This window comes from Heterocephalus glaber, unplaced genomic scaffold (assembly GCF_053883595.1).
Source record: "Heterocephalus glaber isolate CG9 unplaced genomic scaffold, H.glaber_assembly_v1.0 deba00001461, whole genome shotgun sequence".
Classification (NCBI taxonomy): Eukaryota; Metazoa; Chordata; class Mammalia; order Rodentia; family Bathyergidae; genus Heterocephalus; species Heterocephalus glaber.
The window spans coordinates 12,217,400-12,505,757 of NW_028258308.1; positions in this window are offsets into that span (position 1 = coordinate 12,217,400).

Consider the following 288,358-nt stretch of genomic DNA (forward strand, 5'->3'; position numbering starts at 1 on the left):
AATTGAAAGGGAAGCAATACTCCCAAATTCATTCCTGGAAGCAAGAATCACCTTGATACCCAAAGCAGAGAAAGACCCAACCAAAAAGGAGAACTATAGGCCAATCTCACTAATGAACATAGATGCAATAATCCTTAATAAGATACTGGCAAAGAGAATGCAGAAGATCATCAAGAAGATCATACACCCTGATCAAGTGGGATTCATCCCAAGGATGCAGGGATGGTTCTTCAACATATGCAAATCAATCAATGTAATACACTATATCAATAGAGCCAAGGAAAAAAACCAGATGATTACCTCCATAGATGCAGAAAAAGCATTTGACAAAATTCAACATGCATTTATGATAACAACCCTACAAAAAATTGGAATAGATGGTTTCTACCTCAAACTGATAAAAGCCATTTATGAATAACCAACAGCCAATATCATACTAAATGGTCAAAAACTGAAATCCTTCACACTAAAATCAGGAACAAGACAAGGATGTCCACTATCACCACTCTTGTTCAATATAGTTCTGGAAACATTAGCCATGGCAATGAGACAAGAGAAAGAAATAAAAGGAATAAAGATAGGAAATGAAGAAGTCAAATTGTCATTATTTGAAGATGACATGATACTCTATAGAGAAGACCCCAGGAACTCCACCAAAAGTCTTCTAGACTTAATAATCAAATTCAGTCAAGTAGCTGTTTACAAGGTCAGCACACAAAAATCAATAGCTTTCCTCTACACAAACAATGGACTCACTGAGAGAGAAATAGGGCAAATAATTCCTTTCACAATAGCATCTAAGAACTAAAATACCTAGGAATCATCCTAACGAAAGAAATCAAAGACCTCTTCTCTGAAAACTATAGCACTCTGAAAAGAGAGATTGAAGATGATATCAGAAAATGGTCAGACATCCCCTGCTCCTGGGTAGGAAGGATTAATATAGTGAAAATGGCCGTACTTGCAAAACTGCTATATAGATTCAATGCAATTCCAATTGAGATCCCAGCAGCATACTTCATGGACCTTGAGAAAACAATCCAAAAATTCATTTGGAACAAGAAGAGGCCCAGAATAGCAAAAGCAATCTAAATAACAGAGACATGGCAGGGGGTATCACAATCCCCAACCTGCAACTCTACTACAAAACTGCTGTGATAAAAACAGCATGGTACTGGCAAAGAAATAGACCTGAGGAACAGTGGAACAGATTTGAGGATGCAAAAACAACGCCAGACACTCCGCCATCTCATCTTTGATAAAGACGCCAAACACTCTCACTGGATTAAAGATAGCTTCTTTAATAAATGGTGCTGGAATAATTGGGTTTCAACTTGCCAAAGATTAAAACTAGACCTATATCTCTCACCACGCACTAAACTAAAATGGAAATGGATTAAAGATCTAAATATTAAAATAGAAATGCTGAAGCAGTTGGAACAGAGGTTAGGTAGAACCCTTGAAGACATCTGTGTAGGAAAAGATTTTATGAACCAAACCTCAGTTGCCCGTGAACTAACACAAACAATCAACAAGTGGGATCTCTTCTCATTAAAAGGCTTCTGCACAGCAAGAGAAACCACCAACAGTGTGAAGAGACAACCCACAATGTGGGAAAAAATCTTCACCTGCTCTTCCTCAGACAAAGGTCTCCTATCTCAAACCTATAAAGAACTGAAAAAAATCAGACCTCCCAAATTTAAAGACCCAATCCAAAAATGGGCATCTGAAATGAACAGACATTTCTCAGACAAAGAAGTAGAAATAGCAAATAAATACATGAATAAATGTTCAACATCACTAGTCGAGAGATGCAAATGAAAACAATGCTGAGATTCCACTTCACTCCAGAAAGAATGGCTGCTATCATGAAATCAACCAATAACAAATGCTGGAGGGGCTCTGCGGAAAGAGGAACCCTGCTCCACTGCTGGTGGGAATGTAGACTGGTGCAACCATTATGGAAATCAGTATGGAGATACCTCAAAGAACTAATACTGGAAGTTCCATTTGACCCCGCTATTCCACTGCTGGGGATCTTCCCCAAAGAATTAAAAGAATCATACCACAGTGATATATGTGCGCCCATGTTCATAGCAGCACAATTTGTGATAGCTAAAACTTAGAAACAGCCGAAATGCCCATCAACTTGAGACTGGATCAAGAAAGTGTGTTGTTTTTTATAAAATGGAGTAGTACTCAGCCATAAAAAATGAGAAATTAGAGACATTTATAGCTAAGTGGATGCACATTGAGGTGATACTCTTAAGTGAAATAAAAAGGACACACATGAATAAATTCCGAATAGTTTTTCTGGTGTGAGGAACTGAAAGCGTAAATAAGGACTAAAATGTATAATAGGCAATGTGAAATAGGAAGAAAAGGGGCAAAGGGGAAGGAAGTGGGAGGGCTAGGGGAAGGGATAGAAGGGAATGGGATTAATATGAGAAAGTGGAAAAATAGGAAGAAAATCTTTGTAAATAGGGAGGAATGGAGGGGTTGAAGGGAGGACTAGGCAAAGGTGAAAAATAAGAACCAAGAGAGACTATGTAAAGGTGCAAATTTCCAATGATGAATGTCATTATATTGTATACCTAAAATGTACCAATGATTAGAATGAATAATCGATAATGCAAAATAGGAAGACAAGGTCCAAAGTGGTAGGGGTATTGGGAGCGGCAGGAGAAAGGAAAGAAGGGAAAGGAAAAATGCTGAGAAATGTAAAAAATGGAAATAAAGTCTTTGTAAATAGGGAAGGGTGAAAGGGATGAATGGAGGGCTAGGAATGGGGAAAAAATAAGAACCAAGATGCATTATGTAAAGGTACAATTCCCAATGAGAAATGTAATCGTGTTGTATACCTACAATATATCAATAAAAGAATTTAGTAAAGTGCAAAAAAAAAAAGAAAATGTGTTGTTTTTAATAAAATGGAGTAGTGCTCAGCCATAAAAAATGAGAAATTGGAGACATTTATAGCTAAGTGGATGCACATTGAGGTGATACTCTTAAGTGAAATAAATAGGACACACATGCTTAAATATCAAATAATTTCTCTAGTGTGAGAAACTGAAAGTGTAAATAAGGACTTAAATGTATAATAGGTAATGTGAAATAGGAAGAAAAGGGGCAAAGGGGAAGGAAGTGGGAGGGCTAGGGGAAAGGATAGAAGGGAATGGGATTAATATGAGAAAATGGAAAAATAGGAACAAAATCTTTGTAGATAGGGAGGAATGGAGGGGTTGAAGGGAGGGCTAGGCAAGGGTGAAAAATAAGAGCCAAGAGAGACTATGTAAAGGTGCAAATTTCCAATGATGAATGTCATTATATTGTATACCTAAAATGTACCAATAATTAGAATGAATAATCAATAATGCAAAATAGGAAGACAAGGTCCAAAGTGGTAGGGGTATTGGGAGGGGCAGGGGAAAGGAAAGAAAGGGAAAGGAAAAATGCTGAGAAATGTAAAATATGGAAATATAGTCTTTGTAAATAGTGAAGGGTGGAGGGGGTGAAGGGAGGGCTAGGAATGGGGAAAAAATAAGAACCAAGATGCATTATGTAAAGGTACAACTCCCAATGAGAAATGTAATTGTGCTGTATACTTAAAATGTACTAATAAAAGAATATAACAACAACAAAATAAATAAATAAATAAATAGATAGATAAAAGGGCAAATATCAGTAAAATATTAGGGATCTACTTGAATGGGACTGGAAGACATCAGTGGTCTCATAAAGAAAATGAACTGGATTTGAGGGCATTGAATTGCTTTTCAATAATTCAGGAGGAAAAAATTCTGTGAAGATGCATAGCAAGATCTACAGAATTGGAAACTTACTATTAATGTGTAACAAATTTCCCAAAGCTCGTTCAGATATTACTTCATGAATACAAATTAATTGAAAACAAAATTACATAATTGCATGTAATAAATCTAAAATTTTAAGAGAATAAACTTTCACTACTTATGCAGTCTCATTTGTTACTTCGATCTGTTCAAGAAAAGTAACAAAAAGCACTGAAAAGATCCTCTCCATCATTCTAAAGTGAGTTTTACCCTTTGTACTAAGAAAACATAGAGCTTGGAAAAATCAGTTTTTAATATTTTTTTTCTTGATTTGCAAGAAGTAGCAAGATTAGATAACTGGTAACTCTAAAAATTTTGTTAGATATGTACATGTATATTATATGTTTTGTATGTAATATCTATACTACCAAGCATAGTGTGTGACTTAAAATATTTCTAAGCTATTTTTCTATGAATCATTGATTTTTATATCTGTACTATGGGTTAGTGTTCAGCAGTAGAGCACTAGGAAATATAACCTTGAACTACTGATCTGGAAAGTGAGCTTGTGAAATTAACAACAGCAAGAAGAATTAACACTGTGAGAACATGGCCATCTTGACAAATCTATGGTTACAGAGACATATCAATAGTTTGCCAAGGTTTAAGGGAATGGGAGGAGGAAAATACACAGAGAATAAAGATTTTAGTGCAGTGAAGGATAGATACATGTCATATAATTTGCCCATGCCAGTGGGTTGAAGGACACAGAGAATGAATAAGGAAAACCATGAATTTTGAGTAACTATGATAGGTCAATGTAGATTCATCAATTGTGATAAAGATGTAAATTTAATGTGAGATGTTGATAATTTGGGTGGCTAGTTAGGTTTTTCCTCATCAATATGATGTTGGCTATAAGTTTGTCATAAATGAGTTTTATCAGTTTGAGATCTTGTCCATATATGCCTATTTTCTTCAATGTTTTATCATGAAATAAAGTTGGATTCTGCCAGTCTTTTTCTACATCTGTTGAGAAGATCATGTGATATTTGTTCTTTTTTATGTCTATTTGATATATTGAATTCATTGATTTGCATATGTTGAATCATCCTTGCATCCATGGGATGAAGCCTACTTGGTAAAGATTCATGACCTTTTGAAGACTTATGGAATTCTGCTAGTGTGTTTTTGGACGCTATTGCATATATATTAGTTAAATAAATTGGCCTATATTTCTCTTTTTGGTTGGATCCTTGTCTAATTTTGGATAGGGCAGGATAGGATAGGAAAGGAAAGGCTAGGCTAGGCTAGGATAGGATAATGGTAACTTCCAGGGATGACTTTTGGAATACACCTTCCCTTTCAATTTCATCAAAAACTTGAGTAGTATTAGCATTAGTACTTCCCTGAAGTTCTTGTTGAATTAAGCAGTGAATCTGTTTGGACTTGGACTTTTCTTAGTTTGATGGATTTTATTACTGCTTCAATTTATTTATGGGAGTATTCAGGCTTTTAAAATCTTCACGTTTCCATTTTAGTAATTGATCTGTATCTAAAATTCTGTCCATTTCTTTCGAATTTTCCAATTTATTGCCATACAGGTTTGCAAAGTAGTTGTAAATAATGTTTTTATTTCATTAGTTTCCATTGTGATTTCACCTTTTTTATTTCTAATTTCATTAACTTTGGTCTTTTCCCCCACCTCCCACCTGACTCTGTCTCTCTTTCTCTCTGTTACATTGCTGAAGGTTTTATCTAGTTTGTTTCTTGAATCAACACTTTAAGCAACTATTTTTTTAAAATTGTTATTTTTGGTCCAATTTTCATTCATTTCTGTTCTGATCTTTATTATTTTCTTTCTTGTGCCAGCTATGTATTTGGACTGTTATTATTTTTCTAGGATATTGAGGTCCATTGTTATGTTATTTACTTGGTCTAACTCTGTTTTTGTGATGTAGTCATTCCTGGGTATAAACATCTCTCCTAGGACTGCTTTCATTGTGTCCTGTACACTCTGGTTTATTTTACTGGGATTATCATCTAGTTCGAGAAACTGTCTTATTTCTATTGATTTTTTTACTGATCCATTTTTTATTTAAAAGAGTATAGTTTAATTTTCACACATTTGCAAATTTTGTTTTTTTCTTTTTGATTTCTAATTGTATTGCACTATTATCTGCTAAACTGCACGGTATAATTTCAATTATTTTACATTTTTGTAACCTTGCTTTATTGGCTAATATCTAGTCTATTTGGGAGAAGGTTATGTGTGCTACTGAAAAGATTGTGTATTATGTTGTTGTTAGGTGGAATACTCGGTAAATATCTATCAAGTTCATTTGTTTGAAGGCTTTGTTCAACTCTGCTGTCTGGTGAAAGCTTACATCTAGATTATCATTTTACTGTTTTCTTTCATGGCAGAAGTGGTAAGGGATTTTTCTATGGTCACTTATAATAATATTAATCCCATTCATACAGCCTCTGTCTTCATGACTTTATCACCTCCAAAAGATACCTTCTTCATAAACCATCACATTGGAATTTGGTCTCAGCACATAAATTTGGGGGATACAAATATTCAGTCTATAACAATCTAAAGTTTTATTTGTGGGTTTATAAGATACTGAAATATATCTGGAAATAGGAGCACAACAGTATTAAGTTGGAGTCAAGCTGTGTTTGAATAAGGAAGCAATGCTATGTTGAATTTGAATCTGCAGGAAAGGTATGAACTATAACAGTAATCATTACAAAGTTGCTGAATGTTTGTCCTCTTCTCAAAAGCACATGTTGAAGCCTAGAATTCCATGTGATAGGATTTGGAAGTGTGACATTAGGAGGTTTTTGGCTCATGAATGAGGTGTTGTCATGAATGAGATCAGTGCCTTACTGAAAGAGACCTTAGAGAGTGCCTTTGTTCTTTCTGTTTGTGAGGATAGCAAGAAGTGACCATCTATGAAGCAGAAAGCAAGTCTTCATTAAACACTGAATTTTCCAAAGGCCTTGATCCTGGAATTCCAACTCTCCAGAACTGTGAAAAATAAATATGACCACTCAAACTACTCAGTCTGTAGAATTTTGGTTCTAGAAACCCATATTGACAGACATAAACATTAATGTAAGAGCCTTCCACATACTCCTTCTCCCTTTTCACTTACCTTTTTAAAAATATACAAGAAAAAATAAAATAAGACATATAATGGCATAATAATGAGTATAAAAATTTATTTATGGTAAATAAAATAATGATTTACTAGCGTGAAAGCCCAGCATATGAAGGTATAATATGCATCACAATAATACCACAAGAAAGATAGGGAAGGAATGTACAGGAGAAAAATATCTATACAGTGTATATCACTAGAATTAACTTTTTATAAATCTGAGGCTCTATATCATAAGCCATAGAGAAAAGCAGAAAAATATTCAAAAATATAATCTTAATTAAAAATATATATATATTACTGTGGAAATCACTTATTTAGTAAATAAAATACACTAAAAGAGGGACAGAGAAACAAAAATAGAAGTACTTAGTAAACAAAGTAATTCAATCATGTTAATAATAATAAGGGAAAATGTTATCTATTAGAAAATTTACATCAAAATATACTCTCAGAATTAATAAATTGAAAGTGAATGAATGAAAAAATGTAAATGTACTTAATGTTATCAAATTGTACCTTAAAAAGCTTTAGATAACTAATTTTACTTCATGTATATTTAATCAAAATAAAAATGGTATTCTAGAAATATAAGCACTAATCTAAAATGAAATAAACTACAATATAATAAAATATTCCAGCAGATTGTCTGTGATTTTAATTTCTGGATTATAGCAGAGGCCATTTTCTCTAAATCTGTGTTTCTTACTCATAGAGATTTAACTACAATTTTTGTACATATAACATTTCATTAAAATATGATTTCTTTTGAATAAGTACACATTATTTTATTTTAAGAATGAATTCTATGACTGACCATGTTTAGCTAGCCTCCTTTGATGAACTGGAAATTGTCAATCACGAATCAGTTTTAATACATTTTAATTATATGCATTTCTTTCACTAAAATTTCTTTTGTTTTCATTTTACAATTCAACTAAATATTCTCATACATTCTTTCAGAAAAATGTTTTCTTTATTTAATTTATACATTATTAAAAATATTTCTTTATAGTCTATCCCAAGACCTTGTACAGTTCATTTCACTAGTGCAGAATAAAATTCACAGTATTTTTCCATGTTTTTTTCTTATGCTTTCTAAGGTGCTTTGTACCTAGGATGGAGGAAGCGGTCATATTTTTGAGGATTACAATAAAGAAGCTGATTAGTCAGAAATATAATAAAATTGAGTGGGTACAATTTCCTAACACCATTGTTCACTAATAATAGTGCTACAAAAATGACAGTTGACAATTCAGTTATTTGTTTTTCTTCCCAAACAATTCAAAACATTACACTTCTAAAGGAAAAGTTTGTTAACTATTTTCTAAATAGTAAAGTTAATGTTATTGTATCAATAATCATATTTAGGACTTTTGGAACAATAATGATGCAAAAATTTTAGATTTATTTGATTAATTTTTAGACAATATCACAATAGGGTAAAACCTAATAAGGCCTCCTTTGTGGCTTCTTCATTTTAAAATTTAAAAAATATATAAGGAATATAATCATTCTCAGTTCTTCAGAAATTTATGTAAGACTTTCTCAATGCCAAGAAAGTTAATGAAATATTGGACAGATAGATTAAAGCAATGACATGCCCAATCAAAATTACCCTTTCAATGATAAATTCCTTCATCACTGAATTATACTTCATGTGGCATAATTCTGAGTATCTTAAGGAGACATTCATTTTAAACTTAATTATTTGATAAGATTAGAAATAAAATATTAATATGTATCTGAAAAATAATTCTATTTTATTATACATTTTAAATGTTCTCTTTAGTATATACTTGTAGGAAAAAATATTGAAAGCAAACTTTTAGAACACAATACTTTAAAGCATGGTAACAATTGTTAAACCTGGATGGCTTTTTGTATTTCGCAGTAATTATTCAATACTTTTCCACTCTAGGAAATGTCTGAAATAATTATTCTCCTAAAAAAAACCCCATATGACTCACTTTGAAATGTTCAGTTCTGATGTCTTGCTAAACTATAGTTTGTGAAACCTTAGGCATGTCTCAATTAGTGAAATTGGGGAAAAAAGTGTATCTTTGAATCCTTAGACTCAGATATGTAAAAAATATCACATAATGGTAATACCAATCAGTCATATTTTTATAATAATATCATCATATTGATTTAGTTGTTATCCTTACAGTTTTCAAAATCCAATATACAAATGATACAAATATATGTTACTATATGAACAAATCCTAACATCAAATATTCGTGTGTCCCAATTTAAGGATTCATCTAAGCAGTGAAGAAGGAGCTTTAATTCCACATTGGCAAGTTCAGTAATTTTCAAATCTTTAGCTTTTAAACCATTTACCCCACATTTATCCCACTTCAAATCATTAGAACATTTAAATTAAAATTTAAAGAGAAAAGAACTAGAGCAGAGATGAACGCTTAGTTGCACTACTGGAATAAAAAAGAATTATTTAAGAAGAAGTCAAGTACTAAAAAGTTATAAATTGTTCATCAATGTTAGCACTTTTTCAAAAAGAAGGAATTCAAAATAACAAATCTTTAATTTTGCTTCTGTGGGCATTGGAAGTAATTCCACTAACAAAGAGCTCCTGCTTTAAGGAGGGCAGTTATACTCACAAGAATCATTGTTGTCACTGTTACTGTTACTACATATGATGATGTAAACTGTACATGTGGTAGTAATGTGAAAGAGTAAAAAGAAATGAGCTTTGAAGAAACATAGACATGGTTTAAACATCTACTTGCTATACTCTATCAATTGGATAGTTTTTGACACATCCTTAGTATTGGTGTGACTCAGATTCCATCATGGGGCATGGTGTGATTATACTTTTCTTTCAGGGTAAAAATTTTTGGGAAGATTAGATATAATTTAATGTCCTTGAGAACTGTACTTTAGAAGTGTGAGCCAAATGTTTCACATAGGCTGAGAGTTTAGGAGGATTCAAGCAATTATTTTTGTAGAAATGAATGCTTTTTAGAAGGATTAATTGATAGTTTTGTTAAAAAGACAGTTCAACAATACTCCTGCCTCTGCAAAAATCATGCGAAAAGGCAAAACCAATGATGCCCAATAGTCCGAATAGGTGGAGTTTGTAGTATAAATAGGGAATGTGGAAAAATGCACGTGAGCGAGCAGGTGCAAAAGGGAAGTAAAATGAAGATTATTCTTTATCACAGAAGGCAAGGCAATGACAATTTTAAATATTTCAGTTTTATAATGAAAAATTTTAGGCAAAGCATGGAAATGAAGTGCAAGGCATTGAGTTTTGTGTTCTAAAGATTGTTGATACTTCCCAGAGTAGTGAGAAAAAAGAAATTGATCAAGGTAATAATAAATGAAGAGCAATTGAAAGCAGTGTAAATGCAGTATATGTTAATACTTTGGGGTCTGGATCCTTCTCACTAACTTTACGAAAAGTTAGTAAAAGTTCTCACTAACTGCTTCCAAAAGATTAGTATTAACCATTTAATTGTTTTGTTTCCAACCCTGTCTGCTTCTTTTCACTGTATTGTCATCACAAAATTAGATTGATCTTGTTAAATTTCAAGAAGATCGGGCCACTGGACTATTTATGTTACTCTAGCATTTTCTCCTCATATTCATAGTAAAGCCTAAATGCTTATAATGACCTCAAAGGCTTCACAACATGTGGTACAGTACAGTGTTATTTATTTGACTTAATTCCTACTTCCTAAGTTGATCTGATGACAAGATCTCCTCAAATGTTCTGAACTTGCTGAGCAAGCTTCTTTCCCAGTGATACAACCCCTGTCACTACATCTGCCAGGAATACAGAGACACATGGCTCCTTCCTTCACTTCCTTTCAGTTGTCATTTAAATGACAGTGGGAAAAAAAGTTTGGACACTATAATTCTCTTCCTTTACAGTAATTTCCCAGAATTTATTTTTGTCTTTAGTACTTATCTCATTCTAATATACTCTTAATTTTATATTATTTCATTTATTATCTTTCTTTCATACAAAATATGAGGTTTATGATAGCAGAGAATTGACTGTTGTATTCACTGGTATATCTAAAATATCTGGCATGTTGTAATACTCAATAAATAAATATTTGCCAAATGACTAAATGAATAAGAGAGGAAAGGGAAAGCTTTTGAAGAATACAAGAAAAGTAAAAGCAAAAGTTACATTCTCTCTGCAAAAGTAAATGGTCACATGAATGAATTCAAAATTCTAGAAAAATAAATTCTTATGAAACATTCATGCTTTTACAAAATATTTATTATTTGACATGAAGTATCTGAAATTGTGCTGTTTCCTAGAAAATCAAAATTCTCTTCTTTATTCAGTTATTTTATACACAAGAAATAAGTGTATCCACTTATGTATATTTCTAGTTTGGAGATATAGAACTTTGAAAAATAAAATATAATCATTAAGTGAATCATATTTTAAAACATTTTATGAAATTAGGGAGCTAAATGAGTGGTAAGATAGTATGTTCTGATTTCCAAAATGTAAGTGAGTATCAATTAATTATTGATTAATCATTTTTCTGTCTACTTTTATGATAAATATCATATACTGTTCTAGTTAGCATAAAGTTGTGATAATCATGGCCTTTAAAATGTAAAGAAATCCATTACATAATAAGAAAATTACATCTGGTTTAGTGAACAAAAATCATGGTAATTGGTCAACTAATTTAATCTCAAATCCAACTAAATGTTTGAAGTGTCACACAGTTAAATTTAAAAAACACCTTTAATTATAGAAGATAAACAGGGTTGAAAATGAGTAGCATTCTAATTTACATCAAAAATACAGATAAGCATTTAGTGTACTCAACCTCTGATTCATATCTGCAAATTTAAATTATACATAGAACATGATAAGCTGTAGAAACACATTTATTTATCTTTAGAAAGTTTAGAACCAAGCAACAAGAAAGCCAGTTCAAAAGTGCCCCAGCAGTATTTTTTTATTCTATTGGAGTGCAGGGAATGGAGAGAGGAAACTCAGCTGCCTAAAAGGGTGAGCATCTGAATGGAACTGATTCAGAATGTGAAACATGGAGTATAAAAACATTGATTTATTTTTTGTTTCACATATTAAAAAGAAGTTTTTTTCACTGTCATGAAATATACATTGATGAATGGAAATCAAAATATATTCACATTTTAAATATATTAATTTCATAAGAAATGTATTTAATACATTAAATGTATTAATTTTGTAGGAAATTTCCAAATTTAATAAAGCTGAATGGAATACAAGAGATTGTTTGCCCTCCTTTGAAGTTAAAAGCACAGCATTGGAAATATTTTAGAGACAGTTTTCAAAGAAATTGAGATATGAATACTTTTTAAAAATCAGCATGAATAAATTGGGACAATATTCATAATAAGCAGTGGTTTAAGTGGAACAATATATCCTACCTCACAGGTTTAAATCAAGACAGGAATGTAATGATGAAAGTAGCCCAGGTAGTAAGTATAGTGGCACATGCCTGTAATTCCAGTACCCTGGGAGGCTGAACAGGATGATAGCAAGTTCAAGCACAGCCTGAATAAATCAGCAATTCAGCAGGACTTTCTCTCAAAAGCAAACACATGAACAACAACAGAAACAAACAAAAAACATCACCACCACAACAATTGCCTGCAACTGCAAGTGTAGCTCAGAGTGAAGGCCCTATGTCCAATCCCCTGTGGGAAAAAAAGTAGCCCACTGAGAACTCAGTGAGTGAAAGGCCTTGAGTATATACATATATGAGTCATCTTTTTAAAATTTTTCTTCTACCATGTACCATGACCACAAATGATTCAGATCAACTGAAGCCATATTTAACAAATATTGTGGTATATGTCATCCATGATTTGCTCACATGACTTTGAGAGTTACTGTTGCATTGGGGAATTTTGGTGAGAATTCATTTGGAATATGCTTGTGTGTTACTATGCTGTAAGATTCAGCTGTAGTACTGCAAAAGTTTAATGTTGTTTATGTATTGTACATCCCTCTCTGTAAAATAAGCACATTTTGACAATTATTTATAAATGTATTAGTTATATGTAACTCCTCATAGATTAATATTAGATCTGTAGAAAATGTTTTCACAAACCACTTCCTTCTATTTTCAAGTGATGATGGCTATTAAACTCAGTTTATGATGGATACAAATGGCACCTAGTGTTGAAAGACAAGGATTCTAGTTTGTAAGTCAGAGATAAATCAGTTTTACTTTTTCAAATAAGAATAAGTTTGTTCTAAAACCTTAGTAGTTTTCAGATTGCCACAGTTTGAAAATATGTTCACCTCCAAGTGAAGGAAACACCAAATAATAAAGCTCACAATGATTACAGACACAAAATTTACTCTAGAAATGGTAAATTACCTTATTTCAACCCTATTACATTTTAACAAAAGAAGTGATAAAAAATAAAAAATCAATTTTGGAAGGACTGGAGGACTGATAGGGACACATGGAAGCAGGACACACACAAAGAAGGCCAAACAATAGATTTCAATATTTAACATGATTTTTATGGATTTGTAAATTGTAACTATGTGAATTACTTGAAAAGAATCTTAGAAGGTTAAAAATATTGAAGATATAAAAATTTGGCTTGTCAAATGCTAGGTTTTCCTGGGATAATTAAAAGTTCTGGGCTAAGAGTAAGACCAAATTGTACATAAGAAAGGTTTTTAAAAGAAGAAAACCCAACGTGAAATAAGCACTAAATACTATTGAATTAGGACAACTATTCCAGGCAGAAGTTGTGGCACATGCCTTTAATCCTAGCATTTAGGGAGGCCAAGGCAGGAGGGTTACAAATTAGAGCCTGGGGAATTTAGCAGCTTAGTGAGACTGTGTCTCCAGAAACCACTTAATTAATTAACTAATTAATTAATTAAATAGAAAGGGCTGGAGATATAGACCATTGTGAAGGCTCTGAGATCAATCTCAGTGCCACAGAGAGAGAGAGAGAGAGAGAGAGAGAGAGAGAGAGAGAGAGAGAGAGAGAGAGAGAGAGCCATCTCTTGCAAAACTGCTAGCCAAAGGCAAAAAATCTTCCTTCACAATGTAATGTGATATCAACGACTTTCAGTTACTAGACTATTTTATATATGCAGAATATCATGTAACTACAAAATGTAGTTAAATACAAGTAATACATAGAAATTGTAAGAAAACCAAAAGACAAATTAACTAGGGAGAACATCCCAAAGTAGTGCTCATTGTATTTATAAATGTATATAAATAACCCAAAATGGTATTTTAAAAAAAATAGTGTTACTTCTCATGCACCCTATCATAACCCTTATTTCACGCTATTTCCCATAAAGTTATCTCAGATTGAAAATTAAAATGTGAAAGTTAAAAATAACAAATTTTGGAGTTTATAAACATTTGCATCATATAATTTTTAAAAATTTAAAAACACTATCCATTAAGGAAGATATCAGTAATTTGAGGTACATTAAAAGAAAGGATTAAAAAATCTACAAATCAATAAAAAAATAAGATAATTCAAAAAATGGGAAAACATGTTAAGAAGGATTTCACTAAAAAGACAATATATTTATATAAATAGCCTCTATTTCACATAAATATAACATGTAGCATATCCTATCACAATAGTTTCTCTTAATTATATATATTTAAATATATTTCAGTCAGTTAAGTGTATACACACACACACACACACACACACAAACACCAAAAGTGAATTCAAGAACCTTAATCACAACATTAACTTCAAAGTGGAAATGAATCAAATTTTCATCTGTATTATAATGTCTCAACAAATTGTGATGAAATTACATGGTCGGGTAGATTATCAATAATAAAAATTAGCAAAATAGTGTTATAGTCTGAAAAAATATATAAATCAAGCACACATATTGTCCATATTTTCCAGCAGAAGAAACTAGATTTAAAATAATAAGCACTCCATACCTCCCTCTATTAAACCTCAAAATAGCCTAAATAAGAGGATGATGTGAATTTATTCCTCCACATATACATTGGTATTCATTGCCTTAGAGAAAAAGAATTGTCTATTGTATTTGCTTCCACATGCATGTGCTCCATTGATGAAGTCATCTTCAAGATAAAAAATGGTTCGGCCAACTAAAAAAATACCAGATTCAGTCACCATGAAGACATAGTGAAGCTGCAGTGACCTCTTACCTCTATTTTGGGCATTTCCCAGAATTTATACAATTTTCATTCATAATTTACCACTAGCAAAATTAAGCTGAAAGAGAGCTTAGAAATGTAGTTTTCATTTTATGTGATAATGTGCTGATTTAACCACTGACACAATTCCAATTCTAAAGAAAGTTACCGATAGATAAAGACTCTAGATGACTATTTTAGCACTATCAATCTCTGACACAGTGTGCCACTGTCATAATCAAATATCTATATATGTCTTTCTCATACAATCTCTTGTTCCCCAAGGGAAGTGTTCCCAAATCCTCAGCAGCTATTTATTTCATGAATCTTAAAGTTTAAGAAATTGAATGATGATTAATTCCTTTTATCAGCTATGGGAATAGTTTCTCATTTAAAAATTCACACTGTGAAAAAATAATGAAGAAAAAAGAGAAAATACATAAAAACTAAAATAGATTCAAAAAGAGAAATTACCCTTGAAATGATATGAATTTTAGAAAACCTATGATACACTTTTGCAAGTAAATAAAAAACTCAAGGAACTGAATCTTAGGGCAACTTAGTTTTTCTAAAATTAACTTAATTACATATAGAAAGATTCAACTCACCCATTTTCCTCTGAAATACTTATAACTGGTAAAAAATAATACTACAGAAAAAAGAGCAATGTTATATTACAGAGAAATCTACTTCAAAGGCCAGTCATTTTCTATGTATCATAAAATTTTTAATAAATATGAATTTTTGTGTCCATAGTAAGTTGTAGACACAAAGTCTCTATCAACAAAATGTCCTATATATCCATTCAGTTCTAACAACTACTCAGAGTTTATCCAGATCTCACAAAGTATTACTTCAATCCCAAGACTATTCTCATTTCAGACGGCAACAGCAAATTCTAGATTGTCCAAGTACACCTACAATTCTTCTTGTCTACCTACAAATTAGGGGGTCTCCAGGACCCTTCATCACAGGTTTGATGATTCTTTAAAATGACTCACAAACTCAGGAAATGACTAAACAATTAACAAATTAACATGTTATTTAGAAAATACAAATGAACATCCAGATCAAGAACTAAATAGACACAGGTGCAGGTCTCCTTGTCTCTGTCATTTTGTGGAGTCCAGTAGGTTCCCACCCAGGATCAAGTGTATTTACCAGCCCCAGGGATATCTCAATTTCATTTTCTGGGGTTTTATATTGAATTTTATTATTTGGGCATGACGGATAGATGACTTTAATATGCAGTGTTTCTTCTCTCTCCAAAGATGGAAAATGGAGTGGAGCTATTCTTTGGATATGTGTCTGGGTCCTTTAAAGAACAGCCCACATATTGAAGCTATTTAGGGAACCCCACCTCTTCTTTCCTAACCTTCCATAAGTTATCTTATTAGCATAAATTCAGATATGAGGAAAGCAGTATGTTACAGGTGAGAGAGTACATTTCTATTACTCAGGAAATTACAAGGATTCCAGGAGTTCTATGTCAGGAACCAATTACAAAGATCTACCTATCTGGGGCTGGGGATTTAGCTCAGTGGCACTGAGCATGCCTCGCTAGTGCAAGGTCCTGAGTTTGATCCCTGGTACTGTAAAAAAAAAAAAATCTACCTAAGTAATGGTAATCCACTGGTGCACTGATTCTTTGTGGCGTCTTCAGCATCATTTCTATGGAACTTGACATATAAGGGAACCCATAGAAATACATTCCTCAACGTACTTCCTGTGCCATGAGCAATAAAACACTTTACCTCTACAGCATGATTTTCTGTCTCCTGTGCCCATCCACAAAACATTAACAGGATAATTTGTCAGGCAAATACAATAAAAACAAGGTTTTAAAATATAAAATGTTATGTGCTTTACTAATAGATAATATGTGTAACACATTTGTAAAATATTACTTTCAGATAAAAAACATACCTGATGAATAACAAAATATACAAAACCTGATAAAAATCTTCAGATTATACAATAAAAAATTCACAAAAATATGAAAAATTTCCTTACATAAAAAGAAATGTTCAAATTCACTCATATTAGGTAAGAAAAAAATTTTAAAAGTCTTTACTTAAATAAAATATTTCACTTGTCCAACTGGGCATTTTTAAACATGTAAAGCATACTGTGGATAAAAAGGCAATTTTATAAAGTTGTGGTTAGAAGGCAAACTGGTACAACACTCATAGTTGGGCTAGACATTTTGCCAAATCTAACAGAACTACAGATATTTGACTTTAGTTCCTTTTTTTCTTCCATAAATACTGATAGAGAGTGTAGGAGAGGGAAGACTTTTTCTTCTTCCTTCTTGGGTTCTGAGGTTGGGATTAGAGACTGAACCGGAAAAAGACAGACTGACCGGATAAGAGCAAACAAGTCGTACTTGGTGCTCATATTTTTACATAAATGGTGATTCCTTTACATAATAGAAATTCGGTTTTAAAGTAAATATATCAAGAACTTATGGTGATATGACAACATAAGTATATAAGGGGTTTGGGCTTGGGTTGATATATTGTAGAGAAGTGACTACAGAGTTATCTTAGTAGGTTTGTTTTTGTAGATCTCTCCTACTGTTAATCACCCATCTCAAGGAATGAGCATATTCTCGGATGAAACTAATAACATATTTTTCGGATTGTGTTTCCATCTCGTGTCATATGACTGTATTGAAATTTAAATTAGGGAGAAACTTGGCTTATGTGGAGGCTGCCAGCTAACTGGAGTTTTTTCTTTTCCAGACCACTATTTGTTCAATGTTGATTTTGGGGATCTTTCTGAAACAAATCACATTGTCTGGTGTCTTGTTGGTGCTTGAGATGTTTTTTTAAGTTATATGGAAAAATGTTTAAGTGCTTTTCAGTTTTGTTTTGGTTGAGTTCTACTGTATTTGAATATTATTGTAGTTTTTTTTTCCCTTGCATTGTTCTTCTTTGAATGGTTTTAATTTCTGTATGTGGGTGTGTTTGATAATAAAGTTATTTTATTTAGAAAAAAGCATTATTACTTATACCAGGACAATAACATGGACCAAGAATATCACAAGCAAATCCAGAAAAAAGTCAATCTACCCATTCCCACAAATACCTTCAATTAAAGTAAGGATGAAGAGTTACACCGAGGAAGGATTGGGGGAGTGCTGAGGGAAGTGACAGGGAGAAGAGGACAGGTTCTGAGTGTAGGAAGGGTATAAGTTGCATAGATAATTCTATCTGTAATCATTACATTGTGAATGACATTATATAACACAGTGGAAATAAAATTAGGAGTCATTCAGTAGGTGAAGATTTATAATTGCTTCAGGGTGGGCTTAAGAGAAATATGTAGCACTTGTGCAGAAATATATCTTTACAACTTTCTTGCCAATCATCACTACATCTTTGCAATACTTAACTTAAATGCACACTTATACCACAACCAATATTTGTGGAATTTAATTTTACTGATCCTCTTATAAGCTTCTTACAAGACTGAATTTACCATTTTCAATTAATCCTAGTAGGTTCTACCTTTGTCTCCTTTATCCTTTTCTCTAATTTAAGATTGAATGAATCATGCCAAATAAAAAGAAAATTTTAAGGCAGTGATTTATAAATTATCTGTGAAATGAACATCCATAGGAAAGAAAAATAAGTTTTTATCAGAGTCAGGGTAGGTTTTTCTATATTGATGAATGTATTAATTTATTTGGTTTCTAAAAATATATGGAAATTCTAAATATTTTAAAGAAGTAAAAAGTATCCATTTGAAATGATCTGATTAGCTCACAAGAATAATAAAACACAAGATCAAGTCCAAGAGAAAGCTAAAGTAAACTCAAGTAACTGCAAGATTTAAAAACAAAATAACAAAAAGTAAAGCAAAACGAAACAACTCTCTTATTAAGGTTTGCCAAGAGATGACTGAACTCAAAATGACTTTCTGGATTCTTATATTCATGGGATCTAGGGCTTAACTGATCTACTATTGATCTTATGTCAATGCTTTTCATAATGTTTTATTTTGTTGTATCTGGTGGCCCATTGAGAAGCATACCCATAGGAATGAGAGCATTAATTACTTAAGGTAAGTGAGGTAAGTGTGCATTTGTTAACTAAACAATGAAAGCATTGAGATCAGACAAGATATAACATTTTTATACTACACTATGAAGCTAATTCGATATGCTCATGAGAGAAAACAGGTGAAAACCACAAACAACATTAGTTGGGTAAAACAAGTGATTTAACAAGAAAATGTGTCAAATTATTATTCATGGATCTCTTTTTAAAATTCAAATCAATTCTCTCTTCAATATTACATATGACTAGGAATGGACATGTGATTCAACAGACTTCAAAGTATAACTGACTATAAAGTTACTTTTATTTAGAAGGTTGTAGTATCTGAATTGATATTCTTGCTAAGTACTGTTTTTCACAGGATTAGATTTATAGATTATTTTTTAAAATAATCAGATATCTTCTGGAGAATTTCAAATTTAAAAGGAAAATATTTTAAATTTTGTGTTAATTTTAGTTTATGCTAAATAGTGGAGTAATTAATAATTCATTTTCAGTTTCAAATATTTTTCTCTTTCTTGCTAACACTTTAAATACAAATGTTGTTCAATAAAACTTAAAATATTTCAGGAAAAATTAAACTGCACATGAACAATTTTTCATATAACAATAACAACTTTCAAATTCTAGTTGGAGATTTTATGAAGTAGATGAGACATCTGTGATTTATTAATTATTCTCAAAATATTATGTAACTTTTCATATAATCATTTATATATGAAGACATGGAATAATTATAAATTTCTGTCTTTTATTTGAGCATTATTTTAACAATGCTATTTACTTTATTATTGGATATATTTGGACAGAAGATAACATTTTCTACATAAGAATAAATGAGTAGATCTATGTTGTTTACTTGACTAGAGCCTTTGGAAATATCTAGGAATATAAACACTCCTGGAGAAGACCTTTTGAAAAAATACTTTGTAGAATACCTAAACAGTCAGTCATTTTTATTATTCATTAAGTTTTTTTGTACCTTTTAGGTATACATTATGATCACATTCATCATTGGGAATTTGTACCTGGACCTGATATATCTTGGTTCTTCTTTATTCACCACCCCCTTTACCTCCCTTCCCCTTCTCCACTCCTCTCTATTTACAAATGCTTTGTTCCATTTTTTTCCTTCTTTTCTCACATTTTTTCTTTCCTTTTCCCTATCCCACCTCCCTACTTTCCCTTCCCCTTAGGATCATTTCTTTGTATTTCACATTATCTATTACATATTTTGATCCTCATTTACACTTTCAGTTTTTCACACCAGAGAAACTATTCAATATTTACATGTGAGTCCTATTTATTTCACTTAAGAGTATCACCTCAGTGTGCATCTATTTAGCTATAAATGTCTCTAATTTCTCATTCTTTGTGGCTGAATAGTACTCCATTTTATCAAAAAACCATATCTTCTTTAGCCAGTCACCAATTATAGGCATTTGGGCTGTTTCTAAGCCTTAGCTATTACAAACTGTGTCGCTATAAACATGGGTGTGCATATATTGCTGTGGTATGATGCTTTTAATTATTTTGGGAAGATACCCACCATGACAATAGCTGGGTGAAATGGGACATCTAATCCTAGTTTTTTGAAGAATCTCCATACTTATTTCCACAGTGGTTGCACCAGTCAACCCTCCCACCAACAGTGGAGCAGGGTTCCTTTTTCCCCACACCCCTGCCAGCATTTGTTATTGGTTGATTTCTTCATAGCAGCCATTCTTTCTGGGGTGAGGTGGAATCTCAGCATTGTTTTCATTTGCATCTCTCGAGTGACTAGTGATATTGAACATTTTTTGATATGGTGTTTCTATATGTTTCAAATGGTGTTTCTACTTCTTCATCTGAGAAATGCCTGTTCATTTCAGGTGCCCATTTTTGAATTGGATATTCAAGTTTGGGAGGTCTGATTTTTTTAAGTTCCTTATATATTCTAGATAGCAGACTTTTGAGGAGCAGCTGGTAAAAGCTTTTTCCCACTTTTGTGTTATCTCTTCACTTTGTTGCTGCTAAATGGTCACTTTTAGCTTATAGATTGTGGTTGTTCCAGTTGTTAAAACAGATTTCATACATCAACTGCATTTTCCTTTGCTTTGGCTATGTCTATTATTTCTTCAAATGATTAAATGTGAAAGATCCTGACATAAGAACAGGTACATTAATAAACTTATGAAAATTAAGTCAGGTCAAACAAATGATAAGGATTTCTTCTTGGAGAAAACTTATTAATAATTTTTGCTTTAATATCTTTATATGCACAATTGTTAATATAAATTTGAAAAACTCTGAATTACATTATCTATAGTAACTATTAGAAGGCTACCTATTACTGAATAAAAACACATGATAAAATGTCAAACATTTTACTTTTATCTTCAAATACATCCTGATTGTTTATCTGTATAAGAAATAAATGCAAATTTCAGGCATTTTTATACATTAATTTTTATATATTAATTTTTTATATATTAATGTATCAAAATACTTCAAATTTAACATACCATGTTACTAAGAATTTAGGAAGAATAAAAATTAGAGATTATTAGACAAACCTGAATTCTCATAAGTAAATAAAAAATATTGATTCACCTTAAGTCCATTAATAACTTCATAGAACATTTATTGCACATTACATAATTATCATCTAAGTTGAATGAAGTTTGTCTTATCATGTTCTACTGTATGGATAGTGATAATATTATTAAAAGTATGTTAAGCAGTCAGAAAGCAGTGATTTATGCAATTATTTTCTTTCAAAAAAGGAAGCAAGATATAGAAGGAAGATAATACCACCACAGGAAAATACGATGAGCATAACGTACAAATATATTTCTCAATTTATCTAAATTTAAAATATTTGATATTAGTCTTTTTAAAGGGCTTTGATTTTCCAATTTATATAAATCTAAATAGTTTTTTTCTCCGGTTCATGATTTCACTTTTGGTAGTTTCAGATGATATGATGACCCACATTCTGAAAAAAATATTAAGTAAAAATTACTGATATAAACAATTCATACCTGCTAAACGCATGCCATTCTAAGTAATGTGAGGAAATCTCAGAAAATCCTGGTGTGTGCCATTGGGAAATCTTTCCTGAGTCCAGTGTACTATTCAAGCTACATACGCTACCCACCCTTAGTCATTTATTGGCCTTCTTGATTTTCAAATGGTCTGATTATCAGACATAATTATCATATCCCATGTCAGTGTTTATGTCCAAATAACAATTATTTTGTTTCCTTATAACATTGTGATAAAATTATTCTGTTATGTAATTAGTTATTATTGTTAATCTCTTGCTATGCTTGATTTAGAAACTAAACATAGTTTATGAAGTATACACAGGTATGAATATATTACAAAACTAGTAAATGTAGAGCTTGGTTCTATCTGCAGTATCAGACAGTCACTGGGAGGGTCTTAGGTACATGGCAGATATGGGATATTACTTGTATTTAATCTTTTATGAAACTATTGCATGAAAGTTATAATTTTAATACACAGGTTATCAAAGTTATGATTATGGATGTACTTAATCATTTTACTCAGGCATGTGTCTCCATTTCTTTGTCTATAAAACAAAATTTTAATTCACAATGAAAATGTCCACTCTAAGTTCAGAGGACTATATGTGAAAATTCATGTCAAGCCCTATATCCAGAGACATGCAGAGTAATCCTTTTGTATTTCAGAATTGTTATTACTGTTAATGTATGTTAAAATTACGTTCTGAATACCAAGTAAATATAAATGAGTCAGAACAGTGATTTTTTTTAAAATTGGGCAATAGGCTTATCTCGATGTATCACTTTCCTATCAAGGAGTTTTATTTTATTATAGATATGTAACCTAAACTATAAATTGTTCCTAAAAGTTATCTATGAAGGGAACATCTTTATTTTTCATAAATATTGCAATGTCTTTTTTTGATGAAGTAAAATATCTGGCATTAAACCTCAACATAGGAGAATCTCAGATTTATGTCTTCAACATCAAGAAAAAAAATTACCTCCTCATTACTAGGATTACATGAAGTACTTTCAGCACCTGGACTGATGCCTGTTTCAAAGATTATATAACAAGAACATATTGTATTCACATAATAGTGCCTACATGGCAACATATGTAACTCACCTTGTAAATACTGAAAAAAAAACTTGCATTTCCAAACAGTGCACTCTCTCTTCCTGAGTGTGATGGGGAAGGCAACTGGTAAAAGAACAGTGTGCACTTATGATTATGAGAACAATATTTCTTCTTTGCATTTCCAAGTGGCACTTTTCAGAAAATGACTGAAGAACTTTGAGAAAAAAGACTTTTGAAGTGCTATTTTTAAAGGAATATTCAGTTTTTGTAAGCTTTTTTTAATCTTTCCTTTTCAGTTACATTATGGGAAGAAATTAACATCAGAAATCTTTGCTGGGAATTGAGTGAATGGGTTTGACTGGAATATCTCATGATTTTACTATCTCAAGAAAGTGTTGGGTGACCCCACCGGAGACCCCAGTGGCATCTGAATCTGGATAGCAGAGGCACCAGGGGGAACATAAAGGTTTGTTTATGAGCCCCAGAAGATAGAGAAGAAGTGAAGAACAGAGAGGGCCTTCTGACCCTCTTCAATGAAAAGTGAAGCCCACTGGGAAAGTGAAGAAAAATTCTTCAATAAAAGCACACTAGAACAGCGTGGTTGGTAAGTTGGTGGGATTGGTACCTCCCATAGAAACCCAGACTGGCATAGGGGGGAGGACAGCTGGAACCTGCAGTAGAACCTTGCAGAGTTTAATCCTGCAGGAGGTCAGGGACCTCAACTTGGACCTTCCAGCCAGAAATCAGACTGAATCTCAGAAGAATACAGCTGGGTTGCTGAGACTAATGGACTTAGACCCACAAACTGCTGCCCACATTGCCTACCAGGACAGCAGAGACATGTCCTGAGGGAGACCTTTTTTTGTTTGTTTGTTTTGTTTTATATATATATATTTTTTTTTCTTTTCTTTTCTTTTTCTCTCTCTCTATCCTTTCTGGCTTTATATTTCTCTCTCTCTCTTTGTTCCTATTCCTATTCCATTCTGAATTTTTTCTTTCTCTCTGTCCTCTTGACTGTCACTATTATAGGAAGATGAATACAATTTCTAGCTACCCTATTGTTGTCAGTTTGTTCTGTACTTGGCTCTGTTCTTTTGTTCTGTCTTCTTCTCCTGTCTTCATCAGATCCCCACAATTTGCGTGATCTTCCCATGTCCTCTAGCCTCACCTCTAACCTTTCCCTCACCCTCTATCTCTCTACCACCCCCTCCCCAACCCCTGATAAATCCTTATCCCAAAGGGTTAATTTGCCATACTGAAGGTTTTACATACTACAAACATATTTTGGGCTGACCCTAGATTTTGATCTAGCTCACATGCAGTTGAAGGTGACAGATTAACTGCTGCCACAAACTGTCATTTTCTAAGCTGTGTTTGATGCTGATTGTGTTAATTGGGCTAAGGTGTTGTGATTGATTTAATCAGTTGTCCTCCCTGGTATACTGAAAATGAGATTGCCTAAGAGTCATTAGAGACTCAAAGCCTAAAAAGTCCAGCTATACTTGGAAGATATCTCTGAGAAGCAATCACTCCACAGGGGCTCTAAACACCAGTAATAAAGATACTCAGAATAAGAAATATTGGAGTATCAGCCCAGGAATTAAAGCATAAAACAGCACCACCAACAGAATTAAAAATGAGAAGACACCTTGGCAGGACACAAACACAGGCGTTCAGATCACTGAAGGCAAATTCAGGGGGAAATGAGCTGGAAAAATGATAATCAACCACCTGGACACCCTGAATTGATAGCACAGGAAGTAACAAAACAGATGAATGAGGCTCTAGAAAAATTCAAAACACAAATAATTTCCCAGATAATTACAGAGATGGTGAGCAGAGGGAAAGACATGATTAGAGGCTCTAGAACAGAAATAGATAAAAAAAATAAATAAATGAACTCAAAACCATGGTAGAAGCCATGAATACACAGCATAAGAAAGAAATGGAAACCACGATCACCGAACGTAGGAAATAAATGGAATCCATCAAACAGATGCAAACAGATGTCCAGGAGATTAAAAATTCCATTGAAAGTATTCATAGCAGAATGTGAAGATAGAATATCAGATATAGAAGGCAGGATTCCAGTTAAGGACCATGAAAACAGGGATTTCTTAAAAATAGTAAGGGACCATGAGAAATCAATCCAGCAGCTGCTACATGATGCAAAGATGAATAACAAAAGACTGATAGGAATCCACAAAAAAACAAGAGAAAGTACAAATGACATAAAAATGTGTTCACAGAAGTAATAATAGAAAATTTCCCAGACAGAGGTAGAGAATTAGACACACAGGTAAGTGAGGCATATAGAACTCCCACTAGCCACAATCAAAAAAAGCTACACCAAGACATATAATAGTCAAGATCCAAGAAATGCAACAGAAGAACAAAATCCTACAAGCAGTAAGAGAAAAGAAACAAATCATGCACAAATAAAGCCCATCAGAACCACAGAAAATTTCTCTAAACAAACCCTCAAGTTAAAGAGAGCCTGGAGTGAAGTATTTCAAGCCCTAAAAGAAAACAACTTCCAACCTAGACTGTTGTATCCTGCAAAATTATCTTTCAAAATTGATGGGGAAATTAGATTCTTCCACAACAAAGAACACCTGAGAAATTTGATGAACACCAAACCAGCACTCCAAACAATTCTAAACAATAACCTAAAAAAAGACAATGAAGGTCACAACTCCATGAGGCCCAACAGAGGGAAGCCACCAGGCAAGGCAAGAAACTAAAGGGAAAGGGGAAAAAATAAAAAAAGAGCCAACAACAGTAAAACATCATAACAAGGATGAGTCAGTATTTATCAGCTATAACCATCAATGGTAATGGCCTCAATTCACAAATCAAAAGAAATAGACTGGCAGAAGGGATTAAGAAGAGAAATCCAATAATATGCTGTATACGAAAAACACACCTCACTAAAAAAGACATTCATAGACTGAAAGTAAAAGGATGGAAAACAGTTCTCCATGTGACAGGAACCTGGAAAAAAGCATGAGTGGCAATCTTATTTGCAGACAAAATAGATTTCAAACTAAAACTAATTAAGAGAGACACAGGTGGTCACTATATCCTTGTAAAGGGAACAATCCAAGAGGAAGAGATGACAATCCTAAATATATATGCACCAAATATGAATGCCCCCAACTACACAAAACAAATATTAATTAATGGACAGGAGAATCCAATAACACTAATACAGTTGTAGTCAGGGACATCAATACCCCACTGTCAGAAATACACAGATCATCTAGACAAAAAATCAACAATGAAATTATAGAACTGAACCAAGCTTCTGAACAAATGGATTTAATAGATGTTTATAGAATGCTCCACCCCACAAAATCAGAATATACTTTCTTTTTGGCTGCACACGGGTCATTCTCCAAAATAGATTACAGGCTGCCTCATAGGACATGTTTAAGTAAATGCAAAAGAATTGAAGCTACCTCCTGTATATTATCAGACCATAGTGCAATAAAATTGGAGTTCAATAGCATAAGAAACCACAAAACCTCTACAAACACATGGAAATTGAATAACACTCTCCTGAACAACCAACGGGTCACAGAGGAAATTAAAGAAGAAATTATGCAGTTTCTACAAGTAAATGATAATGCCAGTACAATGTACAGGAATCTTTGGGACACAGTGAAAGCAGTTCTATGAGGGAAATTCATAGCAGTGAATGCCCATATTAGGAAAACAGAGAGCTCAAATAAATAACCTAATGCTGCACTTCAAGGTCTTAGAAAAAGAAGAGCATAACAAATCCAAAGCTTGTACAAGAGAGAAAATTATAAAGATCAGAGCAGAAATCAATTGAAAGGAAAGCAGTACTTCCAAATTCATTTCTGGAAGCAAGTGTTTCTTTGATTCCAAAACCAGGAAAAGATCTAACCAAAAAAGAGAACTACAGACCAATCTCCCTAATGAACATAGATGCAAAAGTCCTCAACAAGGTACTGGCAAACAGAATACAGAGGGTTGTCAAGAAGATCATACACCCTGACCTATTCAGATTTATCCCAGGGATGCAAGAATGGTCCAACATATATATATATATATCAGTAAATGTAATACACTATATTAATAGAGTCAAGGACAAAAACCATGTGATCATCTAAATAGATGCAGAGAAAGCATTCAAAAAAATCAAACATCCATTCATGATAAAAAAAGAAACATACAGAAAATTGGAATAGAAGGTCTGTATCTCAACCTGATTAAGGCTACATATGAAAAACAAACAGCCAACATCATACTAAAGGTCATAAACTGAAAACCTTCATGCTAAAATTAGGAACAAGACAAAGATGTCCACTATCACCACTCCTGCTCAATAAAGTTCAGGAAACTTTATACATGGCAATTAGAAAAGAGAAAGAAATAAAAGGAGTAAAGATAGGAAAGGAAGAAGTTAAACTGGACCGAAAAAACTCTGCCAAAAGACTTCTAGACTTAATTGACAGATTCAGTAGAGTAGCTGGATACAAGGTCCACACTCAAAAAACAATAGCCTTCTTGTACACAAATAACAAACACTGAGAGAGAAATTAGGGAAACAATTCCTTTTACAATAGCATCCACACAAATGAAATACCTAGGAATCAATCTAACAAAGGAAGCAAAAGACCTCTTCACTGAAAACTACAGCACTCTGAAAAAAGAGAATGAAGGATATAAGAAAATGGAAAGATATCCCTTGCTTCTGGATAGGAAGAACCAATATGGTGAAAATGGCCATACTTCCAAAACTGCTATATAGATTTAATACAATGCCAACTGAAAATCCAACAATGTATTTCACAGAACTGGAGAAACAATCCAAAAGAGACCTAGACTAGCAAAAGCAATTGTAGGCAACAGAGACATGGCAGGGAGTATCACAATCACCATCTTGAAACTATACTACAAAGCTATTCTGATAAAACAGCATGATACTGGCAGAGAAACAGACCTGAGGATCAATGGGATAGATGAGAAGATGCAGAAACAACTCCAGACATACTCAGCCACCTCATCTTTGACAAAGGAACCAGCCACCCTCACTGGAGGAAAGATAGCCTATTTAATAAATGGTGTTAGAAAAACTGGATTTCAACCTGGCAAACACTAAATCTAGACCCATATCTATCACCATGCACTAAACTAAGATTGAAATGGGTTAAAGCTCTAAATATTAAAACAGAACTCTAAACTTGCTGGAAGATAAGCTAGGTAGAACTCTTGAAGACATTGGCATAGGAAAAGACTTTATGAACAAAACCTCAGTAGCACGACAACTAGCACAAAGAATCAACAACTGGGATCTCATCTTGTTAAAAAGCTTCTGCACTGCAAAAGAAACCACCAACAGAGCTAAGAGACAACCTACAATGTGGGAAAAATTTTTAGCAGATGCACCTCAGACAAAGGACTACTATCTAAAATATATAAAGAACTGAAAAAAATCAGGGCCCCCCAAATTTAAAGACCCTATTCAAAAATGGGCATCTGAAATGAACAGACATTTATCAGACGAAGAAATAAAAGCAGCAAATAAATATATGAAAAAATGTTCAACATCACTGGTCATTTGAGAGATGCAGAAGAAAACAACACTGAGATTCCACCTCACCCCAGAAAGAATGGCTGCTATCAAGTAATCAAATAATAACAAATGCTGGCAGGGGTGTGGGGAAAAAGAAACCCTTCTCCGTTGTTGGTAGGAGTGCAGACTGGTGCAACCATTGTCGAAATCAGTATGGAGATACCTCAGAGAACTAGTACTAGAGGTCCCATTTGACCCACCTATTCCTCTCCTGGGTATCTTCCCCAATGAATTAAAAGAATCATACCACAGTGATATATGCTTACCCATGTTTATAGTGGCACAGTTTGTAATCACATAAGCTTGGAAACAGCCCAAGTGCCCATCAATTAGTAACTGGAAAAAGAAGATGTGGGTTTTTTGTTTTTTGTTTTTTATAAAATGGAGTACTACTCAGCTGTAAAGAATGAGAAACTATAGAGACATTTATAGCTAAATAGATGCATATTGAGGACATACTATTAAATGAAATAAATAGAACACACATGTGTAAATACCAAATAGTTTCTCTGGTGTGAGAAACTGAAAGTGTAAATAATGATTAAAATGAATAATTGATAATATGAAATACGAAGAAAGGGTCCAAAAGCATAGAGGAATTGGGAGGGGGAGGGGAAAGAAAGGAAGGGAAAGGAAAAATTATGAGAAAAGGAAAAAATGGAAACAAAGTCTTTGTAAATAGGGAAAGATGGAGGGGGTGAAGGGAGGACAGGAAATGAGGAAAAATAAGAACCAAGATACATCATGTAAAGGTACAAGTATCCCATGATAAATGTAAATGTATTTTATATCTAAAATGTACCATTAAAAGAATCTATGAAAAAAAGAAAGAAATTGTTGGGTGAGTGTGGTAAGAGTACAGGAATCCTATACAGCTCAGAACAAAGACCATTGTCTGTGGAAGTAAAATAGTTTCTTTAATTTCTATAAATAAATGAAAGTATATAATCATATTATTCAATTTATATGAATAAAGTATAAATTAATGTTTGCTATTAATATATTGTATAATTAATTCATTGACGGTCAAATAAGGGAAAACTAGGAGCAGATAAAATGATCAAAATGAGTATGTTCTGTCTGTAAAATTGGAGATCACTTTAGTAGCCTTGGCTTAAGTTTTAAGACAGAACAGAGCAGCATCTCTTGGCAATTATCTCATGTTAATTGTTTTTCTAACTTTAAAATCTTAGTTTTGTTGCTTCAGTACTACTTACCTCACATTGCAGCAAAATAAAGATAATTTCTCCACAGGGTTGAAATGAATATGGAGTGAGAAAAATATTTGTGAAGACACAATTGAGTTTTCAATATGGGACTGAATTTCCTATACTCTCATTTTCTTCTCAAAGCAGAAATAGCATATCTCACATGGCCAAAAATTTTTTTCATGTGGTTATGAATATTTATATTCTTCTTTATTAACATTTTGTTAGAAAGTAATTACTGAGTATCTTGCACATGAGCACTTAGGGATGTGTTGGTGAATAATACCTACAAGGCTCTGTCATCAAGGAGATAACATATGAAACACTTTGCAAACATTATTGTTTTATTCTTTTATCTTTATAACTGATATCATTTGGATTTTTTGCTTTTGAATAAAACATTGCTAATCCCAAATAGGGTATATATCATAAGACTAAACTCAGATGGGGTTTTGCACATTTTGATCCTTTAAACCATTTGTGAATTAATATCATTTGTTTTTATCACTAGTATCAAATACAGACCTGGAACATATAAAGATTACAGACCTAAATGCTAAATTTTGATAGCTAATTTAAGATGAAAGATACATTAAACATAAAGTAGTGTTTTGGAATATAATTTTATGGAGATTCAAAGGCTTAGTTCATGTTCCTGAGGTTAACTGCATATTTAACTCAGCAAATTATCTTAATTTTTCATTTTCATATAAAATTCTTGATAAATTTGATTACCTAAGTATGTTTGATGCTAGTTAAATATTCCAGGGCAACTAAACAAGTAAGACAACACCTTCTTGCTTTGTAATTCAATTCAATATGAAAATAGAGCATTAGTATAACCCAGTATGGTCTGCTTATTTTATATTTATTCATGTACATTGGGATTTTCCTGTTAAAACTTGTCAGCTTTTAAATGCTTAAGATGCAACATGATTGGCAAAGTTATACTCTACCAGTCAGCAAATAACGGATCATCTAGAATGGTACTTGCTTCAAAAACATTTCCTAATTATATATGTAGCACAGGAACAAATGAATTGGTCTTAGAAACTAAATGGAATATAAATTATAAAATCTACAGTTCAAGCATCAGTGTCCATAAAATTATATGACTATTATCAATAATAAAGCTCTTTTTTAATAATAATGAAATCAATACAGTGTTCAAGTGTTTGATACATATTTTATTTTCTTGTGTTCCAAGAACAATCTGGGAAGAACTGTTTAGGGATGGGTAAAAACTCATGTCTGTGGCTAGTAGGGATTCTAAATTGTTTTACCAACTAACTTTCAGCTTTTACCAATATAGTAAAATCTTACACTGAATTCTTTTTACCATTGGGTATCTCTTCCTTATATTAACTGTCACTATTATGCCCAAGCTCTCAGCCCATTACTTTAAAATGGCCTGCCCTATGCTATTTATTGGTCTTGTGTGTGATTTCAACTTTTTGATGGGCTCAAGAAAAGTTTCGTGTATTCTGTTTTTGTTAATACAACTTTTTGTTCTTGATAGTTTGGATCTTTATATATGTCCTACATTTCTATATAAGAAAAACACTCTGTGCTACTATAAGCTGGCTTTTTTGCTAATCGGTTTTACCCAAAAATAGTATCAGGACTAAGCTAAAAAAAAAATGAACATCTCTCAGAAAAGAGACCAATTATTGGACATTGATCATTTCCCTTTGAGAAGAAAAGGAGTAAAAGTTTGTATTTAACAGGATTGTTTTGTATCATTTTTCATGAGTACATTATTTTTGTGTTGTTTTGAGTGGAAAGATTGCTTAGACTCATTAACACAGAGAGAGTAGATGATGGTGTAAGAGGTCAGTTGACAATAAGTCCATAATTACATTTGTTTTGTGTTCATATGTGAATGCAAAAACTAGTGAGATACAGATGAAAATTTCATAAATCTCTTGCAGCTGTGGTTTTGTAAAATGAGTTGTTTCAATTGGAAATACTTGGTGAGATACGAATGTAAGACTATAGAAGTGTTTTCTGAGTTATGTGAGATATGAGAGGTTTGAAGCTGGCCTGTCTCACTATTACAATTGAGAGTTGCCAACTTTTTGGATAAAGAAAGCAGTTACAGTGACCAAAGAGAGGGAGATGGGAAAATAATGTTAATTTGCTATAGATACATCTTTTAAATATCATTAATCTAGATGTGATACACTAACTCTATTTCATTCAAAAAAGTGATTACAAAATCCAGTGATTTGTAACCTCCTAATTCCAAGGACTTTCTTTATGAAAACATAGAATGAGTTCTGGATTTTCCTGTTTGTTTGTTTGTTTTGTAGAATATAATGTAAAAGAAGTAGAACTCAGATTTGACTTCTCAGTGGAGGAGAATAGTTTTTCTAGAGGTGAGAATGAAATGGTATTTGAATTAGCAAATCACTATCTATCTTATCTAGATGCATTAGTGTCCTACAAATGCTACATTGAATTTTAAATGTATGTAGAAAATTTGCAGATAAAATAATATTTTTTTGCGATCCTTGCTTAATTGTGAAAATTAAGACTGGTTCTTCCTATTATAAAACAGAGGAGATTTTAAGTTTTTCATCTTTACAGATTAACAGTGAATTTGTGCCCTCATAATTGTTCTAGATTTTATTTGAAGTTTTAACTAATATGTTGTATTACCCTTAAATAATACACTTTTAAGGTATTGTTTTTAAATAGCTTGTAATTTTTAAAAATTTCATTTCAGAGCATATAAAAATATTTGGCTTTAATACTGATGAAGAAAAGAAGAACCATTTTTTTCTTATTTATTTTCATAAATACATTAGTTGATAAATTTGTTGTTCATGGTTCAATGCCTTTCTTTAAATTTTCTCAGCTGTTAAATTTTTTAATCTCTAAATCAGTAACTATATTCATTTGCCTTTATTGCCCATCTATTGTCCAAATATAAGCTTCAAATAGCATCAGTTGTTAAAAAAGTGATAATCTCTGTTAAGTTAGATTATCATGGAACCAAACACAATTGGATTTTTGTCATTGTGACATTTTCTAAATAAAAGAGGATTGATTTTAATTTTCATTGCTGTATCTTCTGGGCTTTACTTATTTACATATTTCTCCTCTCTTCTTTCTTTTCCTAAATAGTCAGAATACTATGACCAGGAGTTATTCCAAGATTATTCTTGTGGAAAATAAACAATCTGCACTTTAGCTGGAATGTAAGCTGCAAATACAGAATTTAGCAATAATTCAGTAAAATAATAAGTCACCTAGGGGAACATAAAGGAAATCGGTAATGGAATATTGTCACTGTGATTATTACTGGCAGATTGTCAGTTCTGTCTCTGTAGTTAAAAAAGAAAAATAAAGCTGGACTTCACCACACAACTGTAATCTACAAACTGAAATATCCATATGTCTCATTACCATTTCAATTCTTCTTTGAGGATCAGTGAGTCCCAGTTTTTCTTGATAACTTAAAAATTAGAAGTTTATTTCACAAAAGCATTTGTGAGCTATTCAAGCCACAATAAAAAACAGTAACAACAAAGTATGCTTTATTCAATTTAATTTGAACTCCTACCAGTTGACTATTCACATATGTTGTCATACCATGTACATGAGTTTTTAAATTGGTTCTATTAATTATAAACATACAATTTACTGTACATATTAAAGTGAATAGCTTGATAAATTTTGATATATCTATGCACTTAAAAATCATCACCACAATAGAGACAATGATCACTTTCACTACTTTCAAAGTTTCCAGGTATCCTTTTTAAATTCCACTTGCTAGGCAATCATTTATTCACTTTATCTTGCTAAAAATAAGTTTGAATATTTGAGTCATAATGAAATTATATACTCCTTTTTAGAGAAGCTTCTCAAAAACTAATTATTTTGATGCATGACAATAAAGCCCAGTGAATACAACAAGCTGATAAATTAAACTTTATCACAGTTAAAAATTTTTGTTCAGCAAAATCATGATAACAGAATACAAACTGTAGACTGGGAGAAAACATTTATAAATTACATATCAAATAAGAGATATGATTTGTAACCAAAATATATAGAGAACTCTTAAAATTCAGTAGCACTAAAACAACCAATATAATTTTTAAGTGGGGAAAATATTAATGGTTCAAATCTAATTTAAAAATGTGCTTGAGCTTTGCCTCCTTCTGCCTCAGCCTCCCAGAGTGCTGTGTTTGCAGGTATGCATCACCAACCTTGCTTGCATAGGCTTTTCACAGCCAAAAATCAATTATTTAGCTAAAACGTGAAACACATGTAAGTGAAAATTAAGTAAAAATATTTCCATAAAAGTCCAAATTCTACACTTCAATAGCCATCTAAATATACTTCCAATATGTATATTGAAATATGATGTTTCAATGTGTTCATTGAAGTATGATTGTTTTAAAATCATAAAAATTAAACTGAAATTCTCTTTTCAGTGCATCATTTTATGCTCTGAAACAATCTGTTAATATTTTGCAATTCAAATTCCAAATAGTTAAAGTTGGTATTTTTGTATTTATCTTTGTGTCTCATCATTATTCTGCTTAACTTGTAAACAAAAACAAAAACAAAAGTCATACTTTCATTATTGTGCAAGTCAAATATGGTAACTAGGAAGTGTCATTTAGGTGATCTTTTAGACATCTTCAAAATGATCATTTATTCTAAAACTAGTGCACAAAAAAGAAGAGGAAAAGTAATGTTCATTGTAAACCTAAAAGGCAAAAAAACATGTGGTCTTACGGGTTTGAATTTATTTGATATTCAATAGACTATAGTAAGAATGCTATAACAAGATACATAATTCAGCTACATTAAATTAAAGAGAAAATATGTTGGGATGCATTCTTGATAAACCATATGAAGAGCTTATTTTGGATAAAACTGGACTCTAATTGGCCTGGTGTGACCCCATCCCTAGGTTAATCATTTAGTTCAGTGATATACTAAGTACTTCATTGAACCTGTTTGGTTAATCTGACACACTTGAAGTCATTAAGAAGGCACATTCCCTCTGAAATGAAATAAAAATCAAAGGGCTGTTTCAAAGATGAAAAAGAAATGGCTGATGGCCAAAGAAAGTAGCTGACCACTAACAGAAATATTATTTACACCATAGGAGTAGGTCTTAATCTAAACTATAACTGTACAGTATTCATCTAAAATATCAAATGAATTGCACTTGTCATTGAAATCTAGTCGGGAAATAGTTTTGAGTTGTTTAAATTATTTTCCTGAATATGCAGATAATAGTTATTTCTCTGCTCTGGTGAGTAGAATTTAGGAAGAAATAAATAGGGAGCAAAATCCTAATTTTTGATAGCAGTAGCACAAAGAAACAGGCAAAAGAAGTTTTGCTTGGGATAGGCAGAAAGAATGAGAGATGCGGTAGCTAAAGTAAATCAATTCTCATTTTGTCAAAAATTCCTAACAGGCCTATTAATTCCATAGCTATTTAAAGATGGGCCTTTGGGTAATTGCAGTTCAAGAAATGAGGACAATTTTTAAAGTGAAAGAAATAAAATTTGAAACTAATTTATTATATGGAAAAGCACCCTAGATAAAGCAACCTAAGATCACTGGATAGCTATAAACCTCTTAAAATGCTTACAGGTTCTGAGAAAAGTGACTACATGACTTGTATGCATAGGTCTGCATTCTGCAAATCAGGTGACACATTTCATTGTGACTTGGCTGGAAAAAGCATGGAGACAGTGTGTGTAAAAGCACTCCAACCTCTTTTCTCAGTGAAGTATAGTCCTGGATAGGCACTTTAAATCTTCCCGGATCATTGAGCTAAGCAAGGACACAAAGCACTAGTCAGGCTTCAAAGATTAGCATGGATTTCACCCCAACATGATTGCAGGTTGCTTTCACTTTTTATTAATATTAAACAAAGAGAGCAAAGGCTCTGTTAGGCAAGTGTATTAGAGGGGGATAGCTGCAGTCCTGAATGTCTTAGTTGCTCACAGGAAACTGAGATTCAGAGAACCAGGGGTAGAGAAACAATGTGAGGAAGTCCCCTTCCCCTGACCTGTCATGTTTCAAAAAAATTTTTGGTTTTAGGTGGTCTGTGCCAGCACCAGAATTAAAATACTCATTGTTTTTGAGGTCATAGATAAGCACAAATGTGTTCCATTTCTTTGATGTAGTTCATATTGAATTTTTCACCATTACTACAAGAGGGACACAGGAGACTATGTCCTGCTGTAATCACCTAATAAAGTCATGTACCACTGAGGTAGGATAAAAGAAATAAAGATAGAAAGGTGACAAGGGGACTGACATTTTTCTTTCTAATTACATTTAAATGCTGGCTCAGATCCCTGCTCAGCTCTTTATGTAGGAAGATTAATCATTTAAATAAAGTTAGTAAAACAAGGTTTGTTAGGCCTAAGTCTACTAGTCCATCTCATTCCTTTCCAAGACTGAAAAAACCAAGAGAAAAGTAACTAAAGAAAAGTTTACGTTTTATAGGGATATGAAATTGTCCCCTTTTACAAAGTCCCAGTCCAGACACCTCTGAAATGATACCTAGAAAAATGAAGCCATTCTCCTAAACCTGTAATTGCCCCAGTTTCCAGGAAAAGCAGCGCCTTGCAGGGACCACCTATGATAAGATCATCTCTCTCAAAACAAGAGCAATTCATGGTGGGAATTAAGGGAGCCCCTCTGCCAAGCAAGGACCATAGCTCATAGGAACCAAATTACCTTACAAGCCACAGAAGAATTCTTCTAGGGCTACAGAAACTAGAACTGAATAATGATCAACCTGATCCTGGCCAACCTTAGCTAATCGTTAAAAGCTGGCCTCATGCATTTGTGAGTAGGGCAATCTGAAACTCTGTACCAGTGTGAGGCCCCTCCAGTTTCTAGAGTCAAGCTGGTATCTTTTTCTATTCTCCTTTCTAACTCTGCCAAGTAAAGCTGCGTATACCTCCCATGAAGGGATACTGAAGATTTTTTCCACGATCTGAGTAAAGTACCTACTTGGTGGGCTGATTTGAGATCCCCATCTTCTCTTGAGGGACCTCCTCAGATCCTGTCAGGCAATAACACTGTGGCCACTTGATTCAGATTCATGTTGCACATTTAACAATGGTCAGGTTTCAGGAGATTTAAGGTTGTGGCAGCTGAAATGATTTTCTGAGCCTCTTACTTCTTTATTCTTTTTAGCTTCCTATGTAGCAAATATTCTGACCTGTAATTTTGATTAAACAACTTGTTTATACTGTATTTTCTTTTTATTAAAAAAATCCTAGAATATGATTTACTATGGAGGTTATGTTTACTGAAAGAAATTTAGTAAATAAATTTTAATAAGCATTTAGAATGTACCTACCTGTAACAGAGAAGTTGAAGTAGAGCTGTAAAATTCGCATTTTACAGCTAAGCTATTTCTTCAGCATCTTCAACCTGAAAGCAAAACTTCTACCCTTAGCCTTGGAACCAAAGAAGTTTCAGCAGAATGAGGCTTTCAACATGTTTTGGGGTTTACTGGTGTCCAAACTGTGGCTGATTCTATTTATGCACATTTCTTGTCTTTCTCTACTGCGGTGTATTGGTTAGCGTTTTCTAGAAGACAGAATCAGTAAAGGAATGACCCAAGAGGATTAATTAATGGGCTTCTAGGAAGAGGCAGGAGACTCCACAATGGCCAGCAGAGCCCTGGAGAGCTGGAGGATCCAGTAGCTCTTTAGCCCAAGAAGCTGGAAGCCTCAGGAAAAAAAAAGACCAAGATTGCAGCAGCAATAGGAGATTAAAGGCAAGAAAGCCCCCTGGAGAGTCACTGATAGTCGGCAGGCAGAAGAGGCAGTGGCTCAAGCACAATGAAACTTTGCAAATGTAAGCCAATTTTCTCCTTATTTCCCTTTTATTCAATCCAATGTAAAGGATCAATTGGACAGAGCCACCAAAAATCAGGAAGAATGTTACCTCCTTAGTTTTCTGACCTATGTTCTACTGATCTCTGGAAATATCTCACAGACACACATAGAAGTGCTTCACTAATCTGCTAGGCATTTCTTTTTTCTTTCTTTTTTTTTGGTACCAGGGATCAAACTCGGGTTCTTATGCTTTCAAGACAGGTGGTGTAACCACTGAGCTAAATCCCTGGCCCTTGCTAGGCATTTCTTAATCTGATCAAGTTGGCATATTGGAAATAAATGTCCTAAGCACCTCTGAATTAAAGGTTTTTTGTGCCTTGTATAAACTAGCTGCCTTCACAATTTATCAAAACTGTGAATAAACTCATTGTGTCCGTCACTTTTCTCTCATTGCTGAGACAAAATACCCAACACCCAAAGTTGGATGGGAAGAGGTTTATTTGACTTAGAGTTTATGGAGTTTTCAGTCCATAATTGGCTGGCTCCAGAGCAGGGTGGTTCGCAGACAGGCATCCCAGAGGAAAAACAACATGGTGCCCACAAGGTGGCAAAGGTAACAAGAGGGTTTAATAGCATCTTTCTGCCCCTTTTATCTTATTCAGACTACCAGAATTAGGAAGCGGTGCCAAGGTAATCACTGGAATGTAGTGGTTTAGTAATTACACACCTTTAACCCTAGCATCACACATTCCAGATTCAACTACTTCTGAAAAAGAAAGTCCCACTTCATCTGCATGAGGCTCTGTGGGGACATCTAAACACAAGCCATAACACTCATTTTTCCTGTTTTCATTGTTTTTTGTGTATTCTCAGTGATGGTTGTGTGAATGAGGTCAGAGTAAGGGCTCCTCTCTGGCTTGGGCACCCACGCATGACACTCCCTGTGATCCTACACTGGCAATGCACTTTTCTACTTCAGAGTATATGGAAAACCTGGTCTGAAAAGCTCAAAATAAAATCAAATACTGCAGTGAAATTTGTACTTCTGGGAGCTTTGCATAGATGTTTCTGGGTAAATTTAATAGCATAAATTGGTAGATTTAGTCATTTTAAAATACATTAGAAAATTCTATTCTAAATTTTATTCTTAGCATAGATTTCACTTCCTTGGAAGAATACAAAATGCAAATTCAGACCTCCTATCTTGTAACTTCCTATCTTCAGCCACTTAATTTCTTCTTAAATGGTCATCTTTTGAGTTAGCAATACTTTATATTCAATAATTCTAAATAAATCATTCTCTTTGAGAAATTTGAAATAGTGTTTCGAGTTTAAAATCTGTGCTGTTTGGTTACCCATTCTATGTGTGTCCAATTTTTTAACATTAGAATGCAGAAATGAGTACAAGCATAAGAGGCTCTTTCCAAGGAATTTATGCTAATTTCTCAAGTACAGTGACTAGTTATATGAAAGTGGGGGCAATTCTAGGAAATAAAAAGTTTGACTCTATACTCTGGAAAATGTTTCTATGTGAATACTATATTAATCACAATCATGCTGCCTAAAACATTAGTTTTGTCTAATACAGATCTTTCTACAACAAAGGCAGCTCTTTCTTTTATACAAATCGTTTCCTGAATGAGTTACATTTATTCACTTAATTATTCCCAACTGGGTGTTTATTTTTTCATACGTATTGTTTGATGTGTAAGTATATATTTGAATAACATGAATTAGATATCATTACTCTGCTTGAAGAAAAATGCTAAAGATCAGAGTGGCAAGTGGGCTATTAACATATTTTCACTAAAACACAAGAATTTGTCACATAAGAAATAGATATAGTAACTTAAAATTTTTTAACAGATTATATCAACTATTTTAGGTGTCATGGAAAATGGCTGTCACTGGAAATACAAGAGGCCTATACATAGATTCTGTGTTGTCTTATTTTCTGAATGTGTGACTCTCAGCATTGACACCAAATAGCTATCCTGTCAGCATGTAAAGGAATGGATCACTTTATCTCCTGAGTGATGAAGTTTCACATCCACAAAGCAGAGGCCATCAGTTCTTTGAGGTGATTGTGATGCTTGAATCCCAACAACCCACCCTGATAGTTTTCACATATTCTCTCAATCAAATCGTCTCTGCTTCTATTAGAAGAAGGCAAGTGTGTGCAAAGTAGATCAAGAAGGTAAAGAAAAAAAAGTGATCTTCATGTTCAGATTAGTTATAAAGACTTGTTTGTAGAGAAAAGTATAGATACTGATTTTTTAAAATTTTCCAATAATGTACACAGATGAGACACAAATAACCCATATGGGTCCAAGGTTTGCCAAGAGAGGACTATCAGGATAAGCAGATGGTAGTACCATTGCCATATATCTACTCAGGAATGGACCATGTAATGGGATTAAACTAACAATATTTTCCTGCGGATTTTTAAATATGAAAGAAAGAATGAATATATGGTTTGTTGTCATGAAAAATCATTAGCAAAGTATAATGGGGGAGCTTTATTATATGCAAATTCACAAACTGTCACTTTAACCAATAAAACAATTTAAAAGGGGATCAAATGTATGAGGTTTCCTATATTTGGGGTACAGAATTATATAATAATGCAGATTTCATTTTAAACTTCAAACCTAAACCCCCATTTATTGAGATATTTTAGAGACTTTTATAAATATATATAATATATATAGAGAGAGAATTAAATACTGAAACAAGTATCACTGTGAGTTACCAATGCTTATGTTAGACTGATGTAAAATGTCAATTTTTAGTGAAAAGACAATAATAGTCAAAAGGATATTGGGCTCAGAAACGGAACAATCCATGGCCTGAGAAGCACAGTACACACAACAGCAATCTCAAGAAGTGAGCTAATCTTTCTTAGTTGCAGTTTCTCTTCCATAAAAGTTAGACATATGTTGAGAAATCTCAGGCTAGGAAGAACAAAAAGAACATTTGAAGGGAATGCAACTCTTCAAATTTACCTCCTTTCAATACTAGTTTTGCCTTTGTATACTTTTTTGAAAGCTACTAGAACATTAAGCTCAATATGTCTATCTGAAGAAGGAGGATAACAATATCTAAGTCACAGGGCTGTGATTAGGAGTAAATGAGATAATACCAGATGACTCTGAGTAAACTAAAGAAATGAGAAAAAGGAACTGAGAGCAACAGGTTTATCTCAGGCACATGTAGTAGGGATGCCTGAAGGGAAGGGAATCAGCTACCCTAAACCCTGGAAACAGTTTTTATTTTCTTCCAGGATATCTAATATGATTCAAGAGGTGGATAAACTTTTAAGTGACTTTCTCTAAAATAGATTTATATCCCTGAATATGTTTCCTTTGGAGCTATTTAATATAACATTGGTAAAAGGCTTTTTTGCCAGGCACACTAGTACATGCCTGTAATCTCAGCTACTCAGGAAGCTGAGGCAGGAGGATCAACTAGTGCAATTTGCTGAGATCCTGTCTCAAAATATAATTAAAACATTTTTCTGGTTTCTGTAGAGAATTTAGTACAGTCCAACTTTTGTGAGATACTATAAGTGTTCTAATGTTCCATTAAAAATAGGAGTTCATATCCCATTTGCCCCAGAGCACTGGGCATACCCAATTAACACATGTATATAGAATATCCGGTTGTGTGAGTAAAATAGTAGGAGGGCAGAAACAGCCAATTCTCCTACTAACCCTTTCTCTTCCAATGTGACTTCCATAATCGAGTCTCCTGATTTTTGTGTCATTATTTTTATTAAAAATTTTATTAAATTACCATTTTATAATTCTGAAAATGTAAATAATTTTTTGTAATTCCAAAAATTCTCCAACAACACATCAGTTTATTGTTATTGTAATTTTTTCCAATGTATTTCACATTTAATCTTTTACTCAGTCCTGTGAGGTAAGCAATATTATAGCATCTCCAACTAAGCATATAAATCAGACACATGCTACACAGATGAAATATATTTTAAGTATTTACAAGACATGATCATCAAGATATAATTAGTAAATGATGAAACTAGGAGAAATAACAAGCCATCAAATGAACATGTGCATGTTTTTCCATAATACTGATAGAGCCTATATTAACTTGCTTAGTTTTATAGATATTTGCATTTGGTAGGAATAGGAAAATTTTTAAAAATTATTCTTTTGAGTTTCCTTCATATTGAAGTTTAACTCTCTCTCCTTTAGTCCTTCTTCTAAGTACTTGATAATAAAGATTTTATAATTCACTGAAAAGGGAATATGTATAGAAATAAACTTCAAATAGAAAAGATAGCTGTGAAAGGTTGGGAAGGTCAAGAATAATGCCTCACGAAACACCAAATGAATGAATAAATAAATAGATGAGATGAATCCCAGAAGCAATAAGTCAATTAGGATTTTTTTATCTTCTTAAATTGAAACCTATGAGAAATGAGAAAATATGTGTTAAAGTATACACAAGAGTATATTTTTAGAGACTTCACAAAAAATGTAAAATGATAACAGCAGTGACTTACTGCACTAGATTAAAAATTGATAGATCTTCAGTGAGATTTGCAATGCCTGGAAGCAAGAATCTGAAGACCAGAGTCAGACACATACCAGTTTAACAGGCTTTTCATTATTAGTAAAATAGAGCTAATGGCGGATAGCTTGCCTCACACAGGTTTTTGTGTCTCTATCAAATAAAATTTTCCATATAAATTTTTTTCAAGATTTCAATGTATTTTCCTCAGACATACTGATTGTTTTTACTTGTCTCCTTGGTTTTTCACTGAAAATCTGAGGAATTGAAATGAGTTAATAAGGGTTATAATTTTCAAAGGAGTGAAAAATAAAAATTCTTCTTTGGGACCTAAAAAGCAGTTATAAAAGTGTTGCCCTAGGGTAAATACATTGATGTAGGCAGCTGGGAGAATAGGCTGTTAAAAGTATGATCCCAGGTCAGATCAGCAGGAAAGACAGCAGCATTTTGTAGTATGAGAAATACAAATGTCTTTTAAGTATACAGGAGACTTTACTGCATTAAAACAAAATAGTTTTAGAAGAATGCTACATGGCATTTGGGGGATTATACATTTTATTAAGTTGTTCTATAAAAGTAACCCACTAAATTTTGAATTTTTCTGTAGTTTAAATAATACTAGTTGTGGTAATGTATAAGTCCTCACATCTCAGTGAATTAACATCAGTAAAGTTGCATTATTGCTCAGGTAAAATCTAACCCAGAGTGTTTGAGAGATGAGAGATGGTTGCCAGACATGGAGGAAGTAGTTCCCTTAAACATCTGTTCAGAAAGCTGAGCTGGCAGGGAGCTGCCACCTTCATAGAAATTCCAAGACGATGATGGGTATCAATACCAGTCAACCAACTAGATAAAAATGATGAATGATTGCAGAGAAATTTTATTTTACTTTTAAATTAAATTATATTTTGTGCTTGTGCTTTAATTAAAAGTGGTATATAGCATTGGCCAGAATTTAGTCACATAGATGCATGAAAAAGACCATAAAAAAATATATTTGTGTAGCTATAGAAGAGGAAAGGTAAACAACTAGGTATTCCCTGTAGCACTCTGCCATTCTGTTCACAAAGCCAGTTTCATTCTTGTTCTCCCACAGATCACACTCAAGGGAGATGGCCTCAGGTCTCACATCTACGTGTGGCTATTTGAACTCTGGAGATCTGGAAATGAAAAAGCAATTTATTTGAAACCTGCCCTTGACACAATATATAATGGAGAAAAGACTATGTAAAAGTAGTGAAAATTTCACTTTACAAGCAGGAAACACACAGCCATCAATGGTCCACATGAAATCTTTCTGGGCAGGCGTTTTGAAGGTACATGATTCCCCCAGCCTCCCTGTCTGTGGATAATGAAAATGGCCTGACTTGACTACAGATGTAGGATTTGGATTGGCCCTCTGAGGAACTACTTTGAAGAATGATCTTATTGCCATGGTTTTACTTATCTATGAGTCTTGACGGCCTTTACAGAGATGAGTATTGAAAACAAAGATGCCTTCCTTGGAGTGTGTAACTTTGACAATTAACATCTTATTGGTAAAATTTTTAGGAAAGAACAGTAAACTTCTGTTCATTGTATCTCCCCAGGCCAGTGTTGTTCATATCCACCATCTGGGCATGACTTTCTATAGCTATTGTCACTTGTCAGCCACCTGGTCCTACCATTATCTATGTGGCAGCTTCCAAGTCTTTAAACTCTCTGCCCCCATATCCACCATGACCTCCTTGAGTTTAACAGGTCCATGTCCTCTGCACACTTCCTAGTCTTCCTCTAGGGACTACAGGTGTGGCTATCCAGCACTCCAGCTTATGCAACAACAAGGAGAACACTACACAGAACTTGCCCTTCTATTTAAACAAGTGTGTGCACTGAAGCAGGCCCCTTTTGAGCTAGAAGTGAAGATCTACTACAGGTATCAATAGGCCATGTCTGAATCTTCCTGTGACTATAGTCACTAGATCAAGACCATAGAGGACCTACAGGAAAAGATTCTTGGTGACACCATAGAGGATTCCATCATTGTCCTGCAGGTCAGCACATGCCTAGTTGTAGAAAGATTTCTAAACCAACTTTGAGACAGAAGTAAACCTTCCATTGGAGTATGGAGACCGATTTCAACAACCTGTGCAGTGTTCTAGAGAAGAGCACCCTGGCTAAAATCAACTGGAAATACTGATCCAGTCCCTGAGGAAGAACTAGACTTTCTGAATAACAAAGAGAAGGAAATCAGTGTTCTCTGAGGTCAGATGGATGGCCAATTCAATGCGCAGCTAGATTTCACTCAAGGCGTTAAACTAGCTAATGTACTGAGCAACAAAAGAAGCCAGTGTGAGGTGGGCATGGCTGAAAAGAACTGGAAGTATGTCAAGGCCTGGTTCACCAGCATCAAGGATCTTATCCTGTGGTTGCCAGCCTCACAGAGCTGCTCCAGATGAGCACACCTAAGATCATAGACCAGCAGCCTACACTCCAAAGTCTCATAATGAGCTGAACTCAAATCTTGAGCAAGAAATTGCCACCTCTTGCAACCTGTTCAAGTGCCAGGATACCCACTTCAGGATACCAGAAGATACCCTAAGTCCTTTGAGACAGACAACTCCTATGAGTAAAGGTATGGGAAGAGAGGGAGCCCTTACCACTGTTCTTCTCCTGACCTGCAAATAAAAATTTATGTCCTAAGGGGTGGGGGTGGGAAAAATCATCAAATTCTTTCATTTTTAGTTTGAGATTAGTTTCTTTGGCAACAACAGTCCCTAAAAAATATAATATTTTTCTAATTCAGAGGTTTTTAGTCAATTTTAGGGACATTCCATTATTTTTAGTGTTCCTTGCATAGCTACTTTCTTGTCCCTGTCCCCAGATGGCATCTATGGAGGTCTTTGAAAGAGGAGATGGGGCCCTCATTTCACTCCAACCATAGGGAATGTTGACATGTGGCAGTGAGAAGCATGAAAAAGTTTAACAAGAAGAATTTAAAAAGCACACAGATAGAATAGAAGATGGGCCCAGACTGGGCCCTCAAGAAAGAGGCACCTTATGTTCAGAGGTCAGACATTTTTATGTGGTCTTGGGGCATCCTAAAGGTGAGTGATCTAGAAAATGTATTTCTCCTTCTGTCAGGCCACCCATTTGGCAGGCGACATTAGAATGCAAAGTATTATGTGTGTGTTTCAAACCGGACATGTTAGCCTTACTAACACTGCTGCTTTCTTGAGAAAGGACATCTCTAAGATGAAGGAAAATTTACAGGTGAAATCATGAGCCCAGAGCACAATTTACAAACTTATTATATCTCTAAGGCACTTAAGATTTTTTTTTTCTTTTTTGAAGTGAATTTTCTGGTAGAGTTAAAGTCTTGAGTAACTTTTGTATCCAGACCCTGCAGTTTTTCTAAAAAGTACATTTTTAAATTATGATCTTTGTCTACTTTTTACTTATCATAGTCTTTTTTCTATTCCATGTTATCCTCCTAATTAGTTTGCTTAGCTTAACAATAAAGAGGTGAACTTGAATCTGCTGACCTTAGTCTGACCTTTTTTGAAAAACTAAGTCAAAAAGAGGTTTTGATCATCAAAATATTTGAAAAGTTTATTTACAGTCTTTGAGTTCTGGAAGCTAATAACTCTGTTCTTAAAACTTTGTACTTTCACTATTCCCATTTTTTTTCTGATTACAAATAAGACAATTTTCGCATGAAACTTTGTTTTTCTAATATGTTTCTAAATGCAACTAATAGACCCCAAAATATATTATCAACTTCTGTTTTCCAGTCTCTCCTACTAGAGCCAGAGGCTTAGTGGACATGTGGAATATGCTATGAGACATCACAGATGACACTTGAAACATTTGTTTCCCTGCTGCATAACAGATATTTCCCTTTCCTCAAACTCTTTAATAGCACTTTTATAGCTCATTACTGAAGGAACAATAAGACAATTTAATATGACTTTTAATTCAGCATCCCATTTCTAATAACGATCCTTGTATTTATAAAGTTAATGCCAAATGCTAAACAGACATTTTTAACATGCCTGAATAAAACTTGACAGGAATCAGAGATCTACCTAACAAATTTAAAAAGAGGGCAGAAAACCACATGGGAAATATTTTGCTGGATGTATGCAGAAATGTATATATAACTTCCATTTATTCAACTCTGACTGAAATAAATCATAGTTAGATCTAGTACTTTGATCAGGAAACACAGTCCAAGGTTATATTCTGGAGAGATGAACATAAATGGATTGTTTTGAATAATTATTTGGTATAACTGAAGTGTTATCTTATCAAACAATGCTATTAACCTCAATACATTCATTCATTCAACTATTTGACAATTTAATACTTTGAGTGATTATTTTTCTAAGCAACTTTATTTGAATTGCAGATTAAAGAATATCTATTGTAAATATTTTTTAAAGCTATGAAAGTATTATTTGATATTAACCAGAAAACCCTTTTTATTTTTGACAGCGTGATGGATATAAAAATAGAGTAAGTGAAAGTATAGAAGTAAAGTTGGACATAATCTTTAATGAGAATTAGAACTAGGTAACAGAATATTTTATGAAAGGGAATATAATACAGAAAGATTCATGATAGTATATGATTCTTAAGAAAAGGATTCAGTAGCCAAAAACATAGACTGCATATGGAAATGTGTGAAATGCTTGACAGTAGCTGGGACCAGAAAATAAAAGGGCTTTTTAGTGGAGTAACACAATTTAAATGTACATTTCATATGTAACTAAATATGCTTATATGCATATAAATGCAGTTACAGAGATGCAATTTGTATAAATATATAGATACTATATTTAGATATATTATATATAGATACTATACTAAATATTTATGTACTCTATAGTATTTATAAATAAAATATTTATACTATAGTATAAAATATTTATATATATAAATTAGTGTCTTAAATGCCCTCTCAGCAAAACTTATCTCAGATTACTAAAATAAAAAAACTAAGTATATAAAAGTCTATTAGTTTAAGGTCAACTCTAAATGTCCTCCATCCTGTGGGAGAAGAGACTGACATTTTACAATGATTCCAGAAACTTAAAATTTCAGTGGCATTTGCAATAACTAAAACCCTTTGTTGATTATTTTGGCAATTCCTGCTGACACAGGTTTCACTCAATCACTGTTTATATACAGCATCCTAAAATTTCAAACAAATGCACTTTTTGGTGACACAGAAGAATAAATTTTAGAATGTGGCATTTTCCCACAACTTATGAGTTATTTTCAGAGATCTCATGGTATCTTCCTTCAATCTATTCATATGTTTTGCTACACTGTTCATCATTGTGTGGAATATCCTACTTGGAAATTTAGGTGACAGATATTGCTTAGAGCTTTGAATATCTGTTGTAATGTCTGATAGAAAATGAAATGAAAAGATAAAAATCATTTATTTATTTCATAGCTAATTTAGAAAAGTTAAATTGCTGTCATTCTAAATAAACTTGTTTTAAATGAAAATTAGAAAATCATATCAGACTAAGAATGACATATATTAATCCTTTTTTCCCACAGAATCTTTACCTTCATATGTGGCTTCAATTTTATTTTTGTTTTCATGAAGCTTTGATACTCATCCCCTTAAGTGATTTCTTCAAGAAAGACAATCACATTTTTAAATCTGTAATTCTAGTAACAATGGAAGATTTGAACATCATGGGTGGGTGGCATACTAGATTTTGTGTAGACATCTGTTCAAAGTCTTCATTGCAAAAGTCTTTATTGCAAAAACATCTCTCTATTTCAATATTTTTGCACATTCTTTCCATAATTTTTAATATGCTCTCTGAGTTTTTGTCAATTATGTAGAGCACTTTATTTCACCATGTTCTCAAATTTGCATACACAGACTTGTGAAATTCTCCAGAAAATTATAAGAACATCTGGTGAATTAGAGACAAAGTGATGAGAAGATACCTGATTTATAGTCAATGAAAGTACTCATCTGGCACATATGAATATATAATAATTGATCACAAAAATGGGATAATAAATGGTGAGTCTCTTCATAGCCTCTCTTTTACTCATTTAACATCATACAAATCACTCTGGAAATGTAAGCACTTGTATACTTTCAATTATGTTTTAGCAATTTTGATTGTTTTGCCTTAAATGAATTTATTTGCAATTTCCAAGGTAGAATTTAATTTTTCCTAAGAATGTGGTTTTTTCCTGTAAATGTAAGAAAGTGAAAGAGCTCAGGAATCTAATCTCAACCCACGTATTTGGACATGACTTTAAAAAACCAGTTACAGACTATATGAAACTAGAGTTTATTTTTCAATATTTTAAGATCCAATCAGAGATAGATATTAAAATAATTAAGGGAGAATTTATAAGATACCATTGATTAACTTCAAAATAATCATTTGGGTAGAAAGAAATTGTGTAGAGTGATAGCAACATTGAGGTTGACCATTGTTGATTGTTGTTAGATGTTATTGATATGTTTGATCAATATATGGGATTCATTATGCTAGTCTGTAATTTTTGTTATATGTTTTAATATTTTTACAGTAAAAATTCAAAATAAAGGTCACACAAAGGCAAGATATTTAAGCATCTAAACACTCAAAATTTGCTTTATGTTTTCTCCATTACCATATTCCAATATGACCCAAATGTGGTAACAGTCAGTACATATGGCAATCTGTGTCACTGTTGTCATAAATTGGGACTTTTTAAAATAATAATGATAATAACAATGAAAGCAGAATTAAGCATTAGTGTTCATAGTTCTGATTTAACAGTCATGTCTCCAACTAAAACAAACTTGCATTATCTTCACTTTATTAAGACTTTGCCAGGGTGGAAATAAATGTGTTCAGCAAAAATTTGCTACATAGCAACACTCCACCAGTATCAATTTCTTCACCTTTCTTCTTTGTGTTACTAATGGCCTGAAGTTCAGCACACTGCTACAGTAGTTCTCATACTGTGGGGAGGGAGTAATGCCACTATGAAACATGGTTTGGAATACAAATTTCTAGGCAGTCTTTTCTTCAGACCTACTGAATAACAACTATGGGGATTATGTCCAAATTCATAGTTCAAAGTCCATCATAACATGACTGGGTTTTCTACTTAGGTTATAACAAGGCTGGACTGAAGATATTTGCTGAGCATATGAGTTTTTGTCTGAAAATTCTAGAGAGAAATCTACTTTTGACCTCCTTCTGGTTGCTGGATGAGTCCAGCTTTTTTATAGAGGATTGAAGTTCTATATTCTTGGACTCTATAAGCCAAGGACTGCTTTCAGCTCTATGAAACTGTCCTCATTCTTTGTCACATGGATCCTTCTCTCTTTAAAGCAGAATGGTGTACCATATCTTTCTTGTACTTCTATAATTTTCATTTTCTTTCCCTTTGATCCCTAGACCTAGATTTGAAGAACTCATTAATTAGAACAAATACACCTGAATGATCTTCTCATTATAGTGTCCACTGAATTGAGACTATAATTACCTCTGCAATAATCCCTTCACAATAGTAGCTAAATTAGTGTTTGTTTGAATAAATGGAGAAAAGTATACATTATACCTAGAATGAGGAATTTTAGGGATCATTTTAGAATTATATTATTTAATACTCCTAGAAATCTATGTTTTTTTTCCTCCTTAAAATAAAATGTTATATTGAGTTGTTGCAGATGCTAGCCAGAAAAGAACCAGATCCTGGGACAAGTATCTTAACTCCCAGAACCAAGGCTAAATAGCAGTTTAAAATATATCTACTAGACCTAAAAGCTAAGAAAATTTTTATAACACACATTTGGGGAAGGGGAGGACAGATTGCTTATGTTAAATCCATATTTGCTATAGATGAGAGGAATGGTATAACGCAAACTCAGGAAACTTTTGGGAGTCCATGAGAAGTATTTGTTGCTTCTGGATTAGTTGTGGTTAAAAATTCAGAAAGCTCACTCATAAACCAGATGTAATGGCATCTGCTGTTCAATTGCTTGGGGTTATAAGCCAAAGTTTTGACATACAATTAGGAATGTGACATGTTCTTTCATTAATTTGATTCATTACTGATTACTTTTTAAATTTTCTTTCCAATGGTTATGCATTTAATTTCTGTTGTTAGCTCATTAGCACATTGTGTAGTGCATGTTTACATTCTTTACATTTTGTTGGTATGTGTACATAACACATCTTAAGTCCTTTTTTTCATCTTCTTTTCTTGCCCTCCCCCATGCCTAGATTCCCTTGTTTTGTTTTTATGTACATGTTTGCTGAATATAATGTCTACACTCCTTTGTGGAGTTGTTAAAGGTATACAGCACATTGTAATTACTTTTATTCATCCCCATCCCTTCCCTCCCTTCCTTTCCATCTTTGGATTCCTGTGCCCTTTGAGAACACTCTATCTCCCTACTTTGTACTATCTATCTTTTATTTGCCCTTAATTTTTACTCTAAGCTTCTTATGTAAGAGAAACTATGAGATATTTAAGCTTTTGTGTCTAATTTATTTCTCTTAACATTTCAAGGTGCATTCATTTTCCTGCAGATGACTCAAGCTTGTCTTTCTGTATGGCAAATAATGGTACAATATGATAAAAGACTTTTTCTCAATGGCATCTATGTACTTCCTACTTTGGAGATATTTCACCCAACTGATCATAATAATCTCTTAAATTAACATCCAGATACAAATAATGTGAGATTTCGAGAAAGCTACAACACATATATCTTGAAAAGCAAATTTTATTTGTACATTCCACTAATTTGAGGACCTAACTCAAAACATAACTAATATTCCATTTGTAAAATAAATGAATCAGTGAATAAATAAGTATACAGTGGACCCTTGACTTACAAACACAATTCCTTCTCGGAGGCTGGTTGTAACTCAAGTTGCTCAGCTGAAGGCTCAGGCTCCTTTACACAGCCTTCAAAGTCTCTGTCTTGTATACAGGCAGATCTCCATGTCCTTAGAGAAACACTGGCCCCAGATATCTCAATTAAGCCTACACAAGAAAGGATGTTGTAATGTTCCTTCCAGAACTCTTTAAGGGTTAAATCTGTATCTGAGACCATCTGGAAGCATAAACAGCCATCACTCAGGTCATAACTCAAGACTTTGTTCATAAGTTAAAACTAAAATTGCAGTCATAACCCAAATTGTTCATATGTCAGTCTGTTTGTAACTTGAGGTTCCACTGTATATGAAAATCCAATTACTTAATTGCTAAAGAAACCATTATAACCTACTAAATTTCAATCTCATGTCTAATAACCAAAAATATTATAGAAATTATGAAATTGCTTTGCTACAGAATCACGGAAATCAATACCACTTGGAATTTTGAAAGAAAGAGAAATTTGACATATTCAACACTTGAAATTAATGTTTTTATTTAGATGTAGCCATATTATTTTCATTCACTTTTCACTAACCATATGAATTTGTATAACTATCTTTAATGTCAAAGTACAAAGGAAGAACCGACCATTCCAGGTGCCCAGAAAATATCACAGTTGTCATTGCCATAACGTGTCTTGTGTGTGTATGTTTATGAGAGAGAAGGAGAGAGAGAGAGAGACAGAGAGAGAGAGAGAGAGAGAGAGAAGTATATATTTTTTCTGTGTATGAGAAAGACAGGAAATCTTTTATTTCAGAAAAACTAAACTTCTTATGGCACTCCCATATTTTAGAAAGATTGGACATCATTAAAAAAATTTTGTGATGCTAGTATATAACAGGTGAATAAGTTTCTGCTTCCATATTGTGCATATGGGATCAACTAAACTCAGAATTTGGAAGAGTTCCAGTATGGTTAGCAATTTTTTAAGGAATAATCCAATGATATATATATATATATATATATATAATTTTTGCCAAATATTACCTAAATTATAGCACTGTTAAGACTAGTATATGCCCAACAGAGTATTTTCAATCTAAACACTAATATTTTTTCAATTTAGATGAAATATTAAAGGCTGTTTATATTTAGAACTTGGTAGAGAAAATGTCCAGGTACAGAGCATCTTTAAAACGAGTTTATTTTTATCTCCTTTATTTGGTGAAAATTCATGTTTACAGTGGCAAGCTATCACAAACTCTGATAGTTGAGAAAAATGAAGAATGGAATAAGATTTGACCTGAATATCAGAGTTTTCAATATCAATATCAATATTTTCAATTTCAATATCAATATTTTCCTGTTTTACAGTCTTGGGATAAATTCTGAACAATGAAAGGAAGAACTGGAGTTTGAGATCAACAGAAGTACTCAAAGAAAATGAGAGCTATCATATGTCTATAATCCTTTCATTTTTTGAAAAGAATGAGAATCTAGTATTAGGCATATTGAGATGAAATGAAGGAAATATTTTTAGCAGTAAAAGGGAGGAACTGAGTCTGGGCACTTCTATTAAATAGGCATGGAACCTGGAAAATCATCTTAGTCAAATTCTGCAAACATTAGAGTAGGTGTTTGGCTTGACTTAGGAAAAAGTCTAAAGCTAACTCATAATTTCAGTAAGAAAATAATTTTCTATCTCTACTGAATTCCTGGAAGGTCTTTGAGATTTTGATTAGTGTATTGATATCTATAATAGCTATATGCTATTTTTAATATGGTCTTTGAAGTCAAGGCACTCTCCAGAGTTGGGTATAGTAGGGGCTTCCCATCATAATAGATGGTGATGATTTTCTTTATAAAAAATACTCAAAACTGAAACAGAAAGAGAACACTAATTCTGAAAAATCAAGCATCCTGTCAGATTTTACATTTATAGTAGATTATTTGACTAATTTAACATGCTTGGGAAATGTCTATATGCGTAAGTATACATATCTTCAGTTAAGTCTGTCTGGTCATCCATCCATGTCTTTCTAAATTAGTAATTTTTATTGCTTGTGTTCATTTATTTTCTTAGGATCAAGTTCTGGGCTGATATAAATTTAAAATGTTTGGTTGTGTTGACTGAACTTTACATTTAACCTGAGGCTTACAGGAAAACTTGGCCTATTTTCTTGTTTACTTGATGCATGACAGCAAATGTGTTATGAATTGTAGTCAATTTTTCTCATACTTTGGAAGAATAGGGTGATTGATTTGGGGATTGGGAACATCCTGACATCAACAAAAACACCTGCATTTAAAACCATCTTCCATGTTATGGAACTATCTCTAAGACCTGAGATGAAAAGTTTTAAAGATATATCTGGAAGAAGTAACAAAAGAATCTGAACAGATTTTATGTGAGAAAAAAGACAAAAGTCTTCTATAACAATTTATAGAAATAAATAAATAGGCATTCCTGAGAGCAACATTTACATAGAGAAGACATATAAATAATTATCAAATTCTTCCAGGTCTTAGGAACATATCAAATGCAAAATAGCTAGAAAAAGAAAATGGAAAAGAAGCTGTCATATTATTCACTTCTTCATCCAAAGTAAACAAAGAGGGAACTCGGGTGAAATACAGAAGTCAATTCAGGCAGAAATTTAATGACAGAATTTATAAGTGGATTGGGATTAATTAAATCCATTTTACCTTGACCAGATTTGAGACTTTGCCTATGTTGCCAAGCAGCAGCATTTTCTTCCTTAATATGTGTATAATAATAGAGGAATTAGGTAAACTCTGGATGAGGTATTAGCAGGAATGTAAGGCAAACAATAAAAGGTTTAGGCTATTTTCTTCTCGAAGTCATTCAGTTTCTTTTCCCTATTCTTACACAAATAACAGAAATTCATCATGTTTACAATTGGTACAACATTGGTAGAATTAGTCAATACTTACTAAAACCTTGTTTTGATTCATTCAAGAGGTTCTACAACTTTTAGAATTTCACTGGGAGAAAAAAATGAACTTGAGTAAAAGGTCACCAAGTCTGAATTATGTTAAATGTTAATCAAGTTAAATATGGTTTTCAAAGGCATTGAAGAATGCTATGTGTGCATTAGGTCACATCTCTTTTTTCAAACACTTGACTCTGTTGAATTAATTTTATGATGAAGTTTATTTTTTTGGTTATTCAAAAATATTCTCATTCAGAAGATCCTGAAGGAAAAGACTCTTCAAATTAAAAAAAAAATCATTTAAATATCTGATTTAATCATATATTTATGAAACATGTTTGTATTATTTGCAGTTCAAATTATTCCTTCCTTTATGTCTTTTGAAAAATCATGTATTTTCTTATTGGGAACATCTATAGCATTTTTGCAGCTATAAACCTGTTTAATCTTAAACTTAGAAACTGAATTTAAATAAAAATGCTAATAATCATATTAGTAAATTAATAACTTAAAAATTACACTATAGAATTTTAATAATGTTTATTTCTTTTAACTGAGATGCAATGAAACCATGATTTCTTGAGTATATATGGAAACACAATGTATAAATCATGCATGTTTAATGAGATGATTTATAAGAATTGAGTGTCTTTTCATCCCTCTGAATTATATTGGCATGCCTAAGGGACATGATCATCACTGACAAACTGTCGGAGGAAAACATACTAAGGTCCAAAACAATCATTTTATATTTCACCCATTTCTCCTTTATAATAAATGAAAATTGCTTGTAATGATATATTGGCCTTTAACTCTCCCTAATAATCTCAGATGTAGAAAGTCTGTGAAGGGTGGAAAGTTGAATAAGTGAGGAGAAGGGCTGAATAGCATGACATGTTCAGAGAATTTCTTTTCCTAGAATAAGAACAAAAAAGAAGTTTGGTAGCTATACATTGCTTTGATTTATTTTGCAAAATGGCTGTCACCATCATTGTGAATGTGGTGTGAGTATCAGTGAAATTTATTGACATTCTATTCTTAGAAAGATGATCTCAACCTAAATGGCAATTATTTTTATTTATAGACTCTTGTCATTATCCTTGCTCTTGCTTTTCAGATATTTATTAAAGTCCACTTCTTTTTTAGTTGAACATGGGGGTTGCTTATCTCCAAATCATTTTAAAAGCTTTGTTACAATATATTATATTGTATATATCATTCATAAAGCTTAATGTTCATTTCATTAGGTTTTATCTTATTAACTATTTGATGCTTAACTGTTGCTCTGATGTGTTCTCTAGAAGTAAATTGAATACAGGAAGAATAAAGAAACAAGCTTTTTGAGGTCTGAAGTTCAGGGTAAGGTTCTTCAGAAAAACAGAACCCATAAGATATAAATGTGTGTGTAGGTGCATGCACAAGTGTGTGCACATGTGTGTGTGTGTGTGTGTGTGTGCTTATGAATATATTTTTAAGGCAGTTGACTCTTTCCACTATGGAATCTTGGTGAGTACAAGATTAGGTCGAAGAATCTTCCAGACTCGGGAAACTGTTCTAGTTCCAGAGCAACAGTTGGCTGAAGAATCAGGATGACAGGAGGTTACAGATGAAGTATGAAGGAAGGCTTCTGGAGAATCTTCTTTTGCTGAAGGTGTGGGAGCATGAACACTGGTGAAAGAGGAAGAGATTCATCTTTTTTTCTGTTGAAGCCATCAACTGATTGGATGAGCCTAGCACATTATGGAGAACAATTTACTTTGTTCAAAATGTTCTTAAATTAAAACCTTATTCAAAAACATCCTCACAGAAACATCCATAACAGTGTTTAACCACAAATATCTGCATAAAATTGTCACAAAAACAAAGGTTCCATATTGGTTACTGCAAGTGTACTCAAAAAAGTATTATGGGATACTATTACTAAATTTTAAGAATTTCTCGATAAAATTGAACAATTTCAAGAGAAGAATTTAATTGGAAATTTTCCAGTTCACTCTCTGCTGAAAATAATCTGAAGCATATTTCTTTATATGGAAGGTGCCCCTTCACAATCCTTCCCTTTAGGATTTCTACTTCAAAGTATAGAAAATAACTATAATGTTTCTTGTTGATCTAATAAACTGGCAAGAGTTGAAGTCTTTTTCATTATTCTATGATTCATGGAATCGCACAGCAGAGGGAGCATGATGTCTCTGGGTCACAGTAGATAAATTACTTACCCAAATACATCCACAGGATCACAGTCTTGGAGCAAAATACTTGATTGAGTCACTGACATGGTTACTTAAGACTCATTTTCCTTCTAAAGTGTTGAAGAAAAAAGAGACAACTTCTTTCCAAAATGTTAAAAAAATCAGTGACTACTGCCAGTCCAGACATGCTTGTTCATATACATGATGAATCTCTTTTCTATCTAATACCCATCAGTGGAATGACTTTATTCATGGTACGTCCATGATTGCCTCCAGAACATTAATAAAAAGAACAGCAGGAATATCTGAAATGAAGTTTCCGAAATGGTCTATCATTAATTTGTATATTCCCAGGAGTTCATTTAATGGAAGGTATGAAAATATCTAGATTAAATTCTCTGTGATGAAGCCAGTTCAAAGTCAAAATTACAGTCAGTTCTAAAAATACAGCTTCAAGATTGAATTTCTGCATTTTATTGATTCTAGAAATGTCTGGACTGTTACACCTTTTTGACAACAAATATTATACCATTTAATTTGTCTCAAGTAATGCAGTCAAGTTTTGTTTTTAATTTTTTGTAAGGAATCCGTTAGCCAATTGAAACATCATTTAAAAACAAGAAATTAAGTACAGCAGATTGTATTGTGTCTATGCAGTCTCTCATTACAATACTTCTTTAATTGTTTCGTTCACTCACCTCTTTCAACAACAAAAAAGACATTCTATTTGGCTTCTCATGGATAACTGACTCAGTTTTCAATATGCTTTTTCTAAATACCTTGTCCAAACTTGGATCAGTTGCTCATCATGATCCCATTGGCTGTGATCATATAAATGAATTCATTAGCCATCTCTGTAGTTCCCAGGTCTATTTTTATTGAATTATTGTGGATGAAGGTAGATGAACTTATAAGATGTCATTGGATAGACAGTAAGTATTACCTCAATATAAGTTGCTTGAAAATACTCATTTTATACTTCCAAAACCATAGAAATGATTTTCAGTAGTTTGTAAATTCCATTCAAAACATTTATTCAAATTGAAGTCATATTTTTAAATTTAAAAATTGATTATCTTCATGGCAAATTTTCCTTTAAAAAACCACAAACCAAAAATCATTTGCAAAACTTTCGTAGATGAAGTGCTTCATGCCTAATGAAGTCACAGAACTAATTTTCCCTACAAATTTAAAAGCATAGTTATTTGTTTACAGAGTTTGAGGATGAGTCTTTTTCCTAACTCATTAAAAATCATCCACAAATCTTTACCTCTACATCTATTGGAAGCTTTTTGCTCAGTAATTGCACAACAGAATTTGAAAATTGTTATTCATATCACATGGAAACAGTGTTGAACCTTAAATCACATTCTTTCTTCAGGTGGCATCTTATAACATTGAATGATGGCATAATTTTCCTATCAGGGTTTCTTCAGTCTTAGGACTGTGAGATTTTCCTCTTGGTTTAAATGACACAATTACAGCAAGGACAAATTTAGTGATTTGCTCTTTTAGTAACATCTTTTCTAAATAAGAACATCTGTTTTACAGCCATTTCCTGTTTATAGGGTAAGCTATTGTAGTTAAATTTCAAAATGTCAAACTCAATCAAAAATACTGATCTGTTTCAGTGTGCAAGTGAAACGGCTAATGTGTATAAGGACTCAATATAATCTTGTGGCAAGAATACTCTGCTGAGAATAAGGAGGACTGTTTTCTATTCCCATTTCTCTCATGAATTATTGGTCTTGTCTACAGAAGGATAAAAAGTTTATTCCAAGGACAAACAGGCTAATGAACACAGGAAAGAACCTAGTGCATATGAACAGGATAATCTGATTGCTCTGACAAAGTATTTATGCTCTCCATTAAGGTTATATTAGTCTTCTAATGTGAAGCAGAGTGAATTTTCTATTAGATCTTTAACAGCTCCTGACCTATATGACAGTACCCTAAACATAAACAGAAATAGACTTGATAGAAATGAAGAGAGGTAGTGGTGTTTTACTAGAATGTCACTGACAGCCATAGGGATCGGCTTGGGAGTAGTCAAATTGAAGGTGGGTGAAGGAATGTGTTAGAGGTAAACAAAATGCAACACAGTAGTGAAGAAAGATTCTAATACCCATAATTTTGCTCAGAGGCTTCAAAACGTATCTGAAAATTCTCAAGAGTATGAACCTAAAAGGATGAATGTACATGCTTTCCCTTTTGTTTTTGTCCATAATGAATGAATGATTTGATAACTTCTTTCATAGTTGGAGTAGTGCAATTTAAGCATCTGTGTTTTAGTTATTTGAAAGCATAATCCCAAATGACCAAAAATGTCAGTTGGCCAAATGTGAACACATTTTACTGCCAGATGTGTAGTCATAAACACAATATGTGTATTACATTCAGCAAGCAGCCTATGTGAGCCTTGCTTGAGTAAGAGCTGTGAACTGCCAAAGTGTATAAATCTTGAGTGAAATTTGCCTCAAATGGTTACTTAGAAGTATGAATAAAACCTCTATATTTCTGTGTATTAAGTAGGAGACATTTTGGGTCATAAAATAATACAAAACAAGGAAAACAAAACAACAACAAATAAAATCAAGCAATAGATTTTCACAGATGTATTTAGGAAATTGAAAATGAGGAAATAAACTTTTCTTGTCTCTGTCCATTGATTTTTCCTAATTCTTATGCTATAGAGAATAATCAAGAGATTTAAAGTTGACATAAAGGGTATTAAACTTAAAATTGCTGGAAGCACATTTGATAGTCAGGAATCATTATTTCAATGATCCAGTCCTCAATCGGTCAATAAAATTAAACTACAGGAAGCATCTGTTTTTAATTCTTCATTCTCTAATACTTAACTCTTCAGCAGACTGAAGCAGCTCAGGATCATTGTACACAACTTCAAAAGCTCAAGACCAAAAAATTACCTTAAATTCACTATAATGATATAGTCTCTTCACATTCCTTCCCTTGAAAATCAACTCCCCAGGAAAAACTATATTAGGATTACTGAAATTAGTCTTTTCTATTTCTTTTTTAAACACAATATGAGGTTTTCCATTATTTAGTGTGATAAGAAATTATGTGTTGTAAGTATTAAGAAATATTGTTTAGAAGGCATGTGCAGGATAAAGAAGAATTGCTAGTTTAATTAAAGACCCTTTGTGATTAAGGATTATTGCAATTAGTTTTACTTAAACATGATGATGCAGGGCTAGTAATCATCCTTCAGGACAAGGGGAGGAGAAACAGAGGAAGAAAGAATTTATTCAAGTCTTATTATTTCAAATTGATAATTGGTGGTGGGGGTGCTGTTAAAAAGCCCAATAGGTAGTTTAACATAAACCTATGTTTCCTGCTGTTCCCTGGAGAAGTAATGCTACTGAGCAAGTTCAAGCTGCTGCTGGAGGGAAGAGGAGGAGGAAACAACCCAGTCCTTGCATTTGGATGTGACATTTTAGGTCTCTTAGAAACAGCCCTCCCTATCACCTGCATTGTTGCCTTCACTCATTTTCCTCTATTTCCTTCCCTGATAGAAAAAGGGTCTCCAACATGCCTCACACAGGGAAGGATAACCCACGCCAAGGAATTTCCCTCATATTCTGTAAATAATAAGCACAATAGTAAGTCAAGGTATAGAAGAAACCATGCCATAATTTCCATGAGCTTATTATATTCTGGTACACAACATGGATAGTGGATAACACATGTGCTGCTGTTACCTATAGGGAGGTAGCTGGCCTTAAGATCAATATGTAGGAGAGGGTATAGAGCAATGCTTCTCAAAAATGTTAGTGCATAAAAACTACTTGAAATTCTTGATCAAACATATTTCACAGTAGACCAATAGCTCTGGGTTGGCTGAGCTTCTACATTTGGTAAAAGGTCTCAACCGATGCAGATGGTGCTGGTCCCTTGAGTAAGAGGCAAGGCCACAGTGCATCCATACTAATTGGTGGGGATGAGAAAGGTGCTCTAATAACATAATCATTATGTGTAGCTATGGCTCTTCTTTTCATTACATGTCTGAGAAATCACAATCTTAGGTTGTTCTAAGTGAAAAGGGTATGGTTGTTTTGGGTCTCTTGTAAGCAACAAAGTATACCAGATTTCAGTAGATTTATTACATTATGATTTCAATTCCTTAAAGAATTAAAAAGATAACAAAGAATAACAAAAATCTGGATTGGCAGATTCAGCTTCATTTTAAGGGTATAGCACCAATTTTGCGATAAAGGCGCATCATGGGTGTAAAATACACACATTTATTCTTTAGAATATGTATAGTGATGAATTATTAATTTTAATTTTATGAGTTTTATTATATTAAGCAATGAGTATGTCATAGGAAAAATATTAACAATAAAATATTGAATATTGAATATTTATTGTTTATTTAAAAAGCATCAAAATTTCAACATCTACTGTTTTTGGTGTACAAAGTCTAAAAAAGAGCAACAGAAACAAATTCCTATATGAATTAAAAGGAAAATACCAATACAATTCTACAACAAAAATAATCTTTGTTTCAATTGTCACTCCCAAAGAAGTCTTCACACATGAAAACTCCATTTTCCATCCATGTGTCTCTCTTACACTGACAGCACATATACATAGCTTTTCTTTCCCGTGTGGCAGGTCATTCTTGTCACCTCTGTTGTTTTCCTCTTTTGTCAGGAGCTTCTTACTATATTGTACCAGAAGCACTTAGAAGGAAAATAAGATATCAATAAAGTAAAAATGTAATATGAAATGAGTGATTAGAATAGACAAAACGTCAACATTTTCACATCAGCTGTTTACTTGCTTACAAAACCTAAAAGATTAGAAATCAAAACCTATGTGAACTATAATGTAAATACAAACAAAGGTCTACTACAGAAATAATCTTGGATTCAAATGTCACACCCAAGACAGTCTTCATATATGAAAACTGCATGTTCCATATGCAAGAATCACTTACACAGATAGCACATATGTTTTGTTTCTTGTCCTTTTTTGAAGGGCACAGTTGATATCCTTTTGTTTTCTTGTTGTTGTTGTCATAGTAGCTCTTCCTGATGTTCACTTGCCTGTTTACCTATCAGCTCACCAGATTGCTCTACAATTTTTTGCGTAGTTTCCTGGGGAAAAAAATATTTTGTTCTTCCCTTGCTATAAAAGATCTCTTTTTGAGTTTCAGTACCAATCCCTAAGAAAATTTCTCCATGATATTTTGAACTTGTTATTTTCTTTGTAAATTAACAAACTATTTATGCCACGCATGTTTAGTATTGAGTAAAATACAACCATCAGCCAAAGTTTTGTGTTTCAAATGATATAATCACTGCATAACTCATCAACAACATCTACTTTCCCTTTGATTTTATTGTAAAATGTTACAATCTCTGGGTTCAGTTTTGTTAAGGTTTTAGTACAGTTAGAAACAAAGGAGCTACCTCACTCCCTTCCTTTCCCTTCCCTTCCCTTCCTTCAACTGTAAATGCCACACGCCCCTTATGTACTGCCTAAAGCTACAGGAACCAGAAAATAGTGCAAGATGTTCATCAATAGTCATGGATTCAGATTTCAGATGATGTGTAAATTGCTTGATGTTTTGAAACAAAATTTTCAAGCAATGAGTGAATAGCAGCCAGATTATCAGTTCTTTTTTTTTTCTCCCCTGGGTGGTTTTGTCAACAAACCTCAGGTAATTCTGAAGGAGACCAAGTCTCTTCAGTGTCACTATTATTCTATAAACCTCAAGCCCACACTCGTAAATACTTCACATCCATAAGTCTTTTACATTCCTAATTACCAGGAGAAAGCCCTGATAAATACAGCAGACCTATGAATGCTTTCAGTTCAGCTAGTGAGGTGTCAATAGAAATACATTTTTGAGTATGGCTATTGGTGCATACAGACCATTTTATTTGTGTTTTATCATTTGTGTATTTCACAACATCTTGTGACATTTCATCTGTTATAAGCAATTTTCAACATTGAATGGCAGTGCTGACTTTTTCCAATAGGTTTCACCCCTGCCAAGATTCTCACTATGTTTTCAGATATAGTTCTAACATTTTATCATTCCATTAGGTTGCATGACAATTTCTTACCATTTCAACTAGTCAAATATGTACTAACATTGCTGTTTTCTTCATTATCTGAATCAGGGAGGTCTTCATTCACTATGTCTGTATCAGCTGATTCTTGCTTCACTTCATTGTCATAGGAACTTTAGCTCACACAGCCAATGTCAACATCCATGCACAAGTCACCTGATGACTTACTTTTGACTTCATCCAAAACTTACAAATTTGATTTTTCATGTGCCATTGTACTGATTTGGGCTACCTCTGCCAGAAAAATCAAAAGAAAACTTTTAAAAAAAGAAATCATAAATGCATATTTGTTGCTGCTTTGGCACTTCTGTACACGCCTTCCATACATCTGCCAAGTGGATGCATGCACAGATGAGTTCTAAAGTATATGTTTACCTAACAGAAGAATGAAGTGAGTGTATTCTACCCCTCCCACATGATGCTCAGGTAAACATACACAAAAACTGTTAGAGGGAGGATTATGTAGGTAAAAATCCCAATTTGACACTTTTGCACAGGTGCAGATACCTGTGTATTATACTAAGTGGATTATCACAAAGATTGGTTCGTGTATCCCCCAGGCACAGCTACTGAGACACACAGCTGGCTACGATTATGCCACAGTACAAATTTACATTAGAAAATCATGAAACAAACTTTTGTAACCCAATGTTATGCCCTATGGGTCAATGCACCACATATTATAAAAATATCTTGTAATATCTCATTTCTAATTATGAAATAAATTTCATAGATAAAATAATATGCAGGCACACAACTTATAGTTGTGTATAGTATAGTATAATTTTAGTGCAAAGAAAAAGAAGAGAAAATTATTATAAAATGATGAATTTCTAGTATGTAAATTTATAGGCACAATTACACAATCAGGAGCAATGAAGTGGTCAACAACTTTCACTTATATTGAAGAATACATTGTGGCAGCTACCATTGAGATTAATGTTTGTTTTATTATAAAAATAAGCAGCAGCTTTGCTGTTTTTGATGCAATTTTTCCAACAGTACACAAGTTTTCTTCCATTTGCCTGGTATTTGCATTCTTAGAAAATTCAGAATGCTTGAAAACTACACAAAAAAACAATTTGCATTTCAATAAAAATCACTTAGTTTTGTGGCTCATGTATTTATAAATAGTATTTTACTTGTGTTATTGGCCCTTTGGATTTGCAACTCAAAACATGACTTAAAGTTCAACAAGATAGTACTTACTTGAAAGCTGGTCATGACTTGCAATTTAACCAAATCTTCAGTTGATATATATGGACCAATTTTTTTTTTTTTTTTTTTTTTTGGTACCGGGATCGAACTCAGAACCCTGAGCTTGCGAGGCAGGTGGCAGAACCACTGAGCTAAATCCCCGGCCCAGCACCAAATTTTGAGAAACACCACCTTGAAGTATTTAAGGCCCTTAAAATCCAAGCCACCACTGTGGAGATCAGTATGGAGATACCTCAAAGAACTAGGATTGGAAGTCCCATTTGACCCAGCTATTCCCCTTCTGGGTATCTTCCCCAAAGAATTAAAAGTATCATACCACAGTGATATATGTTCTCCCATATTCACAGCAGCGCAATTCGTGATAGCTAAAACTTGGAAACAACCCAATTGTCCATCAACCGGAGACTGGACAAAGAAAATGTGTTTTGCATTTTTTTTTTATAAAATGGAGTATTACTCAGCCATAAAGAATAAGAAACTAGAGACATTTATAGCAAATAGATGCACATTGAGATGATACTCTTAAGTGAAATAAATAGGACACACATGTGTAAATACCAAATAGATTCTCTAGTGTGAGAAACTGTAAGTGTAAGTAAGGACTAAAAGGTATAATAGATAATGTGAAATAGGAAGAAAAGGGGCAAAGGGGAAGGGGAAGTAGGAAGGGTAGGGGAAAGGAAAGAAGGGAATGGAATTAATATGAGAAAAAGAAAAAAATGGAAACAAAGTCTTTGTAGATAGGGAGGGGTGGAGGGGTTGAAGGGAGGGCAGGGGATTGGGGAAAAAGTAAGAACCAAGATAGATTATGTAAAGGTACAAATTTCCAATAATGAATGCCATTATACTGTATACCTTAAATAAAATTAATTTTTAAAAATCCAAGCCAGACCTAAGATAATACTGTTGAAGGATACTGTAAGAAACCTAGTATCTCTTGTTGTTTATAGCCACATCTATACTATTTTGCACTAAGAACAAAAGCACATTTGTATTTATTTATTTATTTTTTAAACTATGTCAAGTCTGTATGTAAAGAGACAATCCTAACTTCTGTTAACAATTATCTAAGTTATTAGTTTTTATTGTATTGCTATTATGCTCTCCTAATATCATTTGGGACAGGGTGCTGGTTATGAAAAACAAATAAGATAAAACATGACTCTTAAAAATATATAGATGAATAAACATACAATTATTTGCTTAAATAAATAAAATGTAAATTATACAAATATAGAGTATGTTAGTTATTTTTCTCACTGAGTTATTGCAAGTTATTGAAAGGTGATTACATGATGTTGCTCTGCCGGAAATGACTAATTAGCTTTCCCAGTAACTTCTTTCATTAATTCAAAGTCTGTAAATTCTCTAATGAGCGACCAATGGTATCTCAGTTGATACATAATTCCTATGAGAACTAGACAGGAATTATAATAAGTAGTAGACCAGAAACACATTTGTAGTATTAACTAGAAACACACTGTTTTAGTGTCAAGGTGTAATTCTAAAATTCCAGTCTGAGACAACAGCACTCCTCAGCTTATAAAATTTTCATGCTAGAATGTGAGTCTAGGCATCTCAGATCTGAAGTATTTAAAATTTTTTAAAAAGTGAGTGTTTACTGAAAATTTTCAGATTGTTATATTCTCAACAGCAAATTCATTTTCTTCAAACTGAGTGAGCTAACACTTTACCCAAACAAATGGAGAAGGGAGATTCTGAAAAATTTTATTCTGTGCTACTCTAGATTTAGTAATTCTGTAAATTTAACATAATATACTACTTTCTGTATATTTAATTTATTTGAGAAACAGAAGGTGAAAACGACGGTTAACATGCTTACATGTCTAGGCTAATAAGAATATGTAGTTTAATTTTTGGTACTGGGACTTGAAAACATGACCTTCCCACCTGGCTAAACACTTAAACCTTTTCATTTTTTCTTTTATTTAATTTTTGAGATAGGTTTTTACTAGTCACTAAGTTGCCTAGGCTGGGCTTGAATTTATGCTCCTCCTGCCCCAGCCTCCCAAGGTGCTGGGATTGTAGGCTTGCACCAGGATGTCTGGATTGTAAATATTTTGATAACAGGGCCGGGGATTTAGCGCAGTGGTTTCGGAGCCTGCCTGGCAAGCACAAGGTCCCAAGTTCGATCCCCGGTACCCAAAAAATAAATAAATAAAATTTGATAACAGATTAATCATATGCTAGAACTACTAAAAATAATGCTGTTAAATAATCATATATATGAGAATCTTGTAATTTCAATATTGTTTTTGAATAAAGCATACTCTCATATTCGATAAAATGTTAAATCAACAAAGGCTGAGAAATCTCCTACCTGCATACTCTAGCATTTTGAACATGCATGTTCATAGAAATTTTATAAAATTGTTATATCTATTATGAAAAAGTGCAAAACGTTCATATTTGTATGTGTTCACTATATGAAGATTAGTTGAAATAAGTTTTCAGTTTCACATATCTGGTATTTCAGAAGTAAAATAATATTTTAAGTAGTTCTAGAAGAAAATTAGATTCCAATAAAAGAAAGGTAGTGTTAGTTTATTGAAGGTAAAAAATCCAGTGTGCTGAAAAGATATATACTCATGTGCTTTCTCCAAAGCTATATCTCATGTGCTTCCATTTCCTATGCAGATACCTTAAAAGCTATGTATATATTTCCATTAAGGTCCTTGACCAGTATGGCCATATGTCATAGAACTCAGAATTCTAAGGATGTGATGAACATTCTGTCCTATAGTATTTTCTCAATAAACAATGCTTTAACAAATAATAATTTTATTTCTTTAATATTTTGGTTGAAGTATGTTTAAATAATCTTTAAATTATTTCATCATCTTTAAATTTCCCTCAGTTTCTAGGGCATTTTATGAGGGCTTTTCTAACAAGGAATTTAGAAAGATAAAAGGTTTATGTTCCAATATAATGTAATGTGAGTAATAAAATTTTTAAGAAAAATAAATATTTTATTAAAGTAACACATATATCCAAGCACATATGAAATGATTTCTTAATTTTTATGGCTGTTAGGCTAAATTAAATTATTTCCTATGTGGGTCAAGAAAATAAAACATATTTGAGATAAAGTAGCATGCAAAATACTTTTGGTGATTTGTTCAAATTGTCATTACTACTCACTTTTAAAAGAAAAACAAATACTAGGAAAATATAAATGCACTATATATAGCTCATATATATATATATATGTATATATATATCAGATTCATCCAAATTTTAAGGAAGTTCATAATATCAACATTGTGGTATTTGATTTCTAGTTTGATTATTATTCTGACAATTATTAAACATCTACTGAAGGTCAGCTATTCTTCTAAGATGGACTAGATAATGTGATAAAATTAATCTTACCTTATAGTAAAGTATATAGATTTTTCTATAGTTGAAGTAGAGAACACTTAAAATCCTTCAGGGAAACTGAAAAATATTTCTTCTTGAAATTTAAGATTGTAGGAAGCTAGAGAAAAAAAGAGTAAGTTTAGCAGCATGGAAGATGTTCATTGCAACATTAGTCACAAAACCAATGATGCAGAAATAACTTAAAAAGTCTACCAACAGGTAAATGGAAAAAAATTAAATATTGGTCATGTAGTATTATTCAGGCTTGAAAAAAGGTGCTTCTGCTTTTTGTAACAACATGGATTAACCTGAAAAACATTATGCAAAATAAAATAAGCCAGACATAGAAAGAAAAGTATGACATGACTTATGTATAACAATGTGACTATTCCTATGAACTTTAAATGTATACTGGAAACTTTGAAAGTCTTGTGCCACATGATTTTATTTATTTTAAAATAATGGTTATGGAGGTCATATATCCATGTTGTATATTCATTGTCCTATAATTATTAGATTTATATATTTATCTTACGTGAATTTTTTTTCCTTTTTTGTGATATAAATATAAATTATGTGTATTCTTATACTCTCAGGTAGAAGTTTCTTTATACACAATGGGGCAAAAACAGAATAGCTTCCCTAGGTTCTTGAATTAAGGACAAATTCTTCCTTTGCAACAGTGAATATTAATGATTGATATTAGGAATAGTATACTTTCTAAGTTTAGCACCCATACTATTCTGAGATCACTTTCCTTTGGATAATTATTACCACTTTTCAAACATCTTTCATCTTTCCTCCCACTGTTCTCATCCTGCTCTGCTAAAGTTAGACAGATTACTGGAAGTTATCAGCACCCATTCTCACCAGCAGTTGTTTGTTCTCTTTCTGATGTCCTGCTGATCTTTGAATAAACACTTCGGACACTTTGTGTTGCTTGTTTGTTTTATACTAACTCAGAAATTGAACACAGGGGAGTCATTTTAGCGTTATCAAATTTTTGTTGATTTGATACTGAAAATTCAATGCAGAGTGGGATCTTCCTTTGAAAGAAAACACTTTGCTGATGATTTTGAGACCTTTAGTTGTCCACTCTATTTCAAAGTTCTCTTTCCTTCATTGAAAACTTTGTGAAATAAACCCATCATTATAATTTTGGAATATTTTAAATTTTATTAAGCGAAAATAATACTGATCAACCTAAACACAAAAATGCATCCCATTTCATTTCTGTAACATTATATCTCTATTTAAATACTTTAGCACACCTGGATGCTGAGTGTTTCCTCACAATGCTTTAATAGCTAGCTTTTTCATTCAGCCCAATCAAATATCTGGGGGGTTCATAATATATCTGTGGAATGCTTAGACCATTCTAAGAAATCACTATAACTTCAAAATAAATAAAATGCATCCTACTTTCATTTCTCCATCACTTTTCTCTTTTCCATGTACAATACAAAAGGCAGTTGTGGAATTGCTGATACTTTTGACTTACAACAGATCATACCTGTAAGAAAAATGAGAAAAGATTTCTTCCATCATATTTTCAATTTTTAAATGGAAGTAATGGAATTAGCGAGTCAGCTGGAATTTATACTTAATCTGATGGAAAAAATTCTTTATACAGCAGTATTTTCCCAGTGTCATTCCCATTAAAATTAAATTCTAACAATAGAAATGAGACAAAAATAAAATACTTTTTACTAAGTATAAATATATCTGATTACTTCTAAATGATTACTGACAGCAAAAACAGAAGGTATAGATTTGGTATTTCACATCTTCTTTTACATTTTTAAAGAGCTTTATTTTCACTTAACGAAAGGACACCCATAATGATCTTTTAAAATCTCAGTAATTATAATATATATATATATATATATATATATATATATATATATATTTTTGCTACCGGGGATCGAACTCAGAACCTTGCGCTTGCAAGGCAGGCGACAGCACCACTGAGCTAAATCACTGCCCCCAGTAATTATATTTTAGTTCTACTAGTCTTATTATATTTTGTATTATAATAGTCTATTAAAATACAACTTGGGAAATGTTTAATTTAAATTCATATGTAAGTATATTGAATGTTGTCAAATTGCATAAAACATTTCTTTTGTAAAAATTAGAATGGAAGATAATGAAATAAAACTTTCTATCAGGAGACCCAGTAATAGATTTGTATGAGAATAAACAATTGATTATTTATATAGATGGAGCCATCATGTGATTTTATGCTTTCAAAGACACAAATTAAAAGCAAGAAAAGAAAAAGAGGAAAGAAAGAAAATGCAGAAAAAGAACTGGTACATATCCTTCCTGCACATTATTAAAGGCTCATAAATATGGACGGAAACATTATGGAAGCAAGTAATGGCATCCTGGTTGGTTTTTTTTTGACCTTAATAAAAAACAAAGGCTTTAAAATTTTCTCACTAGTCTGTACGTAGGTAGTTACCATCTGTAAAATGTCTTAAAAGGAACATGAATATGGAATATGTGCAGGAGATGAGTGTGCCCTATTTACAAAACAAATTGGCAGATTGCATTTGGCATATTCTGAGAAACCCAAATAAATATGTTCCTCTAAAATTTCATCTATTCTCTGTTAATGAACTAAAACAGAACACTATTAAAAACATAAAGGATGCAGTTAAATAAAATATCATATGTGGAAACCATAGGTGGTGGGTTTTTAGAGTGAATTTAATTGCATGTTTTATAAAAATTTTTTGTCTTCGAAATTATATGTCACCACTGAAAAAGATTCAAATTAACAGGAATACTTTTTTCAGAAAACTTTATTAATGCCAGAAATGTTTGCTTTTTTGTTTCAAGATTCATATTTACACTAGCACAATTGGACCAGAAAATTAAATGCATGGAAGCCAATAAAGTGTTTGAATAAACTGTGTAAATGATAACTTTTTTTAATGAAGACCTCAAAAACTATAATTAAATCTTCATTGTTTTTGTCTACTCTTCATTTTTCTATGCATTCAATCACTTTTATTTTTAATTATTTTTATATATGAATATTTAAGTAATCTAGAAATTATGCTTAAATCATGGAATTGAAATCAAATTGTTATAATCCCCAAAGCTTGCCAATTTTAGCAAGTGTCATTTATTAAATTGATATTCTTCTTACATGTCAAAAATTGAAGTTTGTCACCTATTACATTTAAGAACTATTATTTTTCCACATTCCTATCCAGTTTTAATGACTAATCAGTCTATTTTATAGTAGATGAATAGGTGTATATCCATGTGTGTCAGATTATGTACACACATACGCATGTATAAATACTGTATTTTCAGTATATAGAAACTAAACATACAATGCATATATGTATGGGTAAATATTTAGCCACCCATAGAATTCTGAGACCTCTTTCTTTTTTTTTTTTATTCATATATTAATTGGTACATTTCAGGTATACAGTACATTTACATTTATCATTGGGTGTTTGTACCTGAACATGATGTATCTTAATTCTTATTTTTCCCCATTACCTATGTGCCCTTCACCCCCACCACCCTTCCCTATTTATACAGACTTTGTTTCCATTTTTTTCTTTCTCATATAGAAACTAAACATACAATGCATATATATATATGTGTATATATTTAGCCACCCATAGAATTCTGAGATCTCTTTCTTTTGGATGATTCCTATCAATCTCAAAGTGTCCTCCACCTTTCCTCCAAATGTTTATTCCTTCTCTACTAAATTTAAACAGATTATCTGTAGTTTTCTACTCTCATTTTCATCTGTGGTGTTTTTCCTCTCTTTTTAAAAGTGCTGCTGATCTTTTAATAAACTCTTTGAGGATTGCAAGTTGTTTTTTTGTATTCTACTAACTCAGAAATTAGTGCAAGAAAACATGTAATATATTTTTAACATTTCCTTTTCAGAGGATGGAAAAGGAAGTAATTATGCACCTAGTAGGTCACATTTACCAAAGCTCAATGCTTAGCTCATGAATGGATAACTCAGTCTGTCTCTGGGCTATATATATCCAATGGTTTCTATAGCATGCCACTTCAGCTCGGACAGCTGGTGACGTGCCACAAGACATTTTCAACACAGAAGCAGGAAAGGCAGGCTAATCTAGAGATGGTTGGAAACTTCACAATATCTGAAACAAAAGAAAGACAAGCAAGGCCAAGAGGAACTAAAGTAGTAATAAGAGGTGCCAAACTTACCAAAGAAAATTGCCCTCAGAATGAATACAGACTGGAAAAGTCTCAAAAAGCATTTACACCAACATGACAAACTGATGTATTGAAAATGTGTTTTATGAGCCTAAAAATCAGTCTTTCAAAAATTATGTGGTTTTGATCATGGACAATGTGGGTGCCACTGTGGAAGCTGACTTGGAGGTGGGAATAGGCAATACAAGATAGTTTTACTACTTTCCAAAGTTGGTCAGCTTTTTTTTCACTAAAGTTAAGTTATTTAGGCTTCTAAACAGTCTTTTGAGGAAAAGGAAAAAAAAAAAGGACTTTCAAATCATAAAATGTACCCATGGAGACCATTTTCAGACAGTATTTGGGTTTCTTTTTACCAAAGAAAGTAATCTTCATAGCAGAACTCCAAGCTTAAAAGTTATTTTGCTTTTAGATTTATCTCTGAATGTTGCTATGCTAAAAGAAAGTTTTACAAAACAAGAATAAAGCTTTTAAACTTCACACATAGCCGCAGGGATACCTTCCTCATGCATAGCCATGGGGGTATCCAGAGCTTTAATGCTAAGAAAAATAGACATCAAATCCCTCTACCCCTCATTCCATCTGGAGGACATTTACTAGACCCTTACACACACACACACACACACACACACACCCTGGATAAGTGCCCATAAGCTGTGTTAACTAACAAGGTGGAGGTATTTTAACAGTATAATTCAAACCATTATATATTTTCAGACAACATTAAAATTTGTGTAATATGATGTTCTCGAATTTTAGGTATTTATTCACTTAATTCACTTAGTGCATGTTTAAAATTAGAAATCACAGAAAATTCCTATGTGTAAGAAGTCTCTGGATTAGTTCCTTAATGGTGTAAGTCATTCAAAATTCAAACTCTTTAAGAAGTTCCAGTAAAAGGGGAAGTCACCTACCAAGTAAGTTGCTACTTGTTTACCTATAAATTAAATTTAGAGAATTCAGATATTCTGTGCATTCATATAAATAGGTAAGTGGAAAACCCTTAGAACAAATAAATACACTTATCTCAACAAACCTGACAATGAGTCACTTGAGAAATTTTAATTCAATGTTGCTGTTTATAGTTTGAGAGAATAAAGAAAAAATTATCTAAGTTACAAAGAAATTTTAAGCCATATGAGGGGATTTAAATGTTTCTCAAAGTCATTGGGAACCCCTAAAAAGTTTTCATTAATCTATCCTACTGCTTTTAAATAAGCATAACTTGGGTTAATCAAGACATTGATTCCTGTTGGACTGAGATTGTGGATAGAACCGTCTGTGAAGAATCTTGAAGACTGCAATAAAAATGACAACCAGAAGACTGAATAAAACCTGTGTGAAAAGGCCACAGAAAGAACAAAGACCCCCAGAATTGTAAGACAAAAATATTCAAAATTACTTTCTCATCTTGAAAATGTGCAGTTGATTTAAAACAATTAACTACCACTCTCATCACTATTAGATCCAGTTTAAGTTGCTCTTAGTGGCCATGAGTTATGCTCTTCCAGATATTGAGATTATTGAACAATTATTAAGAAGCACTATTCTGAGAGAAATGTATCTTGAGGTAGAGTGCAAATCAATTCTAGTACTAGCCACCTGGAGATAATGCAGACCTCATAGATTGAAAGACGCTGTTCCCCAAAACACTGCCCTTAATTCAGATGCCATCAGCACTGTGTGGATTAAAGGCCACATATATTTCTGTGTTTTAGTTCCGGGTTGTTACAAACTCCTCAGGTTTGATATTGGCATAACAACAGATAGAATTGCAGCTTTACATTAAAGGAGAGATGTAAGGCAAAGAAAAATGTGACAATACAAACTACTGGCCCAAACATAGAGCAATGGGGAAATTCAGTTGATAGGATTAAACCTTGAAATTACTACACTAGAAAACAATATGACATTTCAACAAAGGTTAAGATTTGTAATCTTTTTGACCCAACAATTCTTTTCCTAGAACCATATTAGAGCAGGATTAAAAAGAAACATCAAAATAGACTTTAAAAAATGTTATCAGCACTGTTCAAATTAACTCTAAACAGCCAATTGCTCTACAACTCAATTTCTTTTCTTTCCTTCCTCCTTTCTTCCTTCTTTTCTTCCTCTTTATCTCTCTTTCTCTCTTTTTTTTCTCTCTCTCTCCTTCTTTCCTACTTCCTTCCTTTCTTTCCTTTCTTTTATTCTTTCTGATACAGGAGATCGAACCTAAGGCCCTCACATTGAGGTACACCCTCATCCTCTTTTTAATTTTATTTTGTGAGACAGGGTCTCAATAAGTTGCTAATTTGCCCACATTGAGTTCAAACCTGGGTCTTCCTGCCTCATTCTATAGAGTGCTGGGATTACATGCATAAGCAAGCACACCCAGCCATTTTATCTATTATACATTCCCATCTAACTGATACTATTCAGGAATGGAAAAATTCTACTATTTCTCTCAAGCACAAAAATTAAATGACACAAGATAATGCTAAGGAAAACTCCCATTCAACTATTTCTTCTATGTAACTTAATAGAAAATCTTTATTATATAATACAATGCTTTACATATACTCATACTTAGTTGGTAGCACTATAACAAAATAAGACGTGAGGATTATAATAATCCTGAATGTTGCCTATGGGATACAGGAGTATAACTAATTGAGAAGAATTATTCTAAGGGCTTCTATGACACAGACAGTGCTTTTTATGATTAGAATAATGATTTTTAAGTCTCTTCATTTTTTTGTTCTTAAATTCTTTTATTGGTACATTTTAGGTATACAACACATTTACATTTCTCTTTGGGAATTTATACCATTACATGATGCCTCTTGGTTCTTACTTTTTCCCCATTCCTAGCCCTCTCTTGACCCCCTCCACCCTTCCCTATATACAAAGACTTTATTTCTATTTTTTCCATTTCTCAGCATTTTTCCTTTCCCTTCTTTCCTTTCCCCTGCGCCTCCCACTACCACTACACTTTGGACCTTTTCTTCTTATTTTGCATTTTCGATTATTCATTCTAATCATTGATACATTTTAGGTATAAAATATAATGACATTCATCATTGGAAATTTGCACCTTTGCATAGTCTCTCTTGGTTCTTATTTTTCACCCTTGCCCAGCCCTCCCTTCAACCCTCCATTCCTTCCTATTTACAAAGATTTTGATCCTATTTTTCCATTTTCTCATATTAATTCCATTCCCTCCTTTCCTTTCCCCTGCCACTCCCACTTCGTTTCCCTTTGCCCCTTTTCTTCCTATTTCACATTACTTATTATACGTTTTAGTCCTTATTTACACTTTTAGTTTCTAACACCAGATAAACTATTCGTTATTTATATGTGTGTCCTATTTATTTCACTTAAGGGTATTGCCTCAATGTGCATCCACTTAGCTATAAATGTCTCTAATTTCTCATTTTTTATGACTGAGTAGTACTCCATTTAAAAAAACACACACACACACATTTTCTTTATCCAGTCTCAAGTTGATGGGCATTTCTGCTGTTTCCAAGTTTTAGCTATCACAAACTGTGCTGCTATGAACATGGGCACACATATATCACAGTGGTATGATTCTTTTAATTCTTTGGGGAAGATCCCCAGCAGGGGAATAGCGGGGCCAAATGAGACTTCCACTCCTAGTTCTTTGAGGTATCTTCATACTGATTTTCAGAGTGGTTGCACCAGTCTACACTCACACCAGCAGTGGGGCAGGGTTTCTCTTTCCACACAGCCCTGCTAGCATTTGTTATTGCTTGATTTCATGATAGCAGCCATTCTTTCTGGAGTGAAGTGGAATCTCAGCATTGTTTTCATTTGCATCTCTCAACTAGTGATGTTGAACATTTATTCATGTATTTATTTGCTATTTCTACTTCTTTCTCTGAGAAATGTCTGTTCATTTCAGATACCCATTTTTGGATTGGGTCTTTAAATTTGGGAGGTCTGATCTTTTTAAGGTCTTTATAGATTCTAGATAGTAGACCTTTCTCTGAGGAAGAGCAGGTGAAGGTTTTTTCCCACATTGTGGTTTGTCTCTTCACACTACTGGTAGTTTCTCTTGCTGTGCAGAAGCCTTTTAATAAGAAGAGATCCCACTTGTTGATTGTTTGTGCTAGTTCACGGGCAACTGAGGTTTGGTTCATAAAATCTTTGCCTACACCAATGTCTTCAAGGTTTCTACCTAACCTCTGTTCCAACTAGTTCAGAGTTTCTATTTTAATATTTAGATCTTTAATCCATTTTCATTTTAGTTTAGTGCATGGTGAGAGATACAGGTCTAGTTTTAATCTTTGGCAAGTTGAAAGCCAATTATTTCAGCAAGATTTATTAAAGAGGCTATCTTTCCTCCAGTGAAGGTGTTTGGCTCCTTTATCAAACATGAGATGGCTGAGTGTGTCTGGCATTGTTTCTGCATCTTCTAATCTGTTCCACTGGTCCTCAGGTCTGCTTCTTTGCCAGTACCATGCTGTTTTTATCACAATAGCTTTGTAGTATAATTGCAGGTTGGGGATTGTGATACCCCCTGCCATGTCTCTGTTACCTAGATTTGCTTTTGCCATTCTGGGTCTCTTCTTGTTCTAAATGAATTTTTTGGATTGTTTTTTCAAGGTCCATGAAGTATGCTGCTGGGATCTCAATTGGAATTGGATTAAATCTACATAGCAGTTTTGGAAGTATGGCCATTTTCACTATATTAATCCTTCCTACCCAGAAGCAGAGGATGTCTGTCCATTTCTGATATCATCTTCAATCTCTCCTTTCAGAGTGCCATAGTTTTCAGAGAAGAGGTCTTTGATTTCTTTTGTTAGGTTGATTCCTAGGTATTTCAGTTTTTTTGATGCTATTATGAAAGAAATTATTTGCCCTATTTCTCTCTCAGTGAGTCTGTCATTGGTGTAGAGGAAAGCTATTGATTTTTGTGTGTTGAGCTTGTAACCAGCAACTTGACTGAATTTGGTTATTAAGTCTAGAAGACTTTTGGTGGAGTTCTTGGGGTCTTCTATATAGAGTATGATGTCATCTGCAAATAATGACAATTTGACTTCTTCATTTCCTATCTTTATTCCTTTTATTTCTTTCTCTTGTCTAATTGCCATGGCTAATGTTTCCAGAACTATATTGAACAAAAGTGGTGATAGTGCACATCCTTGTCTTGTTCCTGATTTTAGTGTGAAGGATTTCAGTTTGTGACCATTTAGTATGATATTGGCTGTTGGTTTTTCATAGATGACTTCTATCAGTTTGAGGTAGAAACCATCTATTCCAATTTTTGTAGGGTTTTTATCATAAATGCATGTTGGATTTTGTCAAATGTTTTTTCTGCATCTATGGAAATAATCATCTGGTTTTTGTCCTTGGCTCTACTGATATAGTGTATTACATTGATTGATTTATGTATAATGAACCATCCCTGCATCCCTGGGATGAATCCCACCTGATCAGGGTGTATGATCTTCTTGATGATCTTCTGCATTCTGTTTTCCAGTATCTTATTAAGGATTTTTGCATCTATGTTCATTAGTGAGATTGGCCTATAGTTCTCTTTTTCAGTTGGGTCTTTCTCTGCTTTGGGGATCAAGGTGATGCTTGCTTCCAGGAATGAATTTGGGAGTATTGCTTCCCTTTCAATTTCATTGAAGAGTTTAAACAGTAGTGGCAGCAGTTCCTCTCTAAATGTCTTGTAGAATTCAGCAGTGAAGCCATCAGGGCCCGGGCTTTTCTTTGTTGATAAGTTTTTAATTACATTTTCAATTTCATTGGTTAATATTGGGTTGTTCAGAATTTTTACGTCTTCTTCGTTCAACTTTGGTAATTCACATGTATCTAGGAATTTGTCCATTTCTTCTATGTTGCACATCTTATTGGCGTATAGGTTCTGGAAGTAGGTATTGATGATCCTCTGGATTTCTGTTGGGTCTGTTGTAATTTCACCCTTTTCATTCCTTACTTTATGGATTTGGGCCTTTTCTTTCCTTTTTCTGACAAGGTTGGCTAAAGGTTTGTCAATTTTGTTGATTCTTTTGAAGAACCAACTCTTGGCTTCATTGATTTTTTGTATTGTTCTCTTAGTCTCAATTGCATTGATTTCTCCTCTGATCTTTATAATTTCTTCCCTTATTTGAGCTCTGGGTTTGTCCTGCTCTTCTTTTTCTAGATGCTTGAGGTGCAGCATCAGGTTGTTTAATTGGGCTCGTTCTGTTTTCCTAATATGCCTATTTACTGCTATGAATTTCCCTTGTAAGACTGCTTTTATTATGTCCCATAGATTCCGATATGTTGTATTGTCATTGTCATTTAATTGAAGGAACTATCTGATTTCTTCTTTAATTTCCTCTGTGACCCATTGGTTATTCAGAAGTGTGTTGTTCAATTTCCATGTGTTTATGAAATTTTTGGAGTTTCTTTTGCTTTAGATCTCCCAATTTCATTGCACTATGGTCTGATAATATACAGGGAATAACTTCAATTCCTTTGCACTTACTTAAACATGTTCTATGTGTGAGTATGTGGTCTATTTTGGAGAATTATCCATGTACAGCTGAGAAGAATGTGTATTCTGATTTTGTGGGGTGGAAGACTCTGTAAACATCTGTTAAGTTCACTTGTTCAAGAGTTGGATTGAGTTCTATTATTTCAGTACTTATTTTTTGTCTAGTTTATCTATCTATTTGTGACAGTGGGGTGTTGAGGTCCCCCACTACAATTGTATTAGTGCATATATGACTTTTCATGTCCGTTAGTATTTGTTTTATATAGTTGGGTGCACTAGTGTTTGGTGCATAGCTATTTATGATTGTCATCTCTTCCTCTTGGATTCTTCCCTTTACAAGGATGTAGTGTCCTTCTTGGTCTCTCTTAATCAGTGTTGGTTTGAAATCTACTTGATCTGCCAAGAGGATAACTACTCCTGGTTTTTTGGGGGTTCCCGTTCCATGGAGTATTGTTTTCCAACCTTTAACTTTCAGTCTATGAGTTTCCTTTTGAATTAGGTGTGTTTGTTGTATGCAGCATATTGTTGGATTTTGCTTCTTGACCCATTCTGCCAGTCTATTTCTTTTGATTGGTGAATTGAGACCATTAACATTAATGGTAATAAATGAAATATATTGACTTGTCATTGCCATGACTTTTTCTTTTTGTTGGGTTTTCCCCCTTTACATTTAATTTCTTGTCATGCCAGATGGGTTCATTCTGCTTTGCTTCCTGAGGTTGTGATTCTCAATGTCTGTTCCTAGGCTATTGTGTAAAATTCTTTGGAGTGCTGGTTTGGTATTCACGAAGTTCCTAAGGTGCTCTTTGTCATGAAAGTATCTTATTTCTCCATCCATTTTGAAAAATAGCTTTTCAGGATACATCATTCTGGGTTGGAGGCTGTTTTCTTTTAGGGCTTGGAATATGTCACGCCAAGCTCTTTTTGCCTTGATGGTTTGTGTTGAGAAGTCTGCTGTGATTCTGATGGGCTTTCCTTTGTATGTGATTTGTTTCTTTTCTCTCACTGCTTGTAGAACTTTGTTCTTCTGTTGAGTTTCTGGAATCTTAACAGTTATATGCCTATGTGTAGATTTTTTTTGATCAAGGGTATTTGGAGTCCTATATGCTTCACTTATCTGTATGTCAAGTTCTTTTTCCCTGCTTGGGAAGTTTTCTGCCATTATTTCTTTGAAGAGATTATTTATGTCATCTCCACTCTATCCTGTTTCTTCATTGCCTCCAATCAGTCTTATGTTATTCTTCTTTGCTTCATCTGGCAGCTGCTGGATTGATTTCTCATGTTCCCTTATAAGTTTGAAGCAATTTTTCTTTTCCTGGTCACTAACTGCAGTCTTATCTTCTATATCTGAAATTCTGCCCTCACACTGGCTCATTCTGCTGTGTAGACTTTCCGTGGAGTTTTTCATGTCCTGCAAATCTATTTGCATCTGTTTTATGGATTCTATTTGTTTCTTATGTTGAGATTCCATCATGTTCCTGAGGTTCTCTCTAGATTTATTAATCATGTCTTGCACTAGGGGCACAATTTCTCCTGTTATCTGAGAAATTATTTCTGATTTCATTTTTTCCAGGTCCCCTTTTGTTGCCAGTTCAGTGGGTCCAGGTGGTTGAGTATCAGAGTGTTCCATCTCATTTCCTTTTGGGGTTGCTGTAGGTGATCTGGAAGTCTGTTTTTGAGACTTATTTATGTGTTTTCTCATTTCAACTGGGGCTGGGGGCTGTTAGCACCTGCACGGGTTACCTCCTCTGAGCTGGGAGAGGTGGGACAGAGGCCGGGAGCAGCTGTAGAGATGGTGACCCCAAAGCCCTTTCCTGTGGGCTGAGAGCAGCAGGAGGGATGGTGGCCGGGAAGCCCCTTCCTCTGGACCAGGAGCATTGGGACAGTGCCTCAGAAGCCCCTACCTCTGGGCCAGGAGTGGTGGGAGGGATGGTGGCACGGAAGCCCTTTCCTCTGGGCTGGGAGCAGCGGGACTCAGTACCTTGGTCTGATTGTCTGGTGTCCTCTGCCTCTTTGTAGTGTGGGACCAGGTAGTTGCCTGTCTGCATCTGGGTGATTTGGCATCTTCCGCATGACTCTGGACCTCGGTAGGGCTTGCACAGACCTGCCTGTCTGCAGCAGTCTGATTCGGCGTGTTCTGTGCAACTCAGGACCTCGGTAGGGCAAAGTCTCATCATTTTTAAAATAACTCATTATACTCTTTATGAACTATAGTATATTGATGCAGAGCCATGTAAAATTGATTTAAATAACTATTGACCATGTATTCAGACACATATTCTGAGTAGAACAACTGATTTTTCAGATAACTGTAATTTTTACTGAGGTTAATTTTTTGGTAGAATTATCAGTATATTGTTTCTAGAACTATTCTGCATAATTATGAAACAGCATAAATGAATTACAGGATGATCTTGCAAAGAACCAATATTTTTACTGTGGTGGTAGAGAAGTGAACATATGAGATAGAAGACAAGGAAGAACACTGTGATAATGTTAGAATTTGGGAAATCTGTGTGAACCCAGTGTCTTTTACTTGTCTTACTAAACATCCATACTGGCCAGTTCTTGGTGTGTAAATACCTCTCCCAGTAGAAGGAACTGTTAAATAAAACATTTAATCAAGATAATGGGCTGCAAAAATATTTTTAAAATAAAATAAAATGAGGTTAGAGCATCCTCTGAGGTCTGAATTTAAGAAAATTCCAAAAGACAAATAGACTTGTATTAAAAATACACTAAAGCTAGCCTAAAAGTCTTCCACTGGCAACTCTGGTACAACTGGACTATCCAAAGGAAAAATGACAATTATATTTTATAACATTTTGGCTAGAGAAAGAATCCTTCTACATACTATATTTTACACAAAGAACTATGAAGGAAGATAGAAGGAAATAGAGAAAGCTTGTCTATACAGAAAAAAAGTCAGATAATAAAGATAGAAGGGATGAGGAAAAAAGAAAATAACCAGTTGTTATGCAACTGTGCGGTAATTGATTCAGGCAATTAATACCAAAATTGATTGAGATGATTAATATTAATTCAGACAATTAGTAACTTTAACTGTTGAAGAGTCTCACAAGACTAAATATGAATTCCAAACAGAAAGATACTATAGCTGCACAAGAAGCTAATGAACACCAGCTTAACTAAAATGAACTCTCAGATTTATTAGAAAGACACTCTCACATATCTTCATGATATGATGGAATGGGAATTACATGACATCACCACTGTAATTGTCTTGACAACCGTTTCTCTGAATCTGTTTATGCGAAAATAATCAGAAACACCATGACTTAGTGATTTAGTTTAGACAAAACAAAAAGACATTATGAAAACTAAATATTTTTAGAGATATGAAAGATATTATAATTAAGTCAATGCCTCCTTGAATTAACACTAAATAAAGAAACAAGATGAATACTTTTGTGATATGTGTATACGGACTCTATATTAAATGATATTATTGTCCTAATGTTTTAGTTCTTGGAATAGAAAAAAGTATTGTTAATTTTTTGAAACAAAGTTCTTATTCAACCCCACAAGAGCACTAAGCCTTTCGTGAAAGCGCCATCCCCACAACACAAATACCCTTAGGTCCCACCTCCCAACACTGCTTTTTGAGGAATTAAACCTCAGTATAGGTTTTGCTGAACACAAACCATATTCAATTCATAGCACATAATTTCTGGATGTGTCACGGAACTTATTCTGAAATATTCCAGCCAAATATATTAACAATTGATGAATGCATATAGGGGTTCTACAGGTTCCTTTTGAATTTTTTTATGTGCTTAATTTTTATTCTTTATTAGTGAGAAAGAACATATCTTTAAAAGAAACACAAACTTGGATGAAAGTTAGCTGAAACAAGATAACAGTAAAATGATAATTGTCACAACAGACTAATGTATAATTATTCTCTTTCCTTTCAGGTATATAAATTTGAAATTTTCCATAATTAAAAATGTAATATAGGGATATAATATGAGAAATGTGAATATAAATCATAAAATAAATTAAATGTGATAAGTGGAAGCACATGCATATATAAGGAATAAAGCATACACGTGAAGAACTCAAGTCAGTGCCTTAGAGAGTACTTGAATCGTTATCAGAAGGTAAAGAAACATATATAATAAGCAATTTACCTCAAAACCTAAACTAATTACTAGAAGCTTTAAAAAATTAAATGAAAAAAATAATATAAATACGTAGGCTAATTATGGCTTGTTCTCAAATTCCAGCAAATGTTTTAAGCAGAATGCCTTGAAAATTGAGAAAGGAAAACAAGAAGATAAATAGACACCTGTAAAACTTCTGTATGTCAACAAAGGGTTGATATATCAGAAATACAGGGTAATGATGTACTTGTAAAAAATGATACAGTAAAAATTTAATTATCTAAATCAATCCCTGAAAATAAATTATATATGATATAACATTCTGTTAAAATAATGAACACAAGCCAGTTGCAAATTACCTAACAAATGAGAAAACATTTAATAGAAAAATATTTAATGTTAATTTAACCCAAAATAAAAGATATTCAAAAAAAGTGATACCATATGTGTACCTACCAAATTAGTAAATAATATATATCTTATAAGAAATATTGGTCAAATGGACAGCAGCAATAGCAACAACTACAATTGTTTAATAAGCATTGTATGCCCACTATGGAAGCAAAAATATACATAAAATATAGATAAAAATTACTTAGCTTACAGTCCACAGAATATTCTGGGTGTTGTCAAATTTCCAAAGAATTTACTTAAACATTTAATTAAGAGCTGCTATGAGAGACACCTTTGTCCTGGCCTTTACAGATTCTCTTTTAATACAGTACTTTTCTATACCATTCCTTTATCTTTTTTGTGTGTGTGTCCCCCTGATGATCAATCCAAACTACTTTGACATTGGATGGGTCACTTTCTGTGTCAGGACTGACTGATACTAATTGCAAAGAGAGAACTGAGTCCGTCTCCCCTTTTTTTTATGTTAGAACTTTAAAAGAAATGAGAACATGTGTTGAACTGCTTCAGTTTTTGTTGGTTTTGTTTTTAATTATCGGTGCATGGATCCCTGTGTTATGTGGGACTATGGAGGTATGAAGTTCTCTAACAGCCTAAACAACTGCTTCCAAGGCATCTTCTCTCCCTCTGAATTGCTGCACTGGGAGGAGTTTCATCAATTTTTGTGGACATTTAGAGGAAATAAAAACTCCTGATCAGAGTTCTACAGACAGCATCTCTTCAAATCCTCCAGTGCCATTTACACTACAATTACTTCTTTGTGATTTTTTTCAAATGTCTCCTAATAACATCAGGCCTGGCTGAAACTGTCCACTTTTGGCTCACTGGGTTTAAACTTTTTAACTGAAAATGTATAAACATAGAAGATAAAAGAACATGCATCAATTTCAGTTATCTAAAAATGTGTGTTTAAGCCTTTTTGTCATGTGGCTAGTAATACCTGACAGAGCTTCCTCTAATTTCCAAGAATAATTATGAATTGAAAATAACTATAGGCAAAATTTGTCACTTTCTACCACAGTAATTACTTTAATGTTAGTATTAAGAAATTCTTAACAAATGCCTACAAGGTTAATCCAGCAATGTATCAAAAGAGCTATATATCTTGGGCATACAAGATTTACTATAGGATTGCAAAATTGGTACAAAATCAAAAAATCAATTAATGCAAAAATATCCTAACATTAAAACAAAAGATGCTATGTGATATCTCAATAAACACAGAAAAGCTTTTGAAAAATTCATCACCCTTTCACAATAAAAACCTCTGCAAATACATTAAAGGAAACTTCCTCAACCTGATGAATGGTGTCTATGAAATACCCACAGCTACTAAGATATTCAGTCATGAAAGATAGAATGATTTCAATCCTAAAATTAGGAACAAGATAAGATATCCACTTTCATCGATGCTATTTAACATTTTACTGAAGGCTCTAGTCAGGGGAAGTAAGCAAGAAAAGGAAATAAAAGCCCTGAAAGTAACAATCAAACATATGCAGGAAAGAATTCAACTTTGACCAAAGAGAATTTTGGATTTTACTATAAACTCCTGGGAGATGATCTGTGTTTTCTGTGAATGCCAAGAGAGGAGTGCTTTGTCTGACAGAGGTTCCTGGGTTAGCAGTGTAGTAGCATTGCTAATTAGGGTCAGGCTTAGGTGAGTCAAAAGATATTAGCTAAAAGCCTAAAAAGTTGGAACTGTGATCAGTCCTGGGAACAGTCAACTTAAATTTTCTGGGCATCAGCCCTTGAGTGAGCTTTCTACATTGGAAATTCTCTGTATGTATGGCCATGCATGGAGTCAAAGTGAGTAGTGTTGTGCTAATTCCATGTTACGAAAATCTGAAGCTCTTGGATTTGGATCCTGCCAGGATTCAGTTATCAATCATTCTGTACTTGGTTGTTTTGAATCTGTACATTTACTCATAATGAACCATAGTTACAACAGCTTCCAGGAAGTACAATGATGGCTTATAGCAAATCGTCAAACTTGAAGGAAATTATTGGAATCTGTCCAACTTGTGGCTGGTCTTAGAAGTGATGGCAGTCAGTAGACTATTCTCTAAATTTACAGTTGGCCAATAGTCACTTTAAAACTGTTAGAAAACTAGACATACATCTTCTTGACCTTAGATTTGGCAATTTAATCCTAGAAATGACACCAAAAGTGTGAGCAACAAAGGAATACATATCTATGTATCTATATATATATTATATCATCCATATCATCTCTATCTATATTTGGGATCAGCATATTTGAGACAAAAAAAAAGATGTTTGTACTCAAAAGGAAACTATGAGTAAAGACATAAATAAAACGTCAATGGGAAGAAAATATTTGCATGTTATCTATCTGATGAAGTATCACTTTATGCAATATTAAAATGTTATAATTCAAAAATAAAAACATACAGATTCCAATTAAAAATTAATAAAATATCTGAGTAGACCTTTCTCCAAAGAAGGTGTACAAATGAGCACGGATAGCTCCACAGCCTCTTTGGCAAATAACTGGAAATTCTTCTATTGGTTAAACATAATTACCATATAATTCAACCATTTGTTACTTATTTATTTATTTACAGTACTGGGAATTATTGAAACTTGGACCTTTGCACTGACCTACATCTATAGATTTTTAAATTTTTATTCTCTATTTTGAGACAGGCTCTAACTAGTCACTTTGTTGCTCAGGCTGCGCTGAACTTGTGATCCTCCTGTCTCCATCTCCCCAAGTCTTGGGATTACAGTCATGTTTCACCAGACCCAGGTTGATCCTTCTTTTGTACATAAGAGAAATGAAATAAACACATGCCAATGCCAAAACATGTACACTAATGTTAAAAGCAGCATTTTCATAATGACCAAAATCTAGAAATAAGCCAAATGTCTGTAAACTGATGACTGTATAAGCAAAGTGTGGAACATCTATGTGATATTATTCAACCTCAAAAAAGAATGAAGTACCAATACACGCTACAACATAGATGGGTCTTGAAAACGTTATCCCCAGTTTTAAAAGTCAGTCTCAAAAGGTCATATTACTTCATGTATAACAAACACAACTGAAATTCTTGGTTGATCTTAAATATATTAGTATTTGCTTAGGGCTTTGTGGGATAGAGAATTGTTGATGAAACCTAAAATGTATAGTGTTTCTCCTTGAGGTGATGAACATGTTATCCAATTAACTACAGTGACGCTTAGATATATCTGTCAGTATAATAAAAACATTAAGCTGTACACTTTAACCTCACTAAAACTGTTAAAAATAATGAATCAGATAGATTCTGAATTTGTCACACAAATGGAGTTCTTAAAAGATCTTTAAAAGATAAATCCAAATCTATCTTAAAAGACAGATTTTTAAAGTTAATAGCTGAGACTCCTATCTCGTGTTCATACTCTAAGCTGATTGTACAGACATAATCTGAATTTAGTACTGGGTGCCTCAAAGCCAGCTTCAGGACCTTGCAAATATGCAAATGGGTATAAAGGCCTATTTTTCTAGGTCTATGAGTTTGCTGCCTTGCTCCCAGAAGAGTGTACCTTTGCTATGAAATAACTATATATGTATTCAATCAAGATAACTTTTTATGATATAAAGCACAGGAGAGCAAAGGAAAAGACTGAAAGAATATTCACCAGATTAACAGTAGGTAGATCTAGAGGAAGAGAAATAGGAGAAAAGGTACAGATATTTTTCTTTCCATTTTGTTGCAAATTTAAATTTACTAAAACAAGTGCATGATGCTTTTATTATCTAAACATATTTAAATAATATACTTTAAAAAAATTAACGACATGTAACAAGGAAGATTATTTTTAAAATATGACGTTATTTCCCACTAATACTATTTGCATACAACATATTTTTAGTAAAGTAAACATAAATAATTTTTCATATATCCAAGGCCTTCAGAATTACATATGCATGTATCACTTTTGAAAAATATTACTGAAAAGTATGATCCAAGCAGCAAAAATAAAATTCAAGGGTTCACATTTAAGAGTTTAATGATAGAATGACCTTCATATGAGAAGATATTGGTAATCACCGAGAACCATGGAGCATTAGTTGAAATAATTCTTAAAAGACTAGTGGTATTTGGATATTTCATAGGTATCACAGCTTTTAAAACAATTTCCTTTACTAACAAACACCTGCACACAGTACTTACTGCACACTAAATTATGTTACTCTGTGAACCTAACCCTCACAGTTGTTTAACTGGGAATCCTGGAGTCTTTTTTTATATCTTTGTTTTCCTTACCTTCATATTCACTACATGAGCAAATTATAATTATTTCATTTTCATAAGACTGCTAATAGCTTCCAATTCAAGTGTTCTACTTTTCAATCTGATCTATAATCTATGTTCAAAACAGTCATAACATGTTTTTGGAAACCAAATTATTATTTCTTTTGTTTAATACCCACCAATGTTTTCTCATTTTGGAACGTACTCATCAAATGTTTTAATGGACATTTTACTCTTTCCTTTCTGCTGGCTGAGTGTAGCCATACTGACCTTTATCTGGACTTGACAGTGATTATGAATTTGATTTTTCTTTTGCTCCTTTTTCTTATTATTTTTCCTTCTTCCACTAAAATCTAAATTCAAATGCTAATTTTGGTCACTCTATTCCATGTCTCCCTTCCCCTGTTATTTTCTTGTCAATGTACACATAACAATTGAGGCCCTACACTTGGCCAAGCAACGTTTTAAACATTTTAGATTCATGCATACTATAATTTTGTATGATTTTTTTCACCATTTCTAATTATGGTGTTTATGTCTTGACTCTATAGTCTCCTTGTCAAGACTTCTGTTTTTCATTTCCTACAGTTCTTGTACATAGTACAATGCTTAGCATCACAATAGATACTCAATGATAATTCTTTCAATCAATATAGCATGTTCTGGCCTTATAAATACAGCTTTTGTACAAGCTACATTAAAAGCTAATCTGAAACAACACTATAAGCTAGAGTTATCCATCTAGAACCTACTAAAAGATACCAAATCCTTTTAATGCTTCATGATTTCACCTTTCCAGATTTTGTTCATTGTGTGATTCTATTGCTCTTAGTATTTGCTAAGAGACCTTGTCTTTATAGATTAATTTATTGATTTGTACAGCAGGTAGTCACTGACTGTCATTTGTTAATTACTATGTTAAAGACTGGAGATTTAGTCACACATAAGAAATCTTTGATTCTAATTCAAATTAAATTCATGATATATCATGCAAATGATTAAAATAAATTATATAAAAACAGTGCTGATATAGAAAAAGGCAGTGTCTTATATTAGCAAATGATTCTGGTAGAGGCAGCCAGAATAGTCCTATTGATAGACAGATACACATTGAAGCTGAATCATAATAAAAGTATTGATTTATTTTTTCAAAATGGCAAATGACTCCAGGGAGAGGACAGGTTATACTTTCTTCTCTTGCTTATAAACTCACTTTGCTGGATATTTGGCTTTATTCAGTCCTTTGATTTTAGGGATAATTTCAGCTTTATCTCTGTGAGATTCCTTCAACCATTTCTCCAAAACCCTGAAACAATTCCAGCCCTCAACCTTATTGTATGGAATGCAGCAACAGCACATTTAAAAAAAGGAAGCTTGAGAGATGGATTTCAGAGATGTAGGGCTCTGGGAAGAACAGTCAGGATTTAAGGAGCTTCTGTGGCAGTTATAAAAGATGGTAACAGAATCTTTTGATAAATTTATCACAGGTTTCAGAAAATGTTGGAGGGATGGAAGTTAGGTTATATTGGCACAAAAATGTGATTTCAATTTGATAAAATTCTAATGTGAAATAACTAAATAAGGAAAAATATTTATCATGATATTAAAAAATCATGAAAATTTCAAATATGAGAAAATAAAGGTGAACTTTGCTTAATAGTACATATGTAAGTACAGGAAAGAGTACAGAAGATTGTCTTGTGTGCAATATGACTAATACTAACTTAAATGAGCATATGTGTTTGAATATTCTCAAAATTCTAAGTTACTTTGGCTTCCCAGAAAAAAGATAATATTCTGGAGAGAACTACTAGCATCAAAAATGAATTTCATTGGTTACATTTTTAAATCCTCCATTTTAGTAATTAACTTTATTGTATTTTATACAAGTGTATATTCATATATACATACATAGTTGCATATGCATGTACACATGCATGTACATACCTTAAGTATGCATATAAAATTGGTATAACTTTGAATAATTATATTGAAATGATGAAAATGATGCTGATGAAGTATGAAGTGCTAAAATAAGAATAACATAATTTATGAATATAATAGTTTATGAATGACATTACTCTTGGAATGTGATATTCAGGAATCAAAATATTTTTATTAAATTGATCTGATGAGCATATTTTCTCTTTTCAGGACAAATTTGAATAAGAATGGAAATTACAATATCACTCATTTATCATTCTGGTAGAAGATGAAATCATCAAGAATATGTATAATCATGAAGATATTATATAAAATATTGTCATTTATGATTAACTTATACATAGGTAGTATACATCTAAACTTTATAACAGGACTTGATACAAATATTTGTGAATTTTCACATAATGAATTTACAATGCATAATAGGAATAAATGAATGTTCAACAGTCATGTTAATCTCTATATCTAATATCGGGCTCATGAATAAATTGACTACATTCCTCAATTTTATAGAGTATAAATTTAACAATATTCAAAAATACATTAAGGATTGGTTTAGCAGTTTAAGCCATATAGAATATTTCCTAGTAAAAGTTTATGCCATGAATATAATGACTGTTATCTAGAGGGTGTAATTTAAAAAGAGTTATCAATACTAATTGATGTTTCTATCAGAAGATATCTATTAAAATCATTGTGGCAAACATTAGCCAGAAAGATGAAATTTGCACTCTGACACATGTGCAATGTGTAAAATAGTAAGATTCTCAGCTTTAAAATCTCATTCACAAAATATATAGAAAATAGCACATGTTTTTCAGTTTAAAGCTCACATTATTAAAATACTTTCCTCCCATAAAAATCACTGAACTACAGCTTTAAATAGGGTAAACGGTGTTCCTTTGAAGATCTGGTTTCCTTCAATCAGCCCTAGAATTAAATTGCAGTTGAACTGTCTTTCTAGGAGTCCTTAAATGAGCTGCCTACTATTACTCCAGTGCTCTACTAAGATGTAGAAAATAGAACAAAGTTTTGGAACTCCGATATATACTAATTGCTCTATCCATCCTTCACTACAGAAAAAGTTGCATTGCATATACTTATAAATATGGGCTCATACAGTCTGTCTACTCACTAGTACAAAGACAGTAACTTCAGTTTCAAATATTTCTTTATGTAATTTATCCATTAAATTGATATAGATGTATATAATTACCATACTTTAAAATGGATTTTATGAATTATTCTACTTCATTCTCTATATTAGAAATAATTTCAGTTGTTAATGAAGAATTTAGAATCCCACATTCAGTATACAAATCCATTCCATTTATAAACTTAGAACAGACTAAATTATAACTTTCTGGTATTTCATATCTATGCATACTAGTTTCACTTTCTGGAACAAATAAAAAATGTTCTCTTTGCTCAAGCATAGCTATTACACATTTGAAGAGGATGACCACAAATTCCTCACTTTTCTGCATGCTATATTAAGTATCATGGTCTATTTCTGGTATTCTTTATGTTACTTGATTTTCCAGCTCATTAGCCTTCTGGTAACCCTGATTTCAGTGTTTCTACTTCTCTTTACAGAAGATAAGGATCACAGTGTTCAATATGACTATTATATTTTTTGAGAATAACATTATATTTTGAATTACTAATCACATCCTAGTCTTTATTTATAAGTAAACTGCAATCAACTAAAATCTCCATATCAAAGATTTATAAAAAAATATTATAAAATTTTTCCTAATGTATATTTGAAATATTTAAAACTTATATGTCCTCCTTGAGGAACCTTGTTTAGATAGCTGTCTAATCAAGAACATTTACAAAAGGATAATATATCCTTTTATATTGTCTTCAGTTTTCCTATCACTGTGACAAAATATTTGACAACTGCAACTTAAAAGAGGATAAGTTAATTTAGGCTCACATTTTTAGAGGGTGCAGTCTATGACTGGCCTTCTCCATGATAGAAAGAGCATGATGAAAAAGGCATGGCAAAGAAACAGTGCACACATCAGGGCGGGCAGGAATAGAGAGAGAAGGGAGGAGGCAAGAATAAGAATAAACCTTTCTAGGTCACATTCCCAGGAACCCAACCTTTCTAACCAGGCCCAAATACCAAACCTGCAAATTTTGGGGGACTTGTTAGATCTAAGTAATAGATTTGTCATTTGACCCTACTGAAACCTCCTAAAGCTCTCAATTATTGTTGGCATTCTTATAAGCAATCTGGTCTTTTGAGCTCTACCACTACCATACATTAAGCACTACTCAGAGCATCCTAGAGCTTCTTTTGTCATCATCTCCAACCCTTTCCCAGTCTGCCTTCAGCCGGAATCTCTACAGTACAATGTCCTGAATGTGTAATATCCAATCAAAAATCATTAAGCATAAAATGAAATGAAAAAAATATGATCCAACTTATAGGAAAAAACATTTATAGAAATAAAACCAAGTAACCCATATGATAATTTAGAAAAAAGAATTAACACAACACACCCCACAAGAAAACACACACATAAAATAAGATACAACAAAAGTACATTTTGTACTTACATGGATACTCATACTAGGCGGCTATATGGAATAATTTTTCTCAAAGAGGAAATCCAAGTTCTAATTCTTTAAATATACATTGATAAAATTAAATTCAGTGTAAGTTATATAAAAGGTTTTGTTAACTACCAAATAATAATAAGAGGACAGAGCATGATTAACAATTCAATATATGTAGCCAGTCACAAAAATGGTAATAGGTGTTGCAGTTAATTTCTAAGATATCTCCCTAAAACCTTGTGTTTGGAGGTGTGGTGTAGTCAGAAGAGGGTTTGAATTACTATAAAAAAAAATATGGACACAGAAACTGTGTAATATTCTTTAGAGCCTTTTTAATTCTAAAGAAAAAAGAAATATAGAAATTCTTATGCCAATATGAATTTTATTATGTAGTTAGTTTATTTAATTTATACAGGGCTTGACCACTGGAAATAATCTAAGGAAATATTTTTTATTGAGAGTACAATAAAAAGATATAATAATTAAGCACATTTCAAGGAGAGGCAAATGTATATATATATAATGTTTATATTATGGCAGGTGAGCTGCAAAGGCAGAACTCAATTGTTTTCCAATTATCACATTTTAAATAGGATTGAAATGCAGCTAAATATACCTAGTGGAACCATAAACATGCCATTTTTTCACACAAAAATATCTATAATGGCAATAGAAGGCAAATTAAAAATTTGTCAGGATTCCTATATCATATTAATCAGTAAATGAATATTAACTCAATCTGGCATAACTTGTTTAGTAGATGTATGCTCACTTTTATTAATCTTTCTTAATTCAATTTTCTGCCCTCACAAAATTAATCACTTATGTTCCTTTTCAGACATCTGTCTTCAAGATCAGATTGGCTATCCATTTATCGATATGCTCACTAGTGTGTGTGTATATATATTTATATATATGTATGTTTGATTTTCCTAAAACCTATATGTTAAAAATCTGTTAAATATTTACCTATTGTATAATATCCCTTTCATTTGCTGTTACTAAATGTAATATGGCATTTTAAAATTGGAAGATTAATGAGAGGTAAAATTCTAAATATAGAATTATTAAATTTATAATATAAGATGATAACAATGTTATATCTGTGGGAAACACTTGCATTGACTAATAGAGGAGAACATTGGACACCATAGAAAAGGAGTTAACCAAACACTACATTTCACCTGTACAAATAGGGGCTGTATTTTTCTGCCTGCTCTTATGAACATTATCATTATTCAAAAATTTGCCAGTATTTTACAAACCTCAAAAGACATATAAATAGAGGTGGAATTATTATAATACCCTGTATTAAAAAGGCAATTATGGATAAATATCAGAATGCCACAAATGTAGCTTGAGAATATTCTCTTCTTTTTTCTTTTAAATTGTGTTTATATTTTCATTTTCTTACTCTCCTATATAATGCAAAATAAAGCAAAAGATTTACTTTTTAAATTAGTAATTTCTCAGATTTCAGTAAAGCAATTTTCATTAGAACAAGCATATTTCATTTTTTTTAATTTGCAGGGAAATTGTAAAGCATTATAACATTTTACTGCTAGCATACGTGATTGAAAGTTATCTATTCCGAATGTAATCCAGGAGATTGTTCTCCCAGATGTCCTAAAAACTTGACCAATAGGAGAAGAGCCTAAACAGCATTTTATATCAATTATGTGCAAAGTCCTGCCAATTATCTTCTCATATAATCCACATCAATAACTGAGAGGCACAAAAGATATAAACTCAAACCATCTGCTCTCACTACAGTAGGCTACTGAGAGCTTAGACAATAACTCACATACTAAAATACTCTGATACATTTATCTGGGATCATGCTGTTTAAGTGGGATTTGTGATTAAAAATATTACCACTTTGGCCTATCTTCTATCAGAAAATATGTTTTTCCCTTTTAGGAAAAACATTGTCATTTCTGTTTTATTACAATAGTAAATTAAGAGAACTACTGCCAGCTACCTATAAGGAACAAAAACTGCACTTCTACTTTATGCTTTGCTGTAATTCTTTTTCCTGTTGATGTTAACAATACCGAAGCTTTTAGAAAGAGAAAAAGGAAAAAATAGCCTCCAGAAATTCATTGTTTTGACACCTGCAAAATTTTTGAACCATGCTAAATGCCAAAATAAAATTGTATCAAAATATAAAATGTTAACCAAAAGTGCCTACATGACCTGAGAAAAAGAAGTAAAGACTACAGTCACATAATAGAGCTGATATTTAAAGATAATATAAAGTGACTTTTTTCTAAGCATTAGAGACACAGAACTGACATTTGACAAAAATAGATATGATATTACACAATGTTCCGATGACAGTACAGAAGATAGACAATCCCCTCCCATTTTCAATCAATGTCCTTATGTTACTTTATGCCACATCAGACCTATCAAGATACCGATATATTCTCCACTTAACAAGAATAGGTAAATGACAATATTATACTCTTGATTCTCTGTAACATTTCTATACTTCATTAACAAATTCTCAAATCAGTTTAGGGATGAATTTACATTTAAATTTTAATTCTCAAATGCCTTAAAGAAACTATATTCTACTTGGTCCTAGACTTCAATAATAGAATTTTGCAATCACGATTTGGAAATCACTGCTTGAAATATTTTGCCAATTAGTGATATATTATTTTGGAATAGATTTTTTCCACTTTGTTACCAATGACATTTACATTTTAAATGGAACAAAAATATGTTATTGATGATAGATGGAATGGTGCACTTAATGATAGCAGTTTAAATATTTTTTAAAGTTATATATTGTGCCATTACACAACAAACTTATCACTAGTGTTTGAAAAGCAATGCAAGATTCTTATAGTTTGTGCACAAACACTATCTTGCATGATTATCTGTGTGTGTATATATACATGTGTGTGTGTATATATATGCATATATAATTATGAGATCAGTATTCCCTTTACACATTGTGCACTAGAAGAAAATTAGCAAGAAAATGAATTTGTATCCATCATTCGCACACTAGAAAACATAAATAAAATTATAAAATACTTCAATTGATAAAGTATTTGGAAAAATGTAGAACATTGTCAAACAATACTTCAAAACATTCAAAATGAAGTTTAAAAATTCATGTTGGAAATAAACTGGAGACATTATATTTCTGATCATTATTTTCAAAGAAGTATATCTGTCTTTGAAGATTCTGGCTGCTAAATTCCCTGATCGATTTGGAAGAAAAATCCCATTGTGCAAAAATATCTGTAACAGAAATGTAATAACCATTTCCAAAAATTTAGATAATGATGTAATAATACAAAGTTGACTAACCTACCAGATATATGCAGAGTTAAAGATAGCCCTCAAAATTCCAGTCCCCTAAGTACATATGCTATTTAATGGCCTCTGCTTTCTATAGGCATGAACTATAAAGATGATAAGATAACAACTCCCACAACATGATTAAGTGGTTTTCAGCTATTTTCTGCCTCTGAAAATTGTAAATAACTGAAAACAATGCAAAATAATTTTTATAGATATGTACATTTATTCTCTCCCACAGAATTTGATTTGACTTCACTCAATCTTATTTATAAACCTAGTTCCATGCCCATTTGTAATTTATTTCAGTGTTCTTCTGCTTCATATAAATTTGTGGTTCTTTGATTTTTCAACTGAATTAGACATAACACCTGCATATTTTCTTACTAATAATCAGTTAATTTGAATCTTTAGTACATGTTTATTTTATACACTTGTAAAAGTCACTATTCTACATTTTAGCATTTTGAAAATCACATTTAGTGTTATGAAAAAAGAGATCAAAGAAATATTAACTTTGTATATTATATGCATGAAGTCATAATTTTGGTTGTCCATTAATCCTACAGGATTTACTTAATTTTTCAAATTTTTGCCAGTGTAGATGGACTTCATCAATATTCCCAATTCCTAGTTTTGTAATTTAGAATTTACAATTCAAAGAGTTATAAATGAACACCCAAATTTAATCCTCTTTTTTAACCTTCCAGTTTATCTTAAAGATTACTTTCTATTTATAGTAGTCTGAATAATGGTTTCCCAATGATGCCCATATCCTAATCCACAGATTATGTGAAGATGTTATTTTACATAATTCCTGGAATATGTAGATTTCTTTTCCACTTAGCCAATGTGACCAGGTTAAGAATCTTGCTGTGTGACAATTACCTTTGGTTAGCTAAGTGATTACTGCATCACCACCAGTGTTCTTTTAAGACCAAGGCAGGATTTTCAGAGTTATGAGTGGCAATCTGAGGTCAGAGGTGGAGAAAGAACAGGACACTTGGAGATGTAAATAGTCATAGAGAAATAGAAAGGCATTTTATGATACTGTATTGTGGCAATGATGATGGAAGAAAAAAGAAGTAGAGAAAGATTACAACAAACTTCCAGAAGCTGGAAAAAGAAGGGGGGTATATTGTCCCATGCAGTCTTCAGAAGGAATTCAGCCTGTCAAGTTATTTTAGACATGTAACATTTGGAAATATAACATAATACAGTTCTGTTGTTTTAAACTACAGAGTTTGTAGAAGCTTTTTATATCAAGATCAAGAAATTAATACTATTTCAAATATTATTTTTGGCGTAGTTGCCATAGAAGCTTCTTTACACTAATATTTGTTAAGCTGAAAACAATGCTTAATATCTAAAAACTGTGGTGATGTAAGGACTATAGTTAATTATCATTGCTAAGTTTTAAAATAATTTTTAAAAAGACTTTTAATATACCATGTTAATTGATTTATATAGTAGTATGTCAAGTATTACAAAAATACATTATTATTGTACTAGCTTTCCCATTATTGGACACAATATCCAGCACTTAGATCTTTGAGGAAAGGTTTAAACTTAGATCAGTGTTTGGGGAAATTCAGTCCCTGGTCAGCTGGCTCCAAGGCAGGAACATTGTGGCACAAGGACATGGTGGGACAAGCTGCTTAGTTCATGGTTACTGGGAAGCAGAGAATGGGAATGAAGTCAGAGAGGAGCAGGCAAGGGACCAGATGTACTATTCAAGCTCACAGCTCCACGACTCACCCAGACATACCCCGGAGTTTGCTCTACTAATCTACTAAACAGGGAGGGCACAATAAATGGTCAGGCTACTGATGTCCAATGGAAATGGAAATTTTCAGAAAATAAAAGAGAAAGAGTCTTAATTCCATTGAAAAATAAAATATGGCTTTATTGTCTTCAATCTCATAGACCTCATTGAGTACTCAAAACACCTTTAAGAGTTTCTTTTTATTTTTTTGCTTAAATTATTTTATTGGTACATTTTAGGTATACAATATAGTTACATTTCTCATTGGGTGCTTGTAATACATGATGTATCTTGGTTCTTATTTTTTCCCCATTACCTGTGCACTTTCCTCCCCTCCACTCTTCCCTATTTACAAAGACTTTGTTTCTGAATTTCTAATTGTCTTGTCCAAAGATAAACACTTTTCTTTGAATTTAATTTAGTTTATCTGTGCACGTTCATATGAGAGACAGCTTATAAGCAAACTACCTATATGTGTGAAATAGCTTTATAAGTGAACTCTATTATCAGATTCGTAAAACTCACCTAAGTACTGAAATATTGTTATAAACGCATCTTTATATAAATACATTTGCATATAACATGGCTTCTCAGAATGTTTTGTGCAACAAATACTTTCATAAGTCAGGATCTGGAAATGTTTATACAATGTGTCCCTGCAGTTGAATAACTTGATTGGAGCTGTGTGACATGGAATCTGGTTCTCAGCTGGAAACCTAGGTCTCCTGTAATGAGGAGTCCCTCTAGTATTACATATGTGGTGTAATTCTTAAATGATGGCTCTATGTGACTTCCACCTCATTATTATTTAAATAAATTCATAAATATTTTACTTAGAATTTAAGAATAGAAGTTTTGCATCTGGATACTCTGATGTTATAGTTTCCCATCTATTTTGTTTCTCTATCAAATGCACTGTTCATATTATTGTAAAATATGATAATAGGAGAAATTATTACAAATGCTGAGCTAATAATATAATGTATAAAACTTATCCTTTCAACTTATTTACAACTCTTTGTGCTCAGATTTCAGTAAATCCAAGAAAGAGAGAATGGGCAGAAGAATTTAAGCACAGGGTGAATACAGCTGCAGGTTGGAAACATCTAATACTAAAATGTTATTAATTTAAGACACACTAATGCAAAGCTAGATAAATTAAGGTTCTCTTAGGGATGTTAACTTACCCTCATTTAATATATATAACATGGGGTATTTTAAATTATCAGTTAGGTTTCTAAATACATATTTTATTGTGCAGGCTGTATAATTCTGGTGATATAATGTTACCATGAGAACTATAACTTTTTTGTTTTGACATATATGTTTAGATTTGTTATCTTCTTGTTACATTAACATTGAATTTACTTTTCATATATATTTCTTGTGGTTCTGAAAGAGAAAGTAGAAAAAAACTAATTTTAAAAATCACCCTGAGTTGTAGAAATATGCATACCAAATATAATACTGCTGCATTATAAAAATCTAGGGTCAAAAACATTTAAAAAGAGCAACCATATGTTGTGAAAATAAAAATAATCTGTATTGAAGGCAAAGATTTCACTATGCTTGTCTTCTAATTTTAGTGATGTAGATATTACTGTTTTGAAATTGGTGTCATTTCTTCACTGTTTACATTTCAATTTAACTATTAATATGTCAACATATGTACAAACTATTATTTACTAGTTGTGGCACTTATAAAACTGACTGATTTTACATGCTAGATTCCATTTATTATATTAGTATTAATTCTTTTCATCTTCCAGTAAAGATTATTTTAAATGAAATATGATATAGTGACCTTGATTTTAAAACTTTCTAGATAATTGTTTCAGTTAATAAACATTTTTAACATATAGCTGGAAAACTACAAGACAGTTTTCAACATATATTCTTATTTTATTTAAAAGTCAGGATAGAATAATTGTAAAATGAAATATATTCATGTCATTTCTTTCTTTTGAGGTTTGTTAAAGAAAATAGATTTGGGCCTGGGATTTAAGTGGTGCTGCCACCTGCCTTGCAAGCGCAAGGTCCAAAGTTCGTTCTTCATTCCCCCCTCAAAAAAGAAAACAGATTTGCTTTTTGACCTTTTGTGAGGCTGAAATATCTCAAAGTGTCTAAATCATATTACTTCTTGCCAACCAAGATAAATTTAAAATTATAATATTCCGGTCAAAGGCTCTATAGAAAGTTATCTATTCTTTCTTGTGCTTGATTTCAAAACAAACAGAAAATCAACAGATATCACACAGGAGAGGTGAAGTTCATAGTAATTTTTTTGCTGAGTTATAGAGCAGGCACTGAGTTTAAATGTTATATTTTGCTCAAAATGTGGGGAATAGGAATGGCAAAAACCATCACAGTCAATCGCCCAAGACTTGACTTGTACATGTCCAAAAAAGATAAATGTCACTACTGTCACTAACATAATGATGGCATCTTTTGTAAGTGCAAACACTACATAAAAACTTAAAATAAATGAGAGAAGACCCTGTGGGAATATCTGTTCTTTTCAAGATAACTTGCTGTATAATGGCAGTGAACAAAATAGTAGAAATGAGATCTAGTAAAAACTCTGTACAATTCAATAGGAAATCTATTGTTTCTTGAGAGACTCCTACAATAGGTTTCTTGAAGGTAGATATATTTCACATGTGAGTTCTTAACTAAACAAATATTACAGTGAAATTTGTAGGTAGAATATTGGAATGTTGGATGTTTGTTATATTTAGATTCTAGATTTTTTATTCAGGAAGCTAAAATTATATAAAGTAATAAATTTCAGCATAAGTACAATGCAATCCCATAGATAATATTAATTTTACTATTTGCAAATTCAGTTTTGTATTTCTTCTTTTTGTAAAGTAAATCAAGGTGTGAAATTAGCATGTCATCAATCAGAACACATGTTGGAAAAGTGTTTACTGAATTTATGAAGAGATAACCATGAGGATTGAGTTCTATGCAACCCAAAGTTCTGCTGTTTCCATGCAAGCATTCTATAGAGTACAAGAGAGTTGATAAGATTAAATGAACTGAGGTAACTTAAACTCCAACAGGAGTGAAGAGATGGAGAGAGTGGAGAACAGTCCCTAGGAAATTGAATTTTGAGGGGTGTGTGTGTGTGTGTGTGTGTGTGTGTGCGATTTATATTTGCAGGTGAGGAGAGGGGTTTCCTCTGTCCAAGAATGGAGCAAATATAGTAAAATGAAAATGAAGCAGGAAACTGTGAGGACCTGGACAGACCACTCAACACAAAGGAGAAAAAAGTGGCTTTTAATGCCAGTGGCTCAGCAAGTGACACCTGTCAGTCTGAAGAGCCCCATATAAAAGTTTATGTTTATTTATATACCTCTTTTTATATCTACAAAACTTAGTTGCACTGGTGGTTCCCTGGGAATATAACAATCAGAATTTACACAAAGCAGAACAGTGGGGTGGGGTGGGGCAGAGAACAAAGAGTTCTGGCAGGACTTTATGAGTTTATTATGCTTCTTTGGTGATAGATTACAGTTGTCAGGGTTACTCACTTGTATTTTACAAAGAGCAAAGTTACCCAAGTAATCCATATTTGTCTAATATACAGTAAACCCATAGTTTTCCAATTTCATATGGAGAGGTGGTCTCCTCTCTCATTCCCATCTTTGGTGTCTGATCAAAGAGCCTCATTTTTAATACTGATTTTTATCAATTACATTGTGTTTTATCTTATCAATGTCTATGATTACATAATATTTTGTAGATTGATATCTTTTAGCCTATAAAACCCTATGGGCTGTATTTTCATCTATAGTGGTCTTCATTATGGAGTTTAAGGCTCACATTATCATAAATGCAAACATGGGATGTTGAGGAGATCCCCCTAACGTTAATACATTTTTTCCATGGCTTTAAAACCTCTTAAAGCCGAGAACCATCTTTTGTACATTTTTAAAATCTTTTTTAGGCTTGGACTAGTACATGGGATAATTTTTCTATTTTTTGGTGATTTTTTATCACTCATCTTTATCTGTAGGCAATAATTGACCAAATTGAATTTTTTCCAAATACTTTTTAGCTAGTAGGTAATCTAATGTGAATCTATTTAAATACATTATATTTTGAATCTTTCTTGGTTGTTTAGCTAAGAGATTTAGTGTATGAGCAATTTTATTGGTTATGATTTTAGCATAGTTCATAGCCTAATCATTTTATTTAGCATATAGATGGGAGTCTGATGTCCTTACATTTTATCTTAGCTCCAAGTGGCTGGCCCAAAATATTGGATTCTTTTTTCTGGTGGTATTTTATTTTTTTTTAATCTTTTCTCTTTTTTATACTTAGACACAGTTAAAAGATTAAACTCCCAAGTTGTCCTTAGCTCTGGACTGAAGCAGAGGAGTAGGGTACCAAATTTAGGCTTATATATCTTGTTCAGTTGTGAGCACAAGTCCCAAAAGTTTTTCAATAACAATTATAGTAAGCACAAAAAACAAAACCGTCATTATGGAGCTCTCCATGTGGGCGACATACAGGCAAGGGTCACAGTTACTAGTTGCCCCTATGAACATTGTTTTTGTCCTTGTTTTCAGCATGGAAAATATAAGGATTTCTAGTATAAGCAGCTGATACCAGTAAAACATGTTACCCAGAGGGAGAAGATGAGAGATAGCAGACACCTTTTGTTGTATTTTTAATTGGCCGGGTAAGTCTCAGCAAGAGCTACATCAAAAACCAAGGTTAATGACCCTAGTGCAATTAAAAACAAAAGATGATGGTTTATTACAGATAGTATTAAAAGAAAGCTGTCTTTTCATGAATGGCGTCCTCAGGCTTCTGCTGTGTGTAGACCAGTCAGCCTCAGGTGTGACTAAAGCAGGGCTGTTATTTCCCAGTGATTTTCCTGAGGTTGTGGCCTGCATCCTCTGGCCTGATAAGGGTCCCTTTCTAGTCAGGATGATTTTGGTATCATCATGGGGAACTCTGGAACATTTTTATTCTGGGTTTGTTGTCCTTTTTTACCCAACTATGATGGATCTATGTGGCAACCCCTTCAATTTGGACTGCTGTGGGGGTGGTCAGAATGACTGTTAGTAGACTCTTATTTAGGCTTAAGAATTTTTTGATGTTAGTCTTTTATCTAGACTGAGTCACCTGGGGAGAAAGGGTGGAGAAACCTAGTAATATTAAATGAGGTCTTCTTCAGCACCTGGGAGGCCACCTTTTGGAAAGACTTTTCTAGCTTAATAAACTATTTTTTAGGGAAATTTCCCCTAATGTTTTTATAGGATAGGTTATTCCTCTTAGGATGGGAAGTGGCTTAGCAAATAAGAGCTTATAGGGAGAATAGCCTGTAGTCTTATGGGAGGAATGACTTGTCTAGAACAGGACAATGGGTAAGGCTTGAACCCAAGCAGCCCCTGTCTCCAGACAGAGCTTTTTTGACCCTTTTTTAGATTTTATTTATCTTATTTATTTACTTAGAGGTCTGGGGCTTACAGGATCCATGTAAATTTTGATTAGTCCTCAAAGCCTTTGCCACCGCTTGGACCACCACTGTCACAAAAGCAAGAGTTTTGCCTGGTCTTATGTTCAAAGGAAGTCCACAGTGGTAAATAATTTCCTATAGCAGTCTCTACAACACTTCTTGGGGTTTCTCAGTCTGATAAGGGAAAGCTTCTTTTTAGATGGAGTAGGTACAAACCATCACCAAGAGATAAGAGAAAGTTTTACATTTGGGTAAGTCTATGACGTTGATCTGAATGTCTTCAAAAGGTATCACCCCTTTTTGGGACCCCTGAGGGAATTTCTGGTATTGTCTTAGGGTTGTTCTGGGCACAGATGATACAGTGTTAGACAACTTGTTTTGTCAGGGGTGTCATCCGAGTAACATCAAAGTAATGGCTGAACAACACCTTTAATTTTTTTTTTCTAAGTGGTCTTATGTGTAGCTTGTAGTAATTGAGGCCCCATGTGGTCTGCCTTCTGGAAATTAGCATCATCTGTAGGTTTTTTTGTCCCTCTTCTTTGGCCACCTATTGGAGCTCATCCATTGAATGTACCAGTTTTTTGTTTTGCTTTGTTTCCCCAGGAGATCAAGGAAAGAAGAACAGCATTTGATCTTTAACTTGTGACCTTGATCTCTTGCTCGGGTCTGTCACTGTTCATCTATTTTTTAGATTTTTTTTTTAATGTGCCCTGCAGTAGACAAGTATGAACTCCTTGGGGCCCACAGTGGTTCCAAGAGAGGAAGTACTTAATCTATTTGTCTCATGTTGTAAGTAATCTTTTTGTCTCTGTACAATGCTCCATGTACCTGCAAGGTCAAAAACATGTAGAGTCTCTCTCTCTCTCTCTCTCTCTCTCTCTCTCTCTCTCTCTCTCTCTCTCTCTCTCTCTCTTTCTCCTCTAATGCATGAGTTAGGGCAATGTATTCAGCCTTCTGAGTTAAATTTCCTTGGGGTGGTGGTTGGGACCCTATAACCTCTTTTATAGTCACAAATACATAGCCAGTCCTCTGTTTCCCATTCTGGTCCATGTGGCTACTTCCATATACAAAGAACTTCAGTTTAGGCCATTTGAGAGATTAGTCTAGCAAATCTGGATGGCTGGAGTAAACCTATTCGATGGCCTCTTTATATAGTCACATAGGGGCCCATCAATTTGGAGAAGGAGGGTGGCTGTGCTCAGGTTGAGACTCACACCCTGATTTGAGGGTTTTTGCACAGTAAACTTTGGTAGTGGGTCACATGCAAAATTGGTCAGCCAGTGGTGACTTTTAGTATTAATAAGGGTGACTACAGCATGCAGGACTTGAACTCACAGGTCTTGGGCCAAAGTCAATTTGTCAGCCTCTTTGGTCAAGAGAGCAGTTGCAGCCAGAGCCTTCATACAGAGAGGCCACTCTTGTGCAAGGCTGTCTAGTTAGTTGCTTGGGCAAATAGGCCACCAGTCTTTCGTGGAACCAAGGGTCTGGACTAGCACCCCTACTATGATCTTCTTTTGCTTAGTTATATGGGGAATAAAAGGCTTTCTCAGATCCGGGAAGCCCAGTGTTGGTGCTCCTTGGAGCTCTTTAGTGCCCTGAAAGCAGACTAATTTTTTTTTAATTAAAAGGGTCTTCCCCCCCAACCTTTTGTGGTTCATAGAGGGGTTTGGCTAGGATGCCATAATTGGGGATCTATAATTTGCAGAAACCTGTTGTTCCCAAGAACTCTTGCAATTGTCTCTAGATCTTGGGTTTTATTTTGACTGGGGGTTGATCTGTCACCAGGCCTCATGGATTGTCTTTTGTTTACATCTAGGACCAATTTAGATTAAGTTTAAATCCTCCTTAGGGGCCATCTGCATGGGCCAATCATGGAGCCTCTTTTTTTTTCTGGAGGACAATCAGGGCCAGGATCAGGCTCAGAGGTGGCAGTTCAAATCCCATTTTTATGTCCCTAAAATCAATTTTGGCCCTTAATTTGGCCAACAAATCCCTCCCTAAGAGTGAAACTGGACAATCAAGAATGTACAAGAACTGATGAACCACCTCCTGGTCCCCTAATTTGAAAATCCGTGGCCGGCACAAGGCTTACGTCTTAGTTTATCCTGTGGCCCCCTTGAGGCCAATTGTCTTGTGGCTGAGAGGCCCAATGGGAAATGTCACAGCCCAGTGGATTGTTCCAGTATCAATTAGATCTTGGGAGTTTTAGCCCAACGAGCCCTCCTGGAAGAAGCAGTGGATGCAGTAGGCACTGGGAATTTGGGGCCAAACCAGTGGTCTCACCAAATGTGTAGTGGAGTCAGAATGGGGGGTGGTGCTCTGAGGCTGTAGCTGGTGTGGGCCTGACCTGGAGCTGAAGGGCCTGACTGGAGGTACCAAGGCTCCTGGAGCTGGGGCTGGTGTCTGTTGCTATGAGGGGGAGGTTGGTGCTGGAGTGAGAGACTCAACACATCTAAGGTAGAATCATCTGGATCACCTTCAAAAGTGGGAGGAGTTTTGGCAGGCCTTTGCCTGTTTGTACAGTCATTGTGGAGACAAGAAGTCAGGAAAGGGGTTCCCTTAGTGAAAGTGGTTCCCTTAGTCAAAGGGGTGGACAAACTAACTGTAACCCTGAATCTACATAAGGAAACTGATCTGGGTTTCTGGGGCTTTCTGTCATAACCTGACAACCTGTCACACTTTCTGGACTAGGGTTTTTTTTAAATGAACCTTGTGGGAGACATACAACTTGAAAGGACTTTCTCTGTAACTTGATTTTTAAAATATAGTTGAAATTACATTTTAATCAATTTGTATGAGTATTAATAAATTGATAGTAAAAGTAGACCTGGAAAAATTAAGCAAGATAAGGAACTGAAATTTTAATATATTTATTATTGCTATTATAGATTTTTCTACTTCTAGTATTTTCTACTTCTAGTATTTTCTACTACTGTAGCTTTGGAATAGTGGAAAAAGGTTATTGATGATGATCTTGGCAGAAATCACTTAAAAACAAAACTTTTACCTCAATGTGAATGGATCTCAGAAACAAACATTTGGCTATTAATGTGGCCTGCCATAGAACATCTGATGAAATCCAGGAGATATGAGAAAAAAATAACTAATATTTTCTTAACCTGAAAGGAGATAAATTGGAGTTAATCTGCTAAATTGAGAGAGTACAGAAAAGATTAGGAGATAAAGAATAGATAAAGAATAGGTAAGTGAATAAACATGAAGAGTCATTCAAAGAATATGATGAGAGGTTCAGAGCTATGAATGACATTCCAATAGATCATATCATGTATATGCTTATATCCACAGCTGTACAATATAAGGATTTAAAATGAAACAAATTTTCCCTGTATAAATAGTCTTACTAAATTGGCTCCATTTAGGTAAAATATTAATATATGCTACTCTAAATGTTACTATTTAATAATAACTTGCATTTTTACAGCAGTGTACCTTCCATATGTTTTGGTGCCATATTTTTATTTTTCATATAATCAAGGAAACTTTATTTCAAAGAGATATGATTTTTAAGACAAATATACAAAACTCTTTAAGCTTTGTTAAGACCTTGTAAATATTATCATTCAGAAAGATACATAATTGCATGTGGAAAGCAGTTACATTTTTGAAGAAACAGTGGATTAAGTGAAATTCAAAGTATACTGCATGATAAGTAGCAAGAACATGCAAAGAAACTGCTCTATCTACTTATTAGTATTTTACTTAATCTGACAATATTCAATTGTCCTTAGTTTTTTGGAATACGTAATTTGCAAATTTACCATTTATTCTGAGAATAATACAATTTTAAAGAGCAAATTTAGCTTTCTATTTGTTAATATGTTTAGGCTTACATGAATACAGTTTTTGATGGCAAAGAAATAAAATTATTATTATAATATATCAACTTTACAGTAAGTTATAGTTTTCTTTTACTTTTTAAAAATATTTATGTATTTGCAATGATCTACCTCACAATTAAAATAGTAACTCAATTTTGAATTTTAACTAAAGCATATATGAAGAATACTAATGATATTTTAATAAACAAACTAAGTGTAAATGGGAATTAGCTCATTTTTTCACTTATTTCATTTAAAAAAAAGTACTTATTGACTGCTATTTTCCAAGCTCTAGGATAGATTAGGAAATGAGATGTGCATTCCCCGTCAGAGAGATTGTGTTTGAATAGCAGAAGTACCACTATATAAAGAAACACGTGATACATTTTCAACTATCAATGATTAAAATAAACAAAATAGAAAGGGATATTTAAATCCAATAGTGAAATTGACTTTGGGAAAGAAAACACTTTAAATGAAGCAGTCACAGAAAGAAGAGTTGCTAAATCTATAAAGATTTGAGGATGGTTAGAGAGAATTATTGTGGTTAAAGATGAGCTCAACTGAGTCAAGTTTTCATTAAAAGTAGTCATATTAGATAAAATAAAGAAGCAGAAACAATGGGAAAATATGCAAAGGTAGGATATTTGAACTTGAAATTTTACAGATGGTGAATAATAGATGATATCAAGTTTCAAGACAAAATTATCATTTGCTATTGCTATGGTAATTAGATTTATATTCATTTCATAAAGGTAACATGAATAAGATCTATAGACTTCTATGTTAATAGTTATATTCCTATATTTTAAAATAATTCTGACATCAAAATTTTTGTGGATAAATTTTATCCATTTTTCTTTAATTAAAATTAACCAAAAGTGTAGACATCAAAATTAAAGCCCTCTTTGGTTCAATTTTCCAAATTTATTCCATAATGATTCTTAGAAGAAAAAAATTTAAACATTGGGCCACATTCAGTCAACAACAGGTACTAAGTGGCTCACTATGCTGAACATAGGCACTTTTCCTATTTCCCACTACAATATCCTTTTTAGATAAATACCTTTAAACTTATATTGTAAAACTATCATTAGATATATTCTAAAAAGAACTTTTATAAAAGATTCTTAAAGGAGAACTATAATGGCAAATCCAAATGTAGGCTACATATAAAAATGCTGAAAACATTAGCTGGATTCTTTTTTCCATTATGAGTAACTCTTTTCATCTCTCCTGTTTCTAAAGAAGTACTCAAATTACTGATAAAATTATGAGGCTAAGGGAAAGAAGACTGCTCTCATTTAACAGTTAGAATAGTGGCTGAAATACAATAATCAATGCAACCCATTTCAGGTGCTCTTTGGACACAAAAGGAAAGGATGATTATGTAAAGCTTTGACTTTACAAATTTGTTATATAGAACTTTTTCAAAGAACTTTATCAGTAGTTCATACCTCTTTCAGTAGGTGAGTATGAGTAAATATTTCCAAATAATACTGGGATAAAATTTTTTTCTACTTCTGAATTACTGCTCTGCAGAATGAGAAAAGTTAGCAGACATAATGCAAGTCAAATTGGGGTTCAATGGTAACTAAAGAACTTTTTGGGTAAAATTTTCTAAAGAACATGAAAGAAAAGAACAAGCTAAACATTCAATATTGCTTGCTTGTATTATAGAAAAAAGAAAAAAACTGCAGCATTGACTCCCTCCTTTGTTATATAAACAATATAAATGCTGAAATTTGGCACCGAGTACTTTAAGAAAAGTGTTGTAAATGACCTGTGAAACAGTACTTCAATTCTGTAGTATATGCTATCTATCATAACATTTATTATGTAGTATATATTTTAATATAAAAATGTCTCTGAGAATTTATAAGTGTAATTACCAGCTTTCTCTTTGTAGTTTGTAGACTGTTTTATACCTAGTTTTTTCTAACACTCATTTACCTGTTCCTATTAGTTCTTTCTCCCATACATAACTTTTTTGCTCAACACATTTATACAGATATCAAGACACAATATATGTGTAAATTGCATTACCTTTTATTTTCTTCTGATTTCAAAATGTATTAATGTAGACCATAGAAGTTATGTAAGGCCTTTGGGAACGCAAGTTTCAATGTTTTTGGTAGAATAATCTTGATACAAAACAGGTAATTATATTTAAGTTGATTTCCTTTCTAGTATAATGAGTACTGTATTAAAAGGACATTTCATATACAACAGGATAATTGTTGCTCTCTAATAGTTTGCAAAGTCTTGTGTTGAATATATCAAGTAGGTATACACCCAACTCAGAAATTCTTTTTCTTCTTCCCAGAGTGCCTCCTATTCTCCTTATTTTTAGGTAAGACTGACTTTCTGTGGCCTATTGGTCCCTAGCACTATATAACAATTACCACACATAAGACTCACTGAAGGTAATTGGATAATTATGAAAAGCTATTTCCATTAAATGAATATTACCAATCTGTAATATTTCAGAAATGCAGCTTAGCATACTGAGGCAGAGACCATGTTGTTTTATTTATGGGCATAATTTAGAAAAAGAAGAGTGTTACAACCAGAAGTTTTCTACAGGAAATAGAAATTTTCTCTGCAAATGACAATGTTGAGTGTTACTTAAGGTGTTTGATGAGTCTCATCATTAGAAATGAAAGGGAATTACTGAAATTTCCAATAATTCCATGTATTAATTTACTAAGAAAGTCAAACTTACAGATGAGTTTTAGAATTCTACCACTCTTTAGGATTACCTTAGTTTGTAATTGACCCATGGTTCTGTCCAATTAACCACAAAAGCACTACTGGCGGTGAGTTTCATTTTCTTTTCATGAGACCTGCAAAAAGTCGCTGGGGGTTGGCAGAGACTAGTTCTGGTTATTAGTTTCAGAATTAAGATCATACAAGCAATAAATGGGATGTTAGCCCCTTTGAAGAAAACAGAACACAAAGAAGATTGACACCCTAGTATTGCTTCAAAAGAAACGAGCAGAAAATAGGCAGCAGCCCCATACCAGGAAAGAAAAGAGTTTTGCAGTAAAGCACTTGCACTTTCCATTAACATTAGGCTGCAGTTTTTCCCACAAAAGAATTTGATCTAGACATGAGAACTTGCGGACACTAACCACGCTGCTATAAATAACAATTACTATTGCTTATTTCACATTAACTACAAAACATCACATTTTCTAAACTTTCTGTTTCATATTAACACATTACAACATTAAATTCATGAAGTAGGTGCAAATGTTTCCACAATTTGCAGATGAAGACTATTAAGAATTTTAATTGTTAGCAAAATATTTATGTTCATAAGCTAGAAAACTGCAAATTTCTTCAAGGATACGTCTCTTAATAGTAACTAGTCAATTTTTTTAAAAAATGGGTAGCAAACCTGACTGAATTGTTAATGTAGAAGGAGGTTTTTCAAAACAATAATCAAGTCAGAAATCTTAGGGAAATTTAATAGACTCTAACTGATTTTTTATTATTTCTGACAATCAAAAATGTCTGGGGAGAGAATCATTAGTGTCAGACACCTTTTTAGATGTTAATCTTACAGTACTGAATAATGTGGAGAGCCCTACCTTTTGTTGAGTCTAGCAGGTATCTGTATTTCTTCAGACCCAATCATAAGCTTTTTTCTAAATTTTATTTTACACACTAGGCAATATCCTAGGTGAACATATACACTTTACCTATTCAAATAAAAATTCCCAAACTTCCTAATTTCAAAATTATTTTAATCTACAGTAATCAAAGCAACATAATCTTCATATAATATGATAAATAAGTAAATTGGACACAATTTTGAATCAATAATGAACACAATATCGTGCCTTCCTATACAAATACAGCTTGTTAAGCAACAACAAATGTACAAGACAATGAAAAAAAGAAATGACTTTTACAAAGATGGAAACTGAATTTTGCTATTCATACTAAACTGATTCCAGACCTAAGTGTAAACCACAAAACTATAAACAACATAGAAAAATATATTCAAGTTTTGGATTTGATAAAAATTATTCGATAGGTCAAATCAACCACAGATCATAAAATAAATTATTTAATTATACTTTTTCTGATGTTCAAGAAATTAAATGATAGGCCACTGATGAGAAAATATGGGCAGAATACATATCTGATAAAAGTCTTTTATTGAGAATATATGAGAGCCTATTTGAGAATATACAATTATTTGAAAGATACTTGAAAAGATATATAAATGGCAAATAATCATAATATAATTAGAGGAATGGAAGTAAAGACCATAATGAGATGTGTTATGAATCTACCACACTGAGCAGAGACAAGAGAAAGAAGAAGAACAAGTAAAAGGAGATGAGGAAGGGAGATGCTGGTGATGATAATGCAAAACAATGCTACGCTTCTGCCTTGCTGATTAGAGTATGATATTGTAAATCTGCCTTGAATGTGAGTAGTGTCCCACTGAGTCATAAATATTAAAGGATTATTCATTCAAAGGCTGGTTCTACTGGAAGGTGCTGTTGATTTTAGAAGTCTGGGCCTTAGGAGGGATCATTAAGTATTTGGGGCCTTGCCAGTGAAAGGGATTGTGCAACTATGGCCCATCCTCTGTCCCTCTGCTTTCTGACTTATGATGTAATTCATTTGGTCAGCAGTGTGCTCCTCGCCATTGACATCTGACACTCCTATTAGAAGCCCAAAGCTATTCGACCACATGATCACAGATTAACAGTCTAGAATCTTGCCATAAATAAAACCTTTGTTGTTGTAGGTTAACTGTCTCCATTATTTCACTATCTTAACATGAAGATAACTAATACTCAGCATGTAGCTTAACATTCAACTATTATGCAATTACTTGATAGAATTGAAATATATGTCTTTAAAAACATCTGTGTACAAATGTTTATAATTGATGTTTTAAAAGTTGTCCAAAAGTGGAAATAACCCAAAATTCTATGAACTAGTGAGTGGATTATCAAAATGTGGTATAGTTATACAGCGGAACACTACTAAACAGTAGCACTGAAACACAGGGATATGACTAAATCTCAAAATCATCTTGCTAAGTGAAAAGAGAGATACAAAATCTATATTCTAGATGATTTAAATAATGTATAATACTTTGGAGAAGGAAAATAAAACTGCAGAAATCTAAGCACTATTTTCCAAGTGCTGGGGTGATAAGAGGTAAGAACACAAAAGAATAAAAAAAGAACCTTTACATGATACAAAAATCTGTATCTTGATTGTGGCAGTGATCCAGTAAGTATATCATCATATCTCTAAAACCTCATCAACTCTAAACACATCAGTTAATTATACTATATAAAATCAATTTAAATTTTTGAAATAAAAAATTAAAAGTTACACATTTTAGGAAGGTATTAGGAAATAGTTTGTATCTTGAAAACAAAACAAAATACTAGTACTTGTTTATTCACATCTGTGTGTGAGCGTGTGTGTGTGTGTGTGTGTGTGAGAGAGAGAGAGAGGGGAGAGAGAGAAATAGACAAGTGTGGTATGACTAAGGGAAGAGTAATAAAAGAAGAGGAAACTGTAGAAAGAGACTTGCAAAAAGATAGTGAATCCTATATCAATACTTAAAAAGTAGATGATTTTTTTAAAAAAATATCACTTTCCAAGTAAAAAAAAAACCCTCAAGAATTCTGGTATATGTAATTTTGGAGTGTAATTCTTCAGTCACAGTTATTGGATACACTGAAAGAATACTAAGTTCAATTTCTATATGACAAGACTTCCATGGAATTTTTCACATGTATTAAACAATTTTAGACTTAGCTATGCCTTCTAATATTTTTGTCACGGTTAAAGAATAATTTCTGGTTTTCTATAGTCAAAAGATCCTTGTAGGTAAATGTTACATGGATTTGATACTGTGGTGATATTCTGAAAACTACTCAAAATATGTTTAGAATTCCTTTATTCCTTCTCTATGTTTCTCTAACCTAAAATCAAATACTAATATAATTGCAAACTTTCTCCACGGTAGGCATTGTTTTTTAATTTGACATTGGCTTTATTTCTCTAAGCCCCATTGAGCATGTTAGGAAGTGGGATTTTTTTGTCTTTGTCTCTTTTAAGGGAAGCCTTCATGTGGGTCCTTTTCTTGGTAGCCTGGCATTGTGTGCTTTTTGTTCAAAGCGCAAAGTGCTTGCTATTTGCATCAGTGCTTGTTACTTTTGTTTTTTTCTTTTCTTAAATTCTTTTATTGGTATATTTTAGGTATACAACACAATTACATTTCTCATTGGAAATTGTACCTTTACATAATACATCTTGGTTCTTATTTTTTCCCCATTCCTAGCCCTCCCTTCACCCCCTCCACCCTTCCCTATTTACAAAGACTTTATTGCCATTTTTTCCATTTCTCAGCATTTTTCCTTTCCCTTCTTTCCTTTCCCCTGCCCCTCCCACTACCACTACCTTTTGGACCTTTTCTTCTTATTTTGCATTTTCGATTATTCATTCTAATCATCGGTACATTTTAGGTATACAATATAATGACATTCATCATTGGAAAATTGCACCTTTACATAATCTCTCTTGGTTCTTATTTTTCACCCTTGCCCAGCCCTCCCTTCAACCCCTCCATTCCTCCCTAATTATAAAGATTTTTTTTCTATTTTTCCATTTTCTCATAATAATTCCATTCCCTTCTTTCCTTTCCCCTACCCCTCCACTGTTCTTCCCCTTTGCCCCTTTTCTTCCTATTTCACATTACCTATCATACCTTTTAGACCCCATTTACACTTTCAGTTTCTTACACCAGAGAAACTATTCGGTATTTATACATATGTGTCCTATTTATTTCACTTAAGAGTATCGCCTCAATGTGCATCCATTGAGCTATAAATGTCTCCAATTTCTCATTTTTTATGGCTGAGTAGTACTCCATTTTATAAAAAAAACCCACAAACTACATTTTCTTTATCCAGTCTCCAATTGGTGGGCATTTGGTCTGTTTCCAAGTTTTAGCTATCACAAACTGTGCTGCTATGAACATGGGTGCATATATATCACTGTGGTATGATTCTTTTAATTCTTTGGGGAAGATCCCCAGCAGTGGAATAGCGGGGTCAAATGGGACTTCCAGTCCTAGGTCTTTGAGGTATCTCTATACTGATTTCCACAGTGGTTGCACCAGTCTACACTCCCAACAGCAGGGGAGCAGGGTTCCTCTTTCCACACAGCCCCGCCAGCATTTGTTTTTAGTAAATTTCATGATAGTAGCCATTCTTTCTAGAGTGAAGGGGAATCTCAGCGTTGTTTTCATTTGCATCTCTCAAATGACCAGTGATGTTGAACATTTTTTCATGTATTTATTTGCTATTTCTACTTCTTTGTCTGAGAAATGTCTGTTCATTTCAGATGCCCATTTTTGGATTGGGTTTTTCAATTGGGGAAGTCTGATCTTTTTAAGTTCTTTATAGATTTGAGATAGTAGACCATTGTCTGAGGAAAAGCAGGTGAAGATTTTTTTTTCCCACATTGTGGGTTGTCTCTTCACACTGCTGGTGGTTTCTCTTGCTGTGCAGAAGCCTTTTAATGAGAAGAGATCCCACTTGTTGATTGTGCTAGTTCATGGGCAACTGAGGTTTGGTTCATAAAATCTTTTCCTACACCAATGTCTTCAAGGGTTCTACCTAACCTCTGTTCCAACTGGTTCAGCATTTCTATTTTAAAATTTAGATCTTTAATCCATTTTGATTTTAGTTTAGTGCATGGTGAGAGATATAGGTCTAGTTTTAATCTTTGGCAAGTTGAAAGCCTATTATTCCAGCACCATTTATTAAAGAAGCTATCTTTCCTGCAGTGAGGGTGTTTGGCTCCTTTATCAAACATGAGATGGCTGAGTGTGTCTGGCATGGTTTCTGAATCTTCTAATCTGTTCCACTGTTCCTCAGGTCTGCTTCTTGGCCAGTACCATGCTGTTTTTATCACAGTAGATTTGTAGTATGTTTGCAGGTTGTGATACCCCCTGCCATGTCTCTGTTACCTAGAATTGCTTTTGCTATTCGGGGTCTCTTCTTGTTCCAAATGAATTTTTGGATTGTTTTCTCAAGGTCCGTGAAGTATGCTGCTGGGATCTCAATTGGAATTGCATTAAATCTATATAGCAGTTTTGGAAGTATGGCCATTTTCACTATATTAATCCTTCCTACCCAGGAGCAGGGGCTGTCTGTCCATTTTCTGATATCATCTTCAATCTCTCTTTTCAGAGTGCTATAGTTTTCAGAGAAGAGGTCTTTGATTTCTTTCGTTAGGTTGATTCCTAGGTATTTCATTTTTTTGCATGCTATTGTGAAAGGAATTGTTTGTCCTATTTCTCTCTCAGTGAGTCTGTCATTCATGTAGAAGAAAGCTATTGATTTTTGTGTGTTGAGCTTGTAACCAGCTACTTGACTGAATTTGGTTATTAAGTCTAGAAGATTTATGGTGGAGTTCTTGGGGTCTTCTATATACTCTATCATGTCATCTGCAAATATGACAGTTTGACTTCTTCATTTCCTGTCTTTATTCCTTTTATTTCTTTCTCTTGTCTAATTTCCATGGCTAGTGTTTCCAAAACTATATTGAACAAGAGTGGTGATAGTGGACATCCTTGTCTTGTTCCTGATTTTTGTGTGAAGGATTTCAGTTTTTGACCATTTAGTATGATATTGGCTGTTGATTTCTCATAGATGGCTTTTATCAGTTTGAGGTAGAGACCATCTATTCCAATTTTTTGTAGGGTTTTTATCATAAATGCATGTTGGATTTTGTCAAATGCCTTTTCTGCATCTATGGAGATAATCATATGATTTTTGTCCCTGGCTCTATTGATATAGTGTATTACATTGATTGATTTATGCATAATGAACCATCCCTGCATCCCTGGGATGAATCCCACTTGATCATGGTGTATGATCTTCTTGATGATCTTCTGCATTCTATTTGCCAGTATCTTATCAAGGATTTTTGCATCTATGTTCACTAGTGAGATTGGCCTATAGTTCTCCTTTTTGGTTGGGTCTTTCTGTGCTTTGGGGATCAAGGTGATGCTTGCTTCCAGGAATGAATTTGGGAGTATTGCTTCCCTTTCAATTTCACTGAAGTGTTTGAACACTAGTGGCAGTAGTTTCTCTCTAAATGTCTTGTAGAATTCAGCAGAGAAGCCATCAGGGCCCAGGATTTTCTTAGTTGATAAGTTTTTAATTATGTTTAAAATTTCTTTGGTTGATACTGGGTTGTTTAGAATTCTTAAGTCTTCTTCATTCAACTTTGGTAATTCATATGTATCTAGGAATCTGTCCATTTCTTCTGTGTTTTCCATCTTATTGGCATACAGGTTCTGGAAGTAGTCGTTGATGATCCTCTGGATTTCTGCTGAGTCTGTTGTAATTTCACCCTTTTCATTACTATTTGCATGGACTTGGGCCTTTTCTTTGCTTTTTCTGATAAGGTTGGCTAAGGGTTTGTCAATTTTGTTGATTTTTTCGAAGAACCAACTCTTGGCTTCATTGATTTTTTGTCTTGTTCTCTTAGTCTCCATTGCATTGATTTCTCCTCTGATCTTTATAATTTCCTCCCTTGTATGAGCTTTGGGGTTGTCCTGTTCTTCTTTTTCTAGAAGCTTGAGGTGCAGCATCAGGTTGTTTAATTGGGCTCATTCTGTTTTCCTAATATGTGTATTCACTGCTATGAATTATCCTCGTAAGACTGCTTTCTTTGTTTCCCATAGATTCCGATATGTTGTATTGCCATTGTCATTTAATAGAAGGAACCTTCTGATTTCTTCTTTAATTTCCTCTGTGACTCATTGGTTATTCAGAAGTGTATGGTTCAATTTCAACATGTTTATGAAATTTTTCCAGTTTCTTTTGCTATGGATGTCCAATTTCATCGCACTATTGTCTGATAATATACAGGTGATAACTTCAATTCCTTTGCACTTACTTAAACATGTTCTATGTGTGAGTATGTGGTTTATTTTGGAGAATGACCCATCTGCAGCTGAGAAGAATATGTATTCTGATTTTCTGGGGTGGAAGACTCTGTAAACATCTGTTAAATTCATTTGTTCAAGAGTGTGATTGAGTTCTATTTCAGTACTTTTTTTTTTTTTCTAGTTCATCAATCTGTTTGTGACAGTGGGGTGTTGAGGTCCCTCACTACCATTGTATTAGTGCATATATGGTTTTTCATGTCCATTAGTGTTTGTTTTATATAGTTGGGCACACTAGTGTTTGGTGCCTAGATATTTATGATTGTCATCTCTTCCTCTTGGATTCTTCCCTTTACAAGGATGTAGTGCCCTTCTTTGTCTCTCTTAATCAGTGTTGGTTTGAAATCTACTTGATCTGCAAAGAGGATTGCTACTCCTGGTTTTTTTTGGGTTCCCGTTACATGGAGTATTGTCTTCCACCCTTTACCTTTCAGTCTATGAGTTTCCTTTTGAATTAAGTGTGTTTGTTGTATGCAGCATATTGTTGGATTTTGCTTCTCGACCCATTCTGCCAGTCTATTTCTTTTGATTGGTGAATTGAGACCATTAACATTGATGGTAATAAATGAAATATATTGACTTGTCATTGCCATGACTTTTTCTTTTTGTTGAGTTTTCCCCCTTCACATTTAATTTCTTGTCATGCCAGATGGGTTCATTCTGCTTTGCTTCCTGGGCTTGTGATCCTCAATGTCTGTTCCTAGCATATTGTGTAAAATTCTTTGGATCACTGATTTGGTATTCAAGAAGTTCCTAAGATGCTCTTTGTCATGAAACTATCTTATTTCTCCATCCATTTTGAAAGATAGTTTTGCAGGGTACATCAATCTGGGTTGGAGGCTGTTTTCTTTTAGGGCTTGGAATATGTCTCTCCAAGCTCTTCTTACCTTGATGGTTTGTGTTGAGAAGTCTGCTGTGATTCTGATGGGCTTTCCTTTGTATGTGATTTGTTTCTTTTCTCTGACTGCTTGTAGAACTTTGTTCTTCTGTTGAGTTTCTGGAATCTTAACAATTATATGCCTATGTGTAGATTTTTTTTTTTTTTGATCAAGGCTATTTGGTGTCATATATGCCTCTCTTATCTGTATGTCAAGTTCTTTTCCTCTGCTTGGAAAGTTTTCTGCCATTATTTCTTTGAAGAGATTATTTATGTCATCTCCACTCTCTCCTGTTTCTTCATTGAGCCCAATCAGTCTCATGTTATTCTTCTTTGCTTCATCTAGCAGCTGCTGGATTGATTTCTCATGTTCCCTTATAATTTTGAAGCAATTTTTCTTTTCCTGGTCACTAATTGCAGTCTTATCTTCTATATCTGAAATTCTGTCCTCACACTGGCTCATTCTGCTGTGTAGACTTTCAATGGAGTTTTTCATCTCCTGAAAATCTATTTGCATCTGTTTCATGGATTCCATTTGTTTCCTATGTTGGGATTCCATCATGTTCCTCAGCTCCTCTCTAGATGTATTAATCATGTCTTGCACTAGGAGCACAATTTCTCCTGTTATCTGAGAAATTATTTCTGATTTCATTTTTTCCAGATCTCCTTTTGTTGCCAGTTCAGTGGGTCCATGTGGTTGAGTATCAGTGTTCCATCTCATTTCCCTTTGGGGTTGCTGTAGGTGATCTGGAAGTCTGGTTTTGAGACTATTTATGTGTTTTCTCATTTTGGCTGGGGGGGCTGGGGGGGGTGCTGTTGGTGCCCGCGTGCTCACCTTCTCTGAGCTGGGAGAGGTGGGCCAGGTGCCGGGATCAGTGGTAGGGATGTTGACCCGCAAGCCCCTTCCTCTGGACTAAGAGCAGTGGGACAGCAGCTCAGAATCCCCTACCTCTGGGCAGGCATTCTTTAAATGCTGAGGACTTGATTAGCTCCAGTACAGTGGTCTGGTGGTCCGTTGTCCTCTTTGTCTTTGTAATGTGGAACCAGTTGGCTATACAGAGAAGAGGCCAAAGGAGCAGGGGTGGGATGGTCCAGTAGATTGCTGCTGGGGCGTGGGCTGATTAAGTGTTTTCAGAGCTACTGGAGACCTTGGGACCGGGTTGGCAGACCTGCCTGTCTGCAGTGGGCTCACTTGGCGCCCTCAGGGCTACTCGGTAGGCATATTTTATTTGGATGTAAATTGCCCATATCATAATTTTCACTCCCTTTCCTCCTTCAGGTGGCTGTATGTATCATGTTATATTTTAGCCTCCTGAAATATCAGTGCCATTTTCTTTTTTTCTGACAAATTATCATTTGGAAACACTAACATATTAAACAATCTAGTCAAGAAAACATCAGCAACATTTCTGACTTTCATTTTTCCCTTTTGCTCTTAGCATGCACTAGATGAGTGCAAGTTTTTTATCTATAAAGTTTACCATTTATTATTTAATCAATAATAAAAATAGAAATATAATGAATAATGAAAAAAAAATTTCTGTGCAGAAATTAATATAAATATTATTTTAAATTATAGAAACAAATTTACTCTAATAGCAAAAGTGATGACACAAAGTTACATTTAGATTAAAACATACAAACCACCACCATCACCTATAGGCACTATGCTGTCAAATTTATATTAAAATAAACTTGCTTTAATATGTTATTAGTAATCCATTTTACTGTAAGTCTCTCTAAGTATGGTCCTTTACTTGCTTTTGTTAAAGGTACCTGAACCAAATCTTACTTTTGGTATTTTGAACCAACATATCTATGTGTATTAAATTGATTTTTTATTGGCTTGCTGGCAAACTTCTAATTGCATGACAATTTCCCTTGCTAGATAGTCAAAGGGTATATAGCTTCATCTCTTATTTGCTAGACAGAGAGGATTGCAACTTAGACATTTAAGAAAACTCCCCCCTATAACTCAATATTTGCCTCATCCCCCTTCATTTCCAGGAATTTACTCTTCACACACTTCCTTGGAATTTGTAGAAAACCTGAGAGAGACTGTCTTATATTAGACTATATTTGCTACTTATAAAGGAATGTGAAATTACTAAGATTCTGAGAAAATATTATATGAAACTTTTTCTTTCATTGAGAATGAAGATAAATAATGCAAGTAAAGAAATCATAGAATTGAAGAATCTAGCATTGTTCATATGAAGGAGAGTAGATTTACTATAAAAAAATTTTTTTAGAGCCTAGGTCTTGATATCACAAGAAAGCATGAGTCTGTTGGGTCAGCATAGACATTAGACATGAGCATACAATTATAAGAGAAACATTTCCAATGGGCAGGTATGAAAATCAAATACATTGAAATTCATTAACAGATGAGACTGAGTAGAGGTGAAAAAAGGAGACAAAGAAGAATAACTTATTTATAGTGCCTAACTCTACCACCTGATAGGTGTTAAATGTTGTTTATCATTTTAGGTGCAGAGGCTACCAGCATTAATATTAACCATAGAAAAAATTGTTATTCAAATAGCATTGTAATCCTTACTTCTCTCATTCTTTGCTCAGCAATCTGTCATCTCAAAATAGAATATGTTCAAATGAAAATACTTATGTCTACTTTTCTATTATTTTGTTTTTTAATTTGGTTGTGTGTGTTGTTTTAACAGAATTCCCTGGCTTAGAAAACCTTCTTATTTTCAAATTCCTCTTTTGGAAAATCACTGACAGATAAAATGTCAGTGAAGATATCTGGATAATCAATGCTGAGTTTATTGATAGTGTTGTAAATTTTATTTATTTTTTCCTTAAATACCTTTATTGGTACATTTTAGGTATACAATATGTTTACATTTATCATTGGGTGCTTGTACCTGTACATGATGTTTTTATTTTTTCCCCATTACCTGTGCACCCTTCACCCCCTCAACCCTTCCCTATTTACATAAACTTCGTTTCCATCTTTTTTCTTTTCTCATAATTTTTCCTTTCCCTTCTTTCCTTTCCCCTCTCCTTCCACCACCCCTACCCCTTGGAACCTTTTCTTCCTATTTCAAATGATAGATTATTCGTTTTAATCATCTTAATCCTTATTTACACATTCAGTTTCTCACACTAGAGAAACTATTCAGTATTTACACGTGTCTTCTGTTTATTTCACTTAAGAGTACGGCCTCAATATGAATCCATTTAGCTATAAATGTCTCCAGCTTCTCATTCTTTATGGCTGAATAGTACTTGATTTTATATTTAAAAAAAAGCACATCTTCTTTATCCAGTTTCCAGTTGATGGGCATTTGGGCTGTTTCTAAGCTTTAGCTATTACAAACTGTGCCACTATAATCATGACTGCACATATATCTCTGTAGTATGATTCTTTTAATTCTTTGGGGAAGATACCCAGCAGGGGAATAACTGGGTCAAATGGGACCTCTAGTCCTAGTTCTTTGAGGTATCTCCATACTGATTTCCACAGTGGTTGCATCAGTCTGCACTCCCACCGGCAGTGGAGAAGGGTTCCTTTCTCCCCACAACACTGTCAGCATTTGTATACTAAGATGGAAGTTGATTAAAGATCTAAATATTAAGAAAGAAACTCTAAACTTGCTGGAAGATAAGTTATGTAGAACTCTTGAAGACATTGGCATAGGAAAAAACTTTATGAACAAAACCTCAGTAGCACAGAAACTAGCACAAAGAATCAACAACTGGGATCTCATCTTATTAAATGCTTCTGCACTGCAAGAGAAACCACCAACAGAGCTAAGAGACAACCTACAACGTGGGAAAAAAAATTTTTAGCAGCTGTGCCTTAGACAAAGGACTACTATCTAGAATATATAAAGAACTGAAAAAAATCAGACCCCCCAAATTCAAAGACTCAATTCAAAAATGGGCATCTGAAATGAACAGACATTTCTCAGACAAAGAAGTAAAAGCAACAAATAAATAAATGAAAAAATGTCCAACATCACTGGTCATTGGAGAGATGCAGATGAAAACAACAGTGAGATTTCACCTCACTCCAGAAAGAATGGCTGCTATCAAGAAATCAACCAATAACAAGTGTTGTAAAATTTAGAACATGAAAGGATGAGAACTAATCCCATGAATAAAAAAAAAATAAGTATAAGAAACCTCTCCTGGTGCCTCAGCTGTTATTAGAGAGAAAATGGGAAATAATATAATATTGGAGCCTAGAAATTTTTTATGAAGTTTTCCTTCTTGGAGCCAGGATATAAACTGATTGTGGTATGGAAAATGCTGAGTGATTTGTGATCCCTAAAATATTGTACTTTGAAAGAAAAAAAAATAAGACATGCCTTAAATTATGTTCATAATCAAACAATGAGTACATTTTAGCTTGAAACAAATTCTGTATCAATATAAGATTTTGTTGACAACACATCAAGCAATATGTGCTTCCTTAAAACTATATTGCTAAATAATATAAATTATTAACTCAAAAATAGATTTCATTCAAACTTTCTATGAATATTTTTGAAGCAATCTGTAAAAAATATGTTTTTCTCTTACTGCCTTTCTAAATGGCACCTTGGTTCTGGAAAAAGAATTGGAACTGAATCTGTTTCAAGCTGTAGGAGTAGGCTTAAGTATATTTATGTATTGGAGAATACACTAAAAGTAAAAGGCTCTTAGTCACTGAGGGGATTTCTATTGTTTGGATTTCTTCTTACTCTATTAGGAGAGTACTGGAGGATTCAATCTTTCCTATTAAATCACTCTCCTATTGGAAAAACAGGGAACGACTCATACATCTGAATCAGGATTCAGTGGAGCTACCTATGTTCTATCAACCCAATGAATTTTTTAAATGAGAATCATGGCCAGATAGGGAAAATTGTTCTGTCCAAGACCCTAAACAGCACATTGGAGGGAGGTAGGCTAGTTTTAATGTTTAGTTTTTCCAAAGTGTTCATGTGTTCATCAACTACCATCTTTCTTATAATAATTCCTGTTTTAATTTACACAACTCATTTGACTATGAATATAGAAGAGAGAACATTATTAGGAGTAATTCAGAAAAGTTATAATACAGCAGTAATTTTTACAGGTTAAGTTTTTATAAATTCCATTGTGTCCTTTAATCACTCACCTTCCTGGATTTCCTAAAAACATTTGAGGCTCTTGTTTAGTAACAGAGTACTTGCAAGTAAACTTAACTATTTTTTCCAGAAAAAAATGCATGCAAAATCATTTTGGGGAGATAGTGCTGGAGATTGAAACTGGGGCGAGTGCTAAGCAAGACCTCTACCACTGAGCTGCAACTCCAGTCTAACAGTGTCCTTTTATACCTCTAATTTTCCTTGAAATGTTTATAAATGATTTCTTTTAAATTACCTGCTGGAGGCCATTGATTAGCTTTGCTTCCTGCTATGGTCTCAGAGCTGAAGAGTAATTTTGATGATGAAAAAAAATTCCCTTAATCTCAGTGTATATTCATAGTTATTGCATTAGTCAATCCAGGGAAACGTGGCCATAATGCATCATGTTACATATATTTCAACTCAGCCCTTCCTCAGGTATGTCGTTTGAATATAGTGATTGGCAAGTTTCAGCAATTACTGTAGGACAGTGGTGGTGAATCTAAGGCATGCATACTATTTGTTTTTCTTTTCAGACAAAAGATGTTAATATATGAGTTGTATTTTTCTAAACTAAAACCTCAGTATTCAGTTTTATTTGCAGGGTTAGCACTTTGCAATAATTAGGTGGGTTTTCAGTTGCAGTTTAGGCATTTGTCTCTAAAAGTTTCACTACCAGTAATCTGTTTCCTCCTTTATATTTCCTAATACATTTTGAAGGCAAAATCCTTAATGTGCTTTTTGTATGTGTTTATTTTCTCTTCCTATAATTATTGATCAATTTCTTTATTTTCTAATTATCCTTCAGTGAGATAGTTCTTTCTAAATCAACTCCAGTTTATAGCATATATTTTAAAATTTAAAAATGCAACTTCTCTTTTTGCCATGTTCTCACTTCTTTTTGTCATCTTTTTTGTCATGTTGTTCCTAACATTTAGCCTCAGTTTCGATATACATACATACATATATACATACTTTTCAGATGTATATTATATTATTTCTGGTTATCTTACCTATTTCCAAAATCTGTATTAAAATTTCTTTTTCCACATACATCACATACATGTTTCAAATGTGCACTATCCCCTAGTTTTCAAGGATTTTGCATGTAATCACTATTTTTTTCTAAGAAAAACTATTTTTACTGCACAAACCAAAATAAATTCTGAAAAATTCCTTATGGGATGTGTGTGTTTGTGTGTGTGTAACCTTAGATCTAATGGATACTTTTTTTTTTTTTTTTTTTTTGGTACTGGGGATCGAACTCCGGTCCTTGTGCTTGCGCAGCAGGCGGCGAAACCACTGAGTTAAATCCCGGGCCCCTAATGGATATATTTTTTAAAATTCTATAAAATTAATATGTACCAACTTGTGTCTGTGATCAGTCTCACATATTTTTCCTGCATGCATATATTCAGTGAAATATAAAACTCATAAAGGAATCACCCACTGAGTTAACTCACAATTTACATACCCACATTCTAAGTTTTTTGCAAAGTACACATAAGTATATATGTATAATTTATAATTTTTCAGAAAGGAATGTATTTTGGAGACACAATGTTATGTACTGACTTGTTTAGCCACTAGGGAAATGATATTTTATTCGTCAGAAAATATTAATAAGAATAGGTATATGTGTAAGATGTCCCTGCAAAAACAGACTAGAACTTAAATTTTTAAAAATCTTTTCTCATTCAAAACTGTGTACTCCTACACATATATATCACAAACATAATCCGTGTCTCATAAAAGTTTTACATTATTGAAAGGAATATATTAAAGTTTGGTAGAAGCAAACCTAATCATAAGTTACAGAATAATTCTTGATAAAGTGAAAAAGAAAAATTCTGAGCAAAAATTATTAGGATATTTTCCTTTTGTACCTTATCTATTATATTATATTTAAATGATAAAATTATTTTATGTCCATTAAAATATAAGTATTTAAAAGTTAAAAACATCATTCTTCTACAAATATAAAATAAGTCTATTAACAATTTCATTTATCCATTAATCAATAAAGAGAATTTGATGAAGCTGCTTGAAAACATTTAAGTTCAACTAATATCTATATTGGAGTAAGTTTGTTATATTTGATGCATATCTAGTACATAGGTGTGCTTCATGGCAAAGAAATATAAACTTTGGGGCTGTCTTTTCTGCTGGAAATAATTCTGTAATTCACTAAGTATACATTGTTAGTCAAAAAGGTATAGTAAATCAAAGTACAAAAAGTGATCAAAATATAATGTGAAATATATACCACTCGGTAAAACATTTTTACATTTAAATATATGTTCCCATATATCTCTTTAAAAATAATCCCGCTAATATTGAACGCACTTATCCGACTTTCTCAGACAGATCTGGGAGTCCTCTTTTGTTGAATGTCTTCATAATACAGGGTAAAAAATTATGGCTGATGCTGAGTGTCATCCAACAGAAAGACAGGATCAATTAAATATTATAGCTTGTCCTCATCCATCTTATTCACGGGATATGGCACAGTATTGACACTTTGGGATCAATCCAACAGAGATTCCAGACTCTTACGTACAGTAAGCAAAGAATTGCAAAAGTATATCCAATGGTGAAAACAAAGCAGCTACATTTATTGAAGATCATTACTCAGGGCTGGTCATGCTGAGAAAAATGTGGCACAATGTGAAAAATGTTACCAGGACAACACTGAAGTAAATGCAAAGGGCCTGGGATGTAGCTCAGTGGCACAGAGCCTACCTGGAAGAGTGAGGGCCTAAGTTCAGTTCCCAGTACCAAAAAAAAGTAAATCCACACACATAGAGAAAAATTAGGCTTTCAGGTTTTTGTTTGTTTGTTTGTTTTTTGTTTTTGCAGGTGAGACACCCCAGCCTAGGTGTCTCTCACTGGGTCTAGATAAGATTGACAAGAACAATTAACAGTGCTGAGTCATCCTGAGTCAGGGTTTTCAACAAATGTGCACATTTCAGAGTTCACTGTGCCTGTTATATGTAACAATGGAAGGAGGATTGTCTTGGGGATATTGCCCAATTTCATGTGTGTTTAGGGGAGTGGTCTCCCAAGCCTCATTGTGGTACCTGAACTCATTCTGCCTGAGAGACCTGGCCCCTGAAAATCATTAAATATTGCCGAAAGAGGAATCTGTCTTCCATGGCTACTTCTCACTGAATAGAGGTGTTGCCCCTACCTACACAGGGAGCAAAGAGCTCTAGCCCATTCTGATCTATGAGTTCAGGGGAGCTGTGTTCCTTCTCCAAGGATTACTTGAGTAGCGGATGTGGATGTAGATTTTGTTCTTGGGTGTGGGCCATCACCAGTAGTTTAATGACTATCAAACAAGAAGAAACAAATATGACTAAGAAGTTAACTGTGTAAGATCTAAATATTTAAGTTATGGATAGCATTAATAAAAGCTGATTATCAGAGGGTGAAGTTGTGACATCTTCATTATTACACAGCACTGCAGCTTTTATAGTCCTTTTCCTTTCTACTTCTGTGCAGCAAGAAACCAGGATGAATGGGACATCTTGGTAGATCAGATCAAAAGCCGTTGTTAGGGTACAGAATCATCAGCAAATTTTTCAAAATCCTTTGAACATCTATGCCATATATATATATATATATATATATATATATAGAGAGAGAGAGAGAGAGAGAGAGAGAGAGAGAGAGAGAGCACCAAGTGCATATATAGGCCATTTAAAAATATCATACAGGAATAATGATCTTTTTGAAGGATGTTGGGATGGAACTGTTTCTGGTGAGTGAGGAGACACCTCAGGGGCAGTCAGAAGGAATAGATGAGGCATTTCACATGCTGGATCAGAAATGCTCCAACACCTGAAATTCCAACACAGGGGAGCCCATTATACAGCTCTCAGGCTTTCAACTGGGAAGCATCCAGGCAGAGTGTCCTCTCCAAAGACGACTCTCCAAAGTCCCCCTACCAGAGAGGTCCTATGTGATTAGAGGCAGTCAGTGTCTGTCTAAGTGCCTGAAGGAACATGTATAGGTCTTTCAGATAGGTGATGAAGAGAAAATCCTTATGAGTGGGTCAAACTCAAAAGTAGATTTGTTGATGTCAAGATGTTCTGCCAGGCATCCTGATATCTAATCTGTTATGAGCAAGGAAGATATTTCTGTAATTTTAACCCTTCAGAGCCTTTCATTCCCAGGGCATGACCTGGTAGGCCTGAAGTTGTGAGATTTGTCATGGAAGCCTTATTGACCCTTTCCCTGGGTCAATTACTACCTAGGAATCTCACAGGGTATCCTCTATGTTCATCTATAAACAATTTCAGTTCTTACCCAGAGTATCCCCTACTAGAGCTGAATCCCTTTGGGTCAGGACCTTTCCAGTCTTTCATGGGCACTGAAAGTGTCATTGCCTTTAAAGCCTTTGCATCTGCTTCTCTGACCACAATTCATCTTCTGAACAAAGAGTCCAGAATTTGGAGGCTTTGCTGGGTGGATGCCTTGTGTCCAGTTGTAAAGCTACTTGTTTATGGATAGGAAGGTAGTATTTTACTCTATAAAACCTCAAAATTCCTGATAATTTTTGTGTATAGGTGCTCCCTTGAAGCTTCTGGCTGACATCACACCATAAAAGCATATGGACTGGGTGAAAAAGGAAAGCTTTGCAATATAACAACCATAGGTTACACATCCTTTTAGATGTGGCCATAAACTTAAGGCCACAGTATCACAACAAAAGCAAACCTGGTTAGAATAGAGACAGTGAAATAGTATTAGAGAAGTAACATGCAGGAGAGAAAGCCATATAACAGCTTTGAATCCAGAAAATAAAACAACTGTCAATTTAGAAACATCTGGCAGCCACCTCTGCAGCCATTGTGTTCATTGCTGCTGTGTAGAATTATTCTTTTGTTTTTCCTTAACTTTCATTACCTTCTAAAATTATTTCATGTATTTATTTGTTTAATGTTAAATTTTTCTTTTCCTCCCTAGAATATACATTTTGTGAGGTTTAGAATTTGGTTTCAGTGTTTTAACATGTCAAATAGATAGTGAGATTTGATAGAAACCAAATATTCCAATTGAAAGGTTGGGATGGACCTGATGGAAACAAAGCAGAGAAAGTCAAATGAATGCCAACAAGTTGATAAATAATTAGGTATTGTGTGTGAAGGTAAAAGTAAGAGGGAGCTCAGAAATAAGAAGTTAGATAACAGGAATAATCCCAAATTTTAATGACCATTTTCTGGATTTGTTATGTTTAACTGACTGGTTAATACACAAAAATATTATTTAGGACAGTAGTTCTACGTGGATTTACAAGTGTTCTTGAAATAAATAAATTTTAAGTATAATTTCTATTTCATCATTTTTGTGTGTTTCCTGTTATGCTTCCAGGTCATTCTGTCAGTGACCTGCATCTTTGGTCAGACCCCATTTCCCAGCAGCAAGTCAACTATGTTGCCCCCAGGATTAAGTCGCCTTCTAAAAACCTACCTGCGAGAGCATAAGGCCTTTGAGAGACATTCCCTAAGCCATAGCACTTTGAATACTTCACTTTTTATTTTGATTGTAACTGACTGTCCTACTTAAAGAACACGTTATAAATCCCAGTCATATATCAGAATTGCAATTTGATACTTTTTCATATTTACTGTGATTTTCATATAAACAACATATATTTGATTCTTTTTCTCTTCTTTATTCTGAGAATCTTTTAACTGATGTGTAAATTATGTGTATTAAAGGCAATTATAGCCAATCAACTAGCTTTATGTTTTCAATTTATTTCGTTTGTTCTTTGTTTCATTTGTCCTGCACTTCTGCCATTTGTTTTGATATTGATCGTATCATCTAAATGAGTTTTATCTCCTCTGTTCATATATCTATTATAACTTAATTACAATACTGGTTTGTAGATTTTACCTGATATATTTTTATGTAATCAGAATTTTTCTCCAAATAATATTACACTGCTCAATGTGCAATATAAAGACTTTTGTTTTATATTCCCATTTCTTCACCTTCATGCTTTTGGGCTATGATTTTCATATCATCTACTTTTTAACGTATGTTATTAGTATGCAATATATTATTTTTACTTTAGTTTCACACAGTCTCTAATCCTTTAGAAAAATTACAAGATTTTTTAAATGAAGGTAATTTTGTGTTTCATTCCTAAAACTATTGATTTCTTTTTGTAGGTGGGTCTAAGTTTCACTCCGATATTCCACTCTATCTGAAGAAATTTCTTTAACATTTCTTAGAAAGAGCGTCTGTGTCCCTTGCCAATTTTCTCATATTTTTTCTCAGAAAGCCTGTACTTATCTGGGTGCATGATTTTAATTCATATTGAATGTTAGGTTGATATTCTTTTCTCTTTCAATACTATAAAAATATTGTTGCACTACATTTTTGCTGTCATGGTTTCTGAAGTAGAATCCACAGTGATTCTCACGAATGTTCCTCTGAGTCATGTTTTCTTTTCTCAAACTGTTCTTTGTTTCTTGTGATAAGCAATTTGAATATATTTTATATAGAATTATTTCTTGTATTTCTCTTCTTCTTATTCTGTTGTTTGTTACTTGTCTTTATCATGCAAAAAATTTCTGCCACTAATTCTCCAAATATATTTTTGGCTTTCTCTCTTTGCTCTCTTTCAGATATTCAATTATATGTACTTGACAAGCTTGATAATGACCTACAAACCTTGGAAGTTTCATTGTTTATATATTGTATTTCTTTTTTATATAATATATATTGAACTATTTTTTTATCTGCTTATTTTTTGTTGATCTAGGTAAGCCTTACCATTGAGCCTAGAAAAAGCAGTTTATATTTAATTTTCTCATGTTTGGCATTTGTATTTGATTTTAATTTTCATCACTTTATCAAAATCACCCATGTATATTTACATATTGTTTGCTTTCTGTACAGCCTTTTTACAGGTTGATTAGGATTATGATCATTTTAAAATTCTTATAAAGACTTCCATGGGGCAAGATGCTCTAGATTAAGACTTACCAAAAATTATTCTTCTGCACTCTGCCCCAAAACATCAACCTGTACTGCACAGAAACCATAAACTGCATGAAACCACCTTGACAAGGTAAAGAGAAAAGAGATTTCAATACCTACTTTCATCATATTAATAAAAAATAGTACTCTGAACAAAGAGATAAAGGAGTTGCCTGTGTCACTTCTTCCCCAAATTTAAGTAGTACATCATATACATAGAGTGATACCACCAGCTTAGAGGAAGAGAAAATCAGGAGGGACATAGACCTGGAACCCCCTACCAAGAAGCAGATCTGTGTAGAGCTCTCTGACCCATCCCCAGGCGAGTGCTCATGGACAGAGCCTGTAACTCCTGTTAGCATTGGTGCCAAGCTATTTATGTCACCTCTCCTTAGCCTAGGTCAGCAAAATGCAGAAAGATCTCATTTGTTGGTGGGTAGAACTTAAAAAATAAATCATATCCAGTTATATCCACACCATTATCCCTCTCCCTGCAGGTACCCTATTTTCCACATATTTTTAGAAAGTAATTATCTGTGATTGCTTTGCAGTTGGCTTAGATACATACATGAATTAAAATTTTGTGGAGCTTTTTTGTTGCTTTAAGATTAACTTCAAACAAAACTGAACCTTGAAAGTGTGAACCTTTCATTTTAATTTTTCTTTATTCTCTTTTTTTATTAGTATATGTTTATAGTTCTTAATGATTACACTTATCAGGGGGAGCTGATACATGTATATAACACATCTCAATTACTTTTTCATCCTCTACCCCTCCCATCTCTCCTGGCTGCAACTCTTGTTCCCCTTCCCATTTACAACAGCACTATTTTCAACTCATTTCTTCAATCTTTTTAACTTTTCATGTACAGTGGACCCCTGACTTATGAGATCAATTCGTTCCCGAGGATTGGTTGCAACTCAGGTTGATCAGTTGAAGGCTCAGGCTCCTCTACACAACCTTCAAAGTCTCTCTCCCATCTACAGGCAGATCTCAGTGTCCTTAGAGAGACATTGGCCCAGGATTTCTTAATTAATCCCACATAGCAAAGGATGTTGTAATGATCCTTCCAGAACTCTTTAAGGGTTAAGTCTGTATCTGAGACCATCTGGAAGCACCAGTAGCCAGCATTTTAGTCATAATTCAAGACTTTGGTTATAAATTTAAACTAAAATTCCAGTCATAACCCAAGTTGTTCATATGTCACATCAAGGGTCACTGTACCATTTATCTGATCATATTAATTTGACTATTGCTCCTAAATTTTCTTTCCATACTCAATTTTCTAAACCTAAAAATTTAATGTAGGAATCTCTAAACTATTTTATCCTTTTAACAAATGTTCTAGTAGTTCTTGGTTGCTGAAGCACACTAAAGTACACATTAGAATTTTTTCTCTATATAGTAGGACATTTTAAAAACAACTTACAGGAAATTTTTTCTTGAATATCTAGTGGCAACTAAAACTTAGCACATACACATTTACGTTCTATCTAGCCTTGCAATTTTATACTTGCTCTTCCCTTTGATGGCAGTACCACCATAAAAACATCTATGCTAATATTTTCAAAGTCATCCCACACTTACTCTCTTCCTTAACCCTTGGACAAAATTGGCTCACGATTTTTTTGTATTTTATACTGTAAAGCACTTTGGAATGTAATTCTTCTTTTCCAAATCCTAAAATCCTACTTTTAACTAATGGTATTTGGCTTCTGTCCTTACTAGTAACTGTTATCCTCACTGAGTTGAACATGATTTTTCTAAATGACACATTGGTAAATCTAACTCTGGGTCAGACCCAACTATGCTTTTTTTGGTAAAGGGTGTACATGTTATCTCTATATGCTGTCTATGGATTCATTTCAGTTACTGTGTCAGAATTTAGTGATTTCAACAGAATATATAGCAAGCAAAGCCTAAAATATTTAATCTCTGGCTCTTTATTGAAAAGTTTGCTCACTTTTGTTATCAACTAATGGTTACTTATAAATATCTTATTCATTGCTTAAAATTATTTAATGTAAACTAATGTGCTCCAAAGAAAAGTACAAGGGATTTAGTATAGTATGTGCCTTCATGATATGACTTATATTTGCTTTTTACTTAACATCATTTGATATTGGTATCTCCCATTTACATGGTACCATACTATTGCAATTCTCTGTTATATTTTGTCTTATTATCCCCCAGGTCTGCGAACATCTGTTATTCTTTTACTGCAAACATTTTCTACAGGGTGGAAAGAGGGCAGTAAGAAAGGAATCAACTGCTTCAATTCAGATTTATCTTTATAACAATATTCTCAGTTAGTTATTAAGTAGTAAATCGTTCTACCAAGGAAACTGGAACATATTAAAGCAATGTTATTTGCAGATCATTCCTGAGAAAAAGACAGTATTGCAGTCTACCTGATTCTTAATTTTTGAAAGTTTCCTGTTAACCTGTCCTAGGTTCTATATTACTCACGTGTTTTGCATATATTTTTGTACATAATACACAAAGTGCTTCGTTTCTAAATGCTCAAAGTATTTTAAAATTAATATATTGGTACATTATAGGTATACAGTATAATGACATTCATCATTGGAGATTTGTACCTTTACATAATCTACCTTGGTTCTTATTTTTTCCCCAATCTCCTGCTCTCCCTTCAACCCCTCCATCCCTCCCTATTTACAAATACTTTGTTTCCATTTTTTCATTTTCTCATATTAATTCCATTCTTTTCTTTCCTTTCCTCAATCCATCCCACTAGCAGCACAGTTTGTAATAGCTAAAACTTGGAAATAGCTCAATTGCCAATCAACTGGAAACTGGATAAGGAAAATGTGGTTTGTTTATAAAATGGAGTACTACTCAGCCATAAAGAATGAGAAACTAGAGACATTTATAGCTAAATGGATGCACATTGAGATGGTACCCTTAAGTGAAATAAATAGGACACACATGTGTAAATACTGAATAGTTTCTCTGGTGTGAGAAGCTGAAAGTGTAAATAAGGATCAAAAGGCATAATAGATATTGCCCAAAGTTTTTGTTCATTTTAACTGGCAAATGTAGTAAATGGCATACAACTTACACACACATGAATTCAGATATCTATGTGTACAAAAGAATGTTGGGAGGCAGATAAAAAATGGTGCAGTTGAAAGACCAGTGTAGGATGAGGATTACTTCATATGTAAAAGAGTAAGGTCTATTATCTCTGAAGCCACATAATTAAACTTTTGTTCTATATATTAAAAGTTATATTTACAAGTTATATAAAGCAGTCAAAGTAAAATAGATTATTGAAGTAATAAACAGCTATGTTTATAGCTCTAGGATTTTTATCTGAAATACTCTGATGATTAGGCAAACAGATGTAATGTTGTCATTGTTGCTTTATTGGCACGAGTATCTGAATGAGTTTTCAATTTGTCCATGTCAATCTACACAACCTTTCACTCTCTTTTTATTGCCCATTAGGGTGTTGAGTGTGGCAGAGCTGGTTTGTAGGGCCCATTTTACAGTACCATTCATTACCACTGTAGTTGCTCATTCCAAAGAGAGAATCATGTTTCTATAATTAACAATTTTGTGGAATAACTAATTTTATTTTGTATAATTATACATGTATAAACATTGTAAATATTGGTAACTATTACATAAATACAGATATACTACTATTACCATAAAATTATTCCAGATATCTTATTTTCAAATTTGATGAGGAAACTATCTAGAAAAAGTTTGGTTTCCTCATCTGATACTGAAAGGTTGATGTGTTTCTTTTCTTCTTTGCTATTGAGAATGGTATTCCTTAGGACAAAACATAAGGCAAGAAAATATTTCATTTATAACTTCAAATTTTATCCTCATTTGATGTGTAGAGAAACAGAAGTCTTCCCACCAACATGCAGGTGTTAGGTCAAGGCTATTCTTCTAACATAGGCAGCAAGTCTACCTACCACAAGTTCAGGACATTTCAGATGGCTCACCATTTCAGTGATTAAAAAAAAATAATTCTTTTAATTCTATTAACTAATAAAAATGTGCTAGGTTTTAATACTTTTTAATTACATATTTTTATTTGACATTATCAAAATAAGTGGAGTAAAGGAGTTATTCCAGTTTTATTGTTTGCTTCTTTTATTTTATAATAAAATATTACAAAACAGAAGATGCACAATAGTGTATTCAGGAACAATTTCTGAAACTTCACTTCGATTTTAATGTTGTATTTATTTATTATTTATTATTATTATTAATGTGGTATTTAATGTACTATTTTAAAAAATATTTGGATGTATAAGAAAGAAGATCTATAATTTTACTAGCAAAAAATTAAAATTTTAATGTAAAAATTGATTCCTATGATGCTTATTTTCAATATTATATTATTCATACAAAATCATATTTTAGGTTACTAATTATCCATCTTTAATTCTATCTTTAAAAGCTATGCAATATTTTTTTTTCCTGGAACTAGGGAATTGAACTCAGGACCTTGCGCTTGCCAGGCAATTGCAGGGCTTCTAAGCTACATTCCCAGCCCTGTAATATTTAATTATATGAGCATTTACACTTTTCATCAATTCTCTTTCATAGACTTTGATACAGTTACTGCTTTTTACACTAAATGATAATATTAAAACCCCTTTTATGTAGTAATATTTTTTAATCTACAATACTTTTGAAATAATCTTATGTGGTTTTACTCTTATGTCAATAATTATGGCTATTTTTAAGGTCCAAGTGGCTTTGTCTATTGCTATAAAACAGATTCCACAGTTCTCTTTCCTAAGTCTTCTCTAATGGTTCCATTTAAAGAACACTGATCACAATGGTCAAATCTGAATGTTAAACTACATGGAAGCAACAAGTGCAATATTTGTGTGTGTGTACATGTTTGTACTTGTGTGATTTTTAAGAGTATGAGATTAAAGTTTGTGATATCTACCAGACACTTATATATGCATCTTGTATGAGTGCATTGGTTTTAAAAATTTCAATTGTTTCATTTAAAAATAATTCCTGTAAGGTAAAAAATAGGGAAAATTAAAATGCAATATACACTATTTTGGATCTATAAATGGAAGAGAATTAGTTTATCAGCACTATTTAGCTACATTCCAATTGATACATATAGAAATTACAGTTTTCTTCTCCAAAATAAGCCATAAAAATCAACAAAAAAGATATCCCAAAGAGAGACATGTAAAATGACATCTAAAAATTAACATCATTACCAGACAATGTTTGTTATAACTTGACTGAATAGATTAAAACATAAAAATGAAACTTCAGTTAGAAGGCCTTATTGTTTCATCAAAATAATTATATAAGAGGGATTTATAAAAGTAATCATTGATAGTTCATTTCTAAAATTATGTCTATCCAAAATAAATGTGCTCTGGAAGATAGCAATGTTTCCAGTTTCCAGTCTTGCTAAATTCAAATCTACCTATCTAATGATCATCTGTAAATATTTGTGTAAATATAAATTGAGATTTGTGTAAATGTAAATTGAGTTTGACACTATTTAAATCTACGTTTTTATTATACTCATGTTTCAATCCCAATCTGCTTGGCATGCATTTTCTCTGTTTTGCTTTTAGTGTTAATCAGTGTGGTCAGTATATATGTGTTTGCTCAGGCTCAAGACTCAGAAGCACTTAGAACATTCTTTACTTATATTGCCTATACAAGTCCACGCATATGTTGAATTTACCTTAAAAATATTTGTCACCTTTTCTGGCCTAAATAATTCCTATAACTCTTTAGTAGGTACCTTATGGCCTTGACCTACCCTCTCCATAAATATTTTAAAAAATCATTTGAATTAAGATATGGTCATATTGTTTCCTGACTTAATTCAAGTCAAAGTGTGTCCATTTGCTTCTTAGTAAGTATGCAAAGTTGCCATCTTTTGACTTGCTTGACTATTAAGGCTTGTGGTGGTTAACTAATTGTCAGCTTGAGCAGGGAATACCCAGCTGACTTGAGTCAGCATGGTTCTGGGCCTGGAAGATGAACTTAAGGAGGCTTGTTGTTGGAACAGTATAAAAAGAGAACGAGAGGAAAGGATTTCAGCTGCTTTTCCTTGGAAGAACTTCATTCCAACTGTTTTCTTTGGAGGGACTTCTGCTTTGCCTTCGCCAAGGATGGCTGCTGTTCTCTTTGGAAGACTGTGGTCCTCGCCTTCGCCTTGTGTGTCATCTCTTGTCTTTTGGAGCAGATTCTTCATTTCCAGCACCAGTCTTTTGGCCTGCCAGCACACACTCTGTAGCCACCACCACCGGCCCTTAGGGTTTCTGGCACAGACCCTTCAGTCTTCCATCACAGATTCCTCAACAGCCCGATCCAAACTTGCCTGGGACATTGCCATGGGCTCCAGCCCTTCAGCTGGATTCTTCAGATCTCTAACACGTGGACAGATCTCTTGCACTCTTCTACATTTGACTCTGTGGACAGGTACTGTCAGCTAATCTTGTAAATTTCTGCGTCCTGCACTAAATCTGTTTCTCTTTGAAATACTGACGACAGTAAGGCTCTACTCAGCCTTTTGTCCTTTTTATTTATGGTTTCATAACACTGAATGATTTATTTTTGCAGAAAAAGAGCTCAGTGGATCATGTGGCCATTTCTGGGACTCTTCCCTGTTTTCCAAGGATTTGACTAGCAATGCCTACTTATCTCTATTGTATAGATATAAATGCCTACAGATATAAATATCAATAAAGACTTTTTAATAACTTCTTAAATAATTTCGGCTATTGCATTATTGAACTACATATCTATTTAAGACTTTTCTATCACTTTCCTCTAATATACAGTAGTAATTTAAAGAGAATCAATTTTCCCTAACTGTGCCAAATCTACATTATCTACTCCAGTGTCTGTCATGCTTATATTGACTGAAATATAATATATATTATTCTTCTTGTTAATCAAAATGTCTAAAAAAGTGCTATGCCACTCAGATTTGAATAACACTTTCAAACTCAAAGTCTACTAAATTTAAGCAAAATAATGCATAATATCTTTACTTGAAAGAAATCACAGATTTTTTTAAGAATTCTTAATTTGTGTAGCAAAGTTGACAGGCTGATGAGAGAAATATAGGTATTTGAAAGAAATTTTGATGATAAAAATTTTAAAACCTACACATTTATTGAGAAAGCATAGGGATAGGCTCTGGTCTTGGCCTGGATGGATGTTTCCCTGGGCAACACTGCAAAACACACCAACCAAGAGAACAGCTAACTCTGCTATATTTGCAAAGCAATAGTACCAACTACTAGATTCATGGCTACACTGTTTTGTCCACTTTTCTTAGTCTTTGTTTTAAGAAAAGAGCTGGCTTCCATCTGTGAATACAGAAGTGAGCTTTAGATCCGATCCTTGGTTGAAGAACCATGTTGCAACTGCAAAATTGGAACCAAGATGTAGCCACTACCTCAAGTATCCTTGCTATAAATTAAATACTCCAGTCACTGGAAGACAATTATCACATGATTCTACTTTATGAGTTGTTTAAGTAAATCAATCTCATCAAAGTAAAGATCGCAGAAATGATTGCTGGGGTCCAAGGAATCAAAGAAATGGAGTGGTGATCTTCAGTTGATAAAAGTTTCAGTTATAACAGGTCAGTGGGTTCCAGGCATCTGCTCTACTATGAAATGATTATAATTAATAACATAATTCTGTGCACTCAGTATTGGCTACGAGATTAGATATGTTAAATGTTCTTACCAAAAACAAACAAACAACAACAACAAAAAACCCCAAAACAAATGATCACAAAGAAACTTTAGGAAATGTTACAGAAGTCAATCACCTTGATTGTAGTGACAGTATCACAGATATTTGCATCTATCCAAAGTCAAGAAATTATACACATTTGTTGCAAAGATTCATACATGAGTCATGTCTCAAAACACTTAGAAAAATAAATTCTATCCTTCCTGCAAGGCAATTTTGGCAATGTAATTTATATCTTCCACATAACTTCAGATGAAAGAATGGAATGAAAAGAAACAGTTTATCTAATATATTTGTTATAATGTGCCTATCCAATAATAGCAGTAATAACTGCACTTTTAAGATTTTGTTAGAGCTGGGCATGGTTACATACACCTATAATCCCAATACTCCAGAGGCTGAGTCAAGAGATTCACAAATTCAAGGTCAGGCCTAGGAAACATAGCAAGATCTTCTCACAAACACAAAATGATTTTGTTAAAAATTATATTAATATTTATTATTAAAAGTCATAAATTATTAGCTTTATGTATCAGTTTGTTACTTTACATATATTACAGCTAAAATCAAAATAATGTTAAACACTTTTTATGTATATAACACTGATTCAACTGTAAATATAATATACTTCTAAAAATTTTTGTGAAAAAGACAAATGGCATAAAACCTAATAATTAAACTTTATTCAATTTGTCCAATAATATATGCAATATTAAAAATTTTGCATACACATAATTCACTTTTACTAATATTACATCTTATAATAAATATTTCTGAGATATATACACATATTAATCTTTTTATGTCATTTCTAAATGCACACACACAAACATACTATTTTTATTATCTAAAATATAATTGCATCGAAGGGGACTTGTTACAGCATTCATTTTTGTGCTGAGCACTTCTGTATTTACTTAACAGGAACTTCAATACTAAAGAAAACTGCATTTCTTTGTAATTATAGTAAATATAACAGATTTTTCAACCTTATTATTAGATGCCTTCCTGAAATTGCCCACCCTCGGTTTCACCTAATATTCATCTAATATTTAATTTAACACTTAAACTTTTGTGCAAGGCTTGGATACAATCTGAGGAAATGCTTGTCATTTAGAAGCATGACTCATGATTTTTGTGTTTTGACCTAAGAACCGTATTTACAAACGTATGTGCTCGTTTAGCACACATGGTAGAAATCTGTGACTTGGAGCTGCTACTATAAGCACAGTTGATCTAGCTGAAATTAACATCCACTTGAGAAAATTTTATTAGCCATTCATAAAATTCAATGGCATAACATAAATGCCATGCCACCTCAGGCCTTGCATGAGTAATTGATTTGTTTACGATACAAACTTTTTTTCCTATTTTCTGTCTGTTCCCCACCAACAACAAGGAGAAGCATAAACAGGGAATGTTACTGTTTACCAGCCACAGCTCAATGCTCCATCTAATCAAATCCTTTTCCGAGCATCATGCCACATAATCAGTTCGTGTGAATTGTCAAAGGGAATTTTATAAATATATATTCATTTAAAGCTTCAGTAAGCTTGTTACCAGTTAAGATAAGTGCACTTTTATTTTATTTTTTTACTTCTTTTCTCTGTTGTTGTTGTATTCTGAATTCTTGTGTATGGAGTAATTACATTTCTTAAAAATATAGCTCAACTGTGGAAAAATAACATAGTCTCTATTCACCTGTAACAAATACTACATTTTTCCTTCAAAGACCAATACATTAAATTATTATGATTTGATTTGCTTGCAAATTTCTCCCAGTATTATTTCCTTACAGGATAACATTTTACAAGACATTTAAACTATATTTTTCCAAAATCTTAATCAATAATTTTACCAAACCATAGTAGAATTTAATAAAAATTCAGTATGCAGTCCAAAACTTATCAAACTTTACAAAGAGCAACTTTACAAAGAGCAATTATTTGTGTAATTTGTGACTTCACTTTGGTTTTATTTGTCCCTGACAGACAGCTGAACAACTTTGGGTTTTATTTACACTTGGTAGCAGTGAGCAGTACTCTTCATAAGGTTCATGGTATTGATTAAAATGACTAAGCTGAAAATCGATCTGCACCTCTTTGCAGAGGCCAGGTGCTTCACCACTAATAATAAAAACGGTATTAGATGGTTATTCTTACAAGGCAACAATTACACAATCTCTGAGGAATAGTACAGAAGAAATAGGACCCTACTTTCTTAAAATTACTTCTGTGTTCCAGAAAATCAGCCAGAGACATTTCTTCATTCAACATTAACTTTCAAAATATTGAATATCTACTCTTCCACTCAGTGCATTTAGGAGAAACAAAAGAGACAAAGGATTCAGTTTATATCCTTGAGGAGTATAGGTTAATGAAATCTAGACAAAGAAAACAGCAAGAGTACAAGGAAGGGGAATAAAGTGAATGTAAGTTGAGAATGAGAGGGAATAGATGCTAGTAGCTGTGAAACGATTATAGGATATTTTGGCTTAATCAAAAGTGTTTGGAGAAGAAATTGATTGCTTTGGAATAGAAAAATACAACCTGAGGTTTTTATACAAACATTGAGGAAGGCCTTAACTGTTATAGGATTAGGAGTAATAGAATACTTTTGATTAAGATGATCTTTTCACTTATGTTAACTTAGGTTAAATAATATCATAAAAATAACTAAAATATTACATGAAATCAACAATTAATTAAATGTATGAATTATAGTGATAATATAATAACAATTTTAGGGAATTCCTCTAGTGTAATTTTTTGCTTTCTTGCCTCAGGGTCATAATCAGTTCTTGCAGTGAATGGTGAATCTCTTCAGTTATGCCGTTGTGACTATTTCAATGTCCTAAAATGATACAAAACATTTACACTCATTGCTATTTTGACTTTGGAAAAGTGCTGGAAGTCTCTTGGTGCCAGATCTAGAGAATAAGATGGATAAGAACACAGTATAATGCTCTTATGAGCTTGTTTTTCCTTTCCATGGCATTCAACATATACTAAATTTTTGTTATCAGTTCTTTAAGACACTCAAGAAAAAAGACTTCTAGAACTGCTTCAGAAAGTGGCAAGAACAAGGGGATAAGTGTGTTAGAATGAAGGCAGAAATTTTAAGGGATATTAATAGTAATGTGTCTTTTGCAGTATTTTTCAAATTTAAACATGCGTTGTATTTTTATCCGCCCTTGAATATGATGAGTTAGACAAAAGTGTCTAACATGGTTGATAAGACCCATCCTGGCTTTTTATGAAGATAGCATGCTCTGTCCCCTGTAAGCAAATGGGTCGGGATCAAGGATTGTGCAGTTTTTCACTGCCTTCAGTGCTGCCTGTTACTGTGAAGGTTGTAGAAGTTAAATTCAAAATAAAAGTAAACAGCCATAAATTAACTGGACCAATCTAGGCTTCAACAATCAATAAAGTGAATATTAATCCACATCCATTTGACAGTTGATTTGTACTCTTATGTCTATTCTTGACCAGGGAATGGACCATAATTATTCACTGAGTCCCTAATGTGGCAATGGGCTTGTAACTTAATGATGAGAAAATCTTAGTCATAGTCCTTCTCAGATATTTTCATATCTCAGTATTTGGGATTAAATCATATTTTAAATCAAATGTCTAACATCCATTTGAAATTACACAATCATCCACGCTGTTTAATAACAATATCTAAAACAGTGTTTTATAATCTAGTAAGAAAGATTTCATCTCATCATCGGAAATAGTGGCATTTTAATTTTGATCAGTAGAGAACTTAACACTATAACTATATGTGTCTTAAAACATTCTTGGTAATTTTAAAATAAAAATGATGTATTTTTTTACCTAAAAAATTTGTCCTGTTCTCTAAAATAGTTATAAACTTTTTCTTTTATAATATCTAGTTTATTATAAACTATTAATCAGTCATTAGCCATTTTTATTTGATATTTATATTAGTATAAATTTTAAAAGTACATGAATTTGAAAACATGCATTTTCTTCCATTTTTAGAGATAATTTTTCTAGTCCTGGAGCAGAAAGATTTAATCCATATTTGTTTTATAACAAAAATGTAAATTTTTACCTATGGTAGGTGTGAAAGGTGAAACATTTGATCGCATTTGATAATTTAAATGAACTGAAAGGTAACAATGACAATTAGTATAAGAAACAAGTGGCATAGAGCTTATAAAATTATTTCATCTAATTTGACTGAGATAAAGACCATTATTGAAGCTTCTATTAGTTGTGAACTAAATCATGTACACTTACCCATATGCTGAAAGCAAACAGAAAATCCACATAAATACATCAGCTGCATTACAGAGTCAGCCAAACAGAAATTACTAATTTAAAAGGAAGGGAACAGCCTTGGATAAGAGCTCAATATGGGGACGTGATTTGGTCAGAGTGGTTAAATGATTCCTCAGGTGATGGCTGAAGGGAAGAGCAATACTTTTTAAGGACCACACAAAGAGTGAGCAATACATTGCAAATAAGGGGAACTGCACAGTAAATCTGTTCAGATATTGTTGATTTTTGTTTTGTTTTGCTTTGATATTTTAACGTCAGCCAAAATTTACTTTTTTAGTGAGCAAAGCAGTGCAGGTGGGTAAAATAATGGGCTTCTTTCTCTGGGTTTCTTTTTCTGTTCTGGACTGGGTCCAGTATAGTCTTGCTCTATGGTAGCTTTCTTATATTATCAGAATGTTTTAAAAATTTGCATATCCAGATATACTACTGAGTATATTGGTTAACATACCTTAGCCCACTATTGCTTGTAGGTCTCTCTACAAAATGAATAGATGATAGATAACTGACAGATGATAAGTAGATAGATATAGAAGATATACATAGGTAAATATAGATGATAGATGTTAAATAGACAGATAGATAGATGATAGATGGACAGTCTTAGACAAAACTGTAGCTTTAGATACATGTATAGGTATAGGTGTAGACAAAAATGAAAGCAAATACTGCGATGCAGAAAAATATTCATGGCATTACTCTATAAGTAAAATGTTAAAACAAATGCAAAAATTATTAGACAACTTTATTCATTTTCCCCATCTTTCTTCTGAGATTAACACTAGGCCTTCTTCCAAAGATCAGTTTCATATTCATCTTTTATTGACAAGTAGACTCAGAAGTGGCTTTTCTTTTTTAGGAGTCTTTTTGTTGCATCATGAGAAAGAAAGCAGATTGAAAGAATAGTCACTAGTTTTGAAATCATTCAGTTGAGACTTGGGAAGAGAAACCTGCTCGATGAAAGGTTCCAAAGTATTAGTTCAATGAAGGCAAATAATCCCCACCTTTCCAAGAAAGTATGCTCATTTAATTAAACAATCAAAAAGAACTAGTGTAGCTGCATTCAACTTCTTTGATTTGTACTCCAAGTAAAGGACCCTGTACATCTGAAAGTCATCAACTTTAAATGAAAATAATAAAGACTCAAAAAGAGTGGAGACTTTGAGGCTGAAAACTGAAAAACTCCAACATTTAATGCCCAAATTTTAACTTTTCATTACCTATGTAATTCTAGACTTTAAAGTTTTTTATTAAGAATTTTTAGACCAGATTCAATGAAAGTGTCCCATTCTTTTTATGTATGACGTGATATTAATTGTATAAGATGGTGTTCTATTGGGTATAACTGAGAAACATGGAAAATCAGTAGGTTATTACTTTTTAGGTATCTTCATATGTCAATTTTCTGTCTAGAAGATAAAATAACTTAGTAAGACTTGAGAAAGTGTAGGTTCTTTTTTTACTTATGATTCATCTTATATCTCCTTCCAAAAGAAAACATGGATTTCAAATATAAATTTATCACAATGTATTTTTCTTATTAACAATGTTGTACATCTCATTTTAATTGTGAGACTTCTTGCTTAAGTAAAACCATATTAAGTAATGCTGTATGTAAAAACATTTTAAGATTAATAAACTTAAAATTTAATTACAATAAAGCTAAAGTAAACCTTTAATATTTCAAAGGGCCAATGTTAAAATCAAATACAAATAAGAGTAGATACATAGTGAAAGGGATAATAGGATGGTAGTTTACATTTTGTTAAAGAAAAAATACATGACTGTCTTTAATAAACTGACTTACATACACTATTATATTTTACTCCAGAGAAAGTGTGGTTACAACTATTCTTCTATTTCCTCTTGCAAACAATTAAAAATGTTACTATCCGTTTATATAACTACAACCATATTATAGAACACACTCTAGGGAGAATGATAAAGAGGAAAGACTATTATCCATTTCCAAACACATGATCTCACCTCTCAACAGCTCTATGAAATAGAGAATCTAATTGCTGTTTGAGTGATGAGGAAACTTCCTTAGAGTAGTTAGGTAAAACAATTCATTAAGTATCTTATATGTTCATTAAAGTAAGACACGCTTTCTATTGGTAGAAGTTTTCCTACCGCCTTTATTTTCACATAAGTAGTAATTATTTCATGGTATTTGAACATTAACATTGTATAAATAAGATATAAATAAATATTATAGGTAAAAATGGCAGGTAAAAGATGCTAGGTAAAAGATGATCAGAATAGACCTATTTTCTCTCTACTTCTTCAGTGACTTGAATAGCTAGCTTACTTTCTCTGAGATAGAATGGATTCAAGAAAAATTAATTAATACTATACTGAAATCTTATACCATGGGTTCTTGAAATTTACCTTGGATTTTGCTAAAAGTGTGGATATTTGGGGCTCATATGTGAACATAATGATTTAGATTTTGATAAATTCAATAGGTCAGAAGTTATAACAAAATCCCCACATCATTTTTGTACAAATGCTCTCAGTCCCACATTGAGAATGTGAGAAACACTGTCTAAAGCAGACATTTGAGTTTAAATTATGCCATCTATTGTGATAGTTTCAACTATGGTGTTATTTGGTATTTTTTTGTGAGATAAAGAAAGGGTGAGTGGAAAGAAAATATATTCATATACATGTGCATATTTAACCATAAATGATTAAAAGAAAGATGACAACAAAATTGCACATTGAGAACAATTTAACTTAATTTGGGTAACTATACCTGCCGTGTCTGCAAGTATAACTTAATTAAAAAAGGATGATATTTATGTAATGTATTTTTGAACCTTCTATCTAATTACCAGCTATAAATGAACTGACCTCATGCTGTTACTAAACAACTGAAAATAACACAATATATATTTCCCTAATGCTCCTTGCAAAATAAGTGCAGCTAGCCAATTACAAGAAAATGTTTACTTTCACATTTCCATTTAAGCAAATATATGTATTAATATTTAGAACTTCAGAGAATTAAGAAGATTAAATTTCTGTATTAACATAAAAAGTTTGTTTAAGTATTATTTCAGAAAACCTTTCTTCTCTTCTGTAAGTTTGCTATAAGCAAATGAGGACTTTAAAATAGAGATAAATGCTATGACAATAAATTGTAAATATAAAAACAAGATCAATTTTTCTGTAAAAGTTTGAAAATTGTCACTGTTGTGTTTATTCTGAGATAATAACAGTTACATTTACACACAAAGATGAACTGTTTCAAAATGTTCAATTTACTTATTAAATGTGGTAATCCATGTGTTCTCAAGTTAGTGTTTGATTTTACATAGTAAACATGGGTAATGTTCCATTCTGATAATGCATTCTCAGGATGTATATATTGGACAATTATAAGTAAAAAATGACTTACTTGTTTGCACATTGTAGTAGCAAGAGAAAATATTTCAATGGGATTACTTTGTCATAAAAAATGATGACATGGAATGGAAAAGTGCTGACCCAATGAAAATAAGCTGATTTAAGTGTGGCATATCTGCTGACTGATAAATGATCACATGAAAGTAAGCCTCCTCTATGTTCCCACTTTTATCCATAAAATAGAGTATTGCACTTATAAGGAGCTTGGTGTTACTATATATTAATTAGAATTTGTATGAATGGAAGTGTTGTTTGAACTCTAATATCTTATAAAATAAATTAATGTTTATATAAAAATTATAAAGTACATTGGGCAGAACCATACATAATTATCCTAATGTGTGAAATAGGAAGATGTTTTAAATTTAGAATCTTAAAGTATTTAGTATCTTAATGAAGAACATGATAAATTTTTTTACAATGAAAATACATAAGTTCACAAGCTTTTTAGAAAGTAAAGACAAAATTTGGGGGGTTCAGTTGTAGTAATATGCCTGTTAGTATGTAAAATCATTTAGTTTTAGTTTCATTACTATTTACCTGCCTCTCATTTCTTTCCTTCTTAATATTCTATGGTTTTATATATATATATATATATATATATATATATATATATATATATATATATGTATGTATGTATCCTTTACTTTTATATGCCAAGAGTCAAGTTTATTCTAGGTCAAGAACAAGAATTATAATCTAATGATAGAGATGTAAGAATTTGAAAAGATGGGTTATTCATTATCAAAATGAAGCTAATATCCTTGAGAGCATAATAAGACGGCAGAAATTGCAATAAAGTATTTCAGATTATACTGGGGGAATGCACTAAGTAATTAGTCTTGGAGTATGAGAGCCAGATTATCATGTATGTCCTGAGAGGCTGCAGAAAAGGGGCAGAAAAGAAGAAAATATTTGAGCAAAAGCTACCTGGTGTTTTGAAAGAACAGCTCATGGTGCAGAATGTCAGGTAAGCACACAGATTGTGAATAGTGCCTAATTCCGAAAAACCACTGTGAGGTCAAAGAGCCAGGAGTGCAGGATACATCCAGAAGTTAAACTGCAAAATAGGACAAAAGAAATAAATATGAGATAAACAAGAAATAAGTGTGGGACTTCAGGAAGCACTAAGATGTCTGAGTTTTGTTTTCAGAATAAATAAGTCCCAGGGAAAGTAAGAAAGGTAGTATGTGATTTATTAAAGATACACTTTGGAATTTATGGAAAACATTAAGTAGATTGAGAGACTTAAGACAATTAAGAGCTGGAAGATTAATTAAGACAATTATAAGAGGAAGATTAGGTCATAAGTAGATTACAGTGAATTTATTTTCACATTAAAATTTGAGTCTAATTCTATAAAGTATAGATAAAAATAGTCAATATTTCCATAGAATTAGCCATATGACATTAAAAGCCAAAACCATATCTATATATAAATTTAGAAATGTCTACTACTGAGGATTTTACATTTATTATTCAATACCAGATTTCTAGTAATATATAATAATCTATGCTTAGGAAATATTGGTTGAAAAATTAGTTAAAAATAGCTAGGTGGTCTTCTTTTGTTAACAGTGATTTTACCTGGATTGTTGGTTTATGTTTCTCTTTGGTGTTAGATGCAAATAGCTGATTTACCTTTATGATTCATATTGTGTGAAAATACATATTTTCATGGCCTAGATGATGTTCATTGAAGACATATTACATTGTTGAAGACATATGTGACCTAAAACTGAAGGAAAATACCATTAAAGGCTTAAGATGACTTCAGCAAAGCTATAAGGATATAGACAGAGAAAATGGGACACTTATGAAGATATTTTAAAGACTGAATTTCTGGGCCAGGACAGTGATCGATGAGTAAAGAAAAAGAAGTGCTATCAGAGATGCTGTTGCCTGAGACTACTGTCAGTCAGAAGTGCCATGTGTGACTGTAGGGACTCATGAGAAGGGATGCTACCATTACTGTATGAAGTTGTATGTATGTAGTGATCCTAAGGTGAATATGTTATTTTAAAACAAAACTTCATGCATATTAGTTGATTTTCTAACTGAAGAGAGTGGTTTAACTGGAAATAAAAGTGAAAAAGTCATTAGCTTATCTGTGATATTTGAATTTATATATTGTATTTGGACATAGTTTCTTCTCAATAAGATGAGAAAAGAATTCTAAAGACAGAGACTTGAGGAGCATGAACAATGAAAGATTAGTAAAAAAGAAATCGTAGCTATGTAGTTGTCAAAATTTATGGAAATGTGTAGGAGAAACAAGAAAGAATTGTTCCATAGGAGAAGAAAGCTTCACAAAGCAGAAATTGACTGAAGAAATATGAAATGTGGTTAAATCATTTAAGAATGTCAACAGTTTTGTAAATCTTCCAGAGAAAATGAAAAATAGCACCTAAAAAGTTAGATGATTCAGAGATGCCTGAGATTATACAATGGCAACTCTTAGGCATAACAAGTCAAAAACAAAACTTCCAAATATATTAGATACTTTTCCAAATCAGAGGAAAAATGTACAAATGGGAATGAACATGAATCAATAGTTCATAACAATAGCTATTAATACATTTTCATCTGTAAAAAATAGAAAGTCATATTAACTATGGAAATTTTTTTTTCACTTTTTATCTTATAAAAATATTTACCATTTCAGAAGAAATCACGGAGCTGTGAAAGAAGGCCTTGGACCCTGAGGTTCACTCACGCTTTTCTTGTGAAAATGGAAAATGGAACACCCTACAAAAGAAAATGTAGTACCGCCCAGCAAAGCTGCATATGCATTATGCCTTTTTACCCAGATATTTCACTTCTAGGTAAAAATCTAAGCATATATCTCAAATATTTTGAAAAAATACAAGTATTTCTTGGGACAGAATTTGTGTGGCAATCCTTTGGAAAACACACACCCTGTATGGACTCTATTTTCAGATCCACACAAGGGAGCCCTGTGCATCAGTATATATATATAAAACAAAAAAAAACTCAAAAGGGTAACATCAGCATAATCAGCTCATGTGGAGTAAAACATCAGGATGCAGAAATTTATAAAGTAATCAAAGACATTTTAGTGCATACTCTTGCTTTGCTATGAGATATTAGATATAGAGGGAAGGGGAAAGAGAGAAAGGAAATCATAAGTGAGAAAATGAATAAAAATGCTTAATAAGAGTGTGTGTGACAATTGGACTAAAGGCAATCATGAGTTAACATGTGTTAATGACATCCGTGTTCACAATTTTAATTTTCTAAAATGTAAAATAAGTTTAAAGGTAAGGTTAAAAATGGGGAAAAAATAAGAACCAAGATATATTATGTAAAGGTACAAACTCCCAATAAAGAATGTCAACGTATTGTATACCTAAAATGTACCAATAAGATTAATGAAAAAAAAATGAACAAAAATTAAAATAGACATTTAAAGCAAACGAATATAAATCCAATTTTATATCAAACCGATAACATAATCACACATCCATGCAACTAATTTAGATAATTTTAAATCATAGCATATGATTATTCATTTCATTGGGGGTATTATGAGGACAAAGATAACTCCAAAAAATTTTGTTAGTTATTTGATAGTTCAAAAGAGTAAATGTATTGCTATTCTTGGAATTATGATTATTACAGTAGAAATTTTATAAATAGAGCAGAAATAAAATATAACTGCATTAAGATATGTTTATGAGCATTTAGTAAATGAAAAAAGGAAAAATTTCAAATTAGTGATAAGAGGTCATAAGAGTATATCCATATGGAGTTCATAAGCATCAGGATATATTTATATATGTATAATATTTGAAAATATTTGTTTATCTTTAGTCTTGGAGTTGAAGAGACCATGTAAAAAAGAAAATCCAAAACCAATAATAAACATACTAATAATGTCACTAAGCAAGCTTAGAAGATGAAATTTTGAAAACCAAGTATGGCAAGTAGACCATAAAGCTTTTTTTAAAAATATACTTTCCATAAAGAACATTTGTAATATGTATGAAGAACATTAATATAAGCTAATTAATTTTGCCAGAAGACAAATTTAAAATACCAAGCACATAAAAATTGTATAACTATAAATATAGGAAATATAAAATAAATAGTAAGTACATTTTAAATATATGCCCAGACTTACTTCTAATTAAGGACATGAAAACCACATAACAATGATACAACATTTTTCCTGTATCAGACTGGCAGTAAATACAAATATTGGCTAATATCCCATATTGACAATTGAGCAGAATTATTATCATTTTCATGTATATTTGTGCAAGGCTAACTCAGATAAAATTTACCATTGTGGCCAGAGGTTCCAATTCCAATTCATTTCAGAATCTGTTATGATTAGACAACGTCTTTGTACTAATTGTAAAATGCCTTAAATGTCTCTCTCATGTGAATAGGAGTACAAATTGGCACAAAAATCTTAAAGCACAGCACATAACTTAATATATTCAGATTCAAAATATGCTTGCGCTCCAGTACAACAACTTCTTTCAAATTTTGTCACCTCCTGTAATATCCTTGAAACTTATCATTTTGTGACATTAGAAATTAGTTCAAAACTTTGTACACTTATTTTTGGAGAATCTCCTGATTTTTTGTTACATGTTGACAGAGTTTCACGAGATAACATTCTTGGATTCTATCAGTCTGATCATATACTTTTCTCCAGGTAACATAAAGTGATTAATCTGACTGACAGCTTCCAGAAGAAGAACCTGTCAAGACTTGTTGATAAGCTATTCTTTTCAGGATCACTTCTAACAAAAACAAAACACTTGTAAATAGGGAAGGGTGGAGGGGGTGAAGGGAGGGGTAGGAATGGGGAAAAAATAAGAACCAAGATGAATCATGTAAAGGTACAAGTTCCCAATGAGAAATGTAAATGTGTTGTATATCTAAAATGTACCAATAAAAGAATTTAATAAATAAATAAATAAATAAAATTACAAGGAATGCTCAAAATATATGGTGAATGTTTAGATGAAAAAAATTACAATAAAAGATGCATTGCCCTTAATCACCCCTTAAATTACTCTCCTCACTTCAAACACACATCCCATTGTTCTTACCATTTTCTGAAGCAGTTCTGGAAGTCTACTTTTAGGTCTTTATGTGGCATGAAAAACAATAATATGGTGAATGCTGCTGACAAGTGCCATCTACTTGAAAGAAAGCTTGGAAAGACATTACAGAGTGTTCTCATCCACTTTATTCATCACATCTAGCACTGTGCAACTTCTGCCTCTTCTCTAAAGTCAAAAAGATCATGAAAAGCTTTGAACTGATTCAGGACATGGAGACAACCACCACAGAGCAACTAAAGATACTCATGAAAGAGGCTTTCTGAATTGCTTAGAAAGTAGCAAAACTGATAGGAAAAGTACGTTTCAAGCAAGAGGGAGTATTTTGGGGGATATTAATAGCAATGTGTCTTTTACGGTGATAATTTTTCAATGAAATTTAAACACTCACTGTATTTTTTTAAATCACATCACATATATTTAACATTCTACTTATACTGATCACTAGAACCAGTATCTCCAAATTGGTATCTATGCTATAGTTTGTGTTATGTTTGTTTGTTTCTAAGAGTACAGGATTGTTTTTGAGTAATAAAATATGTTGCTGATGTGTTCCTTTAAAGGAAAAAAAAAATATATATATATATATATACACACATATATATATGTTAACAAATGCAAAAAAACCAAAACACTTTCAACTACTCTCAAAACATACTCTCTGGTTAGTGATAAAGGCTCTCAAAATTCCAGTGGGAATTGTACCTATTAGTTGAATCTAATTCTCATATTAAGTATTTTAAATGCAAGACTGTTCTACATAAAAGCCAAGTTTCAAGTATAACCTGCCATCAATATTAATTATACTGTAATTCTTTATATGCATACTTTTGTCAGTTAGTTGATTTTGAAGTATGATAAAGAAGCTGGATATTTATCATGCTTCCAATACATCCTGAACATATAATAGCAAAATGTAATTCAGTTTCCTCACTATGGATGTATGGAATAATAGTACTGTCTTCATAATGTCTGCTAAACCTACTCTGTACACTTACGAGATTCAGTTAACAGCACCTGCCTCTGGACTTTGACCATGCCTTTAATAAGCAGCCTGACTACCCAGATAATTACCTCTTCTTCTAAGGACAACTTTATGTCTACATTTTATTAGGACAGACCAAGTCCATGTTCATAGTACAATTATTATTATATTTATATAATATAATTAATAGAAATCCTTTCAGATCTCATAAATGCCTACATTTGAAAAGTTTGTTATATGGTAGCCTATATTCCTAGCTATTTTAGCTTTCCTCCTACGATAAGGATTGGGCTTTTGCACAATTTCAGAGCTACTATGGCAGGTGTCTTGGCAATATCAACACTCAGTGACATTAAGTTCAAAGTTATCAGAACACAAGAACTTCTATTTTCCACAGATTCTGCCCATGATGATCTTATAGTTTAATATAAAAATAAGGGAAGGTAATGATGGAATGAATATTTTCAGTGATAGAAAAGGGACAGGGAGAATGTATAGATGAAATTCATGTACTTCTCCCTATGAACTGATTATGATGTGCAATATTTACATAAGGCCTCTGCATTTGTACAAACCACCACCAATATGCTTAGAGGCTGCAGTGTTTTATGAAGGCATCTCAAATTTGCTTTCTCTTCTTCCATCACACATTCTCCTGTCTTTCTCATTTGTTGACTTAGATTTGTACTCAAAGACATAAAGTATGGATTTTTATCTCTTACCCTGGGAAGAGTAAGATAATACCAGCAGTGGCTCTGAAAGCAAAATGCTTGTAATTGGATTTTGGTTTGGATATTTCACCTATCTGAAGGCAATAAGAATGTCTTTGCCTTTTTAATGTGTGAAATAAAGTTATGGCCTGTCATAACATAACCTATCATTAAAGCTTTCAATTTTTTAAATTGTTATGAGATGTAGGGTATTAGAAGATCAGACATTGGACTTGTGGATTTAAGGGTTATGAAACTTAGGAGGATTGTAGTGTGATTGTCTGGTTTTTTATGACATTGCAGATTTTGCCAAAACACAAAGGAAATGATATGCTTAGGGCACTTAATCTCTAATTTAAGATATATTTTAAAAGTCAGAGGTTTTTAAAGCAGCTTTAAAGGAGATTATCATATGCTACAACTGCAGGCAAGTCTGTGCTAAAATCAAGCCCAGGAAGCAGAGCAACTCAGATAAAGTATAATGTCTTAGGCCAAACTTAGAATCATAGTAGAGAAAGAATGAGAGCCCGAGAGCTGGGATTTGAGTAGCTGAACTCAGGAATCTTTAACTTCCCCAAGGCCCTGGAATTTCCTGGCTGGATAAATCTTCCTTGTTAAACAGGACGTGATTTTCTTGTCTGCAGACTCAGTGATGATCAAAATTGGAGCTTTGATTTACAAGATATCAAGTTGTTCCAATATCCAAATTCACTACCCTTCTGTATTTTAAGAAAAATAACAGGACTGATTTTTAGTACACTCAGAGCTTGAAAGTGTGAGCTGTGATTGAAAAGAGCTCAAGAACCAAAATAATTAAAAAGGAGGGTTGGGAATAACATTGAGAGAGTTGAATTATAGAGACAGAAATAAACAGACTAGGGAAGAATGTCTTTTGATACTATATTTATATTATATTCCATATATATTAGTTTGCTGTACAAGAAGTTTACAGTCATCTTAGTGAGTAGGTACATGTACATAACATATCTTGACTTTATAAACATGAACTAATAATAATAATAATAATAATAGGAACAGGAACAGGAGATTTAGAAATGGAGAGAGAGAGGGAGGTGGGTGGGGAGTGGAAAGGGAATGAATAATAGAAGATAATTCTTTGATGGTAGATAATTTATGGCAGAGAAGTCACCACTCTGGAAGGCTACTCTGGAGCAGAATATCTGGTCATTTCTTGCTTTGATGACTTTGATCTACAAGTCTCTTATTTCAAATTTATTTTGGCATCAGGTTGTATGTCCCTCCATTTCTTCCAATTACGTGTGCTTTTAGTTGGTTTTCTCTGATCATCTCCAACATGACTCCTCCTCTATTCAGCCATGTTGAATTTCTCCTTGCTTTGGCTTCTTGAGACCAGGGACAAAAAGAAACAACTCACCTTAAATATAGTGGGTTACCAAAAGTTCTTGAATACAATATGTCAGTTGGAGGGAGGTATCCAAATTTCAGGAGGTGACAACCTTAAATAGAGTTCTGGCTCTTTACATCTTGTATATGTTCTGTGGGAGAATCCATTGAACATTTAAAAAGTACCTGTACTAAAGCAATATGATCTGCATTGAAGACGAGAAAATTATAATCACTAAGAAAATTTGAGTGCCTTGTCTTTGCAGGTTAGAAAAGAAGTTGGAGATGTCACCAGATTGGGATCCTTAATATTGCTTCCAAAATGGTAGCAGCCAGGTGGCAACTTTGGATTGGCATGGACAGTGTAGATGCAATTATCTTAATGGGAAGCAAAGTTGAGACAGTACTTATATTTTATTAGTTCACATAAATATATGGCACTGGATAATATATAGATCTTGATTGTAATATTCTAAAAGGCAAAACAAAGGACCAGAATTTGATTTGCTTGCTTTATTTGTGTTATATAAAAATAAAGATAGCTTCAAGTAGAAGATTGAACCTAGTCTCTCTGTTGTCCATATGGACAGGAAAAGACACAGAGCCCAGTAATTGAAAGGAGACCAATATTATTGCAAATGTCTTTAAATGGTAACCTCAGTATATATGGTTAATATCGTCCCATTCCTTATGGAAATAATTTATGGCCACCTACCAAGTTATCACTCACTTACACTAAGGACCTAGGGTAGGTACTGAAAGTGGAGGCTGGGTAGGAAAAAAAATCTAGAACCTCAAAGATTCTAAGAAGAATATGAAGGGAAGATAGCCATGCTCCATCAAATAGTGCTCAAATATTTCCAGAATGTCTGGGTATTCCCCAGGACAACAGAATTGCAAGACTTAAAATAGCTATTACTTGAAAAGATAGACATAGTCTTCCTTCAGATAGTAAGCAAGCAGATCTAGATGTCACTGAAATTGATACACACAAGTACACCAGAGAGGCATAAAGCACAGCATGTGCACTCAGAGTTCTTTCAGTTCTCCATGAAACTGATCTCAATAACTCTGGCTTCTCCCTACAGTACCTATAACTATCCCTACATTGAATGCTTACTGGAGAACCTTGACCACCACAGACCCCTAGCCTTATCTCCTAAAATCCTAACTCTGTGGTGGTGGCTGAGGTTTATCGTGACTCCACTGTAAGGACAGTAGTGGGATTTGCAGCAGCTCTGTGGCCAATGTACAATCACACCAAAGACAGGGAGATATGTATCCCATAGTACATATCTGGAGGAGCTGGCTTGGTTACACATTTAAGAAAGACAGAGATTTACCACTGTCTATTCACATTTTAATGTCAGACATTTTAATTTGTGGAAGAAGGCAACAAAGTAATGCCTTAGGTATTTCTTCCTCGGACAGACTGTTCTGAAACATATTCACTCCAGAGTTTCCCTGGAGAAATTAGGTGTTACTAATAAATTCATTTATTTTCTTAGACATCACGGACCTAGGTTAAACAAAGTTTTATTTACTTCTTCTTTTGCCAAACCATTTCCATTTTTTCCTAACTCTCATTTTCCAGGGATTATGTCTTTTAATAGAACATTAACACATCAATTTTACACCAATTTGATTCTGTGCAACCAACACTAATAAATATGTTCATGTTTTCATTGAATTATCTCAATATATACAAAGTTGTAAGATGACAAGTCTATACTAAAGAATATGTAAGGAACAGACACTTTCATTATTATTGTTAATAATACTATGAAGTGCCAGGGATTTAGCTCAGTGTTTCTGCCGCCTGCCTTGTAAGTGCAAGGTCCTGAGTTCGATCCCTGGTACCAAAAACAAACAAACCAAAAATACTATGAAGAGGTAAAATATGAGTATGATCATTGATGTAGTGATATTAAATAGAAAAAAAGGAATTTCAGATGTAATACTTGCATGCTATGATTTATTTACATTATCTAAAATTATTCTATAAGGATATTATAAATCAATGAAAGTTTGTTGGACATCTGTACAATATTCTTTCTTTTGATATTTATTCATTTACTAAAATAGAAAATATACAAAATCAATATAGGATACAATATACCAAATTTTTAAAGAAATATTGAATTTCCTGGGAGGGAAAATTTTGGCTTAATGTTTATTGGTATACATGTTGGTCTAATACACTTATTAATAATTGATTAAAAAGAAATATAAATCACAGAAATTATTACTTATAACAATACATATAAGATATAGTTACATTTAATAATTAGCTAATGTTAGAAAAATGCATTACACAAGAGCATAAATAGACTTCTTCAAATCATTGAATATCTCTGAGATTGAAATGCAGAAGTCAAATTGAATTTTGCCGTGAAAATCCTTATGGTGAAAATCCAAAGTTTAATTTCAGTAAGACTTCAAATTTATGAATAAATTAGACCAATTTTTTTTTTTTGCAAACTTACATGTTTGTCCTGAAAAGAGATATTTAGACAAATATAGAAAGATATGATAAGAGAAAATATGGAAATTATGAAAGGAAAAGCTAAACAATTTAAATTGATCAGGCAATACATATGAAAGCACTTATACTAGGAAAGAAATAATCTTTTGCTAAATTCATTGCTTTTATCTTATGAATTAGAGATTTGAAAGAACTTACTTTCTAAAGTATGCAATAGCTTTATTGTTCTTTTTACTTTATCTTTTAATCCACACAATACATTTTAACATGTATATATAATAATATAAAGATTTAAAAGAAAAATTAAAAATTAGTCCCCATTCTGTCATATCTTAATAACTAATTTTACAAGAATATTTTTGTCTTTTATTCATTTAATTCTTGTCACTGTATTGCATCAATTATATAATCATTTTTCCACAGATAAGATTTGATAAACATTTTTTCCATTACTTAAAAGTCTTTGAAATAATTATCCATTATTCTATATTCTGTAGACAGTATATTCAATATATTTAATTTTATAATAATGATAATTTTAAATTTTCACTGTGGTGCTTTTTACCTACGTCAGCCTAAATAAGTTGAGATTTTATTTTCCATAATCCTTTGCTGCATAAGGTTCTGAGGTTGAACCAGCCACGGAGGACATATATGTGAAGTGGTACACCTGAGGTGAAGTTCTAAAAGGTGGCAAAGGCAATTGGCACATATGGTCGTGTTCTGCTTTCATAACCTGTTAGCATTTGTTGAGGCTGAAGGCAGTGGTGAGGTGGAATAAGAGGAATGCCAGACTCATGGTTATTTCTACTCACTCTCAATGCTTTCCTTCAACCCCTCCCCTGCTTGAAGCTGGGCATAGTTATTATTCTATGATTAAGTGGTCTAGCAGGTGAATCTGGAGATTCAGCTTGGATGTTATGATGTCACCTCCTATGTTTTCCTCTTAGGTTTCAGTTCTACTTGGTGGTTCTAGTGTGTCCTATACTGTTCATTATTTCATATCCAGAATTTTTTCTAATTGTAAATCCTGATGCCACAGTGATCCAGACCCAGCAGTAGCTGCAGAGATAACAGCTTTTCAGATGTTGTTCTTCAGTCTCACAATGTTCAAGGCTAAATTTTCATACATGGATGCCATATTAACCTTTAATGAAGCCCATGCAATTTTTGTCTACAGAAACATAAACCTTAGTCCACAACACTGATTACTATTATATGATTAATTTATTGTAATAAAAATGTCATAATGTCAAAATGTCAAAAATAAAATATTAATAATTTTAAACAGATATTTTGTCTAACAGTGTAAAATATAAATTTCAGTGTTTGAGATTTTTTCCAGTACTAGATTTATTGGATTACTATTTGAGCTTCACTGAATGTGGTAGTTTTATTTCACTTAAGGAAAATATTTTCAGTTTAAAATTATACCTCATTTTAATCAATTTAATTGAAGGTTATAAGACTTAAATTTCTTAAAATATTCAGACACTATGGATTGTTTTAAATTTCTCTACCTTCTAAAAATTCAAAAATAAAACTGTTATTCTGAAGCATAATTGACATAGAGATAAATAGAAAAGATTTAAATCTCTGACAAACTTTAGTATATATCATATTTTGCATAGGATAAATTAAATACTACAAATTATTAGCAAGTGATAGATTATTTTAAAAGCATTTATGAAAACAATATTAACTTATTAATTTACCACTCACATACTAAAACTGACTTTAGATGGGTCAGGAATTTAAAAATAATATACAATTAACATATTGGAATTTTACTTTCAATTAAGAAATTTATTTGTTTCTAATTGTAAATATTTTTTCACCAGCTGCCTTATGTCTATAACATTTTAAGAGCAATTGTTTCCTTCCTTACTGATACTTTTTATAAGATTCATTTTGTTGCTAGATGTTTTGTTTTGTCTGAGAATTTTCCTGATTTATAGTTTCTTGATTACCTATGTGTCTAGATTTTAGTCCATTCACTGTCATTTATCATTCTAAGATTTTTCAGTGAAGATGATTACTATTTAGCCATATTTCTGAATAATATGAAAATGTTTTTCAGATTTTATGGTTCTCAAGTAGAAGCCCTTATCACTTGCTATTTATTAAGGTTGTTTGAGTATATTTATTTTTCCTTCATCTTTTATATTTTAATACATGAGTAAATTAAATCTAAAACAATAAAGATGACCATATTAAATATTGTATTACTACATAATTTCAGAGCTTACATACACATTGATCATTGCATTACATAAAAATCTATTTTCTCTTTTTGGAAATTTTTTATTTGGAATAATAACTTCCAGTTAAAAAGCATTTTTATAGGGTAAGACTGTGATTACCTGGAATATTAACTATACTGACTGAACTTTCATTTAATATTGGGGAAATAACATTATTATCAAATAATATGTCATTTTCATTTTAATGTATTTAGGAGAAAATAGAAAAATTTAATATGCAAGAAAATTTTGTGTTAGCTGAATAAGTGACTTAAATTAGAAAAATTTTGTTCTGGCTCATGTTTTCAGAGGTTGCAGTCCAGGGTTAGCTCAACCCATTGATTCTGGGCCTATGTTGAGACAGAACATCACAGGGAAAGGGTGTGGTGGAGCAGAGATGAACTCTTCTTCACAGCTGGGATGCACAGAGTTGGAGAAGAAGCCTGAGGGGAAAGGGCTAGAGTGAAATATATGCTTCAAAGCCATTACTCAGAGACCTATGGCATCCAATTAAGTCCTGCCTCCTAATAAGATCATAGAGCTCCTACTCAATGGCACATTGAGTTTGAGCTCTCAAAATCTATTCCTTTCCCAAACCCCTGAACACTGAACACTGCTACATTTGTGGAACAATTTTCAACACATGACCTTCGGGCCTCCAACAACAATGGTATTTTAATCAAGTTCAGAGAACTAATACCATGAAACACTGTATATAACTATGTATCTTTTAAAATATTTTATTTCCAGACAGGTTATCTTTTTTAAAATTTTATTTTATTTTATTTTATTTTTATTGTTTATTGGTACATTTTAGGTATACAATACAGTTACATTTATCATTGGGATCTTGTACCTTTACATGATGTATCTTGGTTCTTATTTTCTCCCCATTCCCCTGCCCTCAGTTCACCCCTTCCACCCTTCCCTATTTACAAAGACACTATTTACAATGACATTATTTTGGAATACCCCAAGTTTAGCACAGAATGAGAATAACAATGAGACTAATAGCATCCAGCATGTATTACATTCCTAACACAAAATAAGCCTTTCTTGGGCACTTTCTTTTCATCAACACAATGATTTGAAGCAGTAAATTTCATTTCTGAATATAGAATGTAGACCTTTAAACTCTGAAAGATTAATTCTTTGCCTATAATAGTCAAGAAGTGATAGATGCCCTATTGAAATTAAAGGTGGTAAACAACCACTCAGCTTCTCTGAAATTTGGAATCCAGACACTGCAAGAAAAGAACTTGGATAAAAAAGGGGGGGGTAGACCCCCAGGAATGGGAAGGATCTGATGGAAAAATTGAAACCTACAGAAAAACTGAAGAGACAGAATACAACACAGAGAAGAGAAAGGGCAGTCTGCACTTTCTCACTGGCTCCTTGCTCCTGGCTTATGGGAAAGGGAGACTGAATGTACACAGGCAAAGCTGGGGATCCCAGAGGGCTTCAAGGAGAAACATGGCAGTAGAATGAACCAGTAGGTTCATGAGCTGCAGGGAGAGTATGGAGTTCTGCTCCTGTGTGAGCCCTTCAACAGACAACAACTAGGAAGTGACTCCAGTCCAAACACCTGCCATGTTCTTGGAGAGAGTGCTTCCGTGAGATGCCGTTCCAGTGAAGGGTTGAATAGTTGAACCTGGGTTTCAGAGCAGCCATGGGATGGGTTCACTTCAGGGGGTCCAGTGTTACATTCCCACACTTACTGGGTGAGAGGCAGCTGTGGTCAGCCTGGAAAGAGACCACCTGAAAGATCTGAGCTAAAGGACACAGACCTGCCCACCCTCCCAGCCAGAGGATAGGCCCAGCTTCAGTTGCTTTGGATTTGAAAGTCACAGAATTCACACCTTTGCCTTAATCCTACTGACTGGTAGGGCTTGCATCCAGCATGGATTTGGGGTCTGACTGCATTCTTTATCTCCCAGCATGTATGGGAACATGTCTTTTATATATATATATATATTTATTGGTGCATTTTAGGTATAAAATACATTTACATTTATCATTGGGTGTTTGTACCAGAACATGATGCATCTTAGTTTTTATTTTTTCTCCCATTACCTGTGCACCCTTCACCCCCTCCACTCTTCCCTATCTACACAGAGTTTGATTCCATTTTTTTTTCTTAAAACACTGAGTTGCTTAGTCTGGGTTTGAATATGAGATCTTTCTGCCTCAGTCACCCACCCCTTGGATTCCATGAAACCCTCCATTAAAAAATTTAATAATAGGTGCACCATCAAAAGATGTATTTTCTTCTTTTTTTAATGGAAACACTGCATCAGTCACAAAATAATTACTTTTTTAAAAGACCTAATTACAATTGATATCAGAAGAGCTAGTATTCTTCAGAATCTATATACTGAAAAGTTGTTTTTTCAAAAAATTCAAGAAGTATATAATGATTTGAATAGGTGACTAGAGAAAAAAATAATGTTTAACAAAGACAGACCAAAGTTTTGTATAAATAACTACTATTAGTAAGTAAAAACTAGATCATGATGGCGACATATATTTGAGAAGTCCGTAAATAGAGATCCAGGTACATGGTGCCACATAGTTCAGACATCTTGTCTTACACTATGTCCTAGTCTCTGAAATTTACTTTTTATGTAGCTTTAATATGAAAAATATGTTTAGTAGAATATATTATGGAAATTATTTTAAGTGGTGGACAAAACATAAAATAAAGAAGATATCATTATAAGAGAAAATTGGTTAGATTCAAGATAGTTCTGAAGAAATTATAACAAAATCCAGAAAGGTATGAGTAAATGTGAAACCAAGGGGAAAGAGACCTGATGACTGAATTATAAGGCACAATATTAACACTCAACAATGAATGGATAAAGGAAATGTGGTATATACACACCATGGAGTACTACTCTGCTGTAAAGAAAGATAAACTTGTGTCATTTGTAGGCAAATGGATGGATTTTGAGATCATAATGTTAGGTGAAATAAGTCAGACACACAAGCTTAAATATCACATAGTTTCAAGGCTAAATTGTAAATAAACAACAAAATGAAAGTTAGATTCTAGGACATATGAAGATAGATCTTTCTCAAATTGGAAGGGGATTGAGAGAGGAGGGAGAGGTGGAGGGAGGAGGGTGAAAGAGGCTGAAAAAAGAAATTAAGATGTGTTATGTACATATATCAACTCCACAGAATGAATATGAGAATGATCCACTCCAAACATGTACTAATAAAAAAGAGCACCAAAAAGAATATAATGCAGGAAAGTTTTAGATATTTTACAAAAGGCATAATATATCCGATATAAGAATTAATTTTGACTATATACATAGTGGATGCAAATTGAAATTTGTAATAGATTTCTGGAATATTTAATTACTTTCTATGCTCAAATATGGCTCTTTTCCCTAGTAATAATTTTGATCAAAAAATCTAGCCTTATATTAATAATAGAAACTTTTGTTTCTATTAGTACTTATATATAGTTCCCATGTTTTTAGTATTTTTACCCATATGACTTATTTTAAAATAAGATCAAGTTATTTTTTGAAAAAGTTATTTATGAAGCTCACTGAATGCAAATTAAATGTATTTAAATATAATTGGAATTATATCTATAACATACTTATGTTCTATTTAATTTTCTTTTACATGTTCTTTTAAATAGACTACTTCCATTATTTGTTGAATAAAATTTTTTTCATTTTATTCTTCTAATCTCTCTCTAAATGTGTGTGTGTATATACATATATATAGATCCATTTCCCTAATGCCAGTGCATTTGAAGAGTTTGCTTCTATTCAAATTGTCTTTGGATTATCATTCTACTGAATACAGTATGTATATTTTGAGTTTCATAAAACATAACTCTTAGTCAATATTTATTATCTTTCATTTTCTGGTATGGTTCATTACTGCTTAAATTTTATGCCTTTTAATGTTATAATATAGTAGTGAAATTCTCTAGTTTTATTATATCTACTCTATATATATTAGAAACTTGTCTTAACCAGTTATATTATTTCCTTACTAACAGGAAAATTTGTAGACACTGTATTTGCTTTCATTTCTTACCAGAGACCCCTGCAGTTAGGTTCCAGAACCCCTCTCAGTATACGACACAGTCCTGATAAATAAATACTCTAAGAGACAGAGCTAGGAGAGAAAGAGGGGTGCCAGGATGACCAATGCCAGTGCAACTGACAAAGGCGCTGGCCAGTCCCAGGTACTGACTGTTTTTGGCAATCAGTTGGGGTAAAGGTAAGCTATGTGCAGTTTCTATGGAAATTAATGTAAACAAGGCTCTTAAAGGACAAGACAAGGGATTCTCGAATTAGGAACAAAATAGACAAAATATATGGATGTAATTAGAACATTGTACTTCTAGTCAGAAGGTTTTAGTTGTGGGAACGGAATTTGGGTACAAGTTACTCTAACCTCAGTATGTAGGCTTCAGCCACTCCTCAAATCAAGCCAATTGTGGGGTTAACTCTCCACAGCTTGCTTTGGGGATAATCAGTATTAAGGTCCTCTGCAATTTCTACCTTTTTTAATATGTACTAAACATAAGAGTTTGGCTTGTTGTTATATTTACCATTTTTAATTGAGAATTATATATTTTGTGTTAAAATTTAAGATAAATTCATCAATTGATCAATATCTAGATTCCTGGATATGATTCAACTATTGAAAATTCATCAAGCTAAATGCCTATTCCTTGCTCACTTTTATTTGTACACTTCATACTACCATCAAATTATGTACAGTTGATAAGGTTTAATAAATTGTTTTCATTAAGATTTTCTTAAATTCACTAGAATAATAGAAAACATCACTTTAATTTTACCATTTCAGAAGGATTCAACTTTGCTAAATACTGTCAAACTTCCCTGAAATGATTTTAGTTACATTTTGCTAAAATTAAACTAGAAAAATATGTCACTAGGACAATATAATTATAGCTTGTAACAACTTAAACATTCCACAGTAGCTTGTAGGGAATGTGAATAAGCTTAAGTGACAGAAAATTAGGGCAAGATAATTATCATGAAATATTACTCTCAAAAGAATATATGGGTCAGAAGTGGTCATGTGCCTTCTAGGAATGAGGAGTATTGTTATTACAAAATTATACCTGGTGCCTTCCTCAGTGGAAAGTACAAACTTGCTGCATTTTATTGCTGCCTTTATACTGATTTTAGGTAGATTGCTTTAGTTATTTAGAAAAACCAAATAACACAGAGTAAGATAGTTTGAATACCTCATTAAAATGAAAGGAAAAATCTCTTACTCTAGTAAAATAATAAAAGACAAAATAAAGTAAACTTTGTAACTTCTTCATTAAGAAAAGATGAACAAAGAAAATCTAAGCATCAAACTTTTGTATATTTTAGCTATAATAAAAAGTCATTATTTAAAAAATGCAATCATAAAAAAATAAAAAAAATAAAAACACAATCATTACAGTCTCTTAAACTTACCATTTTGTGTCACTAAAAAATAAACAAGGTTCTATTGGCAATTATACAACCTTCCCTTATACAATCTTCCCTATCTCCCCTGCTCAAACTCTACACATTCAGGTTGACTTCTTTAGTATCACATGAGAGATAACATTTTCTACTTTCTTATTTCACCTAGCATAATATTTCCTCCATTTACTTCAAATGACAGGCAGTTGGATAACTATTGTTCAGAATAACCTATTACACATTTTGTGAAGATGTAGAAATTAGGAGCTTGAAAGCTTCAAGTACAAAGAAAAGTTGAGAAAGAAATTCTAATAACCTTGATTTGATCATGTGTCCATGCATAGAAATATCACACAGAACTTCTTCAATACCTACAATTAATACATTTATAGAAATTAAATTAAAAAACAGGGTGATCATCTCTTAATTAATTACAGTGTTTATTTCATCTTTACTGCTTGAAAAGATAGTTATGCATCAACATAATTAAAAGAAGAGTGAACTTAACTGTGGCAGTTTTGTTCTACAGTCTTGTGGCTAATATTTCATTAATTTGTTAGTAAATTAACAATAGAAGATCTTTCTTATTATGTAATTAAAAATGTGATATAGAAAATACGTTTTTTTGTCAAACTAGTCACTTAAGACTAGTTTAAGACTTGTGAGCAGACTCAAGGTAAAATAATCACTTCTAAATGAATTTAATACCATGGTGATGGGCAGTCATTCATAGATACTAGTCAATTACACTAAAAATGTTCTGTTCTCTTCCCTCTAGTCATCACAAAACTATGCTTTTTATTCTTTCACTGTACATTATATTTTATTTTATTTACATTTTCAAGTGCAAAAACTAAGTTTAAATTTCTAAAGTAGCCAGCACATTTAAGCACAGCAAGTCAGTTATAGAACTGATACAGTATATAGTTCACTCTATTCTTTCTCTAAGTGCTTTCCATTGGAATTCACTGCTTCCATTATGAAAAGTACAGAAGACTTGTAAGGAAAATGTTGACACTCTAATCAAATACCTTACACAAGTAATAGTTTTCTATTAATGTCCAATGTTATCTCAACCAACCATTAAACACATTCAGTTCCAACAACACTCCCTACTGTTATAGGCCTCTATTGTTGACTGGAAAATTGTTTTGTTTATTTTAAAAACTTCTCTAAGCTTTTCCTGAAGTTTCAATTTACAGCAAAACCTATAATATGTTTATCAATAATTTGAAACATACTATGAACAAATCTTTCGATTTTATTTTGAATGAAAAATCCCAAGCAACCCGATTACTATATTAAAAACAATCACAAATAAGAATTAAAATAGACATAATGAGGGTCAGAGTTAAGGTCTGCTGAGGAGAAATATAGAAAAAGACTATACACTTCTACCCAAACACATCACCATCTAATGGCTGTAAGTTTGAACACACTTTCAAAAGTAGAAATAATGCCAGATTTTTTTACCAATCAATTATAACACAATATACAAGATATGAAAACAATCCTAAAAAGTATAATATAGAAAAATTTCCCAAGCATGATCTTAGAAAATTAGAAAAACACAACAGAGAAGCCAACAAATCAACAAAAAGGTATCAAAGATATAGAGGAACACTCAATAATATTTATATATTTATTTACTAAAAAGGCCCTGTCTTCCATTCAAAATTTGATAAACCTTGAATTCCCAGGTAAATATTTCCTGATGTCTCATAAGTTTTATATTTTTCAAACCAAACTGTTTTATTTGGTGAACCTTAGCTTTGCTTTTACACAAATATAATCTGAAATAAATTTATATATAATTTTGTCCTCTCTTAGGACCTCTAGATTAGGACCTCTAGGTTAAAGCTTATTTCTATCTCTTATCCAGTGCTTAATTCTAATTCTAAATGAAAGATAGGGAGATTTTAGGGCATGTAATTTCCTTTGCTCTGGTTTCTGAAAGCCTGTAGTGAAACTAGATGTTAAACACTGTAGAGACTCTGAATTATTATCCTATTTAATATTAAAGAAACACCTAATGATTGGTGACTTTCATTTTTTTCAGAAATAGGTTAATTCATGGAAAAAAAGTTTAATAGTTATCTAAGAATATAATGTTTGCTATGTTATTTTCAGATAAGATTATGTACACTTATGCAACTTACTTAGGGCGATTTATAGCATGTTCTTAACTATTAACACTTGTCTTCCTATGAAGCAGCAGCCTTGTTATGGCCCTGATGACTTGCAAGTACAGGCACAAGCCAGGAATCAAGATTTAGTGGCAGTGGAGTTAAGGCTCTGGAGAATGTCCTATGATCTGTGTGGAATGAGAGAATATGAGAGGCTGATAAGCAGGTACTTCTATGTCACTTCTCCTTTGATTTCATATTTATTGTGAATGTTTCCATGAGACAGTTTCTCACTAGATTTTGGCTTCTGTTGAGGTTGTAGGCATCTGGCCTTGCCATCATAAGTTAACTGTAGACTCACTCTACATACCTGCAGAATAAAATCAGCCCTTTAGGAATTTGTCTCAGTCATCTGGGCTTCTTCTTTCAATGTCATCTTGTGGGACCAGGCATATCAAGGGTCGACAACTTTGCAACACTTACTTTTATTGTCTGTGTAAGTAACAAAGCATCTGCATTTAAAACACATTTATTGTGTCTTTACCAGGTGAATATATCAGCATCATTTGACACTGTCTTTCCAAGAAATAGCACATGGATATAGTGTTTAAATCCTACTTCATACAGTGGTATTTTTTCACCAAAGAGAGTTAACAGGCTGTGTAACTGAGAGATTTTTAATTAATACATTAAAAAAAAAGATGTGGGTGGGGACAATGTGATATTTTAATATTGCCAATTTTTCAAAATTTGATATAGAATTTCCACCACTCTAGATTATTTTAAAAAGGATAAATTTCTCTTTCTTTGCAGCTTAGAATGTCTATGAAAGAAGAGATAAAGTTTGTACAGTTTCATATCAGATATGAAGAAAACTATTACATATCACGTAATACTTGCAGATTGATGAGCATATTGAGTAGCAAATGATGTTTCTCAGAATATGTCAACACTATTTTAATTAAAATTAGGACACCTAGCAAGAAAATCATTACTATTCCTCTTTCTTTCTATGTATAGATGATATAACTATTAAAACAAATAAGGAAAAATGAGGCAATGCAAAAAATATCTTCAAAACTAAAATGGAGAATCTCATTTCTGAGTTCATTGCATCATCGTTAGGGAAGAGTTCATTGTTGTAATGAGAACTACATTAAGTAGAAAAATTAAGTGATTGCCACTTCACTTTTGAGCAAAATATTTAAAGATTTTGACACTACATGAATTATTCAGAATTATGTCTGAAGTGGGACTTAGTAATCATAATTTAAGTTAAGCATAAGCCTTCAGCATTGCTTTAAAAGTACATTGTTACAGGTCTATATTCCACAGATGTCAAAATGATCATCATCTTTGCTTACTAATTTGCAATTTACTATGTCAACAGTTTCTAGAGTCTACAAATAATAAGTGTAGTACATAGAACAAATATCACAGAGATTTTGTTAACCACATTTGAATAAAAGGTTGAATTATGTGATTGGATGTCCTTGGCCAAATGATATGATAATTTGAAAAATATAGATTATGGTTTTTGCAACTGTATTTCTTATTTTTTTAAATGTGGTCACATACATTTTAAAGTTTATTTAATTTTTTCACATTTTTTGAATATTTATTGGAATAATATTTGGAGATGTGTTGCATAAATGCTATAAAGTATTGAATTACTTGCTATCTAAAATGTTTGTGTAAGCATATTAAAAATTTTATTTCTGCATCTGATATTTGGTAAATGCTTCCTGAGAAATAATATATAAACTTGAAAGCAAATGGTTCTTTAATTATAAGTAAAATGTTGATCATATAAAAATTAATTTTTACATAAACAGTTTATTCCAAAATGACTAACACATCAAAGGAGGTCTTTTAGTAATACATTTACATTATAAACATAGCAACCAATTAAATATTTGGATAAAGAATAAATTTCCTAATCGTGTTATATCTATTTCAATTTTGATTCATTAATTTCAAATCTTTTAACCTTAATTTTTTAGGAGTGTAATCATTAGGATGACACCTGATAATATTCCCAGTTTTTCTTCTATTATATTTACTGTCACATCTCAACACTAAAATAATAATTTTATAAACCAGTGGAAGAACATTGAAACATTCTTAGTGACACTCTGTATTGTACAAAAATAAAAGTAAAAATTTGAATTTGTTTTCCAAGATATTCCTCCAAACATGCATGTGTTTGTAAAAAAGACTAGGAGCAAAGAAAGATTGGAAATCATATCCTACATTAGAACAATTTGATCCAGGCACTGCATCTGACAAACAAAACAGATATCTCTGGATTGACTTTATATTGTTGTAATATAAGCAAGGTCTAAACATTTATGTAAATAAAATCCCTGAGAAACTGTATCCTATTCATTAAAATTATACCATGTAACATTTTACTGACTGACTACAGTGTAACATATTATATACTTCATAAATATATTTAGCTTTTACAGTACATATATCACTATGGTATGATTCTTTTAATTCTTTTGGGAAGATACCCAGCAGGGGAATATCTGGTTAAATGGGATATCTAGTCCTAGTTTTTGAGGTATCTCCATACTGATTTCCACGTTGGTTGCACCATTTATTAAATGGGCTATCTTTCCTCCAATGAGGGGTGTTGGCTCCTTTGTTAAAGATAAGGTGGCTGAGTATGTCTGGAGTAGTTTCTGCATCTTCTAATCTATTCCAGTGATCCTCGGGTCTGCTTCTTTGCCAGTACCATGCTGTTTTTATCACAATAGCTTTGTAGTATAGTTTCAAGTTGAGGACTGTGATACCCCCAGCCATATTTCTGTTGCCTAGAATTACTTTTGCTATTCTAGGTCTCTTCTGGTTCCAAATGAAATTTCAGATTGTTTTCCCTAGTTATGTGAAATATATTGTTGGAATTTAATTGGCATTGCATTAAATCTATATAGCAGTTTTGGAAGTATGGCCATTTTCACTATATTGGTTCTTCCTACCCAGGAGCAAGAGATGTCTTTCCATTTTCTTATATCCTCTTTGATCTCCTTTTTCAGAGTTCTGTAGTTTTCAGTGTAGAGGTCTTTTGCTTCCTTTGTTAGATTGATTCCTAGATATTCCGTTTTTTGTGGATGCTATTGTAAAAGGAATTGTTTCCCTAATTTCTCTCTCAGTGAGTCTGTTATTTGTGTATAACAAGGCTATTGTTTTTTGAGTGTTGACCTTGTGTCCAGCTACCTATTGAATCTGTCAATTAAGTCTAGAAGTCTTTTGGCCAAGGTTTTTAGGTCTTCTATGTAAAGTATCATATCATTAGCAAATAATGACAGTTTAACATCTTCCTTTCCTATATTTATTCCTTTTATTTCTTTCTCTTTTCCAATTGCTGTGGCTAATGTTTCCAGAAATATATTGAACAGGAGTGGTGATAGTGGGCATCCTTGTTTTGTTCCTGATTTTAGCATGAAAGTTTTCAGTTTCTGACCATTTAGTATGATATTGCCTGTTGGTTTTTCATAGCCTTAATCAGAGTGAGATTAAAAAAAAACCTTATATTTCAATTTTCTGTAGGGTTTTTATCATGAATGGGTGTTGGATTTTTGTCAGTTGCTTTTTCTGCATCTATTGAGATGATCATATGGTTTTTATTCTTGGCTCTGTTAATATAGCGAATTACATTTATTGATTTTATGTATATTTATATGATTTATGCATCCTTCTATACCTGGGATAAATCTGACTTCATCAGGGTGTATGATCTTCTTGATGACCCTCTGTATTCTGTTTGCCAGTATCTTGTTGAGGATTTTTGCATCTATGTTCATTAGGGAGATTGGCCTGTAGTTCCTTTTTTGGTTGGGTGTTTTCCCTGGTTTTTTGAATCAAAGTAATATTTGCTTCCACGAATGAATTTGGAAGTCTTGATTCCCTTGCAATTTCTTTGATGAGTTTAAAGAGTAATGATGATAGTTCTTCTTTAAATGTCTTGTGGAATTCAGCAGTGAAGCCATCAGGACCTGGGCTTTTCTTTGTTGTTAAATTTTTTATTACATTTTCAATTTCACTCATTGTAACTGGGGTGTTTAGAATTTCTACATCTTCTTTATTTAATTTTGCCAATTCATATGTATCTAGGAATCTGTCCATTTCTTCTGTGTTTTCCATTTTATTAGGGCACAGGTTCTTGAAGTAGGTATTGATAATCCTCTGGATTTCTGCTAGGTCTGTTGTGACTTCACCTTTTTCATTCTTAATTGTATGGATTTGATCCTTTTCTTTCCTTTTTCTGATAAGGTTGGCTAAAAGTTTATGGACTTATTTATTCTTTCGAAAAACCAACTCTTTGATTCATTGATTTTTTTTGTATTGTTCTCTTAGTCTCCATGCACTGATTTCTGCTCTGATCTTTATAATTTCTTCTCTTGTACAAGCTTTGGGTTTGTTATGCTCTTCGAGTTTGACATTCTGCATTAGGTTGTTTATTTGAGTTATCTCTGTTTTCCTAATATGGGCATTCATTGCTATGAATTTCCCGTGTAGAAATGCTTTCATTGTGTCCCATAGATTCCTGTATGTTGTACTGGCATTATCATTTACTTGTAGAAACTGTCTAACTTCTTCTTTACTTTCCTCTGTGACTCATTGGTTGTTCAGGAGAGTGTTATTCAATTTCCATGTGTTTGTGGGGTGTTTGCAGTTTCTTATGTTATTGATCTCCAATTTTATTGCACTATGGTCTGATAATATAAAGGGGGTAACTTCAACTCTTTCGCATTTACTAAGACATGTACTATGAGCTACTATGTGGTCTATTTTGAGAATGACCCATGTGCAGCTGAAAAGAATGTGTATTCTGATTTTGTGGGGTGGAACACTCTTTAAACATCTATTAAGTCCATTTGTTCCATAGCTTGGTTAAGTTCTAGAATTTCGTTGTTAATTTTTTTTTTTTTTGGTACTGGAGATCGAACTCAGGTCCTTGTGTTTGCGAGGCATGTGGCAGAACCATTGAGCTAAATCCCCAGTCCTTGTTGTTAATTTTTTTTACTATATGATCTGTCTATTTGTGATAGTGGGGTATTGAGGTCTCCCACTACAACTGTATTAGTGCTTATTTGGTTTTTCATGTCCATTAATATTTGTAATGTATAGGTGGGGGCATTCATATTTGGTGCATGTATATTTAGGATTGTCATCTCTTCTTTTTGGATTGTTTCCTTCACAAGGATGTAGTGACCATCTTTGTCTCTCTTAACTTGTTTTGGTTTGAAATCTACTTTTTCTGCAAATAAGATTGCTACCCCTGCTTTTTTCCAGATTCCTGTCACATGGAGAACTGTTTTTCATCCATTTACTTTCAGTCTATGAGTTTCTATTTTAACTAGGAGCCTTTCTTGTATACAGCATATTGTTGGATTTTGCTTCTTACCTCATTCTGCAGTCTGTTTCTTTTGATTGGTGAATTGAGGCCATTAACATTGATGGTTATAATTGATAGAAACTGACTCATCCTTGTCATGGTGTTTTACTGTTGTTGGCTCTTTTATTCCTTATTTTTTCCCCTTTCCCTTTAGTTTCCTGCCTTACCTGGTGGCTTTCCTCTGTTGAGCCTCAGGAAGTTGTGATTTTCATTGTCTTTTTCTAGGATATTGTTTAGAATTGTTTGGAGTGATGGTTTTGTGTTCCTGAAATTTCTCAGGTGTTCTTTGTCATGGAAGTATCTAATTTAGATAATTTTGCAGGACACAACAGTGTATGTTAGAAGTTATTTTCTTTTAGGGCTTGAAATTCTTCACTCCAGGCTGATTTGAGGGTTTGTGTTGAGAAGTCTGTTGTGATTCTGATGGGCTTTCCTTTCTAGGTGATTTGTTTCTTTTCTCTAACTGCCTGTAGGATTTTGTTCTTCTGTTGGGTTTCTGAGATCTTGACTATTATATGTCTAGGTGTAGATTTTTGTTGATCGTGGCTAGTTGGAGTTCTATATATATACACTCAACTGTACGTCCAATTCTCTACCACTGTCTGGGAAGTTTTCTACTATTACTTCTGTGAACAGTTTTTTAATGTGAATTGTACTTTCTCCTGCTTTCCTGTGGACTCCTATGAGTCTTATGTTATTCTTCTTTGCGTCATATAGCAACTGCTGGATTGATTTCTCTTGGTCCCTTACTATTTTGAAGAAATCTCTGTTTTCATAGTCATTAATAAATGAGATCTTAAGAAATGTTTTGTAACTCATTATTATTAATTGTTTACTGATTTTTTCTTTTTACAGTAAGAACCTTGCTAAGCTACTTGACCTCATTTATTTTTCTGACTTACACTTCCAGGGCTTTCAGATATTTATTATATAGCTTGAACATAATTTTAATTTTCCTGATCTTTTAAAATATATTTGCATATTGAGTTTCTCCATTATTTTCTAATTACATTCTATCCGTACCAGAAGGACGTTGCACAATCGGTGTGATATTTCTTTGCTTTGTAGCAGATCCAACAACTTTCTCAAGTTGGGCCTGCAGTGGAATCCTCTGTTGACTTGCCAATAGACCTTCCATATTTCAGCCAGAATTCTCTGTTCTCTCTGGGGTAAGACTTCAGTAAAGGATTGATGTTCTCCTTTATTCTGATTTAATGTGACATATCTTTTTGTGACACATCTGTGTATTTACTATTTCAGATACTGTAGAAATATTTATTTAAGTTGAATGAATGATAAATCTCACTACAGGAAAAATCATGTCATTAGACAAAAGCAATGGAAAACTATCTGTCCTAAGGAATCAGACACTTATCCCCAGTGTGAAGAGTTTAATACAGAAAACAATATATGCTGATACAGCTGGTGGAAGTCTAGAGCACTGAAGTTTAGGGGGGCTGCCCCCATGGATGTCAGTTTGCCCTTTTACAGAGGGAAGTCTACAAAATTTCTCAATGAAGTCATTGAAATTCAGTGGAGGAGCTTCCTCTAGCTATTTCAATTTGCATGAAAAAGTACATGATTGTCAAAGTTCATTAGAAAATATTTCTGACCTCACACCTACTCATTAGCCTACAAACATATAAGGAAAATTACAGTTATGCCTTCTTTCCTAACTTCTCTTTTAAACTAGTTCTGGAAACCTAAAACTTGAAGCTGTTAGTATGTCCTCTGAAAGGCAGAAGAGACTTGGAGGAAATTTTCTGAGTATTTAAGATATTCTTCATCCTCTACAGCAGTGCTGTAAGTAAAATCTTTGTTATTTTCATTTTTGGACAGGGATTTTGCAGCGTGAAATCATTTCAAACAAAGCAGTTTGGCTCCAACTTCAATGCCAGTTATGGTGAATCTTTTACAGACTGAGGGCCAAACTGCAATCCAGAGCCCACTTACTTATCACCAAGTGCCAACACTGCACTTAAATCTAAATACTAAGTTATTAGTTTAGAACAAACACTTCACATTAATATCTTTTGTCTTAATAGAAAAACACAATAACACAATTGCTATATTTTTGCCACAACTGGTCTTTGACCTTGACCACTTTAAAGGGCTAAGCATTTCTATAGCATACATATGCTTTTATGTCAGCATTCCAATAAAAATATGCGTGATCACTAAACATGCATACACAACTGCTTTTCTAAGGTAGGAATTCAATTCATCTTATGGAGCAAGCCAGCTCATATAACAAATAGAAGATTTATAGCATTAAAAATACCAGTAGTTGACTATCCTAAAGATAATTTTAAAAGATTATCTACTGGTATATTGATTGCATGATAATTCAGGCAAGCCTATTGTTTATAAAATTAAATGCTGGTGTTGTTCAATCAGTAGGATTTATTTAGAAACACATGCACATAATAATTCCTTCATATATTAACCTAACTCATAAATCCATAGTGATATAAAGGATATTTGACATAGAGACATGTTTTAAGAACAACAGAAGAAACAAAACTTTGAGGGAAAAGGGTTTTATGACAAATCCTCCCTGAATAGAAAAGAAATTCTATAATTCTATAGCTATTGACATTAAAACACACAAAAATGTAGTTTAAAAAATTAGGACACTGGTGTGGTAGAGCAATGTTTAACTAACTTTATTCATCATATTATGTAAATAGTTTTAAATAATACACCAACTTAATTAACCTAAAAGTAAACTGTTGCCAGACTGTCTTTCCAACTTCAAGGCATTTGATCAGTCAGTTTGTATATCCAATTTGAAAATCATGTCTCTGATTAACTAAGCTTCCCAGAAATTTCAAAATATATTGAGTCAGGTGACTTGGCAGTTCCACATGACTTCTTTCAGAATGAACTCACAGAGCTATTTATGATGAAGAGGGAGGTAAGTATAGATTTTGCTGTTGTATTTAACTTGTATCAATTATTCCAAATTATACTTCTTTTTTGTATTGGTAAAATATAGTTTTAAAGATATTTATTCTGTATTTGTTTTTGTGTCTTATATGTATGATAGCTACCATTATTGTATATCTAGTACTCAGGAATATATTAAGTTATAGAGTTACTTAAAAGTTAATTTGTATTGGGTCAATTTGACTACTATTGCTAAAAATTATGAGATGATGTGGCTTAGGGTAAAAAATTTTCCTGGCATTCATGAGGCTCTGAGTTTCATCCCCAGCACTGCAAAACAAAGCAGGAACAGAAATCATGATTATCTAAAATTACTTAATGGTATAACTCAGAATTTCACAATTAATTATGTACCACCAGTTTAAAGAAGATTTTTAAAAACTGTATTTACATTCCCTTTGCCTTAAACATGAAAAAGCCAGAGTTTGAGATACATAAGAGGCAACCTTCCTACTTTTCTCTTTGTGTAGACCTTATGACACAATGACAAAAATACAAAAAAAAATGTTTGAAAAAAATAGTTGACTGTTCCATTGCTGCTGGGAGTATAGACTGGTGCAACCACTGTGAAAATCAGTATGGAGATACCTCAAAGAAATAGGACTGAAAGACCCATTTAACCCAGCTATCCCCCTGTTGGGTATGTTCCCCAAAGAATTAAAAGAATCACACCACAGTGATACATGTGCACCCATGTTCATAGAAGCACAAATTTTAATAGCTAAAACTTGGAAGCAGCTCTAATTGCCCATCAACTAGAGACTGGATAAAGAAAATGTGGGTTTTTTAAATAAAATGGAGTACTAAAAAAATAAAATAAAATTTAAAAAAAATTAAATAAATAAAATAAAATGGAGTACTACCCAGCCTTACAAAATGAGAAATTTGAGACATTCATAGCTAAATGGATGCACATTGAGGCAATACTCCTAAGTGAAATAAATAGGACACACGTGTAAGTACTGAATAGTTTCTCTAGTGTGAGAAACTGAAAGTATAAATAAGGACTAAAAGGTATAATAGATAATGTGAAATAGGAAGAAAAGGGGTAAAGGGGAAGGGGAAGTAGGAGGGGTAGGGGAAAGAAAAGAAGGGAATGGAATTAATATGAGAAAATTAAAAAATGGAAACAAAGTCTTTGTAAATAGGGAGGGCAGAGGAATGGGGAAAAAATAAGAACCAAGATGGATTATGTAAAGGTGCAAATTTCCAATGATGAATGCCATTACATTGTATACCTAAAATGTACCAATAAAATTTTCAAAATAAATAAATAAATAAGAAAAAAATAGTTCTACAAGAAAATGTCCCAAGCTGTGTTCTATGGGATAGTGGTGTAAAAAGTGATATAAATAATTATTCATGGAGAAAAGTATAATATACTGAGTCAAAAATTTTGAGTAATTTTACATATTACACCTAAATGGAGATTCAAAATGTACATTTACTTCCCAAAGTTCAGAGAAATCTTGATTAGAATAATGATTTATAGTTTATTTAAACTTCATATCTCAAACGAGTAGCAAAATCTCTTATCTCATTTAATTTTCAGAAGTATTTGAGGCATACATTATTACCCATATTTTATTGAAATTGATTCATAGTGCAATTAAGCAACTTCTCCAGGATGTATTTAAATATGTGGAGAAAAGCTTTGTTACTATGTTGTATCATCTTGTGTGTCATTCTGTATTTATAGCTATAGTGGGTTTCTATGTATTCTATCCAGTTAGTCTTGGTGAAATTCCTTGTCTGAAGCACAGAACTTCTTATCATGATAGCTCAATTTAGGGAAAGGACAAAAGCTGTGTGAAGAAGCACTACATAAAGAACTATATAGATAAGATGCAGGAGCAGACTGGATATAGTTTTGATAGTTGATCTGATAGTTTATAGGAAGGTTGATAGTTAATAAGAAGAAATGGGAATTAGCATAAGGTCCATAGCTAATATAAAGAAAAAGGACATTAACATGAAGAATTCCTGAGGAAAAAACACTTTGAGGTAAATTATATATATATATATATATGATATATATATATCATATATATATATCAGACAATGAATATACATTCAGACTAGGCAGTAGAAAGATGCATGAAGCAGATATTTGAATCTGGTGAGTGTTGAAGCAAACATTTAGCTGTGATCAGATTACTTGTAAAGTGCTATAACATTAAAAATATTAGATGTATTGAAGTGTAATTGAAGGTGAATCAAATCATTTTAAAATGTCTCCAGAGTCACAAAAAATTCTTAAACAATTTTAGAAATGTGAATTTTCTTAATTTTTTTATTATTCAAAATATTAATTTGGGGGTAATACAGAGTTTTGCATAATCAGGGAGAATGCTTAATTGTTTAAAATGTGTAGAATCTTAATTGATAGTACTGCTTATATCCACCTATTTTTACTGCTGTTCTAATTTTATTGCCTTTGATTTTAAAATCTTGGCTTGAAATCTAATCACGAATTTCAGTAAAAGGTTATCAAAATTTCAATATTATCAATATAAGATGTGTATGCAATACCCATTTCAAATAATCTACCAATGAGGAAGCCAATATTTCCTTCTTGAATGAGGAAATCATGATGAATTAAGTAAAAGCTGTTAAATGCAAATTAGCCAACTGTGGTGCGCACACCTGTAATTCCAGCACTTGGGAGGTTGAGGCAGAAGAATTGCTTTGAGTTCAAGGCCAGCTGAGGATACATAATGAATTCAAGGCCTGTCTGAATCACAAGTGAGTTCCTCTCTCAAAAGGAAGGAAGGAAGGAAGGAAAGAAGGACAGAAAGAAAGACAAGAAAGAAAGAAAGAAAGAAAGAAAGAAAGAAAGAAAGAAATAAAGAAAGAAAGAAAATGAAAGAAGGAGAGAGAGAAGGAAAGAGAAAAAAGAGAAACTAAAATAAATAAGTAAAGGAACAAATTAATAAGGTGAAATGGGAATTTTAATGTTAAAATTACCTAGATGATTATCTCATCAAAGAGACCAAGGAGTTTCCCAAAAGTAGAAATGGGAAATCGACATTTACTCCATCCATTGTATAAGCTACAGATTTGCAGACTTCCACCATAGAAAAAAAGAATTTTCAAGATTCTTCAGTGAGAGGCATAAATAAATTTATTAGGCAGAATTATTAAAGAATATATTCAAAGAAATACACTGCGGGACCTCAAGAGAGAGAGAGGTGTGTTATCTCCTGGAACTGGGAACATTTGTGTTTCTCTTGAGGAAGTGGAAACCTATAGAAAGCAATGCTTAGCCAGTGCTCCATTATACAAGTGAAGGGTAGGAATCCATTTTTTTCTAAGAAGGATAATTTAAGTATTCTTGAAATTCTGTCATATTGTCCCTTTATCTTAACAGAGGTTTTCTGGAGTCTCTAATTTCTCAATCAAGCTAATTAATGGACTTAGAGTATCATTAGGAATTTTGGTTGTGAATTTTAGATCGGGAGAGAAAGGAGCATGAATTAAGTTAGGGAATGCTGATGTGGCGGCCTTGGGTTACTTTGACTATGCCCTGTAAGAAACAGTTTCCTAAAGAGTATAATTTTTAAATTATGATCTTCTTTAACTAGTTTGTTTTCTTTTTTGTTTTTATTAGTACATGTTTGGAGTACATAATGATAACAGTCACCAAGGGCAGTTGGTGCAGGTACTAGGACATCTTAATTCTTTTACTTTCCTTTTCCTTCCTCTTTGCCCCCATCTCTTGCCGCCCTTATCTTTGCCAATGATCTGTCTCCCTGTTTCCTATGATTTATCTTTTATTTTCTCTTTATATCATTTATACTCTGAGTTTATCATATAAGAGAAACCATGTGATATTTCAGCTTGTGCATATCTGATTTATTTCACTTAACATTATTGTCTCGAAGTACATCCATTTTCCTACAAATGACTCAAATTTAATCCCTATGGCAAAGTACTACTCTCATCTCCTGTCTACCTATCTTTATTTCTCCTATTCTTCTTCACATTATATAATAATAAAAAAGCTTATGAAAGTTGTAACAAATTCTTTTAAAAATTCAGTACTTTACAGGTAAAAACACACGTTTGGAGCTTAATATAATTTGAATGAAATTTTGGTCCCACCATTCCACAGACTATGATCACAAAAGAATAGTGTAATCATTGTGTTCTCTAATCTCCCCACCTGTAAAAAAAGAAATCATTGTGCTTCCCTATGAACTACTTTGGAAGTTAGATAAGATTCATCTAATAACAATTGTTTTCCATTTGTCCAGTGTCCAGTCTGAATTTATGAATTCCTATTTTTTAAAAAAATACTTCAAATTGCTTTTGTTTGTGATTAAGTCAACAGGCAGGACTGGAATAAAGAAAATGTCAGGCTCCTATGAAAATGATGTTAAGAAAACACCACGCAAATTGCATGATTTCAAAAGCAAAGCAAAACGTTTGGCATGCTTACCATTGAGATAGAGAGTTTTAGCCTAAAATACATTATGAAGCTCAGGTAATTTTGTACTGATTATTATAACTTAGTGAGTAAAACGCATGATTTATTATGCCTGTCTTCCTAAGTAAGACAAAATGTTTGAATAAAAAGTAATTTTAATCTTCAAGCTTAGAGCTGAGTGTTAGCAGAAAGAGCCAATTAGAGATAAGTCTCTTGTGATATAATGAGCTGAGGGAAAAAGGATCAGGTAACAGAACTGTCCTAATGCTCTTGTGAAAATGTTGGTGTGGTTACAAAGTGGGGAGGGACAAGCTGTTATGGAAAAGGTTTCAACTCTTGCCACAGGCTTTATTTAATAGTAAGTAATTCTATTTATATGAAGACAAATTTCTATTTTTCTTTATCTTGGAGGAAAAACTAAAAATGAACATATGTCTATTATATAACATAAGAAAATCAACATCCATAAAAACCAAATTCATCCCAAACAAAAGAATGTATAGATTATAAAATCTATGTGGATGTGGGGAGGGGGGATTTAGCTCAGTGGTTGCACTGCCTGCTGTGCAAGTGCAAGGACCAGAGTTCAATCCCCGGTACAAAAGAAAAAAAAAAATCTATGTGGATGAAATTATGGGTGAAGGAGAAATATAGGCAGATAGTTGATACCATTGACTTGTGTTTTCTCCTTAAAAGATACAAAATTTTACCTCTCTATATTTAAATTATTGCTATAAAGACTTATTTTCATGGATGTGTGATATCAGCTTTATGATATTTTTGCATGGTGAAAGCTAGTCTAGGACTACAGTTATGGAGAATACTTTTTAAAATAAAACAACTCAATTAATTTTTATTAATTAACAATCATGTCATAAGAGATAATAGAATATTACTTACTATTGGCTGAACAATATACTAGATGTTCAAGGTATAGCAATTAAAGTGTCAAATCATAGTCCCAGTCCACAAAATTTTAGAAGTGGTATAGAAAAATTTTATATTATAGAAATTATTCCCAAACTACAAAATGCCATGGAAGGTACCTAGATCTATTATAGGACTTCATGTGCAAGTGATTTGTACAAAGGTAGGTTAAATTGCTTAGGGGAATCTGTACTACTCTTCCAAGAATTGGTTAATACATTCTGGGCAGAGAACAATGTAATTAAATAGCTCATATTTTGAATTAAAGAGCCATACTACCAGATGCAGATTTTAATGAGAGGAAGATATTTAGCATTATTGAAGAGGTACTACACATCCCATCCCAACTCTCCTCTTACCTGGCATCCCATCTTAGTGTAGAGAATTGGAGAAGATGCACACAGAGGAACTGTCATGTAGGTAGTGAAATTTGAAATGACTCTCATTTCTAACTATTTAGAGTATGGGGGAAAATTATTGAGGAGTTTCTCTACCCATAAGGGAAGACTGTTTATAAATAAGTGTTGTTCTCAATTTAAAAAAGAGAAAGCTGCCACCTGCTCCCCACCTAGTTTACTGCTGAGTCGGGGAAGGTTTTATTCACCTGTGCCAGTTATTACACTAAGAGACGAAGACCAAGAATCCCTGTTCTTTGTCTCAAGACAAAACCTTCCGTGTATCTCTCATGTTCTTTTCTGTCTTTGTGGGTCTGATAAGAGTGCAAAAGCCTCACTACTTTTCATTGTGGCTATTTCTCAGACTTATGATTGAATAGAACAGTGAGGGGGATAAAGAAAATTCTCCCCCATGACATAGAACAGAAATCCTGAGTGATTACTAGCTAAGGCTGAAGAAGAGCAGCAGGACTGCCACTCGGATCTGTGATGATAGACAAATGGTTACAAACTGGGCAGAAACAGGCAAGAATTAGCATAACTAAAAAAAAAGGAATTAGCATAACTTCACTTTCCCCCTTCTCCACTGTCTTTTAATGACATCCATTAGCTAAACCCCTGAAGAATGTGACAGTTTGCTCAAGTTCATCAAGCATTTGCAACACCAAAACAAAGTAGAAAATGGGTAGAGTGGATTACTGGTGCTCAGGCTAAGATCTTGCACAGAGTAAATATTGAATAACATCTATTGAGTAGATAAATGAATGTAGTATAAAATGAGCCATATGGTTTTTGAGGTCGGGAGTAAGGGAGAGGAGTTAGCAACTTATTTTAGGCTTATTGATGGACATAAATATGCACTTTACCAGATGAGAGGGAAAATAATGGTTACAGAAAATGTTATTGGTCAGATTTCAGAATGATCCAAGCTGAGGAATATTAGATTTTTCTCTACATTTGAGAAGAAGGTGGTGGTGAGATATATTTTTAGAAATGAAGAAAGGTATCAGGCAAGCAAACCAGCAAGCCACCATTCATGCCAGTGAAGTGCATTTCTGTTTAGCAGCATGAATATTACAATGCATGATTTCCACAGTGCACTTCATTATCAGTGTGACTTTGAGTAGTAGGCAGAAATACTAGTTGAGTTTGCAATTTTTGAATTGACTTTATTACTCTAAAATTGAAAAAGTAGCCAGTTGTGGTGGCACACCCTTGTAATCCCAGCACTCAGGAGGATGAGCCAGGATGATCACCTTGAGTTTGAGGCCAGCCTAGGCTACATAGTGAGTTCAAGGCCAGCCTGAAGTACATAGCAAGACCCTGTCTCAAGCCACCCCTCCCAAAAATATTAAAAAGTAGAAGTAATGGCTTCCCATAAGGAGGTGAAGTAAAATAAAAAAGAGAAAAATTTCTGGCCACATACTGTATTTTAGATAGTGGGAGGGGGTAAATATGTCTCCTCGTCTATTCTTATCAACTATTAGTAAATAACATATTCACCATCTATGCCTAGCAAAAGAAGTTGAAATTCAGGGAAGTAAGCCTAGTTTACAAAAGACAGATTAAATTTGAACAATGTTAAATATAATAAATTAGTATCATTGCTATGATTCGGTGGGGGAGTAAAAGTCACTTTGCAGCATGGTTACTAATGTCTGTGGAACAAATCCCTCTGAAGACATACACAGGCTAATTTCCAAAAACCTGTGACTATTTAAAGTGCAGATGTAATTTGAAATAAGGATAATATCCTAGTATAATTAGGTGGGATCAATCTAAACTACTGAGCTCATAAACATGTAGTAATTTTTCCAAGTTGAGTCAGAGACGTGAAACATAAGAACTTACAAAAATTCAAAGTAAGAAAGACTTCATGCATCATCATTACCTTTTTCATGTGTGGATCCACATGCAAGGTTGGAAATAAATCATTAGGAGTTAGTAAAAAACATGAAATTGAGCTCTGACAGCTTAGAGCTAATTTTAAATTATATTAATCATGTAAAATGGAGGTATAATATTCACATATATCTAGATATACATATATATATATATAAAGAGAGAAACAGAGACAGATACAGAGACAGATAGTAGAGATAGAGGTATACAGATATGATCATTCATTAACAACTCTGTGATTCCTTTCTAGGTAAAACCTTCCAAAGAGAAACTGTTGAACCATAAGCAAATTGATATTTACATTTCCACTTTTGTCATGAGACCTGGTGGCTGTGTTTATTTCTAACCTACCACAAACAGAGAAATGACTAAGCCTGTTTTGCTAAGACATTGTGTGACCAGGTCTGTGAAATTTCCTGGGATTCTGATCTTCTTGATGCTTGTTACAAAAGAGGTTCAACTCTTTCAATTAATTGAGAGTGGGTATATAGAAAAATATTTTATTGAATATTATACTAAATACTTAACACATTTCATATTTAATCTTGAAAATGACCTTTAGGGACAAATATCATCATCTCTAAGATTTAAACAATCTATAGCTAATATGAATCACATACCATACCCTGATTAAGAGCTTTATTGAATCTAAATTCTGAAGTTTGTACCTTTGGTGCTCTTTTGTATGCAACCACACAATATCCAGTCTTTTTTCTAGGGTTGTACATAACATAACCTTCAACTGAAATCAGCTTATCTAGTCTTAGCAGTTACAAGAGATTAAATATAGTTAAGCTCTAAAATTGTTTGAAGTCTTCTCCCTAGCTATACTATTCCAAACTTCAATAATACTATTGAAATATAAGAATAAAAAACACACTACAAAGAGAAAACAATAAAAAGAAGGAATTCAATGGGGGTAATTACCTTACTATAACAGCAAGTAAGAGATGTTGTAATTAACTGTTCTTACAGATTCCAGTGTATGGAGATGTAAGTTATCTAATCACTACTTTATTAGCTTGCATAGATTGGATGCCTTCTAAAGACATCTGTACATTTTGTGCTTCACTGGTATTTATAGGACTTATTACTATGGTATGGATAAGAAAATTCTGTTGCTTTATACTGGGATGAGAGCAGAAAATTGCATGCTAAATGTTTAACAGAGGAACTGTCTTTGAGTTTAACATCAAAACTGTAAGTGGTTAGTGAAGTGTGAGCTTGAAACTCTTATTTACCATATTCATCTTCACTCCGGAAAAAGTAAAAAAGCCAAAATAACAAGCCTGCATGGATTTTCCTGTGATATGAATCAATTAAAATTCAGGAGGAAAGCAAACAAAAGTCCAGAGCAATTTATTAATTTGTTTACAGCTGTTTGAATATGGAATATGGAAGAGTAGTTTGGGGAATAGCTGTAGATTGGGGGATGTATTGATTTTGATGATATTGCTCACAGAAATAGACAAGTGTTTTTGATGTATAAACTGCTACAGTGTAACTTGTTTAGTTTATTGATTCATGAGCTTTGATGGAGTTGTATATGCCTGCTGTTCTGGGACTCATTGAAAAATGAGATGCCATTTCAATATGTGGAATAGAGTATATTTAAATGTGAAATGCCACTGGTTTATTCCATTATTTTATTGCAGTTTTTAATTTATTTGACCAAAGTTTTGCAATAGCCACCAACCCACTATATGTTTTTTTTTAAAGAAGGGAAAATAATGCCTCAAAAATAATAATTTAAATCTGTTCGATTAAAATTAACAATTGTTTGTAGACGTCATAAAGTAGAAAGTTTAATAGAAAAAGGTAAAATTCTGACATAAAACAATACCATTATTGAGAAAGTCAATATTAAAAATCTTTATGCTTTACACTATAAAAATAAGACAACACATTAAAGTTGGTTTAAACATTTTTTTAGATTGCAAAGACTAGGAATTACTTACTTTGGCTTTCATGAGTAATGAGAGACTATCCAAAAGAGGATGAGTATTAATAAAAATCTTTAAATTTTTGTTTGTTTTTGGTACTGGAGATCGAACTCAGGACCTTGCAATTGCGAGGAAGGGGTGGTGCCACTGAGTTAATCCCCGGCCCTAAACAAAATTTTAAATACATATGTTTTCCTTAATACTTCATACCTAAATAACAGAAATGAAAGTTCTTTTATCTTATTAAGTAAATTTCCACAAAGATTACTTGAAAATTAGAAAGGTTGAATAATTATCCAAGCAAAAATTTCTTGGAAAATTCAAACATCTGGAGTCTGGATTAAAATCATCATTACAACACTCTTCTTTTCATGGATCTGTAGTGAAAACTGCAATATGAGATAATCCTTCTTGATTTTTTTTCTCTTTCCACAGAATGTATCCAGAGATAGTGCAATTTATACTGTATAACATATTCATTTACTAATATATATTTAGTTAGGTATATATTTAGATACTAATTATGTTTAATTAAATAACCCTTGTCATACTTTAAAATACACACACATAAAGATATATAATCAAAGATAAGACTCTCCATTTAATGTTTTAAAATTTGAATCGTTTTATTTTATTCATGTAAAAATTACTGAAAGGAGAATATGAAAGCTGAGAAACAAATCCTCCCTGGGGTATAATGTTCTTGTGTAATCTGGGGTTTCTCAGTGAAGGTCATATTTAAATAGAAGGTATATTTGGAAAATTACATATCTGATATATAGTTAACTAGCATAGTACACATCTGTTCCTTCACACTACCACACTTCTTTTGATAAACTAGCGGTCAACTGTCTTCGAGAAAAAGCACCGGTTCCTGGATTCCTTTCATTTGGGGATACTTACCACCATTTTTGGCTTCTGAAGTAGATATCCACTGTTTACAGTAAATCAGTGATCACTGTATCCACCATTTTAGCCTTAAAGAATGGGTTTATTATCAAACCAAAACCAACGAAGTATGATCAAAATGGTCAGTTTTTATACAGTCACAGGATGAAATAAAATGTTCTATTATCTTTTTTGTAAAAAGAAAAAGAGAGAGAAAAAGAGAGATGTTTTAGCTACTCCTACTGCTTTTGATTATGAGAGAAGTAGTTTGAGTTATCGGTGTTGATTGGAAGGAAAGGCATTCGTAAATTTATGATGATGCCTGCAGAGAAAAAATAAAGAAAAAGATAGAACTTCAACCTTGATGACATATTTGAATCACTTGATATAGTCTTGACTAAAGGGAGAATGATCATTGGACTTTTTTTCATTATATGAATCAATAAAACATTTTTGAAGGCCATTTGAGTTTATTTTATACTACTTATTGAACCTTAACTCAGTATTTCATAAATGCTCTGTAATATTCCATAAATTTTTATCACTATATTTTGTTCATCATATATATATGTTTTATATATTTACTGGTTTCAGAGCTTGCAATAAAATTCATGACCAGAAAAATTTGTAATATTATTTATCTAATTTATAGATTTGTGTATGTTTTATCGTAGTATTATTTGAAGTGTGATTTCCAAATCAGCATCCTCTTTAACTACTGGTATCTTGTTGGAAACAAGTTTGAAAACTACTGATTTAAGAGGACACTGAATTGCTATCATCTAACTAACTCATCGGTACTTTTTATTTGGTAACTCCTGATAGAAAATAAATTTAAATTGTGCTGCACTCAATATTGATGAGCCTTTGAGGGAAGTACAGATTTATTGTTTATAGTAGCATAATTCTATGACTCATTTTGAGTTTGTCTTTGGGTATAAGAGGTAGAGAGTCTTCATTCTTTTTCAAGTTCATATGAATTGTACCAGCACAATGTATAGTGCCTTCCCCCCACCGATTTGTTTTCCTCTCTTAAAAAAATCAATGAGTCAGCCACTGCCTGTCTCACAAATGTAGGGTCCTGAGTTCGATTTCTGGTACCAAAAAACAAAACAAAACAAAACAAAAAAACCCCAAAAATCAATCAGTCATATAGGTAAGGATTTATTTCCAGACTTATAGTTCTATACCATTGGTCTCTAGATTCATTCTTATATTGGTACCATGGCTTCTTCATTACCTTTTCTAATATTGAGTTTTGAAATTGAATGTCATGAGCTCTACGAGTTTTTCTGGTTCTGAGACTCTATGTTCTTCCGTGTACTTTGCATTTCCATATGAATTTAGGAATCATTTTATCTTTGACAATTTGCACAAAAATACAGCTGAAGTTTTTATATGCATGGTGTGCACTTTTTAGATCAAAAACATTGCAATTTAAATAATCATCTTCTGATCAATAAACAGAGGTTATTTTGGCATTTATGTAGATTTTATTTAATATTTTATCAATATTTTGTAGTCTTGGTGTATGTCTTACATTGTTAAATTTATATCTAAGCATTTTATCATTTTTAATATTATGGATGATAGTGTATTGAATATCATTGGATATTATTCATCACATCACACTGTAAATTATTGATATTGATTTTTAATTCTATAAATTTTCTAAACAGTATTTCTTAAATTTGTCTATAAGATTGTGTCACTTATAAATAGCATCAGTTTTATTTCTTCCTTTCCAACTTCTGCAGTTTATTTCTTTTTCTTGCCTAGATGCACTGGCTATGAATTTCAACCCAATATTAAAATAAGTTTTCTTGATCCTGAACTCAGGGGAACCATTCAATCTTTCAACATTAAGTATGATGCTTTCTCTGTGTTTGTTGTCTGTTCCTCTGTCTGGTTGAAGGTGTTCCGTATATTTTTTTATTTTTCAGTAATTTAAAGGATTTTGACAACTGCTTTTCCAGTATCTGTTGATATATTATTTAAATATGTATTTTTAATTATTCTAAACCAGTTTTTAAATACTTCAAGTAGCTTTTTTTTTTCTCCTCCAGCAAGGGAAAGACAAAAGAGATCATTTTGAAATAGTCTCAGAACTTCTCCCACAATAAGGAGCTAATCTCCTGGGGGCAAACAACTTTCCATAATCTTACCCCACCTCCATGAAGTACTTTCTTTCCATTCAAACCCTCTCTTGTCCTTTTTTAAATTTAAATGATGAAAGTAACATAGTCAATAAGAGTCAGGACTTCAAGAAAACACACTGGGAAGTATGCAGCCAAGGAAGATAATAGGCACAAAGAAAAAAGTAAAAGCTATTTGAAGTATTTGAAAATTGGTTTTATTTAAGAATAAATGTATTTAAGAATAATTGTATTTTTAAAAGAACACCTATGAGTATTGCATTTAACTGTAGTCATACTTAAATTTATATCTTCATCTGAGCTCGCTCTCTAGCATACCATAATTTAGGTGTCCTATGACAAAAAAAAAAAAAAAAAAACAACCTCAACATAGTCAAAATTTGTTTTATGAAAACTGCTATCAAATTCTTTCAAAACTGCTCCTGCTTCTATATTTCAAATCTCAATTCTGAAAACAAACAATAATTGTTCATTCAGCAAACAATCTGAGATTTAGACCAATCTTCCTATTGTTTCTTTGCTGGGACAATTTTATTACTGGTTTCAATTCTAATCATCCCCCCTGCAAATTACATTCTCCAAGAAATGCCCAAGGTCCATTTATAAAATGTAAACCATATTATAACATGACTTTCAAGCTTCAATTGCACCTCATCAATCAAATAGCTCATTACTGTCTTGCAGGTTTATATGATTCAAGCACTCAGCCTGTGGAAAAATTGATGTAGATTTTATCAGATAAAACTGATGTTTGTATAAATAATTAACATTTATAGAATCTTTAAAATTTTGCCCAGGCACTCCAGCAAATATTCATGGATGGCTTTTTTTTTTTTTTTTGTATGGGGGATTGAACTTGGGACCTTATGCTTGCAAGGCAGGCAGCAGTACCACTGAGCTAGATCCCCGGCCCAGCTTTTCACTATAAGTTTGTCATGCTTAGTGCAATCCAATCCTAGTATGAGGACTTTATTTTACTGTCCTAAGATCTCTTATCTGAGCCACATTAAAAAAATATATAGGCTGGGCATTAGTGAAGACTTACAGATATTGGTGTGGTTTGAGAGTGTTCTAATGGATCTCTTATTAAAGATGAGGCACTCCCAATGAGTGGTTCTCTTTTATGTAGTTAATGTTCACATACAAAAATGTGCAAAAGGGAGGAATATAAAGGAATCTGAGGGAGTTAATATTAACATGAAACTGAACTACTAACATTTCTATTGTGTCTTGAACTATGATGACTCACTGATGAATTTTTCATGAGTTCTGGTGTCTATTTTTTCTCTGGAAATCTACCACTTAGAGGGATCTCTACACTTGTGGAAATGATTTTGTTTATAATGCCTTACATATGCTGATATGGACTTAAAATACATTCCCATTACATATAACTTGGAAGAATCAATATTTTAACAGATTTTGGGGTTTTTTCTTTGATATTAAATTTTAGTTATTTATTTATATTTTAATCAAAATTTTAAGTCATTCTTCTTAATCTAATAGGATATAAGTCCTATTTGAGTACTTATCCAGAGGCCTATATGAGCTTTAAAATTATAAATTAGTAAAGAATATACTACATTAATCTTAAACTTGGTTCAAAATACAATCTAGAAATAACTATCTTGATCTGTTTATGAGTTAAGATAAAATTATTTAATAAAAATATGTTAAATATTTAGAAAAATAAAATTGATTTAATCAAAATATTTTTAAAATTTTGAAAAAAATTATGTATCTTTATTTGTTCTTTAGTTTTATAATGGCAATTGTAATATTTTGATTGCTGAGCAACTGTACTCATAATTACATAGATTTCAGTGCAAATTCCAGTGTTTGAAATCTATCTAAATGGGAAAAATTGGAATAATACATTTTTATTTATAAATACATATGTCAATTAGATATAAAAAATCATACTTAAACTTTTCTTCCTAATATAAAATTCTAGTAATTATTTCCTTAGAAATATTATAAGGATAAGTAAAATAAGAATAAATCTTGTCACTTCTCATATTAAATAGCAACTAATTACAAGCTTTGATAATTAAAAATCATAATTAAATATCTAATTTTGTAAATGATATGCATTCAGTGTTTTATTACTCTTTCATTTAAATTCCTCTTTAAGGAAAAACTATTTTATCAGTAACATACACATTAGAAAAAATATCTTTAAAATATTTTGATATCTGTTCCTTAACATTCTTTTCAATGTCTGTATTTCAGTTAAAATAATAAAAAATTATATATGTGTGTATGTACACTTATATACTTATATACATACACAAACACACACTCATATATATGCATAAATAAGAGCAAAATAGATGAACATTCATTATAGCAGTTAAGAAAACCATGAGTTTATAAACCAGAAAAATCTATATTATTTCTAGAGATTTTGTACTTTCTATAGGCTGACAACACTGACTGTTAGCTAAGTATTATGTGAGGAATTCTAAGAATTTCAATAGTAAGAATTAGAGGGAATCTTAGGAGATGAAAGAGTTTAATTTAGTGATCTGGTACCAGAGTCATGTACTATGTCATTTATATTACTCCTCTCCTGGCTTCCCCCCTCCCTCCCCTCCCCTCCCTTCCCCTCCTCTCCTCTTCTTTCTTTTTCTCTTCTTTACTCCTCTTTTTCTTTTCTTTTATCTTTTTCTTGCAAATGACATCTGGAGACAGGAATAATATGTTAATATTTATTTTTAACTTCAAATACATTAACATACAACAGTAATAACAAAAGTTTATTGTTTCCGTGGTTCTTTAAATACATTTATAATGTTTATGTTTTCTTAAAAACAATTACATGTTAAATGTTAATTATGTCTTCCTTCACAGCAACAATGATGGTGAATTATTGATAAATTATTCACAAAATGAAACAAAAGCATGATTAAATTATCTGATGATTGTTACAGAAGAATATAAAGAGATTCTAATATAAAAAGCAGAGGTATTCTATCTTTAGTGCTTTAGGTTTCCAAGCATTAAGCCATGTTACTAACTAAAATTGTGGACTTCTTTTATACAAACATCCACATTGATGCACATAAAGGGACACACTTATAGTATACAATCTGACCACTAGCAGGTTAACTACTTGTGAATGACATAATTATCCCCATATTGCAATAGGGGATAAAAATTAAGTGTTCCAAATGGAAGAATAATAAGTAAAAGAGAAAAGGATTATTTTGTAATGTTTCCATTTGGAGATTAAAGGAAAGAGTAAACTACTCAAATATTTTCTTAAAAATTGTACTATTTTGAATGTAGTTAGTGACAAAAGACTAATCGGATGTGATCATGAGGAAAGGAGAAATATTGAACACCTATGATTTTTATTTGTAATTTCTGAGTGAATCCATTTCATCTCAATTATTAAAGCTAAAACACTGTAAACAAGGACATTTCATGTCCTTTACGATAGGTGATAGTTACACATTTCAATATTATAAAAATAGTGTTACTATATATTCCAACATTGGGCAGACACCACTACATAGTATACAAAATTATAGTTGTTCTCTACATAGTCAAGAAAAATATGCTACTTCTTGTAGTTCCAGCTCTCACCCTAGTCTACTTTTTGTACAAAAACACAAGGCAGTATTTTCCATCTTTGTGTCAATTACTTGGGTTAGGGAAGAACACATGCTACATACCATGTCCCCTTTGTATTGATTAATAGCTCTTCACAATTGTGCATCTTTGTTTTTCTGATTATAAATTGGTGATTTATAGACAGTTTTGACAAATGTCATACTCTTTTCAGTTAAGGAATAGCAGTTTGAAAAACAAGCAAGCATACAACCTGACACATTTGATTAAAGTACACAATGATTCTTAAAATTTTATATGTAATATTCTTACAACTGCCTGGTTTCTATCCAATTACTTGATATTAAGTCTATAAACTCATTACTATGTTAATGTATTTAACATGGCACAAAGAAATTGTACATTTCCACAATATCTATTTTTATTGTCTACCTTAGTTGCTCTGCAGAAAAAATGCAAATGTAAAGTCAGAGGCACAAGAGCTTATCTAAGTGTGAGATCAGATGTGAGTACCTTTGTTACTCATATCTGAGACCACAATCAACTTCCCTGTAATTATCTCATGAATGATGAAAATGTATTTCCATAATTGCCTTCTTCTTCCTGAGAGTCCTGCCTTATGCACTGACTCATTAAATATGAGCATTTGTTATATTCTGTGTTTCAAAAGGGCAATCTGGCAACAGATCACTAATAACAAAGGGCAAGAAACAAGTCCTGACTCCTGTGTAAAAATGACAGAAAAGAGATTTATAGAACTCAAGTAAAACTAATATTGTTTAAATAATGAGGATATATGAAAACTCAGGTTATTTTGAAATGAAGTGAATACAAACAAAATATCAGAATATGATTTGTGTGTCTTATTTTTAAATAATAGCAAAACTATTATTATGAAAAATTGTAATTAAAATAGAAGAATCCTAACAAATATTCTAGGAAGTGGTTATTTCATACACAAATTGAGCAATTATTTGTCATCATGGCAATATTAACACAAAGACTGTTATAAAATAATAATAACACTGAGTACTTTTCTTCCTGGAGCTTTCATAAATTCCTGGATATCTTACTGAACTAATTATCATAACAAACCTAGAAGTAACATTATATTCATATTTTTGATAAAATAATTAAACCACAAAGGCATTAAGTAACATCCAAAACCCAATAAAACTGACAGTTAAACCCAAGGAGTTTGACTACAGAAACATTGCTCTCAATTTCTTCTACATACATTTCACCAACATTATTATTATTAATTTGCTTACTATATTTCCAACTTCTAAGCTCTCCAATATAAAGATTTGAAAATAAATCTCTTCAAAATTTAGTTGTAAAAAATTTAACACGTTATGTTTAATACTATCTAATGTCATAATGATTATAACTATAAATACAAAGTAGAATGTGGCTTGGGACGATCAGTCCACATCTTTGGAAAAAGTGTGGAAGCTCAACTAAGTTTGAATAAGATAAAATATTTGTATAATCATAGATATTAGTTCAAAGTACTTAGATTATATAATATTAAAAACACATAGTAGATGAAACACAATGATATGCATGTGATATCTTAAAGATTTGTTGATAATTTTTTCCTGAACTATGGTCATCAACATTATTTGCCTTGAAAAATTCTCCTTGTTTTGGTTCCTACATCTTATTCATAAAATCTTCCTGGATTCTGAATTACAGGAACTTTTGAGATGAGCTTCTGATATGATGCTTCTACTAACTTGTGAGATTCCTAACTTTGTGCTTTCAGTTTAATGTCTATATATTTGTATAGGACCTTGGGATTCATTACTGTAATTCTTTTAAAATGGGAATTGGCATGATGCATAAATTGAATAAAAATATCTGACATTCGAGATGAAGGAAACTTGAGACTGGCTTTATTAGTGTAGCTTCTTAATGACCTTGAGATTACTTCGTAAGGAAAAGCTTCAAAAATCTTATGAACCATGTATTCTTTTAATAAGAAAAAATATGAGTTTCTTTGTTATCTGAAACTGCCACAAATTGTAAAGCCCATCAATAATAATATGAATTATTATGAATAATATGAAAACTGAGTTCTACTCACTAATTTATATTAATCATCTACAACTTTGTGAAGGTAACTATATTTTAAGATAAATGAACTAAGACATTTATATTTGCACTAAAGCCTTAACTCTGACCTTGGTGGTAACAAAAGGAAAAAGAAAGACCACAAATTACAAAAGTCTCTCTGAAATTAATAGCAAGCTTCCTAAAGTCAACTATTTAAGTATCTGTATAAAACTTATTGCAGTATAACCACTTTTCATAGATCTACCATCTAGGGGGTATTATATACATAATACTATAGGTTGAGGATTAGTAAATGTTTTCTCCATTGTTGATATTGAAAACAATGAAACTGAACTTATTAGGTGTGCATGATACTTGGCAATTAGATGCTATGCAAGACTTCAGGATGAAATAGTAATTTCAGTTTTTACTTAGACATTAAATTCTCTTGCTATTAGAATCTTACAAATAACCTCTCTTTTTTTTTTTAAAGAAATGAATCTATTTTCATTTACATGGAAATACAGAGCTATATAAGGTAAAGAACTATATTCTCCTTTTGATCAATATACTTAAAAGCACATTCAATATTTTATTGGTTTCCTAAGTGGCCCAGTCAATTTTTTTTTTTTTTCTTTTGGTACCAAGGATAGGACTAGGGTCCTTGTGCTTGCACAGCAGGCAGCGAAACCACTGAGCCAAATCCCCTGCCCCAGCCCAGTCAATTTTTGAAGTGTAATTAATGACTGTGATTAGGAAATATCAAGTTTGTTGTTTTTTTGAAAATGTTTACACAGAGTTATAATTTTGCAATGTAGTGAAATACTATGATGAAAATTAGAGAAATAATTAAATAATGGTAGATAATCTAAAAGTAGTAGATTATTTGATAAGCAAGAATATGAATACTTGAGTATTCTAAGGAAAATTGAACTTCAATTATTTATCTTTACACAAGTGATTTGAGTCTTTTTAAATGCATATATAGATAAATCATAATATAATCATAAGTTTTAATTTTGGGGGGGTACCGGGGATTGAACTTGGGACCTTGTGCTTCTCAAATGGGCACTGGAACCACTGAGCTAAATTCCCGGCCCCTATAAGTTTAAAATTTTTAAAAATATATTAGAGAAAATATTTTAAGAAAATATTACTACTTAATCAAACGTATCTCTTTAATCATTTTCTGAAGGATATACTTGGGGTAGGTGAAATCACATATTTTGAATGCAAATTGTGTGGAATCAGTAGAAACTTAAAAGGAATAATGTTGCTATAAAATTAATTTTAAACAAATACTTATCAATTTGTTTTATAATATTAATTTAAAATAAATATTTGTGTGTAAATGGATAACTATTTATTATGGATAGGTTTGTGTTTTACTTATTTTATATTTTTAAGGATTGTTATTTAAGTGTTTATGAAACAAAAAGACCATTAACATAAATTAAACAAAGATGATATATGCAGTTGAAATTTCCTAGGCACATTCAACTCAATTTATGGTACTTTACCTGATTTACCAGAAATGGACAGTCTTAGTGCCCATACCATACCTCTTGAATTAGAATCTGGATTTAATATACCCATCTTTGAGAAGTATTGTTTTAGAATATATTTTGCTAATCAAACCTGCCTGATAATCAAGTGCCTACAACTGTGCAAATTACTTTTTTTCATTTTTAATGTAAAAGTTTCTTGAAACCAGTGCTCACATTCATATTCTCAATAGTATGGGTTGCTCTCACTGAACAAATTACTTCTGAAATGAATAAATGGTTGAATGTAGTGATACAAATTTTCCATTAGGTTGAAGTATAAGAAAAAATTTAAGGAAAGAAAGAAGGCTGAAATTAAATCTGCAAGTTAAAGTCAGAGGTAAGGAAGAGCTAAATTAAGTGGCAGGGAGAATGATCTTAAAAGTGCAAAGTCTCCTAAGAAGTAGTACAATTTCCATTAGCTTATATGTACTAGTGCTTCAAGCTCTGTAGATTGATGAAGCATTGTAGACAGGAAAGAATAAAATTACTTTAACATTTTTTCTTTCTTGACCATAGCTGAGGAGTCAAAAGTGCAGAATTATTGTATATGCTTGATATTCACTTTGATCTGGCAGAGAAAAATCTCCCAGAGTTTAACTAAAAGTAGATATAATTATAGATCTTGTAGAAATCAAAGGGTAACAAAGAAATACTACAAACAATTATTAAAATGAATGTAATGGACTAGTGACAGAAAAGGTACAAACTTCTTTAATATAGATTAAATATGACAATTTGAATAACCCTATCAATATTAAATAAATTAAATTCATATTTTGATACCACCAGTAAAGGAATCATCGGGATTATTTTCCAGGAAAAAATTGGAAAGAAGACGACATAGCACATTTTACGAAGCCATAATTATGTTAATTCAAAAACCAATGGGCCGGGGATTTAGCTCAGTGATGCCACTGCCTGCCTCCCAAGTGCAAGGTGCCAAGTTCGATCCCCAGTACCAAAAAAAAATCGTCAAAAGCCAAATAAAAGAGCTAAAAACAATAACAATAGCAAGGATAAAAGAAAGAGAAAAAACTATATGCCGACAGGCTTCCAATTATCACACAATATTAACAAATAGAATTCAGACATATTTGAAAATAGTTGCACATTATGAACAATGCAGCACAAAATTGCTTCAATATTTGAAAATTAAAGTGATACATTATAATAAAGGCTGAAAAAATAAATTGTATGAACATATTTATGTAGAGAAAAACAGGAAACAAATCTTAATATTTCTATGTAATACAATGTCTCAGAAACTAGGAACAGAGGAAAATTTCCACAATTTATTTATTTATTTATTTATTTATTTAATCCCCATTAAGTTTATTGGTACATTTTAGGTATAAAATAGAGTTCCATTCATCATTGGGATCTTGTACCATTACATGAGTATCTTGGTTCTTATTTTTTTCCCCTTCCCCTACCCTCCCTTCACCCCATCAACCCTTTCCTATTTGCAAACACTTTGTTTCCATTTTTTTCCTTTTCTCATATTTTTTCTTTTCCCTTTATTCCTTTGCCCTACCCCTCCCAATTCCCCTGCTCCTTTAGACCTTTTCTTCCTGTTACACAATATCAATTATACATTTTTAAATTACAATATCAAGATCTAGGAGACATTACCACAAATTTTACAGAATTTAAAAGGATATAGAAAGCATATTACAAAAATCTGTTTTGAAATAAATTTGACAACTTCTAAGAAGTACCTTGGAAGACAAATTAATGAAACTAACTCTGGAGGAAGTATAAAATTTGAATAGCACCTACTAAAGAAAGTATATTCCTAGCTTGAAAACCTACCTATATGACAACTGCAGGCTCATACACATTTTAACTGATAAATTATATCAAACAATTAAAGCAGAAAAAAGAAGGAACACTTCTCCCCTCATTTTAAGAAATCAACATTGTGCTAATCCTAAAACTGGATAAAGATAATAGAAGAAAAATGTATGAACATAGATAGAAATTTGTTTAACAAAACAAACTATTAGAAGTCAGATCTGGCAGTATGTAGAAAGTGGTTTTGTTATAGGGATGGCAGTGTTGGTTCAGCATTGGAAGACCCACCCCCAAAAGTCATCATTTTAACAGGGAAAAGGAAAAAGCCATATGATCTTGTCACTAGTTGGAGAAAAAGTATTGGACTAGATTCTACAGCTGTTCATGGTAAAAGCTATCAGGAGGCTAGAAGTAGAACAGAACCTTCTCAACAGATTAAAGACATGTACTCCATACTTCCAGAGAGAATGCCTTATATGAATGGAGAAGATACAATGCTTTCTCCTTAAGGTGGGGAACAAGGGCAGTTATGCTTACTCTTTATCTGTCCATTAAACTTTGAAACCTAGTCCCCACCAAAATAGTCTGGCAATAAAATGACACAATTAGGATAGGATTGGCAAGGTAGAACCAAAATCTTTATATGTAGATTGAATGATCATCTACACAGAAAATACTAAGAAATCTCTAGGAGCCCCTAGAACTTGTATTTGAATTTAGCAGGGTTAGAAAACACAAGGTATGTATAAAAATTTAGGTCTGTGTATACTTGCTATAAATGAAGAATTGTATATTGAAATTTAAAAGTTATGTAGGAGTACAAAGGACCTAGAAAAGTTTAAAAAAACAAAACAAAACAAAAACAAAAACAAAAACAAAAAACAGTGTTGGAAGACATTTAGTACCTAATTTTAAGACTTCTTCTAAAGCTACAGTAATCAAGGTAGTGTTGGTGTAAGGAAAGACATATAGATCATTGGAATAAAACAGAGAATCTAGAAATAGAACCACACATATATGGTCCACTGAGTTTTGAAAGATTATTTAACATTAGCATTTTATAGAATATAAACTCAATTCAAGAGCCGAGGAAGAGATAGTGTTTTCAGCAAATGGCACTAGAACATCTGGTATCCGTATATAAAAAATTAACCTCAACCCTTTTTTTCCATACAGGAAAATAACTTGAAGGGATCTATGAACCTAAATATGAAAGCCTAAAAGTATAAAACTTTAAGAAGAAATTATAAGGGGAAATGTTTATGAATTCAGGGTGGACGAGAACTACCTAGTATACAAAAAAAATGATGTATAAAAGAAAAAATTGATAAATGAGATTCCATCAAAATTTAGAACTTTAAATGGCATCATTAAAATGAAAAGTAGTCCTTAAACAGACCGTATTTACAATGCATATAACCTATGACCAGAATATATAAAGAATTCTTACAGCTCATCAATAGACAACCCAATTAAAAAGTAGACATAAGAAGATGATAAATAGCCAGTATAGCACAAGGAAACATCTGCAACTCTAGAATCAGTAAAATTCTAATCAGTACAATAACAAGATTGAATTATACACTCATTAGGGAGATGAAGTTAAAAGTTTTAAAAGCCTTGTCATGACTTTTTCTTTTTGTTAGAGTCTCCCCCTTTGCATTTAATTTGTCATGCCCAATGGATTCATTCTGCTGGGTTTCCTGGAGTTGTGATCCTCATTGTCTTTTCCTAGGGTATTGTCTAAAATTGTTTGGAGTGCCGATTTGATATTCATGAAGTTCCTGAGGTGCTCTTTATCATGAAAGTATCTTATTTCTCCATCCATTTTGAAAGAGTTTTGCAGGGTACATCAATCTGAGTCGGAGGCTGTTTTCCTTTAGGGCTTGAAATACATCACTCCAAATTCTTCTTGCCTGGAGGGTTTGCATTGAGAAGTCTGCTGTGATTCTGATGGGCTTTCCTTTGTGATTTGTTTCTTTTCTCTCACTGCTTGTAGAATTTTGTTTTTCTGTTGGATTTCTGGTATCCTAACTATTATATGTCTATGTGTAGATTTTTTTTGATCAAGGCTAACTGGAGTCCTATATGCCTCACTTATCTGTATGTCAAGTTCTTTTCCCCTCCTTGAGAAGTTTTCTGCCATCACTTCTGTGAACAGGTTTTTTATGTCATCTGTACTCTCTCCTCTTTCTTCATTGACTCCAATCAGTTTTATGTTATTCTTCTTTGCAAAGTCTAGCAGCTGCTGGATTCATTTCTCATGTTCCCTTACAATTTTAAAGCAATTTTTCTTTTCCTGGTCACTGATTGCAATCTTTTTTTGTATATCTGAAATTCTATCCTCACATTGGTTCATTCTGCTGCACAGACTTTCTATGGAGTTTTTAATCTTCTGGAAATCTGTTTTCATCTGTTTTATGGTTTCCATTTGTTTCCTATGTTGAGATCCCATCATGTTCCTTAGATCCTCTATTTTTTTATCTGTGTCCCCTCTAGACTTATTAATCATGTCTTGCACCATGAGCACAATCTTTCCTGTTATCTGAGTAATTATTTCTGATTTCATTTTTCCCAGATCCTCTTTTGTTGCCAGTTCAGGGAGTCCAGGTAGTTGAGTATCAGATTGTTCCATCTCAAATCCCTTTGGGGTTACTGTAGGTGATCCAGAAGTCTGTTTTTCAGGCTTGTGTATGTGTCTTCTCATTTCTACTGGGGGGGGGGGTGCCTCTGGTGCCCGTGCGGCTCACCTTCTCTGCCCTAGGAGCTTGAGATGGCAGCTGGGGAACTTTCTTCTGGGTGCTGGGACCTGCTCAGCTTCCCTGCCCTAGGTGCTTGGGATGGTGGCGGGGGAGCTTCCTTCCAGGTGCTGGGATTGGTTCACCTTCTCTGCCCTAGGAGCTTGAGATGGCAGCTGGGGAGCTTCCTTCCGGGTGCTGGGTCTGGCTCAGCTTCCCTGCCCTAGGAGCTTGGAAAGGTGGCTGGAGAGCTTCCTTTCTGGTGCTGGGACCAGCTCAGCTTCTCTGAAACTTCAACAGTTTAATGAACTACAAATCATCTACAATTGACATTATGGTGATGAAAGACTGAATGTTCTGTTTGTCAAATCAGGAAGGAGGGAAGTATTTTTATTTGTATTTTGGCTGTTTAACATAGTAATTGAAGTTTTAGCAATGAAAAAGTATCAAAAAAAGATGAAATTTAATAAAGAATAAAATGATAAAATGCTTTAAAATATCTGTATTTTTTGTGTAAGAAAATCTTAGAGATATTTAAAACACAATTTATGAGTAACTTCAATAGGTTAACAGGACACAAAATCTACCATAAGATGTCTTTATATTCTAGCAAAGAACATATGGAACTAAAAATTACATAAGTGATTTAAATGCAAAATACTTAACAAAAAGATTAAATACTTGACATTTTTGTAAGCAGGGGAAAGTTTATAGTAATAAAGCTTACGTAATAAAGGATAAAGATCTCAAATTGCTTTTATCTTTTTTTTTACTTCACCAAACTAGTAAAAAATAACTTAGCCAAAAGTCAATAGAAGGGAAGAAATAATAAATTTCTGAAAGGAAATGAAGTGGACAATAGAAAAATCACACAAAAAAAATCAAGGAATTTGAGTTGCTTTTTTGGAAAGATAATGTTAACAAACTTCTATCTAGAGTCAGAGTAAAAGAGCATAGACTCAACTAACTAAAGTTATAAAAGAAATAAAAGACACTAAAACTGATATTATAGAAATATAAATGATAAAAAATTATAATGAATAATTAATTATATGCCAACAAGTTGAATAATATGTACAAAATGAATAATTTCTAGAAACATACAACTTATCAAGACTGAATCATGATGAAATAGAAAATCTAAGCATAATAAAAACTAATAAAATATTGAAATAATTCTATCAAAGAAAATTCTGGTACTACATGCATTCATAGCCAAAATCTAATGAACATTTTGAAAATATCAATCCTCAAATTCTTCCAAAACATTGAGGAGGAATAAGTATTTTCAAAATATTTTCATGAAACAATCATTATCCTGATACTAAACCCAGAAAAGTTCATGTGAGCACTAATCCTTATTCAACTTCATTGGATTTAAGAATACCTATTAGATTAGTAATGCATGCTCTTAGGTGTCTGGGTGGGTCATGGAGGTGTGACCTTGGGTACTTATATGGTCCCTAACCCATTCCTCTCTGAAAATGTTCCCCTGCTCTTCTTCCAAGCCTCCATGAACTGAGCACTAATCTCCATCATGTGCTTCTACCATATTTCTTCCTTGGAGCCAGCCAACCATGAACTGAATTTTCTGACCCATGAGTCTAATTTCAATAAAAAAGTTTCAGTTGGAAACTTGTCTCCATTAAGTTTTGGATGTGTTATCCCACAATAACATAGCTGAATAATATAGAAAAGTGGTACCAGGAGTGGAACTGTTACTGTCTGTAGCTTACCATGTGGTTTAAAAGTCTGTGGAATTAGCTTGAAGGAAGTGTTTGGAAAAAATCAGTGAAGTTGGATGGAAATATCCTAGAATTTTATAAATTGGGTTGATAAGAATGCAGTCAGCAAAGGCCAGGCTCAAAAGGCTTAAATAGGAAACAAGGATTCCATTGGAGGTTGGACTACTGGCCATGCATGTTACACTCTGATAGAAAATTTGCCTATATTTTACCATTGACTTGAGTATTTGCAGGAGATTAAGATTAAAGGCAAGGGACAAATTGATTCCCAAGATTCAGGTTGTTATATAGGTCTACTGGCTACTTTTACCCAGATTTATGATGAGAATCAATGACAAAAGCAGATGGTGAAAAATTGACATATTTAATTTTTTCCCCAAGAGTAACGTGTATATAGTTTGGTTCAAAGAAAATATGGTTACTAAAAAGATGAGTCCACTTAAAAGAAATGAAGTATATTGTACAGAGGCAAGAAAAGAGATGTCTTGAGCTATTTCAAGAATCAGCAACACCCCACTCTAGAGTCAAGAGTGCAAAAGTGTCAACATTTCACATGAGTATTATACCCCTAATGACTGTAGTACACTGTTCATCACTGGGGCCTTGGGTGTTAAGGCTAAACATTGCCAGTTGCATACACAATTTCTGAAGACAACTGACAATTTCAGCAGATGACTGACATTTTCTCACTTTCACAGGGAAATCCTCCAAATTGGCCCAAACTATTGGACCATTAAATTGGAAAACCATCTTTCTTCTGGCCATTCAAATATTGTTCACCTTTGAAGAGGGCCAAGTTAGAAGTGCTCATCTGACTGGCACTGACAGGGACAGTGGGTCTCATCTGGAACTAGCAATACACTGATAAGTATAACAGGTTCTGGCTCTAGTAGACACTGAGCATGAGAGCACAGTGTTGTTTGGGAAATGGAGAAATTCTAGGGTTCCAACACATAAATAGAAGGCTATTGAGGCCTGGAGCATTAAGGTAGTTACAAGATCTATGCATTTAAAACTAGGTCATTTGCCTTCTAAGGAATATAAGGTGTGTGTGTCTCTAATACCAGAGTACCTCTTTAAGAATTGATATATTCTGTAGGGACTATGGCTCCAGATGAATATGGGGAGATTTTTCCCGTGCATACTTGTTGTGAAAGTGATAGTAAGAGACCATGAAAGACATCTATTTTTGACTTGGTCAGCACCCTGAATGCTCATGGCAGAGAAGTAGTATTGTCTGTCCGGTGGATACAGTAAAATCAGCAGGATGGTACAGGAATTGGAGAAGGTAGGAATTATCTGCTTGATGCATAGTCCTTATAATTTACCTGCGTGACTGATTAAAAAAATAAAGGCTCCTAGAGGATGACTGTGTACTACCAAGAGCTAAATAAAGTCATTCACCCAATGCATGCCTCTTTGCCCTCTGTGGCAGACCTGAGTATCAGGCTGGATACTTAATATTTTGTCCCAAATATGGCTAATGCAAATCCCCTGACAGGAAGGACTAGTTTTCTTTTACATGGGATAGACATCGAAGGACTTTTACACTGCTGCCACAGTGATATCTGCCTTGCTCCACCTTGTGTCATGGTTTGGTGACATCAGATTTGGCTCAGTGGTTGAAGTCAAAGTCAAAATAAAATTTCTACAAATGTGTCATTATACTGATAATATTCTGCTCACTTCTGACTGTCTTCCAGATTTTGAAGCAGCTGTATCACTCCTTGTAGTACATCTCAAAGCTGTGGTTCGGAGGTAAATGAGAACAAACTCCAAGAGCCTGGATTGTCAGTCAAAGTTTTGGAAGTTGTCTAGATGGATGAGACAAGTTATCCTTGATGCAGTCATAGATAAGATATATGTCTATCCTGTCCCTACCTGTTACACACCTTCTTAGGATTGCTGTGTTACTGAAGAGTTTTTGTGCTAAATCTGCCCCAGGTGTTATGCCCCTTGGACAGGCTAAGGAAGGAAGGCTTCCCCTGGGACTGGTTCCTAGAAAAGTGGAAGTAGCCATTAAGACTACAAAAAAGGAAGATAAAGATGGCCCAAACCTTGCATTTCTTTGATCCACCCTGGCTATGTGGAGTGGATATCCATATGACCATGAATGGTTTAGGGCCAGCATTTTGGCAGAAGTCAGAATGGTTGCAACTACTGAAAACATTCTGGTCCCAAATGTAGAAAAATAGTACCAATACTCACCAATAAAGATACATCTGGATGCCCTACCGAGGTCCTGAGTCACACAGAATATGCCGAATCAGCCCGCTGCAGACAGGCAGGTCTGTGCACACCCTACCGAGGTCCTGAGTCACACTGAAGACACCGGATCACCCTGCTGCAGACAGGCAGCCACCTGGTTCCACACTACAAAGGCGCAGAGGACACCAGAACACCAGACCAAGGTACTCAGTCCAGCTGTTCCCAGCCCAGAGGTAGGGGCTTCTGAGACATCATCCCACTGCTCCTGGTCCAGAGGACGGGGCTTCCCGGTCACCATCCCTGCCGCTGCTCCCACCCCAGAGGAAAGGGCTTTTGGGCCACCTTCTGTCCCGCTGCTCATGGCCCAGGGGAAGGGGCTTCAAGGCCACCATCCCTCCCACAGCTCCTGGCCCAGAGGGAGGGGCTTCTGAGCTGCCATCCCACTGCTCCTGGTATAGAGGAAGGGGCTTCCCAGCCACGATCCCTCCTGCTGCTCCCAGCCCACAGGAAAGGGCTTTTGGGTCACCATTACTACCACTGCTCTGGGCCCCTGGCCCACCTCACCCAGCTCAGAGGAGGTAATCTGTGCAGGCGCTAACAGCACCCAGGCCCAGTCAAAATGAGAAAACATGTAAATAAGTCTCAAAACCAGACTTCCAGATCACCTACAGCAACCCCAAAGGGAAATGAGATGGAACACTCTGATACTCAACCACCTGGACCCACTGGACTAGCAAAAAAGGGGGATCTGGAAAAAATGAAATCACAAATAATTTCTCAGATAACAGGAGAAATTGTGCCCCTAGTGCAAGACATGATTAATAAATCTAGAGAGGAACTCAGGAACATGATGGAATCTCAACATAAGAAACAAATGGAATATATAAAATAAATGCAAATAGATTTCCAGGAGATGAAAAACTCCATTGAAACTCTACACAGCAGAATGAGCCAATGTGAGGACAGAATTTCAAATATAGAAGATAAGATTGCAATTAGTGACCAAGAAAAGAAAAATTGCTTCAAAATTATAAGGGAACATGAGAAATCAATCCAGCAGCTGCCAGAAGATGCAAAGAAGAATAACATAAAATTGATTGGGCTCAATGAAGAAACAGGAGAGAGTGTAGATGACATAAAAAAATCTCTTCACAGAAATAATAGCAGAAAACTTCCCAAGCAGGGGAAAAGAGCTTGACATACAGATAAGTAAGGCATATAGGACTCCAACTAACCTTGATCAAAAAAAATCTACACATAGGAATATAATTGTTAAGATTCCAGAAACACAACAGAAGAACAAAGTTCTCCAAGCAGTCAGAGAAAAGAAACAAAGCACATACAAAGGAAAGCCCATCAGAATCACAGCAGACTCCTCAACACAAACCATCAAGGCAAGAAGAGCTTGGAGTGACATATTCCAAGCCCTAAAAGAAAACAGCCTCCAACCCAGATTGATGTACCCTGAAAAACTATCTTTCAAAATGGATGGAGAAATAAGATACTTTCATGACAAAGAGCACCTTAGGATCTTCATGAATACCAAACCAGCACTCCAACGAATTTTACACAATAGCCTAGGAACAGACATTGAGGATCAGAACCCCAGGAAGCAAAGAAGAATGAATCCAGCTGGCATGACAAGAAATTAAAGGTAAAGGGGGAGAAAGCAACAAAAAGAAAAAGTCATGGCAATGACAGGTCAATACGTTTCACTTATAACCATCAATGTTAATGGTCTCAATTCACCAATCAAAAGAAATAGACTGGCAGAATGGGTCAAGAAGCAAAATCCAACAATATGCTGCATACAAGAAACACATTTCATTCAAAAGGAAACTCATAGACTGAAAGTTAAAGGGTGGAAAACAATACTGCATGTGACAGGAACCCGAAAAAAAGCAAGAGTAGCTATCCTCTTGGCAGATCAAGTAGATTTCAAACCAACACTGATTAAGAGAGATGAAGAAGGACGCTACATCCTTGTAAAGGGAAGAATCCAAGAGGAAGAAATGGCAATCATAAATATCTATGCACCAAACACTAGTGCACCCAACTACATAAAACAAATACTAATAGACATGAAAAGTCATATATACACTAATACAATTGTAGTGGGGGACCTCAACACCCCACTGTCACAAATACATAGATCCACTAGAATAAAAATAAGTAATGAAATACTAGAACTCAATTGAACTCTTGAACAAATGAACTTAACAGATGTTACCAGAGTTTTCCACCTCACAAAATCAGAATACACATTCTTCTCAGCTGCATATGGGTCATTCTCCAAAATAGACCACATACTCACACATAGAACATGTTTAAGTAAGTGCAAAGGAATTGAAGTTATCCCCTGTACATTATCAGACCAGAGTGTGATGAAAGTGGGAATCCATAGCAAAAGAAACTCCAAAAATTTCATAAACACATGGAAATTGAACAACACACTTCTGAATAACCAATGGGTCACAGAGGAAATTAAAGAAGAAATCAGACAGTTCCTTCAATTAATTGACAATGACAATACAACATATCGGAATCTATGGGACACATTGAAAGCTGTCTTACGAGGGGAATTCAGAGCAGTGAATACACATATTAGGAAAACAGAATGAGCCCAATTAAACAACCTGATGCTGCACCTCAAGCTTCTAGAAAAAGAAGAGCAGGACAACCCCAAAGCTCATACAAGGGAGAAAATTATAAAGATCAGAGGAGAAATCAATGTAATGGAGACTAAGAGAACGATACAAAAAATCATTGAAGCCAAGAGTTGATTCTTCAAAAGAATTAACAAAATTGACAAACCCCTAGCTAAGCTTGTCAGAAAAAGGAAAGAAAAGGCCCAAATCCATAAAATAAGGAATGAAAAGGGTGAAATTACAACAGACCCAACAGAAATACAGAGGATCATCAATGACTACTTCCAGAACCTATATTTCAATAAGATGGACAACACAGAAGAAATGGACAAATTCCTAGATACATATGAATTATGAAAGTTGAACGTAGAAGACCTAAAAATTCTGAACAATCCAATATCAACCAATGAAATTGAAAATGTAATTAAAAACTTATCAACTAAGAAAAGCCCGGGCCCTGATGGCTTCACTGCCGAATTCTACAAGACATTTAGAGAGGAACTGCTGCCACTACTGTTTAAACTCTTCAGTGAAATTGAAAGGGAAGCAATACTCCCAAATTCATTCCTGGAAGCAAGCATCACCTTGATCCCCAAAGCAGAGAAAGACTCAACTGAAAAAGGGAACTATAGGCCAATCTCACTAATGAACATAGGTACAAAAATCCTTAAGATAATGGCAAACAGAATGCAGAAGATCATCAAGAAGATTATACACCCTGATCAAGTGGGATTCATCCCAGGGATGCAGGGATGGTTCATTATACATAAATCAATCAATGTAATACACTATTTCAATAGAGCCAAGGACAAAAACCATATGATTATCTCCATAGATGCAGAAAAGGCATTTGACAAAATCCAACATGCATTTATGGTAAAAACCCTACATAAAATTGGAATAGATGGTCTCTACCTCAAACTGATAGAAGTCATCCATGAAAAATCAACAGCCAATATCATACTAAATGGTCAAAAACTGAAATCCTTCACACTCAAATCAGGAAGAAGACAAGGATGTCCACTATCACCACTCTTGTTCAATATAGTTCTGGAAACATTAGCCATGGCAATTAGAAAAGAGAAAGAAATAAAAGGAATAAAGATAGGTAATGAAGAAGTCAAATTGTCATTATTTGCAGATGACATGATACTCTATATAGAAGACCCCAAGAACTCCACCAAAAGTCTTCTAGACTTAATAACCAAATTCAGTCAAGTAGCTGTTTACAAGGTCAACACACAAAAATCAATAGCTTTCCTCTACACGAATGACAGACTCACTGACAGAGAAACAGGGCAAATAATTCCTTTCACAATAGCATCCAAAAAACTGAAATACCTAGGAATCATCCTAATGAAAGTAATCAAAGACCTCTTCTCTGAAAACTATAGCACTCTGACAAGAGAGATTTAAGATGGTATCAGAAAATGGACAGACATCCCCTGCTCCTGGGTAGGAAGGATTAATATAGTGCAAATGGCCATACTTCCAAAATTGCTATATAGATTTAATACAATTCCAGTTGAGATCCCAGCAGCATACTTCATAGACCTCAAGAAAACAACCCCAAAATTCATTTGTAACAAGAAGAAACCCAGAATAGCAAAAGCAATTCTAGGTAACAGAGACATGGTGGGGGGTATCCCAATCCCCAATCTGCAACTATACTACAAAGCTACTGTGATAAAAACAGCATGGCACTGACAAAGAAACAGACCTGAGGATCAGTGGAACAGATTAGAAGATGCAGACACAATGCCAGACACATTCAGCCATCTCATCTTTGACAAAGGAGCCAAACACCCTCACTGGAGGAAAGATAGCCTCTTTAATAAATCTTGCTGGAATAATTGGGCTTCAATTTTCCAAAGATTAAAACTAGACCTGTATCTCTCACCATGCACTAAACTCAAGTCAAAATGGATTAAAGATCTAAATATTAAAATGGAAACTCTGAACCAATTGGAACAGAGGTTAGGTAGAACCCTTGAAGACATCGGTGTAGGAAAAGATTTTATGAACAAAACCTCAGTTGCCCATGAACTAACACAAACAATCAACAAGTGGGATCTCTTCTTATTAAAAGGCTCTGCACAGCAAGAGAAACCACCAGCAGTGTGAAGAGACAACCCACAATGTGGGAAAAAATCTTCACCTGCTCTTCCTCAGACAAAGGTCTACTATCTTGAATCTATAAAGAACTTGAAAATATCAGACCTCCCAAATTTAAAGACCCAATCCAAAAATGGGCATCTGAAATGAACAGACATTTCTCAGACAAAGAAGTAGAAATAGCAAATAAATACATGAAAAAATGTTCAACATCACTGGTCATTTGAGAGATGCAAATGAAAACAACACTGAGATTCCACTTCACTCCAGAAAGAATGGCTGCTATCATGAAATCAACCAATAACAAATGCTGGCTTGGCTGTGGGGAAAGAGGAAACCTGCTCCACTGCTGGTGGAAGTGTAGACTGGTGCAAGCACTGTGGAAATCAGTATAGAGATACCTCAAAGAACTAGGACTGGAAGTCCCATTTGACCCTGCTATTCCACTGCTGGGGATCTTCCCCAAAGAATTAAAAGAATCATAACACAGTGTTATATGTGTGTCCATGTTCATAGTAGCACAGTTTGTAATAGCTAAAACTTGGAAACAGCTCAAATGCCCATCAACCGGAGACTGGATAAAGAAAATGTGTGTTTTTTAATAAAATGGAGTACTACTCAGTCATAAAAAATGAGAAATTGGAGACATTTATTGCTAAATGGATGCACATTGAGGCAATACTCTTAAGTGAAATAAATAGGACACACATGAATAAATACCAAATAGTTTCTCTGGTGTGAGAAACTGAAAGTGTAAGTAAGGACTAAATGTATAATAGGTAATGTGAAATAGGAAGAAAAGGGGCAAAAGGGAAGGAAGTGGGAGGGCTAGGGGAAAGGATAGAAGGGAATGGGGTTAATATGAGTAAATGGAAAAATAGGAACAAAATCTTTGTAAATAGGGAGGAATGGAATGTTGAAGGGAGGGCTGGGCAAGGGTGAAAAATAAGAACCAAGAGAAATTATGTAAAGGTTCAAATTTCCAATGATGATTGTCATTATAGTGTATACCTAAAATGTACCAATGATTAGAATGAATAATTGATAAAGTAAAATAGGAAGAAAAGGTCCAAAGGGGTAGGGGTAGTGGGAGGGGCAGGGGAAAGGAAAGAAGGGAAAGAAGAATGCTGAGAAATGGAAAAGATGGAAATAAAGTCTTTGTAAATAGGGAAGGGTGGAGGGGGTGAAAGGAGGGCTAGGAAAGGGGAAAAAATTAAGAACCAAGATGCATTATATAAAGGTACAATTCCCAATGAGAAATGTAATTGTGTTGTATACCTACAATGTACCAATAAAAGAATTTAATAATAATAAAAAAAAAGAACAAACCTTCACATCACCACTGCTTTTCCTCTTCCTGTTGGACATCGTGGGTTCTGATTGAGCACTGTACAGAAAGCACACACCAACATAACTGTGACAATCTCCACAGACTCATGAGCTACTTCTGAGATGTGTTCACATATATGAGTGATCCTAATGTGATGTCCATTCTATCTGTGGAAGTTTACAAATTGAATCTTCATTAAATTGGGTTCATTCATAAGTCCAAAACCAAACACACACAAATACTGTAAATAAACTATTTTTATTGCAGACACATGAACTACTTTAGGGATTTGTTCACAGCTAGTAATGTTCATAATGCAGGGTATGTTTATATCGTGCAAGTTTGTGCACCTCAAATGTTCATTAGTCAGGAATTTACTAGAAGTGAATAAGATGTCTTGCCTGGGGAATCATGAGTAGATGACTTTTGAACTATGAGGCAAAAGTAGTTTGAAAATACATGAATCAATAATTGGAAGGGAAAGTGAACTCCAGAGAACATGGATTTGTAATGAGAGAGCAGAGGTGTTCCAACCTGGAGCAGAAAAACATGTTACCAGCAGAGAAAGGAGTCAGGGAAGTACAATTTCAAGAGAGTTTTATGAAGAAGAAAGTGAGAATGATCAGCCCACTGAAGGAGAAAACAGGTGAGATCAACTGGGACCTATGTTTAGTAGACCATACCGTTCCCCTCTTTAGATAGGGTAGGGTTAGCACGGTGGGGCTGAGGCCAAATGGTGATAAATCAGAGTGAAGAAAGAAGGAACGGAAATGAGATTAGAAGGAAGGAGTGAGATTTGACAGTAGCCAGAAAAGACAGTGGATGTAAAGGTTGCTTCATGTTTCTTTAACTGTTTTGTTAGTTGGATGTGTTTTCTTTTTAATGAGACAGATATGGAACTTAGTGAATACCAGGAAAAAGAGAGAAGTTGAAGATACATGGAGAAAAACTAAAAATAAAAACACAAATCCCACTATGATAAAAAGATGAGATGCAGGTATGCATTGGTTTCAGGGCCAGCTGCACTACCTGACTGACCTTGGCAATTTCACTTAATTTCTTAAAGGATCAACTTCCCTCTCTCTAAAATATGGATAACAGAGTATCAGTGTGTAGGGTCAGAAGGGAGCCCTAGGGAAGGTTAAAAGACCCAAGACCTTTTTAGAGGGTAAAAAATGCAAGTTCTACATGGCTATGAGCAATAAGTTTTCAAGCAGCTTTGTGATTTAGAGGGGACATCTGTGGCTTTGACACCTGCCTTTGTGCAGGTGACACTGCCCCTCCTAGTGCAGGTTGCCATCCTACCCAATTCCCCTATTAGCCCGCAGGAGCAAACCCCTAGCCACAAGCCCAATATCCGATCAGTCAAATGTTCACCCTCAAGAGGGTAAAGAAAAGACCCGTGACTATTTCCCATTTTCTGGCAATAAAATGATCGAGTCAGAGGGGAATGTAGGGACAGCAAGAAGGGGAGATAGGCAGAAATGTAGGGCATGGCTGATGGTTATAAAAATGACCACCTGGTTACTGGAATTTGGTCTTTGTAAAACCTTTACAGGTGTAGAACTGTTATTCTTAGAGACCTGCTTTTCTATACTGGAAACCTCCTAACGCTCTATAAACCTTAGCCTACCCTAGCAACAAGCTCACCCACCAACAAAAGCTAAGACTCTGGCATAAAACCCCTATAAAAATGAACAGAGGAAGGACATCATCAGAAGAGCTCACTTTAGAGCTGTCCTTCCCAAGCAAACTTGTTGCTCGATAGGTTTGCCTCTAACTTCATAATATTATCTATAAACCTCTGCTTCACTCTACTTTCATTTTCCAAGTTGCTTATTCCATGCAGGATGACTTGGGAGATCTGCGGCTTTGAGACAGCCTCACTCCACCCTTGCATTCCTCATCAGGGTAAGAGGACGAACTTGAGGAGCAGGAGGGTCGTGTCATGGGAAAACCCTAGGTCTCCAGACCCCCACTGTGACATTACAAATGTAAGAGTTATTATGAGGGTTAGGTCTTATATTGTACAGTAAGGTGCAGATTTACTAACATTTGAGTTGTGAATTTTCACAGATAAGAGCAGAACTCGAATTTCCAACATTCATGGATGTGAACAAATCGTAGAAGTAGCTCACAAGCCTGCTGTTATTTGTGTGTTATTTGTGTGTGTGTGTGTGTGTGTGTGTGTGTATGTGTGTTATGCTTTACATTGTATATTTGTGTCAAAGGTGGTGTCGGACATGAATGAATCTGACTTATGAACATTCTCTCAGAACCAAACTCATTCATAAATTGAGGACTTACTTTATACATTCATAATATTTTCATTTATACTACCCCAAACCTAAAAATAATGTCCCTCAAGAGGTAAACATTTTAAAAACAAAACAAAGTAAACTATGCTATATTGTGCCATGGGTCTATAGAAAATTATGCTGAATTTTAAAAACCCAATCCCAGAAGGTTACATACTACAATAATTCATTTATATAACCTTATTTAAATGAAAATATTAGAGAAATGGAAAATAGATCAGTGAATATCAAGAGTTAGGAATAATGGAGGGATTCAGCATGTGTTATTATAATGTTGGCACAGGGAGATGCTTGTGGTAAACAACTATTACCACACTATGACTGCCCCAGTTATTAGAGGACTCTGTGTTTTTGACAAAATGACATGTACCTACACAAAACCTTTTATCAGTGTCAAGTTTTGATGTTGTACTATGAATACGTAAGATTAGTCATTAGGAAAAACTTGCTGAAGGGTACATGGATCTATTCTGTACTACATTTGGAATGCCCTTCATACCTAATCATCATGTTTAAAAAGTATTATCTGAGCAAAATATGTAGAAAAACAAACTTTAAACCATGGTAAGCTTTAAGCTCACATAGAGACCTGTGTAGTTTACCTATTATTTCTATCTATCTCATTTGCATCAGTGATTTTCTATATAAATGTGGTACAGACTATACCAGAAATATCTAGAAGATTGGTAGAAATGCAAAATGTGAGAGCCCACGCAGTACCTACTCAATCAGAATGTACATTTTGACAAGACCTCAAAGATTTGAATGAACACTAAACCTTACTATCTCAGATACATAAGAAGGATGTAATATAATTTTAAACATACTGAAATCTTAGTTAGTTTTGAAAACCCATAATCCAGTCAATTCAGCTCACTATGTTCCTAAGAGTCCAGGATAAATCTGGAGGCCAAGCTGAGTAATTTGAATGATTTTATATTAAAAGCTTGTAATAGGGAACAAAACAATTTATGTTTACCTAAATGTGCTTTCCTATCCATGAGAAAAGAAGCCTCTCTGTTCCTTATCACTAATTCATTAACTCATGTAGTTCTTTATGTTAAGTCGGTATGACAGAACCAGGGTTTCTCCCTAATAGATAATCTATTTAGCTGGAATTTGCTCACAAAATCCATCATTGTGTTGTTCTTAATCTACTCTTATGACTTAAGAGCCAGGTGATTGTAACATTTCAGTTATAGCCTGTCTTTAATTTCTATGGTAGTTTGAATTATACTATTCTTGCTCCATCAACTAATATATATCTCATAATTAATTATATTTATAATTATATTTATAGTTGTTATTTATATAATTTCTATAATTTTATAATTTATAATTACATTTATGGTTATGTGATTTATATATTTTCTATAATTATATGATTTATAATCATATTTATAATCATATGATGTATTTTTTAATTCATTGAAACACATATTTTCAATAAAATTTTTCCATAAAATAACTTCAAAATAGTGACATTTTCTTGAGAGGTGAGAAAGCAGGTAAGAAGAAACTCCTCTCCTGTGGCTAAATAAACTCTGTTAAAAACTGAGAGCCTGAACCAATGAGTCAGTATTCTACTCCAATAATAGCACTACTAAAAAAGAAGACAGTTAAGCTACTCCTGATGAAATGTTTTGAAAATTTCAATAATCTGTATGAAAAAAGAATATTAAAAATGAACAGATATACAAATGGTAATACAAAATAAACCTAGGATTAAGAGAAAAACTATAAAACTTCTTTGGTACATTTTAATTATTTAATGTATAAGGCTGAAATATAATCAATATTATGAGTCAATGTTTGGGAGAAATGTATTGCTGCAATTGTCTGCATTTTAATTTTGTCTTGTAATATATGACAAAATGGAACAAAAAAGAAATGAAGATAATTATAGATTTGAACTGAAATTTATTAAACAACATAATATTTATTTACATAAAATAAATTTCTTTTGAACATATTTACTTAGTAATTGTTCTTAAATCTATAATGAATTTGAAAGGAGAAATATGAAAACTTCAGACCCAGTTTTATTATTGTTACATTTAAGTTCTATACCACTCAGAAAAATTTTAAAGGGAGACTAGATATGAGCAAAATATATTATATACATTAACTTCCTCAATAATATGAAAATTAGGGGGGTCAATGGGGAAGAGGAGTGATGGTAGTGTTAAAATGTCCAAACCATGAGCTGTACATGTCCAAAATCAAACTCATTTATCGGTATGTGTAATCAATAAAAAATAGTGAAATAAAGAGAAAAAATTATTTAAAGCCCAGAACAGAATATCCTTCACTGTGATGTTTGAAGATAAAAGTTACAAAGATAGTCTTTAGGAATTCTTTCAGGAATCATCAAGAATATGATAGCATTCTTCTGCAGACATCTGATTGTTTAGTAGAATATTTAATAAGTAAATATTGGAGTTTATTGTGTATCAAACTGTGTGAGTGGGGCTTAATTCTTTTATTCTCTCTTTCTATGTTTCCTGTGTTTTACATACATATATTCAGTGACTTCCAGAGCCTGACTCTATGCTAAGATTAAGAACACATGGTGAACAGAATATTTGTATTTACTTAGAGCCTACCATAGCATTTGCTAAACTTTGGCTTGTGAATCTTTAGGGATTTCATTAATATGTTACAAGAAGTTCTTTAATTAAAGGTAAAGAATGACCTATGATTAAACTTTCTATTTATTCATATGGTAATATACAAATATTCTTTAAAATTAAAACATCTAAGAATCTCTGGGGAAGTACTGAGTAAGTAGTATAACAGTTAGGAACAGATGAAATTTTTTTATGATTCAATACTTTGATATATTCTGAGATTATTGACCAAGAAATATTTATTTGTGTTGTAAGTTCATGATTTTTTTTTTCCTTTTTTTTTTTATTGTGTTGGGAAGACACAACATTAGATCTACAGTTGTAACAAATATTCAGGTGTATAATACAGTATTCTTAACTATAAACACTATGCTGTACATCTGACCTAGAACTAATTCCTCTCACATAATTAAAATTGTGTGCATGTTTATTACCAACCCTTCATTTTCCTCCCCCCTCAAACAGCTGGCAGTTGTGACTTTATTCTTTGTTTTTGAAATTTTTACAATTTTAGGTAGTCCATATAAATGAAACTAATGAAGTGTTTGTTCTTCTATGAGTGGCTTTTATCACTTAACATAATATCCTCAAGGTTCATGTGTATTGTTGCAGAATTTCCTTCTTTTGAATATTCACTGATAATATTCCATTGTATGTATGTACTTATTTCTTTAAATTTACTCCTCTGTTGAGGGACATTTAAGTTGTTTTCACATTGTGAGTATTGGGGAAAAATTCCACATTGTATATTATTCTGTATGTATGTGTTCAAGATCCTGATTGTAATTTTTTTAGTTAAAAACCAAAACTATTATTGCTGGATTATATAGTAATTCTGTCTTAAATTTCTTGTAGATTCTTCATATTGTTTCTTACATTGGTTGAATCATTTAATTTCCTAACTAAAGTTCACACAGATTCCAATTTCTTCTCAACCTGGTCAATCCTTAACTTTAAAAAACTAATGGTCAACTTAACATGCATTACAATATACCTCAGTGTGGATTTGATTTGCATTTTCTTAATGATTAGTGATGTTGAACATCTTTTTTTATGTACTGTTGGTCTTTTGTATGGCTTCTGTGGAAGTGAAATGTCTACCTTAGAATATTTTCTGCTCTTGGTTGAGTATTGTTTTGTTTTGTTTATTGATAATGAATTGTGAGAAATTCTTTTATACTTTGAATAGTAATCCCTTATCAGATATATGTTATACAAATCTTTTCTTCCTTTCATAAATTGCCTTTTCACTCTGCAGGAGGATCTTGGTAGGATGTTGTCTCACTTATTCATTTTTTGTTGTGTTTTGATGTGTTGTCTTTTCACCTATATTTTCATCTAGAAGTTTTACGTGTTCATGTCATATGCTTAATTAAGCCTTTATTCTATTTTGAGTTGATTTTCATCATAATTATGTGAAGATCCACTTCCATTCTCTTTCCTGTGGCTATACTAGTTTTTCACACACTGTTGTATATTCTTGGCACCTTTGTCAAAGATCAGTTAAGTAGGCATCTAAGGGGTATTTCTGTTCCATTGTTAGTTTGTTCCATGTGCTGGTTTTAATGCTAGTATCATAATATACTAATAACTATAGATTTGTATAGTATTTTGAAAAGAGGAGTTTGATGAGTCCAGCTTCATTTTTCTTTCTCATGATTACATTAGTGCTTTGAGGTTCCATATTTATATTATGATTTTTTTATTTTCTGTAAGAAATGTGATTGCAATTTTTAAAGAAATCACACTGAATCTATACAATGATAATTTTAGCAATATCAATTATTCCAATTCATGAACATGGAACTTCTTTCAATTTATTTTTCTTCTTTATTTTCTTTTATTAATGTTTTGTATTTTCAGTGTATAAATTTTAATGTCCTTGATTAAAAATGTTTGACAAATGTTTTATTTTTAATGTTATAAGTGGAATTATTTTCTTATTCTTTAGAATAATTCATTCAGTCTAGGTGTACATAATTGTGTTGATAGTTGTATGTTAATTTTGTGTTTTGACATTTTACTGATTTTTTAATTAGTTAGTAAATAGCTTTTCATAGTATCTCCAGAGTTTTCTATATCTGTATCTGTCATCTGAAGACAGATATTTGGACCAAAAAAAATTACCTAGACTAACAATGAAAAGACTCCAGCAAAATCACAAACAAAACAGAAAACATTTTGACTAGTACTACAAAAATAGAAAAACTAAGAGGCTATCAGAGTAGCTATGTACTAACAAAGTCAATGACTTCAAAAAAATATATACATTCTTAAGCATACAACATACTAGTATGGAAATATGAAGAAATAAAAAAATCTGTAAATACCTGTAATTGGTAATGATATTGAGTCAGTAATTTAAAAAGCACGCCACCATGAATTTCCCAGTACCTGATGACTTCGCTGGTGAATGCTTTCTAAAATTTAAGATTAACCTTTTGATTATATATATATATATATATATATATATATAAAACCATTGATTGTGAATAACTTGGCTTGCAAGTTTTCTCTTCAAGATGAGCAAACATTTCTATATTTCTAATAAGTTTTAACTTGATAAACAAGGATGTATTGGAATATGAGTAGTATGTGATATCAAATGTCACATTATCATGGTTGAGCCAATGGTTTCTCTCTCTCTCTCTCTCTCGCCAGGACTGTGGGTGATCATCTCCTAGCACCAAAGGTTTAAAATGGAGATCTCTTCTGCAGAGAAGAAGGCAAAGTTGGAAGAATAGGGAGATATGTCAAATCTGGCACACAGTGCAAAAGTTTATAGAAAAGCATCATCCAAATAAGGCTGTAGCAGTGTGAGTGATGAATCTGTTTAACAACAATGCAAAGTCACATTTCTACAAAATCCTCAAAAAGAGGCAAAAGCAAGTGTCACTGGTAGGGTCCTTGTTAAATTTGCATGAAAAGGAAAAGATTCTACTGAGTCAATAGACAACAGTGATTCCATTAATGATAGTAAAAATTATCCTACACAATAACCTTCCTCTCTCTTGTTTGCCTCACAGTAGGCATGAAGGTTTCCAATGGTAAGTGCAGGTTAATTTGCTTGTTTTCATTTGTATTTTCTATTTGTATTATTTTGTATTTTATTACAATATGTAACCACTTTTATGTGAATATTTTTGGACTGTGGAAGGAATCATCTAAGCTTCCATTATTTCTATGGAGAAATTCATTTTGATATACAAGTGCTTTGGATAACAAGCATATTGTTAGACTGAATTATGCTTGCAAACCAAGATTTTTTGTATATACCTGGTAGACATGTACAGTATGATCAAATACATAGTAAATATTTAAAATTTTAAAATATTACAGTAAAAAACACAATGCTATTAATCCCCATCAAAATTCTATCCTTAGCTTTCAGTACACTTGTTCCATCATTCTCACCACTTTCTAAAGCAGTTCTGAAAGTCTTTTTCCATGAGTGTCTTTATTAAGTGTATTGAAAAACATGGTGAATGTGGCTTCTAAGTGTCACCCAACAGAAAGACAGGTTCATAAAAACATAAAGATGTGTCCTCATTCACCTTATTCACTGAATGTGGCACTATGCAACTTCTGGCTCTCCCCAAAGTCAATATGACCATGACAGGTAAAAGTTTGAACAATTCAGGACAATGAGGCAGCTATGGAAGCTATGTAAGATACAAAAGAATACCTTCATACCTGCTTTAGAAAGTGCAAGAATGATAGAATAAGTGTGTTCAAAGCTAGGGGGAATGTTTTGAGGAAACTTAATATGTCTTTTACTATAGTAATTTATTTTTCTTTAAAATTAAATACTCACCATGTTGTTGAACAGGCCTCAAAGATGCAAAAATCCTCAACAAAATATTAGCAAATCAAACTCAGTTTTACATAAATATGATCATATATCATGACTCAGTCAAATTTATCCCTGAATACAAAGCAGGTTCACCATGCAAATATCAATTAATGTGGTTCGCCATATTAACAGAAGAATAAAAATTACATGATCATATCAGTAGATGCAGAAAACTACTTGACAAATTCAGCAGGCTTTCATGATTATAGAAATAAAGCACTCAGACTAGAAATAGAAGAAAAGCATTTCAAAATAATAAAGTTCATATATAACAAGCCTGCAGCTAACATTATAGTTAATGATGACAAATGTAAATCTTTCTTGTAAGATGAGGAACAAGGCTACAATTTCAAATTTTGTTATGCATGGTCAATATAGCACTGGAAACCTACCAAAACCAATTAGGCAAGAAAAAGGATAAAAAGACAGTAAATCAGAAGAAAGATGAAAATTATCTTTGTTTTTAAAATGACATCATTGATTTCTAAGTAGGTTTCTATGCAACCATTTATTGAAGTCTCTCATTTGTTTACTCAGTTTTATCATACTAATTTTAATTAATCTATTACTTTTTTCATTTTAATGTGTCCAAAATTTACATATAGATAAAACAAAAAGAAATCTTAAGTAGTACTAATATTGAATTGCAAGCTAATGAAGAAAACTATTGTAAACATTCCATATTTTGTCTTAGTATTTTAATATAGAGAATTTCCAGTACATTTCTTTGACAGAAAGATGTTTCAGAATTATTGAATATTGATTAAAAAGTGAGAATTTAGAGTAACATATCCAATAAAACTTTTATTTATTACAAATAAAGTTCTCCATATCTTAAAGTTTTTGTTATAAAATAACCTTGCAAGTAGAATACATACACCGCTTCTTTTTACTGCATTGCCTATAAGTATAACAGTAATTATAGAAACTGGCTGAAGAATTTATTAAATGGAAAATGAGAAAAATAGTACAAAATTCTATTCACAGATTAATTAATTTATTTTTCAGTGATGTGATATAATATATTTCTGTACCAAATTTAAAATATTTCTAATTTTTAGGCATACTATAATATATTGCAACATTTTAAGGCTTTGTTTATTCTTTGCACTTATCTAATTATACACAATGAATAAAAAAATTAATACTTGTCCCTGTTCAAAATGATTCCATGTGACAGTTTTCCCATGATGAATTATGAATTAAATGTTTTTCTTTATGCACCATCATTCCTATGCTACACCCTCAAACTATATTGCTAGAATTTTAACTTCATCCTATTGCTTTATGGGTACTTATACTTTATTATCTGATAGGCCTAAAATCCTCTGTTTCTTAGTTACTTTTCTTGTTGCTGAGATGAAATACCTGACACCCAAAGTTAAAAGAGGAAAGGTTTATTTGGGCTCACAGTTGGAAGAACTTTCTAAAAGAAAGTTATTTGAACTTACTCTTACAAGTTGTAAAAAGTTTTGTTACTAATTTTCTTCAACTATAGTTTATTTATTCTAAACTTTCTTCTTTAAATATCTCATTGTATCATCATTCTCTTTCATTATAGCAATGGACAACTAGAATACCAGGTTGCCCTTTTCCGTTATAGATGACTATTTGCCTCTTAGATTTTAACTATTATCAAGATAGATCCTAATTTGTAATATTTTATGTCAAAATGTTTATTTCCTTGAGAAAGATAGGGAGTTTCAGATGCATATGTAAAATTATTTATTAGCTGGGATTATTTTCGGTACCCAAAATTATGTCTCTTGCCTTTCTGAAGGACATCAATCAGGATTAAGTTGGATAGTCTTTCCTACTTTTTCTTTCAACTATTTCACTCAGAACTAATTTAACAGTTTTATTGATTTTCATGTCCTCCCTCTCATTCTCATTCATGTCTTTTCTGGTACTATTATGTTATTAATAATATTATATAATATACTCTTTCATATTCACCTATTTTGGGGTTTTTCCTTTTTCCTACTTTTCTATATCTAACAGTTTATTTTCATCTATGTCATACTAATTCCTGAATTTATTAGAGTTCTCTTTTTATGCTCTTGTTTTATAGAAGTCATTACATTACTGTATTTATAGTTTAAAAATTGTACATGTTGAGATTATGTGTCTGTATACCAGTGCACTGTCAGAGAAGACCAATGATGTGAGTGTGCTCCTCTGTTTTGGCCCCACCGCCTTTTACCTTCAATCCTTATCAGAATGTCTGGAAACTTTAGAATAATATTCTCTAACTTAAAGTTAATCAAGCCCCTGGATGAGCTTTTACCATGGAATATCAGCTACTTGAAATTCTGGAAACCAAAATAGAAATAGAAGCTATTACATGCTTTGGCCATGGTGGAAAACTTATAGCTTTTGGCAGCTTTCTAATGGAATAATTTTCTAGATGCTCATAGCTCATATGTTTAATTGTATCAGGTAGTTACAATCATTCCTGCTGGTTTCTTATAATTTCACCATTCCTAGGAACAGTTTTCTTAGTTTTCAATCTCCACTTCAAACTCTCTCCAAAGCCACCAATTTCCTACATGTTTTTTTTTTTTCTTTTTTGTACCAGGGATCAAACTCAGGTCCTTGGGCTTACACAGCAGGCGGCAAAACCACTGAGCTAAATCCCTGGCCCCTATATGTTTATTATCGAAACATCCAGGTTAGATTAAATTTCCTCACCAACCTCTGAGGAAAACAATCATCAATTTCCAGTTTTTGTAAAGCAAGTTTGTTATTATATATCTTTATATCAATGAATGAGGTACATATATACAAGCCATTGAATTAGATCCAGTGGCCCAAGTTTTGCAAGGACTGAGATGAATGGCAATACTTCAGAGGCAGCAGAAGTAACAGTTTGGCATTGGAATCTGTTATCCAGCCACTGTGGAGTTTTGGTAGAAATTTTAATAAGAGTTTTGACATTGGAGTGCTTCCAGGCCACTATTTTGGGTAACAACCTTTATGGTGTAACCATATTCTTTTTCCTCAGACAAACCAGATTTTTGGTAATCTACTTATTGCTTCTTAATACTTTTATTTCTGCTTGAATTTGATAGCTTGTTTCCCATCAAACTTGGAATGACAGAGTAATTGTACATGGAATGATTATAGACAAAGAGTAGAATCTGGACACATCCAGGGGAAGAAACATGGATGGCTGATATTAACAGCAGTGCAAATCCAATGAGGAAAAAAGGGATAACCCTCTTGCAGTGTATGAGGACAGCTCATCCAACAACCCACTGTCATCACCTGGGAAAATAAGCCCATTGTAGGAAAAATTCATGTTTACAAAGTTTGGCCCATGCTCCTTGTCAGAACTCTCTCTAGATCCTTATATTTCTTTCTTCTCATAGCATCTAGCATCACTGGATATCTCGTACGTGCTTTGGGTTTGTTTATTGCTTGTTTTGTTTTAATAAAATATTAGCTCCCTGAACTAGATATGTTATCTCTTCTTTTCACTGCTATGTTCCATTAGACTAGAATAATATGTGAAATTGAATAGATATTGAACAATTGTTTTTATTTCATGTATGAGCACAATAGAAAACAAATTTATAGTAGAAAATTTAGAGAAAGAGTATTTCGAAGACTGTGAGGGAATAATTAATAATTATTCTTTCAAATGTTTTATTTAAATAAACAACATATAAGGTCATAATTCTAACGTTTTACTAGATTATAATAGATTCCATGTAACGTCCTTGATTATCCTACCTATGTATCTTAAATTTTTCAAAAGCACAGCTAAGATAACCGACTAAAAATTCAAAGCCTCTATAAAATTTCATTATCATTTGTTCATGTTCTACATTTCTCATGGTAACATTTTGGGAGCTAAAAAGAGTGGTAGTATACTTTAAAGATTTAAAATCATTCATTGAAAATTCTTTTTTGAATATGTATTGTGTTCTACGCTCTATTCTAGATACTGAAGACAATAAAGCTTACTATCATGAACTTTATCGTATAATGATGATTCTTCCTTGGGAGAAGAATTATGTCTTCCCATCTTTGTGAGAATCCTTTAATTTCTTTCATAAAAAATCAATTTGGAAGAGGAAAGTAATATCACTCAAGCCCGTCCTCACTTTCTTTCATTTCTCTAGTCTGAATCAGATTGGAACTTGCTTTTTGAATAAATTATAAAGTCAAACCTGGAAGCATGAAGATACGTGTAAGTAGTTCCAAAGTTTATAATTTTTTAAAAAATCAAGAGAAATATATCTGAGAATGATTTTTGAAAACTATAAAATTAGGGTTGAAAATAATTTTAGTTTGGCTTCAATTTATAAGTGTGTTTGCCAGAGATTCTGTACTCAATGTGTTAGGTCAAGCAGATGGGAGTGTTTATAATCATTCTTCTTGATTAGTTGACACATTTGGATTTAGCAGTGTGTTACAAAAACTAAATTTGAGATGCCAGAAATTCCTGATTATAATATAGCAAAAAAAATATTGAGAAATAAAAATTTGGAGGAGATTTATCAGATACTTGCACTTACCCCGAACCTTGTCCTCTGAATGATCTGGAGATCAATCCAGGCACCAAAACATTAAGAAATCCTTTGAAAAAGACCCCTTGGGTTTTTAAATAAGTAGTTGTAGATTGATTGTTCTCTATAGAGAGGTATTTCAGTTAAATGTTCTTTTTTATTTCAGTTGGAATCCAGGATTCCCAAGATAGAAAATACGTACATCATAAAACATCACAGTCATATTCAGTAAATCTCATTCCTAGAGTCTCTAAAGTGGAATTACAGTCATGTTTTTCTCAGAGTAACTATGTACTAGAAAACCACAATACTCAGATAATATTAATGGGTTGTTTGAAAATGGCCTTCAGCTAATTATGAAATCCAGCAACTTGAACCCCTGTGGGATCCATTCCTCAGAGCCAGCCTACTTTGTCAGGTGAGATGTATTTTTCTCCAGGGAATCTTTAATCCCACCTAAAATTATTTTTCTGTTCTTTAAGTGTATATATGACAAAGTGTGGCAGTGCATGCCTGCAATCTCAACACTCAGGGGGCTAAGGCAGGAAGTTCATAAGGTTAAGGCCAGGCTGGACTACATAGTGAGATCTTATCTCAATAATACAGTAGTTCAAATAAAATAAGTAACATTAACTGGAAGTATTACGTTATCAGGTTTAATTCTCATATGATCATTTCAGCATGAGAGGCTAAATTGAAGTACTTTTTTCTCCTCAAAGAGTACAGCAAAGGCAATGCTATTTCACTGGGGAAATCATAGATTAGTGTCATTATGTAAGCAAAAAGTATTATTCTGTTTTTACTCCCTGAAAAGGTAAGATTGGTGTAACATAAGCTTTATGAAATGTCAATTCCATATTTAATGATTTTCCTTCAGTATCTTCTTTCCTTGAGTAAATCGATACAGTCTTAGAATTCTGAAAAATCATAAAACTGTCCCAAATGGGATTTTTTCCCTCTTATTCCAATGCTTAGAGGACATTAGGAGCAAATGGCAGAGGTGACAGCATGCAATCTTCTATCATACTGAGTTTTATCAAACCTTGGTTCTGTGACAAATTAGAATGAAAGGGCCTTGATTGGCCATTATGCCACAAGGCATTATGGTATGCATTTTTATTCCCCTTCACTTATATGACAGTAAGATTACAAGATGTCAGATATAATGTGTGTTGTTAATACATATTTTAGGCACAGGGTAGATGATTAATTCCATAAAAATTAGGTGTGCCAATTATTTCTGTTGATACAGAATAAAACAGCATATCAAATCATCATTTCTAAAAAAAAAAAGGACACTAATTTTCACAAATCCTTGAGACCACAGAAACCAAATTTGGTGTGTTAATCTTAGCATTTTCCATGAAATGGAAACAAAGCAAAGTTGAATTTCTAGATGTCCACACTGTATTTATAAGGAATTGTTGGCAGCGATATATATGAATGATCCACAGAGAATTATGTTGCTTGTGCTAAACTTGTTGAAGTAAGTAGTGTTATCTGATAGTCAAGACTTGGTCAACTGGTAGTAACATATAGGATACTAGTCTTCAGAAAATTCCAAAGTCACAAAGAATTTCACAAGAATCACTCTTACTTTTCAGTATACAAATATTAGTTATACCACTATCCTGTGCTAAATTTGTACTTGCAGCTTTTGGAAATGTCCTTATGACAATTGGACTGAGATCTATCAAACTATCAAAACAGCTCAACAATTACAGGATGTCACTAACCCAGCGTGATAGCTCTGGGATCATAATCCTCGACTGAGGGAACCAGGAGAATAAATAGGAGAAGTTAATAAGTGTTAACAGCTTATATTGCAACTAAATTTTAAGTAGTACATGTTGTTTCCCAGAAATTATTATGCTTCTAAGATAAAGATCTACTATTTGATTCATAGCAATGATTAAAATTGTAACTCAAAATTCAGGGACTTAACTGTATTGAATTTGGAGGTTTGTTGGGATCAATGTTTTAAGCAAAATTCTATAGGCAGGTTGCTTGATATTTGCCAAAAACTGGACAATATTTGTGGATTATTTGAATCTCCATGAACAGAGCTTCACAGTGGGACTGTCTCCCAGTAATAGCAGTCAGAAAATGTCTCTAAGTAAACCACTTGCTGCTTTCTACACTCCCTTTCCCACATCACCTTTTCTCATTTCTCACTAAATTAATTCATTAAAAGAAATAAATTGTCTGCATAGAGCAAAACAAAGACTCATTGATGTGAACTTACCAAAATGACAAGGATATGCTGTTGTTCAATGAAGAAGTTGGCAGATGGTTAAACAAACTCTTCACAAACTGTGCCATCCTGCAACCCCCTCTCCAGCAAACCAGACACCCCATGTCAGATTCATTGTGTTTGAAACTGTCATATTACTTTCTCACTTGAAAAGACAGTTATTTGGGAGCTGGGTTTTTTCCCCCATTTACTTTTACTACTGAAATACTTGGACTTTTGAAAAACCTAATGAGAAACTTGTATTTCTTTAAATACCTTATAAGAAATTTGGACTTCTTTAAATACCTTATGAAAATATAATTCTTATTATGAGAAATTTCATAATGGCAAGGCTTTTATGCAAATAACTCACTGTATTAATATATGTAATATAATAGGTTGAGGTCCATGACAATCATTGAAACCATGATTTTAAATTCACATTTGCATGCAACAGTTCTGGGTAAAACCAGTTTGTTAATAATATCTTTATTTATCTCAGAATCCTCCAAAGTGTTTCTATTTCTATGATAAATACATTTCTAAAAATTGAACCTCATTAATTGCACTCATACTCCTCCACACACTAAACCAATAGTATTTCTAGAATGAAATATAAAAAAGTTATTTTTATTTATTAATAATATATTTAAAGGTTAGTATGAGGACCTGAGTGCATGAACTAGCAATACATAATTGTGGTCAGAAGAGAGAATTTTGTAAAAAAAAAAAAAAAGCAAAAACAAAAACAAAAGGAAAAACTAGAAATGGGAAAAGGGACTAGATAGTTCACTATTACATCTGATAACTCAATGGAATTTCCCTGGTTTATCAAGATTTTTGCAAGAATGGAATTGTTGATCTTCAAGTGAGAAAAATTTCAGTGGTGTACACATATTGATTCTGTTAATAGGAAAATAAATTTTTCAATTGAACTCACAAGAAATAGCAGGAATTATCATGACGTACAAGGTGAATTCTCTAGGGTCTGCCGTAATGATTTCACTGACAAGAGTCAGAACTTCAAGGACTCAGATCACTGAAGGATCCAATTTTAGATTATGATACATGGTAATCCAATTTGTGTGTGTGTGTGTGTGTGTGTGTGTGTGTGTCTTAAATTGCTGAACCCAATTAGATATCTATAATTAACTTGTGTTATTCACAGTACTCTTCTGGTAATGATATGAAAGTAATACTGAAAAACAGAAAACAATTATTTACTTCTTAAAAGGTGTCAGAAACTTCCAGGAATATTTTATACATAATTTAATAATAAAATAATACAATCCTATTTTAATGAATGCATTTTTGAGATTATGTATTTTTCTGCTATATGATACACACTTCTATGGAAATTAAATAGTTACGTTTAAAAAATCAAAGAGCATTGAAAATGTACTTAGAAGAATCTGAAATCCAACTGATAATTCTTTATCCTTTTGCCCAAAGGTAAAATATTGAAGTTTTTGGAGATTTTTGTCCTTGTTCTCAGTAATTTTTTCTTATTTTCCTTCAGCATTTCAATTCTAAAGCTAAAACTTAACTAGTAAAATTAACAGAGCTACATTACTACACATTACTACATTACTACAGAGCTGATTACTACACATGCATTAATATTTTTATTATTTTAAAATATAGTGTTAAAATTTTGGATTATCCCACTAAGATCTTTGTATTAATTTAATCAATAAATTTAAAAATAAAGAAATTTTTGTTGAACATTAACAACTGCAGGAAAAAAACGTCAGCCATTTGAAAATATAACATTAAATTTTGGTGATTTGTGTGCATCTATGCACACTGATTCCTCATTATTTTTTACTGGCCAGAACGTCTCCAAGTGATGGCTGAAAGTAGAAGACTGGCTTGATATCAGCAAACACCAACTTCCAGCAAAAGTCTTCGCTGATTTGTTTTACAATCAACTGGGTAATTGTTTCATTTTGATTCTCTATGAAATCCAATATATCCATTTTAGCTTGACTGACAGGCATAGATTTTTTTGATGAATTTTTCTGTATCTTTCTAAATGCAAGAATGATAGACAATGCTTTCATAAAAGACTGGAGATAATTTTTATCTTTCTCTAAAACTGAAAGTGGCAATGGCTAGTGAACATTTATATACATGTTTATAAGATTCAAAAAGTTTGCTTTCTTTCCTAAATTTGGAGCTACAGGAAAAACACATATTCTTGGATATAATTCAATTTAAGTTATTTTATTTTAAAGCCTTAGTTATATAATCATCATATACAGCAGGATCAGGTGAACAAGCAGTAATTTCTTTAAAATTTTCTAATATGAATATAGGAATATTATTTGCAAGTAAATAAGAATATACTAACTTGGGGTGGGGATTTAGCTCAGTGGTTCCACCCTCTGTCTTGCAAGAGGAAGATCTTGAGTTCAACCCCTGGTACAAAAAAAAAAAAAAAAAAGAATATACTAACTAAACTAAAACATAGAATTTCAACATTTGGAGTTGACTCCAAATTATTACTGACTTTCCTTTTCTTCTTTCAGATGAAAAATATTGTTGTCTTAAGCTTTGGCATATTTAATTTGTATGTCTTTAAAATAAATATGACAAATTAAAATAAATTTTAATGCTATTTTAATGTACATACTTAAATAAGTAGTATTTTAGAATAATTTAGGGATATACAATATAATTAAAATCAAATTATCTTCTTAATATACCATTTTCAGCACATTTTAAAATTTATTTTTAAACATACTTGGAAGACTTTTTTTTTGCTGTATGCTGTGATAATGAATTATATCACCCCTGAAAGGTGGTAGGATTTATTCCTTTAAATAACTAATTTAGATGAATAATACCAAATTTATCAAAGCCAAATTTAATGTAAAGGTAGGATAGAATACCTTTTGTGTCATGAAATGAAGATTTCAAATGAAGTTCCAAACAAAAGTTACATATTTGAGAAAGAAAAATTGTCTTACTCTTTCAAGAGACATAATTTAAAGAGGTTATATATATAGTATAAATCAATCTAATTAACATAAATTTAGACATCTCAAAGATAATAAACTATAGGAGTATGATGAGTACTGGAATATTTGCTACCATCGCCATTAATTTCTTATTGAAAACATTAATTTAAAACCTGCAGTTTATAATATAATCTAGAAAACTGACAGACGTTAAATTTAAGATTTCTAGATAAAACTTTGTCACTTTGTTCATTTTGTCGCAGAGTAATATAAATGAAAACATCTTGACAGAAAACAATTAATATGCTGAGAAAACATCACTAAAACTAGTTTACACAGACTGTGGATTTATTTCAGAGAGAGATCACTTGCCTTCCTTACATCAGGTCCTGTGTTTGATCCACTAAAAGATTAAGAAATTCAAAGACAATGGAAACCATAAAAAAAAAAATGGTGAAGCATGTCAGTTCTAAAAAGTCAGAGAACACTTTTTTCTAAAAGAAAAAATGTTGGAGTATATAAATTTATCTGGGCTTCCATATCAAATAACCACTTAGTGAGTGGCTAAATAACATGATTTTATTTTCGTGAGATTGGAGGCCAGAAGTCCAAAATCAAGATGTCCACACAGTTGTTTCTAATGTTAGTTGCTTCTCTCCTCAGCTTGTAGTTAGTTGTCTTCCACCTTCATATCGTCTTTTCTTTGTGTGTATTCATGTCTTCCTCCTGCTTTATAAGGCCGCTAGTCATACTGAATTAAGATCTTCCTTCATCATTAAGGATTAGATCTCATTTTACCCCACTTACAATTTTAAAAACCCTATCTCCAAATATAGATGTACTCTGAGTTAATGGGTGTTAGAGTTCAACATATGAATTTGGGAGTAACACAACTGAACCTTAATAAGGAGTAAAAAGCTAAGAAATTGCCCAGTAAGAAGCTTCTGTAGATGAGTTAGCCATTATCAATGTATGTTGCTCTCTTATCCCCTTATTTAACAACTAAATTTGAATAGAAGTGATGAGAGTCTTGTCAATCAGTATATTAATGTCATAATCCCAGGGGAGAGAGCAAGGGTAGAGTACCTGTACGTAAATAAACTCACCAAAATATACATATCTTTTATTGTCATTCCTCTGAATGAAAAATTCTTATCTTCTACAGAAGAAAATCTCAGAATTGCATCATTAGGTATAATATTAAGAAGGGAATGGAATTAATATGAGAAAATGAAAAAATGGAAACAAAGTCTTTGTAAATAGGGAGGGATGGAGGGGTTGAAGGGAGGGCAGGGCAAGGGTGAAAAATGAGAACCAAAAGAGCTTATGTAAAGGTGCAAATTGCCAAAGATGAATGTATTATATTGTAGACCTAAAATGTACTGATGATTAGAATGAATAATCGATAATGTAAAATAGGAAGAAAAGGTCCAAAGGGGTAGGGGTAGTGGGAGGGGCAGGGGAAAGGAAAGAAGGGAAAGGAAAAATGATGAGAAATGGAAAAAATGGAAACAAAGTCTTTGTAAATGGGGAGGGATGGAGGGGTTGAAGGGAGGGCAGGGGAAGGGGGAAAAATAACCAAGAGAGATTATGTAATGGTGCAAATTTCCAATGATGAATGTCATTATATTGTATACCTAAAATGTACCCCACTCCTGGCACCAAAAAGAGTGAATTTAATTAGGCACATTCCCCCTGAAAATAAATGTAACCTGCAAACAGCATAGATTAAGAGAAAGAATATGAAAAAAAAATATGATTTGATAAAATATAACTGCAAGAGAAACATTTTCTGAAATGCTGTAAGGATTAACTTCCTAATCCTAGCATCCTTCTCAGAGCATCTTTGCTATCCTCCCACTTTATCAGCCAGTCTGTTGTTAGGCGGAGTTCTTGTGGTGCAGTCTCAGACATTACCACTTTATACAATTTTAATTTTGTCATGGTCTAACAGTTACTAAACTTTGCTCTTTTTATGTAATTATTTTTGGAATAAGTTTAGCCACAATGACAGTTTTTAAATCTTTATGTATATTTTCATGATATAATTTTATTTTTATGATATAATTTTAAAGAGTCATAAAATACCCCTCAGTCCTCAATTTCATATGTATATATATTATATATTATATATTATTATACTGGAGTGTAGCTTTTGAAAAGAATAATACAGGGGTGAAGTTTCCACACTATACAATGTGAGGGTCTATGACATTATAATGATTTATCACTGATAATATCAACCTCGGTAATTTGATTATTATAGTGCTCGGCAAATTTATTCATTGTGAATTACTATCTTCTCATTTCCATACTCAAAATAAATACATTAATATGATAGAATCACACGTTCAGAAATAGATCCAAATATATAAAAACAATTGATTTTTAACAAAATACACACATGATTCAGTAGAAAAGGACTAATCTTTTGAAGAAATGTTAAACTGGTATTTAAATGTCTATTTTAAAAAACGTACCTAGCAATTACGTATGCTTTTAATCCCAGACTCTAGGGAAGCTGATGCAGGGGGATCTCAACTTTGATGTCACCTTGGACAACTTAGTGAAACTGTGTTACAATAATAAATAAAAGTTATTCAGTGATAGCGCTCCCCTGCGTTTGAGCACCAGTACTGGGGGCAAAAAAATACATTTCTTTTTTCCCATCATATACAACATAAAACCAAAGTGTACCACAGCTATAACAACCTCTAAAAGAGAATATAGGCACAACTATTTGTGATTTTGGATCAAGCAGATTGTCTTGGAGTTGATAACACAACAATACAAGCTTCAACAATAAAAGAAAAAAAACTGGTAAAAGTGACTTTACCAAAAGCAAAAGTGACTGTTCTTTAAAAGTCACTATTGAGGGAATGGAAATACAGCAAATTCCAGGGGAAAAATATTTTCAAATGTGGTTTCAGACAATGGACTTATAACTAGAATATATAAAGTGCTCCTAAAAGTCAATTAAAAAAAACGAGAATTAAGGAAATGATTTGACCAGACATTTCAAGCAAAGAAAATATATAGAAAAAATAGAACTAAATAAACTACTAGTGTAAATGAAACAAATTAGCATATATATTAAAATATCTTTAAGCAACAGACTATATACTTGAGAAAATATTTGAATTTCTTTCTACTTCCTACTTATCATATATGTAATATATTTATACATATATAGTGAGTGTGTGCGTCTATATTTCTCATACAAGAGAAACCATGCAGTATGAAAACTTGTATCAGAAAGGAAGTTTCGTGTTATTATCTGTTTCTTCTTTATAAAAATCTTTTTGGTCTCTGTTTTGTACTCTGAGTCACTGCTGTGAAGATAATGATACACAGTGTATTAACTATTGCTATTCTCTTTTTATTACGTAATTTTGTTTCATATTTTCATAAAAATAGATGCATGAAAGATGTTCAGCTTAATCACTGGGTAAATAAATATTAAAATAACAAGAAAAGAACATTAAACTTATATTAGAATGGTTAAAAATATAATGACTGACAATGGTTAGGTGCTATGTTCCACACCTCCAGCATGAGAGTCTGAAACCAGAATATTGCTGGAATCCAGGATTTTCTGGTTAACCTAGATGTCATAGCAATGTCTTAAAACAACAGTATCTGGTTTTAAAGAAAATATTGAGTAGCTTCTACTTTCATATACTGCTGGTGGGAATATGAAATGGAACATTAATCTTGAAAAACAGTTTTGAAGTTTCTTTAAAAGGTAAATATTCACCTCTCATGTGATGTAGATACTCTACTTTTAAGTATTTGTCTAAGATAAGAAAAGGATATGTCCACTCAAAGATTTGAATATGACCACTTATAGCAACTATAGTTGTTATTGTGAGAAACTAGGAACCAGATCAGAGGCTGTGGCTCAATGGTAAAGCATACGATTAGCATGCAGTGAGGCCCTAGGTCCCCAGCACCACAAAAACACAAAATGAAACAAAATAAAATCTTGGAAACAAATCTGACTCCATGAATTGGTTACTGGTTAAAAAAAGGAATATTGAAATATCCATGCAACAGTTTAATTACTGAGCAATGAAAGGTACTGAAATATTGACGCATGCAGTAAAATGAATAAATTTCAAAATATGGTAGGTAAAAGAAACCACATTGCCTGTGTGACATATGTCTTCACTTATTAAAGAAAATAAAGACAAAGTAATAAAATCCTATACATTTTTGAAGCTCATAAATATCCACAAATTAATATATGGGACAGAGGGCTGGAAGTTGATCAGTAATTGCTTCAGTTGATAGAAGCAGAGATGAGAAGGGGTTAGCTATTACAAAGAGAATGTAGAAACATTTTGAAGTAACCAGATAATATTAACTCTTGATTATGGTTATGGCTTTCTGGGTGCATATGTACATCAAAACATTATTTGTATGTTTTAAATACATGTTGTTTATTTTTTGTCAATTATACTTGTATCTAGCTTTTGGAATTGAAAACTGTAAACCTAAATCCAAAAGATATAATTAGGAAAATTATTTTAGGCAAAATAGAAGACCATCTTTGTGATGTCCATAGCTCTAAGATACTTTATATGACATCCATACAAATCCACAAAAGATTCATTGATAAATAAAATATCTGCAAAAATAGGAATTTTTTTCACTTCAAAAGATACTCTGAAGTGAATGAAAGGATCATTGAAATTCTTGGTGAAATATTACCAATTTATATATCTGATAAAGTAATTTTAAAGTTCTATGTTTTTATATAAATGCATCACTCCCAAATCAACAGTATGCAAATGAATAGCCCAGTTTAAAAATGGTCAAATGTGTGAATAAAGTCTTCCTCACAGATGATGCATGAATTAAAGTAAAAACAAAATTTTGGTACATATCATTAACCCGTGAGGAACTGCAAATAGTTGTTTACCTTTAGATTGTGTAAAACTTTATATTATTTTATCTTATTTTACTTTATTTTATTTTTTTTTTTTGAGACAAAGTCTCACTATGTAGTTGAGGCTTGCCTTGAACTCACCATGTAGCCCAGGCTGTTCTACAGCTTACAACCATCCTCCTGCCACAGGCTCTTGAGTGCTGGGATTACAGGCACATGACACCACTCTCAGCCTGAATGTGTAAACATCTAAAAATTGAAAATAATAACTAGTGGTGAGTATACAGAATATGTAGAATTACATACAGCTATTGGTAATGAAAACATTATCACTTTGAGAAACAATTTCATAAAAAGCATACATTCACTTGTCATTTTGTTCTATCCATTCCGGATATTTTAACCATGAGAAATAAAAGCATGTGCATATGGTTTGTCATGAATGTCCTTCGTGGGTTAATTTATAATAACTAAATTATAGATATTACTTGAATATCGATCATCTAATAAGCAAATGGCAACATATTCGTGCAGTGGAATGTTACTATATAACCAAAAATTTGTTATTAAAACACATTCCTTCAAAGAATCTCAAAAATAATTTTACTGCTTGAAAGTATCCAGATAATAAGAATATGGACTCTATGATTACATTTATGTACAATTCTATGAAATGCATCCTTATTTTCAGTACTGGAAAGCAGAGTACTATTTGCTTGAGAACAAAGGTGTGAAGAAAAAAATGTGTGGCAGGGAGGCATTATATTGTGCCATTACATACTTATGGGGAATAGTTAATAGAACCATTATCCTAACAGCAATTTTTTATGTATCCACTTGTGGTTGAAAACACATCAAACTGAACATTTCAAATGTATTGTTTTTTTCTGACTATACACTCAAAACATCTGCTAAAATATTTGAACTATTATCGTTCCAAAATTCTTGTCACTTCTCCTGATCTCACCCTTGAACTCACAATTGACATATCTGCCTGATTCTGTCCTCTAAGAGTTCCAAAATTCATCCTTGTGCTCACATAAACCAAGATTGATAATTATCTTCCAGATTTTCCTCACTCATGATATTGAACATTTTGAGAATGGCAATTTCATTTTCTCAGGTTCTTGGATTAAAATTCTTAAATTTTTGGAAACTTTTTCTCATAATGCATATCAAAACCTTGAAGTATATGCTATATATTTCCAACACAAAGTCTGTTTTTGCTCAAGGCTTGGCACTGTGTGGATGCTCTGCCTGGAGTTTCTTTTACCAGGGTACCCACAAAATTCACTCCATTTCTTCATTCATGTTTTGAACCAAAATTTATATCCTTGGAGATTTATCATATCTATTGCACTACCTTGCCACTGTTTGTTATCTTATTCATTGTCTTCATAATATGTATCATTAAATTCGATTTTTCAATAGGTGAATTATTGCATCTAGTATTGATATGTAATCTTAAAAAAAGCAACGTAATCCCTTTTCTACAATTCTCTCTGACATCTTTTTTGCATTTGTTTTATTAATAAATTAATTGTTATAATAAATGAGACATTCCCAGCTAGAATGGCCAGCAGCCTCAAGGACACACAAACACATTTATGCACATGTGCATACACAATGTTGACTAGGAGTGCCTCTACATTGTTGGTGGGAATGTAGACCAACATAACTACTACAGATATTATTATAGCTATTCTTCAAAAAGGTAAAAATAGAAATTCAATTGACCCAGCTATACTTCTTTACAGTATATTCCTGAAAGAGTTAAAAACGTTATACTACAGTGAAGAATGCATACCCATGTTTATAGCATTGGAACCCAGCACAGCAAGGCAATTGTTCATGGATAGATGAATAGATTTTTTAAATTCAGGTGAATAAAGCCATATAAAGAATGAAATCATATATTCAGTGAAGGAATTCATGTCATTTTCAGGGAAATGGGTGGAACCCAAGAACCCGATGTTAATTGACATAAGTCAGACACAGAAAGTTAAAAATTGCTTGGTCTGTTTTACATTAGAAACCTAAAACATAAATAGAAGAGCTAAACCAAGGAAAGGTGGTATAAAACAAAAAGATTTGTTGGAGATAAAGAAGAGATCATAAGAGGAGGGGGAGGGTACAGTGTAGGAAGGGAGGTTCGTGAGATAAAAAATAATAAAGGCATGGTATGCCCATGAACCAATTATATCAAACAAATGTAATTATAATGTATTACAAATGTAGTTATAATGTATTACAACCATGCATTAATAATTTTAAATTAAAAATCAAAATTAAATGGGACAGCCACTGAATGCAACATAACAATGATAATCTCAGAAAGCAGAGAATTACAATTCTTGACTTTAGAGCGAGTTGACACATACATACATCTCTCAAATGTTAACTATAAATGGCAAAACACTTAGATTCTCAAATCATTCTAATTTATTCTCCTACATTGTTTACAAACTTGATCAATTGCATAAGAAAAAATAATATATTTGCATTATTATTTGACTAAATGGATTGTTTCTTTGAATATCATAACAAGCAAACTTATTTGAAACTATTTGGATGTAAGTTCCTATTTATTCTTAGCATTGCGTTAACAGTATAATGAATCATGTTGATTGGGTTTATTTCTTTGTTGTTACTAACATTTGGAACAATCCTTTTCATAATGACCTCTTTGTACATGATAGATGTAGATAGGTTAAGTTTGGTTTTCTCAAGCCTGCGTCTTGTTTCTTACTGTTTTAATTATTAGGTAAATATGTTTAACTCTACTTCTAAATATTAAAAATATCATCATATACATACTTAATCATAACATTAAATCTTAATGTCCAAGTGTTCATGCAGTTAATTCAGAATGTATTTTAAATAATGACAGAGAAATGTTTTTCTTCAGTGAAACACTTGTATCCATTTCCTGAATTTCAACACAAAACCTTAGATGATTGTATTACTCCAGTAAGTTACTTTAATTAATTCTGTGAAATTATATCTTTTAACAATCTAATCCTGGTTAAATTTAATAATTTAATTTAAGTATCAATTTAAATATAATTGGTCAGAATTTTGTCTAACACAAATGTATGACTATGTAATGCTTTAATAATTCATTATGAATAAATTTTGCAATTAAAATTATATATTTGCATATGGGCCTTTTCTAAAGTATGGTTGAAATATATTTCATTTTAAAATTGTTTAATATTAAATGGGTGGGTGGTAGTAAAATTCAGAGTTAGATTGTATGCTTGGCATATGTGAGTTCCTTGAGTTCTATCTACAGCACCAAAAAAATTAGTAGTAATATAATCTGAGATGAGAAAAAAGGTTTTGATAAACCATCCATTTTTTTTTTGCCTTTGCAACTTGTAGTTCTTTTGTGTATAAGTATCACTGATTTTATTTAATTATTTCAATCAAGAATATTAGCTTCTTAATTTGTTCAGGTGGAATGTGCTATGGATCTCATATATTTCAAATATACTTTCCTATATTATACCAAACATTATTCTCAAAAACATATTAGTAACAAAAAAAGGAAACACAACAGTCATTGTACTGAAAAATAAAACACAAACTCTTTCAATAATGATTGTGGTGTAAGTTATAGAGATATTTACAATATATTTTTGGTATTTCTCTGCTTCTGTCTCTCTACTACCCTTCTAATTATGTGGTTTATTCATATATAACAGTAAAGTGCAACAATTTTCAACACAAAATTAATTATAGATTTAAATTTTTTAAGATATTAAAAAAACAAAATAGATACATAAATTTTATGTTTAATAACAAAGTGAAAATCTTGTGTTATAATTTCCCTCTTCATGCTAAATCAAATACTATATTGTGGCAATAAATATATCACAAACTGAAATTCACATTACAAATCAGGAAATTTTTGAAAGATAAACAACAATTCAGTGTATACAATAAAATCTCTCTGCTCAAACAGGATCTTCAATAGGAATTTTATGGCATGTTGAAGTACAAGTAAACATGTAGCCATATTGTCATTCACTAAATTTTTACATGCTCTAATGCCAGAGATGATTTTTGAATATAATACTAAATTCAATTATTTTTATGGGAACTGTATGAAGTTCAGCGCTTGTATGCAATTTTAAGGAGAATGTATTGTATCATATATCAAATTATTTTTAAAAATGTCCAGAGAAGCTCTGTACACATACACAAGCAGGCCAATAATCTGGTCTTTATGTGTTTATATTTCTAGAATAAAAATGTATCAATATTCAAATATAATATTTTATATGTGATGTTTATTTACTTTTGTTAATGGAATAATTTAGTGCTTAAACATATAATGTGAATACATTTTCCATAAATATAAACTGTGTAATAATAGAATGGCTACCAAAAATACAAGGAAACTTTGATAATAATTACTGTGCAAACTATCTAGTAGTTCTTTTATACGTCTGTCTTGAACTGCAATTAAAAGACATATTTACTGATCAAAAAATGATTTAAAGAACACTGTAGTACTTACCATGTAAATGTGGATTTTTATATAAGTTAGAAACTAGTTGTTGCTGCATAACTTAACATCTTAAAATATAGTGGCTAAAAATGAAATTTAGCTTGTGATTCCATGGCTTGTCAGTTTATGTTAGATTCTGCATGGTTGTTGATAGCTTTTTTATTCATTTGTTGCCACATGAATATCAACTTAAGGTTGACTTTACTGATCTTGAATCACCTAATGTGTCTAGATAATTTGACTTTGGCCTACAAATTCTCATGCCATAGGCTTATTTGCATGGAATTCTAGAATCCAAAGCACAGAGCAGACGAGTACAAGCTGTAGAACTGGATCATAATTATTTCTACCACATTCTATTAAACAAAGAAAATCCAAAGAATATAGAAGATTAAAGGAGAGGAGAGATACCTACTCTTAATGGGAGGAATGGCAAAGTTACACAGTAAAAAGTACATAGAAGAAAAATGTGCTAATGTTTCTTATTTCTGCAACTTACTGTAGATGGAAAGATTTTTTTTCTATTAGAAAAATGATAATAGGTCTGGAAAACAGAACATATGAGAGAATAAAATTTCAGAAGAGATTCTGTAACAATATGTTTAAAAGGAAAAATATTTTTGAAGTATAATCTACAATCAATAAAAAAATAGTTTGTCTCAGTATGTGCAGTGATGAAAAACACACCCAAGAATACAAGCGTGTGCACACACACACACACACACGTAGGAATGCAGCTTTAAAATTTAGTTAAGTATGGCTGATTATTTTACGGCTTTGGCTTCAAGTTTAATATATTTAACATATTATTGTGCTTTTCTGTTTCCTCCACTTCATCTTTTTCTTTTTGAATTTAATGAATCTGATTAAATGTGTATTACGCTTTATTTTTCGACTTTTGTTCTAAATTGGAAGTTTTTATGGGAGTCAACTTCAGCCAGATATTTTACATCTAACAACTATTTCTGAACACATTACATTAATTTGAGGAAAATAAATTTAACATAGCAACAGAATCTTAAAACCTTGTTTAAACCCCAGCATAGGTTTCTGGGTTTTATATCCTTGTACTACATTCATTTCTGATTGACCTGGGAAATTCTTAGTCAGATAAATGGGACTGGGAATTTTTTCTTATATTTCTATCAAACCTGAGAATCTCAGTGATTAAAAAAAAATGTTACTTTTATTTATAGAGGTTTTGAGTGTATCAGAAAATGAAGAATTGAAAAACTAGCAACACCAAAAGTAGGGTACTAGAAATTTTTATGTATAGTAGATAAATATCTTTAATACAAAATTAGAGAAGAAAATATATACATTAGGTCAAAGTAGGTTGTATAAAAGTATGAATTTGTAGTGCACACAGGCAAAATGATCATTTAGGACTTAAGTAAAAAGTTGTAAGTTTCTGTGAATGGATGAAGAGCAAAATGCATAATTTCTATCAAAGTTGAACTTGAGGTCCCTTATCAGTGTTCCTCTTGACCCCTCTATGGTACATGCTGTATCGATTCAGCTGTTTTTTGGTTAGCTTTTAACTGAGACATAATATGGACATTTATTTGAAGACTTGAATATGGCTTCTTCAAACAAAACGTTTGAGGAGTATTTTCAGGCTCAGTCGATCTATTTTTTAGTATAAACAAACATTAGATGAATAAAATAAATCTTTCAAGAAATTTCAACAGAAAGTTAAAGACAGTAGTAAATAATATTGTGATGGTAAAGAAGAATTCTATTTTGATTTGCCTGGAGGATTTGTGTCTTCTAGTAGTTGACTGAAATTTCCTTAAAAATAAAGTGAACTTCTAAAATTTTGACATGGGTCTTTTTTTTTTTAAGTGGCCCAGTCATACCACATTTATCTCTGAATAGTCTGAAAGTTTCAGGGTAGAAATGCTATATAAGGTAATACTGTTCCCCAAAAGGAAAAGACTATAGTTTTAGAATTAATTTTGAAACTAGAGTGATAACATATCTATCCCTAGTTTTCAATGCTTGGTCACATACATTGTTGTCCATTGTGGATTCAAGAAACACTGGATTGAAAAAAAATTTTCAACAATTGTTTTAGGCATAGGTATTGCTAAGCTAGTCAACAATAAAATTCACTTCCAAATATGTAACTGAAGCATGCAATTAGGCTAATAGTTTCATCTCTAAAAGACTATATAGAAAATTACTAAGGCTCCATTAGTCTATTCTCAATATGGTGAAGAACTTGCTATAATTCATCTGATGTATTCTTTCTTACTGAGTGAGGTACAAGTGCAGTTATCAGCTTAGTATTCTCATAGGAGAGGGAATGTGGGAAACACATGGACATCAAATGTTATTGAAAAATTTTAGCCCATGAGAGGGGAAGTAAATTTGGTTGAGAAATGTGGATGAATTTGAAGATATTACTAAGATAAAATTTAACCTTGATATAACTCATTAAAAGTGAAATTGGTTAAGAATGCATTACTATTTTCTCAGACTATAAATAGTTCTTTAAATGGCTTATATTTGTTGCTATGGTAAACAGCACAATTTTTAATGGATAGCAAATGATTTTCCAAAATCTTTCTCTTACAGATCCCTTCTATATTGTTTTATCCATACTGTTGCTTATAAAAGTGTTCCATTAAAAGTGTAGCTACTTCAACTCACAATACAAATTATTATGTATATGCTCTTCATCAACACTAGCATTTTATTTTCCACAGATATAATATAGAAATAGTTTCAGTTTGTCACTCAGAATAACAGCGAGGTACTGAAACATCCCATTATATTAAATTTTTTATTGTTACTTCTTTAATAAATACATTCTAAAATGAAACAAGTATTTTTACTTTCTACAACTGCTGGTGAACAGTAAAATTCTTACTAGTTCAACTGAATGCTGATGACAATTAGGGTTTGTCAAACTGCAGGGATTAAGAAATTCTTTGTATATTAGTAAAGCACACCCTGGGTGTGTCTGGGTGAGTCACATGTTTGTGACCCTGATGTCTATATCTGTTACTCTTTCCTCCCTGACACTATTCCCTTGCTGTGCTTCCTGGCCACCATGGATTAAGCAGCTGTGCTCTACCACCCTCTTCTGCCATGATGCTTCATGTTTAGAGCCAGCCTACCATGTAGTGCATGCCCTGAAACCATGGGCCAAATGAAACCCCTCTTCTTTAAGTTGTGAATGTCAGATGGTGTGTCCCAACAATAAGAAAACTGACTAATACAGCTCCCTATACTGATTTGTACTAAGGTACCACAAGGTATTTCAACATTGCTTTTGTGAGGTCAGCACAAATCTGAACACAAAAGAAACATCATAGGTTGATCTCACAGATACTCTAAAATTATCTCAAGGATGCTTCTGATGTCCACAGGTAACACTTTTAGAATCTCTAAGAATTTTTACATATTTATTATTTCCTCTTTATCAGAAGCCTCATACATGTTTTCCAATGTAAATTTTACCTAATGGTAATAAAAATTCTAACACATTTGGTAACATCTTCATACCACTGATGATTTTTCTTTTGAGATGCTTGCAATAATTGAATTTTATTAATATATTAATTTTTAATATTTTCATATTCTAAGTGAACAAAGATGATAAAATCAAGTAACTACAGTTTCAGGGAGCGTTTATGTGTAAAATCATTGAATCAGACAGATTGTAAGTTAAAGGTAGTAGCTACAATAATATCTAACCGAGGAATTCATAATGCTATCTCACAAGACATTCAAAGGTCCCTTTTCAGAGAGGCAAGGGAGTGCTGAAATTCAAAGTGAAGACATATCCAATGTAAAGTCTCATTGTATGAGTCCTATTTTTCACCTATTCATGAGACTGCAATAGTCATGAAGGCATAGCACTGACAATTTTTTCTAACTTTGATTTTTTTTAATCTAATGCAACCCCAGGATCTGGCTCTCTACTGGAAATTGTTTCAATTTTCAAATGAGGATTATAAAATGAAAGAAAACAATTTTAGATACACAAAAGGTATTAGAACATGAATGCATAAACATTTTAATTTTTGAGAGACCATAGTAATTCCAGTCCCTTCAATGAAATAGTGACTTTTGTGCTATGTGAAAAACAGATTACAATTGTGTATAAAAATGCAAGCTTTGATGTTAAAAAAATCTATGTACCTTTAGAACTTTAAATAGAATTTAATTGATATCTCATAGGTTACTGTAATTACAAGTGATAGTTGTATATTTTCACAAGTCTATATTAAATACATTTTACAACAAATAATATACTATATATGATGATTATATTAATTTTTAAGAAAGGAAAAAATGAATGGCTGTGAGAAGAAAAAAGAACACTCGCAATCTTAGGAAGAAAAGGAGATAACAGTATTTACACCTATATTCCAAATCCCATTTTCTTTATTGGTTGAATTTTTTTGGGGGGTGGTACTGGGGATCAAACTCAGGGCCTTGTGGTTGCCATGCAGGTGCAGCACTACTGGTTGAATTTTTAAAATTTCTCATTGCTACTACATTTGTGTTTGGTATATGAATGATCTGTAAATTTCCTGCCATATTTTCATTCATTGCATTAATTTTTTGTAGTCTGGTTTCATGGACATTCTTCAAATTATTTTTAATGTAATACTATCATTCTATATTGCTTAAATTACTCTAAGTTTTGTCATTAAGAGCACCTTCAAGTTATCTCATGTACTCCCTTGGAATATCATTATCATTCTTTGGTGTGTGTGTGTGTGTGTGTGTGTGTGTGTGTGTGTTTGGGTGTGTTTAGCTATTTCTTGCTTACACCACAATGTGCTTCAGATTTATTGCTTAGCTCTAGTCCTAGAATCAACCATTCCTCTGAACAGGACTGGTTCCATTTTCTTTAAAAAAATTGAATGTTGAAATGAAGATCTGAATTCCATTTTAAATTTTTTTCCTTCCTTTTGTCTCTTAGGCTTTGTGAACCACATCCAAAAATATTACCAACTTCATAAACTGTGTTCACTTCTAAATATTTCATAGTTTCATGTCTTATTTTAAATCTTTAATCTATTTTGAGATAACTTTTGTACATTCTGGGAAATAATAGCCTTATTTTATTCTTCTGCATTTGGGTCCAGTATTTCCAGTACCAATTAGGGAAGAGACTGTTCTTCCTTCTTTGTGTATTCTTAGCATCTTTGTCAAACATCAATTGACCATAAATGAGAGGTTTTATTTCTGAACTGTATTCTGTCCCACTGGTCTGTTTGTCTTGTGTTATCCCAGTGACATGCTTTTTTATTTCTGTAACTTTGTGGTAGATTTTGAAAAAAAGTTGTATGATCCCACAAGCATTGTTTTTTCTTCAAAATTACACGTAGTTGTGTTCTTTCATAATTTTATAGGATTATGATGATTACTTTTGTATTTCTATGAAAAATATCTTAGAGGTTTTGATAGGAATTATACTGAATGTGTATATTGTCTTTGGTATTTGATTTGGGTATTATAAACATTTTAACAATATTATTTTTCTCCATGAATATGGACCATCTTATTTGTGACTTCCTCAACTTCTTTCAATATTATTATAGTTTTCAATATATAAATCTTTTTTCTCTTGGTTCAATTTATTGCTAAGTACACTTTTTCCCTTAAACTATTTGAACTGAGATTGTTTTTCTTGATATCCTTGCCAGACAGTTTGCTGCTAGTGTATAGAAACACTACTGATATTTGTATGTTGGCTTTTTGTCTTGAAAATTTACTGAATTGGTTTATTTTTAATAAAGTTGTGTTGGAATCTTTAGTGTTTTGTATAAATAAAAACATGTCATCTGCAAATAGTGACAATTAACTTTTTCTCTTCTAGTTTGGATGACTTTTATGTCTCTCTGTTGCCCAATTACTATGTGTATACCTGTTTGTATAACTTATTTTGAGTATGCACGTTTTCATTTTCTACAAAAAATGGTTTATTTTCTTTATACAATCAAATTACAAAGGCCAAATAATAAAATAAGAACTGAAATTCACTAATTTAAGGTATATATTCACAAAATATTGCTATAACCTGAAGCAACATGAATTTATAACCCAAATTTTTGATTCCAGGTGTTTTTGTTTTTGTTTTGTTTTGTTTTGTTTTCTGATACACCATATGGTACACAGTAAGCACAAACTGTGGTATTGCATTCTAACCTACTCATTAGAAGAGTAAAAGTAAATATTGTAGGAAATAAAGTTAGTTTTTCCAAACCAAGAATAGAAATTAATCATGAGCCAAAATAAAAGAATATAGACAAAGAAAAAATAAACTGTTAGTTGTAATGAAAGGAGTGAAGACCACAGTAATAGTCAGTTTCAATCAGGTTCTCATGGTAAGAATCCGAGAAAAATATCCTACCAGTCCTGGCAGTGAGTGGAGAAAAGTAGGCATTGTAAAAACCATAACCTCCTTCTCATTAACAAATGTCTACTCTCTAGGAGTCAAGATTTCATTAGAGAAAAACTCTGAACGTATATTCCACATGGGAAAAGAAATTGCTCTTCACTTCAACACCTTCAGCTTTTCTGTCAAGGAAAAGAAAATAATTCAAAATGAAGCAGACAGAAAAAATGTAGTCAATGGGGGAGAGGGTTTCAAAGAAACTGACAGGGAATGCTGTGGTCAAAGAAGGGAGTAGATGAAACAGAAAACAAGTAGGCAAATAAGTAAGTAAATAACTATAAAACTGTGTTAAATTTCTAAACAAGAAACAAAAGTACTTGTAAAGGTCACATTTTCAAAACATAGTTCTAATAAAAGATTGATTTAATTAGGGGATTATAAAATATTTCCTCTCCCCCAATTCTCATACTACTCCAAAATAGCCAGATGATTACAGTGGTGGCAAAAGAAATAGCTGTAAAACAAAAGCCTTTTTTGTACAGAGAGAAATCTCAAAACCAAGACTAGATACAAAAAAACAAGCACACTAACAGAACTTAAATCCTCCGCTACCTACAGCTACATTAAAAATAAAATACAGAATTCAGCCAGATCACCATAAATCCTCATACTATATAATTATTGTCACATATACCATCACCAATATCATTTTTAAACAAGCCATAGTTGAAAAAACAAGCAAACAAACAAAACTCTTCAGAGACAAAGTAATCATTAAAACCAAACTCAGAAATAAAATACACGTTGAATTTATCTGATAATAAATTAAAATGATTATGCTTAATATATGAATCTAATGAAAAAGTTGAGTGTATGCAATGCTAGATTGTTGGCAAAGATGGGAAATATTTAAAATTCAAAAGTAAATTTGAAATCAAAAACAATGAAAAAGTTATGGATTCCTTTGATAGGATTACTGTAATAATCCGTGTCACCTCCCAAATTCATGTTGAAACTTAATCCTCAGTGCAATAGTATTAAATGACAAATCCTTTGTAGAATGAAGCAATCATAAAGATGCTCTTCTGATGAATGGGATTAGTAAAGTAACAAGGGTTAAAAAAAAGAACTACATTCTTTTTGCTCTTTTACTCTTTTATTCTAAGAGAGCACAACATTCTTCCACTCTGGATGACACAGCATCAAGGTGCCATGTTAGAGAGATCAGATTCTTACTAGAAACTCAATTTCCTGGTGCCTTGATCTTCTACTTCCAGGCACTAGAACTGTGAGAAATAAATTTCCATCACTCATACAGTAATTAGTCACATGTTGTTATAATGGCAGGAATAGACAAAGCTCATCATAGATTGCAAGACAGCCAGGCATGGTGTTGAGACTCTGTCTCAAAAAAAACCAAACCAAACTAATTAAAAAACCCAGCAAAAACAAAACCTTTCTAACCTGGAATTATATATTCAGCAGAATTATTTTCCAACAGTGAATGAATAATAACAACTTTTTTATGTGGACATGATCTGACAGAATTTATTACCAGGAGACACACTTTGCAAAAAATTGCTTTAAAGAGCTCATCAGGTAGAATAAAATAATAAACATATGAAGCTTGAATATGCAAATAGAAAGAGATTAATGTAATTTATACAAATTATTTTTTCAATTTATTGATCTAAAAGATGTTTTTCTTGACAAGAGCATTATTAATAAGTATTGTTTAATAAAATGTCAATAAGTGACAAGAATGATAATAAAACCACAGCAGATGGGAGATAGGTGTTGGGATTCCCATGTTATAAGGTATCTATAATATATTTAAAGTCAAAAGTTTGATTAGACAATGGACATTGATTATTTAAAATTATATATTGTAATCCTTAGAGCAACTATTGATAATTTTTTAAAGAGGAATTTATACATTAGGAAGAGAGAAAATGAAATAATATATTCAATTAAAACCAACAAAAGCTCAAAAAGGAGGAGGGAAAACCAAAGTACAGATTTAATGATGATTTAACTTAATGTACTGATTTTGTAGAAATCTTATGGATTCTGAAGCAGTTTCAAATTAATAAAAATTACCATATGAAAAATTATCATTCTCAAAAGAGTTGCAAAACATTGAAATAATTATAGTGTCATGTTAAAGGGTTTATACAAATAAAGATGTTTATTTTTTAAAAAAATCATTCTTTATAAAATGATGAATGTCCACTCAAATAAGCTTGTCTATAAAATTTATCATCAGTCTAATATATATATATTATGTATCTATACAATATATGTGTGTATATATTATATATTGTATCTACATAAAAATGTAGTCACTTTTTGATACTACACTTGATCTTTTTTAAAATTGGACAATAATTGAATTGTTCCAGAGTTCAGAATTCTTCTAGACTAAGCAAACTTAAAATGCTAAGTACAAAAAAAATACCAAAAATGCATATTAATATTCACTGAGGAAATTAGTATATATTTCAAAATGTATGAAAAGTAAAGTGGATTGAATGCTTTCTGAGATCAATTTTTAATATTTATACCACAAATGTACAGAGCATATACATGGGATAAATAAAAATATGGTCAAATTCCAGTGTTTAAAAATTTAACCATATATTAATTTAATTTGAGGTATTTTATTAAAATGTGTGTACTCAAGGAGATGCCACATACAAAGCTCCAAATCTTATTGAATAAAGCTATACCTACACATAATCTATAAAAATTAATAATAAAATGATAGAATAATAATAATGACAATTTGGGTTTTTTTTATCAACTTTAGAATTCTTTTTGAAAGAAATTTTATTCAAAATTTTAAAGTTTTAGCATTTAACAAGACATTGCTAATAAGAAATTATTAAAAATTAGGGGATTTGGCTCAGTGGTTTCACCTCCTGCTGTGCAAGCACAAGGACCGGAGTTCGATCCCCGGTACCAAAAAAAAAAATTATATATGAATGAACACAAGCCCATTCAGTATCAGTAAAATTTGTACTGATGAATACTTTCACTCAATTCAATCTATTAATATATAACATGAAAAAATCATAAGAATATGGAAATATCTCTGAAAGATTGGGAAAAAGTGAACACACAGGGCTGGGGCAATAGCTAAGTGATAGAGGACTTTCCTACCATACCTAAACCCCTGAATTTAACCAAAAACACTCCAAAACAACGAAGGAAAACATGTCAGCACTTATTCTTAAATTTCCAATGAAATAATTAAATTAATACCCACAAGTAATTTTTAAAACTTTCTCAGGCAAATAAACCCCAAACACTTACAAATTATTATGTTAGTGTAAAACAGTAAATTCTTCTGGGTTGACTTCAGAAATTTAAGAGGAATCCCTATAAAATATAGTTTAATATTGGAAGTCCCCTGTACATCAATCAACAGGTAAATGGATAAAGGAAGTGTGGTATTTACATAGTGTGGACTACTACTCTGGCATGAAAAAGATAAACGAGTTATTTGTAAAAAAAAATGGGTGCACCTTGTGATTATAATATTAAGTAAAATAGACACACAGCTTAAATATTTCATGATTTCTCTTATATGAAAAAGCAAAAATATTAATAAAGGTCAAAACAAAAGATAGATACAGTAATAGGAAGTGGGAGATGCATCTTTTTCAAAGGGGAAGGAGATGAAGAGATGGAGAGAGGGTGGAGAGAAGAGAGGGAAAGGGATGAAAAATGAATTAAGATGAGTTATGCATATTTACCTACTTCACATAAGGAAGGTAAACATTAAGCACTGAAAACATGGAATAATAAAAAACATTTAAAACATTTTAGAAATATAGCTTTTGCACATTTGTTGCAATGATGAAAATGTGGACGTGAATATGGCTTCTATAAGAGAAAATGGGGTTAAATGAGCACACACATATTAATTCATCTATAAATATTGCATTAATTAATATGTATTATGTAGTTATATATTAAAAAGTATGAGATTAGCTTGTTTCACTCTATGCAATTATTTGCAAGATATAGCAATAAGTTAAAAAAATATGATGAGAGATGTTTACTCTAAGTGTCTTTTGTTTATAATCTAAATAGTACATATAATTTTTGTCTGGACATAGACCAGGAAACGATGATTCTTTTCTTTTTTTTTTTTTTGTACTGGGGATCAAACTCAGGTCCTTGTGCTTGCACAGCAGGCGGCAAAACCACTGAGCTAAATCCCTGGCCCTGGGAAATGATGATTCTGTAGGGAGGGAGGGTGAAGATGAGCAGATCTTCAACTTTTTATATAAATCCACCTAGAGTTTTCTAAGTTTTCCTATAAAAAGTAGTACCTGGATAAAAGTTGTATTTGTTTTCTATTTCTCCATGCCAAACTACCATGCATACATTTAATTATATTTATAAAATCTTTCCACAGAACAGAGAACAGCCTAATTAACACTGAATAGAATAACTGGGAGGTTTGTGTACACTAGAGATCAGGAATCTTGGGGCTATTTTAGATTTCTGCTTAGCACCAAATTTTTACCTGTTTTTCCTTCTCCCCTTAGTTTCTATATTTGATAACATCAGAGACATGCAAATATGACTTTTCAAATCACATTATTCATTAAAATGAAAAATGTCAAGGAGTACATACATCAATGTTAAGCATTTTGGGTGGGCATAGACACATACATGAACATGCCACAGGTCTACAGGATAAACAAAAAGGTTTGATGAGAAGATATAAGGTAGAAACAGAGGAAATTGTAATTAAGCCTAATATATGAGTCTAGTTGGTGTAAAAAGATAATGATAAAAGTATTCTGTATTACTTCAAATTAAAATTAAGAAGAAAACTTAGGTAACAGCAGGATATGTTTGCAAATAGCTCAACTACTCTATGTTCCTTGTTTTAAGAACACCATTAAGTATTTTAATGTGTTTTAATCTGAGAGAATATTACAGAAATTTAAAAGAAGGAAATTAGTTAAGTCCTTAATTAGCACACATTTTCTTTTTATTTCCCTTTTACAAAGTGTTTAAAAATGAAGCTATGCTTTAAGTTTATTTTAGAGTACTAGTTAATGGAACATATCACTAATTTTGACAGGGAGCTATTAAGAAAATTTATCCTGACTCTGATATTACTAATTATATTGGACAGACTGCCTTGAATTTTTATAGAAAAAAATAAAAGATACTTTCTTTTGTTTTAATTTTGTCAGATGTTGCCCTAAAACCCATGTGGTAATAGTACTCTTCTCATTCTAAGAAAAAAATTAACAAAAGCAGCAGAATGTTAATCAACTTGCTCAAGACTACACACTAGTTATGCAGCATGGCTTTTATCTCTCTAGATAATTCCTTTCCATGCTATACCATACTGCCTCATGTAACCATGCACATAATGATCTGAGAAATGGGTACATGTTTGTGTTTCAGAAAAATTCATATGTTCAATAGACCACAACATGGCAAAAAAAAAGTAAAATAAATACAAGTACATGCCTTGGCACGGATGGATTTTCCAAATATAATCCTAAGTAAATGAAGTTAGACATGGATTATTTATTTTAGGACTAAAACATCAGTCTATAGTGTAAAAGTGGTTATTCTTGGAACTGAGTGACAGGAAATATATGTGTTGGGATAGTTGACTTAGATACATGTAGGTGTTGTGTAAAATTGACCAGCAAAGAAATATGATTGTGCAATTTTCTTTATGTGTGCTACTTTTGAATTTAAAAATGTTTAGCAAAAAGAGGTAAATACATTTTGCTTCATCTGATCATGGAAAATGTGTCTACTTTTTGTAACTGTATTCACAAAATGCAAAGCTAACTTTCACAGGCAGTGGAAATAAATATATTTCATTGTTATCCTTTGCATATTTGCTTTTTATTCAATTGCACTTTATTCATTCAGTTCATTGTTTTTTCTTTATTTCTATGGCTAAGAATTAAAGAAACAAAATGTATTGAAAGGAGTAGTAGACAGATATCATGGATAAATATCACCTTCAGAATAAATACTCAAGAAACCTTGATGTATAATGTTTTTGTTGTGTTAACAAAAACCCATTTATCCTGGGATAGCAATGTAAGCAAAGCAATCATAATTAAATTTCATATTTTCTTTGTCATCTCACATTATTCCCACATTGAAAACAATGAGATAATTGAACTCTGTACCTATGACTAAAACGTTAGATAAAGGATCCCTACTCTATGCATTTCTGTCATATTTTATCCTTGAAACACTTAAAACACTGGTTTTAACATTTTTTTACAGAATTGTCTCTGGATAATAAATTCCAAAATTGGGTGTTACATCTAAAACCTTATAAAATAATCATAAATTATACTCACCTGAAATTAGTTGATGTATACAATATGCCCACCAACTAAACTAGTACCCCTGTTCTCAAATGTAAAGCATTTTTTCACATTATTAAAGTCTCTCAGTAAAACTAGAGGACCAATACTCTTTAAGAAGTCTAATATGGTACGTTATTGTAGTAATATAATACAGTGACATCAAGCAATTTACAAATGAGAAAAACTGGATGGATTGATGGCTTTTCTGGTAAGACCATGTTATTTACAGGTCCATGACTCTAAGCCATTTTTTTGTTTTTCTTTCTTTCTTCCTTTCTTTTTTTAAAAATCATAACATATTATCAATTGTGTTTGTAATATCACTAAGTGTCTTCTGGAAATCTTTCAAAGTGCTCAGTGCATTTTAATGGCATATTTCAAAATAATGAAAGAGAACCCTAAAGAATGATTCAAGCCTCAAAATTTATCATTTCCCCAACAGAAAGGAGAGTTAAGAGACTGTCACATAGTTTATTCTTGTCTCCCATTAGCTAAACAGCCATAAAATCAGATGCTATCTGGGGTTCCATCTGGAAAGGAAATGTAGATTATGCACTGTTTCTGATACAGTGTATCGAACTTCAAATAGATTTAGAAAAGTTATCAGGTGTCGAAAATTATAGAGGAATTAATATTTCATTTTATGAACCTTGATTCTTTGAAAACCAGTAGTGGGCATCATCTTGTGATGTTTATAGAAAGCATATTACACTATATAAATGTTTTTAAACACTGTTCCAGATATGAATTACATTATAGTACAAAACGTTTGAGTATTTTAGACTTTTTGGTTATCTTCAAAGTAAAAACTTTATATCATTTATGTCATCTTCATTGTTTTAAACAAGTTGTTTTGGAAGAATCAGAATCTAACATTCTGGAGAATGAAGGTTTCAAAAATTTATTTCCAAATTTGTTCATTTTACTTACGGCAATGGGCTAAAATAAGCTATTATTCTAGAGCATTCCAGGCATAATTAGCTTTTGGTGTTCCTGAAACTAACATTATTTAGTTACATTAGTTGCATAAGTAACATTAGTCCATAACTTTCTGTAAACACTTAACTATTAAGTTTTGTTTTTATTCACATAGAACACTTACCTATTAATTTTTATTTACCTAAAACTTTTATTGTTCATAGCACCTATTTGATGCAATTATGAGTTAATATTTGTAATATATTGAAAATGCCACTACAAAATAAGACCTCATGAATGATCAGGAACCAAAAATGAAAAGGAGAAGTCTGGGGATATATCTCAGTGGTGCCATGAAGCCTGGCAAGCGCAAGGTCCTGAGTTTCATTCCTGGTACTGAAAAAAAAAAATCAAAAGGGAGAATGAATCTCCATATTTTAATAGATCTATTTGACTGAACACTTCCATGTGTCAAAAATTATAGAGGAACCAATATTTTATCTTGCAACCTTGATTCTTCAAAAACCAGTGATCACCATTATTGTACGATGTTTATAGAAAAAATAACTCTATACAAATATTTTAAACACTGGGGCAGACATGAGTTACCTTACATCACAGAATGTCAGTAACTAAAAGTTTTAAAACAGTAAAATATAAACCCTAACCCTTAATGGAGATAAATTGATTGCAAAATATGTTTATATATTTTACACACACTCATAGTAATCACTAGTAATTATTCCATTGTATATGTATATCATGTTGTATACACACACTTCGAAAAGAAGACGGTGATTTGCAATTGAATTTAAATGGTGCTTATTAGCTATATAAACCCTCCTTAATTACATAATGGATTTTTTATTTATAAATATAAAACCACTTTCTAGAATTACACATATTAAATGTAGTAACAAGAATATGAAGAAATGGAATGCTTTTACTCTATTGGTGGAAATGCAGTTTGGCACAGTCCCTGTAGATAAAAGTATGGAGATTCTTTAAAACAATTAAAATTTAACAATCATGATTCAGCAAGTCTTCCTCTGAGTACACCACCGCCAAAATAAAATCCCCACTTCATAAAGATATTTGCATCCCCATTGCACCATTACTCATAAGAGCCAAGACATGGAAATCACAAAATGTCTTTCCATGGACAAAACATTTGTGCTATGTTTAAACAATGGAATCTTAGCCTTAATAAAAAGGGGAGATTCTGTCATTAGTGACAAAATAACTGAAAATATATTAAGTGAAATAAGCCGTACATGGAGAGAAAAATATTTCATGATCTCATTTACATGTAGAATAAAAGGGGGGAAAAAACCAATAATTGAAACCAGTAAAATGATAGTTACTATCAGCAAGGTTAGGGTTTCTATGAAGATGTAGGTCAAAGAGTAGGAAGTTGCAGTTGTATAGGGAGAATATGTATAAAGATCTAATGTACAACATGAGAAAGTCTTCTGTTTGTCATGTATTTTATATGGGTAATTTATCCTAAGTACATTATTCACAAAAATCAAAAGTAAATTATATGAGATGAGGTATATTAATTTGTTTGATTGTAGTAATTACTCATATATATGTTGCATATATATTTTATGTAATATATATCATGTGATACATGTCATGTTGTATAAAATACTAAAACTCAATAATGTTCATATAGTTAAATAGGGTGGCCACAGAAAAATTTCCTAACAAAATGCAGATATTTAGATTCAATAGTGCATCTAAACTTACTGTCTGTGATGGTTAATTCTGATTGTAAACTTAACTATTTGAACATATATAAAGCACACTCTGTGTGTTTGTGTGGGTCCTGGGGGTGTCACCTTAGGACCATCTGTTGCCCTTGACCTCTTGCTCTCTGGCTTTTTCTAGTAGGCTATGCTTCCTAAGCTGAGTTCCTTCAGGCTCTGCCCTGAATTCAGAACCTTTTCTCTGACACACCTATAGCAAAGATCTTCCTGCCTTGGAGCCATTTTAATGTGGACAGAAACAAAAATCTCTCCTTTTTGTGCTGGAAAGATGGCTAATACAAAATCTAACAAGAAATTGATGTCTGACTTCTGACTAAAAATCTGTGATTTTCCAGTTCAGCTATAGCCCATCACATAGGCTTCATCTAGCCAACTTCATAGGAGAAAAGTTTTCTTTTCTCAGCTCAAACTTGGTGTACAGACAGTGCATTATATTCTTTAAATTGTAGTCACCATCTCAAATACTGCCTGATGTGGCCATGCTGTTATGCAGAGACATATTTCTAAGCCAGGGCCCTTTGTTCAGAGTCTTCTTCCTCTGGGGCCTTTGCCAAAGGTCTTCCTCCCTCACATCTGCAGAGACTTTCTTATGGGGGTAGTGCGGGATCCTTGAAGATGCCTTTCTCTACCTGATGCAGTATTCAAGATGCCCCTGAATCTTCACTGATAGTAGTCTATATAGAGAGAAATAAAAGAACCAAGCTGAGAATAGAGGTTGATATTTTCTCCAGTTTAGCCTGTAACAGCAAGTGCTTAAAGCCTGGCTTTGCTCCCTATATTTTGTCTTGTTCTTAATGAACTATTCTAACATCTGGCAGCTGAGCTCCTTCAGCTCAGCTGAGCTTCCCAGAAATGTAATGAATTGATTTGTTTTTTGTTTTAATTTTCTGCTCTGTTCTCCCGTACATTGATGTAGTTAAATAATGAAAGGGTCACTAGAGATGTTGTTAGTAAATAAATTTTATTTTATCTTTAAGATAAGCAAGAGACTAAATTCTCAAAGTGTAAATATTAGTGGACCAGGCACTAACAATGTAAGGGTCACTATCAGGAGAAAATGACATGAGAATAATGGGGATAAAAAGGAGCCTTTATTCTTCAAAAAAATTGCATTCTAGATGGAACAAAAACTCTTATCCAGATATGTACGCAGTACAATGCTATACATGAATAAAAAGATACTGTGGGAAAACAAGTCAACTGAAATTTACATTGGCACTGTGCATGCTAGGAATTGTTTATCAAAGGAAATAGCATTCAATCTGGGGCATTAAAAAAGGTGAATGGGAGTTAAAAGCACTTAACAGTTTATCCTCAGTGTCACTCAGGCAGCACATTTGTTTACATACTGACTATCCTCAGTGTTGCTCGGGAAGGTGTCATTTCAACAAGTCCATTCTTATATAGATCAATTAGATAAAATTTTTGTATTCATGTTTCTTGTTATATTATCTTATAAAAATTAATGGAAATAAATGTAATTTAGTCATCTTTTATTTAAATAATTGTACTACTAAGTGGTTAATTAGGAGGTAGAAAGAGTAAGCAAAAGAACTTCTGGTTGAAAGCAGAACAAAAATGTTTAAAACAGAGAATTAGTTCACACACATACATGTAACATAATTATAATCTTTATGTCTAATCTCCTTCCTTCCTTTCTTTCTTTTTATTATATTACTCCTTTTATGGAATGTCTAATCTTTGCCACACATTTTAAACAATGTTCAGATGTATAATACTGGTCAAAATTTAAAGCCCTAGTTTCAAGCACTGCACATTCTAATATAGATATGTATATAGATAGATATGTATATATATATGTGTGTGTGTGAATTTATATACATATATGTACATATACATGCTTCCAGTACATATGCTTCCACATGCATGTTCATGCAGATATACATTTTACCCACACATGCATGGTCTTTATGGAGTCATTAGTTAAGTGAGGACATCAATTAAGCAAAAAAAAATTGTTTGTGAGATGATTGTTCTAAAATGAAAGGGTACAAGAGAAATAATTTTGAGACAAAAAAAAGTCCTTGTTGTACTTAGGCAAATAAAGCAGTATTTTTGGGGTATCAGGTAGGAGGAGAGATGCCAGAGTAAATAATGCAGAGAAAGTGAAAATAAGGCCTTGAATAGAAGAGAAAGCACACCAGAATAACATCACCTAATGTGTGTGAGAAGTATGGATTGTTCTGAGTCTAAAATGTATGTTCTGTGAGAATAAGAATGAAAGTATGGACATCACTTTCGATGTTAGCTATGTTTTGGAATAAGATAGTGATAGTGGAGATGGTAGAGTGTAGTGTTTAAATTCAGAATATACACGGTGTGCGTATGTGTCCCATATTATACTAGCATAGATTGATTTTCAAGTGTGAGAAGATGTCCTAGAAATAAAAATTGATTTCAACTTTTTTGATGTGAAAACCAGAAGCATAGATTTTCCATTTCTCTAATACGGAATGCCTGGGAAGGAGCAGAATCAAAGGTCTTGTGACAGACAGAAAGATCAGAATTCCAAAGAAGAGTGACAACCAAGTAATTGTGAAATTAGGATATTTTCAGGAATGATCTATGACAATATACAAAGAAATTTTGAAGAATCATGAGAGATTTGTAATTATGAGAGAACTGTAATGGGACAGTTGGTTAAACTCCTATCCAAATAGTAACATATTATTTTGGCAGAAAGAATAAAATGAGAAAAAAAGAGACTAAGAAGTGAAATAATGTTGAGACTTCTACTGCGAAGGAAGCCCATGATGGAATGTAAAGTGAATATTTATTCTTTTGAATTTTACCAAGTATTTGTTGTACATGATACACTGTGTTGTGCTCTCCGAGGACAAATGAGAAGCCTACAATATGTTTCTTTCACTCAAAAACTTAAGTAGTTTTAAAACATACTTGTAATCTTTAATAAATGATTATCATGTTTATGTTCCCTCAATCTAGTGTTTTACCAAAAGATACAGTGGTTTTTCATAAGTTAGAATCTCTTTTCAAAGCATAATTTATCTGCTGTTCTGCAGAGCTGACAGTGATAATTTCTTATAATCACATACATACATATATATGTGCACTTATAATGTAGGAAAACCATTCATTTATAAATAATAAAGTACATGAATGAAGAATGAATTTCAAGTATCTCCAATTATTAAAGTATATCCAATTTTGGAGGCAAAACAAAGCCAATGATCCAGGAAATTATAGAAATGTGAGTTAAAATATCAACGACAAATTTCCTGTCAGCCTGGATGAGAAAGTAACAGAAAGCAATGCGAAAAGATCATTATCTGATAAAATATATAATCTTCACTCTAATTTTCTTAATACTAATCTTCCTGTATTTTCAAACCAGGTGCTTGATGACTGTTTTGCAACTCAAAATTACTATTCAAAATGAATTTTCTACTATGTTGTCAATTTTCTTAACAGTTACATAATAAATGTACAATATGTGACTTGTTGTTAGGACATACAATAGCTTAACATTAGATTGATCTGCCTTTATATAAGCAAAATTAAATGAGTTTCATCATAGGATAGTATCAAATTTCAGAAGAATATGAGCTTGGTCAACAATGAGAGTAAAATGAAAAGCAGAATTATTAGACTTCTAATCCAATCATTATGCTAATTGTTTACATGGATTCTTTTATTCAACATTCTCAGTTGTTCTATGAAATAAGCATAATTATTTGTTTTTTGAACTTCCTGAATATAAATCATGGGTTCCAAATTATAATCCTTATATAAGAGTGAAAGAAAATAAATTCATATTTTTTAAAATTGTAGCTATGATATACAAAGAAAATAATTTTGTATTTATTCCTTACTAAAAATTTCACTGAGTCACAGTATTTCACTGCTTACTTAATAACAGTGTTTTTTGATTTCTTTAACCTTGTAATGAGACAATTTCACATTCCCTTGAACTGCTTTTAGTCAATAATGACCTGTGTAGATTGAATCAGAACTATACCCTATACCCTACAAAATATACACTAGTGATCTGGGTATTCTCAAGTTAAATTGCAAGTATGTTCATAGCTAAAGTGAGTTTTAAATGGGCCTTGTAGTTAATTTTTAAAGATAGATCTTTAAACAAGTGCCCTGGGTATAATAACAATAATATTACCTTCAATGCACTGCAGGTCTTTCTTCCATGGAGCATAAAATCCTGCACAGATGCCATCAAACTAGGAATGTGGACGTGTAAACAATGTTCCAGTCAGTAAAGATGCTACTCTACTGTGGAAAGATCATCTCTTCCACAATAAAATCCTCAGAGGGTGAGACTAAAGGGAACAGTGAGACAAAAAAAACCCAAAACATTTCTTTAGAGGATTTTTTCCCTTTATCTCTGTTGCAACCTGCCATCTAAAAACTATCAAACAGATGAATTTTCATTATTGAGCTATTAGCTAATTGGCTCACAAATAGATATACACATGAAACTAGAGAAGTCCCTGCCCCAATCCACATAGAAGTTTTACCCTCCCCATATTTTGAACAAAAGATTTATAATTTTTATAGTATCATTTTAAAAGAACTGGATTTGCTATAAATAGAAATGAATTTTCTACATCTTAGTTTCTGATCTGTAACATTAAAGTGAAAATAAATAGTCCTCACTTTACTTCTGTGAGCTGGATGAGCTGCTGTTATTCCTGGTACATAGTGATAGCTCAGTATTAAATTCAACTAATATCAATACCACAATTATTATTCGTGATTTATTAAAATTTGAATATTGACTTGGCAGTATGACACACTGCATGTACCTCACAGAAAATACTTAAATTTTTTGAAAATTACTTAATTTCTTTGGAAGAAATTATGTGAAATATTTATGATTTAGTGCCAATTATTTACATCTTAGTTTTCCTTAAGACACCTAACGTGTCACGTAAATTTATACAATTTTCAAAATGATATTAATTTAATATAATATGCATCTCAAAATGAGTGGTAGTTTTATAAAAGTAAAAAGTAAAATTTGAAAAAATTATTTTGATTGATCACTGATTTATGAAGCATGAAATTTATTCAATGGAAAATTCACAGTAAATTCATTAATGTACTTAGATCCTCACAGATAATTAGTTTATAGTGGTATCATTTTAAAATTCACAAAACTTTAAAAAATAGGTTCTGCCACTCCATAAATGTTTTTAAAATGAGGCACTTTTGATGAGAAAAATCTAACTTTTTTATTCTCTCCTGACAACAATATTTCACAAGTCAGTGCCCAATGATGCACAAAAATCCCTATGTATCTTAAAGAGAAAAACTTATGTAGGTAAACAAATAAATCTTTTGAACATTTGTCTTTATGGGAGCAACTCCTGCTGTTGGTCTCTAACCTATAGGGTATTAGTCTTCTCTAAATTGCCAGTGGTATCCCACTGCTCAGAGATAAATAGAAATCACTAGAAGAAATAACATATTTTTCTACAGAGAAATTCCAGACAGATATAGGCCTTTAAGAAAACTATATACATAAAATAGATTTTGTTTTCATTGTGACATATTTCACCCTGGGCCCTTATGCAAAGTTATTTTTTCAACTGTGCCAAAAATATAAATAAATAATTTCAAATGATACATTAGGTAAAAATGTACACAAACATGGCCATTATTGAAATTGAACAAGAAGGAAGATTCAACATAAGACAATGTACATCAAATATATCAAATTTTTTATTACCAAATAGTGTTTTTCATTTTCAAATTAACATTAAATAGATTGTGTTTGAAGTCCTAAGTTCTCTTCATTATCAAATTAGCAGCTTTGGGGAAAATAATGCTAGTACTCCTGATTTTCTCTTTTATGAAATAGTTTTGGGTGAAAAATTTAATCATTTACTGCTGTTTATATTGTTTAAAATTTTTAGCTAGAGGTATTTGTTATATTTTACAGTTTACATACTTTCATTGAATTTAACACATAATCTTAATATGAATATAAATCAGATGTCAAAGGAAAGACAGGAAATTGTAAATTTTGTTTTTATTACCCATCTATAACCATGAACAAACTATCTTTTTGGTGCAAAATTCTTTACTAACACATTTTTTTTCTGCATTCTACTTTATTAAATTACCTTTCATGTTTATTGTGACTTTAGGGAAGAGCCAGTATTTGGACAGTGGCTGACCCAGTAAATAGGATGCAAGGGGACACATCATTTTTTTATACAAGACTGACATTTCATTTGACAGCTTGGGGCAACAGTATTCATTTTAGTTTTGTTCTCATCTGACAAAGACATTCATAAAGAAGGATTTCCACAACTCCTTCAGACGGTGGCAAAAACAACAGGATATATGTTTCGAAGCTAGCAGGGGGTACTTGGAGGGGGATTCATGCCAACATGTCTTTTACTTCAGTGATATTTTAAAATTTAAACACATCTTTTAATCACACCTCCTATATATTAAATATACTTGGTTACAAATTGGGTAATGGTTTATGGCTCTGTCTTCAACAAAACCAACATCAAATTCTGATGAACAGATTTGTGAATCAGAACACTGCTCTTCAGGCATTACCTGTGATCTTCTAATTTACTGGTTCTCACTCCATGCATCTCCTGTCCTTTGGATGCTTATAAATTTTAAACAATCTCTATTGATATTTTTTGGCCTGGATTAAATATTTTTTAAAGAAACTTACTTTTAAAGTAGTTTTAGATTCACGGCAAAATGGCATGGTGAGTACAGATATTTCCTGTAAGTTTCTACCCTCACACCTGCATAGCTTTTCCCATCATCAGTACCATCCACTAGAATGGTATGTTGGTCACAACTGATGAGTTTACATCGTTATCACTCAAAGTCCATACTTTAAGCTGACTTTACTGTTGTACATTTACAGGTTTGGGACAAATACTTTGTTATGGCTTGTGTCTAGAAGTCCCCCCAAAGCCTCATACAATCTTAGATGGGGCTTTTTCAGAAAGGGCTGAATCTGGAATGTGTGATGCTGGTATTAAGGGTATGTGATTACTAAATCAGTCCACGGATTGGTTCGGCACCACACGAATCCCCAGTAGCCCAGATAGAGCATAAAAGGGGCAGAAAAAAGCTGGTAATTTCCCTTGCTTAGTTGTTTTTGCTGTCTTCTGCCATGACCTTCTCTGCTATGCCCCTCTACTAAGCCACCCTGCCTTGGAGCCACGAAATTATAGACCAAAACCTCTACAGATTGTGAGCTAAATATATCCTTCCCCCTATAATTTTAAGTGCCGGGTATTTTGTCTCAGCAATGAGAGAAAGGTAACTAAGATATGTATAATGACTTGAACCTGCCATTACACTATCACACACAATAGTTTCACTGAACTAGAAAACCTATTCTGTGTCTCCTTATTAATCTTCCCCATTGGCTCATGCTTGTAAACTACTGACCTTTCGCTATCTCAATAGTTTTGCCTGCTTTAGAACATCATAAAGTTCACAGAGTTGGAAATATCTTTTCAGACTGACTAGTTTCACTTATTAATACACATTTCAGTGTCCTTTTTGTCTTTTCATGGCTTTAAAGTACCTTTCTTTTCAGTGCTGAATGATATATCTCACCAGAACTTACATTTTTATTCACCTACTGAAGGAGATCTCAATTGCCTCTCTTCTGATTTTTTTATTCATTAAGTTTATTGGTACATTTTAGGTATACAGTAAGATGACATTCGTCATTGGAAATTTGTACCTTTACATGATATATCTTGGGTCTTATTTTTTTCCGCATTCCCCTGTCCTCCCTTCAGTCCTTCCACCCCTCACTATTTACAAGGACTTTCTTTCTATTTTCTCCTTTTCTCATATTTATTCCTTATCTCTCCAAAAAAAAGTATGTTAGAGGTTTCTTGCTGTTTCATTATATTCTGCCACTGGGACAATTAAGCATAACAAAAATAATCTATAGTCAGTACACCACTCAAAAATAATAACTATTGTGATTTTCATCACCATACCATGTTTTACCTGTTCTCTGCCTTCATGTAAATAAAACCATACAGTGTATAAGCTGGTGTAGATGCCTTTTTACTTTATTTTTTCCACACAGCATTATAGTTTTGGGTATGGTATGTATTACTCTCCATAGGACTAATTCATCCTTTTTATTGCTATTACTGAAGATTATGAGTCTAAGATTGATTTATTATGAATATAAGTATTATAAATGTCTTAAACCTATATTTTCAAGGCATGTTGCCTCATTTCTGTTAGGCATATAAACCAGAAGTTGAATTCTCTTTCCATAGGTCTAAATACTCAGATTAAGTGGACAGTGTGAAATAGTTTTTAAGATGGGAGCATCTTTTTAAATATTTACCTGTGATATATAAGAATTTTGGTCACGGTCCATCCTTCCCAACACTTGGTATTGTACTCATTCTGGAGACGGAACAGTATTTCCTTAAAGAGTCAGATTATACTTCCCCAAAAAGTAAAGATTTGGAGCCACTTTTCATTTGACAATTAACCTTTACAATAGCCTCTTTTGAAAAGTACCTGTTTTCTTCTTTAATTATTGATTTTTTAAAAATAATTTTACATAAAAGACCACTCTATTAATAATACTGGAAGTATTAACATGTATAGTCACTTATTGAATCCCAAGAACACCATATGGAAAAGAACTGCAGGTAGATGTTGACTGGATAGTATAACAGCACAAGCCTTTCATCTAATTGCAAGTAATAAAAGTGTAGAAAAGACAGGCCTTTAATTTGAAAGGCTCAGAGTTAATGCTGTAGGGCTCTTTCTGTGATAAATATATGCTGGGAAATGGACACAAGACAGGATTACCAGTCAAAATTAATGATATTTGTTTCCCAGCTGAGTCATAAGTATTATCAGATGCCTGCCAATTATTTGAATTAGGTTGGATAAAGACGGGAAAATCCATAACATGATTAAATAGGGATTTTTGGTCTTCATCGTTTTTTCTTCTTCACTAGACCCACTTGTTTCTATTCTTTGGATTTCACCATCAAGTTCTGACTAATAATAAAATTGTTTCTATACATGAATACCAATCTGGTATTTTTTGTTTGATATCTAAAATTTTTCAGAACAAGGGGAAGAGCATCAGGAAATTCAATACACGTATATAGAATATTTTAATATTTGAAATTTTAAATTTATTTTTAATTTTCAACTTCTTCCTCTCATATTGCAACATTTAAATGTGATTAAATTTCAAATATCCAATAAGTTATTGATGCGCTCCACAATGATCCAAAAACACAACTGTAGAAGAAATATGGATATAATTAGAAAGAAATATACCTCTTAACATTGTTGAAACTTCTACTTTATATGAAGGACATAGAAACAAATAATGATATGTCAAATTAATATATACCATATATTCCATGTTGAGCAATTCTCATAAATGAGATTATCTTTACTTAATATCTTACAAATTAACAATAAAAAGCTCATAATCCTTAAGTAACTTCAGTCATCCATTTTGTACACACAATATGTCCCACTCATTTGTTGTAATACAGTCCCCTACATGGAGATGGTTCTGATTAAATCTGTAAATTGAACACAATATTTAAACCTAATAATAATGATTATAAATTTAAAATACTGATACCACAAATCATAGAATCCAGATGACTTATCATCCATAATTTTTTCTAAAGAAGCAGTGCATACTCCCTGATCAAATAATCTGATTTATAATAATATATCATGAAAGAATAACCAGAGAGGTAGACACACTAACAGATATCATTGTATATCATATACATTTTAAACTATATCATTATCAACAAAATTGTGATGTTTTGTAATTTATGTTGTGTCCAGAATATGCAATTTTGAATGTCAATAAAAATAAAAACATTTCAAAACATATTTAAATATATTCAAGGATACAGACTTTTAAATAAGAAAAAGGCGTATTAAATAAGAATTCTTCCTATTTCATTAATAGATGAATTTATTAAGAGGTGAGACACATCCTATGTGCTGGTAATATTGATGATGACTATTTTATACACAGTATATCTTGTGAATTTATGAAATATGTGTAATTTACTTTAAAAATAAACAGTATGAAGGGAAATATAATCTATAAATTTCAAACTAATTAATTTTGTGAAATTTTTTATTGTTTACTTTCCATTTATTCCAACTCATTTCTTATTTAATTACTGGGATTTTAAAAATAATTTTATATGAAAGCCCATTATATTATTAACATTAGAACAATAAGCATATATGGTTTATTGAATCCTAAAAGCACTGTATAAAAATAGTTGCAAGTAGGCGTTGACTGGATACTATAACAGCACAAGCCTTTCATATGATTTGAAGTAATAAAAGTTTAAAAAAAGACAGACCATTAATTTGAAAACTCAAATTTAAATGTGATTTAATTTCAAATACCTAATAAGTAATTGATGCTGTCCACAATTAACTGAAAAATACAACTGCAGATGCACTAAGGCTACAATGACAAGGAAATATAACTGTGAGCATTGTTTAAACTTCTACCTGATATACCAATTTAATAAATGATATAATAACTGTTAGTACCATAAATTAAAGTTATGGGAACATAAGCAAGTTTTTGCTGTAGGAACTTAGTGATATATGCAGTGACTTGAATGATGAATGATAAAGAAAGACTCCAAGGTCAAAGTAAATTCAGGCAAGGAAATATGTAACATTCAGAGAACAAGTAGCAGAATAAAAACTGTAAAGGGAAACTCAGGATTAGTGACACAAGCTTGTACTCCCAGGACTCTTGGAGGCTGAAGTAGAAAGATCATAAATTCAAGCCCAGTAGGCAATTTAGCAACTTAGTAAGTCCTTGTCTCAAAATTTTAAAAAGGACTAGGGAGATGCAAAGGCTCTGAGTTGAATCTTCAGTTTAAAAAAAAACACACAGTAAAAAGACAAAAGCAATATTTGACTACTTAAGTGTATACAAATTGTGAATTAATAAAGAGAATATTTAAATTAAAATATTAAATTAGTTTGGCAAAAATGACATGGGCTTTAATTACCTCAAAATACTCCTGCTAGCTTCAAATCCACTTATCCTATCATTATTGCCACTTTCTGAAGCTGTTCTTTTTGACTCTTTTATGTGTCTGTCTTGAGCTCTGAATTTATTCAAAACATCTACAGCAAGTAGGTGAAATATATATATATTACAGTGCATTGCTCAAATTCTGGGTCTTCCCAAAAGTAAAATTACTGGGTAGGCAAATATTTTTAATTCATTCAGGACACTGGAGAGCATAAGTAAAAGGCACTCATGAAAGGGGATTTTCAAGGACAGGGAGAGGAGGAAAAGGGGATTAAAGATAAATAATTAAAGGGGGAAAATGATGATGAAAATGCAGCTTTTATAAATGAGAATAGGACCAAGAGTTGGAGGGAACGGGTAGTTGGAGGGAAAGGGTAAGGCATGGGGGAAAAAAAGAAATATTAAGTTGTGTTATGTACATGTACCAACTCCCCAAGATAAATGTAATCATTTTGTACTACAAACACATTTAAAAAAAAAGAAAGTGGAAAAAAAACCTGGATTTGGAGTTCAACAGGAAATGGAGTATTCTGATGGTAATATGTCTGGCCAAGAGATAGACAGTATTAATGCTACCTATGGTGTAAATCATTTAGTATCTCCTTGACAACTGAGAGACAAAGAAAGGAAGATATTCTTAGAGTAAGATTTTTTTTCTCTATCTTCCACCAAGAAACTCTTCCAAGGGAGGTGGTTTTTCATAGTCTTTCTGGAAGTTATCACACAGAATCAAGGAATTTGGCTCTTAAGGTCTGATTTTTAATGAAATAATCTGTAGAAAAAAGACAAAAGGAAAATATAACAAACTAAAACAATATGTGAAACTTAAGTAGTATAAAGTTTAAAAACATCACTTTGCAAATGATAGATAAATGAGGACTAAATCATTTTGATCAACAACTAGACAATGTGTTACTAGCTTTGTGGAGATAACCTTACAAAATGAAAAATGTAATACAAAAAACTTATTAAAGTAATATAAATTAAATTCAGTAAGAACTTATTTTTTAAATTGCTCTGGAAAATGCAAATACTCTAAAGCTTTCAATGTGCTGAATTATATTTTCCATTATCTACAGAGTTTTAATACTTGGAAATAATGGATGTGAACCAGTTGAGCAAATGGTCAATTTTATTACTACTCTGTTAAAATTTCCTCATATTTTAAAAATGGTGAAATTCCATTTTAAGAAGAGAAAGATGAATCTTTTGGCTCCCACAAAATTAATTTAGTAGAAAACACAAATTATATAGAAATAGATAGATGATATAATATAGTATATTATGTTAAATGTTAAATAGGAAAGTATATGTCCTCTAAATTTTGTTGCAAAATATAGTATCATTCTCATATAATGTGTGCTGCTATTACTTAAGTATAAACACGAATAGGAAGACGCCGAATCACCCCACTGCAGACAGGCAGGTCTGCCCATGCCCTACCGAGGTCCTGAGTCATGCGGAAGACACCAAATCACCCTGCTGCAGACAGGCAGCCACCGGATTCCACACTACAAAGACACAGAGGCCACCAGGCCACCAGCCCACCAGCCCAAGGTACTGAGTCCCACTTTTCATGGCCCAGAGGTAGGAGCTTCTGAGCCATGGTCCCACTGCTCCTGGTCCAGAGGAAGGGGCTTCCTGGTCACCATCTCTCCCACCACTCCCGGACCAGAGGGAGGGCCTTCTGAGCCACCATCCCACTGCTCCTGGTTCAGAGAAAGGGGTTTCCCGGCCACCACCCCTCCTGCTGCTCCCATCCCACAGGAAAGGGCTTTTCGGTCAGCATCCCTACCGCCGCTCCCAGCCCCTGTCTCACCTCACCCAGCTCAGAGGAGGTAATCTGTGCAGGCATAAACAGCCCCCTGCCCCAGTCGAAATGAGAAAACACATAAATAAGTCTTAAAACCAGACTTCCAGATCAACTACAGCAACCCCCAAAGGGAAATGAGATGGAACACTCTGATACTCAACCACCTGGACCCACTGAACTGGCAACAAAAGGGGATCTGGAAAAAATGAAATCACAAATAATTTCTCAGATAACAGGAGAAATTGTGCCCCTAGTGCAAGACATGATTAATAAATCTAGAGAGGAGCTCAGGAACATGATGGAATCCCAACATAAGAAACAAATAGAATCCATAAAACAGATGCAAATAGATTTCCAGGACATGAAAAACTCCATTGAAAGTCTACACAGAAGAATGAGCCAATGTGAGGACAGAATTTCAGATATAGAAGATAAGATTGCAATTAGTGACCAGGAAAAGAAAAATTGCTTCAAAATTATAAGGGAACATGAGAAATCAATCCAGCAGCTGCTAGATGATGCAAAAAAGAATAACATAAGTCTGATTGGGCTCAATGAAGAAACAGGAGAGAGTGCAGATGACATAAAAAAATCTCTTCACAGAAATAATGGCAGAAAATTTCCCAAGCAGGAGAAAAGACCTTGACATACAGATAAGTGAGGCATATAGGACTCCAAAAAGCCTTGATCAAAAACATCTACACGTAGGCACATAATTGTTAAGATTCCAGAAACACAACAGAAGAACAAAGTTCTCCAAGCAGTCAGAGAAAAGAAACAAATCACATACAAAGGAAAGCCCTTCAGAATCACAGCAGACTTCTCAACACAAACCATCAAGGCAAGAAGAGCTTGGAGTGACATATTCCAAGCCCTAAAAGAAAACAGCCTCCAACCCAGATTGATGTACCCTGCAAAACTATCTTTCAAAATGGATGGAGAAATAAGATACTTTCATGACAAAGAGCACCTTAGGAACTTCTTGAATACCAAATCAGCAATCCAAAGAATTTTACACAATATGCTAGGAACAGACATTGAGGATCACAAGGCCAGGAAGCAAAACAGAATGAACCCATCTGGCATGACAAGAAATTAAATGTAAAGGGGGAGAACCCAACAAAAAGAAAAAGTCATGGCAATGACAAGTCAATATGTTTCAGTTATAACCATCAACGTTAATGGTCTCAATTCACCAATCAAAAGAAATAGACAGGCAGAATGGGTCAAGAATCAAAATCCAAGAATATGCTGCATACAAGAAACACACTTAATTCAAAAGGAAACTCATAGACTGAAAGTTAAAGGGTGAAAAACAATACTGCATGAAACAGGAACCCCCCCCAAAAAAACACAGGAGTAGCTATCCTCTTGGCAGATCAAGTAGATTTCAAACCAACACTGATTAAGAGAGACCAAGAAAGACACTACATCCTTGTAAAGGGAAGAATCCAAGAGGAAGAGATGACAGTCATAAATATCTATGCACCAAACACTAGTGCACCCAACAATATAAAACAAATACTAACAGACATGAAAAGTCATATATACATTAATACAATTGTAGTGGGGGACCTCAACACCCCACTGTCACAAATAGATAGATCAACTAGACTAAAAATAAGTAATGAAATACTAGAACTCACTCAAACTCTTGAACAAATGAACTTAACAGATGTTTACAGAGTCTTCCACCCCACAAAATCAGAATACACATTCTTCTCAACTGCACATGGGTCATTCTCCAAAATAGACCAAATACTCACACACAGAACATGTTTAAGTAAGTGCAAAGGAATTGAAGTTATCCCCTGTATATTATCAGACCATAGTGGGATAAAATTGGAGATCCATAGCAAGAGAAACTCAAAAAAATTCATAAACACATGGAAATTGAACAACACACTTCTGAATAACCAATGGGTCACAGAGGAAATTAAAGAAGAAGTCGGACAGTTCTTTCAATTAAATGACAATGACAGTACAACATATCAGAATCTATGGGACACAATGAAATCAGTCTTACGAGGGAAATTCATAGCAGTGAATCTGCATTTTAGGAAAACAGAACAAGCCCAATTAAACAACCTGATGCTGAACCTCAGGCTTCTAGAAAAGAAGAGCAGGACAACCCAAAGCTCATACAATGGAGAAAATTATAAAGATCAGAGGAGAAATCAATGCAATGGAGACTAAGAGAACAATACAAAAAAATCAATGAAGTCAAGAGTTGGTTCTTCGAAAGAATCAACAAAATTAAGAAACCTTTAGCCAACCTTGTCAGAAAAAGGAAAGAAAAGGCCCAAATCCATGCAATTAGGAATGACAAGGGTGAAAGTACAACAGACCCAGCAGAAATCCAGAGGATCATCAATACCTACTTCCAGAACCTATCCACCAATCAGATGGACAACACAGAAGAAATGGACAGATTCCTAGATACATATGAATTACCAAAGTTGAATGAAGAAGACCTAAAAATTCTGAACAACCCAATATCAACCAATGAAATTGAAAATGTAGTTAAAACTTATCAACTAAGAAAAGCCCGGGCCCTGATGGCTTCACTGCTGAATTCTACAAGACATTTAGAGAGGAACTGCTGCCACTACTGTTGAAACTCTTCAATGAAATTGAAAGGGAAGCAATACTCCCAAATTCGTTCCTGGAAGCAAGCATCACCTTGATCCCAAAAGCAGAGAAAGACCCAACTGAAAAAGAGAACTATAGGTCAATCTCACTAATGAACATAGATGCAAAAATCCTGAATAAGATACTGGAAAACAGAATGCAGAAGATCATAAAGAAGATCATACACCCTGATCAAGTGGGATTCATCCCAGGGATGCAGGGATGGTTCAATATACGAAAATTAATCAGTGTAATACACTATATCAATAGAGCCAAGGACAAAAACCATATGATTATCTCCATAGGTGCAGAAAAGGCATTTGACAAAATCCAACATGCATTTCTGATAAAAACCCTACAAAAAATTGGAATAGATGGTCTCTACCTCAAACTGATAGAAGCCATCTATGAAAAACTAACAGCCAGTATCATACTAAATGGTCAAAAACTGAAATCCTTCACACTAAAATCAGGAACAAGACAAGGATGTCCACTATCACCACTCTTGTTCAATATAGTTCTGGAAACATTAGCCACAGCAATTAGACAAGAGAAAGAAATAAAAGGAATAAAGATAGGTAATGAAGAAGTCAAATTGTCATTGTTTTCAGATGACATGATACTGTATATAGAAGACCCCAAGAACTCCACCAAAAGTCTTCTAGACTTAATAACCAAATTCAGTCAAGTAGCTGTTTACAAGGTCAACACACAAAAATCAATAGCTTTCCTCTACACCAATGACAGACTCACTGAGGGAGAAATAGGGCAAATGATTCCTTTCACAATAGCATCCAAAAAACTGAAATACCTAGGAATCATCCTAACAAAAGAAATGAAAGACCTCTTCTCTGAAAACTGTGGCACTCTGAAAAGAGAGATTGAAGAGGATATCAGAAATGGACAGACATCCCCTGCTGCTGGGTAGGAAGGATTAATATAGTGAAAATGGCCATATTTCCCAAACTGCTATATAGATTTAATGCAATTCCAATTGAGATCCCTGCAGCATACTTCATAGACCTCGAGAAAACAATCCAAAAATTCATTTGGAGCAAGAAGAGACCCAGAATAGCAAAAGCAATTCTAGGTAACAGAGACATGGCAGGCGGTATCACAATCCCCAACCTGCAACTCTACTACAAAGCTACTGTGATAAAAACAGCATGGTACTGGCAAAGAAACAGACTTGAGGACCAGTGGAACAGATTAGAAGATGCAGAAACAATGCCAGACACACTCAGCCATCTCATCTTTGACAAAGGAGCCAAACGCCCTCACTGGAGAAAAGATAGCCTCTTTAGTAAATGGTGCTGGAAAAAATTGGGCTTCAACTTTCCAAAGATTAAAACTAGTCCTGTATCTCTCACCATGCACTAAACTAAAATCAAAATGGATTAAAGATCTAAATATTAAAATAGAACCTCTGAACCAGTTGGAACAGAGGTTAGGCAGAACCCTTGAAGACATCCGTGTAGGAAAAGATTTTATGAACAAAATATCAGTTGCCCGTGAACTAGCACAAACAATCAACAAATGGGATCTCTTCTTATTAAAAAGCTTCTGCACAGCAAGAGAAACCACCAGCAGTGTGAAGAGACAACCCACAATGTGGGAAAAAATCTTCACCTGCTCTTCCTCAGACAAAGGTCTACTATCTTGAATCTATAAAGAACTTAAAAAGATCAGACCTCCCAAATTTAAAGATCCAATCCATAAATTTGCATCTGAAATGAACAGACATTTCTCAGACAAAGAAGTAGAAATAGCAAATAAATACATGAAAAAATGTTCAACATCACTGGTCATTTGAGAGATGCAAATGAAAACAATGCTGAGATTCCATTTCACTCCAGAAAGAATGGCTGCTATCATGAAATCAACCAATAACAAATGCTCATGGGGCTGTGGCCAAAGAGGAACCCTGCCCCACTGCTGGTGGGAGTGTAGACTGGTACAAGCACTGTGGAAATCAGTATGGAGATACCTCAAAGAACTAGGACTGGAAGTCCCATTTGACCCTGCTATTCCACTGCTGGGGATCTTCCTCAAAGAATTAAAAGAATCATACCACAGTGACATATGTGCACCCATTTTCATAGCAGTACAGTTTGTAATAGCTAAAACTTGGAAACAGCCCAAATGCCCAACAACTGGAGACTGGATAAACAAAATGTGGTTTTTTAATAAAATGGGGTACTACTCAGTCATAAAAAAATGAGAAATTGGAGACATTTTTAGCTAAGTGGATGCACATTGAAGCAATACTCTTAAGCGAAATAAATAGGACACACGTGTGTAAATACCGAATAGTTTCTCTGGTGTGAGAAGCTGAAAGTGTACATAAGGACTAAATGTATAATAGGTAATGTGAAATAGGAAGAAAAAGGGCAAAGGGGAGGAAGTGGGAGGGCTAGGGGAAAGGATAGAAGGGAATGTGATTAATATGAGAAAGTGGAAAAATAGGAACAAAGTCTTTGTAAATAGGGAGGACTGGAGGGGTTCAAGGGAGGACTGGGCAAGGGTGAAAAATAAGAACCAAGAGAGACTATGTAAAGGTGCAAATTTCCAATGATGAATGTCATTATATTGTATACCTAAAATGTACCGATGATTAGAATGAATAATCGATAATGTAAAATAGGAAGAAAAGGGCCAAAGGGGTAGGGGTAGTGGGAGGGGCAGGGGAAAGGAAAGAAGGGAAAGGAAAAAATGCTGAGAAATGGAAAAAATGGCAATAAAGTCTTTGTAAATAGGGAAGGGTGGAGGGGGTGAAGGGAGGGCTAGGAATGGGGAAAAAATAAGAACCAAGATGCATTATATAAAGGTACAATTCCCAATGAGAAATGTAATTGTGTTGTATACCTACAATGTACCAATAAAAGATGTTATTACAAAAAAAAGTATAAACACGAATGGAATATAAAAATTTGAAAAAGTAGATTTAATGTATGTGAGTCCATTTTTAATGTATCAATAAAATATTCTATCATTCACTCATTTTTAAAATTAAACTATATATACTTATTCATTCAACATCTGCTTTTCAAGTTATATATATTTCATGTATATGTGAGATTGTCAACAATAATATTGGATGTTGTATTAAATACTGATAATAATTTCAGAAAACAGTGCATTGACTTTTTAAATAATTAAAAGGGTATATTTATTACAGTTTTCAAATAATTTTAATTGCTTTTGAAGAATAATAATTGAGAAAGTGTAACAACATGAAGATATTTAATTTGGAGAAAAGTGACTTCATAATCAAAAGTTGAAAATCTCTTTTTACCATTGGACAAAAGAAAGGAAAAATTTGAGTTTAAACTATTCAGTTGTAGATCGTATGTGACATAATTTGTATTTTTATTAATAAATAAATCACTGAGATTCCCTGAAATTTATAATTGAGAAAAATTTCTATGCAAAGAATGATAGATTTGACCTCTGCTTTTCCCCTGAGATATACTTTGTTTGATAGCCTCAGTTATAAATCCAGTACAGTCATATAATATTCTATTTCTCTTTAATGTTAGTTTTCCCCTCCTTTACAGATGTCATATCCTTCTACTAATTTTAGAAGAGAGTAATTTTATTTCAACTGTTCTTCTAAGTTTCTCATTGAGTTGAATACAGTATTTCTCTCCTGTTTACTTTGTTTTCTCTATTACTTTGGGGATAGGGAAAAGGGATGAATGTGAAGAAAATCTTAACTCAGGCAATGGCCTCTTTCGTTCCTTTATTAATACTATCACCTTATAATGATATAAAAGTAGATTATTCTTTGTTGAACAGTTGAAGAAAATTTTAGAAAGAAAAGTATTACGGAAGAAATTTAAGTGGCATGTTATGTAGGACTACTTAGTATTTTAACACAGACGAAAAAACTACTCAAAGACAGTTTGAATAGGGGCAAATCCAGAGACAAAATAGACTACAACGTTTTCTTCAAAATTATAAGATCTAAAATGATATGAAAACCATGTTTTATGTTAGTTGTACATTCATTTATTGCTAAAAATGGAAGTGACAAAAATGTAGTTATTTATAGTCTTTATTTATTTTTTTGTTGTTGCTGTTTTTTTGTTTTGTTTTGTTTTGTTTTGTTTTTGTACGGGGATCAAACTCGGGACCTTGAGCTTGGGAGGCAGGCAATGGTATAGTCTTTGTTTTTATGTTTGGTGAATATTTGCACTTGTTAGTGCATAAATATTTATGGGGTTAATTAAAAAGTACTCCTTCAAACCAAGTTGTAGGGTTAAGTAATTTATAGTATAGCAATGTAATATGTTTTTAATTCCTGTACTGAGTTCCAAGCAAAGCTGACTTCAAGCATTTTTAACTTCAAGGCAATAAGGACACAAACAACCATTTTTGCCCTCAAATATATTCTATGTTGGCTATTTTTGCATGTTTATTCATATTTCTGTAACACTTAGGCAGAGTAGTTGAATTTTACAAACTCTACTAAGGAATATGTATAACCAAATCCCAATATATGTACTTATCTGTGACTATTGTTAGGGACATCAATAGGCTATCAGATAGTAGCTTTTGATATTTAGTCCTATAAAACACCACCAAGCAAGACGGTGAAAAGCAGAAGACAAGAGGAAATCTTGTCACTTTTAAAACTTGCAGAGCACTCCTGGTAGATACGGGACCTGAAACTGAAGCTGGTTTCCAGGCTTCCTGGACATATCAACTGCAGCCTAACTCCTTACTGAATAATGTTTAGCTAGTAAGTACTAGTTGGGATATGTACTCACATTTATTCCAAAAATTTACATTAATTCCAAGAGATATTCCACTGTAAATTAAAATGAAGATTTTCATCTAACTGTCCTATAATTTGCAATTAACTGCCAGGAGATTTAAATCTGGAGTTTGTTTAAGAGCTTGTTTAAAAGTTAGACTCCCACCTGGTGAAATAATCGAGGGGTTAGGGTTTGTTATCTCTTCCAGTGACCAAAGGTTTTATGAAAAGTTGTATGACAACAAAAGGCAAATACAGTGTGTTACCAAGTAATACGGATTTAGTTTACATGATCCAGTTTATTGAGTCCTTATTCACTGCCTGATCATCACAGTATCACAAAGGAGACCTTTTGTTTGCAAACTTAGTTTGAATACTATCTCTATCATTGGCAACTGTGTGATTTGAACTAACTCTCATAATTCCATCACTCCTACGTAAAATAAAGGTATTTTTTCATGGAAAGTTGTTTTAAGGATTGAGATAGTGTTTAAAGGCTCAATCATAATATATTGCACAAAAAGTAATATGTTACACAAAGTGTTTACTAGAAAAAGTTATCACTATTAGTATTACTATCATTATTTATTGTGATTGTTTTACATGTAACTAGTGAGCTTTCAGATATATTAAAATGTAGATAAAAGGGTCCGTGGTCACAGAAATTTACTTCTTTAAAATTATATTCAAGTTTATTTTCCACTCATGGTATTAATAATAATATTTTATACCTAAAATATTTATTTGCTCTCATCTTTTATTACAAAATAACAAACTTGTATTTTTTAAGTTGATAAACTTTTTATAATTTTAAAAGCACCCATGGAAACTAAACACAAGATCTCGCTTCAATTCTTAATATGAATATTTTAGCATTCTGTTAGTGAAAGAAGAGCATATTTTTTTGGCATATGAATTATCAGTTTGCATAAGTGATCATTTATTTATTCAACACACATAATGCAATAAAGTGGTTGTACTATACTATATATGGGTATTTGTTAGTCTACTGGTATATAGAATCACACAGGAAGTCCCTACTGATGTAGATGTATATTAAGAGAATGACATAATGTTTAGACCAGTGATGGCAAACTTTTCAGAAACAAGTGCCCGAATTGCAACCCACTGATTCATCACAAATTGCCTACACTGGAATTTAACCTGAATACTGAGGTTTTAGCTTAGAAAAAAACAACTCATATATATTTTGACATAGAAGAAAAACAACATAGGTTTGCCCCCACTGGTTTAGGTTATCCAATTTTAATTTTCACACTTTTGTATTAAATATTTGAAATTTGGACTTTGTAAGCTCTGATGAAAGTAAACAGGTGTATAATAATGGGAACTGCTTATAAGGCAAGTTTGTACAGAGATCATAGTGCAAGATTTGGTGTATTACTAAAAAATAACTGGTAGAAAATCTATTTCTCAGAAATAAAAATTTAATTAAATGGGCCGAGGATTTAGCTCAGTGGTACTGCCACCTTCCTCGCAAGCATAAGATCCTGAGTTCGATCTCTGGTAACAAAAAACAAACAAACAAAAAAACTTAATTAAATGATTCATAGTCTTTGTAAGCTTATTACTCTAAAATAAATGTATGATATTATATATAAGTGAGAACAAAAGGCATGAGTTCCTGGAGCTATTTTATTAGGGAGAAATATCAGTGATAATATGAAATAAGCTTTTAAAAATTGAACAAAAATGTTTTATTAAGTTCATGTAATTAATTGATACAGATTAAAAGTATATTATGTAAACACCTGCTGCTAGAAATGAAACAAAATTATTGGTCACTAAGCAATTATGTCAATTAATTATTTATTAATACTTGATTTGTTACAGCTAACTAAATGTTTACTAACGCAAATGTGTTTTCATGTGAGAATTTGATTTATTTTAAGAAAATACTTGCAAAGGTATTTTTGGCAGGAAATTTACCATTTTCTCATAAATATGCTTATTATATATATATATATATATATATATATATTATATACACTATAACTACAATCTATGGAAGGCTACCCTCACTGTGACACCAAAACATCTCTGTATTAGACTACAAAATTTTCTAGGACTCATGAAAATAACTCTACTTACTGTTACAGTTGGTAAAGGTACAGATTAAAATCTGTCAAGTGAGGAAGCACTTGGGAAGAGTCCCATAAAATTCCAGACACATAATGTCCAATATCATCTTCTATTCCAATCGTGGACAGTGTTGTCTTCCTCCTGGCTTTGATGTGTGACAACTGCATGGAATATTGAGCACTAGGGAAGCTCATCTAAATTTCGGCATCCAAAATCTTTATTGAGGTTCATTCACATTGGCACAATTAACCACCTATAAGTCTAATAATTCAGTCTCCTGCCTCTCCTGAGATCCAGATGATATTGGTTGACAAGAAGACATCTTAAATTTTGTTGTTGTTGGGGATGATAATCCCAATACTATATCACTTTGCTACCCTTTTGCTGGGCCAAAGTATCCAGGACAGCAAAGATATTTCTGTTAGTTGTGACATTATGAAAGTTAGTCATTGCATTCCCAAAGTTGTGAAGAAAGTTCAGATCACATATTGGTAAATATTAAATCACTTAGAGCATAATTGATGATCTAACTTTAAGTTATATAACAAATATATTTGAAGATGCACACTTTATGATGAATTATGAAATAGTAAACATACTACTACTCAGGTTAAGAAATAGAACTGTATGAGCACATTGGACACTGCTGTCTTCCTCTCAAGATTACCCTTGGTCTTAGGCCAAAAGATAATCACAACTCATATAATTATTAAAAACTTCCAAGCAAGATTTCTATAGGTGTTTGTTAATCTATTTAAATTCCATTTTCTATCAGCTCAAGAATATTAAAAAATATAATTTATGAAAATAATTGAAATAAAAGAGGTAAGTGAAAATGTATCTTGAAATTAGCAGCACATATCCCCCCAAATATTGTATACTACACAGGATATAGAAGACTTACTATTTTATATATCTAGCATTACCTTATTGTTTGAGATATCTAATTTCAGATACCTACTACCTTGGCATATTAAACAATTTTTTGCTTATAAATATGTCAAATGAAAGTTTTCCCATATAGAGCAATATTTACATTTATCATCTCAAAGATTATTTACACGTTGAAAGTCAGAATTCTGATAAGCATTCAATCCCTTAATCAAGCTTTTAGTAACATATTTTTGTAATATGCACCACATTCTCATTAGCACAGCTCATTTTTATCATAAAATATCTTTATCTTACCAGCTTCATAAGGTTAATATTTTCTAGAAATAATCGAGTAAAAGGTAAAAGTTTAGAATTTAGCAAAATAAAATTGAGAATTTTAATGAGAAAACAAAGGAATAAAACCCTGAATGAACCACTTACCACAAATAAGAATTAGCAGGGTATACACATTTAATTATTTGACAAATATATTGAGGCAGGGTGTTTTTTATGAGAAAATTAATGTAATTCTACATCAGGTTAAAAAGTGTATGTCAAGTAGTACTTGTCTTTCTGTGCCTGACTTATTTCATTTAACCTAATGATCTCCAGTTCCATGCTTGCTATTGGCAGATTTTCTTCTTGTGTTTGGTTAAATAATATTGCATCTTGTCTATGTACATTTTCTTTATCCATTCATTATTGATGAACATTCAGGTTGTATCTTTTCTATTGTGAAAATTGTATCAATAAACATGGGAGAAAGTACAGTATTGTTTTGACAAACTGATTTCATTTCCTTGGGACAAATGCTTCAGTAGTAGTCCTGTTGCAACCTTCGGTATATGTGCTTTTAATTTGTTGATGAATCTCCATATTGTTTTCCATATCAGCTGTACTAACTTACATTTACATAAACACTGCATGGATTCCTTTTTCTATAGAACATCACCAGCATTTATTTATTTTTTAATCTTTTTGCTCCATTGTATGTGGAATATTATCAAGCTGATTTAATATGTGTAACGAGTAGAATAGTGATTATCAGAAACTGTACTACTATATTACAGTTAGATGGGAATAAGAAATTCTGTTTTACTCTTGCACAGTACAGTGACTGTAGACAACAGTTATGTAGGGTGTATTTCAAAAAGTTCAAAACAAAGGATTTTACCAAAAAAGAAAGATAAAGAAAATTTGAAGATATTTGTTTAAACTAAATTAAATATTATACAATTCATACATCTATTAAAAAAAACACAATGTGGGCCAGGGATGTAGCTCAGTGGTACCATCCCTGCCTGGCAAATGCAAGGTCCTGAGTTCAATCCCCTGTACTGGAAAAAGAAAAAAAAAACAAATAAAAAAGCCCACAATGGGACTCATTATTAATATGTGCATTTTTGTATCAGTTGAAAATAAATATAATTAGTATAAAGTGTGCCCCAACAACTGTAAAGGGTCTGAAAGTCACCCTTAGGCTGTCACAGTTTGCATGATCTGGCAGAAGGGATGAGACTGCTATGTCAAAGATAAGGAGCTGTATTACTCACAGCGCTATAGGCAGCATGAGATTGACGTTCATGTTGGTTTTCCATTGCCCCAAAGTCCCTGGGAGACAAAGCAGTAGTAGTCTCAGTGGATGTTTTCTGTGTCACAGTTGAGAAAACTTGAATTTAGAAAACTCTGTTAATATAAAGAAAGCTGCAAGGAGACCTGTCCTACTATAACCCTGGAAGGAGACATCATCTTTGATATACTGTATTAGGCAGGAAACAAATCTACCTTCTGTCCCCAAAGGACACATTACTTCTGTCTTCAAGGTTATTTCCCATACAATCATATATGGAAAGATAATCTGCAGCATAAACTGACACATCACACAGACACATGAAACTGGTGAGTTTCATTTGAAAAACCATAAAATCATCAGGGTATAACTAACTTTTAAAACATTTTAAATCTGAGGAAAAATTTGTTAGGTCATGAATTAATAGAATTTTTTACTCTTTATAAACTGAATATATTTTATATATAATTACAGTAACAAGAAAAACATGTGAACTTAAATGTTTTTATGACACTCTTGCAGACCTGTACTTTGATCTAACTAATGTCTGTGCTGATACTTCTACTAAAATTTTCCACTTAAAATATTTTATATGCAATCTATTAAAGTAAAAAAAAAGAGCCTCACAATAAAAAAGTATCAAAGTAGACTCCTACACATAGAATCTGGAGATCTTCAGCCTAGGAAAATGGTAAACAAATTTTACCCAATGGATTAATTTTATTTGAAATTACAGAATAAGCATTTTTTCATGAAATATTTTTATAAGAATTTGAGTAATAGAATAATGGAAAGGTACACTGATAAATGATGAAATCATTGCTGTATTATAAATGAATACATTTTAAATTAAATTAAAATACTTTAAAATTTATTTTTCTTAGGGTACTGGGTAAAGCTTTAGCAATCACAGTCTATGTATATTAATATAAAGGAGGGGCTGCCAAATTATAGCTGATGGTCTGAATCTGGTTTGACAGCTATATTTATAAAGTTCATAATTATGATTGGCCCTGTATCTTTAAATTTCAAAAAAAAAGAACTATATAGATAATATGTAAAAGTTATACGAAATTCAATTCCAGATTGCAGGTTTTATCAGAACACAGCTATGCATTTCTTTTTGGATTTTAACATAGGGTACACAGCAGCTGCTGCACCCCAATCAATGGCAGAGTCAATAGAGGTAACAGAATATTTGACTCTCCAAACTCAAAATATTCAAAACTTGATTCGTTGGAGAAAAAAAAAAGTTTAAATTCATTTTCTAACTACAAAGAGTATGAACTTGTGGTAATGCAGTTCATACAAAATGTCGCATGGGCTCTGTAGCATCTTTATGGTAAAGTGTCTTACCTAATAATTTCTCACAGAACTAGAGATAAGTACATAAAAGAAATGTAAATGATAAGTATGATTTGTCCCTCAGAGGCTTATGTTATGAATGCTTGGTTCCCAATGTAATGATATCTAGGAATGGTAAAGCTCTGAGTTTAGGCCTACTAGGGACAATTAGCTCAAGAGGACACCACCTCAGAAGTCATTACTATCGTTTTAAGAAGGTTGTTAAAGTCTCTAGGACTAGTTTTTGCAAGAATAGGTTGTGCTAATGCAAATTTGGCTTTTGTTCCTCCCTCATCCGTCCTTGTTTCCTATCTCTGTCTGTCTCACACACATACACACACTTTCACCTTGTCATGGTATTCACTGTGAGACTCTCACCAGAAGCTGATTCTGGCAGCAAATACAATACTGAGCTAAAATAACTGTCTTCTATTTAAAGTATGTAAGGTATATCATTACAACAATGTGAAATGAGTTAAGTCAGAGTCTATTCATTATATCAAAATAATAAGTTGAAAATATCTTACTGAAAATCTGAAAAATATGCCTGTTTCCTGAATAAGACATTAAGAAATCTTAAATAATAATTACAATAATGAAAAGTAAGTAGTGTCTATTTTAATAATAGCAAAAATATCAGGTCTCATGATTTATTGAGAAAAATGAAAACTACTGAGTTGGAGCTCTGGGCTTCTATCTAAATTGCTGACATTAATTGTGAGAGAGTCAGCAGAATTGAGAAATATAAAATACTTACAAAATGTTTTAAAGAACCTTCTCAATCATATAGACCATTTTCAAGAACTATTATATTTTTAATTGCAGCTAGAAATTGAATTTATAATTTTCCAAGATGTCCCTGTGTAATTTTATCTGGATATTATGTCCACAATTAATATACTGTTTTGACAATGAAGTAGAGTATAATTTTACAAATTCTTCTGTTGATAAATGTAATGTATTAGTAAACATTTAAGGAATGAATCAGTGAAAGATTTATAGCTAGAAAACCATGAGAATAAAATGACAAATGAATTTTGAAATAAAATCTAAAAGCAGTATAATAAACTATGAGTCCTGTTTCTTTGAGCTATCTAACATGTTAGGAATGAAATAGTTCAGCCAAACTCATTAAAGAAGAAAATAATGAAGATGAGAACTATTAGCAGCACAATTAGAATACAGTCTTCTCAGTTTTCTTATTTTTCTTGCACAGGCTGCTGTGAAATTTGAACACAATGTCCCATGACTTAAATTTGGCAGAAGCCTTTAATTCATAAAATGACATTTAATTAATATTATTTCTTTATCAGTATTTTTCAAGCCACTCCAATTTAAACTTTTTAAATGAACTCTTATCCCCTTGAGCAAATAAATATTAAATAAAATAAATATATGATCCAATTATAAGTAATATACAATGTAATAATATGCTTATTTATAGTATTCCATTGAGTTTCGTGACATTATTACTTGTGTTTAACTTATTCAAGCTTGTGTTTGCTATCCTATAAAACATTTTATTGCATATGGGGCTAAATGTTGAAAGCAGAACATAAAACATAAAATTAGGAAGTGATATAAAAGGATTGATGTGGGTATTATAAAAATATATTTAGTGTATATATAAACTTAAAATTTTCCACACTTAATGAGTAAATTCAGTTTTCTAGCAGGGAAGTAAAAATGCAGCATTAAATTCTTAACTCCTTGATCACAGTGTTAAATTAAAATGAGCAAATAAGGGTGAATACTTTTTTGTGTATGACACAAGTGATTATCAGTTATATTGTAAATTACTAAGGGCAATAAATGATTGAGTTTGGCATTATGAGCTATTTCTTTATCTGATCATGAGGAAAATGACTTTTATCATTTTATTTCCTATCGAGACTTTAAACTTTGAATAGCATTTGAGTGGCAAGTTTCAAATTATTAGGTATATGATGAGATATATTTCCAGAGACCCCTGTAGTCAGGTTCCAGTACCCACTTGCTCAGTGTGCAACACAGGCCTGAGAAAAAGAATACACTGAGAGACAGAACTAGGAGAGAAAGCAGGGTGCCAGGATGACCAATGTCAGTGCAACTGACATAGGTGCTGGACAGTCCAAGGCACTGACTTTTATTGGCAATCAATTGGGGTAAAGGCAACATGTGGTTTCTATGGAAATTAATGTGAACAAGGGTCATAAAGGACAAGGCAAAGGATTCTCAAATTAGGAATAGAATAGATAAAATATATGCTTGTAATTGGAACATTGTACTTCTAGTCTGAAAGTTTTAGTTGTGGAACAGAATTTGGGTGTGAGTTACTCTGATCTCAGTACATAGACTTCAGCCAGATTCACTTCTTTAAACAAGCCAATTGTGCGGTTAACTCTTTACAGTTTTCTTTGGGCATAATCAATATTACAGTCCTCTGCATTTCCCTCTTCTCTGTTAGAAAACAGCAAGTTTATCAGGGCTGGTGATCTCTGTCCTTTCCCAGGACTGTAGAGGTAAAGGGAGTCACGCAGATGCAGGTTTTGCATGCCCTTCAGCAGGGGTCACATCATGCTGGTTGCATCAAATCTATCATCTTGGTCCATGGCGGTACATTCTGGGATGATAGCCACAGCATGTTTTTATTTTCTGTTGAAAAATAAGCATACCCTGGCCCCTATGTTATTAATTATATTGAGCCATTTACCTTTTAGTTAGGACATACTTTGACAACACTAGTGTCTAGGACATGTCTATAGATCTATCTTTGTATATATTTACTTTCCATAAGTGAATCTAAAAATTTTAAAATGAAAGTAACAAGATCTAATTGAGCTTGTTGAGGCAGCTGTACACAACCCTCCCCCCCCTTTCTGTTTATGTAACTGTGTCTTTAGGGAAAGGTGAGTATATCCAACAATAGCTTGGCCCCATGAGTTATCAAATGGACCTCTGTCACAAGGACTTATAATGTGTCTAACTGACTTAGCTCTCTATTGTAATTTCCTTTATAAAAAGCATCTCCACCTGCGGTTAGGAGAGAAAGGTCATAGTTTCAATCCAACTGCTTCGAGCTGAGAAGGGTCAATGGAGGGAAGACCACAGTTAGGACTCTTTTCAGAAAGCTAATTTAATAGGCCTTAAATAAAAATCATATTGTAATTTGACAATTATAAACTCTCTTTATAAAGTCAATCTGGTGGATTTTGGTAAAAAAAAATCTAGCACATTTTTTGTTTTTATCTATATGATAAATCTATATGATTTATATCTATCTATCATATCTATCTATATGATAAATCTAGCACATTTTTTGTTGATTTTATCTATATGATCACTGGAGTTTGGCAGCCTATAGGCAAGAATAAACACATTTTTAAAGAAATTAGAGCATGTAAAGTATAAGTACTAAAATAAAAAAGCATTTGGGGAAAGAGCCATGTTTAGAAACTGTTTTTAAAGGACTGAAATAGTGATCGTAACCTACTGCCTCTTAGACCCTTTTATTAATGGAGGTTATCAATAAGTCTTATATTTTGTCATAATTTTTTATTTTAGCTGTAAAAAGATTGAAAATTTAATAATTTTAAAAAACAATTCTAGCTAAAAAATTTAAAACACTTGTTGAGTTCTATAAATTTTACCATAGTTTCTTCTAATGACCCATAACAGGGGTGAGTCACCAGTATAGCTGGAAACTGCCAGTAGGGTTCAGCAATTGGAGCCCCTTTTTATATGCAGCTTTATTACTATGGTCTTGACTTCATATATCTTTGGGTTATACTTTTCTACTGGGTGTTTAAGACCAAGTTAAGGTGATACCTATATTAATTAAAATTAACCTTTTGCTTGTCTATCAAGGTCAATCAACTCTTCACAGAGATTACTTTGAACCCTGTATACAGCTTTTCAGCTCCTGTCAGTGTCAGCCATCAGGATGTGTCATGGCCTTGCTTAACCATGTTGCTTTCTGTGAAAGCATGGGAGGTTTTTCCCTACAAGTGGCACTCCTTAGGCACACTACTGATTCTTATCTTTTTGGTGTTTAACAATCTCCCTCTTCAGGAGATTGGGTGAGTTACCAAAGTTGGAGGAGCTTGTAGCAAAGGCTCTCTCATGTCCTGGGCTGTTTATAGACCTTGAAGGGTCGGGGACAAAATATTGGCTGTCTTCTTAACCCAGTTACCTTTCTAGTTCTGGTCTCTAAACTTTAGTTCTTGAACACCCAGAAGAGAAGATTAATAACATTAGCATTGCAATAGGAGTAGTGAACTTAATTATTATAATTTTACCTCGATATCAAGCACTTTGAAATATAAAATATAGTTAGAAGATTGTTATTATTATCAATCATAGTTGTTCTAGTAGTTGAATTCCTGTAAATTGTTAACAGAAAAAAAGCTTCAAATCAAGACCCACACGTATTTTAGCATGGCAATCATGATGACATTATCTGTGTAACACACTTAAATGTCCATCTTTTTTTTTTTGTATTAAATTCTTTTATTAGTACATTGTAGGTATACAACACAATTACATTTCTCATTGGGAATTGTACCTTTATATAATGCATCTTGGTTCTTATTTTTTCCCCATTCCTAGCCCTCCCTTCATGCCCTCCACCCTTCCCTATTTACAAAGACTTTATTTCCATTTTTTCCATTTCTCATCATTTTTTCCTTTCCTTTCTTTCCTTTTCCCTGTGCCTCCCACTACCCCTACCCCTTTGGACCTTTTATTCCTATTTTACATTATCGATTATTCATTCTAATAATTGGTACCTAAAATGTCCATCTTAATATAAGACAGCCATTGTTAAATGCACTCATTCTCCTCCAAAAACACAAAAATTTCTCATCTAAATTGTTATCCTTTGATAGGATGTCACCTAAAAAAAATACATCAGCCTATCATAAGTAGCTGGAGTGTAAGAGAAAGGCAAATACCTAAATCAAAAGGAGATTATTGGGCCAGGGATTTAGCTCAGTGGTTTTGCCGCCTGCTGTGCAAACGCAAGGACCCGAGTTCAATCCCCGGTACCAAAAAAAAAAACCAAAAACAAAAAAAGGAGGTTGCTACCATAAACAATATATTAGAAAACCTGCACAGTCAGAAAGCATAAATACATTTAGTACGCCAAAAAATTAACAATAATAATTATCACAATTATATGTATGAAACGTTTGCTCTTTAATTTAGTTTGTTACCAAAAGCATCTTTTCAATGAAACCTTGTTTTTCCCACAGAAAATTTAATCTTTTGAAGATGACCAGTGTAAACATATCACAATAACATATTTAAAACTTAACCCTTTGATGACAACCAATGTAAACATATTACAGAAACATTTAATATTGATTGATGTAATCTCTTTATGCCTGTAAGTGCAAACCTTGTATAACAAACTTGAACCCAGCAAGCAAACATATGTATTTCCTTGATAAATCACTTCTGCACACCTTCTTGACGTACCTAGGCCTTCTGGTGTTGTATTCCTCTCTAACAAGACAAACATATAAAATCCTTTTATATTAAAAGTATATCTCTTCTACTTATAGCTTTCTTAATATTTTTCCTCCATCTCATTTATTATAAATCTTATATAACAAACTTGTCTTCAGCTGTTAAAATTTTAAAGTGTCCCTTTTTTTTTCTGTTCTCAGATTGTTACATTTTAAAATTTGACTGGCTGCCAATACAACAGTAGTAACCTTGAGTTCTTTATCAACAAAGTACAGAAAAGAGCAAGTTAACCCTATAATTACAATTCAAGAATTTGCACTGCACAAGAAATATTTTAAGCACAACAATTAAACATCAACTCAAATCGAAACAAAGATACATCTATCAGTTAGCTAAAATTTGTGACTTGATTTCTGTTGCAAAATTTCTTGATGGTCTGGTAGAGCACAGTTGTAGTTTCTCTGGCTTTGTTTTGGATTCCAGTCCTTTGTGGGCAGCATCAGGCTGATAACATAATTCTGGCCTTAGCTCTTAAAGCCAGGAGTGTTTTTTCTCACTATTTTGCTTTATGTTCTTCAGAGCTTTCCTAGCTATTTTCAATTCATTACTTATTTTCTCATTTTAGTTCTTTCCAATGTAAGTGTAAGTCCTGCTCACCCCTCTCTGAGTCCAAACACAGCACTCACCCTCTGGTGCACTTAGGCCAAGCAGTTCTCCTCATGCTTTTGACCCCACCTCCTCTGCACCTGTGATTTTAGCAACTCAAGTGGAGGGGGAGGTGGCTAGGCCTCCTCCAAAGGCGAACGACTGGTGTTTGCCTGTAACAATGTCACATTTTCTGAGAGAGGCAAGTCAATCCACCGTGTGAAAAACAGCAGATTTGGCAAGCAGTTGTTCTAAGACTGAAACTAAACAGTTCTCACCAGTGGCTGATTGCCACGGAGCAGAAGCTTGAGTGCCTCCAAAGCTCGGTTGTTTGGGCTGAAAAACAGAGGGCACAAGGCTCCAGGTTGTCAAGGTGTCAGTTAAAGTCTCAAGGGTGATAACTTTTCTTCCTTGTTGAGCTCTCTGGATGTTATTTTTGACGTGCTCCCTAAATTCCATATCTAAGTTCTTGTTTGTAAAAAATGATGATTATATTCAACTATCTTTTGAAGCATTTATTTCAACACTGCAGGCCAGATTGGGTCAAAACTGAGTTTGTATATTTAATCATTTTTTGCACCATTTACTTCAACACTGCAGGCCGGCTTGGGCCAAAAGTGTTTAACCTTTACTACCTTCTCGTATCAAAGCACATACCTCTTTTTTTTTCTGATATTTTGTGCTTGTTCTTGACCTTGATGTGAGGTGCACTGTGTCGTGGATTCTTTTCTTTCTTCTTCTTTTTCTTTTTATTCCTTTTTATTCTGAGTAGCCTCTCTGAGCAGGTGGTTCGAGCTCCACAATGGGTGCCAAGTGCCAAAGATCCTGTAGTCATACAAATTTTATTAAATTTTCGAGAAAAGAACATATGTGTTACACTATGTGAATCCATTATGTTTCCATAATTACACAATTATTTTAGTGTTGGAATCACTGTAGTGCATACATGTGTGTGCTTTGTCAACTATAACTTTAAATTACCTTACTATCAACATTTTATTTCACTTCATTTAAATTTGTTTCAGAATAAAAAAGAAAAAGATAAAAAGCTGTGATAATTAACTATGATGAAACAATTTACCATATAGTGCGCTTAATGGTTGAATATTCAAATTTCCCCTTAGAATACAATTGTTTTTCTGGAAAAATCAAGAAAAATATTATCTTGTGATATTTCAAACATTACATAGAAGAGTCATGCCTTAAAGTTACAGGTACACATATTTTAATATATAATTTACACATATATTGGTAGAGGCAAGATTTCTGTGTTCTAGGTGACAATGAATTACGGAAATCAGTACAAGAAAAAGATTTGCCAAGTTTTTAAAGAAGTGATTAGTCAGAGCTCTTGTCTTTTCCAAACCTAGTGTCTATTAGCTGTTCAAAACCAATAATAATTTCAAAAATAAACATTTGAGGAAACCAGATAATCAATGCAGTACAGCTGGTATAAAACACTACTGGCTCAACTCTGATGTCATTAAAAATTTGGCAAAGTACCTTTTAAGCAATACCCATGGGCAAATAAAACAAATTAAGCAACTAGGTCCATTTTTAAAATCTAAGGTTTATAGAAGGTTCTAATTTTACTTCTAAAGTTTAAAAAAAATGTAAAGAGTAATCCAATGTTACTTTTTAAATTTAAAAATGGCATTTTACTTGCTCAGAATTGCACTGCTTTACACAATTCATTTTTTCTTTAAACAACTATTTTTATAAATTTTGGTAGTTTTGCTTTTATTTTTTGTAATCGTACATGCTAATGTTCAAATTTCAACTTTGTTTAGAATTTCCTTATGAAATGTGTCATACTCCAAAGATTATGTAAAATGCATACACACTTTGAAAGAAAACAATAAAACAAATACTTGTGTTTACACAAAATGTATAAATAAACTAATAAAGTGAAGATCTTAAATGTTTTTTGTGTTGATTATATTCTCCTTTCTCCACCCTGAATCATTGTGATCCTTAATTTCTTGGTCAAATACTTTTTTAGAGTCTTATTCTGTACCTATAAAAATAAAAAACATATATTTGGACTATTCTGATTATAATAATTTTGTCCAATTTTATGAGATTTAACAAATCAAAACTTGTTTATATAAGAATCATATTTTTCTGTAGCTTTCATTTTCTTTAAATTTGATATATTTAATGTACTGAGGCTTGTTACAAGATAACATATTTTGTGAGTATACAGTATTCAAATGTGAAACATTCTTATATCTCTCCATACCTCATATTACTGATGCCCTCATTGTTTCATGCTGAATGGAATATGAAGTTTTAAATTTCAAAAAATATACAGTACTTATATTTTTCTTAATGATTGCTTCTATATTTGGATTTACGTCCTATAATTTTTATAACATATTTATTTATTAATTTTTGTGCCTTTGGGGAGCACACTATCATTAGCTACATCTTCTGCCCTAATTTTTATAACTTTATAAATGGAAGCCTAGCTTATGAAATTTTAAAAGTTATTTCTGAAATAAATATTTTATATACATACATATACAACCATATACACATAAATATGTGTTAATTCCTCTAAATTTTTTACATTTAATTTATATTGTGGTCATTATTTTATGAAAATATTGTCTAAATTTTGAGTTTAATTGAAAGAAATATATGATTTAATAAAGATTTAAATAGTCATACATATTTTTGGTGTTATGGCTTGTTTATTTTTAGCAATATACAATTTATTTTATTGTGATTTTGTCTGTGACAATTGTCTCATATAATATATCTAAAATTTGTTAAGGATTAATTAATTACTTAGTATCCCATGGGCATTTTTAAAGGTTTTTTTTTAATATATGTTATATTCAGTGATATATATTGTATATTTTATGTACATTATGATATATGTTGTGATATCTTCATATATTAATATCACAAAATCTCCTATTTCAACAAATTTTAATTATACACTTCAAGAATATTAACATCATTATGGAACCATTGTCATTGGTATTTTTAAAGTGTTCTCTTTGCTTATTCCATAAGTATTTGGGCAACTGCAAAATTTATTCTTCAGAAAATTCTGTTAACATGTTTAATTCTTTTTTTTTTTGGTACCAGAGATTTGAACTTGGGACCTTGTGCTTATGAGGCAGGTGGTGGAACCACTGAGCTGAGTCTCTGGCCAACGTGTTTATTTCTTAATTGATAGTTATATCTAGTTGATTTATCAAATATATACCTATGGTAAATGTGGATAATTTAATATCTCTCCATATAGTTTGCTTAATTTTTACTTCATAATAATGCAGATTGTATTTCTTACAGTACTGTCCTTGATGTTTTCAGATCTTAGGGCAAAAGCAGAGGGCCATATATCAAACCTAAATTTAATAAAGTATACAGGTGGAACAAATAAACCATGATACAAAGAATTTTCTCTTTCTACCTTGACAGATTGTTAATTACCTGCCAGGCTATATAAATTTAAAATTCTTGGATTCCTTGAAATTTCTTGGTAGAGAAACTGTATGTGAGGATGTGAGGGTGGGGGTGCCCTCTTGCCAAGTCTGAATTCTGCTTCCCCTCAGTTTTTACCATCAGTTCTGCATTAAATCATCACACCTTCTTACCAGGTAAACAGAAGAGTTTTGTTTGCATTCCAATCCACAATGTCTTTTTACTAGGCCTTTCAAAACAATGCTTTAATCAAAAGGCCATTGAGTGATGGAACATGGCCAGGAAAGACACAACCAGGATATGATATTCAATGTGGATATCAACTATTTTGGGGCACAACCTCTTGGCTCAGTAAAGTCTTCACCTGATAGAAAAAAAAGGTATTAATATAATAGAAAGGGATAGGAGAATCCTCAGAGTATGAATCCTTAGGCATACCTAAAACCAATTTCTTTCTTTGTTTCAGTTCATGCATATTCTTGATTTTATGTTTTATATTATTTTATAATTTCATATATTTCTAGTAAATTAATCTTGAATTCTATACTGAAATCTTTATCCTGTGTGATGTTTTACTGTCACTTAAATTTCCTGATATGCCTAAAAGAATACAGGGATTTATTTTAAAATTAAATATTACTTAATATATCATTGTATCTGATTCCTTATGCTTTGGAAAATTTTCATATAAACAAAATTTTGTTAGGCTTTTTATATCATAGCTAGACAATCTGAGCCATTAGCTTTTTATGAATATAATTATGTGTAGATTTAAATATAGCTTTTTATTATGAGGTTATATTTGGCACCACTCTCTTCTTTTAAATTTTTTTCTTTACTTGATTTCCTTTAGGTTAATTGATTTTTCAATGTATTCTAAAGTAATTTCTCTCTTCCATATGCATATTCTATAGTTCAGATGTATACGTTGTGTGTAGTTTTGTGCATACTAAGTTAAGTCAAATCTTATTCAAAACTTTTTCCTTACTCACAAACAAGTTGTGGACCTAAACTTAGAATCTTTACCTTGAATGTGCTTCTATTAAATGTATTTGATATATTATTCAATTTCTGATTTCACCTTTATGTAAAATTTTTATTATCAATGATTTTTAACATCCATGTCTAGAATTACTATATATGATACTAGATATTAGCTAGATACTAGTAAGTACTAGATATGAAGGATGAATTTACCTTTATATTTTGTCTTTGGATTTTTCCATTATAATCTTACCTCCACCCTTGTCTAGTAATTTTGCTTTAATACTGGAAATTGAGTATAAAACTAGAAAAGAAACTTCAGATAGAACTGTTTTCTAGACATGTCATATGGTGGGTAGTTTAGGGAGACAAATGGACTTTATTTGGTTATGCATAGAATTAAGCTGACACTCGGTTTTTGGATGTCTAAGAGCTGTCTATTTAAGGTCTTTCTTGATGATGACCTAAAGCTCTTAGATCTTAAATATCTTGTATGCTTACCATACTCACCTTTTTGGTTAGCCCTGAATTCTGGCCTTTTCCTGTCTTTTTGAGAACGCTTTCTTTCTCAATCTACTCACAAAAAAGTCACTCTTTTAACTGCCTGAACTTTTGCTGGGCATAGTTTAGAAGTTGATAAAATCTTGAAGAGCAAAGGTGGCACAAAATCCTGAGTTCACTGCCCTGTCATTTTGTTCCTATAAGATTTTAACCTCTCGGTTCTTCACTGACATTGGAAGCATGAATTCTGAAGTGTCATTATTGGAGACTGTGCAAGCACCAGTCGATTACTGCTTGAACTCTTTCTCTCCCTGTTAGTGACTCAACAGAAATATCAATATAAAATTTAGAATCATGCCCTGCCCGTTTCACGAGCACCACTTGCCCTCAGATGTTAATATTTCAATTTCTAAAAACATTTTTGCTTGGTTGTTTGTTGTTTTAATATACAGTTAAAATTTCTTTTTCTTTTGGAAGATTGTTACAATAAATTATATAAAACATAGCCAGGAGTAGAATACTATATGGTTGGTTGATTT